Source organism: Oncorhynchus gorbuscha, linkage group LG05 (assembly GCF_021184085.1).
Source record: "Oncorhynchus gorbuscha isolate QuinsamMale2020 ecotype Even-year linkage group LG05, OgorEven_v1.0, whole genome shotgun sequence".
In the NCBI taxonomy this organism is placed as follows: Eukaryota; Metazoa; Chordata; class Actinopteri; order Salmoniformes; family Salmonidae; genus Oncorhynchus; species Oncorhynchus gorbuscha.
In genome coordinates, this window is record NC_060177.1 from 45,868,117 (window position 1) to 46,156,474 (window position 288,358).

The window sequence follows — 288,358 nt, forward strand, 5'->3', positions numbered from 1 at the left end:
ACATATGAATGCATGTGCATACACATAGAGGTGTAAACCACATCTGGCTAATACAAGTGGGAGAAATGTTGACACCGGAATAGCCCAAAAGATTGAATTAAAACACTACAATAGTACACAAATATTTGATATATATATATATATATTGTGAATCTATTATAAGGGGAGAACCTGTAGGCTATTGGTTACACTTCAAATGTACATTGAAACTGTTTTACGCATGCATTCCTACGACGTTTGGACAATATGTAAATCAAAAGTTTATTCATGAGCAGGTACGATTGTTTTGTAATGTGTTCCATACTTGACCTGGGTATGAACCGGGCATGGTCCCCTAGTCGGGTCTGGAAATCTTCCCAGGCCTGAGAGGAGACTCCCCAGCTCTTGCTCTCCATGTCCCCTCGGTACACTTGCTCAGAGATCCGGTGGAAGCCGCTAATGAACTCCGCTAGATTGATTGTCCCGTCTCTGTCGATGTCCAGTTTAGAGAAAATTTGCTCTCGCTCCGTCGGCGGGACAAGGAGCTCTGAGCAGATTTGGAAAAACTTGTCTTTTTCAATCCGTCCAGAATTATCCACATCACAAGCGTGAAAGAGCGAGCAGAGACTCTGCCGGTTCATACCCATGGCTGGTAAAGACATGGTTTAGTCTGGAGTGGAAAGCCCCACCAAACAACAACCCGGGAACAGACCACTATGACCAATTATAACAGAACGTTTTTGACCAATTCAATTCCTTTCACCACGATCTTCCCGAACTTCCTTCAAGTCTGGCGTTTTAGCCAAGTCTTTCTACATTGTCAAACACCTTATCGAGTTACAAAAAAGGTAAACAAAAAATGAAGTTGTTATTCATTCTCTCCTGGACGACTTCGACCGCCTTGGGCTAACAGTATTAATGTGTCGTCCTAAATGGCATTTTGTCAAGTCTTCTTTCCGGGTCTCTTGCCAGATGGACGGGTGGAGAGGGGCTGGGTACGCGCGGCTGTTGAAGCGGCTCACCTTTACTACTTCAGAACACTCTTGTGTCGGCCTCTCGACTTCCAGAGGAACAGGCACTAAATAAACAAGGGCCGGGCACCCGGCCAACCAGGTACAGAATTACCTGTAATCCGTTGAAATAACTAAACACATCTAAACAGTTAAAAAGCCTGTTTCCATGGAGAGTGTCTTGAAGAACAATACCCCCTTCTGTCTAACTGGCTGCCAGAGAACATGGGAAACGCTCAGTAACAAGCAGCATGTAAAAAAAATGTGTATGATACTTTGAGTAAGTAAATAGTGGACCAATTGGATAAAGCTCAGTGGCGATTTTAACATGTTGGTGGGGCAAACAAACCAAAAATGTGTGATGCGTGCCGGCAAAGCCACTACACAACACAACACTAAACGGTGACATACGGTGCCCACAAACTGTTAGGGCCTACATAAAGCTGTTTCAACAGCAGAGTCCCAACACCTTACCACTGCTAAAACATTCAGCGCAGCCTTGTCTGGCAGCGAAACAGTTCATTCGGCCTCATTTACTGCCTTTAAAAAAAGATAGCTGATATGGTTGACTTGCTTAAACAAATGTGGTTTCAACTGATAATTGAGATGTACACACTAAGGGGACGACAAGCGGATAAGAGGCAATCCGTAATTTCGATTAAGACATTAATGAGCGACGACGGACGTCGTCAATATAACTGTTTGTTCAGCACTTTTGAAATGTACAGCGACTGAATTCAGAACATGGGCCGTTCTTACAGTATTCTCCCTGTACACAAAGTCAGAACCGTAGGATAAATAAAGGGGGAATATAAACAGACAATGAAAGCTCTTACAACATTCAATGATTACATTTCTCTAAAACAGGTTATAGGCTACATGTTCACTACCAAGTTAGAACAGTAGGCGAAATTAAGAGGTGAAAATCGACCAAATTATTAGGGTGAGGCACATTGAACGCAGTTTGGGTCTTTGCGTGTCAAAGAAGATATATGTCATATAACTCTATTTGATGCGTTAAATAAGCTTTTAATTTAACACGTCAAATAACATAATTATATTATAGAATGTTGTGTGTGCTAAATTTGCACATGCAAGCCAAGCACCACCACTACTATCAGTACCACTGTCGTATCAAACAAGCACAAACCGGGCCACGAACAATGTGTTTACAATACCGCTTTGGTGAAAATAGACCAAATTATTACGGTGAGGCACATGGGCTACTAACAGCTTACTACACAACATACACTTAATATTGCTTTCTTAGCTATATACATATCTCCCTTGCATATTAATATTTTATGCAGCAGCCTGAAAAAAAGCCCAGATTACAACCTATGTGTTGTGATAATTGAGTTGTTTGCTCTATAACCTGTTAATTAACATGCCTTTCGACCCTGATATACAGGCCTAAAGCCAGAGACAATAAGAAGACACAGTGGCAGAATAAATTCAACCAGACCTTTGTTTTATCACAAAACCGGATAGCAACCTCTGTCCGGTTTAGTCAACACAGCATATTGGATGTAACAGACAGCATGGTCTGGCAAGTTAATGTTTTGCCGACATTTTCAGACCACTAAACAACTATTGATTTAGAAGCACAGAGTTACTGCAAGTCGCAAAGGATACAAGAGCTATTCCAGCACCATTTCATCTTCAACATTTCAACATCTTCAAATCACCTCTGCTTAGTCCAATACAGTGACAACTAAAAGATACCAAAAACCATTTAGTCCAATCATTGTGAGCTACAGTGCCTTGCGAAAGTATTCGGCCCCTTGAACTTTGCAACCTTTTGCCACATTTCAGGCTTCAAACATAAATATATATGTTTGTTCCTTGTTCTTCATGATGCTCTCTGCGCTTTTAACGGACCTCTGAGACTATCACAGTGCAGGTGCATTTATACGGAGACTTGATTACACACAGGTGGATTGTATTTATCATCATTAGTCATTTAGGTCAGCATTGGACAATTCAGAGATCCTCACTGAACTTCTGGAGAGAGTTTGCTGCACTGAAAGTAAAGGGGCTGAATAATTTTGCACGCCCAATTTTTCAGTTTTTGAAAAAGTTAAAAATATCCAATAAATGTCGTTCCACTTCATGATTGTGTCCCACTTGTTGTTGATTCTTCACAAAAAAATACAGTTTTATATCTTTATGTTTGAAGCCTGAAATGTGGCAAAAGGTCACAAAGTTCAAGGGGGCCGAATACTTTCGCAAGGCACTGTAAATATGATGTGGCTGCGGTTCGGATTTCCGAGTGCGTGTTTGTGTGTGTGTGTGTGAGTTCCTGCATGTAGAAAAATATGTTGACTTACTCTACTTGTAGAGAAACTCGATTGCCATCCTCCTCTCTTTCATGTTGACAAAACGGTCTATTGCTTTTATTTTTTGTTGTCCTAGACTACCTGGCTAAATGCTTGCTCGCTAGCCTAACTTCCATTCATGAGCAATGTTAGCTAGTTAACATTAGCGTTCCACATCTAGCTACATATTGAACTTCTGTCCTCTCAGGCCAGGGGCAGAACAATGTATGATTGCATTTCCCCTAGGAACCCTAGAGAGCCATATGTCCTCCGAAAAACGACCCTGTCATGCCGAACTGCTCGCTTAACCCAGAAGCCAGCCGCACCAATGTGTCAGAGGAAACCCACGAGCCTCCGAAGTCAGCTTGCAGGCGCCGGCCCGACACAAGAGCGCGATAGGATAAGGAAATCCCGGCCGGACAAACTCTCCCCTGACCTAACACAGACAACGCTGGGCCAGACCACCTCATAGGTCTCCCGGTCACGGCTGGCCAGTGACAGAGTCTGGGATTGATCCCGGGTCTGTAGTGACGCCTCAAGCACTGCGATGCAGTGCCTTAGACCACTATGCCAACAATGTATTAATTAATGGTTGGATCAGAATTGCTGTTATAATCAGGTCGGAGAATTAAGTAAAACCAGAAGTCCAAATCCCTATCTCTATCCGTGGCTAATTTAGAAAAGGGACAACTTTAGCTAGCTAGCTAGTCACCGGAGGACAAGAACACAATGAGATACAACAATTCAAGTTGTTTCTATCATTGACGTTTGCTCTCAATGTGATTTGACCCTAAATCCAAGTTGGCTTCCCTTAACACTTTTTTTTGGTGCGCCAGGACCCTTCACAGTTTAGCTCAACACTTGACTCATTGTTTTATACTTTTTTTCCATCAAGGGAAGCCAAATGGCTGGCTGGATTCCCTTGCATTCCATTCAATGCTACGGGCGGCAACAACATCATACTCGTTTAGACCAGACAGCATCAGATAGATGGCCTACACATAGAGAGACAGAGGGGCCCTGTTTCGATCTCTCTGAGGCTTTCTCTGGTGAGATACATTCAGCCTCTTGCTAATTGAAGGAAAATTATAAAGCACAGAGATGAAAGATTAATTGTTTTTGTATTTTTAGCTTGGTAAAATTTTTGGGGAAGTCTGGCTTCCCTTGGCACCCATGAAAACATGCCACTGCTTAACACATTGTTGTGCTGGAGACTCCTCCCACTTATTTACATCACACATATCTACAGATTAAATTAACAGGAATTACATTTCCTCTTATGGGTGGCAAAAAGTAACTATCTGAAAGCCACGCCCCTAATAAACTACACCTCCAGTCTTCTGATCTGGGTCATATCTCAATAAGCACCCAGCACCAATAACCCAGAATCAGCAACCCAACATAGTTATTTTTAAAGAAAACAACCCAACTAAGTGACCCAACGCCTGCAACCCAACAATGCTGGGTTGTCAACCAAACAACCCAGCATTTTTCTATTGCACACATGCATGTACACCCACCCACCCCATATGGGTGTTAAGTCAGTGGGTAGTCTAACAGTGGGGTAGATGTCTCTGATCTCTCTCTATGTAGGCACAGATGTAGAGATGCAACAGCTTCAACCTATAGACAGGGAGAGAAAGAACAGGTGAGAGACCTGCTACAATTCCCTGCTATTTTTCTTCTTCAAATGGTCGTTGATTATTCCTCTCAATCTATCCGGTGATCACTTTGTGTGTTCACATGCCTCTGCCCACTAAGCACGGGCCGACGGACCGGCTGTGTTTTTTTGGTATTTTTTTTGGTGTGGTCCAGACTGGCCTTCATTTCAATGTCCACGGACGTAGATTTTTGGTCCTGTCCAGACCAAATCTGAATCAATCATAGACGTCCGGACCGGCCTTGATTTGGTCCAATTATAGACGTCAGGTTTGGGCTCGACCGGCCTTGATTTCAACATCCACAGATGTCCGGTCCGGACTGACCTATATTTGTCCCAAACATAGACATCTATAATTGGTTCAGATTTCTTCTGGTCCAGGCCAGCCTAGATTTGGCCTAATCATGGACATCTTTTCACAAGTTGGGACAGCACAGTAGAGGACAGCAGCGTACAGTACATTAAAGTACAGTAAAAAAAAAAATAGTACAGTGGAGTAGAGTACAGTACAATACAGTAGAGCACAGTAGTTGTAAAATAATTTATTGTCAACTTATAAGACTATTTATGAGGCATTTGTTAATGGTTGATTAATGCTTTGACTAATTATTTAAATATTTATAAATGTATGTATATAAAGTGCATTCAGAAATTATTCAAACCCCTTCCCCTTTTCCACATTTTGTTATGTTACAGTCTTATTCAAAATTAGATTAAATAAAAAATCCTCATCAATATACACACAATTCCCCATAATGACAAAGCAAAAACAGGTTTTTACAAATGTTAGCATTTTTTTAAATACAAAAAATACCTTATTTACATAGGTATTCAGACCCTTTGCTATGGGGGTCCTCCCCCCTTCTCTATATCGATCCAGATCCACCACCCTTACCCGTCCTGCCCCTGATCCCTCACAGCAGAAAACCAGTCTCAGCCTCAGTCCAGACCCACCCAGACCCTTTAAACCTCTTTCACTCCTCCCAGCATCCCCCATTCCATCACCAAGTCAGTAGGGGGCACCAGGAAGTCAGTGGGGAGGCACAACAAGACCTGTGAACAGCCAAAAACCACCCAACAACACAGATAACCCGCTAGAGGCCCTAATTCAAATCTGCAACGAAATTTCCCTTCAACCAGGATTTTTTGAAATTCTGGATTTTTGGTTAAGTTACCGGAATTTTGCAAGTCTAAAGTGGCCTGTTTCAGAACAATGTATTAGGGGAAAACTACATTTACATTTACATTTAAGTCATTTAGCAGACGCTCTTATCCAGAGCGACTTACAAATTGGTGCATTCACCTTATGACATCCAGTGGAACAGCCACTTTACAATAGTGCATCTAAATCTATTAAGGGGGGTGAGAAGAATTACTTTATCCTATCTTAGGTATTCCTTAAAGAGGTGGGGTTTCAGGTGTCTCCGGAAGGTGGTGATTGACTCCGCTGTCCTGGCGTCGTGAGGGAGATTGTTCCACCATTGGGGGGCCAGAGCAGCGAACAGTTTTGACTGGGCTGAGCGGGAACTGTACTTCCTCAGTGGTAGGGAGGCGAGCAGGCCAGAGGTGAATGAACGCAGTGCCCTTGTTTGGGTGTAGGGCCTGATCAGAGCCTGGAGGTACTGAGGTGCCGTTCCCCTCACAGCTCCGTAGGCAAGCACCATGGTCTTGTAGCGGATGCGAGCTTCAACTGGAAGCCAGTGGAGAGAGCGGAGGAGCGGGGTGACGTGAGAGAACTTGGGAAGGTTGAACACCAGACGGGCTGCGGCGTTCTGGATGAGTTGTAGGGGTTTAACGGCACAGGCAGGGAGCCCAGCCAACAGCGAGTTGCAGTAATCCAGACGGGAGATGACAAGTGCCTGGATTAGGACCTGCGCCGCTTCCTGTGTGAGGCAGGGTCGTACTCTGCAGATGTTGTAGAGCATGAACCTACAGGAACGGGCCACCGCCTTGATGTTAGTTGAGAACGACAGGGTGTTGTCCAGGATCACGCCAAGGTTCTTAGCGCTCTGGGAGGAGGACACAATGGAGTTGTCAACCGTGATGGCGAGATCATGGAACGGGCAGTCCTTCCCCGGGAGGAAGAGCAGCTCCGTCTTGCCGAGGTTCAGCTTGAGGTGGTGATCCGTCATCCACACTGATATGTCTGCCAGACATGCAGAGATGCGATTCGCCACCTGGTCATCAGAAGGGGGAAAGGAGAAGATTAATTGTGTGTCGTCTGCATAGCAATGATAGGAGAGACCATGTGAGGTTATGACAGAGCCAAGTGACTTGGTGTATAGCGAGAATAGGAGAGGGCCTAGAACAGAGCCCTGGGGGACACCAGTGGTGAGAGCGCGTGATAAGGAGACAGATTCTCGCCACGCCACCTGGTAGGAGCGACCTGTCAGGTAGGACGCAATCCAAGCGTGGGCCGCGCCGGAGATGCCCAACTCGGAGAGGGTGGAGAGGAGGATCTGATGGTTCACAGTATCGAAGGCAGCCGATAGGTCTAGAAGGATGAGAGCAGAGGAGAGAGAGTTAGCTTTAGCAGTGCGGAGCGCCTCCGTGATACAGAGAAGAGCAGTCTCAGTTGAATGACTAGTCTTGAAACCTGACTGATTTGGATCAAGAAGGTCATTCTGAGAGAGATAGCGGGAGAGCTGGCCAAGGACGGCACGTTCAAGAGTTTTGGAGAGAAAAGAAAGAAGGGATACTGGTCTGTAGTTGTTGACATCGGAGGGATCGAGTGTAGGTTTTTTCAGAAGGGGTGCAACTCTCGCTCTCTTGAAGACGGAAGGGACGTAGCCAGCGGTCAGGGATGAGTTGATGAGCGAAGTGAGGTAAGGGAGAAGGTCTCCGGAAATGGTCTGGAGAAGAGAGAAGGGGATAGGGTCAAGCGGGCAGGTTGTTGGGCGGCCGGCCGTCACAAGATGCGAGAATTCATCTGGAGAGAGAGGGGAGAAAGAGGTCAGAGCACAGGGTAGGGCAGTGTGAGCAGAACCAGCGGTGTCGTTTGACTTAGCAAACGAGGATCGGATGTCGTCGATCTTCTTTTCAAAATGGTTGACGAAGTCATCTGCAGAGAGGGAGGAGGGGGGGGAGGAGGATTCAGGAGGGAGGAGAAGGTGGCAAAGAGCTTCCTAGGGTTAGAGGCAGATGTTTGGAATTTAGAGTGGTAGAAAGTGGCTTTAGCAGCAGAGACAGAGGAGGAAAATGTAGAGAGGAGGGAGTGAAAGGATGCCAGGTCCGCAGGGAGGCGAGTTTTCCTCCATTTCCGCTAGGCTGCCCGGAGCCCTGTTCTAGGCCACAAAATAAGGCCTTATGAGATACGTAACTTCAGAAAGAGTTTAATTTGAATGATAATGAAATATAAGCCTAGAAACTCACTGAGTGAAGGCCACAAGACTAAAAATGAATTAATTCAACAACCATGTGCAGAATCTTCCACTAATAAACATAGCCATATGTGGTAACTCTACAATTCACTCGATAAGGCAATGTACACTGGGAAATTATTACATTTACATTTAAGTCATTTAGCAGACGCTCTTATCCAGAGCGACTTACAAATTGGTGCATTCACCTTATGACATCCAGTGGAACAGCCACTTTCCAATAGTGCATCTAAATCTTTTAAGAGGGGGGAGGGGGGGGGTGAGAAGGATTACTTTATCCTATCCTAGGTATTCCTTAAAGAGGTGGGGTTTCAGGTGTCTCCGGAAGGTGGTGATTGACTCCGCTGTCCTGGCGTCGTGAGGGAGTTTGTTCCACCATTGGGGAGCCAGAGCAGCGAACAGTTTTGACTGGGCTGAGCGGGAACTGTACTTCCTCAGTGGTAGGGAGGCGAGCAGGCCAGAGGTGGATGAACGCAGTGCCCTTATTTGGGTGTAGGGCCTGATCAGAGCCTGGAGGTACTGAGGTGCCATTCCCCTCACAGCTCCGTAGGCAAGCACCATGGTCTTGTAGCGGATGCGAGCTTCAACTGGAAGCCAGTGGAGAGAGCGGAGGAGCGGGGTGACGTGAGAGAACTTGGGAAGGTTGAACACTAGACGGGCTGCGGCGTTCTGGATGAGTTGTAGGGGTTTAATGGCACAGGCAGGGAGCCCAGCCAACAGCGAGTTGCAGTAATCCAGACGGGAGATGACAAGTGCCTGGATTAGGACCTGCGCCGCTTCCTGTGTGAGGCAGGGTTGTACTCTGCGGATGTTGTAGAGCATGAACCTACAGGAACGGGCCACCGCCTTGATGTTAGTTGAGAACGACAGGGTGTTGTCCAGGATCACGCCAAGGTTCTTAGCGCTCTGGGAGGAGGACACAATGGAGTTGTCAACCGTGATGGCGAGATCATGGAACGGGCAGTCCTTCCCCGGGAGGAAGAGCAGCTCCGTCTTGCCGAAATTCAGCTTGAGGTGGTGATCCGTCATCCACACTGATATGTCTGCCAGACATGCAGAGATGCGATTCGCCACCTGGTCATCAGAAGGGGGAAAGGAGAAGATTAATTGTGTGTCGTCTGCATAGCAATGATAGGAGAGACCATGTGAGGTTATGACAGAGCCAAGTGACTTGGTGTATAGCGAGAATAGGAGAGGGCCTAGAACAGAGCCCTGGGGGACACCAGTGGTGAGAGCGCGTGGTGAGGAGACAGATTCTCGCCACGCCACCTGGTAGGAGCGACCTGTCAGGTAGGACGCAATCCAAGCGTGGGCCGCGCCGGAGATGCCCAACTCGGAGAGGGTGGAGAGGAGGATCTGATGGTTCACAGTATCGAAGGCAGCCGATAGGTCTAGAAGGATGAGAGCAGAGGAGAGAGAGTTAGCTTTAGCGGTGCGGAGCGCCTCCGTGATACAGAGAAGAGCAGTCTCAGTTGAATGACTAGTCTTGAAACCTGACTGATTTGGATCAAGAAGGTCATTCTGAGAGAGATAGCGGGAGAGCTGACCAAGGACGGCACGTTCAAGAGTTTTGGAGAGAAAAGAAAGAAGGGATACTGGTCTGTAGTTGTTGACATCGGAGGGATCGAGTGTAGGTTTTTTCAGAAGGGGTGCAACTCTCGCTCTCTTGAAGACGGAAGGGACGTAGCCAGCGGTCAGGGATAAGTTGATGAGCGAGGTGAGGTAAGGAGAAGGTCTCCGGAAATGGTCTGGAGAAGAGAGGAGGGGATAGGGTCGAGCGGGCAGGTTGTTGGGCGGCCGGCCGTCACAAGACGCGAGATTTCATCTGGAGAGAGAGGGGAGAAAGAGGTCAGAGCACAGGGTAGGGCAGTGTGAGCAGAACCAGCGGTGTCGTTTGACTTAGCAAACGAGGATCGGATGTCGTCGACCTTCTTTTCAAAATGGTTGACGAGGTCATCTGCAGAGAGGGAGGAGGGGGGAGGGGGAGGAGGATTCAGGAGGGAGGAGAAGGTGGCAAAGAGCTTCCTAGGGTTAGAGGCAGATGCTTGGAATTTAGAGTGGTAGAAAGTGGCTTTAGCAGCAGAGACAGAGGAGGAAAATGTAGAGAGGAGGGAGTGAAAGGATGCCAGGTCCACAGGGAGGCGAGTTTTCCTCCATTTCCGCTCGGCTGCCCGGAGCCCTGTTCTGTGAGCTCGCAATGAGTCGTCAAGCCACGGAGCGGGAGGGGAGGACCGAGCCGGCCTGGAAGATAGGGGACATAGAGAGTCAAAGGATGCAGAAAGAGAGGAGAGGAGGGTTGAGGAGGCAGAATCAGGAGATAGGTTGGAGAAGGTTTGAGCAGAGGGAAGAGATGATAGGATGGAAGAGGAGAGAGTAGCGGGGGAGAGAGAGCGAAGGTTGGGACGGCGCGATACCATCCGAGTAGGGGCAGTGTGGGAAGTGTTGGATGAGAGCGAGAGGGAAAATGATACAAGGTAGTGGTCGGAGACTTGGAGGGGAGTTGCAATGAGGTTAGTGGAAGAACAGCATCTAGTAAAGATGAGGTCGAGCGTATTGCCAGCCTTGTGAGTAGGGATTATGTTGGAAACGTTTGTTAATTATGTACCTCTACCATAGACCACTTAAACTGGTACAACACATCCACTCACGAGTGGCCAAAAAATGACGACCTATAGTACTTTTTTGGCCACTCATGAGTGAGGATGTGTTGTACCAGTTTAAGTGGTCTATGGTAGACGTACATTTTTGCCACTTATAATTAACAAACGTCTTTGTCACTGTCATGGTAGTATATAAAGGCAAAAAAGCATGCTTTTGTACCTGTGGAAAAACGTACTATCAGGGGTACAATTATGTACAGTACCTGTAACTAAGTACAAAGGAGGACCTTACAGGGTACCACCCCAGTGACAAGCAGTTGTAGCCCTTTAGGAACAAATCTAAGCCTTTATTTCTGAGAGTGTAGACTCGGCTAGCATTTCTTGAATATGCAAATATATGTACACGGTCAAAAAACCTACTCGCTCAAGGGTTTTCTTTATTTTTACTATTTTCCACATCGTAGAATAATAGTGAAGACATCACAACTATTAAATAACACATATGGAATCATGTAGTAACCAAACAAAAAAGTGGTAAACAAATCTAAATATATTTTATATGAGATTCTTCAAACAGCCACCCTTTACCTTGGGTGGCTGTTTACCCCTTTACCACAAATGCACTTTTAACAAGGCACACCTTTTAATTGAAATGCATTCCAGGCGACTACCTCATGAAGCTGGTTGAGGGAATGCAAAGAATGTGCAAAGCTGTCATCAGGGCAAAGGGGGGCTATTTGAAGAATCTGAAATATAAAATATATTTTGATTTGTTTTAACACTTTTTTTGGTTACTACATGATTCCATGTGTGTTATTTCATAGTTTTGATGTCTTCACTATTATTCCACAATGTAGAAAATAGTAAACATAAAGAAAAAGCCCTTGAACAAGTAGATGTTCTAAAACCTTTGAACGGTGGTGTACATCCATATACGTGTACACAATTCCTTCACATTATTACATTTACATTTCTAGATCTCTTTCTCTAACTGATCTTCTCTAACTGATCTTGAGTGCAATAAGTTGATATAGTGGATGATGGGTTAACTTCACTTCCAGAGAGGCTTGACATTGAAAACCTACTCTAGCACACCTGAGGTGATTGACAGTCCATTTCCGTTCACCGTTTACACCTGTTGTTTTGGGTCATCCCTGGCTAGTATGTCATAATCCTTCTATTAATTGGTCTAGTAATTCTATCCTATCCTGGAACGTTTCTTGTCATGTGAAGTGTTTAATGTCTGCCATCCCTCCCGTTTCTTCTGTCCCTACTTCCCAGGAGGAACCTGGCGATTTGACAGGAGTGCCGGAGGAATATCATGATCTGCGCACGGTCTTCAGTCGGTCCCGAGCCAACTCCCTTCCTCCTCACCGGTCGTATGATTGTAGTATTGATCTCCTTCCGGGGACCACTCCTCCTCGAGGTAGACTATACTCTCTGTCGGCTCCCGAACGTAAGGCTCTCGAGGATTATTTGTCTGTGTCTCTTGACGCCGGTACCATAGTGCCTTCTTCTTCTCCGGCCGGGGCGGGGTTCTTTTTTGTTAAGAAGAAGGACGGTACTCTGCGCCCCTGCGTGGATTATCGAGGGCTGAATGACATAACGGTTAAGATTCGTTATCCGCTTCCCCTTATGTCATCAGCCTTCGAGATTCTGCAGGGAGCCAGGTGCTTTACTAAGTTGGACCTTCGTAACGCTTACCATCTCGTGCGCATCAGAGAGGGGGACGAGTGGAAAACGGCGTTTAACACTCCGTTAGGGCATTTTGAGTACCGGGTTCTGCCGTTCGGTCTCGCCAATGCGCCAGCTGTTTTTCAGGCATTAGTTAATGATGTTCTGAGAGACATGCTGAACATTTTTGTTTTTGTCTATCTTGACGATATCCTGATTTTTTCTCCGTCACTCGAGATTCATGTTCAGCACGTTCGACGTGTTCTACAGCGCCTTTTAGAGAATTGTCTCTACGTAAAGGCTGAGAAGTGCTCTTTTCATGTCTCCTCCGTTACTTTTCTCGGTTCCGTTATTTCCGCTGAAGGCATTCAGATGGATTCCGCTAAGGTCCAAGCTGTCAGTGATTGGCCCGTTCCAAGGTCACGTGTCGAGTTGCAGCGCTTTTTTTAGGTTTCGCTAATTTCTATCGGCGTTTCATTCGTAATTTCGGTCAAGTTGCTGCCCCTCTCACAGCTCTTACTTCTGTCAAGACGTGTTTTAAGTGGTCCGGTTCCGCCCAGGGAGCTTTTGATCTTCTAAAAGAACGTTTTACGTCCGCTCCTATCCTCGTTACTCCTGACGTCACTAGACAATTCATTGTCGAGGTTGACGCTTCAGAGGTAGGCGTGGGAGCCATTCTATCCCAGCGCTTCCAGTCTGACGATAAGGTTCATCCTTGCGCTTATTTTCTCATCGCCTGTCGCCATCTGAGCGCAACTATGATGTGGGTAACCGTGAACTGCTCGCCATCCGCTTAGCCCTAGGCGAATGGCGACAGTGGTTGGAGGGGGCGACCGTTCCTTTTGTCGTTTGGACAGACCATAAGAACCTTGAGTACATCCGTTCTGCCAAACGACTTAATGCCCGTCAAGCTCGTTGGGCGTTGTTTTTCGCTCGTTTCGAGTTTGTGATTTCTTACCGTCCGGGTAGCAAGAACACCAAGCCTGATGCCTTATCCCGTCTGTTTAGTTCTTCTGTGGCTTCTACTGATCCCGAGGGGATTCTTCCTTATGGGCGTGTTGTCGGGTTAACAGTCTGGGGAATTGAAAGACAGGTTAAGCAAGCACTCACGCACACTGCGTCGCCGCGCGCTTGTCCTAGTAACCTCCTTTTCGTTCCTGTTTCCACTCGTCTGGCTGTTCTTCAGTGGGCTCACTCTGCCAAGTTAGCTGGTCATCCCGGTGTTCGAGGCACTCTTGCGTCTATTCGCCAGCGCCTTTGGATGGTCGACTCAGGAGCGTGACACGCGCCGTTTCGTGGCTGCTTGTTCGGACTGCGCGCAGACTAAGTCGGGTAACTCTCCTCCTGCCGGTCGTCTCAGACCGCTCCCCATTCCTTCTCGACCATGGTCTCACATTGCCTTAGACTTCATTACCGGTCTGCCTTTGTCTGCGGGGAAGACTGTGATTCTGACGGTTGTCGATAGGTTCTCTAAGGCGGCACATTTCATTCCCCTCGCTAAACTTCCTTCCGCTAAGGAGACGGCACAAATCATTATTGAGAATGTATTCAGAATTCATGGCCTCCCGTTAGACGCCGTTTCAGACAGAGGCCCGCAATTCACGTCACAGTTTTGGAGGGAGTTCTGTCGTTTGATTGGTGCGTCCGTCAGTCTCTCTTCCGGGTTTCATCCCCAGTCTAACGGTCAAGCAGAGAGGGCCAATCAGACGATTGGTCGCATACTACGCAGCCTTTCTTTCAGAAACCCTGCGTCTTGGGCAGAACAGCTGCCCTGGGCAGAATACGCTCACAATTCGCTTCCTTCGTCTGCTACCGGGTTATCTCCGTTTCAGAGTAGTCTGGGTTACCAGCCTCCTCTGTTCTCATCCCAGCTTGCCGAGTCCAGCGTTCCCTCCGCTCAAGCGTTTGTCCAACGTTGTGAGCGCACCTGGAGGAGGGTGAGGTCTGCACTTTGCCGTTACAGGGCACAGACGGTGAGAGCCGCCAATAAACGCAGGATTAAGAGTCCAAGGTATTGTTGCGGCCAGAGAGTGTGGCTTTCCACTCGCAACCTTCCTCTTACGACAGCTTCTCGTAAGTTGACTCCGCGGTTCATTGGTCCGTTCCGTGTCTCCCAGGTCGTCAATCCTGTCGCTGTGCGACTGCTTCTTCCGCGACATCTTCGTCGCGTCCATCCTGTCTTCCATGTCTCCTGTGTTAAGCCCTTTCTTCGCACCCCGTTCGTCTTCCCTCCTCCCCTCCCGTCCTTGTCGAGAGCGCACCTATTTACAAGGTACATAAGATCATGGACATGCGTTCTCGGGGACGGGGTCACCAATACTTAGTGGATTGGGAGGGTTACGGTCCTGAGGAGAGGAGTTGGGTTCCGTCTCGGGACGTGCTGGACCGTTCACTCATCGATGATTTCCTCCGTTGCCGCCAGGATTCCTCCTCGAGTGCGCCAGGAGGCGCTCGGTGAGTGGGGGGGTACTGTCATGTTTGTCATTTATTATCATGTCTTGTCCCTGTGCTCCCCATTCTGTTCGTTTCCCTCTGCTGGTCTTATTGGGTTCTTTCCCTCTTTCTATCCCTCTCTCTCCCCCTCCCCCTCTCACTCTCTCGCTCTCTCTTCTCTCTATCGTTCCGTTCCTGCTCCCAGCTGTTCCTATTCCCCTAATCATCATTTAGTCTTCCCACACCTGTTCCCGATCCTTTCCCCTGATTAGAGTCCCTATTTATTCCTTTGTGTTCCGTTCCTGTCCCGTCGGTTCCTTGTTTAGTATTCACCATGCTGTGATTGCGTTTCGCCCTGTCCTGTCGTGTTTTTGCTGTGATTGTGTATCGCCCTGTCCTGTCGTGTTTTTTGCCTTCATCAGATGCTGCGTGTGAGCAGGTGTCTCTGTCTACTACGGCCTGCGCCTACCCGAAGCGACCTGCAGTCTGTGGCCGCTTCTCCAGTTATTCCCCTCTACAGACTAGAGGATTTCTGTTATTCCCTGTTTGGACTTAAATAAACTCTGTTTCTGTTAAGTCGCTTTTGGGTCCTCTTTCACCTGCATGACAGTCTCACTGTGGTTACCAGATACTGTGAGAGTTAAAGGTAGTGTCTCAAATTTGATACTGGGAAGATGACTACCATCTAAGGCAAACATGGGCGTAGGCTTGTCTAACTGTCTGAAAGGAATGTTATGTTTCCGAACCCATGCTTCGTCCATGAAACAACCCTCAGCCCCAGAGTCAATCAAGGCACTGCATGTAGCACCCGAACCGGTCCAGCGTAGATGGACCGACATAGTAGTACAAGATCTAGATGAAGAGACCTGAGTAGTAGCGCTCACCAGTAGCCCTCCGCTTACTGATGGGCTCTGGCCTCTTACTGGACATGAATTAACAAAATGTCCATCAAATCCGCAATAGAGGCACAGGCGGTTGGTGATCCTCCGTTCCCTCTCCTTAGTCGAGATGCGAATCCCTCCCAGCTGCATGGGCTCAGTCTCAGAGCCAGAGGAGGGAGATGGTTGCGATGCGGAGCAGGGAAACACCGTTGATGCGAGCTCTCTTCCACGAGCCTGGTGACGAAGATCTACCCGTCGTTCTATGCGGATGGCGAGAGCAATCAAAGAGTCCACACAGGAAGGAACCTCCCGAGAGAGAATCTCATCTTTGACCACTGTGTGGAGTCCCTCCAGAAAACGAGCGAGCAGCGCCGGCTCGTTCCAGTCACTAGAGGCAGCAAGAGTACGAAACTCTATAGAGTAATCCGTTATGGATCGATCACCTTGGCATAGGGAAGCCAGGACCCTAGAAGCCTCCCCACCAAAAACTGAACGGTCAAAAACCCGAATCATCTCCTCTTTAAAGTTCTGGTAATTGTTAGAACAATCAGCCCTTGCCTCCCAGATAGCTGTGCCCCACTCTCGGGCCCGGCCAGTAAGGAGTGAAATGACGTAAGCAACCCGAGCTCTCTCTCTAGAGTATGTGTTGGGTTGGAGAGAGAACACAATCTCACACTGGGTGAGAAAGGAGCGGCACTCAGTGGGCTGCCCGGAGTAGCAAGGTGGGTTATTAACCCTAGGTTCTGGAGGCTCGGCAGGCCAGGAAGTAACAGGTGGCACGAGACGAAGACTCTGGAACTGTCCAGAGAGGTCGGAAACCTGAGCGGCCAGGTTCTCCACGGCATGGCGAGCAGCAGACAATTCCTGCTCGTGTCTGCCGAGCATGGCTCCTTGGATCTCGACGGCAGTGTTACGAGCGTCTGTAGTCGCTGGGTCCATTCCTCGGTCGGATCCTTCTGTCATGCAGGTGAATGAGGACCCAAAAGCGACTTGGCGAAAACAGAGTATTTAATCCAGAATAAACTTTACAAAACAAAAAGCATAATACTACACGTAAAGACAAGAACAGACTGGAGACTTGATCGAGAACTGCAGGTTGCCTCGGGAAGGCACTTGAACCTAGCAGACTCAGACACCTGCTCACCACGCAGCATCTGAGGGAAACACAACACGACAGGGCAAAACATTGACACAGCACGGTGAATATAAATGAGGATCCGACAGGGCAGGTACGGGAAACAAGGAGTGAAATAGGGACTCTAATCAGGGAAAAGGATCGGGAACAGGTGTGGGAAGACTAAATGATGATTAGGGGAATAGGAACAGCTGGGAGCAGGAACGGAACGATAGAGAGAAGAGAGAGCGAGAGAGTGAGAGAGGGAGGGGGAGAGAGAGGGATAGAAAGAGGGAAAGAACCTAATAAGACCAGCAGAGGGAAACGAATAGAATGGGAAGCACAGGGACAAGACAAGATAATAAATGACAAAACATGACAATTTGCACTCACTGTATATAGACTTTTTGTTTTCTTTTGTTCTACTGTATTATTGACTGTATGTTTTGTTTATTCTATGTGTAACTCTGTGTTGTTGTATGTGTCGAATTGCTACGCTTTATCTTGGCCAGGTCGCAGTTGCAAATGAGAACTTGTTCTCAACTAGCCTACTTGGTTAAATAAAGGTGAAATTTAAAAAAATTTAAAAAGGTGTTTATTTGTAAAAGACCACAGGAGGAGGCAGGTAGCTGGGTCCAGGGGCAGGCAGAAGGTCATACACAGGGGGTCCAAAAAGGCAACGGTACAGGCAGGGAAAAGGCTAATAACGTTGTCCGGGAGATCAGGCAATAGGTTGATAACAGGAAACCCGATAGGGTACAGGCAGGGAATAGGCATAAGGAGTCGTTAGTGAGGCAGGCAAAAACTATCATACACAGGAGGATTAAATTACAGGAAAAACAGCATTCCAGATTGAAGTGTGTCACAAAACAAACAATACCTCACATTGATGGGGTGCAAAGAACTGAACTAAATAGTGTGTGATAATGACATACAGGTGTGTGAACAGGTGATCAGAATTTAGGTGATTGGGATCTGGAAGGTGAGCTGCGTTCAGGGGATCTATGTGACTGAGAGTGTTAGCTGGAAAGTGGGCTGGAAAGTGAGCTGCGTTCAGGGGATTTACGTGTTTGAGAGTGTGAGTTGGAAGCAGACGTTACAGTGTGTGAGTGTGTGGGAGGGAGGGCGCAAGTGGGATCTCTTTCTGTCTTAATCCGGGAAGAGTCTTATGACTAGGCTGTGAGGGTCGAAATTAATTTCAAATCAAGATCTTAGGTTTTCCCAAAAACACAACACGTATTATTTGAGTTCTTCAACCTTTTTCGCACTGCATCACATTTTGTGCATGATTCTTGTATGACTTTACAATCTAAGGAACTGGGTTCTGTAATGACTGGTGACTTTCACTTAAAGTTATAACAAGAGTGGTTTATTTAACTTGTTAATGAATTACTGTGCTAGAAACTTTACACTCTATACTTCATAAAGGGTTTTAGAACTAGTTTATTGTTTATGAATCAGTGATTATTTAACTTGTGAGTCATCTATTTACTACTGAATAATAAAGTATCTATACACTAAACTAACTACTATTTATTCTACAAAAATGTCTTATAAACCATTTACAAACTCTTTATAAAATATAACCTAATGTAAAGTATAACCGTTTAGATATATTCTTAAAATCACAAGTAGCCACCAACAAGTCACACCAAGTCACAAATCGTGATAATCCATCTCACAGGTTCCACATACAATTTAATTTGCATCAGTAATCTAGTGTAGGAGTTGTTCTCTGCTCACCCAGAGGGGGATATGGGGGTGGTCTACGTCTACAGCAGGAATGTTCAGGTAGGGACTTCCGTTTAGACACTACACCTGCTGAGTGGGGAGCTGGCAGCCAAAGGAGAAAATATGTCTGTCTACAGTATCTCTAGAGATCAGGCTAGCGGTATATTCACTAGGAACCAAATGGAATGAAATGGGCCAAAACAGGCAGGGACTAACCTGAACTTGTCCAATAAGAAATGGCAGTTTTCACTGGAAAATGTTTTCTGTTGCAAAAATGTTTTGCTATGTGTAGCACAGGAGGACAGGAGGTTGGTGGTACCTTAATTGGGGAGGACGGGCATGTGATAACACCCCCCCCCCCCCCAAAAGGTTGGCTTGGAACAACAAGCACCACCAGCGCTTCTGGCTTATGATCTGTTAGAATCTCGGAGCAGCAGACATGTACATGGAAAATAAAATATGGATGGAATCTTACTTCTCTGAAATTGCCACGAACGTGGTAAGACAAGCTACATTGCTACGTTGTATTGGAGCACCAGTGCAGAGAATATTCGCCAATCTCGGGAGAAAAGGTACATTTGCACAGACTGTAGCTGTGCTTGATGCCTACTTTACACCACAGAGAAATGTGGTGTTGGAAAGGCACAAGTTCAGACAAAGTGTACAGGCTCAAGACAAACTATTGATGCTTATGTGAATGCATTAAGAGAACTGGCTAAATCATGTGAGTTTGATGTACTGGAGTCAGACGTGTAGAGGGATCAGCTAGTGGAAAAATGTGCATACAAAAGACAGAGATAAATTGCTGCAGGAAAAAGAGTTAGCACTACAAATAGCTCTCACCGTTGCTAGAATATTTGAAGCAGCACAGGCAGAATCAAGAGTGCCTTCTAATCATTTTGGCAAGGCTAAAGACAGTCATGTTTATTTTATTGGATGGTGTGCAAATGCTAATAAACAGAGAGGTAGAGCACGAAATGGAAACAAAAGCACTGATACAGGGGAATGCAATAGCGGCACAAAATGTTTCATGATGTGGACTGACAACACACAAAGCAGTTGAATGTGGAGCTAATGCAACTAAATGCTTGTCTGTGAGAAAACAGACAATTTTGCCAGGGTCTGTAGAAAAAAGAAATATAACAAAAGAACAAAAGCAAGGTGACAAACATAAAGACAGAGACAAAGCTAAAACTGACAAACCAGTTAGAGCTGTGAATAAACCTGAATCCGACAAGTTTGTGTATTCAATCGGTCATGAGGGGAAAGAAACAGTGAAAGTCAATGGACAAAGCTGAACATGAGCATTGATACAAGCACTGGAAGGAATTTCATCGGAGAAGCCCTGTTCAAGAGAAACGTTTCCACACAGGAATGGAACTTAAAGAGACTAAGAAAAAGTTATGCTTATGCTCAGACTACGCCACTAGTGTGTAGGTTACTTCGATGCAGAGTTAGTGTGAAATAAAAGAGAAACAAAAGGCCAGAGCTTTGTGATCAGACAAAATGCAGAGGCATTGCTACTGTTGGATTTGAAATTTTGAACATTGAGATATTAAAAACATGATAGATCAGACGCATAGTATATTAAGGAGTGAGATCTGTAGAAAGAAAGAGTGGCTGAGGAATGTGCTGGGTGGACGGGAGGATCCCAAAGGATTGCTATAGGGGAGACAGATGGACATTTGTGGACTAGGTGAAGGAGAGGTTAAGGTCAGGAGGTGAGGTCAGATCCCCTGAAGGGAGTAATAAAGGTGTACTTCTGTGGAACCATAACATGTAAGGATTGGAGAGAAGGAGGAGTGTCTTAAGGGGAATATATATGCCTGTGATGGAAGAAATGTTGGGTTGTCTGAATTACAGCTGTACCGATCCTTTGGGAAGAATTATACTTGGTTAAAGCTTCTCTGTGTCCGTGAGTTATATACTCTGAAAAATAAGAACCTAACACTTGTAAAGGAAAACATGTTTGACTTGAAAATACTGAGCACAAGAGATAATGTTAATTCAGTAGAGCAATCACCAGGCAGATTTCTTCAGCTAGCACAGGAATATGAGTCCTTTTTCCAAGGACTTGGACATATCATTAGAAACAGTCACAAAGTTATGGTGAATAAGCAAATAGCCCTTGTAGCTCAAGGCCTGAGATGCGTTCCTTATCCAATGCTGGAAGCTGTCAATCAAGAACTAGACAAGTTGTTAGATGATGATATCATCGAAGAAGTGAATGAAGCATCAGAATGAATTTCCAATATTCTCCTCATTCCAAAGAAAGACACAAAAGAAGTCAAAGTTTGTGCTGAGAACCGAACAAAGCTGTCATACTAGAACGACACCCAGTTCCCACAGTAGACAGTATACTGCAAGCAATGCAAGGAGCGAAAGTGTTTGCAAAACTTGGCGCGAGAAAAGGATTTTGGCAAGTTGAACGAGAATAAAGAAACCCAACAGCAGAGGATGCTACATATTGAAGAAAGTTCCTTTCAGATTATCAATCGCATCTGAGGTCTACCAGAAAGCCATGGACGTTATGCTATGTGGATTACAAGTTGCAGTTTGCTACATGGACAATGTTGTTGTCTAGTGAACTGGAACAGAGACTGACAAAAGTCTTCCAAGGATTCCAAGAGAGGACTGACACTTGTTGAAGACACTGTGTACATTGCAAGTATGGAGAATGGAAAGTTGGAAGCCAAGTTCAGAGACAAAAGCTATGTATTACTGGGACAAACCTCAGACAACTAATTTGAACTAGTGAGCACAGAATATAGCTCACTATGGCTAGACCCATAAGGAACGTCACCTTCGACACACTCCTTTCCAACTTGAGTTTAGCATTCCAGAACCTGCAAATGACTTACGTGTGAATAATGAATCTTTAGAAGCTGAGACATCTCAGTACAGCCCATCTGTGGAAGTATCTCATGGTTCTTTGGAAAACTTTGAATCACAAGTGACTACCAGAAGTGGTAGAGTTGTGAGACATGGACATTATCAAGGACATGGTAATGTAAAAATGTCTGAAATCAAAGAACTGATATAAAATTAGTATCAAAAGAGTCACAGAAATGTTCAATTTGACTGTTAAATTTTGTTTATATAGAATCACAGAAAAATTGCTGTTGAAACTTTAAAACCTCTTAACTTCTTATGGCTGGGGGGCAGTATTGAGTAGCTTGGATGAATAAATTGCCCAAAGTAAATGGCCTGCTCCTCAGTCTCAGTTGCTAATATATGCATATTATTATTAGTATTGGATAGAAAACACTCTAAAGTTTCTAAAAACTATTTGAATGATGTCTGTGAGTATAACAGAACTCATTTGGTAGGCAAAATCCTGGGGAGAAATCAAAATAGGAAGTGAGAGATCTGAGCATTGTATGTATTCACCACAGTTCCCAATGAAATCCCCTTGATATTAATGATGTTGCACTGCCTAGGGGTTCCACTAGATGTCAACCATCTATAGAAATTTGAATGAGACTTATACTGTGTTGTGGGAGTGAATGAGAGCAGAATCTATCAGGTGTCTGGCAGTCAGCCATTTTCTGATCAAACATTCCTCATGGTATCCACTTGCGTTCCATTGCTCATCAAGACACAAAGGAATACTCGTAATATAACTTTTTGAAGTTTTTGTCTGACCTAACGCTGACCAGAATGAGCGTTTGGATATTTATACCAAACGCGCTAACAAAAGAAGGTATTTAGACATAAATAACGGACATTATCGAACAAAACAAACATTTATTGTGGACCTGGGATTCCTGGAGTGCTTTCTGATGTAGATCATCAAAGGTAAGGGAATATTTATCATGTAATTTCATGTTTATGTTGACACCAACATGGCGGCTATTGTGACTAATTCTTCTGAGCGTCGTCTCAGATTATTGCATGGTTCGCTTATTTCTTAAACTTTTTTTGAAATCAGACACAGCGGTTGCATTAAAGGAGAGGTATATCTATAATTCCATGTGTATAAATTGTATTATCATCTACATTGATGATGAGTATTTCTGTTAAATGATGTGGCTATGCAAAATCACTGGATGTTTTTGGAACTAGTGTATGTAACACGCAAATGTATATTCATATTTTGATAAATATGAACTTTATCAAACAAAACATACATGTATTGTGTAACATGAAGTCCTATGAGTGTCATCTGATGAAGATCATCAGAGGTTATTGATTAATTTTATCTCTATTTGTGGATTTTGTGACTCTGGCTGGAAAATCTTTGGCTGGAAAAATGGCTGTGTTTTTCTGTGGCTATGTGGTGACCTAACATAATCGTTTGTGGTGCTTTTGCTGTAAATCATATTTGAAATCGGACACTATGGTGGGATTAACAACAAGATTAGCTTTAAAATGGTATGAGATACAGTACATGTATGTTTGAGGAATTTTAATTATGAGATTTTCGATGTTTTGAATGTGGCGCCCTGTACTTTCACTGGCTGTTGTCATATCATCCCGTTAACGGGATTGCAGCCCTTTTTTTCAATTTTTGCCTAAATTTATATAAAATATAAGTAGTTATCTTTTGAATGTAAAAGAAAATTGCTGTTGTAACATAAATGTTAGAAACAGGAATATAATTGTATTGTGAAAGTGGATTTTAAATTTAACAAGGTAAGGGATGTAGTATAGTGATTGGACTATTGTGAGATTACCTACCTGTTATAGTGATGAAGATGTGACTTTGAACTGTGAAACCTAGGAAAGTATGAGTTGTTATTAAAGCCAGTTAAACGAGAACCACGACTACTTCTTTAATTCAACAACACAACATTACGGTTTGCTATGTGGTGGTCTAATGGGGTCGCAGGTAGTCTCGTGGTTAGAGTGTTGGGCCAGTGACCTAAAGGTTGCTTGATTGAATCTCCAAGCTGACAAAATAAAAATCTGTCATTATGAACAGCGTTGTTAACCTTGTTAGCCTTGTTAACCCACTGTTCCTAGGCTGTCATTGGAAATAAGAATTTGTTCTTAACTGACCTTCCTAGTTAAATTAAGGTTCAACTAAAAAAATACACCCCTGCTGCTGTCTTTCTGTGTAAAGGTGCTGTCCCGCTGACAGACTACAGAGGGCAGTGTAACTCCATGTGAGTGATACTCACCACATGGCTATCTCTCTTGCTCTTTGTGGAATCAAAAAGGTTCCAATACTCACTTATATTTCACCATACTTCATTTGATGTCATTGATTGCTATTAATACAAATCCATTAACAACCAATAACTTATTCCTCAGTTACACACAAACATATTGGTTGTTTGAGAGGATATTGACGTAAGTATGATAGATGTTACTGTGGTAGCACTTCTCAGTGAAGGATGACCAGGAGAGGCTTGACCTTTCCCAGAACCTCGAGGAACGACTGCAACCTTTGACACGAGCCTTAACCACGGACACCAAATTGACCTACGCTGCTCTTGGCCTGCAACACTGACCGAAGACAAAGAAAGAACAATATTATGTCTCTTTACATTGGAAAGTGTATGCAGGGTAAGTGCTCTATGTGCCGACTGTGTATGTCATCAGTAGGTAAAGTATGTGTTATGTATATAATGCATGTATAGGATGAGGATCCTTTATTAGACCCATACTTCTGCTGTTCTTCACTTCTGAATTCATGAATAACGCACTTCTCCCCTCATTGGGGATGTTCTGGTGGACAGGTTGCTCAGCGACCAGCAGTTCAGCAGGAGCCCTCACAGATCGTTCAGACAGATCAGTCCTTTGGTCTGCAGGCAGGGTCATGATGTCATCAGGTGCTTGGTTCTGCCCCTTTCTGAGGTGGTCCAAACAGGACACACACTGCAGGTACTCCTCATACACACTCATGTCCTCTGATACCTGGCCGCTGGCTCCCGAATCTAGACGTTCCCCCTCTAGCATGACACTAGATGATCCATCAGGTATGATACTTCTAGTTCCCTCAAGGCCTTTTCTAGGGTCCTCATCCCCCACAAAAAAATCTGTCCTCTCTCTCCCCAGGCCCCTTCGCTTGTATCAGGTGAAAATATGAGGTCATGGACTCTGGATAAAGGATCATACCCAGGCAGCCGTAGGATAGTGTCTCCCTCCACTGAGGTGTTTCAGGTTCTGTCACTGCTGTCTGTGTTTCAAACTCTCACTGATGGAAGCACCATCTTTCCCCACAGGACGAGGAGGTATTGGTAGTCTGTGCTGCCTGAAGGTTGTCAAGGCCAAGCAACTGTGTTTGGTCATTGGGATCCTCTTGTGGCTCGGGGGATAGGACCAGCCCCATGTGCTCAGGGCTCTCCCTAAGCTCAGGCCTAGATAAGACAGGGCCATCTGGGGTGTGGGAGAGAAGGCAGGGCAGTGGAGTGATGTATGGAAGCCTGCTCAGAGGCTCTAGACGGGGTTCAGATCCAGAGACGTCCCCCCAATAACACTCCCTGTTAGACCCTGCAGGACCACACACTTCTTTGACCCTCTGGTTACACCATCTGACTCTGTGGCCACACTCTGTGTCCTGTGAACTACAACCTCTAACCCTGTCTCCATTCCCCCTGTCCCGTCCTTACTCTGCTCCTGTTTGGCACTGAAATGACACCCAATGCGGAAATGAAAATGCCAGAAAGTGAGATATGTACTGAAGCTTAAATAGATTATACACATGGGCTATCATCCATGCAAGTCACAATGCACTGGTTTGTGATGCAATTAGTCATTCATATCATAAACTAGCAGGAGGAAGGATATCCAACAATGGGAATATTTTATAAACCACAACCTACACTAAGACTGACTGCTATGTTGACATTACCATCAATCAAGACTACCTAAACCATTTTAACTGGAACAACCATCTCAGTAGCGGGTGCAATAAATCCAACCCCTTACAGATTGGATTAGTTTAAAATGTAAGTTCTTTATCATAGTATAGTATAAGATCAATTAATCAATCAATGTGCATGAGGAAACATAGATATTAAAACAAACTATTCAACACAAATCTACCTACAACAAAGCATGCTGAGAGATATGATAAGCTCCCTAACAAAGCAGGAAACTAGGAAGAAACCCAGAGAGGAACCAGGGTCCTCTTCTGAGGTGGCCAGTCCTCTTCTGGCTGTACCTGGTGGAGATTATAAGAGTACATAGCCATTAAGGCTATATCATAGACAGAACAATCAGCCAGATATTTCCCTGGATATATAAATGTGAAGCATCCGGTTGGCGTTTTCACTCACTACCAAATATGGTGATGAGAGGAAGCCCAGTGGCTGGCAGTGGGAGAAGATGGGGCGAGTGTCACGCCCTGAACATAGAAAGCCTTTTTATTCTCTATTTTGGTTAGGTTGGGGGGGGGGTGTGACTAGGGTGGGTGATCTAGTGCATGTATTTCTATGTTGGCTTGGTATGGTTCCCAATCAGAGGCAGCTGTTTATCGTTGTTTCTGATTGGGGATCATATTTAGGCAGCCATTTCACCACTGTGTTTTGTGGGATCTTGTTTTTGTGTTAGTGCCTGTGAGCACTGCATTTGCGTCACGTTACTCTTTATTGTTTGTGTGTTTCATTTAATAAACATGTGGAACTCTACGCACGCTGCGCCTTGGTCCGACATTCATTATAACGATCGTGAAAGCGAGATGGATTTTGGCTGACATTCTACAATTTTTCTCCCTGATGAAACATTTGATTTCAATAGAGCTTTCTGTTTCCAAAACTAGAATCTGTAACAAACAGAGTAACTACGTTTTGAAGACGTTGCCCTTGTTAAGACCCGGTTACGAACTCGGGTCTCCGGTGTGAGATCCAGTCACTTAGCAAACTGAGGCACTAATAGTCGGCAGAACCCAGAAGATGAAGCAGACAGTGTCGGTGTTTTAATGGGAACAAGGGAAAACAAAAGGGTCAAAAAGCACAATGGTTGCATGTAGTGGCAAAAACCGGAAAAGCCCTGGCCAAATCCTGACAATCCTTTGCCAAAGTTTTTTTTTTAATTTCATTGTTTATAAGAAGTGCAAGGGCAAATTTAGTTATTGGACATGCACACTTCACAGTGTAGACATTTTTGCTAATTTATTAAAAATAAAAACAGAAATACCTTATTTACAGAAGTATTCAACCCTTTGCTATGAGACTCAAAATTGAGTTCAAGTGCATCCTGTTTCCATTGAACATCTTTGAGATGTTTCTACAACTTGATTGGAGTCCATCTGTGGTAAATTCAATTGATTGGACATTATTTGGAATGGCACATACCTGTATAAGGTCCCACAGCTGTATGCCAGAGCAAAAACCAAGCCACGAGGTCGAAAGAATTGTCTGTAGCGCTCCGAAATAGGATTGTGTTGAGGCACAGATCGGGGGAAGGGTCCCAAAACATTTATGCAGCATTGAAGTTCCCCAAGATCACAGGGGCCTCTATCATTCTTAAATGGAAGATGTTTGGAACCACCAAGACTCTTCCTAGAGCTGGTTTCCCGGGATGAGATGACCCAATGGTCACTCTGACAGAGCTCCAGAGTTCCTCTGTGGAGATGGGAGAACCTTCCAGAAGGACAACCATCTCTGCAGCACCCCACCAATCAGGCCTTTATGGTAGAGTGGCCAGACGGAAGCCACTCCTCAGTAAAAGGCACATGACAGCCCACTTGGAGTTTGCCAAAAGTCAGCTAAAGACTCAGACCATGAGAAACACGATTCTCTGGTCTGATGAAACCAAGATTGAACTCTTTGGCCTGAATGCCAAGTGTCACGTTTGGAGGAAACCTGACACCATCCGTATGGTGAAGCATGGTGGTGGCGGCCACATCATGCTGTGGGGATGTTTTTCAGAGGCAGGGACTGGAAGAATAGTCAGGACAGAGGCAAAGATGAAAGGAGCTAAGTACAGAGAGATCCTTTATGAAAACCTTCTCCAGAGCGACCAGGAACTCAAACTAGGGTGAAGGTTCACCTTCCAACAGGACAACGACCCTAAGCCCACAGCCAATACAATACAGGAGCCTCTGAATGTCCTTGAGTGGCCCAGCCAGAGCCTGGACTTGAACCCGATTGAATATCTCTGGAGAGACCTGAAAATAGCTGTGCAGCAACACTCCCAAACCAACCTGACAGAGTTTGAGAGGATCTGCAGAGAAGAATGTGAGAAACTCCCCAAATACAGGTGTTCCAAGCTTGTAGCGTCATACCCAAGAAGAACTGATGCTGTAATCACTGCAAAAGTTGCTTCAACAAAGTACTGAATAAAGGGTCTGAATACTTATGTAAATGTGATATTTCTGGTTTTTATTTGTAATAAATTAGCAAAAGTGTATTAAAAAGTTTTTGCTTCATCAGTATGGGATATTGTGTGTAGATTCAATCAATTTTAGAATAAGGCTGTAACGTAGCAAAATGTGGAAAAAGTCAAGGGGTCTGAATACTTTCCGAAGGCGCGTAGAATTGTGTTGGTAGCAAGAATTTTGTATAATAATTTCAATAGAAAAGTGATTTGTTGAATCAATCAATGTTTGTTTATCAGTTCATAAACTAAGTGACATGGCATCAGAACATCAAAGATGTTTTCCCTGCTTTTTTGTAACCTGTATGGCGCAGCGGCAAGCATTTTTGTCCTTAAGTGTAACTGGTACACTTTTTTTTATGCCAATTTTTTGCCAAAACTAACGTAAGTAATTTTGAGCCTACCCAAAAAAAAGGGTGAGATATGTACAGTTGAAGTCAGAAGTTTACATACACTTAGGTTGTAGTCATTAAAACTTGTTTTTCAACCACTCAACATATTTCTTGTTAACATTTACATTTAAGTCATTTAGCAGACGCTCTTATCCAGAGCGACTTACAAATTGGTGCATTCACCTTATGACATCCAGTGGAACAGTCACTTTACAATAGTGCATCTAAATCTTAAAGGGGGGGGGGGGGGATACTTATCCTATCCTAGGTATTCCTTAAAGAGGTGGGGTTTCAGGTGTCTCCGGAAGGTGGTGATTGACTCCGCTGTCCTGGCGTCGTGAGGGAGTTTGTTCCACCATTGGGGGGGCCAGAGCAGCGAACAGTTTTGACTGGGCTGAGCGGGAGCTGTACTTCCTCAGTGGTAGGGAGGCGAGCAGGCCAGAGGTGGATGAACGCAGTGCCCTTGTTTGGGTGTAGGGCCTGATCAGAGCCTGGAGGTACTGAGGTGCCGTTCCCCTCACAGCTCCGTAGGCAAGCACCATGGTCTTGTAGCGGACGCGAGCTTCAACTGGAAGCCAGTGGAGAGAACGGAGGAGCGGGGTGACGTGAGAGAACTTGGGAAGGTTGAACACCAGACGGGCTGCGGCGTTCTGGATGAGTTGAAGGGGTTTAATGGCACAGGCAGGGAGCCCAGCCAACAGCGAGTTGCAGTAATCCAGACGGGAGATGACAAGTGCCTGGATTAGGACCTGCGCCGCTTCCTGTGTGAGGCAGGGTCGTACTCTGCGGATGTTGTAGAGCATGAACCTACAGGAACGGGCCACCGCCTTGATGTTGGTTGAGAACGACAGGGTGTTGTCCAGGATCACACCAAGGTTCTTAGCGCTCTGGGAGGAGGACACAATGGAGTTGTCAACCGTGATGGCGAGATCATGGAACGGGCAGTCCTTCCCCGGGAGGAAGAGCAGCTCCGTCTTGCCGAGGTTCAGCTTGAGGTGGTGATCCGTCATCCACACTGATATGTCTGCCAGACATGCAGAGATGCGATTCGCCACCTGGTCATCAGAAGGGGGAAAGGAGAAGATTAATTGTGTGTCGTCTGCATAGCAATGATAGGAGAGACCATGTGAGGTTATGACAGAGCCAAGTGACTTGGTGTATAGCGAGAATAGGAGAGGGCCTAGAACAGAGCCCTGGGGGACACCAGTGGTGAGAGCGCGTGGGCGAGGAGACAGATTCTCGCCACGCCACCTGGTAGGAGCGACCTGTCAGGTAGGACGCAATCCAAGCGTGGGCCGCGCCGGAGATTCCCAACTCGGAGAGGGTGGAGAGGAGGATCTGATGGTTCACAGTATCGAAGGCAGCCGATAGATCTAGAAGGATGAGAGCAGAGGAGAGAGAGTTAGCTTTAGCAGTGCGGAGCGCCTCCGTGATACAGAGGAGAGCAGTCTCAGTTGAATGACTAGTCTTGAAACCTGACTGATTTGGATCAAGAAGGTCATTCAAGAGTTCAAGAGTTCAAGGTCATTCAAGAGTTTTGGAGAGAAAAGAAAGAAGGGATACTGGTCTGTAATTGTTGACATCGGAGGGATCGAGTGTAGGTTTTTTCAGAAGGGGTGCAACTCTCGCTCTCTTGAAGACGGAAGGGACGTAGCCAGCGGTCAGGGATGAGTTGATGAGCGAGGTGAGGTAAGGGAGAAGGTCTCCGGAAATGGTCTGGAGAAGAGGGGAGGGGATAGGGTCAAGCGGGCAGGTTGTTGGGCGGCCGGCCGTCACAAGACGCGAGATTTCATCTGGAGAGAGAGGGGAGAAAGAGGTCAGAGCACAGGGTAGGGCAGTGTGAGTAGAACCAGCGGTGTCGTTTGACTTAGCAAACGAGGATCGGATGTCGTCGACCTTCTTTTCAAAATGGTTGACGAAGTTTAACAAACTACAGTTTTGGCAAGTCGGTTAGGATATCTACTTTGTGCATGACACAAGTCATTTTTCCAACAATTGTTTACAGACGGATTACTTCACTTATAATTCACTGTATCACAATTCCAGTGGGTCAGAAGTTTAAACAGCTTGGAAAATTCCAGAAAATTATGTCATGGCTTTAGAAGCTTCTGATAGGCTAATTGACATACTTTGAGTCAATAGGAGGTGTACCTGTGGACGTATTTCAAGGCCTACCTTCAAACTCAGTGCCTCTTTACTCGACTTCATGGGAAAATCGAAAGAAATCAGCCAAGACCTCAGAAAAAAGAAAAAAATTGCAGACCGCCACAAATCGTATACCCTGTATATACCATACCATGTACTATACCTTGTACAAAACACTGTATATACTATATATGTATACTGTATATACTCATCCTTGGGAGAAACACCTGAAGGTACCACGTTCATCTGTACAAACAATAGTAGGCAAGTATAAACACCATGGGACCACGCAGCCATCATACCGCTCAGGAAGGAGACGCTTTCTGTCTCCTAGAGATTAACTTACTTTGGTGTGAAAAGTGCAAATCAATCCCAGAACAACAGCAAAGAACCTTGTGAAGATGCTGGAGGAACCAGGTACAACAGTATCTATATCCACAGTAAAATGAGTCCTATATCTACATAACCTAAAAGGCTCCTCAGCAAGGAAGAAGCCACTGCTCCAAAACCGCCATAAAAAAGCCAGACTACGGTTTGCAACTTCACATGGGGACAAAGATCGTACTTTTTTGAGAAATGTCCTCTGGTCTGATGAAACAAAACTAAAACTGTTTGGCCATAATGACCATCGTTATGTTTGGAGGACAAGGGGGGAGGCTTGCAAGCCGAATAACACCATCCCAACCGTGAAGCATAGGGGTGGAAGCATCATGTTGTGGGGGTGCTTTGCTGCAGGAGGGACTAGTGCATTTCACAAAATAGATGGCGTCATGAGGAAGGAAAATGATGTGAATATATTGAAGCATCATCTCAAGACATCAGTCAGGAAGTTACAGCTTGCTCGCAAATGGGTCTTCCAAATGGACAATGACGCCAAGCATACTTCCAAAGTTGTGGCATAATGGCTTAAGGACAACAAAGTCAAGTTATTGGAGTGGCCATCACAAAACCCCTAACCTCAATCAATCAATTGTGTGAGCAAGGAGGCCTACAAACCTGACTCAGTTACACTCAGCTCTGTCAGGAGGAATGGGGCAAAATTCACCCAACTTATTGTGGGAAGCTTGTGGAAGGCTACCCAAAACGTTTGACCCTAGTTAAACAATTTAAAGTCAATGCTACTGTTGGGGTTAGTTTCCTTGTTCCTTGTCAATATCTTTAATTAAATAATTTAAAAAACCTTTTAATGCAATTGCAGACAGAAGTTGGCACCAGGAACATGGCAGACATGTTTCCGAGTAAGTTCTGCAAAATATAAAAGGTCCCAAGTTATTTTATTAAACCCGATATCCAACCCTTGTGATGTCACTGCATACGTCATTACCTTCTACTCTCCAGACCATGCATACACAGCTATATAAACTTGCTAGAAAAATACAATAGCTCCAGTGTTTTCTAAGAACTAGGCAATAAATGTCCACTCCCAAAAGTTGATTTATTGTGGAATGTCTGACTCGTCTCTTATCCCCTACACTCCCCTGCAGAGTTCTGTCTCAGTCACACATTTCTCCGAGGGGTCCATATATAAGAGGCAGAGAGACCAGAAAACAACTGTGGAACAATACAAAACCTCTATAAATGGAAACATATATTGTTAATCTGTAGTCTAGAAGCCTATAAATGTAAGGAGGGCAGGGTCTTATAATCCCTCCCCTTCAATTAATACAACATAAGCATAATCAATTATTATAATACATCAAACATTTTGTACAGCCCCTATCATCACCCCTAGGTGAACTCCTGACACTACCAAATACTAATTGCGTTTATGTAAACTTCTGACCCACTGGGAATGTGACGAAAGAAATAAAAGATTAAATAAATCATTCACTCAAAAATTATTCTTACATTTCACATTCTTAAAATAAAGTAGTGATCCTAACTGACCTAATACAGGGAATGTTTACTAAGATTAAATGTCAGGAATTGTGAAAAACTGAGTTTAAATATATTTGGCTAAGGTGTATGTAAACTTCCAACTTCAACTGGACGTCACTCACCGTAGAAGTAGAAGAAAGCGTCCTCTGGTAACGGGGGTCTCCATGGAGATGTTGAGCCCTGATCTGACACAGACCAGAAACAGCTTTGGATCCAGAGGTTCCAGCGCCATCTTCCTTGGGGGCTTCCAATTCAAGATGGGATCCGGAGGTACCTGCATCTTCGTCCTTGGTTCCGTCTCCCTCTCCGGTGGTTTCTACCTCGGGTTCAGATCCTCGGAGCTCCCACCCTCATCAGACCATAAGGCTGCCTGAGAGACCGGCCCATTCAATATCACCAGCTGTCATCATAGGCAGCTCTATGGTGAGAAACATCTCAGTTCCCAAGGCAAAAACCCTGTGCTTACGCAGGAGCACGCGTACAGGACATCACAAGGCTGCTTCCGACTGTTCTATGACAGATGCCAGGAGCTGACACTGTCGTAATACATGGGGGGGGGGGACTGCTGGCATTATACATCTGGCTAAAGGACTACTGTAGCTCAACTAGAGTCACTTTTGTAGATAATTTTGACACCTTCTGGAAACAGAAGATAGTCTACAGGAATGACGGAGTCCATCCAAATCATCTTGGCTCCTGGACTCTGTCCACGCATTTCAAGGCTGCGTTGAAACAATGACTGTTCAAGGATCTAAGACCAGCTCAGTTAATCCCTACAATTGTGACAACGAGTCATCATAATGTTGCATCAAATGTACATGATCCTAGGGGCATTGGCAAACACAATGTAAATAACTAAATTTATGTACCCCTAATTGCACCAAATACTTCTGTTTATCCTACAGCTATTGTATGCAGTAATCATGCCTATGATCCAGAGTTACACTGTTACCACTGAGGCAGTGTGCCCTAGTAGGAAGACCACTTTGTGCAGCTCACCCTGCACTATCAGCTCCAATATAAATAACATGAGTAAGTCTACTTCTGATAGTCTCCCCAGCAAAGCATTAAAAACAATCAAGCATCCCATAAAAGTGTTAAAATAGCACATATGCAGCCTGCGAAACAAGGTCCATGAAGTCAATAACTTGCTTGTGTCACGAAGAGGGAGCCTCTTCGGCCTCTAGGTCACCAGGCTGCTCATTATGGCACACACCTGTCACCATCGTTATGCCCACCTGCGCATCTTCTGACTCACCTGGACTTCATCACTTCCTTAATTACCTGCCCTATATATCTCACTCCTTTTGGTTACTTCCCCTTCCTCATTGTTTCTGCTCCAGTGTCATGTCTGTGCGTTGTTTGTGTTTCTTGTTTTGTATTTAGTTGAGTTTATTAATAAAACACACACTCCCTGAACTTGCTTCCAGACTCTCAACGCACTAGTTACAGCTTGTAACAAGATGACATTCATATTCTGATTCTCTGAAACTCAATTAGATAATACCTTTGATGATACAGTGGTAGCACTACATGGTTATAACATCTACCGAAAAGACAGAAATGCCAACAGGGGCGTTGTTGCGGTCTATATCCAGAACCACATTCCTGTAAAGCTTAGAGATTATCTAATGGTAAATACTGTTGAAGTAATATGGCTACAGGTTCATCTGCCTCACATAAAGCCCATTCTTGTGGGAAGCTGCTATAGACCACCAAGTGCTAACAGTCCGTATCTGGATAATATGTGTGAAATGCTTGATCATGTATGTGATATTAACAGAGAATTATATTTTCTGTGTGATTTAAATATTGACTGTCTATCATCAAGCCGCCCACTCAAGAAAAAAACAATGCCTGCAACCTGGTTCAGGTTGTCAGTCAACCTACCAGGGTAGTTACAAAAAGCACAGGAATTAAATCATCAACATGTATTGATCACATCTTTACTAATACTGCAGAATTTAGCTTTAAAGCAGGATCCACATCCACAGGATGTAGTGATCACAATATAATAGCCATATCTAGGAAAACCAAAGTTCCAAAGACTGGGCCTAATATAGTGTATAAGAGGTCATACAAAAATAGGTTTTGTAGTGATTCATATGTTGATGCTGTGAAGAATATTTGCTGGTCTATGGTGTGTAATGAGGAGCAACCAGACGCTGCACTTGACACCTTTATGAAATTGCTTTTTCCAGTTACTAATAAGCACACAACAATGAAGAAAATGACTGTAGAAACTGTTAAATCCCCTTGGATTGATGAGGAATTTAAACATTTTATGGTTGAGAGGGATGAGGCAAAAGGTATGGCAATTCAGTTTGGCAGCCCAACTGATTGGCAAACGTACTGCAAATTAATAAATCATGTGACTAAATTAAATAAAAATAAACTATTCTATGAAACAAAGATAAATTCTATAAAGAATTCTATAAAGAAATGTTGGGGGAAAAAGCCATCATTCATTGAATCAGATGGATCATTCTTCACAAAGCCCACTGATATTGCCAAGTACTTTAATGACTTTTTCATTGGCAAGATAAGTTAACTTAGGGATGACATGCCAGCAACACACTTTGACACTACACATCCAAGTATATCGGACCAAATTATGAAAGACAAGAATTGTACTTTTGAATTCCGTAAAATCAGTGTGGAAGAGGTGAAAAAATGATTGTCTATCAACAATGACAAGCCACCAGGGTCTGACAATCTGGATGGAAAATTTGAGGATAATAGCAGATGATGTTGCCACTCCTATTTGCCATATCTTCAATTTAAGTCTACTAGAAAGTGTGTTATCTCAGGCCTGGAGGGAAGCTAAAGTCATTCCGCTACCCAAGATTAGTAAAGCCACCTTTACTGGCTCAAATAGCCGACCAACCAGCCTGTTACCAACCCTTAGTAAACTTCTGGAAAAAATTGTGTTTGACCAGATGCAATGCTATTTCACAGTAAACAAATTGACAACAGAATTTCAGTAAGCTTATAGGGAAGGACACTTAACAAGCACATCACTTACACAAATGACTGATGATTGGCTGAGAGAAATTGATGATAAAATTATTGTGGGTGCTGTCTTGTTAGACTTCAGTGCAGCTTTGACATTGTCGATCATAGTCTGCTGCTGGAAAAACATCTGTTTTATGGCTTTACACCCCTTACTATAATGTGGATAAAGAGTTACTTGTCTAACAGAACACAGATGGTGTTCTTTAATGGAAGCCTCTCAAACATAATCCAGGTAGAATCAGGAATTCCCAAAGATAGCTGTTTCGGCCCCTTGTTTTTTTCCATTTGTTTTACTAACGATATGCCAATAACTTTGAGTAAAGCTAGAGTGTCTATGTATGCGGATGACTCAACACTATACATGTTAGCTACTAAAGTGACTGAAATGACTGCAACACTTAATTGAAATTAGTTTCAGAGTGGGTGGCAAGGAATAAGTTAGCCCTAAGTATTTCTAAAACTAAAAGCAGTGTATTTGGAACAAAACATTTACTAAACCCTAGACCTCAACTAAATCTTGTAATAAATAATATGGAAATTAGGCAAGTTGAGATGGCTAAACTGCTTGGAGTATCCCTGGATTGTAAATAGTCCTGTCATGCAGGTGAAAGAGGACCCAAACGCGACTTAACAGAAACAGAGTTTATTAATGTTCAAAACGGAATAACTGAAATCCTCTAGATTTGTAGAGGGGAAAACAACTGGAGAAGCGGCCACAGACTGCAGGTCGCCTCGGGTAGGCGCAGGCCGTAGTCGACTGAGACACCTGCTCACACGCAGCGTCTGAAGAAGGCACAAAACACGACAGGACAGGGTGATACACAATCACGGCAAAAAACACGACAGGACAGGGCGAAACGCAACCACAGCATGGAATACAAAACAAGGAACCGACGGAACAGGAACGGATCACAAAGGAATAAATAGGGAGTCTAATCAGGGGAAAGGATCGGGAACAGGTGTGGGAAGACTAAATGATGATTAGGGGAATAGGAACAGCTGGGAGCAGGAACGGAACGACAGAGAGAAGAGAGAGCGAGAGAGTGAGAGAGGGAGGGGAGAGAGAAGGATAGAACCAAACAAGACCAGCAGAGGGAAACGAATAGCATGGGGAGCACAGGGACAAGACATGACAATAAATGACAAACATGACAGTACCCCCACTCACCGAGCGCCTCCTGGCGCTCTCGAGGAGGAACACTGGCGGCAACGGAGGAAATCATAGATCAAACGGTCCAGCACGTCCCGAAAAGAACCCAACTCCTCTCCTCAGGACCGTAACGTAAAAAGGGAAACTAGGGTACTACTCTAAAAAAAAAATGAGAACTAGGGACAGACTGAGACACAGCAAGGGCAGGGACAAGAACAGGAGAGATGCGATGGCAGGGAACAGACTGAGACCCAGCAAGACCAGGAGCAGAAGCAGAAAAAAATTACCAGACTTCTTCTGCGCGCAGTCTGAACACGCAGCCACGAAACGGCGCGTGTCACGCTCCTGAGTCGGCCACCAAAAGCGCTGGCGAATAGACGCAAGAGTGCCTCGAACACCGGGATGACCAGCTAACTTGGCAGAGTGAGCCCACTGAAGAACAGCCAGACGAGTGGAAACAGGAACGAAAAGGAGGTTACTAGGACAAGCGCGCGGCGACGCAGTGTGCGTGAGTGCTTGCTTAACCTGTCTTTCAATTCCCCAGACTGTCAACCCGACAACACGCCCATAAGGAAGAATCCCCTCGGGATCAGTAGAAGCCACAGAAGAACTAAACAGACGGGATAAGGCATCAGGCTTGGTGTTCTTGCTACCCGGACGGTAAGAAATCACAAACTCAAACGAGCGAAAAACAACGCCCAACGAGCTTGACGGGCATTAAGTCGTTTGGCAGAACGGATGTACTCAAGGTTCTTATGGTCTGTCCAAACGACAAAAGGAACGGTCGCCCCTCCAACCACTGTCGCCATTCGCCTAGGGCTAAGCGGATGGCGAGCAGTTCACGGTTACCCACATCATAGTTGCGCTCAGATGGCGACAGGCGATGAGAAAAATAAGCGCACGGATGAACCTTATCGTCAGACTGGAAGCGCTGGGATAGAATGGCTCCCACGCCTACCTCTGAAGCGTCAACCTCGACAATGAATTGTCTAGTGACGTCAGGAGTAACGAGGATAGGAGCGGACGTAAAACGTTCTTTTAGAAGATCAAAAGCTCCTGGGCGGAACCGGACCACTTAAAACACGTCTTGACAGAAGTAAGAGCTGTGAGAGGGGCAGCAACTTGACCGAAATTACGAATGAAACGCCGATAGAAATTAGCGAAACCTAAAAAGCGCTGCAACTCGACACGTGACCTTGGAACGGGCCAATCACTGACAGCTTGGACCTTATCCATCTGAATGCCTTCAGCGGAAATAACGGAACCGAGAAAAGTAACGGAGGAGACATGAAAAGAGCACTTCTCAGCCTTTACGTAGAGACAATTCTCTAAAAGGCGCTGTAGAACACGTCGAACGTGCTGAACATGAATCTCGAGTGACGGAGAAAAAATCAGGATATCGTCAAGATAGACAAAAACAAAAATGTTCAGCATGTCTCTCAGAACATCATTAACTAATGCCTGAAAAACAGCTGGCGCCTTGGCGACCGAACGGCAGAACCCGGTACTCAAAATGCCCTAACGGAGTGTTAAACGCCGTTTTCCACTCGTCCCCCTCTCTGATGCGCACGAGATGGTAAGCGTTACGAAGGTCCAACTTAGTAAAGCACCTGGCTCCCTGCAGAATCTCGAAGGCTGATGACATAAGGGGAAGCGGATAACGATTCTTAACCGTTATGTCATTCAGCCCTCGATAATCCACGCAGGGCGCAGAGTATCCTTCTTCTTAACAAAAAGAACCCCGCCCCGGCCGGAGAAGAAGAAGGCACTATGGTACCGGCGTCAAGAGACACAGACAAATAATCCTCGAGAGCCTTACGTTCGGGAGCCGACAGAGAGTATAGTCTACCTCGAGGAGGCGTGGTCCCTGGAAGAAGATCAATACTACAATCATACGACCGGTGAGGAGGAAGGGAGTTGGCTCGGGACCGACTGAAGACCGTGCGCAGATCATGATATTCCTCCGGCACTCCTGTCAAATCGCCAGGTTCCTCCTGAGAAGTAGGGAGAGAAGAAACGGGAGGGATGGCAGACATTAAACACTTCACATGACAAGAAACGTTCCAGGATAGGATAGAATTACTAGACCAATTAATAGAAGGATTATGACATACTAGCCAGGGATGACCCAAAACAACAGGTGTAAACGGTGAACGGAAAATCAAAAAGAAATAGTCTCACTGTGGTTACCAGATACTGTGAGAGTTAAAGGTAGTGTCTCAAATTTGATACTGGGAAGATGACTACCATCTAAGGCAAACATGGGCGTAGGCTTGTCTAACGGTCTGAAAGGAATGTTATGTTTCCGAACCCATGCTTCGTCCATGAAACAACCCTCAGCCCCAGAGTCAATCAAGGCACTGCATGTAGCACCCGAACCGGTCCAGCGTAGATGGACCGACATAGTAGTACAAGATCTAGATGAAGGGACCTGAGTAGTAGCGCTCACCAGTAGCCCTCCGCTTACTGATGGGCTCTGGCCTCTTACTGGACATGAATTAACAAAATGTCCAGCAACTCCGCAATAGAGGCACAGGCGGTTGGTGATCCTCCGTTCCCTCTCCTTAGTCGAGATGCGAATCCCTCCCAGCTGCATGGGCTCAGTCTCAAAGCCAGCGGAGGGAGATGGTTGCGATGCGGAGCAGGGAAACACCGTTGATGCGAGCTCTCTTCCACGAGCCCGGTGACGAAGATCTACCCGTCGTTCTATGCGGATGGCGAGAGCAATCAAAGAGTCCACATCTGAAGGAACCTCCCGGGAGAGAATCTCATCCTTAACCACTGCGTGGAGTCCCTCCAGAAAACGAGCGAGCAGCGCCGGCTCGTTCCACTCACTAGAGGCAGCAAGAGTGCGAAACTCAATGGAATAATCCGTTATGGACCGTTCACCTTGGCATAAGGAAGCCAGGGCCCTAGAAGCCTCCCCACCAAAAACTGAACGGTCAAAAACCCGAATCATCTCCTCTTTAAAGTTCTGGAAATCGTTAGAGCAAACAGCCCTTGCCTCCCAGATAGCTGTGCCCCATTCTCGAGCCCGGCCAGTGAGGAGTGAAATGACGTAAGCAACCCGAGCTCTCTCTCTAGAGTATGTGTTGGGTTGGAGAGAGAACACAATCTCACACTGCGTGAGAAAGGAGCGGCACTCAGTGGGCTGCCCGGAGTAGCAAGGTGGGTTATTAACCCTAGGTTCTGGAGGCTCGGCAGGCCAGGAAGTAACAGGTGGCACGAGACGTAGACTCTGGAACTGTCCAGAGAGGTCGGAAACCTGAGCAGCCAGGTTTTCCACGGCCTGGCGAGCAGCGGACAATTCCTGCTCGTGTCTGCCGAGCATGGCTCCTTGGATCTCGACGGCAGTGTAACGAGCGTCTGAAGTCGCTGGGTCCATTCTTTGATCGGTTCCTTCTGTCATGCAGGTGAAAGAGGACCCAAACGCGACTTAACAGAAACAGAGTTTATTAATGTTCAAAACGGAATAACTGAAATCCTCTAGATTTGTAGAGGGGAAAACAACTGGAGAAGCGGCCACAGACTGCAGGTCGCCTCGGGTAGGCGCAGGCCGTAGTCGACTGAGACACCTGCTCACACGCAGCGTCTGAAGAAGGCACAAAACACGACAGGACAGGGTGATACACAATCACGGCAAAAAACACGACAGGACAGGGCGAAACGCAACCACAGCATGGAATACAAAACAAGGAACCGACGGAACAGGAACGGATCACAAAGGAATAAATAGGGAGTCTAATCAGGGGAAAGGATCGGGAACAGGTGTGGGAAGACTAAATGATGATTAGGGGAATAGGAACAGCTGGGAGCAGGAACGGAACGACAGAGAGAAGAGAGAGCGAGAGAGTGAGAGAGGGAGGGGGAGAGAGAAGGATAGAACCAAACAAGACCAGCAGAGGGAAACGAATAGCATGGGGAGCACAGGGACAAGACATGACAATAAATGACAAACATGACAAGTCCAGGCATTGTAAACTGTCATTGTCAAAACATGCTGACACAATAGTAGCTAAGATGGGGAGAAGTATGTCCATAACAAAGTGCTGTTCTGCCTTCCTAAAAACACTATCAACAAGGCAGGTCCTAGTTTTGTCGCTATATTACATAAGGGTTGCGATACATAACTTTAACCCGTTATACAAGAAATTCCCCAAAATGTAAATAGTCCAGACATGTATATATATCTCCAATGTATCATCCATGTAAAAAAGGATGGTGCCTCATTCATTTTTTAAGCAGACTGTCATTAGTCTAAAAACAAGATGCTAAGCAACACCTCCGGCAATCTGGGGACGGGCTTACATTGGGCCAACGAAAACAAGAGAAATGTAAAGCTAACATTAGAAAATATTTCAACGGTATTGTTATATTACTCTGACATTAAGTAATGATAGAGATGATTTGTGTTTATGTAGCACTCACCTCAAACACAAAGCACGTGTGTTGGAGTAATAACTGCCCGCCCCCATTGTGTAGTACCCACCTGCAGTGTTGCTGCTAACTGGCCTTCTATTCCACAGGAGGCAGTGTTCTGCTCTGGCAGAGCTTCGTCTTCTCCAGAGAGCACAAACTCTAAAGACGTACGGAGTGGACCCTCACCCCTGCAAGGTAACTCCCACCACCTTTCCCCCAAACGCTCACCTTTATTTTCAATGAGTCCCACCATAACGCTGGTATGTTTGAGCTACAGACTTCTGGGCTGTACCATTGGCTTTGTCTATGTCTTCTGCATCCGTAGATACCAATCAGTAGTCTGTTTGATTAATGGGAGCTGAGCTAGAGCTGCGTTTATGAGACAAGGGTGGATGGATCCTGAAAGGGCCCGGGGCTTAAAAAAACAAACATCTGTAGTCCGAATGGTTTGAGCTAAAACTATTAAAAGCTATCTATGAAAAGCTGGACATGCACATGTAACATGTTTTGATCTATGACGCCCAGAAACTACACAAGAGTAGTTCGAAGGCAAGGGGTTCTTCTACATAGATAATAGGAATTCCCAGGACGTAAATGAAAAGCCCATTTTTGCTTGGGTCTCGGGACTGATAGGTTTAATGAGTAGAACGTGACAGTTGTGATGGAGACGGTGTTCCTCTGCTTCCCTCTCATCCTCTCTGTGACTCACTGTTTGAACGGGTGACAGCCAGGGTATCAAATCGACCTAAGCTGATTAAAGGAGATATTTAATTTATTATGTTTGAGCATTCACTTATTTGTTCCGCTTGTGTCATAAAGACCTTTTAATTCGGGAATGAACTGCAGCTGTTGCTTAAGCCTGAGTCAGTGTGTCACCATGCATTTACAGTACACTGTACAGTACTGCAGAGTGAGATTGGATGTAATACAGTAGAGTCTTGGCAGGAGTCTACTGGATGAGCTGGTATGGACTTCATGAATATTGGCATTGGTTCATTATGTTGTCAAGAGGATTATCATACAGTCTGTCATCATGGTTTTGGATTAGCTGTATGTGTTACACAAATATGAATTTTGTTCCAGCAATTTGAATTTTGAAGGGAAAACGTTCTATGCCATTGGAATTCAGAAAGAGGTAAATCACAAACTCACTTTGTCTTTGCAAACACAAAAATACATTTTCAAGATACATTTTCAACAGGAGATTTTCTCAAACATAATTCCCAGCTCTCTGTTGAGACTGTGTTGTCCTATCTGTAGAAACCCTGTTGTTGGGTTTCTGTAAGTATAGTTCATGCTTCATTACCGGTCGTGTTCTGTGTTAATCAAATTGTTCCTCTGACTCACCTCAGGGTCGTTCCATAGGACTTGTGTTGTGGCAGTGTTGTGCCTCAACCGATGGCACAAACCACTTTCTGACCACTTCCACCATGGGCAAACATGCATTTAAGGTTTTGTTTAAATCAAAAGGGTTGCAGTTAGAAAGTGATTGAAATCATATGGAACAAACGCTCAAGCTAATTTTCTATAACACTGTCAGTCTTTCCTTTGACTAGTATAATATTAGTCACTTCCTGTGTCTCAATGTTCTACTCTGTGTGTATGTGTATGTATGTTTGGGTCCGTGCGTGCATTCGTCTGTTTCTGTATCAATGCTATGGGAGACATGAGTATGAGAGTAATTGTGCTGCACTGTTTGGGATTTCTCTCACGGGTAGGATGCACTGTAACACTATAGTGGATGTTTAACATCTAAGCCCGCACACCTGACATCTCTTATCCAGGTAGCCTAGTGGTTAGAGCGTTGGGCCAGTAACCAAAAGGTTGCTAGATCAAATCCCTGAACTGACAAAATAAGTTTTATGCCCTGAAAAATCTATTCAGTTCCTCCACATTGAAATGGATGGGGGCCAACTTGAAAATAAGCTGTTGTGACAGATTTTACATTAAATCTATAATGACTCTATGAAACTTTTCCAATGGGTCTCTGTGTTCTGTGGGAAGTTTGGTGTAGATATCATCTATGGTACGACGTGATAATAAAGCACATCCCAATGCTGCCCATTCTGTCTCATCAATATACCCAAAAATGCACACAGGTATGACCTTTGATCCCCCAAGATGGACCCATGGAGATGTCATTAACATTCCAATTATGTTATACATTATTTCATACCTCAAGTTCATACATATCAATTGCCTTATTTTGCTATGATTGTTCCCTGATAATACAACATTACATTGCATATCCTCAGTTGTGTTGGTCCAGATAACCAATGCCAGTGATAAAACACTTTAGGTAGCTAAATGTGGTTATCAGACCAAAACATAAACCACAGACATGGGCCTTAATGAAAATTATCATTAGATTTTGCCACGCCAAAATGGAAAATGTGTGAAATTTGGCCCTCTGGGCCATGGACTCATTTGGGATGCATACTGTCTCTTTAATCATTGTGTAATCCCTATTTGGCTCTTTTTGTGTTTCTTTTCATGCTATTTTTATTATGTTAATTCAGAATGTATTATCAATATTTTTTATTGTGAGTAATAAAACCAAATTCTGTTGTCATTGACATCAGAAATGGGTCCAACTGACAAACTGCGCTGCAGGCTCCCTTTGATGACAAGTAAATGCCATTCTAGAGTTCAACGCCACGAATACAGTTGATCTTTTTTAATTTCTATACTTCAACCATTTTGCCTCTGAAGTTACAAGCTATAAGGCCATGTGAAAACAAATCCCTTCCATCGTTTATTCATTATTTTATAGAAACAATATGTTCCTCCAGCTTGAATAGTGATTTCCTACTCATTCTTATGACACTATACATCCACTAGATGGGGTTGTTTTGACTAAAGTACCTACTTTTAAAAACCACATCTGTTTCATTATATTCATGTTTTAATAGTCACTACCCTTTCCAAGACCCAAAGCCTGGATGAAAATATTGTTTTTACAAAGGAATTAATAAACTGTTGAGGAAGCTGCAGTGGAGGAAGAACCTGAACCAAAGCCCATTTATTCTGGAACAAAGTAATAAATCAAATCAGGCTTTATTTACAGAGCACATTTCAGACATGAATGCAACACAATGCACTTACTTCACAGGAAAGAAATATGAAACTAAAAACAGAATTATTTACTACACAAGAAACATAATAGGATAAAAACAACAAAAGAATAACAATTTCAAACTAAAAGACTAAAAAAACAACATAAGGTAAATGCACACCTGTTCAGTGTGCATTTACATGTGATTAGAGCGCTTGTTATGGGCATTTTTACACACGTTCATTAGACCTGTTCAGTGTTCATTTACAAGTGATTAGAACGTGTGTTATGGGCACATTTTTACATGCATTCATTACACCTGTTCAGCTTATTGGGTAAGGAATGGTGTTTTAGGAGTTGTTTTTGGATAATTGCCGAGAACAACTTATTTGGTCGCTAACGTCACATTTTATGATAAAAAAATAATAATTATGTATTGAAAAAAGGCATATAAAGGCTTCATAATTCATAAAGGTATTTTCTTATTTTAATTAGCTATCCATAATTTTTCCTTGTCTGAAGTATCAAGCTCTAAATCCACGTGTGGAAAAAAATACACTTTACATCCACCAGATAGGATTGTTTTGAGAAAAGTACATACTTTTCCAAAACCCCGTTTGTTTGATAAATAAATCAAAGCAATAATAGTCGCTACACTTTCCAAACCACAAAGGCTGGATTAAAAGGTTTTATAAAAATGTATAAACTGTTGAGGCAGCAGAGGAAGGATGCAACAACTTGAGATAAAAACATTTTTTGGTGGATATGGAAATGTCTGGCATCTTTTACTTTGTTTAACAAGGCAAGTCAGTTATGAACAAATTCTTATTTTCAACGACAGTTTAGGAACAGTGGGTTGACTGTCTTGTTCAGGAATAGAACAACAGATTTTTACCTTGTCAACTCAGGGATTTGATATTCCAATCTTTCAGTTACTAGTCCAACAGTCTAACCACTAGGCTACTTGCCTCAGATAAAGAAACCAATACTTTACGTAATGCATTTATATTTTTGTTCAGTCTATATACATCCATGTGAAAATGTGCTGCAAACTGAGACTTCACCGCTCAAATTGGTAATCCAATATTTTGAGAATAGCTGGCTAGCCGTCTGTCCGGTACGTAACATGCATATATCTTATGTTATTTTAAGGATACCTCTGCACCGTTTCTTTTGTCATTGATAGGCTGTGAACAATTACATATACAAATCATAGCTATGTGTGTGGCAACATCCAAACTTTTTTCCAACAGATATTATCAATAAATCCATTCCAATAAGGCATGACATAAGGTATATGTTGGCTACGTCCCTTCCGTCTTCAAGAGAGCGAGAGTTGCACCCCTTCTGAAAAAACCTACACTCGATCCCTCCGATGTTAACAACTACAGACCAGTATCCCTTCTTTCTTTTCTCTCCAAAACTCTTGAACGTGCCGTGCCGTCCTTGGTCAGCTCTCCCGCTATCTCTCTCAGAATGACCTTCTTGATCCAAATCAGTCAGGTTTCAAGACTAGTCATTCAACTGAGACTGCTCTTCTCTGTATCACGGAGGCGCTCCGCACCGCTAAAGCTAACTCTCTCTCCTCTGCTCTCATCCTTCTAGACCTATCGGCTGCCTTCGATACTGTGAACCATCAGATCCTCCTCTCCACCCTCTCCGAGTTGGGCATCTCCGGCGCGGCCCACGCTTGGATTGCGTCCTACCTGACAGGTCGCTCCTACCAGGTGGCGTGGCGAGAATCTGTCTCCTCACCACGCGCTCTCACCACTGGTGTCCCCCAGGGCTCTGTTCTAGGCCCTCTCCTATTCTCGCTATACACCAAGTCACTTGGCTCTGTCATAACCTCACATGGTCTCTCCTATCATTGCTATGCAGACGACACACAATTAATCTTCTCCTTTCCCCCTTCTGATGACCAGGTGGCGAATCGCATCTCTGCATGTCTGGCAGACATATCAGTGTGGATGACGGATCACCACCTCAAGCTGAACTTCGGCAAGACGGAGCTGCTCTTCCTCCCGGGGAAGGACTGCCCGTTCCATGATCTCGCCATCACGGTTGACAACTCCATTGTGTCCTCCTCCCAGAGCGCTAAGAACCTTGGCGTGATCCTGGACAGCACCCTGTCGTTCTCAACTAACATCAAGGCGGTGGCCCGTTCCTGTAGGTTCATGCTCTACAACATCCGCAGAGTACGACCCTGCCTCACACAGGAAGCGGCGCAGGTCCTAATCCAGGCACTTGTCATCTCCCGTCTGGATTACTGCAACTCGCTGTTGGCTGGGCTCCCTGCCTGTGAAATTAAACCCCTACAACTCATCCAGAACGCCGCAGCCCATCTAGTGTTCAACCTTCCCAAGTTCTCTCACGTCACCCCGCTCTTCCGCTCTCTCCACTGGCTTCCAGTTGAAGCTCGCATCCGCTACAAGACCATGGTGCTTGCCTACGGAGCTGTGAGGGGAACGGCACCTCAGTACCGCCAGGCTCTGATCAGGCCCTACACCCAAATAAGGGCACTGCGTTCATCCACCTCTGGCCTGCTCGCCTCCCTACCACTGAGGAAGTACAGTTCCCGCTCAGCCCAGTCAAAACTGTTCGCTGCTCTGGCTCCCCAATGGTGGAACAATCTCCCTCACGACGCCAGGACAGCGGAGTCAATCACCACCTTCCGGAGACACCTGAAACCCCACCTCTTTAAGGAATACTTAGGAATACCCCCCCCCCTTAAAATATTTAGATGCACTATTGTAAAGTGGCTGTTCCACTGGATGTCATAAGGTGAATGCACCAATTTGTAAGTCGCTCTGGATAAGAGCGTCTGCTAAATGACTTAAATGTAATGTAAATGTATAGATACAGCATCCTGCTGAAACAAGGATCGTATCGCTCTGTTGTTGAATGGACCAAAAGAGAAACAAATCTTTCCTACTGATGAGTCAACAGGGTCAATAGAAGGTAGGCTCTGAGGGTCAGGTCTTGACATGTTCCTGAATAATAAAGCAACACCTGAGGGAATGGCATCTAAAGCAATTGTATAATCTTTAGGTGTTACAGGGACCTTGTAAAGTGATAAGAATTCTTTATAACTGAGTAAAAGACCCTCTGCATTTACCAGTTGGCTCACCAATAGGATATTATCTCTGAACCAATATTCTAAAAACAGAGAGGTATTTTTATACAATATATCACGATTATTCCATATATAATATCTGTGTGGAGAAAAATTGTGTTTATAAATTAAGGACCATGACAAGAAAACCTGCCGATGAAAAGCAGAAAGTTTCACTGGAACTTCAAGTTTCACTGGAACAAAAGTAGAGAAGACATGATGAGGAATAAAATTCCAGATAGAAGTGGGTCTTCTTAGGAATTGTTTTATCCAATTGATCTTGAAAGTATTATATAAAGTAGTAAAATCCAGAAAATTCAGTCCACCATTCTCGTAAGTGTTCATTACAACAGTTTTCCTAATGTAATGGGTACGGTTTCTCCACAGAAAGTTGAAAAGGATCTGGTCTATCTCTTTGCTTATTTTACGGTCAAGATGTCATGTTTTGTCATATATTGTCTTGTCCTTGTGCTTTCCCTTCTGTTCGTTTCCCCCTGCTGGTCTTATTAGGTTCGTTCCCTTTTTCTATCCCTCTCTCTCCCCCTCCCTCTCTCTCTTCTCTCTATCGTTCCGTTCCTGCTCCCAGCTGTTCCTCATTCTCCTAACTCACTCATTTACTCTTTTCACACCTGTCCCCTATTTTGCCCTCTGATTGAGCCCCTATTTCTCCCCTTGTTTTCCGCTTCTGTCCTTGTCGGATCCTTGTATGATGTTCGCTGTTCTGTGTCCTTGTCTCGCCCTGTCGTGTTTTGTCTCCTTCAGATGCTGCGTGTGAGCAGGTGTCTTAGTCTGCTACGGTCGGTGCCTTCCCGAAGCAACCTGCAGTCAATGGTCGAGTCTCCAGTCCTCGTTACTACGAGTGGATTTAATTTTTTTCCTGTTTTGTTTTCTTCTTGATTTTTCCAGGTTTATTACTGAACGTAAGGCTCTCGAGGATTATTTGTCTGTTTCTCTTGACGCTGGCACCGTAGTGCCTTCTTCCTCTCCTGCCGGAGCAGGGTTTTTTTTGTTAAGAAGAAGGACGGTACTCTGCGCCCCTGCGTGGATTATCGAGGGCTGAATGACATAACGGTTAGGAATCGTTATCCGCTTCCCCTTATGTCGTCAGCCTTCGAGATTCTGCAGGGAGCCAGGTTCTTTACTAAGTTGGACCTTCATAATGCTTACCATCTCGTGCGCATCAGAGAGGGGGACGAGTGGAAAACGGCGTTTAACACTCCGTTAGGGCATTTTGAGTACCGGGTTCTGCCGTTTGGTCTCGCTAATGCTCCAGCTGTTTTTCAGGCATTAGTTAATGATGTACTGAGAGACATGCTGAACATCTTTGTTTTTGTCTACCTTGACGATATCCTGATTTTTTCACCGTCACTCGAGATTCATGTTCAGCACGTTCGACGTGTACTCCAACGCCTTTTAGAGAATTGTCTCTACGTGAAGGCTGAGAAGTGCGCCTTTCATGTCTCCTCTGTCACATTTCTCGGTTCTGTTATTTCCGCTGAAGGCATTCAGATGGATCCCGCTAAGGTCCAGGCTGTCAGTGATTGGCCCGTTCCAAGGTCACGTGTCGAGTTGCAGCGCTTTCTAGGTTTCGCTAATTTCTATCGGCGTTTCATTCGTAATTTCGGTCAAGTTGCTGCCCCTCTCACAGCTCTTACTTCTGTCAAGACGTGCTTTAAGTGGTCCGGTTCCGCCCAGGGAGCTTTTGATCTCCTCAAGAAGCGTTTTACGTCCGCTCCTATCCTCGTTACTCCTGACGTCACTAAACAATTCATTGTCGAGGTTGACGCTTCAGAGGTGGGCGTGGGAGCCATTCTATCCCAGCGCTTCCAGTCTGACGATAAGGTCCATCCTTGCGCTTATTTTTCTCATCGCCTGTCGCCATCGGAACGCAACTATGATGTGGGTAACCGCGAACTGCTCGCCATCCGCTTAGCCCTAGGCGAATGGCGACAGTGGTTGGAGGGGGCGACCGTTCCTTTGTCGTTTGGACTGACCATAAGAACCTTGAGTACATCCGTTCTGCCAAACGACTTAATGCACGTCAAGCTCGTTGGGCGTTGTTTTTCGCTCGTTTCGAGTTTGTGATTTCTTATCGCCCGGGTAATAAGAACACCAAGCCTGATGCCTTATCCCGTCTCTTTAGTTCTTCTGTGGCTTCTACCGATCCCGAGGGGATTCTTCCTTATGGGCGTGTTGTCGGGTTGACTGTCTGGGGAATTGAGAGACAGGTTAAGCAAGCACTCACTCACACTGCGTCGCCGCGCGCTTGTCCTAGTAACCTTCTTTTCGTTCCTGTTTCTACTCATCTGGCTGTTCTTCAGTGGGCTCACTCTGCCAAGTTAGCTGGCCATCCCGGCGTTCGAGGTACACTTGCTTCTATTCGCCAGGGGTTTTGGTGGCCTACTCAGGAGCGTGACACGCGCCGTTTCGTGGCTGCTTGTTCGGACTGCGCGCAGACTAAGTCAGGTAACTCTCCTCCTGCCGGTCGTCTCAGACCGCTTCCCATTCCTTCTCGACTATGGTCTCACATCGCCTTAGACTTCATTACCGGTCTGCCTTCGTCTGCGGGGAAGACTGTGATTCTTACAGTTGTCGATAGGTTCTCTAAGGCGGCACATTTCATTCCCCTCGCTAAGCTTCCTTCCGCTAAGGAGACGGCACAAATCATCATTGAGAATGTGTTCAGAATTCATGGACTCCCGTTAGACGCCGTTTCAGACAGAGGTCCGCAATTCACGTCACAGTTTTGGAGGGAGTTCTGTCGTTTGATTGGTGCTTCCGTCAGTCTCTCTTCCGGTTTTCATCCCCAGTCTAACGGTCAAGCAGAAAGGGCCAATCAGACGATTGGTCGCATATTACGCAGCCTTTCTTTTAGAAACCCTGCGTCTTGGGCAGAACAGCTCCCCTGGGCAGAATACGCTCACAACTCGCTTCCTTCGTCTGCTACCGGGCTATCTCTGTTTCAGAGTAGTCTGGGTTACCAGCCTCCTCTGTTCTCGTCCCAGCTCGCCGAGTCCAGCGTTCCCTCCGCTCAGGCGTTTGTCCAACGTTGTGAGCGCACCTGGAGGAGGGTGAGGTCGGCACTTTGCCGTTACAAGGCGCAGACTGTGAGAGCCGCCAATAAACGTAGGATTAAGAGTCCTAGGTATTGTCGCGGCCAGAGAGTGTGGCTTTCCACTCGTAACCTTCCCCTTACGACAGCTTCTCGTAAGTTGACTCCGCGGTTCATTGGTCCGTTCCGTGTCTCCCAGGTCGTCAATCCTGTCGCTGTGCGACTGCTTCTTCCGCGACATCTTCGTCGCGTCCATCCTGTCTTCCATGTCTCCTGTGTCAAGCCCTTTCTTCGCGCCCCGTTCGTCTTCCCCCCGTCCTTGTCGAGGGCGCACCTATTTACAAGGTACGTAGGATCATGGACATGCGTTCTCGGGACGTGGTCACCAGTACTTAGTGGATTGGGAGGGTTACGGTCCTGAGGAGAGGAGTTGGGTTCCATCTCGGGACGTGCTGGACCATTCGCTGATTGATGATTTCCTCCGTTGCCGCCAGGATTCCTCCTCGAGTGCGCCAGGAGGCGCTCGGTGAGTGGGGGGGTACTGTCATGTTTTGTCATATATTGTCTTGTCCTTGTGCTTTCCCTTCTGTTCGTTTCCCCCTGCTGGTCTTATTAGGTTCGTTCCCTTTTTCTATCCCTCTCTCTCCCCCTCCCTCTCTCTCTTCTCTCTATCATTCCGTTCCTGCTCCCAGCTGTTCCTCATTCTCCTAACTCACTCATTTACTCTTTTCACACCTGTCCCCTATTTTGCCCTCTGATTGAGCCCCTATTTCTCCCCTTGTTTTCCGCTTCTGTCCTTGTCGGATCCTTGTATGATGTTCGCTGTTCTGTGTCCTTGTCTCGCCCTGTCGTGTTTTGTCTCCTTCAGATGCTGCGTGTGAGCAGGTGTCTTAGTCTGCTACGGTCGGTGCCTTCCCGAAGCAACCTGCAGTCAATGGTCGAGTCTCCAGTCTGTCCTCGTTACTACGAGTGGATTTAATTTTTTTCCTGTTTTGTTTTCTTCTTGATTTTTCCAGGTTTATTACCTTTGTCATATACTGGAATAAAGACTCTGTTTTCGTTAAGTCGCTTTTGGGTCCTCATTCACCAGCATAACACAAGATATAAAGATAGAGCACCATATGTTAGTCTAGAGATACCTTCAGCCTTGGTTATTAGGACTCTACCTTTTAAAGATAAGTCCCTCTGTAGCCATTGATTTAGTTTCTTCTGGGTTTTTTTAATAAGAGGGTTAAAATTGAGTAAGCCTCTAGACTTCTGATCCTTTGTAATGGTTATGCCTAAATATGTAAGTTCTTATTTTACTGGAATACCATAATATGAAGGTGTCACACAATCTTTGACAGCCATGAATTCACATTTCTTAATGTTAAGATATAGACCAGACGCTTTGGAAAAGGATTGTATCACATTGATCGATATGGGAATTTGGTTAGCGTCTGTCAGAAAAAGTGTGGTATCGTCAGCCAGCTGGCTTATAATAATTTCTTTACCAGCTATGGAAATACCTTGTACAGGACTATTATTTAAAGAATTTGCAAGAAGTTGGGTGATTAATAAAAACAGGAACGGAGAGATAGGACAACCTTGACTAATTCCTCTCTTTAACTCAAATCTAGGTGAGGTGCCATATTTCAATTTGATAGAGCTGTTACCATTTGCATAGAGTCTTAATAGCCTTACAGAAAAAATTACCAAAACCAAGTCTAAGTTTGGATGTTGCCACATACATACCTACTTGTTAACAAAGTTAAGGAAGTTTCCTTTAAAATGATTCATAAATATTATCCTGCCAACCACTATATAAAGAAGTTTAAGGACAACATCAACTCAAATTGCTCCTTTTGTAATGACCACCCAGAAACAGTTGTGCATTTTTTTTGGCATTGTATACATGTAAGAAAACTGTGGCAAGACATCAGTAGGTTTATAATTGAACACATTTATGAATATTTTACACTATTGTGGAGAGATGTACTGTTTAGATTCTTTACATACAATAGAAATAAGCAGAATCATTTTTATGTAATTAATTTCATTATTTTTTGGGCCAAATTTCATATACACAAATGTAAATTTCCAACAGAAAACCACATTTTCGTACCCTACAAAAATAAATTGAACTGTATTTTAAGCAGGTTAAATGCTCTACTAACAAAAAAGCTGTTAGAATTGTAAGTATATGCATGTCCCTTAAGATCCCTGTGTAATTGTAATGTGATATTATACCCCCTCGCTCGATTGTCTATTGTTTGTAAACTATGTATGCTTGTGTTCCCTCATGTGCTTTATGTATTGATTTGATATAAAAAAAAATATATATATATATACAAATCATAGCATCGGGACTACACAGTCCAGAAACTACACAGACAGAAAACGCTGAAGCAACATCCTGGCCGAAAACAGAGAACACCGCAGCACCATCTCAAAGAATCCCCCCGTTCTTCATTGCTGCGACTTGCTTGCTAGTTGAGATTTCTGCTCTTCACTCCGTTGTCAGATTAGCCTACATTTCACTGATTTTAGTAGCAGAAAGCATTTTTGTCGGCAGTTTTCGATGTGGCTGTTTGTTTCAAGTGTATGTGGCGGTTCTAGCTTGTCTGGCGCCCTGGGCGAACCCCACCTCTTCAGCGCTCTCCAGTACCCGGGGTCACCCGGTGCCCTCCCTGGCAAAGTTCCGCCCTACTCCCTCCTCTATGTTTAATATAACACACATACATTTATAAAGTATTTGACTCTGATGTGTGCCACACAAAGTATTTGAATAGCCACAAAATTAAGGAAATTAGAAGGGGGGTTCTGTCAAGGGGAGATTTTCGGCACAACACCCAAAAGGCTGAAGCAAGGCAGCCGAAGTAGTAGCAAGATATTTCAACCAATGCATAATCCAGGGGAATGTACAGATACATGTGACACAATAAGTAGCTATAACTACGTCAGCTGTTGGTGGATCACAACGCGAATGTATGGTTTAATTTATTAATATCAGCTCAAATGAACGCCATGGATTGTCTTTCTTTTGTCTGAACTGTGTCCTGACAAGAGAGCACATTTTTTTTTCTGCCAGGCAAAGTCGCACATCATAAACTCATTGTTATGGATGTTTCCAAATAAATCTCAACTCGAAAACAGCTTAAACAAATGCAAATGCGCCTACTTTGCTGTTATTCTGGCTGCAATTTTTGACATGATTGTAAATTAGCCATAGTTGGCTAGTTAGCAAGCAAGGGATAGGAACGTTGCCAGTCAGTATGGCAACGGAACAGTTAGAACGAAGGACTGGGTCGCGACTACAGATACAGAACAAAAATAACGAACGACTGCGTCGCTTCTCTTTTTATTTATCAAACCTTTATTTGTTTTAACTAGGCAAGCCAGTTAAGAACAAATTCTTATTTACAATGACGACCTACGTCCCTAGATTTGTGTCGGGACTATATATTGTGGAAAGATGAACTAGTGCGAATAAATTGAGAAAAATAACGTTTAATGAAAATATGTCGATCATCATTTGAATATGTTGGTAACCCGTTGTATAAAAGTGATAATGCCCTTGAAGCCAATGTTAGTTGGATATATTGTCACGGTTTGCCCCGTAACAATATATCCAACAAACACCTGCTTCGAGGGCATGATCAGTTAATCATGACATGCGCAAGCAGATTGCGTACGTTGTGTTTGATTTAACAGGTTGTGCCTGGAAAGTAGGTGTATGACATCTTTTGTTTTTGGGGATATTTTACAACCCCGTACAGTAGGTGGCGACAATACACTGAGCGGAGTCTGCCAACAAACCTCAAAGAAGAAGAAGCCGGCTCCTTTCGCTGTTAGCAACGAAGAGAGAATCGGAGATAGCTGAAAATCCCGTTGGAGCATATCGAAAAATAAATTGACCGGAGGTTCAAGTCATTCATTTTTAAAGAGGATAGCTAACTGTTCTATTTTAATAGGCATTACACATACGTTAGCTAGCCTGCTATTTGCTAAATAAGCTAATAGCTAGCAAGGTTCTTTAAGGTTTTGAATCACATTGCGCGAGCAGCTGAACTAGCAAGTTGACGTTAGCGGTCATTAAAAAAAGCTATCTAGCTCGCTAACTCAGCCTAACATTATCTTTTCATCATTAGGTTACAGTGTATAGTGTTTTTGAGATATTAGGAACACACCGCAAACGTTGTCGTTTATGGGATAATGTCAATGAAGCAGGCCGGTGGTAATCGCAAACCCGGCGGTGGTGCTGCCGCTGGGGCCGGACGACAGAATTTGGGCAGGTCGGTGATTTATTCAGTCGACATTTTAGTTAGCAAATATAATGCCAACGTTTGAAAATGAACATAAGCTAATTTTGCTATTAGTTACAGGATCTGACATTTCCGCGATAAACGTCAAAACGTGTGTTATGTGAATGCACATTTCAGTGGGGCCTGACTGCTTACTACGTCGTTGGTGGTGGTCAAGTTTTTAGCCAGCCAGCTAGCTTTTAGGCCTACGAATCATGCTGACACACAATCCAGCAGTATTGCGGTACTTAGTTATTTTGGTAGCTCCATCTGTTTAGTAGCTAACGAGTATTGATAACATTTAGTAAAACTAGCAGTGGTTGCTGGTTTGTGTCCTGTGACAAGAGGTTGTGTATATACAGCAACTAATCAAACGTATGTACTACATAACTAACTTCTTCACTAGATTTAGGCTACGTTAGCAGACTACCATTAATTCATGCCATTGTATCAGCATCAAATGGTATTATTGAATAAGTCGGCTATTTCAAGCTACCAATTTGTAAGCCAGGGGTAATTCATTACGGAAACCGTTTACCATTTCAGAGCCATAAATAAAAGGAGCAATCGAAACTGGGAGGGACCTACCTGATTTTGTCCAATAGAAACTCTTTGAGTTTCCGTTTTGAGTAAATGGTTTGTTGCAAAACGTTTTGCAACAATCAGCAATGTGATAATTATACAGAACAAAAATATAAAATCCACATGTAGTGTTGGTCCCATGTGTCATGAGCTGAAATAAAGGGTCCTACATCCTTATTAGTGACATATCACCTTTGCCAAGATAATCCATCCACCTGGCATTATACGCAATAAAAGGCCACTAAAATGTACAGTTTTGTCACAGCTCAATGCCACAGATGTCTCAAGTTTGTCCACCAGAGCTGTTGGTGGATTGAATGTTCATTTCTCTACCATAAGCTGCCTCCAACATTGTTTTAGAGAATTTGGCAGTACGTCCAACCTGCCTCACAACTAAAGACCATGTGTAACTACGCCAGCCCAGGACCTCCACGTCTGGCTTCTTCACTTGTGGGATCGTTTGAGACCAGCCACCTGGTCAGCTGATGGAACAGGACTATTTCTGTCTGTAATAAAGCCCTTTTTTGGGGGAAAAACTCATTCCGATTGACCATGCCTGGCACCCAAGTGGTTGGGCCCTTGCCCAATCATGTGAAATCCATAGATTAGGGCATACTTTTTCAAATTTAAATTGACTGATTACCTTATTTTAACTAACTCAGTAAAATTGTTGCATATAGGGTTTATATTTTTGTTCAGTATATGTTTTCATACTGGGTGTTACAAGAAAGCCCTATACATACGCTGCCATAGATTTTAAAACTAACGTGTTCTTGGTGATGCCGCCTTTGTTCTCGATTTGGCCCAAAAATTATCTTCGAACTGTCCTTGGTTCAACAAAAACACAAAGATATGAAATCTGTTTTGTACAGAGTGAGATATGCTTCTTGCATGTGAGTAGATATGTTTTGTTTGCACTGTGTAAAGTGCTGTCATCTACAGTGCCTTTGTAAAGTATTCAGACCCCTTGACTTTTTCAACATGTTGTTAGGTTACAGCCTTATTCTAAAATAAATAAAAATCCTCAGCAATCTATACACAATACCCCATAATGACAAAGTGAAAACAGGTTTTTAGAAATGTTGGCAAATTTATAAAAACATTTAAACATATACTTAAATAAGGTTCAGACCCTTTGCTATGAGAATTGAAATTCAGGAGGCCAAATAATTGTCCGTAGAGCTCTGAGACAGGATTGTGTCAAGGCACAGTTCTGGGGAAGGGTACCAAACAATTTCTGCAGCATTGAAGGTCCACAAGAACACAGTGGCCTCCATCATTCTTAAATGGAAGAAGTTGGAACCACCAAGACTCTTTCTAGAGCTGGCCAAACTGAGCAGTCGGGGGAGAAGGGCCTTGGTCAGATGACCAAGAACCCTATGGTCACTGACAAAGTTCCTCAGTGGAGATGGGAGAACCTTCCAGAAAGATAACCATCTCTGCAGCACCACCAAATCAGGCCTTTATGGTGGAGTGGCCAGACAGAAGCCACTCCTCAGTAAAAGGCACATGACAACCTGCTTGGAGTTTGCCAAAAGTCACTTAAAGACTCAGACCATGAGAAACAAGATTCTCCGGTCTGATGAAACCAAGCGTCACGTCTGGAGGAAACCTGGCACCATTCCTACGGTGAACCATGGTGGTGGCAACATGCTGGGGGATGTTTTTCAGAGGCAGGGACGGGGTGACTAGTCAGAATCAAGGGAAAGATTAATGGATTAAAGTACAGAGAGATCCTTGATGAAAACCTGCTCCAGAGCGCTCAGAACTTCAGACTTGGGCGAAGGTTCACCTTCCAACAGGACAACAAGCAGGAGTGGCTTCAGGATAAGTCTCTGAATGCCCTTGATAAGCCCAGCCAGAGCCTGGACTTAAACCTGATCGAACATCGCTGGAGAGACCTGAAAATAGCTGTGCAGCAACACTCCCCATCCAACCTGATAGAGCTTGAGAGGGTCTGCAGAGAGGAATAGGAGAAACTCCCCAAATACAGGTGTACCATGCATGTAGCGTCATACCTAAGAAGACTCAAGGTTGCAACTGCTGCCAAAGGTGCTTCAACAAAGTACTAAGTGTCTAAATACTTATATAAATGTGTTTCAGTTTATAAGTAGGCCAGATCTAGCTGCTATCACAGACTGGGCTGGCTTAGATGGTTGCCAACATGTAAACTATATTTCTCCAATGTTTATTGAAAACATAAATACATTTTCACAATGAGAACGTCTCTCATACATTGTTAACTTGCGATTTTAGCCATATTAGCATTGACATGAAATCAGTCAAAAACAAGATTAATCTAGCTGAAATTAGTCACTTACAATTTTCCACGTGGCAGTTTGTCAATGTTGGTAGTTATCTGGCCATCCAGAATAACATCAACTCATGGACTAATGCCCCATTGAAGCTTGCGCACAATTTATGACGTCACCTAACCCATCTATGGAATAGCCAACGTTAAGCAGACAGTAACTGACCATTTATTTTTCAATGGTTATTGGCCTGAGTGAACTGTCAGGGACAATACTTTCAGGGACATGTCACGAGAAGCGCAATCAACAGACCAAACGGGTTTGGAAAGTAAAATGGGAGAAGTAAAAATTAGTCTCTAGTTCATATTTTCTCGAATTCAATAGGCAAAACCTAGATTCGAGTAAATGTCTTAAGTAACTGAACCTGTCAGTACAACAACCTTGTGAAAGTGACAAACGCATGTTTTCATTTTTTGTCAAACTAATTTATATTGAAAGAGTGCCTTTCATTTGATGGCCTGCACATGCGCAGCTCAGCACGAAATGACCGCAAGACCGGTTGATGTGTTTTTGCCTATGCGCTATGCTTGCTAACGTTGCCATGACATCGCTTCTATTGAAGAAGCAGTTTCGTGATGTCTTCATACTGTACTGCAGGAATCATCAACTAGATTCAGCTGCTGGCCGATAAAAAAAATCGTATTTTTCCTGGAGAGGATAATCAGGGGGTCCGGAACATGATTACAAATCATATGTAGACTGCAAATTGAACCCAAAAATTCCCAAACAAAAAACAATAATTTCAAACCTTGCTTACATTTGTATACGAGCACATATGTCTCTATTATGCATGGGAATACGTTGGAACAGATTTCCAAAATTCTTATCACTTCGAGTTGATTTGCTGGTGTTTTTACACACTTATGTCCAATAGAAAACTTGAGGGGCCTAATAAAATGTGGCCCGCCAGTTGGGGAACCCTGCTGTATCGTCTTTGATGTGGCCACATTATCTGGAAATGACTAGTTCCTGCAAATATGTTGGGAAATGCAAGTTGTCTGGCAGCTAAAATGGTGAGGGAACTTCACTCTGTGCAAAATGTGGATTTAATATCTTGCTGAGTTTTCACTGGATTTTGTCAAACCAACTGCAACTGGTCACTGAATCGGGAACGAAGAAAGTATCGCCAATAACAGTTGGAAAACAGTTGCGAGGCTTTTCATTAGCGAACCTCTAACACGGGTGTCAATCTTGTCCCACGGAGGGCTTACTGTCTGTGGGTTTTTGTTTTTAGGACCTTGACAACCAGGTGAGGGGAGTTCCTTTACGAATTAGTGACCTTAATTCATCAAGTACAAGGTTGGAGCAAAAAGCAGTGGACACTCGGCTTCTGTGAAATGAGTTTGACACGTGCTCTAACGGGTATGGAGAATCACAAGTCCCGTTACTAATTATGAGACCGACGACGGGCTTTCAACCTTGGCGTTGTCGCTGCTGCTTATGTAGTAAAATTGTGCCCTTGAAAGATGACATTTGTAAGAACTACCGTTAACCCGATGGGCGTGATTTCAGCAGCATTTCAGTCTATTTTGACAGTGAACTATTGGCAGGACTACAGTACGTCCCAGCAATGCTTGTGTTTTTGGTCATGTTTCACTTTGGAGTCCAGACCCATGCATATAATATACAATGGAGCTCTCATCATATGCGGGGGTCTAGTATGAATGTAATTCAAGTCACATATTTCCTAATCCAAAAGGAAATGATTGTGTGTTTGTTGTAAAGTGAAGTAACCACTGCACACCTAGTGAGCAGGCCATATTTCTAGTAAAACTTGCCCTAATGACAAATGATATTGACCATTATTTTTGTCTTTTTTCAGGGGACGGCATAGTACCAAAGGTACTTCGGCAGCAGTAAGTTAAGTTTAATAATTTATTACATTTTTCAATCCCATTTATTTGTAATGGGCAGGTGAAGTTGGGAGATACCTTTCAATTTCACAATCTAGGCTATCTTATTTACTATTGGTACGTACTCAGTTGCTTGGTTTGTCACAGGCTTTGTCCACAATGAGTGCAGATGTTTTCTTTGGAGTTATTTTGTTTTGGGCTCTCAGGTTTGAATTCTATGATACATGTTTTTTTTGTCTTTCAGGTTGTCTTCAACGGTGTGTATGCAAACATGAGGATGGTCCATGTCTTGACATCAGTAGTGGTATGTAACCTCCTGTTCTTATTATTCTTTGCTACCCCCCATCACTTTATACATGATCAAGGCTGGCAAAACCAAACTGAGGACATATTGCCATAGACAGAGGTAGCAGAGCAAGCTATATATGGAAGTTGTCCCCACTCCTCAGCGCAGGGGAAATAGTGGACATAGTTTTAGTTAATGGTCGCTGGAATCCTGATGACAGCACGCTACAAGAGCTGTCGAGTCACTGAAGAGGGGTCACATGGAGTCAAAAATGCATTGTATTGCATATCAAGCAAGCAATAGTCACATGTTTGTCCACCAAATCTGCACTTGCAATAATTACGCCATGTGTGATTACTCATTGTTTTAAAATGATTCTCTGGTACTTTTGTATACTTTTTAGTCAGTAATTCTGAAAGTGACGCTCATGAAACAAAAGGGTCCCCGAAAATTGTGTACTACATCACATACAGTTGAAGTCGGAAGTTTACATACACCTTTGCCAAATACATTAACTAATTTTCACAATTCCTGACAATTAATCATAGTAAAACCCCCTGTCTTAGGTCAGTTAGGATCACCACTTTATTTTCAGAATATACTATTATTCTGACATTTCAGTGATTTCAGCTTTTTTATCTTTCATCACATTCTCAGTGGGTCAGAAGTTTACATGAACTCAATTAGTATTTGGTAGCATTGCCTTTATATTGTTCAACTTGGGTCACACGTTTTGGATAGACTTCCACAAGCTTCCCACAATGAGTTTGGTGAATTTTGGCCCATTCCTCCTTAAAGAGCTGGTGTAACTGAGTCAGGTTTTGTATGCCTCCTTGTTTGCACACACCTTTAGTTCTTCCCACAAATGTTCTATAGGATTGAGGTTAAGGCTTTGTGATGGCCACTCTAGTACCTTGACTTTGTTGTCCTTAAGCCATTTTGCCACAACTTTGGAAGTATGCTTGGGGTCATTGTCCATTTGGAAGACCCATTGAGATGCTTGAGATGTCTTGAGATGCTGCTTCAATATATCCACATTTTTCCTATATCATGATGCCATCTATTTTGTGAAATGCACCAGTCCCTCCTGCAGCAAAGCACCCACACAACATGATGCTGCCACCCCGTGCTTCACTGTTGGGATGGTGTCCTTCGGCTTGCATGCCTCCCCCTTTTCGCTCCAAACATAACGATGGTCAATATGGCCAAACAGTTCTAGTTTTGTTTCATCAGACCAGAGGACATTTCTACAAAAAGTACAATCTTTGTCCCCATGTGCAGTTGCAAACTGTAGTCTGGCTTTTTTTATGGCGGTTTTGGAGCAGTGGCTTCTTCCTTGCTGAGCGGCCTTTCAGGTTATGTCGACATAGGACTTGTTTTACTGTGGCTATAGATACTTTAGTACCCGTTTCTTCCAGCATCTTCACAAGGTCCTTTGCTGCTGTTCTGGGATTGATTTGTACTTTTCGCACCAAAGTACGTTCATCTCTAGGAGACAGAACGCGTCTCCTTTCTGAGCGGTATGACAGCTGTGTGGTCCATGGTGTTTATACTTGCGTACTAATGTTTGTACAGATGAACGTGGTACCTTCAGGCGTTTGGAAATTTCTTTCTAGGATGCCCCTCCCCGAGGTCCTGGCTGATTTTCTTTGATTTTCCCATGATGTCAAGCAAAGAGGCACTGAGTTTGAAGGTAGGCCTTGAAATACATCCACAGGTCCAATGATTTCAATTAGCCTATCAGGGGCTTCTAAAGCCTTGACAAGTTTCTGGAATTTCCAAGCTGGTTAAAGGCAAAGTCAAATTAGTGTATGTAAACTTCTGACCCACAGGAATTGTGATAGTGAAATAATATCAAACAATTGCTGGAAACACTGCTTGTGTCATGCAAAGTAGATGTCCTAACCGACTTGCCAAAACTATAGTTTGTTAACAAGACACTTGTGGAGTGGTTGAAAAACCAGTTTTAATGACTCCAACGTAAGTATATTTAAACTTCCGACTTCAACTGTATGTGCACCACGTCATTGCTCTCGTTCTCACTCTGCTGTGTGTGTTCATCTTGCTAGCTTTCACTCAAATTGTTTGGGCTAAAGCTTATTGGCTGGAATTCAAATTGCTAGGGGGGTGGCCCAGGTGGGGGACAATATAGAGAAAAGAATGCTACACAGCTTCAAGTAAACAGCTTTCAAACTATTGATTTGTAGCTTATCAAGCTAAGACTGTAATTCTGCGTGTATGAACTAGGGCTGGGAGACATGGCCAAATATCATATCGTTCCCATTTAACGTATTTAAATAAAAATATATATTATAAAAGTTCTGGATATGTTTTGCATGACCCAAGGATGGCAACCAATGATACAGTGGGGCAAAAAAAGTATTTAGTCAGCCACCAATTGTGCAAGTTCTCCCACTTAAAAAGATGAGAGGCCTGCAATTTCCGTCATAGGTCCACTTCAACTATGACAGACAAAATAAGGGAAAAAAATCCAGAAAATCACATTGTAGGATTTTTAATTAATTGATTTGCAAATTATGGTGGAAAATAAGAATTTGGTCTATAACAAAAGTTTCTCAATACTTTGTTATATACCCTTTGTTGGCAATGACAGAGGTCAAACGTTTTCTTTAACTCTTCACAAGGTTTTCACACACTGTTGCTGGTATTTTGGCCCATTCCTCCATGCAGATCTCCTCTAGAGCAGTGATGGGCTGTTTTTGGGCAACACAGACTTTCAACTCCCTCCAAAGATTTTCAATGGGTTTGAGATCTGGAGGACCTTGAAATGCTTCTTACGAAGCCACTCCTTCGTTGCCCGGGCGGTGTGTTTGGGATCATTGTCATGCTGAAAGACCCAGCCACGTTTGATCTTTAATGCCCTTGCTGATGGTAGGCTTTGTTACTTTGGTCCCAGCTCTCTGCAGATCATTCACTAGGTCCCCCTGTGTGGTTCTGGGATTTCTGCTCACCGTTCTTGTGATCATTTTGACCCCATGGGGTGAGATCTTGCGTGGAGCCCGCGATCGATCAGTGATCTTGTATGTCTTCCATTTCCTAATAATTGCTCCCACAGTTGATTTCTTCAAACCAAGCTGCTTACCTATTGCAGATTCAGTCATCCCAGCCTGGGTGCAGGTCTACAATTTAGTTTCTGGTGTCCTTTGACAGCTCTTTGGTCTTGGCCATAGTGGAGTTTGGAGTGTGACTATTTGAGGTTGTGGACAGGTGTCTTTTATACTGATAACAAGTTCAAACAGGTGCCATTAATACAGGTAACGAGTGGAGGACAGAGGAGCCTCTTAAAGAAGATGTTTTAGGTCTGTGAGATCCAGAAATCCTGCTTGTTTGTAGGTGACCAAATACTTATTTTCTACCATAATTTTCAAATAAATTCATAAAAAATCCTACATTGTGATTTTCTGGATTATTTTTCTCATTTTGTCTGTCATAGTTGAAGTGTACCTATGATGAAAATAACAGGCCTCATCTTTTTAAGTGGGAGAACTTGTACAATTGGTGGCTGTCTAAAAACCTTTTTTGCCCCACTGTATATATAAACCCAGGATTGTTGATGCTATGTTTTGGCCAATGAGCCTTTGAAGCCACCGGTTGGCCATATTGGCTGTCCTCAGAAAAACAATGTGGAATTCTACAGTATTTCAAAGACAAATTTTAATGTTTCCCTAAGCATTTCTTTGTGACAGTAACTTCTAAAAAAATATATACTTTAAAGGAAATGTGTTTGTTGCTCACATAATGTAATTTAAAAGTATGCTTTAATGTGTCTAATGTAATAGACATGGGAAAATTACATTAAATGTCTCATATTGTTGCTAAAATATTAATGCTTTGCCTAATTCTTCTTCGATTTAGAATGTACCGTTTCACAAACTGATCTAGGCATACACCAGTACTGGTATCGGGATGTATTAGCTTGCTAGCTACCTTTGCTCTGACTAAGTACATTTAGCTAGCTAGCCAGCTAACTAGCGATTACCATAAGTGGCTAACAATATTTATTTGAGACAATTCGCTAAGAAAAGACAAACTAGCTGTTCACAGACAGTAACAAACAAATATTGTGCTTACAGAACGCTTGTGGATTTATATTAAGACGCAAAGTGGAAAGCAGCATTGTCACCATCTGCAGCATTGCATCTTCACTGCATTCATTGACCATGCAAGACTCACTGTGTGTGGTTGTTGTGACTCGGTGTGGTAGCAAAGATGGTGGACAAATGAAGATAATCACCCAGGTTGTTTACCATTTGAGAGCAAAAGGTCAGTTCCGGTCTACTTAACGGGGTGGGTCTCCCATAGACGCCAATGCAATAGCAGCTGGTCTACGTACTTCATTTACTTTCATTGAACCAGAAAAAAACAGCGAGTGGGATGTCTTGCTTTCTCTTCCATCTCTGGTGGTAGCGCAATAAACAGCTCTCCTTGAGTGACATGCGGCGGGGCTTGGTGTTTGGAAGGAGAGAGGGAAACGGACATTATTGCACAGGACGGAGTGGCATAAGACATTTAACAAACCAAACATTGAAATACCGTTATACAAGGTCAAGTAAAAACCCAATCCAGCCCGTGCATCAATACCGGAAGTCGCTCTGGATAAGAGCGTCTGCTAAATGACTTAAATGTAAATGTAAATATGGTATACTGACCAGCCCTAGTATGAACTACACATTGGCACATCCAGCCCAAAGCGGGAAGTTGAAAAACATACTTACTAGTCAAAGTTATGGAGCATGTCTTTAAAATGTGTTGTTCAGACTGCCAATGGAGTTATTCATAATATCATGGCAAAGGTCATAGTTGAGTTAAACAAAACAGTATAACTCATGTGTATGAAAATAAAATGTTTTTCTAATTTTCAGGGATCCAAATGCGAACTGAAGGTTAAAAATGGATTGGTTTATGACGGAGTGTTCAAAACATATGGCCCAGAGGTAAGGAGGAGGATCACATAAAACAATGGCAACTCTTCAACATTCACCACAGTGGAATACATACTGCTCCGTCCTTTTCCCTTATTAGGTGTCAATTCATTGTTGTGGCTGCAGCAGTGTTCTATAACCTGAGGTCCAGCATATTCAATCTTTCTTGGTAATAAAAAAGGAGGCTTACACACAAAAAAACTGGACCTTAAGCCCTATACGGATGGGATAAGTTTTACTGGGGGAGCTCAGGTAATGTAATTATGTGCACTAGCACAAATCACCACAACTGTCATTTTTGTCCTGTTCGAATCTGCCATGTCGGTAATTTTTACTTGGCAGGAAGGTTATCACAGCCCTAAACCTAGTGTTTTTCAGCAACCTCCAGAGTTCTCTGATAACACGTACAGTATCCTATGCGAATTGTCATACCTGTGTTTTGAGGGATATTTAGAGTTTAACAAGTGCAGTTTGGGTAAGAACATGGGAACAAATTGATGCTTAAAACAAATTGCTATGCACATAGCCTACAGATAAATTATCTGTTTTGTCATTAACATTCCTAGTGCTCTTTTATTCCTAGTGCTCTTTTATTCCTAGTGCTCTTTTATTCCTAGTTCTCTTTTAAAAGATGATGGGTACGATATTGTGCCAATTAATTAATAAATTGCCAAATACATCAGGTAATATCTGCATAGGTTACAGTTCATGGTTCTTATTGATATACATTATTATTTAGACTTTCTGAAGGTCATTAGGCCTATATTTGAAATATCTTCACGCCTAGAAGAGCCTCCAGGCTTCTGTCAAAATGGTCAATTGTGAATGGAGGGGGGGATTACAAGGGTAGTTTGGTTAAAACAAATCCTGTCTGAATCATCCACGGGAGAAACTGATATGCTGGGGTAATTATTACATAACCAACGTTCTATAGTAATTAGTCCCGTGCGAATAGGGCTTTAGCCTACATTAGGTTCAAGTTTAACAGCATTGTCGTTAATTAATTCAGGGTAAATGCATTGCATGGCTCAGTTACGGACAGTGGTCATAATCTCACGCCAAGCACACAAAACCAAAATAAAATGTAAGACATAACCATGCATTTGCTCCAGGAAGTAGGCCAACGCAAGCGTTTACAACCGTAAGTGATTTAGCTCTCACCACTCTTTGTCCACCCAGTGTGACCTGGTCCTAGATGCAGCCCACAGGAAGATCCCTAAACCCAGCGAGGGCCCGCGACAGGAAGACATTGTGGAAAGCATCATCTTCAAGGCTTCTGACGTGGTGGTGGTGCATTTCAGAGACGTGGACCTCAATTTTGCCAGTAAAAGTAAGGCCTACTGTCAAGACCTATACACTCCAGGTTGTCACTGTCCCCTAAAGTTGACTGGATGCACAAATAGATGTTTATTTGTTGGCCAATACAAAGATTGTGCTTAGGGTTGTTGTCCTGTTGGAAGGTGAACCTTCGCCCCAGTCTGAGGTCCTGAGCTCTCTGGAGTAGGTTTTCAACAAGGATCATCTCGCTTTACTTTGCTCCGGTCATCTTTCCCTTGATCCTGACTAGTCTCCCAGTCCCTGCCTCTGAAAAACATTCCCACAGCATGATGTTGCTTCGACACAATACTGTCTCTGAGCTCTACGGACAATTCCTTCAATCTCATGCCTTGTTTGTTGTTGTTTTTTTTGCTCTGTGTGGGACCTTAAATAGTCAGGTGTGTCCCTTTACAAATCATGTCCAATCAATTGAATTTACCAAAGGTGGACTCCAATCAAGTTGTAGAAACATCTCAAGGATGATCAATGGAAAAAGCATGCGCCTAAGCTCAATTTTGAGTCTCATAGCAAAGGGCCTGAATATTTCAGTTTTATTTTTAATAAATTAACCAACATTTCTAAAATCCTGTTTTCACTTTGTCATAATGGGGCTATTGTGTGTAGATTGATGAGGAAGAAAATAATTGTACCTTTTTATACTTTTTCTAAAATGGATTGTCTGAATACTTTCTGACTACACCATAAATCACCTCTAAACCTGTCAGGGCCCATACACTTCACAGTGAACTATGATACTCTTTCTGGGAGTTAGCATTGTAATCAAATCAACTAGTGACGTGGCACTGTGTGAAGGAGAGATGGGTTAGATCAGGGCTTCCCCACTTCCAATTCTGAAGCATTCCTGAGTGTCTAGGGATCTGATCTTGAATCAGTGTTCTTGTTCTAGCCGACCCAGTTTCCAGCTGACAAACGGCAAATGCCACATGTTAAGGCTTGCGCACGTCTGCCAATCATTGTAGATGCATACAATATGCATACAATATCTCCGAAACGTGATGGCCATGTGCCATATTGAACAGCTAACCCGTAACCTTATCAGTAACCCATTTGGTTTGAAAAGGAAAGAAACATAACTAAGTGGTTGGAATGGAAACCTCAACATACGGTGGTGCTTTAGGAAAAAGGTTGGGAACCCTAGGGGTAGGCTAGGTTTAGGCTACCTGTCTTCTCTCCACTGACTTTCTCTTTCATGTCTCTCTCTTCAAATGGGTATAGTCTCTACCGACACAGGTAATATGTCTGTTTTCTGCTCTTGCACTTTTGTTTGTTGACACATTATCATTTTGAAAGGGACTAAACTGTCATATCTCTAAAGCGTTGTGGAAATGCAAACTCTGCTAATGGACAATCCTCATATTGAACTTGTTTCAGTCAGACTGTATTTCAATGGAGGACCCACCAGTACCCCACCCGAGTCTCGTTATTCTCTAAAGAGCTTTATTCTTCGAAGTAAAGCCAGAGGGGTGATTTTAGAAAAACAAAGCGTGATTTGGACGAATCTAATGAATAAATGCAACTGAAACATCACAAAGTATTTACACCGGTGTACAACGCAAAGATTTGTGCTGAAATATGGCACTTTTCTCTTCTGATCTCAATTATAAGAGTCTGGCTTGTGCATTCTAACATTCATTTTGCTTAGTCATTCAATTCTGCCTCATCCCATTTCCAGGCAGGCCATAAGCCAAATATTTAATCCTACATGACTGCAATCTAAGTGCATGATTTTTGTTGTTGCTTACCCTCATTGATTTCTGTACTCATTCTCCCTAATGTCAACCCTTTGATTTTGCTACCTCTGGGTTGTGACTGGCTAGCCTGACATGGTCACTGCCAAAGCAGAGAGTGCACTTGCGCTGTGCGTGTATGTGGTTCCCCTCCGCTGTTTGGCCCCTCTGTTTGCATGCGTGTCTGTCTACTGCGTATAAATGTGAATGTGTGATGTAACATGTAGACAACTTCACGGATACGGCGGTGAGTGGCAGAATCAACGGGGAGCACAAGGAGAAGGACCTGGAGCCGTGGGATGGAGGGGAGCAGCAGCAGCACGTTGTCTCAGGCAGCCTGGAGTCCCTGGACACAGACGTGGTATTGCTTTCCATTTAGTGCTCTGCATGTACCGGTGTGTGTTCATTTGTGCACACCGTAGCAAAACGCTGTTACTCCCTACTCACCATCAGTTTACGCCATCTGACCAAAAACCTCTGCTCTCTTTTTCTTCTCTCTCCAGTCTAATGGTTGGGACCCGAATGACATGTTCAAGTACAACGAAGAGCAGTATGGCATCATGTCGACCTACGACAGCAGCCTGTCTAGCTACACGTAAGCAGCACTTGCTTCTCTCATTCCACTCACGCCTCATACAGGCACAGTCAAGTGTATCAAGGAGGAACTTGCCTCATCCACTACCAGTGTGTAGCACCCACCTAGCTTTGTTTGTGTGTTTGTGGACGGGTGTGTGTCTATGGTTTGCCCTGTGCTGTGTTGCCCCATGCAGTGTTGCCCTGGAGCGGGATAACTCAGAGGAGTTCCTGAAGCGGGAGGCACGGGCAGCCCAGCTGGCGCAGGAGATTGAGGCCAGCGCCACCTACAAGGCCCGCGTGGCCCTGGAGAACGACGAGCGCACCGAGGAGGATAAGTACTCAGCCGTGGTGCGCGGAGAGAAGGGAGAGCGTGGAGAGCGGGAGCCACACACACTCAACAGGTGGGTCTCTCTGAGGGGGGGAGTTCAACATAATTATACTGAACAAAAATATAAACGCAACAATTTTACTGAGTTACAGTTCATATTTTTTATTTTATTTTATTTCACCTTTATTTAACCAGGTAGGCTAGTTGAGAACAAGTTCTCATTTACAACTGCGACCTGGCCAATTTAAAGCAAAGCAGTGTGACACAGACAACACAGAGTTACACATGGAATAAACAATAAACAAGCCAATAACACAATAAACAAGTCAATGACCCAGTAGAAAAAAAAGAAAGTCCATATACAGTGTTTGCAAAAGGCATGAGGAGGTAGGCAATAAATAGGCCATAGAAGTGAAGAATTACAATTTAGCAGATTAACACTGGAGTGATAAATGAGCAGATGATGATGTGCAAGTAGGATATAAGGAAATAAATAAATTAAGCCCTAATCTATGGATTTCACATGAGTGGGAATACATGTTGGTCACAGATACCTTAAAAAAAGGTACGTGTATGGATCAGAAACCAGTCCGTGCAGCGCAACACATCTCCTTTGCATAATTGATCAGGCTGATTGTGGAATGTTGTCCCACTCCTCTTCAATGGCTGTGTGAAGTTGCTAGATATTGGCGGGAACTGGAACACACTGTCGTACATGTCGATCCAGAGCATCCAAAACATGCTCAATCGGTGACATGTAAGTATGCAAGCCAGAGAACCTGGACATTTTCAGCTTCCAGGAATTGTGTACAGATCTTTGCGATGGGCCATGCATTGTCATGCTCAAACATGAGGTAATGGCGGCGGATGAATGGCAAGGCAATGGGCCTCAGAGTCTCGTCACTCTATCTCTGTGCATTCAAATTGCCATCTATAAAATGCAATTGTGTTATCCGTAGTTTATGCCTGCCAATACCATAATCCCAAGGACACTTTATTCACAACGTTGACATCAGTAAACCGCTCGCCCACACAACGCCATACACGTCTACGGTTGTGATGCCGGTTGGACGTACTGCCAAATCCTCCCAACAACGTTGTAGGCGGCTTATGGTAGAGAAAGGAACATTAAATTCTCTGCATTGTATACACATTTGTGAACCAAATTTGAGAGAAATAGCTTTTTGTGCATATGGAACATTTCTGGGACATTTTATTACAGCTCACGAAATATGAAACCAACACTTAAGGGAAAGGGGGAAACCTAGTTAATTGTACAACTGAATGCATTCAACTGAAATGTGTCTTCCGCATTTAACCCAACCCCTCTGAATCAGAGAGGTGCGGGGGGCTGCCATAATTGACATCCACGTCGCCCCGGGAACAGTGGGTTAAATACCTTGCTCCGGCAGAACAACAGATTTTTACCTTGTCAGCTCGATGATTCAATCCAGCAACATTTCAGTTACTTGCCCAACACTCTAACCACTAGGATAAATGCTGGTTGTAAGGGTTTCTACAGCCATGTTCAGACAGTCACTCGTAACTCGTCCCTTTAGTCATGAAGGGTTAGCATACTTGCATACTGCAGTGTCTTCAAGCTCTTGTTCCATTGTGGACTTTTCAGAAGAGAGCTTGTAGGTTTATTGCAGGATTCCACCAATTCACAACTATGGTTTGACATTGTGGCAGTTGCATTAGTTTGTAACTTGTCCACCTGGGTCTCTGATCTCTCCATAGAGAAAACAAGTACATTCCCCCAGGCCAGAGGAACAGAGAGGGGATGTCATGGGGAGTGGGTCGTCAGAACTCCCCCAAGTTGGTCCAGAGCAGCAGCGGACCTCCGCGGCCAGGTCCCCATGACTACAGCCCCAGTTCTGGAGCCGACCAGCGGGTTGTCAACGGAGGTAAGGACCCCCTGTACCCTAGAGCACAGAACAATAATGATACCACAATGACTGAGAATGAGATGGCACTATTGTCAAAGCTAGAGGAAGTAGGCGTGTCGGGTCAACCTGGGAGAACCACAATTTTAACCAGGGCAAGGTGACCGGAAACATGACCGAATACAAACAGTGTAGCTATTCCCTCCGCAAGGCAATCAAACAAGCTAAGCGTCAGTATAGAGACAAAGTAGAGTCACAAGTCAACGGCTCAGACACAAGAGGTATGTGGCAGGGTCTACAGTTAATCACGGATTACAAGAAGGAACCCAGCCCAGTCACGGACCAGGATGTCTTGCTCCCAGGCAGACTAAATAACTTTTTTGCCCGCTTTGAGGACAATACAGTGCCCCTGACACGGCCTGCAACGGAAACATGCGGTCTCTCCTTCACTGCAGCCGAGGTGAGTAAGACATTTAAACGTGTTAACCCTCGCAAGGCTGCAGGCCCAGACGGCATCCCCAGCCGCATCCTCAGAGCATGCGCAGACCTGCTGGCTGGTGTGTTTACAGACATATTCAACCAATCCTTATCCCAGTCTGCTTTACCGCCCAAATAGGTCCACAGACGACGCAACCACACTGTACACTGCCCTAACCCATCTGGACAAGAGGAATACCTATGTGAGAATGCTGTTCATCGACTACAGCTCAGCATTTAACACCACAGTACCCCCCAAACTCGTCATCAAGCTTGAGACCCTGGGTCTCGACCCTGCCCTGTGCAACTGGGTACTGGACTTCCTGACGGGCCGCCCCCAGGTGGTGAGGGTAGGTAACAACATCTCCACCCCGCTGATCCTCAACACTGGGGCCCCATAAGGGTGCGTTCTGAGCCCTCTCCTGTACTCCCTGTTCACCCACGACTGCGGGGCCATGCACGCCTCCAACTAAATCATCAAGTTTGCGGACGACACTACAGTGGTAGGCTTGATTACCAACAATGACGAGACGGCCTACAAGGAGGAGGTGAGGGCCCTCGGAGTGTGGTGTCAGGAAAATAACCTCACACTCTGATTGTGGACTTCAGAAAACAGCAGAGGGAGCACCCCCCCTATCCACATCGACAGGACAGTAATGGAGAGGGTAGTAAGTTTTAAGTTCCTCGGCTTACACATCACGGACGAACTGAATTGGTCCACCCACACAGACAGCTTTGTGAAGAAGGCAGTGCCTCTTCAACCTCAGGAGGCTGAACAAATTTGGCTTGTCACCAAAAGCACTCCCAAACTTCTACAGATGCACACCGCCTGGTACGGCAACTGCTCCGCCCACAACTGTAAGACTCTCCAGAGGGTAGTGAGGTCTGCACAACGCATCACCGGGGGCAAACTACACCACCCGATGTCACAAAGGCCATAAAGATCATTAAGGACAACAATCACCCGAGCCACTGCCTGTTCACCCCGCTATCATCCAGAAGGTGAGGTCAGTACAGGTGCATCAAAGCTGGGACCGAGAGACTGAAAAACAGCTTCTATCTCAAGGCCATCAGACTGATAAACAGCCACCACTAACATTGAGTGGCTGCTGCCAACACACTGATTCAACTCCAGCCACTTTAATAATGGAAATTGATGTAAAAATATATCACTAGCTACTTTAAACAATGCTACTTAATATAATGTTTACATACCATACATTACTCATCTCACATGTATATACTGTACTCTATAGCATCTACTGCATCTTTATGTAATACATGTATCACTAGCCACTTTAAACAATGCTACTTAATATAATGTTTACATACCCTACATTACTCATCTCATATGTATATACTGTAGTCGTTACCATCTACTGCATCTTGCCTATGCCGTTCTGTACATATTCTTTATCCCTTTACACTTGTGTGTATAAGGTAGTAGTTTTGGAATTGTTAGGTTAGATTACTTGTTGGTTATTACTGCATTGTCGGAACTAGAAGCACAAGCATTTCGCTACACTCGCAATAACGTCTGCATTAATGTGTATGTGACCAATAAAATTTGATTTGATTTGAGAAGGAGATGAGGAGAGAGAACATGAAGAATCAAGGAAATGCAATTGAGATTCTCACACTGAGTGGGTTGTTATAGGCATCCTATAGTTAGAGGACAGTTGTGTGGACATCACTTTGGCTGTCCCTGCATGGGTCCATCTCAGACTCTTGAATTTACCCAATCGCTAGTTTTCAGCTTTCCTTGTTTTCAGTTCACCGGTATGCTTACCAGTCTTCAGAACAGTTTTTCTTGAATATAAATTCTTTCCTTTTCCCGAAATGCAACATTTTAGTTAAGACTTTCACCTGTAGGATTCAGGTTATGCTGACACAGAATAAGCACTGTGCAAAGCGCAAAAAAACACTGTAATCCTCATTTAATCCTGCAGTCTGATTTGTTTCAAAATGTGAAACCTTTCTTTGACGATGAATATCTCCATTGAACGTGCTTGTTAGTCCAGGCCTATGTTTAATCTGTGTCTGCGAAACTGGCCCATATGGGTTTGGCCTCGCGTTTCAGGGACAAGGGTCATCCTCTTGTCAAAAAAAACCTTCATTACATGCATCTCGTCCCACATGAACAATTTGAATGTCAATTGAGTTTCGCTTCCTGAACCTTCTTTTTCTGCACCTGCTTAAGTTTCTTTGACCATTTAAGTTTATACCGTTTTCATCAGAAAATCAGGAGTTCTTTCTTCTTTGCTATGCTGTTTCTATCTCTACCTAAACCATTCTCCGCCTTTCCTTGAATCACCCTCCTTTTCCTCATAGACCTCATCCCTCCTATTTACCACTTCTCCCTATTATTTGTCATTATTTAATATTTTGTCTTCTTTCTTTGCTTTCTCAATTGTCCCTATTAGGTATCACCTCGTGGCTATCTCCCTGCCCATCTCCCTCCTTGCGTCCTCCTTTTTGCTACCAGTCAGGGCCCTCCTCTCTCCCAACCAGGGTGGCCACACCCACCCGGCCTCCCTCCAGACCTCCCTCGCGGGCACATTTCATGCAATTCTACACATTAGGTCTGGGGCTGAGAGAATAAATTGTAGTTTAAAAGCAATTTTCCTGGAATTCTACACATTTTGAAATGGCTTATGCCTTGCTATCTGAGTGACTCAAATATTATAACAAAATCAATGGGGACCTGATTCCACAACATTTTGGGAATTTTAGATTCTCTTTGACTGTCTAGTTTTTATACTGGTGGTTGTTTGTTCTCAAAGATGATTTTATAGAAAAATAAATAGGTGTACACTAAAGTTTACACTGGAAACGTTTTACCATCATGAAAATGTTAGAAAATACATTTAATACTGTGCATTCGGAAAGTATTCAGACCCCTTCCCTTCTGCCCTTTTTAAATTTTACGTTACAGCCTTATTCTAAAAATAATTTTAAAAAATTCCTCATCAATCTACACACATTACCCCATAATGACAGAGTAAAAATAGGTTTTTATACAATTTTGCAAATGTGTAAAAAGAAAGAAAAAAACATATTTACATAAGTATTCAGACCCTTTGCTATGAGATTACTACAGCGCGATGGGAAAAGGACATCCTAGCCGGCCAAACCCTCCCCTAACCCGGATGAAGCTAGACCAATTGTGCACCGCCTCATGGTTCTCCCGGTCACGGCCGGCTGCAACACAGCCCGGGATCGAATCTGGGTCAGTAGTGACGTCTTCAGCACTGCAAAGCAGTGCCTTAGACTGCTGCGCCACTTGGGAGGCCCACAGCTAATTTAATTTAACCTTTTCCTTTGGCAGGGGCGTCCCTGCTATCCCTGGTCCAACAGACGGAGCACTACTGGTACTAATGGATGATTGCAGTCCCTACCTCCGCTTCTATCAAAATGATGTGATGTCTCACGACAATCTCTCTCCCTCCAGGCCCTCCCAGGATGTCACCGAAGACACAGCGCACCCCACGCACCCACAGAGTTCCCCCTGGGGGTAGAGTCCCTCCGGGAGTAGACTTCATGCCCTACAATGCTCCAGGAGAGGTGCCTGTGCCCCCTCCAACCCGCACCTCTTCCGGTGGCACCTGGTCTTCCGTGGTCAGCGGAGGTAAGAGACCACTCTGACTCTCAGGATTGGGATGGGAATGGTACCCCCTGACAAAATAGCTTGGATTGTACAGAAATGTTACTCAAATAGCCACTGCATGGTCATAGTAGGTGCGTGTGTATTGTAGCTGTGAAGGCTATGTAGTGCAAGGAATGTAGTTCTGTGTGACTTTCAGTTAACAGCGTTCGTTACTCTCTCCTAAAGCGCACAGGCCTCGCTCCCCTCGGCAGAACAGCATGGGCGGGGCCTCCCCCGGCCCTTCCTCCCTCCCCTTGGCCCAGACTGGGACCACCCCCGTAGAACCTGCTACCACGCAGTCAGCCCCATCACCCACTGCTGCTAGCCCTGCCCGGGATATGGCCGCCACTCCCTCAGAGGGTAAGTCTGTTTTCCACATCCATGCAGACTGTTCTTAAACATTTTTATACGTAGAACATTTTGGGAAGAGTTGATACATAATGGTGAAATTGTGACTCCCCTTTGCTGTGATTAAGTAACTCAGGCTAAACCGTCCGAAACAAAGCAGCTTGCTAGGCCGCACTCGACGATAGAACTGAGGATTACTTTTTTCCTCTTTCTTCCCTCGATTTTAGCAAAAGAGTCTCGGGTCCAGGAGACGAGACAGAACTCCCCTACGGCCAACAAGGAGAACATGAAGCCCCTGGAGAGCCCCCCTAGTATCAGCAGACCCCTCTCTAAAGGTCTGCAGCGTGGACACAGCTCACTTTTTAGGAAGATTATATTTCAAAGTCTCAAATGAAACTGTAGCGGTGAAATGATCGAGGTCTCCTCTCTCTCTCTTTATTTCTCTCTTTCGCTGCAGGACCCCCCTCCATGGCACCAGACCACAGAAAACAAATAGACAACTTAAAGAAATTTAGTGTTGATTTTAGGGTAAGTTAAGTGTCCTCACTATCAGGCATTTATTGTAGTGTAACTTTCCTTCATTAAGAAGTATTGACAGTAAAATACAGAAGTTGTCACAAAGAATCTTACGGTGTTTCTCAATATACATACTACTGTCTCCCCTCATGTTCTGAGTGCATTCTCAGCAGACGTTCTCTTGAGAATGTTCTCATGTGGAGAATGCATCAAATATTACATTTAGGATAGGGTGTCCAATCAAAAGCGTCTATTGTTTTACAATTGGGTAAAATAATGTTAATTGTGTAGTTCATCCTCTAAGAAAACAAATGGTCCAAACCTCATGTCTCTTTCATAATCTGTTCAACATTTTTTACCCTTGTAGGATGGCAAGAGTTTGGGTGACTAAATCAATGGAGGCCTGAGAAAAAGTGGTTAAAAATATCAGCTAGGCTGGATTCTGTGCAAGAATTAATGCTACTGACTACCTGACAGGCTCACTTTCCTGTTGAACTCGTCATCTTCTCCGCAGGGCATAAAACGATATAGCGAGCGGTAAGATGGATATCAATTTTGAGACGATGTAGTATTTTAGTATATGCTTTTCATATTTTAAAATTCCATTTAAAAAAATATACATTTCTCAGAAAAACAAGCGGATCTCTGTGAGATGTCAACGGAATGCTGATTATACAACAAGCTTTTTATTTTCAAAGCCTTTTCTATTGAATTCAGCTCGTGTCATGCTAATTTTTATTTTTGTAACCTGTTGAAACAACTTTTTAAAGACGACAACCACAACAACATGTAAAATTCTCAAGTTGTTCGCCGGAAACCTGCACAGCTATGGCAACAGAGCTCGGTGCTTATTATCGGATATATTAGGTTACGAAATAAGTTTTTTCTGATATACAAAAGTTTGGGGTCACTTAGAAATGTCCTTGTTTTTGAAAGAAAAGCATATGTTTTGTTCATTAAAATAACATCAAATTGATCAGAAATACAGTGTAGACATTGTTAATGTTGCAAATTTTACATTTACATTTAAGTCATTTAGCAGACGCTCTTAACCAGAGCGACTTACAAATTGGTGCGTTCACCTTATGACATCCAGTGGAGCAGCCACTTTACAATAGTGCATCTAAATCTTTTAAGGGGGGGGGGTGAGAAGGATTACTTTATCCTATCCTAGGTATTCCTTAAAGAGGTGGGGTTTCAGGTGTCTCCGGAAGGTGGTGATTGACTCCGCTGTCCTGGCGTCGTGAGGGAGTTTGTTCCACCATTGGGGGGGCCAGAGCAGCGAACAGTTTTGACTGGGCTGAGCGGGAACTGTACTTCCTCAGTGGTAGGGAGGCGAGCAGGCCAGAGGTGGATGAACGCAGTGCCCTTGTTTGGGTGTAGGGCCTGATCAGAGCCTGGAGGTACTGAGGTGCCGTTCCCCTCACAGCTCCGTAGGCAAGCACCATGGTCTTGTAGCGGATGCGAGCTTCAACTGGAAGCCAGTGGAGAGAGCGGAGGAGCGGGGTGACGTGAGAGAACTTGGGAAGGTTGAACACCAGACGGGCTGCGGCGTTCTGGGTGAGTTGTAGGGGTTTAACGGCACAGGCAGGGAGCCCAGCCAACAGCGAGTTGCAGTAATCCAGACGGGAGATGACAAGTGCCTGGATTAGGACCTGCGCCGCTTCCTGTGTGAGGCAGGGTCATACTCTGCGGATGTTGTAGAGCATGAACCTACAGGAACGGGCCACCGCCTTGATGTTAGTTGAGAACGACAGGGTGTTGTCCAGGATCACGCCAAGGTTCTTAGCGCTCTGGGAGGAGGACACAATGGAGTTGTCAACCGTGATGGCGAGATCATGGAACGGGCAGTCCTTCCCCGGGAGGAAGAGCAGCTCCGTCTTGCCGAGGTTCAGCTTGAGGTGGTGATCCGTCATCCACACTGATATGTCTGCCAGACATGCAGAGATGCGATTCGCCACCTGGTCATCAGAAGGGGGAAAGGAGAAGATTAATTGTGTGTCGACTGCATAGCAATGATAGGAGAGACCATGTGAGGTTATGACAGAGCCAAGTGACTTGGTGTATAGCGAGAATAGGAGAGGGCCTAGAACAGAGCCCTGGGGGACACCAGTGGTGAGAGCGTGTGGTGAGGAGACAGATTCTCGCCACGCCACCTGGTAGGAGCGACCTGTCAGGTAGGACGCAATCCAAGCGTGGGCCGCGCCGGAGATGCCCAACTCGGAAAGGGTGGAGAGGAGGATCTGATGGTTCACAGTATCGAAGGCAGCCGATAGGTCTAGAAGGATGAGAGCAGAGGAGAGAGAGTTAGCTTTAGCAGTGCGGAGCGCCTCCGTGATACAGAGAAGAGCAGTCTCAGTTGAATGACTAGTCTTGAAACCTGACTGATTTGGATCAAGAAGGTCATTCTGAGAGAGATAGCGGGAGAGCTGGCCAAGGACGGCACGTTCAAGAGTTTTGGAGAGAAAAGAAAGAAGGGATACTGGTCTGTAGTTGTTGACATCGGAGGGATCGAGTGTAGGTTTTTTCAGAAGGGGTGCAACTCTCGCTCTCTTGAAGACGGAAGGGACGTAGCCAGCGGTCAGGGATGAGTTGATGAGCGAGGTGAGGTAAGGGAGAAGGTCTCCGGAAATGGTCTGGAGAAGAGAGGAGGGGATAGGGTCAAGCGGGCAGGTTGTTGGGCGGCCGGCCGTCACAAGACGCGAGATTTCATCTGGAGAGAGAGGGGAGAAAGAGGTCAGAGCACAGGGTAGGGCAGTGTGAGCAGAACCAGCGGTGTCGTTTGACTTAGCAAACGAGGATCGGATGTCGTCGACCTTCTTTTCAAAATGGTTGATGAAGTCATCTGCAGAGCGGGAGGAGGGGGGGGGGGAGTTAGGATTCAGGAGGGAGGAGAAGGTGGCAAAGAGCTTCCTAGGGTTAGAGGCAGATGCTTGGAATTTAGAGTGGTAGAAAGTGGCTTTAGCAGCAGAGACAGAGGAGGAAAATGTAGAGAGGAGGGAGTGAAAGGATGCCAGGTCCGCAGGGAGGCGAGTTTTCCTCCATTTCCGGAGCTGCCCGGAGCCCTGTTCTGTGAGCTCGCAATGAGTCGTCGAGCCACGGAGCGGGAGGGGAGGACCGAGCCGGTCTGGAGGATAGGGGACATAGAGAGTCAAAGGATGCAGAAAGGGAGGAGAGGAGGGTTGAGGAGGCAGAATCAGGAGATAGGTTGGAGAAGGTTTGAGCAGAGGGAAGAGATGATAGGATGGAATAGGAGAGAGTAGCGGGGGAGAGGGAGCGAAGGTTGGGACGGCGCGATACCATCCGAGTAGGGGCAGTGTGGGAAGTGTTGGATGAGAGCGAGAGGGAAAAGGATACAAGGTGGTGGTCGGAGACTTGGAGGGGAGTTGCAATGAGGTTAGTGGAAGAACAGCATCTAGTAAAGATGAGGTCAAGCGTATTGCCTGCCTTGTGAGTAGGGGGAGAAGGTGAGAGGGTGAGGTCAAAAGAGGAGAGGAGTGGAAAGAAGGAGGCAGAGAGGAATGAGTCAAAGGTAGACGTGGGGAGGTTAAAGTCGCCCAGAACTGTGAGAGGTGAGCCGTCCTCAGGAAAGGAGCTTATCAAGGCATCAAGCTCATTGATGAACTCTCCGAGGGAACCTGGAGGGCGATAAATGATAAGGATGTTAAGCTTGAAGGGCTGGTAACTGTGACAGCATGGAATTCAAAGGAGGCGATAGACGGATGGGTAAGGGGAGAAAGAGAGAATGACCACTTGGGAGAGATGAGGATCCCAGTGCCACCACCCCGCTGACCAGAAGCTCTCGGGGTGTGCGAGAACACGTGGGCGGACGAAGAGAGAGCAGTGGGAGTAGCAGTGTTATCTGTGGTGATCCATGTTTCCGTCAGTGCCAAGAAGTCGAGGGACTGGAGGGAGGCATAGGCTGAGATGAACTCTGCCTTGTTGGCCGCAGATCGGCAGTTCCAGAGGCTACCGGAGACCTGGAACTCCACGTGGGTCGTGCGCGCTGGGACCACCAGATTAGGGTGGCCGCGGCCACGCGGTGTGGAGCGTTTGTACGGTCTGTGCAGAGAGGAGAGAACAGGGATAGACAGACACATAGTTGACAGGCTACAGAAGAGGTTACGCTAATGCAAAGGAGATTGGAATGACAAGTGGACTACACGTCTCGAATGTTCAGAAAGTTAAGCTTACGTAGCAAGAATCTTATTGACTAAAATGATTAAAATGATACAGTACTGCTGAAGTAGGCTAGCTGGCAGTGGCTGCGTTGTTGACTTTGTAGGCTAGCTGGCAGTGGCTGCGTTGTTGACACTACACTAATCAAGTCGTTCCGTTGAGTGTAATAGTTTCTACAGTGCTGCTATTCGGGGGCTAGCTGGCTAACTAGCAGTGTTGATTACGTTACGTTGCGTTAAAAGAACGACAATAGCTGGATAGCTAACCTAGAAAATCGCTCTAGACTACACAATTATCTTTGATACAAAGACGGCTATGTAGCTAGCTATGTAGCTAGCTACGATCAAACAAATCAAACCGTTGTACTGTAATGAGATTAAATGAAAAATGTGATACTACTTGTGGAGCGAAGCGGAATGCGACCGGGTTGTTGAGTTCTATTCGGAAGACATTGGCTAGCTGTTGGCTAGCTAGCAGTGTCTCCTACGTTAAGGACGACAAATAGCTGGCTAGCTAACCTCGGTAAATTAAGATAATCACTCTAAGACTACACACTCTAAACTACACAATTATCTTGGATACGAAGACAGCAAAATCAGCAGAAACAGAACTTTCTTCTGAAACTCTGTCAGTCTATTCTTGTTCTGAGAAATGAAGGCTATCCCATGCGAGAAATTGCCAAGAAACTGAAAATCTCGTACAACGCTGTGTACTACTCCCTTCACAGAACAGCGCAAACTGGCTCTTAATCTAAGACCCCACTGAACGATTCAGAACATGGTTAATCATATTTGTCTTGGTAAAATGTATTTTAGAACATAAGGATGTGAAATTTAATCACCATAGCGCATTTTCAGAGTGGGCAGAGTGGGTGGACAACCTACATTTGAGAGGCACTCGCACTCCTCCCTGCTGTATTTACCTCTCGCTGGCTGCACCTCACCATTTACTGAACCTTTTTCCTGCCAGGACAATGGCAATAGAAACTTTACAAGATACAGTGGGGCAAAAAACTATTGTCAGCCACCAATTGTGCAAGTTCTCCCACTTAAAAAGATGAGGCCTGTAATTTTCACCATAGGTACACTTCAATTATGACAGACAAAATGAGAAAAATAATCCAGAAAATCACATTGTAGGATTTTTAATGAATTTATTTGCAAATTATGGTGGAAAATAAGTATTTGGTCACCTACAAACAAGCAAGATTTCTGGCTCTCACAGACCTGTAACTTCTTCTTTAAGAGGCTCCTCTGTCCTCCACTCGTTACCTGTATTAATGGCACCTGTTTGAACTTGCTATCAGTATAAAAGACACCTGTCCACAACCTCAAATAGTCACACTCCAAACTCCACTATGGCCAAGACCAAAGAGCTGTCAAAGGACACCAGAAACTAAATTGTAGACCTGCACCCAGGCTGGGATGACTGAATCTGCAATAGGTAAGCAGCTTGGTTTGAAGAAATCAACTGTGGGAGCAATTATTAGGAAATGGAAGACATACAAGATCACTGATCGATCGCGGGCTCCACGCAAGATCTCACCCCATGGGGTCAAAATGATCACAAGAACGGTGAGCAAAAATCCCAGAACCACACGGGGGGACCTAGTGAATGACCTGCAAAGACCTGGGACTAAAGTAACAAAGCCTACCATCAGTAACACACTACACCGCCAGGGACTCAAATCCTGCAGTGCCAGACGTGTCCCCCTGCTTAAGCCAGTATATGTCCAGGCCCGTCTGAAGTTTGCTAGAGTGCATTTGGATGATCCAGAAGAAGATTGGGAGAATGTCATATGGTCAGATGAAACCAAAATATAACTTTTTGGTAAAAACTCAACTCGTCGTGTTTGGAGGACAAAGAATGCTGAGTTGCATCCAAAGAACACCATACCTACTGTGAAGCATGGGGGTGGAAACATCATGCTTTGGGGCTGTTTTTCTGCAAAGGGACCAGGACGACTGATCCGTGTAAAGGAAAGAATGAATGGGGCCATGTATCGTGAGATTTTGAGTGAAAACCTCCTTCCATCAGCAAGGGCATTGAAGATGAAACGTGGCTGGGTCTTTCAGCATGACAATGATCCCAAACACACCGCCCGGGCAACAAAGGAGTGGCTTCGTAAGAAGCATTTCAAGGTCCTGGAGTGGCCTAGCCAGTCTCCAGATCGCAACCCCGTAGAAAATCTTTGGAGGGAGTTGAAAGTCTGTGTTGCCCAGCAACAGCCCCAAAACATCACTGCTCTAGAGGAGATCTGCATGGAGGAATGGGCCAAAATACCAGAAACAGTGTGTTAAAACCTTGTGAAGACTTACAGAAAACATTTGACCTCTGTCATTACCAACAAAGGGTAAATAACAAAGTATTGAGAAACTTTTGTTATTGACCAAATACTTATTTTCCACCATAAATTGCAAATATATTCATTAAAAATCCTACAATGTGATTTTCTGGATTTTGTTTCTCATTTTGTCTGTCATAGTTGAAGTGTACCTATGATGAAAATTACAGGCCTCTCTCAAAATTTTAAGTCTGAGAACTTGCACAATTGGTGGCTGACTAAATACTTTTTTGCCCCACTGTATATACACAAAAAAAAATGTTTTACTTCATAATTATCTGCAAGCTGTTTGTGAATCGTAATAATATATCTAGCCAGCTAGTTGGGGGGGGAAAACCCAACCTAAAACTAATGCTGTCAATTCGTATTGACTTACTATCGGCTTGCGATCAAAACGCTCTTTCTCTTTCTTTCTCTCGCTCAGTTGCAGTCCAGCTCGAACCCAGATCCACAGTTTGAGCAGATGACCAAGCCTCCACCAGATGCCGCGGGAGAGAAGCCCAAGGAGCTTCCTCTGGACAAGGGATTGGAGGGGTCTGAGGAGGGCAACGTGGCGTCCACCGGGAGCAGCAAGGCAGGCAGCCCTGGAGCACCATCCTCCTCTCCCCTCTGTCCTGCCCCGGAGCAGAAGAGGGGGCCTGACGTGACCTCGCAGGGTGTACAGACGTCTGCACCCACCTTCAGCGGAGGGGCCAAGCCTGAGGACAAAGAAGAAAAGGAGCCAATCAAAGAGTGAGTGTCATGGCCACGTATTTGCTCCCATTATTTCTATTTGAGTTGGTGTTTTAGAATGGGCCTCTTTGAGGGTAAGCACAAATAACGGAACGTGGCTCAAAAAGACAACTGACCAGCAAATGTATCATCCTGCAACTCAAGGGATTGCTAAAGTTGAGGGAAAAAATGATTTTCTCTTATCTGTTCTTTTTTTCCCGGTCCGCAGTCAAATCATAAAGTCGACTCTCAATCCTAATGCCCATGAGTTTAAACCCAGGGTGTTCAATACTCAGGTTAGTTGTCTGACTGCCCGAGTAACTATTCTCATCCTGCTTTTTGACTTTGCCACTTGACAGACATTCCTTTTTAAGCTGTAGTGACTTTTAGAGTTTCCCTGTCGTGTGTGTGTGTGTGTGTGTGTGTGCGTGCGTGTGGCCTGCAGCACAAACCGGCCACCACTCCAACCCCCCCGCGGCCACAGGGCCAGCCCAGCCCCTCCATCGTGGTGCAGCAGCCCCAACAAGTCTACAGCCAGACGGTCTGCTTCCCCCAGATGTACCCTCTGACCCCAGTCAGCCCTGGAGTTCAGGTGAGACACATGCACACACTCTCCATCCCACCTGCATGCCTCTGCAGCTCAGAAGAGTACTTGTGGAAGCTCAGACATACCCTTGAATGATAATTGGTTCATGATTGGCATGCAGAGTTCCGAAGCAGCAAGGAAGATGTATGAGTGTTCTAAAATATTCAGTTGGCACCCTTTCCCGTCATATTTCTCACGGTTGTCCTCTCCTCTCTGTTGCATCTCTCTCCTTGCAAGGAATGTATCATGCAACAGGAATAATGAGGGGGGGGGGTGTATTTGTGTGGTCCAGCTGAATTTGGATATGCAGTTGTGGCATGCACTTGTTAGAGGCCCTCTCCTCTCACTTTGGCCTGTCTGGTCACCGTTTCACCATTCCCCACTTTGACCGGTCTTCACCATTCCACAGCCATAAACTCATCGTGTGTGAAGTCATGTACAGTAGCCTATTGCTTGTTTATATTGGTTTGTGACATTTCCAGAGTCTTTAGGTTGGTTCAAGTCATTTTTAAACTTTTGTGTAGCCTTGAAGATAAGTGTTTTGTTATAGGGTAGTTGGAAGTAATGTAGAGCTCTGAGTGAATGCAGTTTGTGAGACAAGTTGTGAAATATATAATGGTGTGATTGTGATTTCTCTGGAGTCGCTGTCGCTAAGTGATTTATTGTTCTAAAATATATTTTGGTTTTGAATTTGCTGTAAGAAATTGTTGGTAATCCAACATCGGTCATTTGAGTTAAGAGAATCATTTCTGGTTAAAGAAAAAAAAAACGAGCAACTAAAGAATGGTTCTTTTTTTTCTTTTCTCTCTTTCCTCTCTCTCCATTAGAAAAGCATTATCTGGAAGGTTCGTGCATTTCTTAAGCTATCTACTTGTTTCTTACCTTTTTTGCCAAAATCCGTATGAGATGTTTTGCTTACTTGAAAATGTCTCATCAGATGTTGGTTTGCCAATTTGTTATTGCAATTGGCTACAGTTGTTATCAAGAACTTAACCTCATTCTTGTTTTAACAGCTTTCTTAAGTGACATTCTTACTTTTTCTCCCAGGCCTAGAATAATATGACTAGGATTATGCCATTCTTGCTCAGAGTTTACAAACACTGACGCAATGCAGAGCAATTCTCACGTCTTTATTTGATAAGCCTGCATTAATGTTTGCAGATAGATATAGAATAAGAAGTGCATGGTCATCCAGGTTAGTAAATGGGCTATGTTGGAACACATTGGTGGACAGCTGCACTGTATCCATGTGGCCTAAGGTAATTGCCCAGCCAACCTTTCTTCTCACTTCAAGTCCACACGGCATGCTGTGAACAAGGATTGAGGGTGGATGAGAAGGGAGTCAAAAGTTGAAAGGGTGGGGGGCGGAGAATCAATGGAAGGTTTCAGTTGGCTAAACGTATGCTTCTGATCTCATCTCTCAGTCTCCAGCCATGTACCATGTCCAGATGCCTCATATGACGGTGAGCCAGTCCAAGCCCTACAGACCAGGTAAAGGTGAGAATGCTCACTGCCAATGCTGTCTGTCCCTGTCTTCAATAATTGCACAGTTCAGCATCTGGGTATGTCCGACACACAAATACGTATGGAGTCGAATGGATGGAGTCAAAAGAGAATAAGATCACGTGTGCAGGTACATTTTTAGTTTAACACCTGGCCTGCATAGGGTCGTAGCGGTGTTAGATATTGCTGTCTAGTCTGCTGGGGAGCAAACTGCTGGGGAGCTGCTCTGATTAACAGTGCTTTTGGAGACCATGTCATAGGGTAAATTCAGTACAGTAGACTAATATTGAATTTAAGAAGGCTGTGCCGCCCCCCCGTGCACATACAGTTGAAGTCGGAAGTTTACATACACCTTAGCCAAATGCATTTAAACTAAGTTTTTCACAATTCCTGACATTTAATCCTCGTAAAAATTCCCTGACTTAGGTCAGTTAGGTCACTGGATAAGAGCGTCTGCTAAATGACTTAAATGTAAATTTTAAGAATATGAAATATCAGAATAATAGTAGAGTGATTTATTTCAGCTTTTATTTCTTTCATCACATTCCCAGTGGGTCAGAAGTTTACTTGCACTCAATTAGTATTTGGTAGCATTGCCTTCTAAATTGTTTAACTTGGGTCAAATGTTTCGGGTAGCCTTCCACAAGCTTCCCACAGTGCGTTTGGCCCATTCCTCCTGACAGAGCTGGTGTAACTGAGTCAGGTTTGTAGGCCTCCTTGCTCATACATGCTTTTTCAGATCTGCCCACAAATTCTCTATGGGATTGAGGTTAGGGCTTTGTGATGGCCACTCCAATACCTTGACTTTGTTGTCCTTAAGCCATTTTGCCACAACTTTGGAAGTATGCTTGGGGTCATTGTCCATTTGGAAGAGGCATTTGCGAGCAAGCTGTAACTTCCTAACTGATGTCTTGAGCTGTTCCTTCAATATATCCACATAATCTTCCCTCCTCATGAAGCCATCTTTTTCGTGAAGTGCACCAGTCCCTCCTGCAGCAAAGCGCCCCCACAACATGATGCTTCCACCCCTGTGCTTCACGGTTGGGATGGTATTCTTCGGCTTGCAAGCATCCCCCTTTTTCCTCCAAACATAACGATGGTCATTATGGCCAAACAGTTCTATTTCTGTTTCATCAGACCAGAGGACATTTCTCCAAAAAGTACAATCCTTGTCCCCATGTGCAGTTGTAAACCACAGTCTGGATATTTTTTATGGCGGTTTTGAAGCAGGGGCTTCTTCCTTGCTGAGCGTCCTTTCAGGTTATGTGGATATAGGTCTAGTTTTACTGTGGCTATAGATAGTTTTGTACCTGTTTCCTCCAGCATCTTCACATGGTCCTTTGCTGTTCTTCTGGGATTGATTTGAACTTTTTGCACCAAAGTACGTTAATCTCTAGTAGACAGAACATGTCTCCTTCCTAAGCAGTATGACGGCTGCGTGGTTCCATGGTGTTTATACTTGCGTACTATTGTTTGTACAGATGAACGTGGTACCTTCAGGCGTTTGGAAGGATGCTCCCAAGGATGAACCAGACTTGTGGAGGTCTATAAATGTTTTTTTCTGAGGTCTTGGCTGATTTCTTTTGATTTTCCCATGATGTCGAGCAAAGAGGCACTGAGTTTGAAGGTAGGCCTTGAAATACATCCACAGGTACACCTCCAATTGACTCAAATAATGTGAATTAGCCTATCAGAAGCTTCTAAAGCCATGCCATCCTGTTCTGGAATTTTCCAAGCTGTTTCAAGGCACAGTCAACTTCGTGTATGTAAACCCCTGACTCACTGGAATTGTGATACAATGAAATAATCTGTCTGTAAACAATTTTTGGAAAAATTACTTGTGTCATGCACAAAGTAGATGTCCTAACCGACTTGCCAATACTATAGTTATAGTTTCTTAACAAGACATTTGTGAAATGGTTGAAACATGAGTGTTAATGACTCCAACCTAAGTGTATGTAAACTTCCAACTTCAACTTTCCTGTAATCCTGGATGTTGTGTTCCACTGGCTGCTGCAGTAGCCAACATGCCCCAGCAGAGGTCAGACCAGCACCACCCCCAGGGCACACCCACAATGATGCACCCAGCCCAAGCCGCGGGGCCGCCCATTGTGGCCCAAAGCCCCACCTATTCAGCCCAGTACTTCACCTGCAGCCCACAGCAGTTTACCAGCCAGCAACTGATGCAGCAGATGCCCCACTACCAGTCACAGGTAACAATCTGCCAAAATTACAACTCGACTCACAGCTTTCCACCGTCCATAAAGGTATCACAAAAGATTGGCATGTATGTCTTTAAGTCGATAGCAGTGTATTGTGAATAGGACACAAGCAATGTGTGCCCCCCCCCCAGGCCCAGCATGTGTTCAGCCCGGTGATGCAGAGTCAGGCCAGGATGATGGCCCCTCCCAACCACGGCCAGCCCGGCCAGCTGGTCTCCTCCACCACCCAGTATGGCGAGCAGACTCACACCATGTATGGTAAGCAACGCCCCCTCCCCCCCTCTGTGTGTCACTCTATTGTCACTTTGTTTAGTCTTCTGTCTTTGTGTACTTTATCTTGGCACCCAGAACAAAATTAGGTACATAATTTATGTTCTGGAACCGGAAGTTGAGATATTTGTAATAGCGTTGCATACTCACCCCAGTTTTTAAAAAATGTACATTTAGACTTTCTTGTGGTAAAGCAAACACTACATTCAATCTGGTCCATGCCAATAAACCAGTCTTTGTTTTGTGCTTCCAGTGTCACAAGGCCCCATGCCGCAGCAGTACCAGCACCCCCAACCCTCGGCCACGCCCACAGGTCAGGCCCAGCAGGGCGGGCAGCATGGGGGAAACCACCCGGCTCCCAGCCCCGTCCAACAGCACCAGGCTGCAGCCGCCCAGGCCCTGCACATGGGCAACCAGCCCCAGCAGCAGATGTACCAGGCCCTGGCCCCCACCCCGCCCTCCATGACCCCGGGGACCAACCCCCAGTCCCCCCAGGGCAGCTTCCCCTCGGCCCAGCAGGCCGTCTACCTCCACCCCCAGCAGATGCAGCACAGCTACAACCCCTCCCACATGGCCCACATGCAGCAGGTGAGCTCCACCTTCAGAAGCCCTTCACTTCACTCTGAGTACATACTATATGAACAGGTTAGTGGTCCCAGGAACAAAAACACAAAACCTTTTTATGGAGTCAGTAACAGTTGTATGTATCTCTTTCTACTAATGTTCTCTCTCTTTCTCTTCCTCCTAGGCCCATATGCAGTCTGGGATGGTTCCCTCCCACCCTGGCCACCCTCAGATGATGCTGATGGCCACCCAGCAGCCAGGCGGCCCCCAACTCCCCCAGAATGCCCTCAACCCCATCCCAGTGTCCTCCACTACACACTTCTCTTACTTGGCACACCCCCAAGGTACATCACCCCATCCCTATATGCCTCAGGGGCGGGACTCTTCTAATCACCTGACAGATGTCTCTGTACTGCTTGTTCAACTAAACTCACTTCCAAGTATTAAATTGGGGCAAATATGTTTGTTCATCACGTCAATGTTTGATCTAATTTTCCCCAGCCTTATCGTTAATGATACATTTAGCTGAAATTCTTGTAATAAGTGCTATGGACCAAGAGGCTCCTTAACAGCTTCTACCCCCCAAGCCATAAGACTGCTGAACAACTGATGAAATGGCCATCCGGACTATTTGCATTGATCCACCCCCCCCCTTGTTTTTACACTGCTGCTACTCGCTGTTTATTATCTGCATAGTCACTTTAAAAATTACCTTGACTAAACTATACCCCCGCACATTGACTCAGTACCGGTATATTGTCTCGTTATTGTTATGTACATTGTGTTACTTTTTGATTGATTAGAATTTTTTACTTTACTTTATTTAGTAAATATTTTAACGCTCTTTCTTGAACTGCATTGTTGGTTAAGGGCTTGTAAGTAAGCATTTCACGGTGAGGTCTACACCTGTTGTATTCGGTGCATGTGACAAATCAAATTTGATTTGATGATAAATATTCTAACCACAACTGGCCAATTTCACTGATTTCCTCTGTTTTGTGTCCCTCCAGTGCAACAGCACCATCAGTAGCAGCTGTGGAGGGTGCTGTTGAGAACATGGACCCCTTATCCAGCCCTCGCTCTCGTGAAGGGTCTTGCACAGATCTCTCGTCATGCTACTACACATATGCTTTCCTCTCCCAGTCATAAAGAATGTTCCACAGGTTGTTGCATTGGAGAGGTTTTATTGATTAAGAGTTTGATTAATAACAAAGGATCCCCTCTCTCTTCCCAACACACACCTTTTAAGAAACCTGCAGAGGGTCCATTAATGAACCTTGATTCAGCTTGCCAATTGAAAGATAAAATGATCTGCACCTTGATATGGAAATTCTTCCTACTTAAACAGTGTTACTCTTTAACAGCTGCTGCATTCAAGACTTCAGAACAGGTTTTAACCAAACTAAAACTAATTAAAATCTTCCTGTAATTAATAACAAGTTTGGCCAAAAGGACAAACATTATTAATTATGATGACTAAAGTGATCCCACTTCTCACCTGACCATTATGTAACTTTTACTTTGTAGATAATATAAATAATTTAAAACATTTGGGGGAAAAATAAACTTTAAAAAAAAAACAGCTGTATTGGCAGTCTTGTTTTTTTGCGTTCTATGTATAATCAAGTGTTAATTTTGTAATGCCATTCATTGATGTCTAAAAAAATATAGGGATAGGTTTGTCAGTGGCCTTGACAGATACGAATGAAAATTTAATTTCCAGTAAATATGCATTGTAGTTAAATTGGTCCAAAGTCAGTTGCAAATGGCCAAGCAAGGTTCACACGTAAGAACGGGCATCGGCAAGAATTTGACTTTCTGGTCCCTATCCTGTTGATTAGAGGGTGGTATAATGATTTGACCATCCTTAAAAAAAATATAGATCATCTGCGAGATTAGAACCTGTGACCTAGCCTAGTACACTGCACCAGCATAGATAAGGCTGCTCAGTAAGTCATTTAGAATAATTATCGCTCTCCAACCTACCATCCTTAAAGGCCTTTATTTGACGCTCACCTGTAATCTCCACCCCCTGACCTGTCACTAAGCTCTGCCCACTGCTTTCATTCAACAAATCAATGTATCCCTGACTACTTCTGGAGGTGAGTCTATACTGGTCTTAATGTCAGCAGAATGTGAATGAGATCAGGATGCAGGTTGCCACCAGGTATAAACAACTCGTTTCACACGTCTCTTGGTTCACTCACTTTCACATCCCAGTTCTATTTGAACCCCAACCCCCTCTGTTCACAGATCTGAAAGGACTAGACCGGTGAAAGCCCTATAATGCTATGTGCAGGAGCCATACAATGCTGTTTTATACCTATGTCTAATAATGTCAGAGACTTGTCAAAGTAATATTTGCAGAAAAACAAGATTTTTTCATAGTCACAAAAATGCTGTTGTATGTACATTTTTGGGGGTTAGCTTTATATTACAAAAGTCAAATATACAGTTGATAATTTAGAATGCTTATAACTTAGGGAAATGTAACAATTGATCAAAGATTGACAGATAGAAATGGAATGTTTAGTGCTAATACAGAACAGTATTGAGAAGACACATTAAATCAGTTGAACTTGAACAATGTCAGATGGCTTGACTGACCGGGCAAAATAAATGGATGTCAGCAAATGTTCTAATACATGGGACTGAGGTACGTTGGGGCCATTTTGGAGTATAAAACTAACCTGATATGTGCAGAAAGACTGGTGTTGCTCACTCTTCACCTGTCTACAGTAGTGGAATGCACTAAGCTTGTCAACTCTTGGTGTGATTTGTTTTCCCAATATGATTGAGTGCAAAGACAATGTACAGGCTAAGCTATAATATAAAGCGTTCAATGTGCAATAGGCTAAGTTATTGGAAATACCTCATTTATTGCACTAAGTTCAAACATCATGCCCTGAGGTTCAAAGCAACAGCAGTTTTCAGGCAAGGCACAGTCTTTCTGGCTACAGGTCAAAGAGACTGATAAGTCAATGATACCGTTGCTTTCCTTACGCATTTGCAGAACAGATTGGGGTTTGGGATTAGTTTCAATTTAAGCACAGGAAACAAACCATACTTGTCTGCAATTGTCTAACCTTTGACAAAGTCAGTTTCAATATCGGAAGGTAACTGATTAAAAACTATTGTAAAATTCCTTGATAGATTTTTAGCTGGGTCATGCAATGAAAAATACATCTCCTTTCAGGGCAAGTCGATGTCCTGGTCATTTAAAAAGGAAATCAACATGCCTTTGTGCATTTCTTAAAAACAGAAAGCCCTTCTATGATAAGAAATAAACATGACCATAAACACTGTAGGACTTCTAGGGGGTAAGCTGTACAACTCAATGATTAAGGTTTCACTGCTAAGTTAGTGTTAGGCAAGGGAAAGAAGATGTTCATAGAGGAAAAGTGATGGGTACTGGTATGTTAAAGAAAGTTTAATTAACAAAAATGTACACCAGAACGGTTGCTTACATAAAATGTGTTAAGGGGCCATGCACACGAGGGTTCTTAGTAAAAGCAAGGGAGTGCAGTCTTTTCCTCACATTTTCTTTGGTGACATGTCTCTTTCAAGAGCTCGCTGATTAAGAAGCCATAGAAGGGAAACATGTAACTAGCAGAAAACAAATGCCTTCAGAAAGGTCCAGCTTTGTCCTTGAGTCGTAGAGCTGGAGAGAACAATGTTAAGATGAAAGAAGTTAATGCTATGAAGGTAAGGACTTTAATGCTAACAGGAAATTAACATGCTAATATTTTGCCCCATACACATTCAAGTTGTACAATACAGGTACAATGCTTGTGATACTACAACAGTTTTGCACAATGGTTGTGTAAACATTTTTGGGCAGACAAACTGTTGTATCACAAACAATTGTGTGAAATGTGTTATATAAGCCCTGTGCACAACTCTTGAGAGTCGAGGCTGTGGAGGGGAACAGGGACTCTAGAATAGGGTGTGTCCCCTCCCGACCTCTTTCTTTATGGGGTTTCAATCCCGTCTCGGGAGGTTTAACGTCAATACATACCCCAACAGTGAGACTGAACCAAACCTACGTGGAAGGCTCCACACAGTTTGTTAGGTTCCTTTTTCAACACCTTTGGTTTTCCAGCTAATTAAAATACAGAATGTGTGCATTTCAAATACACAGGGTATCATTAGAATACACTATAAAATGGAGTGTGTGTGGAGGGGAAGGAGTGTTGCCCAACGCTTCAGGGCCCTTAAACAGACCCCTATTAAAAGGGGAGGGAGAGGCAGTGATGGTGCCCCGCTCCCCTGCCCGAGGGAAGACCTTCCACATCAGCACCACTCACTCCCATGTAGCAACATCCCTTAAAACAACGACATCCGCTTTATAAAATGAGAATAATCATATAACAATATAAAAATACATTCATAATGAACTCTGTCACCCCACCATGAAACAGATCTCAACTTGGGCATACACGTTCACTCATGAGTCCATCTGGCACTTGCTTGGAGTTTTGCGGTGACCTCTGGGCCGGCTGTGACAGGTAGAAAGGGGTCAGAGGAACATGTACTGGTTGTCGATGGCCCGCTTGCGGCCCCTGTCTGGCTCCAGTTCGTAGTCGGAGTCTCGCTGAGTAAAGGGTGGGTGGGGGTTGGGGTGACGCAGTAGGGGTCTGCGGCCCACCGACTCGCTCCGACGCAGGGGACCCGAGGTGGGAAGGTCTGGGAGGGGAGCGGTGTATAGATGAGGGTGTCCGGGCTGGGGCAGGGGGCCTGGAGAGGGGAGCAGGCTGGGGCAGGTGGCTGGGCTGCAGTGGGCCAGGCTGGGCTCAGAGCTCCAGCAGTTCAGGGAGAAGGGAACCAGAACAGCCGCTGAAATCTGACCTGAGAGAGGACACAATGACATAACATTATTTATGCTGACAAAGGATTTCACTTGTAACATCCTGTGCGGATTCCCATATACTTTATATCCAAGTAGTTGTTTATGACACATTTATAATAAAATTGTATTTTCTTTGTGTGCATTTAAAAATATATATATTTATGTAAAGTTAAGTGTTAGCAGTAGCCCTAAGTCCAAAAGTATTGGTGGGGGCGGGTGTTTGTGTCCAGTATAGGTCAGGGGTCAGTGACGAGGGCTCACCTTGGGAGTTAGCCACCACAAAGCTTGAGAGGGTGACGTCACAGGCAGTGCCACACTCCAGGGGTATGGGGTAGAGGCGAAAGTGACTGAGCATGTCCATGACGGATGGGAAGCGCAGGTGCTGCACCCTACACTGACCCCACTCTGTTAGAGACAGACGCAGGTGCTGCAGAAAGAGAGAGGCGGAGGGAGATACATCGACATGAACAACAATGTCAATGATGCTTTTATTCAGACATGTTCCTGATATCAAAAACTAAGAAGGTATTCTTCTGGAACCTATGGTAGATGTGCACCCCACCTTGGCCTTGCTCTGGTAGTTGAAGGTGAGGACGTAGTCTCCGCGGCGAGTCTCACTCTGCCTCACTAGGAACACTCCATGGCCCTCCAGGCCCAAGTTCTGGACCAGGTGGGCCGCCTTGACCCGCGAGATGGGCCCGTGGAACCAGGGATATGAACACAGGAAGTGGTCAGTCTTATGGAACACCTGCTCCGAGAGGGCAAAGGTCGCAGTTCCTAGTAGGGGGACAACAAGGGAAGTGTAAGAATAGAATGTAACATGGTCATTTAGCAGACCCTTTGATCCACAAATAGCTCATCTTTTGGGGGGTACACCTACGGGATAGTTGCAGTGAAATTTGTTTTTTAACAGGGTCAGCCATAGTAGTATGGTGTAGTATAGTTATATAGAGCAAATTTGGGTTAATTGCTTTGCTCAAGGGAAAAATCGACAAAATACTGATGACCTTGTTGACTCGGGTATTCAAACCACCAACCTTTCTGTTACTGGTCCAACACTAACCCCTAGGCTACCTGTCGCCCTGCCGGAATGTTCATAAGATATACATGCAGCCCATGCAGGAATCATACCCACAACTCCTCAAATTGTTACAAGTGACTGGGCCAACCACTACAGCATCATTTCAAACATAAAGATACAACATAATCCTGAGATATTAATTGTTACACACTTCCAGGTTGGGGTCCGACCCTTCCTGTCCCTGACACCCACCCTGACTCCCTGACTCGGAGTTCCCTCTCCGTTTGGCCATCGCAGCATTGTCCACAGGGTAGGTTAGGAGCTCCAAATCCACGCTGCCAGACCTGTGTGATAAACAATGACTTCAGTTAGCAGCAGCCAATGTTAGCCCATCCTTCTTGACATGATGCTGCCATCAACTGCACAAGGCTGAAATGTACTATGTAAATAAATAATTAGATTTTTCCATTGCGTTAATGATGGCGGACTGATTGATACATCTTTTCAAGATGAGTGACGAGAAGAGAATCGTCTAGCCCAGGGGTGGGCAATTCCAGTCCCCGAGTGCCTGATTGGTGTCACAGTTTGCCCTCAGCCCCAGCTAACACACCTGACTCCAATAATCACCTAATCATGATATTCAGTATAGAATGCAATTTGATTAATCACCTGTGTTTGCTAGGGATTTAGCCAATTGGGTATCTCACGACAACCCCATATGCCATGTCTTGAAATATGCAGACAGATGGATTAAATGTAAGTGTACATTGTATACTGAACAAAAATATAAATGCAATATGTAAAGTGTTGGTCACATGTTTCATGAGCTGAAATAAAAGATCCCAGACATTTCTCATACTCACATAAAAAGCTTATTTCTCTCAAATGTTGTGCACAATTGTGGTTACATCTGTGTTAGTGTGCGATTCTCATTTGCCAAGATAATCCATCCACCTGAAAGGTGTGGCATATCAAGAAGTTGATTAACCTGCATGATCATTACACAGGTGCATCTTGTACTGGGCACAGTAAAAGGCCACTAAAATGTGCAATTTTGTCACACAACACAATGCGACAGATGTCTCAAGTTTTGACGGAGTGTGCAATTGGCATGCTGACTGCAGGAATGTCCACCAGAGCAGTTGCCAGAGAATGTTAATTTCTCTATCATAAGCCACCGCCAACATTCTCTAAAACATTTTGGCAGTATGTCCAACCGGCCTCAAAACCACAGACCAAGTGTATGGCATCGTGGGGGTAAGCGGTTTGCTGATGTCAACATTGTGAACAGAGTGACACATGGTGGCGGTGGGGTTATGGTATGGGCAGTTATAAGATACAGACAATGAACACAACTGCATTTTATCGATGGCAGTTTGAATGCACAAAAATACTGTGATGAGAACCTGAGGCCCATTGTGAGGCCCCCCCTTTTTTTTAAAGGTATCCGTTTTCCCAGTCATGTGAAATCCATAGATTAGGGTCTAATTTATTTGTTTCAAATTACTGATTTCCTCATATGAACTGCAACTCTGTAAAATTAAATTGTTGAATGTTGCTTTTACATTTTTGTTCAGCTAACTTTCTAGGTCCGACCATAACTTTTGGACTTCATACCATTCCCATGTATTCTCATTTATCGGGATGCGTACACCTCTACTGTTACTACAGTAGGTGGTAGCATGGGCCTCTCCAATCCAGCTCTTTAAATAATACATTTCTCTCTCTTTTTTAAAAATGTAACTCTTGCAAGAAAAAGAGATTGTCAGCAGATGTGGCTAAGTGTTCGACAACCATATGCTTTCCCCCCCATCATGGAGCCCATGCATACAGAAGATAGCCCTATTTGATAAAAGACCAAAGTCCATATTATGGTAAGAACAGCTCAAATAAGCAAAAAGAAACGACAGTCCATCATTACTTTAAGACATGAAGAGTTACCTCTGCTGCAGAGGATACGTTCATTAGAGTTACCAGCCTCAGAAATTGCAGACCAAATAAATGCTTCAGAGTTCAAGTAACAGACACATCTCAACATCAACTGTTTAGAAGAATGTGTGAATCAGGCCTTCATGGTCAAATTGCTGCAAAGAAAGGACACCAATAATAAGAAGAGACTTGTTTGGGCCAAGAAACACAAGCAATGGACATTAGACCAGTGGAAATTTGTCCTTTGGTCTGGAGTTCAAACCGGAGATTTTTGGTTCTAACTGCAGTGTCTTTGTGAGATGCATGTAGGTGAACGGATGATCTCCGCGTGTGTATTTCCCACCGTAAAGCATGGAGGAGGTGTTATGGTGTGGGGGTGCTTTGCTGGTGTCACTGTCTGTGATTTATTTAGAATTCAAGGCACACTTAACCAGCATGGCTACCACAGCATTCTGCAGCGATACACCATCCCATCTGGTTAGTTTTTCAACAGGACAATGACACAACATTTACATCATTTACATTTAAGTTATTTAGCAGACGCTCTTATCCAGAGCGACTTACAAATTGGTGCATTCACCTTATGACATCCAGTGGGACAGTCACTTAACAATAGTGCATCTAAAACTTAGGGGGGGGGGGTGAGAGGGATTACTTATCCTATCCTAGGTATTCCTTAAAGAGGTGGGGTTTCAGGTGTCTCCGGAAGGTGGTGATTGACTCCGCTGTCCTGGCGCCACCTCCAGACTGTATAAGGGGTATTTGACCAAGGAGAGTGATGGAGTGTTTCAGATGTTTCATCAGATGACCTGGCCTCCATAATCACCAGACCGCAACCCAATTGAGATGGTTAAGGATCAGTTGGACCGCAGAGTGAAGGAAAAGCATCCAACAGTTGCTCAGCATATGTGGGAACTGGTTGGGAGAAAGCCAAGAGTGTGCAAAGCTGTCATCAAGGCAAAGGGTGGCTACTTTGAAGAATCTCAAATATAAAATATATTTTGATTTGTTTAACACCTTTTTAGTGACTACGTGATTCCATATGTCTTATTTCATAGTTTTGACGTCTTCACTATTATTCTACAATGTAGAAAATAGTAAAAAATAAAGAAAAACCCTGGAATGAGTAGGTGTGCAGACTTTTGACTGGTACTGTACATGCTATATTTAAGCAATGAGGCCCGATGAGGTGTGGTATTTGGGTTGTTCTTATGCCCGGCGTAACGCGGAGTGCCTGGGTACATCCCTTAGCCATGGTATATTGGCCATATACCACAAACACCAGAGGTGCCTTATTGCCATTATAAACTGGTTACTAGCGTAATTAGACCAGTAACACGATTTGCTTTGTCATACCCATAGTATACGGTCTGATGTACCATGTCTTTCAGCCAATCCAGATTCAGGGCTCGAAGCACCCGGTTTACAATTCCTTTTTTATATTGTCTTTTCATGTCTTTTCAATGACCATGTATCTCATTGGCACTGACTAATTATATTATTACTTCCTAGATAAGAACAGTTACTTGGAGACAATGGAGTCTAGATTGTATGGGGGGGGGGGAGGGGAGGGAAATAATATTTTCTCAACTTACGATAAGATGGTCGTGGGCATCGTTTGTAGCCTAGTGTGCTTATCACTTTTTTTCTGCTTCTTCCTCCTCAGGGCATTGGGCTCTCTTTCAACTGGAAAGGCTTACTGCAGCATGTTCAGGGCTTCATCAGCACATGTGAACGCCATCCTCTGTGTTCCCATACCATGTGAAGATATTTAGAGTTCTTCTGTTTCCAGAAGGCCATTTTTGTTGTCCTATTTGTCCACACTCCTCCTGCATATGCATATCTGACGATAGACTCTACTTTCCTTTTGAGTAAATCTACTTCTTTAACAACAGATTGTAAGAGTTTGCTTGTTTTGGGGAGCGTTGAGAGCATTTTAGCTATGTTTTCCTGGATATCCTTTAGCCGTTCGTTGCTCTCATTTGCATCTCCAAGTTGTTCTTTGTCTTTTCCTCTAACGGAAGCCATGGCTTGTTGGCGTCGCTTAACACAGACTGGTTCGTGGCTGTATATAACTGACCGCTCACTCTCCTCCAGTTGCTTGGGCATATATTGATCTTTTGACTTTAGAGGCTTAATTTAAACGATATTGTTTAACTTCTACATAGAATCACAGTTTTGAGGGTACAAAAAGGAGCTACTCACTCCCCATGCATCCTATCAGTATGTGCATTGGCCTCTCCTAAAGATACTGCATTACTCACATCTGCATTTATATCACACTGGGTCAATATTAATCCAACAATCTGCTTATTCAATCATATAAACCACAAACGGGAGCTTTGGAGTTGTGGTTACACTAGGGGAGAAGTGAAAGAACGAAAGACAGAAAGAAAGGGGAAGCGGGAGAGAGGGATGGGGGCCATCAAGTCTACAGGAAGCAGCAGGACGGAGCCACACAAAAGCGTCGGGGCTCGGTCAGGAAGGATGTCTTGTTACAGTAAATCTTGAAAATGCTAGTGTTATTGTACGTGATACCTCCACTCCACCCCCAATATCACACACACTGTGACACACACTGTCTGTCTGTGAAAGAGAGTAAGAGTGAGAGAGATGGAGTTTTTCCTCCTCATTCATATTCACAGGTCCTCCACCCAGAAGGAGAAAGACGAAGCCTCTATATATTTCTAAGACACACAAACATACACACACACACACACTAAAAATAGATGCACACATGAGCAAACTCATGAATGTGCACACATAAAATCTTGAGTACAATCTTGTGTACTGTGACTAACTGCCTGATTTGGAACAGCATGATAACATACATGTTGAAAGCGCAGCTATGCCATGGATAGAGAGCACGATCCTATCATCCGAAATAGGAAATGACAGCACTATCAGGGTCAATAGCTCACCATTCACTGCACACTTCAACCATTTTACAGGGTGTCCATTTTGATGACAAAAGTGTTACCATACTGTGTCAGTAGTGCATAAGAGAAATGCATGAGACTAACATAAGTATTGTAGCTCTAACGCATTCATTAGCCTTTGTCAGCAATTTTGACAGCTACAGTAGCTAGCTTGTGATAGTCTAGCAAATACAGCACTGCCTTCTGAGATAGAAGTTTAATGTTTGGCGCCCCAACAAAAGGGGGTCCAACCGTTAGCAAGAAGATTATCATTTGAAATCTGTGTGTGTGTGTGTGTGTGTGTGTGTGTGTGTGTGTGTGTGTGTGTGTGTGTGTGTGTGTGTGTGTGTGTGTGTGTGTGTGTGTGTGTGTGTGTGTGTAGGCCTTGGGGCATGGGGACTGCAGAGCTGAAGCCGTGCTGGACTGAAAACCAGAGTCTGGGGAGGGGAAGCGAGATGGAGAATTCCAGACATCTGCAGAAATGAGAAAGGTCCTGAGATTCCCCCACTGAGACTCAGACCTCCCCCACACTTCCTCTTTCACACGGCTGCGCCTGACACATAGCTCCCCACACACACAGAGAAACACGCTCACACACACGGAATAAAGCAAGATGAAGAAAATACAAAATAGATGGGGAGGGAGAGTAGCATGTTAAATAACTAGTGTACTGATAACATTACAGTGTGTCGTGTCCCTCACCTGTTGATACATTCTTTAATTTCTGTTGTCCAGGAGCTGACTTGCTGGTTATTTTCCGTCTCAATTATGAGACTACCTGGATAGTGATTTACCTGGAGAGGAGACAAAACTAGTGGTAAAGGAGATTGTATGCACACACACACACAGAAATATGAACACACCCTCAAGAACAGGAATGGAAAGAAACAGACAAGTTTGGCAGAGGGTGTGTGTGTGTGCTTGCGTGTATACACTTTTCTTGTGGCGAGGTACACAACACAAGGCAGGAAGATGGATCAGCATCACTAGCAGGGGAGAGTCTCCTCCTCACCTTTAAAACAAATGTGTTCATGTTGTCGGGCATCTCCAGGCGGTTGCAGCGGCGGATCTCCAGGATGTCTGCACAATGAACTGTCAGTTTGGGACTAGAGCCCTGGAAGATGGACACACCCAGACAGACAGACAGAGAGAGACAGACAGAGAGAGACAGAGAGACAGAGAGACAGAGAGAGAGAAGACATTGAAACAGCATGTCATGTTCTAGACCCCTCAAACAACACTCTGTTCCAGTAACACACCACATTGACAGAACTCCCTTTAAAACACCACATAAGTCATACCGGTGTGTTTGTGCCACATTAAGAGGAGTTTCAAGCTAGAGTTTGCCTCTGCTTTACGTACATCTTCGTTCGTCAGGACCATTTTAGTCAGTGTTTGTGGTGAGGTTAAGTTTGTGTTGGTTTGGAGAGTAGAAATATTAGGTTGCATGAATTGTATCTATCGCTGTTTTGATGTTTTCCTTTTGCTCTACAGATCTCTCTGACAAGAGCTCCAGAACTGGATGGAGAGGGGTACCAGATGGTGGAGGAACTAGTGGGAAACGCACATTCACTGGGACATGCAGGTTGTGTGTGCGTGCCTCTCCTTCTCAGTTTCAGTGTGTCTAAAGTATGTGTGCCTGTGGGTGAGTCTTTGCTCTTGAAAATCCAGCTCTTACCCTGGAGCGTCCCTCAGTGGAGCTCTCTGGACTGAGCACCAGGCCCTGTTCAGACTGGAGAGACCCAGAGAGTAGGCTGGAGGAAGGCTACTGCTCACGAAACACACACTCTCTAGCCCAGCTCAGAAGGAAGAAAGGAGACGAGAGGAGGAGAGTTCACCATTTTCCAAATTGAATCTCGTCGCTTTCTTTCCAGCACAAATGGGTGGAGGGAAAGAAAGCAGAAGGTGCTCATTGTGTGCTGATGATAGCTAGGCTTTTGTGTGTGTCATGTGGGAGCTGTTCCATGTGCTGGCTGCCGGGATGGATGAAGTCCATGTGATATCAACCCCAGTCACCTCGTTATGGGGAATCCCTATGCTATGTGAAGGCAGGTGTACCTTGGAGAGACTGGGTGGGTGGAAACAATATGTATATATGTATTTGCATATGGTGTAGTCAGAACGGCATAACCCAAAATGTACATCTCCTCACTCTACAGCCAATTACTAAGCCTAGATCTCCATTATTTTGTGTAGATAATCCCTAAAAATCCCTCCTTTACAATAAATCCTAGAAATGGGGATCAAACAGCAGAGCATAACAAAGCACAGTTGGCGCAACACTCAGGTCCTAAGAGGTGTATTCCAGAAGGCTGAGTCAGATGAGTGTGACCCTATGCAAATGTGACAGTGTGTGAGCGGGAGGAATGTCTATGGATGCATCCCAATTGGCACCCTATCCACTATATAGTGAATTAATTTTGGGATGTGGCCTATGGGCCCTGGTCAAAAGTAGTGCACTACATATGGAATAGTGTGCTATTTGGAATAATCACAGACAGGTTGGGCACATCAAAAGGAGATTCCTTTCCCCCTCATTTCCTTTCCTCATGAGTCTTAGTATAAATTAATAACACAAAGCCATTGTTCATCCAAACAGCTTTAGGGAGAAATTAAAAGTATTTGACTCATTGAAGGAATCTGAGAAGAAATGATTAACTGACTAACTAGTGTGTACAAAAAAAGCAGACAAATGAGTGCGTGCCCACACAAACACAGCTTTTCTTTCTGCCACCTCCATCAACCTACCTTCCACACACACTCCAAAAAGTCCAAAATATTTTGTCTAATTATTTTTAAAAACAGTCCGGTGGGCATGTAACTTGTCCCATCCACCATGCTGAGTCTGAGGGAGGATGGAGGTAATATATACCAAATGCTGAACACACACACACACACACACACACACACACACAAGCCATGATAAATTGGCCTACACAAATATCCACGATACAGCACAACGCCAAGCCTTTGTACTGTCAAACTAATGCACCCGAGGTTCAGTGCGCACTCCACAGCTTTGTCAAGTATCAACAATCCAAGTAACGGGGCGGCAGCGTAGCCTAGTGGTTAGAGCGTTGGACTAGTAACCGGAAGGTTGCGAGTTCAAACACCCGAGCTGACCAGGTACAAATCTGTCGTTCTGCCCCTGAACAGGCAGTTAACCCACTGTTCCCAGGCCATCATTGAAAATAAGAATATGTTCTTAACTGACTTGCCTGGTTAAATAAAGGTAAAAAAAATAAAAATTAAATAAAAAAACCATTAACCCCGAACTGTCAGTTCACACCACATGAACAAAAGTATGTGGACATCTGCTTGTCAAACATTTCATTCCAAAATCACGGGCATCACTTTGCTGCTATAACAGCCTCCATTCTTCTGGGAAGGCTTTCCACTAGATGTTGGAACATTGCTGTTGGGACTCCTCCATTCAGCCACAAGAGCATTAGTGAGGTCGGGCACTGATGTTGGGCGATTAGACCAAGTCAGCGTTCCAATTCATCCCAAAGCGGTTGAGGTCAGGGCTCTGTGCAGGTCAGTAAGATTCTTCAACACCAACCGACAAACGATTTCTGTATGGACCTAACTGTGCATGAGGGCATTGTCATGCTGAAACAGGACCTTCCCCAAACTATTGCCACAAAGTCGGAAGCATAGAATCGTCTAGAATGCTGTAGCGTTAAGATTTCCCTTCACTGGAACAAAGGGGCCTAGCGCGAACCATGAATAACAGCTCGAGACCATTATTCCTCCTCCCATTAAACTTTACATTTGGCACTGGATTGGGACAGGTAGCGTTTTCCTGGCATCCGCCAAACCCAGGTTTGTCCGTTGGACTGCCAGATGGTGAAGCATAATTTATCACTCCAGAGAAAACGTTTCCACTGCACCAGAGTCTAATGGTGGCGAGCTTCACACCACTCCAGCTGACACTTTGCATTGCGCCTGATGATCTTAGGCTTGTGTACGGTTGCTCGGTCATGGAAACTCATTTCATGAAGCTCCTGACAAACAGTTATTGTGATGACGTTGCTTCCAGAGGCAGTTTGGAACTCGGTAGTGAGTGCTGCAACCGAGGACAGGCGATTTTGTACCCGCTACACACGTTTAGCACTCGGCGGTCCCATTCTCTGAGCTTGTGTGCTTCGTGGCTGAGCCGTTGTTGCTCCTAGACGTTTCCACTTTACAATAACAGCACTTACAGCTGTGTACTCGATTTTATACACCAGTCAGCAACGGGTGTGGCTGAAATAGCCGGATGCACTCATTTGAAGGGGTGTCCAAATACTTGTATACATAGTGTTTGTTGATTGATAAGAGCAAGAAAGATCAATAGCTATTGACACTGTCAAACAAGTGGAACAGAATGGCAAAAAAAAGGTAGGAATATCCAACCCTCACCATCTCAGATTGCGCCGAAATCTTTTATGTAGTTAGAAATATAAGATAAATTAAGATAATTGATTCAACAGGATTCAAAACATAATTCTTCCTAACAATGAGTAAGACCTCAGGAATCCAATAAAATTAATCAAAAGCCATCCACCCACGGTTGCCCCACACCCCATGCCAATCCCACCCCGAAAACCAGTGTACTGTATGTCCACTATCAGTTCAGTATACTTTATGTCTGACAAGAAGTACAGGGCTGCAGCTTCTTCATACTTTGCAATGTATTCCCTGTAAATCTGGTTAGGGCTGTTGCTGTGATCATATTATCACCACACCAGCAGTCATGAGTCATGAATGCAGTAAAATTCCACGTGACTTTTGAGTTACATAATCTCCTTTTGTGCACTCTGGACATGCTTTGGTAGTACTCAACTTGCTAACTATCATCATGCCCTGGTACTCAGGGCTCAACTGTCCCTCTAACTACTCTGACATCAAATTATATCGAAAATCACATCAAACACGTATCAAAACAGTAGGTCTATCATACTTGTAAAACTCACCTCACTGTGATCATCAATTTGAAGAAATAAGTTCAACAGCAGGTTGAAACAATGTAAAATGGTTGTTGTGGATGTTGTTTCAAAGCCTAACACAACTAAATGGACAGTGCTTTCTAAGGTGATGATCAATTAAAAACACATAAGCATATGCATTAAACCTAAAATAAAAAAACAACCCGAATAAAAATGATGATTGTGCAGTTACACAATACATAGCCTACCGCATATTATGCATGGCCAGTGGCGACCCGTCATTCAGGGCACACCTGTTTTGAGCTCCACATTTTTTGCCTGTTTTGCATATTATGTTGGCATTAGTATGTGTCACATTTCAGTTTGCAAACAATGTATAAAAAAATATAATTTGGTTAATAAAGCCGCATACAAACATGGTCTCTTTTTTGTTTCTTGAGTAAGGAAGCTCCAAAATGAAGGTGTTTCAGCCTATTTCAGTGCTTTCTGTGGTGGTGGGGCAAGCCAGCAGAAAATACGGTGCGGCGTGATTGGCTCAGTGTTCTGTAACTCATGGGGACACTACATCCCTGCCAAGTCTAAGGATAGACCTCAAATTCTAGCCCCTTGAGTGCTGCCATAGAGTTACATTAGAAGTGCCCATCCAAGAAGGCTCAAAGTCATTGGCCACTGAAAAATGACATCACATTACGTTATATGTACAGTAGCTTTGATTGGACTGATCATGTCAGCATCATACTTTCAAAATCTTAGCTAGCAGTCATCGTCATGAATCAAGTTGACAATCTACTGGTAAATCCTTTTTAAATTGCAGATAAAACGTATTGGTGCTCATCGGCCATTGGGCATCAACATTACACAGTAAGTTGGAAATTGCAAATTCAACAATAATTAGCTTGGAAGGAATCAGTGAAAGTGGTTGTGTGGTCCCAAATCTGGGATTAGGGTGCTCTTTTCCAAGTTTTTAAAATGGTAAACATTCAACATTGGCCATGCTGTCAATGAAGCATGATTTGTGCTGCGCTCAAAACAACTGTTAACTTGGAACTGCGAAAACTTGACTTCAGTGAGTTCAAGAAAACTGGAAAGTAAGGAATAAACGAGCTCTGACTGGGAAAATACATTTTGAACGGTCATCCAACTCGGAATTGTAAATCTGGCCTCTTTCTGGAGCTACAACCTGAAGATCAATGACATCATCATGACTCAAACTTGTTTTTCCCCCCCCCAGAGTTCCCAGTTGATTTGAAAGCGGCATAAATCCAGAGAATGCCAGACTGTTCCACCACGTAGCCCATATAGTTTGTTGATTTCTACGACATTCCAAGGTTGAAATCATTAACAACTAAAATTGCCAAATAACTAAATCTAGCATATAGGACCGGTTTCAAATGATCAATTTTACGTTCAATATGCGCACTTGCTACATAACGGGAAACATCATTTATATTTTATTCAGTTAAATTAAATTATATTATATTCCTCTTTAAAATCATTCAAATAAAACAATTGCACAGGAACGTAAACACTACTAGCTAGCCAGCTAGCCCACGAATAGCAGCACTGCAGAAACTATTACACTCAACGGAACGACTTGATTAGTGTAGTGTCAACAACGCACCCACTGCCAGCTAGCCTACTTCAGCAGTACTGTATCATTTTAATCATTTTAGTCAATAAGATTCTTGCTACGTAGCTTAACTTTCTGAACATTCGAGACGTGTAGTCCACTTGTCATTCCAATCTCCTTTGCATTAGCGTAGCCTCTTCTGTAGCCTGTCAACTATGTGTCTGTTTATCCCTGTTCTCTCCTCTCTGCACAGACCATACAAACGCTCCACACCGCGTGGCCTAATCTGGTGGTCCCAGCGCGCACGACCCACGTGGAGTTCCAGGTCTCCGGTAGCCTCTGGAACTGCCAATCTGCGGTCAACAAGGCAGAGTTCATCTCAGCCTATGCCTCCCTCCAGTCCCTCGACTTCTTGGCACTGACGGAAACATGGATCACCACAGACAACACTGCTACTCCTACTGCTCTCTCTTCGTCCGCCCACGTGTTCTCGCACACCCCGAGAGCTTCTGGTCAGCGGGGTGGTGGCACCGGGATCCTCATCTCTCCCAAGTGGTCATTCTCTCTTTCTCCCCTTACCCATCGGTCTATCGCCTCCTTTGAATTCCATGCTGTCACAGCCCTTTCAAGCTTAACATCCTTATCATTTATCGCCCTCCAGGTTCCCTCTGAGAGTTCATCAATGAGCTTGATGCCTTGATAAGCTCCTTTCCTGAGGACGGCTCACCTCTCACAGTTCTGGGCGACTTTAACCTCCCCACGTCTACCTTTGACTCATTCCTCTCTGCCTCCTTTCCACTCCTCTCCTCTTTTGACCTCACCCTCTCACCTTCCCCCCTACTCACAAGGCAGGCAATACGCTCGACCTCATCTTTACTAGATGCTGTTCTTCCACTAACCTCATTGCAACTCCCCTCCAAGTCTCCGACCACTACCTTGTATCCTTTTCCCTCTCGCTCTCATCCAACACCTCCCACACTGCCCCTACTCGGATGGTATCGCGCCGTCCCAACCTTCGCTCTCTCTCCCCCGCTACTCTCTCCTCTTCCATCCTATCATCTCTTCCCTCCGCTCAAACCTTCTCCAACCTATCTCCTGATTCTGCCTCCTCAATCCTCCTCTCCTCCCTCTCTGCATCCTTTGACTCTCTATGTCCCCTATCCTCCAGGCCGGCTCGGTCCTCCCCTCCCGCTCCGTGGCTCGATGACTCATTGCGAGCTCACAGAACAGGGCTCCGGGCAGCCGAGCGGAAATGGAGGAAAACTCGCCTCCCTGCGGACCTGGCATCCTTTCACTCCCTCCTCTCTACATTTTCCTCCTCTGTCTCTGCTGCTAAAGCCACTTTCTACCACGCTAAATTCCAAGCATCTGCCTCTAACCCTAGGAAGCTCTTTGCCACCTTCTCCTCCCTCCTGAATCCCCCCCCCTCCTCCCTCTCTGCAGATGACTTCGTCAACCATTTTGAAAAGAAGGTTGACGACATCCGATCCTCGTTTGCTAAGTCAAACGACACCGCTGGTTCTGCTCACACTGCCCTACCCTGTGCTCTGACCTCTTTCTCCCCTCTCTCTGCAGATGAAATCTCGAGGTTGTTGGCCGGCCGCCCAACAACCTGCCCGCTTGACCCTATCCCCTCCTCTCTTCTCCAGACCATTTCCGGAGACCTTCTCCCTTACCTCACCTCGCTCATCAACTCATCCCTGACCGCTGGCTACGTCCCTTCCGTCTTCAAGAGAGCGAGAGTTGCACCCCTGAAAAAACCTACACTCGATCCCTCCGATGTCAACAATTACAGACCAGTATCCCTTCTTTCTTTTCTCTCCAAAACTCTTGAACGTGCCGTCCTTGGCCAGCTCTCCCGCTATCTCTCTCTGAATGACCTTCTTGATCCAAATCAGTCAGGTTTCAAGACTAGTCATTCAACTGAGACTGCTCTCCTCTGTATCACGGAGGCGCTCCGCACTGCTAAAGCTAACTCTCTCTCCTCTGCTCTCATCCTTCTAGATCTATCGGCTGCCTTCGATACTGTGAACCATCAGATCCTCCTCTCCACCCTCTCCGAGTTGGGCATCTCCGGCGCGGCCCACGCTTGGATTGCGTCCTACCTGACAGGTCGCTCCTACCAGGTGGCGTGGCGAGAATCTGTCTCCTCACCACGCGCTCTCACCACTGGTGTCCCCCAGGGCTCTGTTCTAGGCCCTCTCCTATTCTCGCTATACACCAAGTCACTTGGCTCTGTCATAACCTCACATGGTCTCTCCTATCATTGCTATGCAGACGACACACAATTAATCTTCTCCTTTCCCCCTTCTGATGACCAGGTGGCGAATCGCATCTCTGCATGTCTGGCAGACATATCAGTGTGGATGACGGATCACCACCTCAAGCTGAACCTCGGCAAGACGGAGCTGCTCTTCCTCCCGGGGAAGGACTGCCCGTTCCATGATCTCGCCATCACGGTTGACAACTCCATTGTGTCCTCCTCCCAGAGCGCTAAGAACCTTGGCGTGATCCTGGACAACACCCTGTCGTTCTCAACCAACATCAAGGCGGTGGCCCGTTCCTGTAGGTTCATGCTCTACAACATCCGCAGAGTACGACCCTGCCTCACACAGGAAGCGGCGCAGGTCCTAATCCAGGCACTTGTCATCTCCCGTCTGGATTACTGCAACTCGCTGTTGGCTGGGCTCCCTGCCTGTGCCATTAAACCCCTTCAACTCATCCAGAACGCCGCAGCCCGTCTGGTGTTCAACCTTCCCAAGTTCTCTCACGTCACCCCGCTCCTCCGTTCTCTCCACTGGCTTCCAGTTGAAGCTCGCATCCGCTACAAGACCATGGTGCTTGCCTACGGAGCTGTGAGGGGAACGGCACCTCAGTACCTCCAGGCTCTGATCAGGCCCTACACCCAAACAAGGGCACTGCGTTCATCCACCTCTGGCCTGCTCGCCTCCCTACCACTGAGGAAGTACAGCTCCCGCTCAGCCCAGTCAAAACTGTTCGCTGCTCTGGCCCCCCAATGGTGGAACAAACTCCCTCACGACGCCAGGACAGCGGAGTCAATCACCACCTTCCGGAGACACCTGAAACCCCACCTCTTTAAGGAATACCTAGGATAGGATAAGTAATCCCTCTCACCCCCCCTTTAAGATTTAGATGCACTATTGTAAAGTGACTGTTCCACTGGATGTCATAAGGTGAATGCACCAATTTGTAAGTCGCTCTGGATAAGAGCGTCTGCTAAATGACTTAAATGTAAAATGTAATGTAAATGATTTATAAGTATACAGCCTATGGCATGGTGCATAGCCAGATTCCATAAGCCTACAGTCGGCCAACTCGTATTTTATTCACCTGAAATACAATTTCTTCGCATCATGTACCTTACTTTAGACCCGACTAAAATAAAGGATTTATGGTGATGGTGTACATTAAATTGGTTGTAGATGTTAAAAAAAGCTATATCAGCAGCTTGTGTGTGGAGGCCTAGTTATGCTAAAGGTGTTTGTTAATTAACGGTCAATTACCACGAGACCAGTGAACTTTTGCATGACAATAACCTGCTGGGGGGAGAAAAAAAATCATGACAGCCCTAAATCTGGTGATGTTTTGTTTGTTTTGACCACTAGAGAGTGAATTGCTTTCATGGAGGACTGGCTTGACTTGTGAAGATCACCACACAATTGCTTTTCATCATGAGCAAAAGCTATTGGTTTTCCATCCAAAATTGCAAAGAAAATATTGCGATCCATGATTTAATAAACACAAGAGACCAGCAAAATGTATAAAAGGATGTGGCGGTAGCAGGAACAGCGGCATCTAGTGTGAAAGTTTACAGTAATTCATGGTAAATAAAGCAAGCAAACTTCAACAGCTCATTTCTCTCAACAGGGGGAAAAAAGCATCACCAGATTCACAGGGAATACATTACAAAGGATGAAGAAGCAATACTTCAATCCGCAGATCCATAACAAGGCCTTGTCAGACATACTGAACTGAATACTGTGTAGTGGTTGATGGGGTAGGATGTGTGGGTGGCTTTTTACTATTTCATTGGATTCCTCATGTCTTATGCAAATCAGATGTTTGGTACTATATTTCTTGAATATTATGTTAATCCTATAAATTAAAAGGGCTAATTTGGGTGCAATCATGAAGCTTAATTTATCAGATATCTAAATTAATGTTCAATAAAACAATTTAGCAGGAATGCTAATATTATCAGTTTCTAAATACAGAAACGATTTCAGAACAATCAGAGATGGTGGGGGTCATGGCATGCTAGCGTAAAGAAAAACTCCAGAACTCTTCAACCTTTAATATAAACAGGAAAGAACACCAGAGAGGCTACATGTGACTGATGTATTAAGAGTATGTGACAGGAAGGCTTTGTGAGGGTGATGACATTAGAAGCCTGTGAGCACTTGAAAACTAATGTCTATGCACAAGGACAACTCTCAACAATTTCCACTGAACAGCATCACTCTGTTACCGTGGAATTGCCCTTACTGTAGCTGTCTACTTTGAAATGCCAGACACCCTCGATTGTATACACGACGCATCGAAACTGTTTGTCCGTTTCCAAGCTTGTTTAGTACATTTTTGTGTACTTCATAAGGTATGCTCTGAGCCTGTGAAGCCACAAGTGATGAGGAAATAGAACATGGTGTAGGCAGTAAGAGATGTGACACAAATCAAGAGTTTGATGCGAAGCAGAAATTACTGGGTGACAACAGCGCACATGCAGAACGGGGTTCTCATGCTACTCAGTCAGCGCCCATCCCAACCACATTGCACATCAGAGATCAGCTGCGAACCAAAACAGTGGTGGGGTGCCTTTTATTGTTGTTTGAACTGCAGAAAGCCACTCAATATGACGCTGAGAGACAAGTGAGTGCACGTCGGCCTTTCACATCTGTCTTTCAGCTTCACTCACACACAAACATAACATTTGATATTGTGGTTTGAGGAAATTGCCAATTTAACCCAGACACGTGGCAAAGCAAATACTCACACGATCACATTCACAAACCCAAACATACGTGAGTTAGACTACATAATAAGCCTATGCCCATATAGGCCTACTTCATCTACACATTCACAAACAAACTTAGGCTACACATACTGTATGTACAGGCTTCAACTTACAAGACACCACAAAAAAAGTGTTTGTGTCAGCTGTAGACCTTAACATTGTGCACTTAAAGGGATAGTTCACCCAAATTACAAACTGACAGAAACTGCTTACGGGGTAAGGAAACCGACGTACAAGGTACGACAGTAATCCATGCTTTGGTTTAGTTTCCCTGGCGGTGGCTGGCACTGTTTCCAAACATTTTAGCACAAATCCCATTCAAGTCATGGGACCAATACTTGAAATCTAAAAAATAAAACAATATTCAAATCATCTATAAGTGACTTTGGTGAGCTGCACAATAAATTTGAGATAATTTCTGATGATGCTTATATTGGTCCCATGACTCGTATGGGATTTGTGTTACAAATGCTAAAACGTTAGCATTTAGAAATAGTGGCAGCAGGGAAACTAAACTAAAGCACATATTGCTGTCATCACACCTTGTCCATAGACTAAGATTCTTGTATGTAATGAAAATCACTATATCAAATAAATGCAAAGTAATAGACTAGGAAACCAAAATGTAATTTTGTAATTTGGGTGAACTATCACTTTAAACAAAGACATATTGGTTGTTCAGACCCACCCCCACAGTCATACTGAACCAGAGAGGAGACACAGGAAGTTTGGGGTCCCCTAGCGCCTCCCAGGGTCCCATTCTCAGGCCGTCTCCATGACAACACCCCCCTCACCCAGAATTCCGCTATCCCCTAAGAGGGTCAAGACCGCTGTCACCATCCACCCAGGGCAGGACTCCAAGCCTGCTTTGCTCTAACATTCCGCTGACTCTGGGGTTGTCGTCATCATCAGAACTGTCTCTAAAGACTTTCCAAATGTTCCCCTCTGCTATTAGTACACACACAATGCAAGGGGATTTGATGTTCATATGCCACATTTGATTTAGATTTAATTTGGTTGACAAACTCATTAGGTTAGGTTATTGAGAATTTGGTAGTTCATGTTTAGAATAGGTCCTTTACCACATCCACCCATGGCCTCCGGTACACTAGGCTATGTGCTTGCTAATCAGCTTCAGCATGGATGCTTTGCATTCTTCATGATGAAGCAGGTTTTCAAACCCTACATCCTCAGAAGTGTCACAGAAAAGAGTGCTGTTCTCTGAAGTCTCTAAAGGGACCAGCAGCGAATAGAATGGTGATAAAGCTCTCAATCAGATCTAGCGAGATATGACATCAGCAAGGATGTGGGGACAGCGGGGCCGAGGTAAAACTGAGAAATGACAGGTTTCTAGGAAACATTTCAGAGACACAGACTTTCAATGTGTGCCAGGGAAACAAAGTGACAGAGGTCAACAGAAATGAATAGACCCTATTTGTCTATTAGAATTTGTGTCAAGTATCTTCGAATTAAATGGTAATAATAGATATTACAGCGCATAGGATTTTCTAGAATTTTTGCATTGTAATTTCAGAAAATGTCCAGAATATATCTGCCGCTAATAGTGGAATGATAGTGTATCACTGTACTACTTACCCACCAGTGTTGTGATTGGCTATGATATTCGCCTATTGATTTCTCATGCAGGACCGGCATCTGTTGTCTAACTGGGAAACCTGTTGTAACTTTGTGGCTACGTATCTAGTGGAAAACGCTCTGTCATTTCCTGGTTGCTAAAATTCTACACTGCTCACTCAATTACAGTTTATGTGTGAAAACAAACTCTTTATTATGTAGGAAATCATTGTGCCATCTAAATTGCTGTGAAATATTTTTTAATAAGATGAAATACAATTTCTACACCAGTTTCAAACAGCGGTTTTGGTCCACCAGCTTCAAACAGTTGTAAAAACTATATTTTTTGTTGTGTTACTGTGTAGAAAGAAGAACATTTATGAATTCAGTGTATTGCTAGTAGTTTTGAATATTGTCCAGGTCTAGGTTTATATGATCAGGACTATTTTCTAAGTAAGAGAACATTAAAAATGGAACCTGTCTTCTCTTGAGATTAAAGCCTTATTTATATTTATACTGCAAGATATGAAGTGCCACAATGATGTTTGTTTTTCAAATTATGTATTTTATTGAAACAGAAGTATGAAGTAAATAGCCCACATTATTATGAAAAATAAGTACCTTTTTTGTGATTTTATAACAGAACATTGCATTTGGTTGTTTTTTAAAGTCCACAACAATGCTTAAAACCCATCAGGAGAACACTGGGAAAAATCTGAGAAATTTTGATTTTTGGGTGTAGTTACCCTTTAATTTAAGTGCACACCTAGCCAGAGGTTGTTTTTTAGCAGTGTTTTTGTAGCACCCTTGATCGTAGAGTTTGCAAAACAAGTACCCACTGGATTGCTGAAAATAATCATAATATTCTGCCAGGTTACTTTGTAGTTAACATTTCATTGAGAAGGTTTTGTGAAAGCCTTTCCATCTACCAGAAGACTGTTTGACTTAGCATCATCGCTACACAAAGTGATAGACGCTCGCACCGCACACAGACGGGCATTCTCGTTGTCTCTTCAGAAAGTTGCAGGAAATATCTTGGGCAAATTAAATAATTTTCAATACATTTAGTTGTTCCTAGTGATTATTCACCATCTTCATTAGGTGTTTTCATAATTTATCTACAGATAATCACCAAAAAGTTGAGGCCTAACAGTAGCCTATACAATTTAAGGAGACAAATGAACAGCTTTCTCACCGATGCGATAGTCTACGATGACTGACGAGAAGTGTCATTCACTTTAGCGTCACGGTCTGGCAAGCTCCAACATCCTAGGAAAGGAAACCTGGGAAATCCTTTGTGGATTTCGACTCATCGTTACCACTTACATTACTTACATGGGGCAAGCAAATTCACGAGGATCATGCTCTCTCCATCAGTGTAAAGAAATTTGACTGCACAGTATAGCTACACAGTATAATGACGAGATACTCATGTCGCCGCTCTAACAATAGGAGTTGTTGTCCCAAAGGCGGAAAGGCAGGTGAGAAATTTAGGTCCAAAATAAGCCCATAGAAAAGCTTGGGCTTATTTTGGACAGATTTTGGCGAGAGTGAAACCTTCCTCTCTGCAGTGTTTCCCTGTCATTGCTCGCTTTAATAGATCACCAGAAGATGCATTTCGTTCATTCTAGCGGGAGAGGACTCGACGTACTAGTGAATTTAAACTATTAAATGAAAAGTAGCCTGAAGTGGTAAATGAAGCCGGCTGAAAATGAGTCTGTAACCGATGGATTTGAAAAACAGTGTGTGTGTGTGTATATATCAAGGTTATTATTAGTAAAAAAAACTTAAAATAAAATCTAAGATTGGAAAAATGATTTAGTAAATCGAAATAAAAACTATAGGCTACTGAAACTGACTGCAAAACTAATTTTAGTTTTTTGATTTTCTATGTGGCAAAAATCAAATGGGTTTAATCAAGCTTTTTTTCAAATGGGCTTTTCTAGCTTCTGAATCTGGCATGTAAAATGCTGCCAGTAGACGGCAATGTTTCAAATAGGCCCATCTTGTGCAATATTATCATTAGCTATCAGAAGCTAACAGGGAATAATCCTTATATGGGATTATTTTGAGTGATACAGCTATAATTTTATTTTTACAATTCGGTCAGGATTCGCCTCCTGGTATCATATGAACACACATAAGACTTGGAACATTTTTAGAATTACAGGAAATGTGCTTTGAAAATACACATTTTTCTCTCTGCCAACAAGAAGGGTGTTTGGTGTCTCATGGGTTGCGAGGTGGGCGTTTGTTACTATGCCGATACACAACAATGCATCCGGACTTTTGTCACACAGGAAATTTGTATTACAGGACCATCTGAAATTGTATATGAGTACCCCTGCTATAGGCCTAGAACACATAAATAGCTCCTAGCCTCCCATGCATAAGGCTACTTTCTGCTGTCAAACTCTGCATGCTCATGGGGCTGACATCGCTGGTCCAAATGGAAGCTAATAGCAGTAGCTCATGGATGTGCATTTCAACAATACTGTGTATCTCCGGTAATGGATTTCGCCTTTGAGTTGTCTCGCTGAAATTGTCTTACTCTTTCAAATGACTGCTTGACTTGTTGTCTTGTTGCTCGGTCCACACAGCAGACATTGTGGGCTAGGTTAGGAATGCTGTGTTGCACGTGTAGAGCTATATTTTTTTTTGTGGCGACATTACTACATCTACCTATGCTATGTAGGTATGCACGTCAGCTTTGACATCGGTTTTGCACGTCGGCTTTAAACTAGACAGACATCGGGCCAATGCTAATGTTGGCATTTTTAGCTAATCTCGTCCGATTCCGATATGCTTACTGATATATTGTGCATCCCTAATTACCATGGGCTGCTCATTTCTATTTCTCAATGGTACCCGTATCCAGGGTAGATAAAGCAACGTTCTATTAGGCCTCCGGAATGGCGCAGCGGTCTAAGGCATTACTACAGACCCGGGTTCATTCTCGGGCTGTGCCACAACCGGTCGTGGCCAGGAAGTCCAACAGGACGGAGCACAATTGGCCCAGCGTCGGCCAGGTTAGGGGAGTGTTTAAAATACAATTTTAAAAAGCACTAAGTATTTCTTTAAAGACGTTGCTGCTAGTGATGCGATTTATAAAACGTTTTATACTTGCTTTTAAAACAGCCTAGTTTGGGTTGTAAATAACTCTTGTTTATTATGCGCAACTTGTTTAAAATCCTTCACTATATCAGCAGGGTTCTCTACTCGTTAGGTTTAGTGTTCTCCACTACAAGCACGTCATGTGTGGATATATTTGCGTGGGGATTAGCAGTTTCCTTGTTTTATAAGGAGACCAGGGTGAGTTTCTTTTTCATACCAGGCTTCAGAGTATTGTTTTGTTTTTGTTTTAATTCTTCAACTTTTTTTTGTTGCTATTTTTGGAAACATTTTTATTGGATCAGTTATTCTTGTAATATGGCATCTATCCTTTCCCCACCTGACTCTACATGACCAGGCCTAACCTCATGAGGGACAACTGGAGGGACACTTTTGCTAGCTGGAATGTTAAATCATTAAAATCACATAGTGAAACGTAAAAGGGTTCTTTCTCAATCACATCACTTTAAAGTAGATATCATCTTTCTTCAGGAGACATCTCTGCACTTTCGACCACTCTCTTTTAAAAGGGGGGTGGATCGGTCAATCATATCATTCCAATTTTCATTCTAAAACTAGAGGAGTCACCATTTTAATTAGTAAAAACATACCATTCGTAATGTCAAGTGTAGAGGCAGACTCAGCAGGCCGTCTCATTATTGTAGTAGGAAGACTGTATAATACACCTGTTATCTTAGCTAAAATTGATGCACCAAATTAGGATAACAGTTCATTTGGCACAAATTCATTTTCTTGATTACCAAATTTGGACACACACTTATACTAGGTGGTGATATGAATTGTCGCCCAATCTGGATCATAGCTCTCCTAAGGTATCATCTTTATCAAACACAGTATCCAAAAATGAGCCATTTCTTAAGACACGGCATATCTGATGCTTAGCGTTTCCACAATCCCATAGCAAGGGAGTATTATTTTTTTCTCACCAGTTCATAAAGACCTTTCATGTATAGACTACTTTTTCCTAGACAATAGATTTCTGCCACTTATCACTGAGTGTGATTACCAAGCTATAGTCATTTCGGATCATTCTCCCCTTACTATGAAACTACTTCTACTTAACTCACTCCTGCAATCAGAAGAAACCTTGGTTGCTTTTATTTAATCTTAAATCGAGCTATTTCTCAAGCTTAATCAAACCCATGGAATGTCTCCTACAACCGTATGGGAAGCAATGAAGGCTTATCTAAGGGGCCAAATTATTTCGTACAGTGCGATTAAGGAAGTGCAATATTCAACGCCTAGGAGAATTTACAAAAAAATCTTGGATTTGGATATGGCATATTCCCACTCTCCATCTGCAGATTTACTAAAATAATGTTTGACAGAGTTGGATCTTCTTTCAACTCGACAAGCTGAAAATCAAATTAGTAAATCTCAATACAAAACTTATGAACATGGAGAGAAATCAGGGAAAATGCTCGCACACCAGCTGCAAATCAAACCATACCTGAGACAACTGACAAGCTGGGTAACAAATGTATTGATCATTTAGAGGTCAATTCATGCTTTCATAAATTTTACTCACAATTATACACTTCGGAATCAGCTGGTAATGCCACCTTACTCGACACCTTTGAGAACTTAGATATTCCTACAGTTGAACCTAAGATAGCTGCTGAATTAGAAGAACAGTTATCTGTAGAAGATATTGTGTTGGTAATTAAATCTATGCAGTGTGGTAAATCCCCTGGATCCGACAGATTTCCGAGTGAATTATGTTTTTTTATTTATTCTCAGATCAACTCTCCTCTTGCTTTCCGTACTTGAGGAATCGTTCCCCTCAAACTCTTTACCCTCAACAATGAGAAGCATGTATTTCACTTATTCTGAAAAAGGGAAAAAACTATTGAGTGTGGTTCATTTAGGTCAACTTCTTTACTGCATTGTGATGTAAAGATACTTTCTAAGATGAGTCAGTACTTACCTCCATTATAGATTTCATTTTTTTAAATCATCATTATTTTTTCAACATCAGACATCTTTACAATATACTTCATAATCCCTCTTCATCTGACACTCCAGAGATGTTATCACTTTATGCCTTCAAATACCTTTGATAAAGTGGAGTGGGATTATCGATTATATACTCTCAAACAATTTGGATTCGGTCCCAATTTTATGTCCTGGATCAAAATTCTTTACCCCCCCCATGGCTGCAGTGCGCACAAATAACAATAATAATATTTCAAACTTCAACGTGGAACAAGACAGGGTTGTCCTCTATCCCCAAACCTTTAGCCATAGCAATACATAATAACACCACTATCAAAAGTATTTGAAGAGGGGGCTTAGAGCATAAAGTCTCACTCTATGCAGATAACATGTTATTATATATGTCTGACCCTTTAACTGGTCTTCCAGACATCCAGATTATACTAAAGACATTTGATAAAATATCTGGGTATAAGGTAAAAAAAGTGAATTGATGCCTATTAATACTTATGCCATGAAAACTTATTTTAGTCATGTGCCCTTCAGAGTCACTACACAGAAATTTCAATAATTAGGAATTGAGTCACACACAATCTCAAAGATCTCTATAAAGCCAATTTCCCTTGATACCAGGCTGTATCACATCCGGCCATGATTGAGAGTCCCATAGGGCGACGCACAATTGGCCCACCATCGTTCAGGTTTGGCCGTCATTGTAAATAAAAAATTTAACTTGCTTAGTTAAAATGAAAAATACATTTAATAAACACTCAGCCTGAAACAGAAACTTGAACACTTCTTTGGGCGGAAGAATTAACAATTAAAATGAATGCATTACCTACATTTTTATACTTATTTCAATGTATTCCCATCTTTCTGACAATTTTTTTTTATCTCCATAGATAAACTGATATCTGCTTTTATCTGGAAAAAGAAAAACCCTTGGATACGTAAGAGCGTATTGCATCTTTTGATAAATTACTACAAAAGTTTCATATTCCTAGATCCCATTTCTTTAGATACAAAACTACGCAATTGTAGGCCTCTTCATACTCTAGTCACTTCCCTTCACGCCCACCTATCTCACTTCTAGATTCTATTTTTAAAGTGAATCCATTATATCTACACATGATTAAAGTCGCACAATCTGGATTCCCTTAACTCTCCCGAGCCCTCTTTCGGCTAGGGAGCAGTATTTTCACATTCAGATGAAAAGCATGCCCAGAGTAAACTGCTACTCAGGCCCAGGAGCTAAGACATGCATAGTATTAGTAGATTTGGATAGAAAACCCTATGAAGTTTCTAAAACTGTTTGAATGATGTCTATGAGTATAACAGAACTCATATGGCAGGGGAAAACATGAGAAAAATCCAACCAGGAAGTGGGAAATCTGAGGATTGTAGTTTTTCAAATGATTGCCTATCCAATATACAGTGTAAATTGTCAGATTGCACTTCATAAGGCTTCCACTAGATGTCAGTCTTTAGAACGCTGTTTCAGGCTTCTACTGTGAAAGGGGAGAGAATAGGACCACTCACAGTAGGTGCCTCAGCTGAAAGCCTTTAGTTGTTGATCGCGCACGGCCGTGAGTGAGAGCTCCGTTCCCTTTCCTTTCTAATGAAAAGGGAATTGTCCGGTTGAAACATTATTGAAGATTTATGATAAAAGCATCCAAAAGATTGATTATATACATCGTTTGACATGTTTCTACGAAATGTAATGGAACTTTTTTTACTTTGTCTGGACTTTGTTCTCGCGCCTTGTGCATTTGGATTAGTGAACTAAACGCGCAAACAAAAAGGAGGTATTTGGACATAAATATGAACTGTATCGAACAAAACAAACATTTATTGTGGAACTGGGATTCCTGGGAGTGCATTCCGATCAATATCAAAGGTAAGTGAATATTTATAACGCTATTTCTGACTTTTGATGACTCAGATTATTGCAGGGATTATCGCAGGGTAGGACCGGTTATTAGTAAACCAGCAACATCAAATGCCTCCCCCCTAGCCGCAGGACGATGCTGACCAGAGGGATGGCCCCGGGGACGAGGAGCGGGCTGGGTGGCAAAGATGTAAATCACTGATGATGTTGGGATCCAGAATGTCCTCCACCGGAACCCAACAACATTCCTTTGGTCCGTACCCCTCCCATTCCACCAGGTACTGGAGCCAACCCCCACAACGTCAGGAGTCCAGTTGGGATCTGACGACATAGGAGGGACCTCCCTCGACGTCCAGAGGTGTCGGAGGGGTGTCGTGGGGGACAGCATCAGCCAAGGGACCAGGAACCAACGGCCTGAGAAGGGAGACATGAAAAGAAGGCGAAATAGAAATACCTGGATGTCCAGCTACGACAGCTGTGTGCACCCAGGTCAGCAGCCGATCCCTTATCCCCGTAGGAACGTAGATGCGCTCACGAGGACAGGTAGTGGGTGCGTGCTCTCTCTCCAGAGCCTGGCAAATGTGCACATCTACATTCCAGACCACAGGGGCTACGACTCGAGAGGAAGGGATTATGGGTTAATTCAGGACAGGACCCTCTCCCGAGTCGTAGAGACAGGACAAGGCATCGGTTTTGGTGTTCTTTGAACCTGGGGGATAGGTCAGCGTGAAGTCAAATCTCGTAACGAAAAGGGACCACCTTGTTTGGCGAGGACTCAGCCTCCTCGTTGTCCGTATGTACTCCAGGTTCTGATGGTCAGTGAGGATGACGTCCTCAAGCCAGTGTCTCCACTTCTCTAATGTCAACTTCACCACCAAGAGCACTCGATCACCAACGTCGTAATTCCTCTCGGCAGGGGACAGATTCTTAGAGTAATCCGCACACGGATACAATTTTTGTGATAACCTTGTCATTCAAACAAAACTGACCCCACTCCCACCATAGAAGCATCCACCTCCACCACAAAGGGTATCGTGGGATCTGTACGTTTCAGCAACGGGGCAGAGGTGAAATGTCCCTTCAGTAGGCGGAAGGCCTCGTCAGCTGATGGACTCCACACCAACCTACCGGGACCACTCAAGGAGAGAGGTGAGAGGAGCGGCGATGGAGATAAAGTTCCTGATGAAACGACAGTAGAAGTTGGCAAACCCCAAAATCCGTTGTAACCCATTTATGGTGGTTGGGACTGGTCATGACCTGACTGCATCTACCTTCTTGAAATCCATCTTCACCCCCTGCGGGCTGATTTGGTAGCCTAGGAAGGAGACAGCCTCCAGATGAAACTGGCACTTCTCCGTCTTGACAAACGGTAGTTAGCCAGGAGGCGTCCCAGGACTATTCGGACGTGAGCGATGTGATCCTCCAAGGTAGCCAAGTAGACCAGGATGTCGTCAATATGCACAACCACCTGGAGTCCAAGAATGTACCGGGAACACCTTGTTGACGAATACCTGGAACACTGACGGAGCATTGGCTAAGTCAAATGGCATCACCAAGTACTGATAGTGACCAGACATCATGCTAAAAGCTTTCTTCCATTCATCCCCCTCCCAGATGCGGATAACAGGCCCCGATGAGCTGTTCGATGGCTGCCATCACCAACGGGAGAGGGTAACGGTACTTGGTGGTGATATCATTGAGTCGTCTGTAGTCAATACATTAGGTGTAACACTCCATCCTTCTCAGTCACGAAGAAGAAGCCTGCAGACGCAGTGGACGTGCAGATGAATCATTGTTGGAGTGCATCATGGATGTCACCGACAGAGGGTAGATGCATCTGCGCAGAGCCTGCAAGCAGGCAGATGGCACAGTCCCACGGGCGATGAGGAAGGAGATAGGTGGCGCGGGTTTTGGAAAATACCTCCCACAGGTCCTGGTATACCTCTGGGATGTTGGACTGAAGGGCAACCACAGGACTCAATCTGACATAGAACCACAGGGGATGAGCAAGCAGGTCCTCCGGCATTCTGGTGCCCAGTCTGATTTTCATCCTCGACCATGAGATGTTGGGGTTATGGCGTTATGGCGTTGAAGCCAAGGGAGGCAGAGGATGATCTTGTGAGCTAGTGCACTGGTGATGAAGGGAATGTTCTCCTGATGGATGGACTCCATGGTGAGGGCGAGTGGTTTGGTGATGTGGGTGATGGTCCCGGAACCTAGTGGCCAATTATCAAGGGCTTGAAGGAGATGAGAGCGGGTATGAGGTGATGGGTTTGGTCAAAAAAGGTCCAAGCGGCACTGGAACCCACTAACGCTGTAGAAACATGAGGGACAGTCGACTAGTGTTATCGACACCACAAAGGGTTTAACAGAAAGTGATGAAGAGGGGATACTCACACCTGCCCAAGGAGGTGGAAGATGACATGACCGTCCCTTTGCTCTCGTGGATCCCGAGTTGGGACGTACCGGACACTGCTGGAGCCCTCCTTGACCACAATATAGACAGACCCCCAGCTGTACCCATCTGTGTTGTGCCACCGCGGGGAAGCGTGTGACCCCTACCTCTATGGGTTTAGGCCCTGATCCAAAGTGTTCACCGAGGGAGGGAGAGAAGCGATTTGAGTACCGACGCTCGCAAAATAGGTTATCCAGAAGGATGGCCATTGCGATGAGTGTGTCAAAGGAGAGGTTGTCGTTTCGACAGGCCAGTTCTGTCTGGACCTCCTCGCGCAGTCCTCTGAATAGCGTACGAAGTGCCGGCTCGTTCAATCCCTGTATCCTGCACTGTCCGGAAGGTGAGCGCATACTCTGCAGCAGTAGTAGACGCTCACCCCCCTCTCTGCCCTCTGGTTGATGATCAAAGCTAGCCATGAACACCTCATATGAATCCAGCTCCTCCCTCTCGTGTCTCCCAGACGGCCACGGTCCATTCCAACGCCCGCCAAATCAGCAGAGAAACAACCATGGCAACCTTGGACCTCTCGGCGGTTGGGGCTTCCATCTGGTGTGAGGCAGCACTGTAGTAGGAAGCCACGGCATTTAGATGGGATGCTGTCATATTCATCTGGAAGGGACATATGGGTGTCGCTGACCTGAGCGGGTTGTTGAATGGGCTGGTTTGCTGGATTGACTGGTGGTGGAGTATCCTCTGCTAGTTGAAGTCAAAGCCTTTCGTGGATGTTTGAGACACTGCTAAGAACCTCTTCCATAGCCTTCCCCAGTTGCGCCAGCTGGTCGTGACATTGACGAAGTAAGTATCCCTGTTCGTCAACCATCTGGGAGATGTTCGGATTTCCTGCTGCTTCCATTTGTAGACGCAGCATTCTGTAACAGACGCTGGGAGTCGAGAAGCAGGTGCAGGTGGTAAGTTTAATAAAACAACGAATATGGAACGATACAACATTAGAGTAGCATCTTGACATGAAACACAGAAGCAATACTGCCTGGGGAATGAACCTAATGGCATTCTATATAAAGGAGAGGTAATGAGTGAGGTAATGTCCAGGTGTGCCTCATGATGAACCACAGGTGCGTGTAATGTTTGATGCCATGTACGCGTGATTATGGTTGTTAGGACCGGTGGTTAGTAAACCAGCTACGTCGAATGCCGGAGGGGTGGAGCGGGAGTACATGACAGCAGGCTCCTCCTACTTTATTGCATGTTTTGAACCCAAAATGGACAGATTTCTGGATATCGATTTGAGACCTTTTCTAAGATACTGGAGAGACCTATAGAACGTTCTGCCTTTATTGTATTATTCAGTGTGGCACCACAGGAGGCCCCTTTAACTTATTATGGGCAGGTGGGATAGCGTCCCACCATCCGGTGAAATTGCTTCAAAATGAATCCCAAACGTTACCAATAAACTTAGCCAAACAACGTTTATAAAATCAAAACTCAGGTACCCTAACACATAAATAAACAATACAATTTAAGACTGAGAATATTATGTTCATTACCGGAGATAAATCACAAAGAATGCGCTTTCACTCACGCGCATGGAAACACTACAGCCAAAATGGGAGCCACTTAGAAAAACTACAAATCTCTCATTTTTTCCAAAAACCAGCCTGAAACTGTTGACATCTAGTGGAAGCCCTAGGAACTGCAATCTGGGAGGAGTTTGCCTCATAATAAAAATGAAAGCCATTGGAAACAGTGGAAGGCTGATTTTCTTTTTGTGGGATGGTTTGTCCTCAGGGTTTCACCTGCCATATCAGTTCTGTTATATTCACAGACATAATTTTAACAGTTTTAGAAACGTTAGAGTGGTTTCTACCATACATGCATATCCTAGCTTCTGGGCCTGAGTAACAGGCAGTTTACTTTGTGCACGCTTTTCATCCGGCATCCGGACGTGAAAATACTGACCCCTACCCAAGAGAGGTTAAACAGTTCTATGGGCAACATGCTGCCATTTTACTACTCTTCTAGCTAGACATCGTATACTATTTAAGTGGAAGGATGGTTTCTTCCTACTTTTAACCATTGGAAAAGTAAGCTATGCAACATCTCAAGCTAGAGAAAATACACTACTCCATCCTATCCTTTGTAGAAGACATGGACCCAGCAAATTTCACAACTCCATAAACCAACCCAAATTAGAATGTATAATTTTTAAACTTTTTGAATAATATTATTTTTACTATTTGATAATATTGCTCATTGTATACAATGCCTCATTTAAGTCTGATTTTGGGTTGGTGCTCTGTTAGAGCATGGGAGGGGTTGGGGTGGGTTTGATTTGGTAGAAGATCAGTGTGTTTTGATTTAATATGCACTCAAATATCGAATGGAGACCACTTTAGCGCATGTTAATTTTTCACTCATGTTGGGTAGGCTACTCCGGTTATTTCGCTACGTGACATTCTTCCCAACCTCTCCCGACCAGCTGGCGCAACTGGGGAAGGCTATGGGGAAGGCTATGGAAGAGGTTCTTAACAACCCGCTCAGGGCTTTCCAACCCTGTTCCTGCAGCCACAAGTGTTTGGGCAAGTGAAATCTGTTCGGGAACATCAAAAGTAACATGTTTTCACAACTAAACATATTTCAACTGTTGAAAGCCCCTCTCTCTGCGCACTGGAAAAAGGAAAGGAGAGAGGGGAGAAGATGGAAATGCATGGTGGTAAGATTCTGGAGCTAAAGCTAATATGTCAGCCTATTAACTATGTTACTATTCTATTCAAAAAGCAAATACAAATTCACTATAATTATAGGCTAACTGTACCAAAAAAATATTAATTAAAAAAAAATGTTTCTGCCATGTGTAATATGCCGTAGGCTGTGCTTTGTATAACGGGACAATCATTTTAATTACGTTTTTTGGGGCTTATATAGGCCTATGCATACATTGCATTCAAACAAAGTACTGAGTAAAGAGTCTGAATACATATGTACATTTCAGTTTTTTACTTTTAATACATTTGCTAAAATAAAAACTGTTTTTGCTTTGTTATTATGGGAGAGATTAGATTGATGTGGGGAAAAAAAACATTTAATCAATCAAATTAAAATAAAATTAGGCTGTAACGTAACAAAATCTGGAAAAAGGGGTCTGAATACTTTCCGAATGCACTTTAGCATATGCATAAGTTCTAATATGCATATGTGTTAGGTTTTGAAACAACATCCAAAATGACCATGTTGAACATCTTTCTTCAAATTGAGCAATCACAGTGATGTGAGTTAACCGTTTTGATGTGATTTTCAACTGCATTTGGATTTATGACAGAGTGGTTAATAATAAAGCTCTGAGTACCAGGCCATTAGAGAACTGATGATCGTTAGAGGTGGGTACTACTAACATGTTCAGAGTGCACAATAGTAGATTATCGTGACTCAACACGTAGAACATGGGAGCTAACATGATGCAGCCCGACTCCCAGTGCAGGCTAGCTTGCTTCACGAGCCATTGTTTACAGATGGCTCGTTGCGGAAGCTTCTATAGCCTGGCGTCCTTGATCAATGAAATCTAAACGATTCGGTTTCACCAAAATAAAGTTTCCAGTACTACGGAGGCATAATCAGTATCTTTTAGGAAAAATACTTACGATTCTACGTGTTGAATGTGTCCTTCACTGTTAAATAAGCATTTAAAACCCATTTTCTGTCTGTAGAAGTGGGAGATTACCTTGTACCTTACTCTCGTATGACTGGGTGGTCTAGAATGGACTACAAAGGCAACCCACAGGCATAAAATGGGAGACCCTGGATAAAAACATGTTTTAAAATGCTCGTTTGATAGTGAAGGACACATTCAACATGTCAAATCGTTCCTAGAGCTATGGGATATGCCTCTGTTGACTGGAAACTATATTTTGGTGAAAGCGAAAAGTTTTGATTTTGTTGCTCAAGGACACCATCCTACGGAAGCTTCTGCAACGAGCCGTCTAAACAATGGCGCAACAGGCTAGCATGTGTAAGTGGAGCAGGCACAGTGCGCGTTATAACAAGGAACAAGGGTTCAGCTGCAGACTGTCTGGATCCGTGAGATACATTTGACAGATGTAAAGAAATTAACACAAATTCTAGTACCAGACCATTTATGTTCTAGTATCGAAAAAATACAGACGTTTTGGTATACCGTGCAACACTAGTTCGCTGATGTGTGTGTGTGTTGTGGGCAACAATGCTCATCGCTCTGTGATGGACCTGTAACCACAGTGCTAGTGCACGTGATCTTGCAGAGTTGCCTGTGGAAAGCCCCTAAGTGGAGCTTTGTCTCTCATCTAGCCTACCTCTGTCTCTGCAACCCCTTTCCTCTGCACCCTCAGTCTCTGGTCATTTTCTCTCTTTTAAATCACATTTCCCCTTTCCCCTATCACTCGGTCTATGCCTCCCCTCTCTTTGGCTGTGTGCCCCTACCCCCCTGTGTGTGTGAGACATGGTACTGTGTGTGGTTTACAGTCTTTAGCCTGTACACAAGATGAGAGGACCCGTGTGATTGACTGATCTGCCTGAATATCTTTTTACAGAGCCAGGGCCAGTGTACACAGACCAACTGACAGACAGAGCCAGACACACCACCACTAAGCCCCTGAGCCACGAAGGCAGCTTTATCGGTGCTGCACCTCTGGGCCTGTTTTCCCAGGGCCAATCCCTGTTATTTTAGGAGCCCCGGTCAGAGGCCAAAACTGCAGAGCTGTACATGTTTCATTCTGTGCCCAGCAGTGGACAAAGACAAGGGAGAGCAAATGTCTGGAGTGTACACTCACAGTCTCCCACTTTTACCAGTCCTCCTTATCTCTGATTGTTTGCTTCTGTGCTCACATGTGCACGCACACATGCACAAACTTAAACGTATGCACGTGCATACGCAAAATGTTGAAAAAGTCAAGGGATCTGAATACTTTCCGAATGTACTGTATAAACCTATAGTAAGATTATTGGTAAGAGAGTAGCGTTTTGGTCCTGAGGACAGCGCATGGATAATGGACTGATTTGACCATTTTGGGAAACGGTTTAGCCCGAAAGTGAGACTAACTAAACAAAACGAAAACCTCCACTCACAGTAAGTGTTAAAATGTCATGTATTTTTTAAAGGAGCAGAGGTCAATCAAATACACATTGTTTTGACATCCAGCATCAGCATTGCCCGTTTACTTGACCGCTGCTGCTTAAAGACATTTAAATATTTAAATTTCAGTGACAGCAGGTTTTCCTAGTTTAAAATCACAAAACATACATTATCAAAATGGCAGCTTGGGTGTTATGTGCAAAATTATCAGGATCATTTTACTGCGCTACAATTCTGATAGAAACATGGCACGTTACATTCAGATCTATTTCCACCGGAGGACACTTGCCAGTCTACACTTAAGGAGGCCACTGACACATTTTGGCGGAAAGCCATACATCTCAATAAGCATATTTAAAAGCAACATTGATTAACCACACATTGGCCTTTGCACACAGTCACTGTCGGTGTGTGAACTGTTTCTCACGTGGACGTACACAATAATATGCGTAGTGTCAACTCCCATAATGGCTAGCCTATGATTCCTTACTAAGCTTGAACAAAAAATATGTAATTATAGCACATACAATGAAAATGGTGGCATTTTAATTAATTCAGGTCTAGTAGGCATATTACTTAGCAGATAATACACTGGCAATGCCTTTATGCCTGCCTGGAACAAGCAAACTAAATGCATAGATTATTTTTGCCTACATAATTCTACCATTTCAAGATTGCCAAATTGCTTAGGGTTTTCGAGAAACAGCACCCTGGTAAGAGAAAGACAGTTGGTTTGATATTGAGACCCGAGTGATGAAAACTGAAACTGCAGTGTCTAGTCACCTCTTTGGATGATTATGAACTCTGTACTAGAGCCAGTTTAGTTGGTTTTCATTTGTCTGTGTGCGGTAGGCTAGTAGCAGGTGTTCTGATTTATACATTCCAGAAAATATGGTGTTTGGTTTAGGGATGTTAATGGTTAACAATTAATCAGTTAGCCGATGAAAATACATTGGACCGGTCATGCTTATCGGTCTATAGGTTAATTTGCATAATTTAGTGGAATTAAATTGCCGCATGTGTATGTTCGTTCGTCGCCGTATCTTAATCACATGGTGCACAGCACAGAGTCTAGTTTGAGGAGCGGAATGGCCTATCACCTATCAGACAGCGCAAGAGCTGCTCCTCAAAAAGCTGGTACTGGAGTGAAACCTGCTTTTATAAACCCAGTCATTGCGCAACAAATAACAATTCTAAACGCAATTGCGTGTTCAAACTGTTTTGATGGATACGATTAAAAATACATTATTTTTTTTCGCCATCTCAACACGTAAATAAAAGTGCGCCTCCCATTCGAGTGCATAGGCTATAGTCAACAGTAAACAGGCAATCAGCGTGTCACCCACCAATCCAATGTGAGCTTGAGGCAGTATACTTGTTTGAAACCTGAACGTTTTACTTTACCTCAAATAACGAGGAATGTCTTACCTTGCTTGAAATTAGCCGTGCCAAAATCCAACCGTAGAAATGTTGCTGCAATTATTTTATAGACTTCCTCCTGCCGTTAACCTCTCTAGGGTACGTGAAACGCTCGTCAACAGCCAGTGAATCCGCAGGGTGCCAAATTCAAAACAACAGATATCCCATAATTAAAATTCCTCAAACATAAAAGTATTTTACACCATTTTAAAGATACACTTCTTGTGAATCCAGCCACAGAGTCCGATTTCAAAAAGGCTTTACGATGAAAGCACATCAAACGATTGTTAGGTCAGAGCCAAGTCACAGAAAAACACAGCCATTTTTCCAGCCAAAGAGAAGTCACAAAAAGCAGAAATAGAGATAAAAATGAATCACTAACCTTTGATGATCTTCATCAGATGACACTCATAGGACTTTTTGTTACACAATACATGTATGTTTTGTTCCGTAAAGTTCATATTTATATCCAAAAATCTGAGTTTACATTGGCGCGTTACGTTCAGTAGTTCCAAAACATCCAGTGATTTTGCAGAGAGCCACATCAAATTACAGAAATAATCATAATAAACATTGCTAAAAGATACAACTGTTATGCATGGAATTTTAGATCCACTTCTCCTTAATGCAACCACTGTGTCAGATTTCAAAAAAGCTTTATGGAAAAAGCACATCATACAATAATCTGAGTACAGCGCTCAGAGACCAAAACAACCCAAACAGACATCCGCCATGTTGTGGAGTCAACATTAGTCAGAAATAGCAAATAAATATTCACTTTTATGATCTTCATCAGAATGCACTCCCAGGAATCCCAGTTCCACAATAAATGTTTGTTTTGTTCGATAATCTCCATCATTTATGTCCAAATACCTCCTTTTAGTTTGCACGTTTAGCCCAGTAATCCAAATTCATGACGCGCGATCACTAGGTGCAGACAAAAAGTCAAAAAGTTATGTTACAGTTCGTAGAAACATGTCAAACGATGTATAGAATCAATCTTTAGGATGTTTTTAACATAGATCTTCAATAATGTTCCAACCGCAGAATTCCTGTCTTCAGAAATGCAATGGAACTCAAGCTAACTATCATGTGAACGCGCATGGCTCTCTGGCAGACCTCTGACTCATTCCCTTCTCATTCGCCCCCACTTCACAGTAGAAGCATCAAAAAAGGTTCTAAAGACTGTTGACATCTAGTGGAAGCCTTGGGAAGTGCAATATGACCCCATAGACTGTGTATCCGATAGGTGAAGAGTTGAAAAACTACAAACCTTAGATTTCCCACTTCCTGGTTGGATTTCTTCTCAGGTTTTTGCCTGCCATATGAGTTCTGGTATACACAAACATCATTCAAACATTTTTAGAAACTTCAGAGTGCTTTCTATCCAAATCTACTAATTATATGCATATTCTAGCTTTTATGGCTGAGTAGTAGGCAGTTTAATTTGGGCATGCTTTTCATCCAAAATTCCCAATGCTACCCCCTACCCTAGAGAAGTTAACTAGCATTTCTCCCCTGTCCTATTGGTTTTCATATAAACTTTCTTTCGTTGTCCAAAAGCCAAAAGGCACAATCCTAAGCATATTAGAAACTCATCCTGGTTGTTGCAATTAGATTCCCCCTCTAAGTTTCTAACTGAAATTTTTGCCATTTCTCTGTCACGGTTTGGAGCGAGTGGTCGCATCGGCGCTTCGCTCCCGCAGGTAGTATAACTTTTTACATTTCATTATAGCACAACGTTTTGATTTGTCTAATCTTAGCAATTTCTTCTCAGCTAGCTACATAGCCGTCTTTGTATCAAAGATAATTGCGTAATTATCGTATTTCGCCGTCCTAACGTAGTCTTCACTAGCCAGCTAGCTAACGTCCACTGATTAGCTGCACTGGAGAAACTATTACACTCAACCGAACGACTTGATCAGTGTAGTGTTAGCTAGCTACATAGCTGTCTTTGCTGTCTTCGTATCTTCGTTCCAAGATAATTGTGTTGTTTAGGTTTAGAGTGTGTAGTCTTAGAGTGATTATCTTAATTTACCGAGGTTAGCTAGCCAGCTATTTGTCGTCCTTAACGTAGGAGACTCTGATAGCTAGCCAACAGCTAGCCAACGCTAGCCAACGTCTTCTGAATAGAACTCAACAACCCGGTCGCATTCACAGGTAGTATCACATTTTCATTTCATTTCATTACAGTACAACGGTTTGATTTGTTTGATCGTAGCTAGCTACATAGCTAGCTACATAGCCGTCTTTGTATCAAAGATAATTGTGTAGTCTAGAGCGATTTTCTAGGTTAGCTAGCCAGCTATTGTCGTTCTTTTAACGCAACGTAACGTAAACAACACTGCTAGCTAGCCAGCTAGCCCCCGAATAGCGGCACTGTAGAAACTATTACACTCAACGGAACGACTTGATTAGTGTAGTGTCAACAACGCACCCACTGCCAGCTAGCCTACTTCAGCAGTACTGTATCATTTTAATCATTTTAGTCAATAAGATTCTTGCTACGTAGCTAGCATATAGGACCGGTTTCAAATGATCAATTTTACGTTCAATATGCGCACTTGCTACATAACGGGAAACACATCATTTATATTTTATTCAGTTAAATTAAATTATATTATATTCCTCTTTAAAATCATTCAAATAAAACAATTGCACAGGAACGTAAACACTACTAGCTAGCCCCCGAATAGCAGCACTGCAGAAACTATTACACTCAACGGAACGACTTGATTAGTGTAGTGTCAACAACGCACCCACTGCCAGCTAGCCTACTTCAGCAGTACTGTATCATTTTAATCATTTTAGTCAATAAGATTCTTGCTACGTAGCTTAACTTTCTGAACATTCGAGACGTGTAGTCCACTTGTCAGTTCAATCTCCTTTGCATTAGCGTAGTCTCTTCTGTAGCCTGTTAACTATGTGTCTGTTTATCCCTGTTCTCTCCTCTCTGCACAGACCATACAAACGCTCCACACCGCGTGGCCGCGGCCACCCTAATCTGGTGGTCCCAGCGCGCACGACCCACGTGGAGTTCCAGGTCTCCGGTAGCCTCTGGAATTGCTGATCTGCGGTCAACAAGGCAGAGTTCATCTCAGCCTATGCCTCCCTCCAGTCCCTCGACTTCTTGGCACTAACGGAAACATGGATCACCACAGACAACACTGCTACTCCTACTGCTCGCTCTTCGTCCGCCCACGTGTTCTCGCACACCCCGAGAGCTTCTGGTCAGCGGGGTGGTGGCACCGGGATCCTCATCTCTCCCAAGTGGTCATTCTCTCTTTCTCCCCTTACCCATCTGTCTATCGCCTCCTTTGAATTCCATGCTGTCACAGTTACCAGCCCTTTCAAGCTTAACATCCTTATCATTTATCGCCCTCCAGGTTCCTTCGGAGAGTTCATCAATGAGCTTGATGCCTTGATAAGCTCCTTTCCTGAGGACGGCTCACCTCTCACAGTTCTGGGCGACTTTAACCTCCCCACGTCTACCTTTGACTCATTCCTCTCTGCCTCCTTCTTTCCACTCCTCTCCTCTTTTGACCTCACCCTCTCACCTTCCCCCCTACTCACAAGGCAGGCAATACGCTCGACCTCATCTTTACTAGATGCTGTTCTTCCACTAACCTCATTGCAACTCCCCTCCAAGTCTCCGACCACTACCTTGTATCCTTTTCCCTCTCGCTCTCATCCAACACCTCCCACACTGCCCCTACTCGGATGGTATCGCGCCGTCCCAACCTTCGCTCTCTCTCCCCCGCTACTCTCTCCTCTTCCATCCTATCATCTCTTCCCTCCGCTCAAACCTTCTCCAACCTATCTCCTGATTCTGCCTCCTCAACCCTCCTCTCCTCCCTCTCTGCATCCTTTGACTCTCTATGTCCCCTATCCTCCAGGCCGGCTCGGTCCTCCCCTCCCGCTCCGTGGCTCGATGACTCATTGCGAGCTCACAGAACAGGGCTCCGGGCAGCCGAGCGGAAATGGAGGAAAACTCTCCTCCCTGCGGACCTGGCATCCTTTCACTCCCTCCTCTCTACATTTTCCTCCTCTGTCTCTGCTGCTAAAGCCACTTTCTACCACGCTAAATTCCAAGCATCTGCCTCTAACCCTAGGAAGCTCTTTGCCACCTTCTCCTCCCTCCTGAATCCTCCTCCCCCCCTCCTCCCTCTCTGCAGACGACTTCGTCAACCATTTTGAAAAGAAGGTCGACGACATCCGATCCTCGTTTGCTAAGTCAAACGACACCGCTGGTTCTGCTCACACTGCCCTACCCTGTGCTCTGACCTCTTTCTCCCCTCTCTCTCCAGATGAAATCTCGCGTCTTGTGATGGCCGGCCGCCCAACAACCTGCCCGCTTGACCCTCTCCCCTCCCCTCTTCTCCAGACCATTTCCGGAGACCTTCTCCCTTACCTCACCTCACTCATCAACTCATCCCTGACCGCTGGCTACGTCCCTTCCGTCTTCAAGAGAGCGAGAGTTGCACCCCTTCTGAAAAAACCTACACTCGATCCCTCCGATGTCAACAATTACAGACCAGTATCCCTTCTTTCTTTTCTCTCCAAAACTCTTGAACGTGCCGTCCTTGGCCAGCTCTCCCGCTATCTCTCTCTGAATGACCTTCTTGATCCCAATCAGTCAGGTTTCAAGACTAGTCCTTCAACTGAGACTGCTCTCTCTGTATCACGGAGGCGCTCCGCACTGCTAAAGCTAACTCTCTCTCCTCTGCGTCCTACCTGACAGGTCGCTCCTACCAGGTGGCGTGGCGAGAATCTGTCTCCTCACCACGCGCTCTCACCACTGGTGTCCCCCAGGGCTCTGTTCTAGGCCCTCTCCTATTCTCGCTATACACCAAGTCACTTGGCTCTGTCATAACCTCACATGGTCTCTCCTATTATTGCTATGCAGACGACACACAACTAATCTTCTCCTTTCCCCCTTCTGATGACCAGGTGGCGAATCGCATCTCTGCATGTCTGGCAGACATATCAGTGTGGATGACGGATCACCACCTCAAGCTGAACCTCGGCAAGACGGAGCTGCTCTTCCTCCCGGGGAAGGACTGCCCGTTCCATGATCTCGCCATCACGGTTGACAACTCCATTGTGTCCTCCTGCCAGAGCGCCAAGAACCTTGGTGTGATCCTGGACAACACCCTGTCGTTCTCAACCAACATCAAGGCGGTGGCCCGTTCCTGTAGGTTCATGCTCTACAACATCCGCAGAGTACGACCCTGCCTCACACAGGAAGCGGCGCAGGTCCTAATCCAGGCACTTGTCATCTCCCGTCTGGATTACTGCAACTCGCTGTTGGCTGGGCTCCCTGCCTGTGCCATTAAACCCCTTCAACTCATCCAGAATGCCGCAGCCCGTCTGGTGTTCAACCTTCCCAAGTTCTCTCACGTCACCCCGCTCCTCCGTTCTATCCACTGGCTTCCAGTTGAAGCTCGCATCCGCTACAAGACCATGGTGCTTGCCTACGGAGCTGTGAGGGGAACGGCACCTCAGTACCTCCAGGCTCTGATCAGGCCCTACACCCAAACAAGGGCACTGCGTTCATCCACCTCTGGCCTGCTCGCCTCCCTACCACTAAGGAAGTACAGCTCCCGCTCAGCCCAGTCAAAACTGTTCGCTGCTCTGGCCCCCCAATGGTGGAACAAACTCCCTCACGACGCCAGGACAGCGGAGTCAATCACCACCTTCCGGAGACACCTGAAACCCCACCTCTTTAAGGAATACCTAGGATAGGATAAGTATTCCCTCCCCCCCCTTTAAGATTTAGATGCACTATTGTAAAGTGACTGTTCCACTTGATGTCATAAGGTGAATGCACCAATTTGTAAGTCGCTCTGGATAAGAGCGTCTGCTAAATGACTTAAATGTAATGTAATGTAATGCTCGCATGAGGGGTGCTGTTTAGAACGGTGTTTTCCCACGAATTGCATTTTGGCAAGTGCTTGAAAATGACATTTTATTAGCTACTTCATTAAATCAAATCTGATTTGGCACATGCGCCAAATACAACAGCTGTATGTATACCTTACTTAACACCCCTTAACCAACAATGCAGTTAAGAAAAATACCACCCCCCCAAAAAACGTAATAATAAAGTCAGTGTGCGGGGCACCAGTTATAGTCGAGGTAATTGAGGTAATATGTACACTACCGTTCAAAAGCTTGGGGTCACTTAGAAATGTCCTTGTTTTTGAAAGAAAAAGACAATTTGAATGGGGAAAAAAAGCTCAACTAGGCAGAACAAATTGTTATTCACAATGACGGCCTAGGAACCGTGGGTTAATGGCCTTGTTCAGGGGCAGAACGACAGATTTTTACCTTGTCAGCTCAGAGATTCCATCCACCAACCTTTCGGTTACTGACACAACGCTTTAACTACTAGGCTACCCGCCGCCCCAAAATAACATCAAATTGATCAAAAATACAGTGTAGACATTGTTAATGTTGTATTCTATTGTAGCTGGAAACGGCTGATATTTAATGGAATATCTACATAGGCGTATGGAGGCCCATTATCAGAAACCATCACTCCTGTGTTCCAATGGCACGTTGTGTTAGCTAATTAAGTTTATAATTTTAAAAAGGCCAATTGTTCATTAGAACACCCTTTTGCAATTATATTACAGCTGAAAACTGTTGTACTGATTAAAGAAGCAATAAAACTGGCCTTCTTTAGACTCGTTGAGTATCTGGAGCATCAGCATTTGTGGGTTCGATTACAGGCTCAAAATGGCCAGAAACAAAGTACTTTCTTCTGAAACTCGTCAGTCTATTTTTGTTCTGAGAAATGAAGGCTATTCCATGTGAGAAACTGCCAAGAAACTGAAGATCTTTTACAATACTGTGTACTACTCCCTTCACATAACAGCAAAAGCTGGCTCTAATTAGAATAGAAAGAGGAGTTGGAGGCCCCGGTGCACAACTAAGCAAGATGACAAGTACATTGGAATGTCTGGTTTGAGAAACAGATGCCTCACAAGTCCTCAACTGGCAGCTTCATTAAATAGTACCAGCAAAACATCCGTCTAAATGTCAAAAGTGAAGAGGTGACTCCGGGATGCTGGCCTTCTAGGCAGAGTTGCAAAGAAAAAGCCATATCTCCGACTGGCCAATAAAAAGAAAAGATTAAGATGGGCAAAAGAACACTGACACTGGACAGGGGAAGAGTGGAAAGAAGTGTTATGGACAGACAAAGCTAAGTTTGAGGTGTTCGTGGAAAAAATGAAGATGCCGGAGGAGTGCTTGACGCCATCTGTCAAGCATGGTCAAGGCAATGGGGTGCTTTGGTGGTGATAAAGTGGAAGATTTGTACAGGGTAAAAGGGATCTTGAAAAAGGAAGGCCATCACTCACAGGCATACCCTGTGGACAGCGCTTAATTGGAGCCAATTTCCTCCTACAACAGGACCCAAACACAGCTCCAAACTATGCAATAACTATTTAGGGAAGAAGGAGTCAACTGGTATTCTGTCTAAAATGGAGTGGCCATCGCAGTCACTGGATCTCAAACCTATTGAGTTGTTGTGGGAGCAGCTAGAAAGTATGGTACGTAAGAAGTGCTCATCAAGCCAATCCAACAAGCATGGGGTGAAATCTTCAGATTACCTCAACAAATTGACAACTAGAATGCCAAAGGTCTGCAAGGCTGTAATTGCTGCAATTGGAGGATACTTTAACAAAAGCAAAGTTTGAAGGACACAATTATCATTTCAATAAAAAATATTTCCTATTCATTTTGCAACTCGTTTTATGTATGTTTTCATGGAAATGTAAGTAGAGTTATTAAAGTGACTATGCATAGATAATAACAGAGTAGCAGCAGCAGCTTAAAGGGTGGGGGGGGGCAATACAAATAGTCTGGGTAGCCATTTGATTAGATGTTCAGGAGTCATGGCTTGGGGGTAGAATCTGTTTGGAAGCCTCTTGGACCTAGACTTAGTGCTCCGGGAACCGCAAGCCTTGCGGTAGCAGAGAGAACAGTCTATGACTAGGGTGGCTGGAGTCTGACAATTTGTAGGGCCTTCCTCTGACAACGCCTGGTATAGAGGTCCTGGGTGGCAGGAAGTTTGGCACCAGTGATGTACTGGAGCCGTACGCACTACCCTCTGTAGTGTCTTGAGATCGGAGGCAGAATAGTTACCATACCAGGCAGTGATGCAACCCGTCAGGATGCTCTCGATGGTGCAGCTGTAGAACCTTTTGAGGATCTGAGGACCCATGCCAAGTCTCCTGAGGGGGAATAGGTTTTGCTGTGCCCTCTTCACGACTGTGTTGGTGTGCTTGGACCATGTTAGTTTGTTGGTGATGTGGACACCAAGGAACTTTAAGCTTTCAACCTGCTCCACTACAGCCCCATCGATGAGATTTCATTAAAGCATTTGCATGTTCAATAATAGGCTATAGCCTTTAAGACAATAGGTTTGCCATTATTCCATGTTTTCATTAAGCTCTTAATGAAAAATGTCAGTTCCTTGTATGTATGCATAACATGTTTTTTTATTTTACTGTTTGAGGGGGGGAAAAATACAGTTTATTGATCAGTTAATGAGGGTTGGTTCGTCGGAACCAACATTGACAGAAATTTGCATCCCTAGTTTGGTTATCTATTCTCTTCAAATTGATATTGTTTTTTTACCAAATAGTCTAGGCCTAGATTGCAATATCACTTCATATAATATCATAAGGACATAAGCATATGGAAATAGGCCTATATTACCTTACATCCCAATAATGGATCATTGTAACATTATATAAATACTATATTAAAAAGCAGAAAAACATTTCCCCAATAGCAAATTGTGGAACAATTCCCACAATTTCATGCATAGTTTGAGTCACTTCACATTCCTAGTTCCATAACGATGTAGTGACTAGGCCTAAACAAGAAACTCACTGGTGTGCATACTGATAGCCTAAGAGAAGACAGTACAAATTTGCGTAGCTTTAACTTTGATTAAAAAGAACAAGGCAGAGGGTTATTCTGAGTACTAAAGCATGTCTTTTTCATCACTCATTACGTTTCCTGTAACTCTTGAGGGCGTCTAATTGAGTAACTGTTTTCACTGGCTTAGGCTACATTTTCAGATGCTTAGTTGTGGTATGCAGTGTGACTGAAATTAACGCTGCATGTTGCTTTGTGAGTTTGAAGTATAGGCCCTAACAAAAAAACAGATGGCCGATGAGGTTTGGTAGTATAAAAAGTATTTTCCATTTCCAAACCATGGTCAAATGCATCTTTTTTAAAAAAAAAGGTATTTTTGTTAGAGTTCAGACTTTATTTGAAATGGGAAATTGTATGAATTTATACCATTACAGAGTAGGATGTCAAGTCTCAAAAAAGTATTTTCAGTCAATCACATTTCATGGCTTTTAGAAAGTGCTCACAGAACTTGTTTTTCCACACTGGAAGCACAATGTATATATTTATGCAGGTTTTTTAAAAGTCTACAGTGTTAGTTATGAAGATGAGATGTTATTGAAACAACTGGGACAAGCAATGTAACATTCATAAAGTATTTTTAGGAAAAGGTTTTGTCAAAAATGCACCTTACATCAGATCATCATTGAAACTTTCTCTGTAAAGCTAAATTTCTATCAAGGTTTTATATGGTCTATAATTGGTTTCTCTTTTCATTATCAGTATCCTTTTTTGGCGTATTGATATCCGTAAGATCCATAAAATCTGGGTGTGATGGTTATAGATGCACCGTATATTCACTTCAGAAGATAGTGAATTCACCACATTGTGTAATTGTTCTGAGATGTATTCTTCAGACTTTCACTGAAGCAATTGTTGACATCTTGAAAATGATGTGTTGTAGCGAAGATTCTCTTGGAAACTATATACTGAAATGCGTTTCTCATACATGGCAGTAATATTTCTTTTGATTTTCCCATGATGTCAATTGAAGAGGCGCCGAGTTTGAAGGTAGGCCTTGAAATACATCTGCAGGTATACCTCCAATTGACTCAAATGATGTCAATTAGCATATCAGAAGCTTCTAAGGCCATGACATCATGTTCTGGAATTTTCCGAGCTGTTTAAAGGCAAAGTCAACTTAGTGTATGTAAACTTCTGACCCAATGGAATAGTGACACAGTGAATTAAAAGTGAAATAATCTGTCCGTAAACAATTGTTGGAAAAATTACTTGTGTCATGCACAAAGTAGATGTCCTAACTTGCCAAAACAATAGTTTATTAACAAGAAATTTGTGGAGTGGTTGAAAAACGACTTTTAATGAGTTCAACCTAAGTGTATGTAAACTTCCAACTTCAACTGTATATAGACAGGTGTGTGCCTTTCCAAATCATGTCCAATCAATTGAATTTACCACAGGTGGACTACAAACATTTCAAGGATGATCAATGGAAACAGCATGCACCGGAGCTCAATTTCGAGTCTCATAGCAAAGGGTCTAAATTCTTATGTAAAAAAGGTATCTGTTTATTTTTTTTAATAAATTATCAAAAATGTATAAAACCTGTTTTTGCTTCATAATTCTGGGGTAATTGTGTAGATTGATGAGGAAAAACATTTAAATCAATTTAAGAATAAGGCTGTAACATAAAATGTGGAAAAAGTCCAGAGATCTGAATACTTTCGAAGCACTGTATGTCAATCTACTATCCCCCATAGTACAAAAAGGTAAACCTATTCTATTCTAAATATTCCAAACATAGTCTGGGACAGTTGTGGGATGCGATCGATCCATAGATCCCAAATTAATTCAACCACTAGCATCAAAAAATGTTTTAAGCAATGTGGCTGACGCAACAGATCAGAACGTTTAGCTTAAAATGTTTATAAACTATTAGGCTATTTATTCATATTATAATCGCAGCAATGCACACATGGTAGTAGGCTATAAGCACAAAAGTTCCATTAGCACAAAACACCATTGTCAAAAGTGACCGTAAATGCAATTATGCATGTAATGCTTTTAATTTAAAGATGCATTTATATGGTGAAAATTATCTTCCACAAACTTGAAACTCACGCACCGAGTATGTATGCCACTTAGGCTCTACACTCCTTGTAAACTCATTAATCCGCTTTACATTTCAAATCAGTTATTTGGACCCCTTTTGTTTAAATAATATTTGTTTCAAAAGCTACATAGGGTGTGCGACTATGATTAGAAAAAGGTCGCAGAAAAAGGCTTTGTTTCTTATGCTGGGCATCATTCACAAGTGATAATATGTATTTCACAACTGATAGGCTAATATTGTCACCCATTAGACTATTCGTGATTTCATCTTGTCTTTACATATACTAAATAATATAAACTCAGCAAAAAAAAAGAAACGTCCCTCTCAAAGATAATTCATAAATATCCAAATAACTTCTCAGATCTTCATTGTATTAATGAACATGCACCTGTGGAACGGTCGTTAAGACACTAAGGTCACAGTTATGAAAACTTAGGACACTACCGAGGCCTTTCTACTGACTCTGACAAACACCAAAAGAAAGATGCCCAGGGTCCCTGCTCATCTGCGTGAACATGCTTTAGGCATGCTGCAAGGAAGCATGAGGACTGCAGACATGGCCAGGGCAATAAATTGCAATGTCCGTACTGTGAGACACCTAAGACAGCGCTACAGGGAGACAGGACGGACAGCTGATCGTCCTTGCAGTGGCAGACCACATGTAACAACACCTGCACAGGATCAGTACATCCGAACATCACACTTGCGGGACAGGATGGCAACAACAACTGCCCGAGTTACACCAGGAACGCACACTCTCTCCATCAGTGTTCAGCCTGTCCACAATAGGCTGAGAGAGGCTGGACTGAGGGCTTGTAGGCCTGTTGTAAGGCAGGTCCTCACCAGACATCACCGGCAACAACGTCGCCTACGAGCGCAAATCCACCGTCGCTGGACCAGACAGGATTGGCAAAAAGTGTTCATCACTGACGAGTCACGGTTTTGTCTCACCAGGGGTGATGGTTGGATTTCCGTTTATTGTCGAAGGAATGAGCGTTACACAGAGGTCTGTACTCTGAAGCAGGATCGATTTGGAGGTGGAGGGTCCGTCATGGTCTGGGGCGGTGTGTCACAGCATCATCGGACTGAGCTTGCTGTCATTGCAGGCAATCTCAACGCTGTGCGTTACAGGGAAGACATCCTCCTCCCACATATGGTACCCTTCCTGCAGGCTCACCCTGACATGACCCTCCATCATGACAATGCCACCAGCCATACTACTCATTCTGTGTGTAAATGTCAGTGCTCTACCACGGCCAGCGAAGAGCCCAGATCTCAATCCCATTGAGCACGTCTGGGACCTGTTGGATCAGAGGGTGAGGGCCAGAGCCATTACCCCCAGACAATTCCGGGAACTTGCAGGTGCCTTGGTGGAAGAGTGGGGTAACATCTCACAGCAAGAACTGGCAAATCTGGTACAGTCCATGAGGAGGAGATGCACTGCAGTACTTAATGCAGCTGGTGGCCATACCAGATACTGACTGTTACTTTTGATTTTGACCCTTTGTTCAGGGACACATCATTCAATTTCAGTTAGTCACGTGTCTGTGGAACTTGTTCAGTTTATGCATCTTGTTATGTTCATACAAATATTTACACATGTTAATTAAGTTTGCTGAAAATAAACGCAGTTGACAGTGAGGGCGCTTCTTTTTTTTGCTGAGTTTGTGTGAAAGTTGTTTTGATTTAGAATGAACCATTATCATGCACCTGTATCGAAACCGGGTCAGCGGGATGTCATCTATGCACTTGAATAGAGAATGGAGGACACTTTTCCCCACGGTTTATTTTCATGCCAGCTAGGTAGGCTATACTGCTGTTGTAAATATAAGCAATGTGCTTAATGTGTGTGTCTATAGTACCCCTTAGGGTACTACATCTATTGTAGTTACAAAGTTAACACTCGATGAGAGCCCAATATGGTTACTGCTCAGAGAAGGACCATGCCAGCTGAACTTAAATGTTTATATCAAGCTTTAGATCACCTGTATTTGACAGCCAGTTTAGGTAGAGCAACCTAAACATCACTTCCAAATTATCAGTGCTCTTGCAGCAGCAATTGCCAATAATAGGTGAAGCCCAGTTTAATGAAATAAAATCCCATCAGAAAGAGCCAGATTAATGTGATAGTAGAAGGGGAGAGCCCAGTTCAGCAGCTGGGACCAGGGGGTCTTTTACCTTGGGGGGGTCATAGAGCTCCAGCTGGAACCTCTCTCCTGCTAGGCCGTCTCTGATCTTCCTCACCAGTAGGCGGCAGCGCTCCCAGCGATGCTGCATGTCCGAGATAGTGTCGTCAACCACCAGGTACCTCAGCTGCCCCTCTTTGCAGCTGCCCGCAGCCTGCGGCCCACGCTTCACACTCCTACTGCCAAACCTGCTGGCCAGACGGTCTAGGAAGTGGACCGCCATGGACGAGGCAGAGGCAGTGGTCTCGGGGGAGGGGTTCACAGTCAACGCTGACAACGATAAGGCCGCCACTTCGTCCAGAGTCCCTCCTATTCCCCTGTCACCCGGCCCTCTCGACAACAGGTCTTGAGGTGGGGGCAGGGGCTCCTTAAGAAGACAGCGCACGCTCTGCCTGATCTGGCTGACAGAGAAGTGTGTGACATCAGCAGCAGCGGAGGAGAGTGAGGTGGGGATGTACCATTCAGACACAGGCCGCCGCTCCGACACAGACAGCTCCTCCTGGCTGTGGCTCCGGACAGGAGCTCGAGCTTGCACCCCTGGGTTGGCTGATGAGCACTGAAGGGGCTGCTCCACCACCCCGTGCTTCGGCTTTGAGTCCAGCACGGTGAACAGGGCCGGGGCGCCAGGCTGACCCGCCTCCCGGTAGTTTTGCACCCCGGAGGAGGTGTTGCGGAGCCGGCCCATCATTGATGAAGGGGCCAATGTAGGGATCTTTTCGGCCACCTCGCTGTGGAAGTGCTGCTGGAACAGCTCGCTGAACTGCTTGGAGAAGCGGTCCGGTGGGATGACATCATGCTCTGGCCGATCCCTGGCAAAGTTACGGTAGTGGTTGGCTAGTTCCCGGGCCGTGGCTATGGCATGCAACTCGCAGAATTCTCTCCAGCCACACGGTGCTGCAATGGAAGCTGTGGTTGTCGCCTGATGGATAGTGTCACCATTCATTGCAGTAACCAGCACAGCTGAGAATCACTACAAATTAAAAAGGTGTTGGGGGACAGGGGAGGGAAGAGATGTATTATTAATAGGGGCCATTTTAATACATTCACTTACATTTGAAAAAAATCTATTGATATAGATCCAAGGCCTATTCAAATCAAACTTAAAACCTTCAACTATCATTAAGGACCTCTGTGAACCCAAAATCCAAGACCTTTGGAAGTCTAAGGGAAGAGTATGATACACAACACGTAGTCAGACATTTGGAAAAGGAGAGCAGATTTCTGATTTTATATACCATAAAACTAATTCCATTTATTTACAGATTAAGTATCTGCTGCACCCAAAAATGTCATTGATTCATTGGGAAAACACACCGACACAGACACACACACACACACTTTCATAAAGAAGATTCTGATAAATCTGAAGAGCAACCAGAGGAAAAAGTTACTGGATGATTATAGTAGCCTCAGTCAAACTATTAAAGCATATATCCTTAAAAAAATAAAAAGTGTGTGCTTGCTAGTCTTGAAGTAATTGTTGTAGCAAAGTAAGTCTATTTACTTCTATGACCATTGAAACGCAAATAATAAATAGGATGAGATGTCTAGTGTTCTTGCTTTCAGCAAGCATAATAAGGAAAAAGTATCCTGCTAGCCTACCTTGAGAACAACTTCATTACACCTCAACTCCCGAGTGGCGCAGCGGTCTAAGGCACTGCATCTCAGTGTTAGAGGGGTCACTAGACACCCTGGTTCGATTCCAGGCTGTATCATAACCAGCTGTGATTGGGAGTCCCATAGGGCGGTGCACAATTGGCCCAGCGTTGGCCGGTGTAGGCCGTCATTTTAAATAAGAATTTGTTCTTATAACTGGCTTGCCTAGTTAAATAAAAGGTTCAATAAAAAAAAGAAACCTGAGTTACTAAAAAGGCGGGACAATAAAACCTGATTAGATTAAGTCCAAATCAGTTTCATATGCTTTACAGAGGAAGAAGGCCACAAGAATGGAGCCAATACAGTAATGTGACAGTGAATGAAGTGCAGATAGAGGAAGTTGGCTTTAGCATTTCTCAATGGATGCTGCAAACAGCTGAGGCTTCTCCTTTTTCAAGACGAGAGCCCATGTTGTGGACTACTGTTGCCAATACACACACACTAGGCAGTCATCTGTGGCCTCTCCCTCCCTCGAGACAGAAGACCAAGGCCTATGAAACGTCAACATTCTGAGCTTAATTGTGATATTGTATAAACCTTACGGTTTTAGCCAGAATTCATTGCTTTTGTGGAAAAAAGTCTAACGTCCAAGTCTCCAACTGCCTTCAATAACCGAAAGGTCACATTCTGTGGCATTTTTCAATCAAATGAGATAACTTACCAGTTGCCTTACCAATGGGTGCAGTGATCAAACCTCAGCTTTCTACTCTCATACACATTTTAACCGGAATAAGGAAATTAAACAAATCATTGGACGCTTCCTTTAAGTAATGGGTCAATGGACTGATGCATCCATCTCACCAAAATAGAGACATTCAATGACCCTTCTGAGAAAGGATTTTTTTTTCTAAATACAATCTCTGACTAGGGTTTGTTTTTCCAACATGGCTCCCAACATCAAAAAGCAACACAACCCAATGCTGGACTTACGCACTTTCATGGTGTATTAAACAATAATTTCCTCGTTACATACCTTCGCAGCAGAGTAAGGTCTACTAGAGGAAGTGGGGGCAAACCTTTCTCAACAGATCACAGAAACCACAGAATCAGGGGAGTGGCCCAGCCATACATGGAGGGGGGGGGGACAAATTGCTCTCTAACCTAAATTTGACTGAGTGCCCCACTTTTTTCTGTTTTGGCTTACTATATATAATGTATAAGAGTCTGAGGCGTCACTTCAATGTGTGTCAGAGGCATAGGTAGCATCCAGATATATTGCGTCACCAACCATCAATGCCCCACTACCCTTCCTCCCCACCCAAAACCCCTGTACGCATGCTCCCGCTGGGACTCCCACCCCTGTCGCTGGCCCCTAGATCACTGTTTCTATCAGCGTAGCCAGCTCAGTCATGACTCAGCAGCCTCCAGCACTGCAACAAACACTTCCTCTCCTCCAATGTGCCTGCCTTGCCCTGGTCTAGGCGGTCTCAGTCCCCCACATTCTCTTTGGGCTCAGCCGTGTGCCCAGTGACACTACCCAAACCCTCCTGCCTGGGTCACCAACAGTCCATACCCACTGTGCCATCATGTTTTACTAGAGGCAGAGCAGAGACTACCCTACACATACACAGCAGTGTCATCATGTGATATTATCAGCCCTAGTGGATGCCCTCTTGCAGCGTGGACCTATTTAGATATCTGAGGTCATATCTGTGCTCACACACACACACACTACACAGTGTTTCTTGTTAACCCCGGTGGGAATGGCGGTTACTTTAGGGCATGGAGAAGACAAAGGAGCCCTCACTGACTTGTTTACATCCTCAAGCCTGCTGCAGTGGGCCCAGTAAAGAGTTTATCCCGGGCAGATGACAAACACTCACCTTGAACCATACCATGACACAGAGATAAAGTTGACTGTTTTACTAAGGCTGTTTTTAGCAAGAGAAACCCCCCTCTATTCTTTGGCTACATAACTTAAAGTAGTCAATCCCCCATTATCACACGAGAACTTGAATCCAATCCAACATTCTGTTGTTGATTCTCCATATTGCGCTAGTTTGGTGTTTGAATACAAGGAGTTTTCAGGGAAGAAGAAAACACTGACAAACTGGGCACACAGAGAAGTATGTAAAAGCCACAAAATGGCCTGGGTCTCTGAGGGAGGGAGGGAACGAACCCAGGTGGCAGACTCACTGAGACAAAAGATAACTCTAGCGGCCAGTTCTGCTTGGGCAGCAATCTCAGGAACAGGAAACCCTGCCCTGCCCAGGCCTGGCAACCAGCTCCAACAGAAACCCTACCCCTAGACTAGCCTGGAAACTGTGGGAGCCAGCTCCCATACAGTTCAATACCCTGAGCCAGAGAGGAAGCTGAAGTGCACACCAGCCAGCTTGAATTCCACATACAGCAACGACATCATATTGGTGTAGGCTATGTGGGAAAGCGATGGGATACGTAGGCTGTGTTCAGTTCTCTGTGTCAACTCTTTGTCCATACAAAGCAATAATCTAAAGTGGTCGTAAACTATAGTATAGGCTACTCGTGGAGTATATTGTATTGGCAACTGGAGCATTTCTTTACCTCTCTAGTAGCTTCTGGGTACGTTACCAGTATAGTTGATTCCTCTTTGGCAGAGGAGCCATAAAGTCTACTCTTTGTTTTAATCCCCAGTCCTTCACCATGCTTTACACACAACAATGCAAGCTCAGCCCAACACAATGTAGCTATACTTTAGACGCACAGAAGGAACTCAAACAATTTCCTGTATTTACACTGAAATATAAACGCAAACAAAATAAAAACGCAACATGGAACAATTTCAAAGATTTTACTGAGTTACAGTTCATAAGGAAATCAGTCAATTGAAATAAATAAATAAAGCCCTAATCTAAGGATTTCACATTACAAGGAATACAGATATGCACCTGTTGGTCACAGATAGCTTTTAAAAAAGTAGGGGCGTGGATAAGAAAACCAGTCAGTATCTGGTGTGACCACCATTTGTCTCATGCAGCGTGACCCATCTCCTTCGCATATAGTTGATCTGGCTGTTGATTGTGGCCTTTGGAATGTTATCCCACTCCTCTTCAATCGATGTGCAAAGTTGCTGAATATTGTCAGGAACTGGAACACGCTGTAGAGCTTCTAAAACATGCTTAAATGGGTGACATGTCTGGTGAGTATGCAGACCATGGAAGAACTGGGACATTTTCAGCTTCCAGGAATTGTGTACAGATTCATGCGAAAGGGGCCGTGCATTATCTTTGTGAAACATGAGGTGATGGTGGCGGATTAATGGCACAACAATGGGCCTCATGATCTCATCACAGTATCTCTCTGCATTCAAATTGCCATCGATAAAATGAAATTTGTTCGTTGCTTATAGCTTATGCCTGCCCATAACCACAGCGCAACTATGGGGCACTCTGTTCACAACATTGACATCAGCAAATCGCTGGCCCACACGACAGCATACAAGCTGTCTGCCATCTGCCCAGTACATATGAAACCGGGATTAATCCCTGAAGAGCACATTTCTCCAGCGTGCCAGTGGCCATCAAAGGTGAGCAATTGCCCACTGAAATCGGATACGACGCCAAATTATTTGGTTGTGCAAACCCAGTTTCATTAGCTGTCGGGGTGGCTGGTCTCAGATGATCCTGAAGGTGAAGAAGCCGGATGTAGAGGTCCTGGGCTGGCGTGGTAACACTTGGTCTGCAGTTGTGAGACGTACTGACAAATTCTCCAAAATTAGGAATAAACATTCAATTATCTGACAACAGCTCTGGTGGACATTCCAACAGTCAACAACCAACTGCACACTCACTTAAAATTTGACATCTGTGGCATTGTGTTTCAGGACAAAACTGCACATTATAGAGTGGTCTTTTATTGTCCCCAGCACAAGGTTTACCTGTGTAATGATCCTGCTGTTTAATCAGCTTCTTGATATGCCACACCTGTCAGGTGGATGGATTATCTTGATATAACCATTGATATTTAAATGTACATTTTTACTTCTAATTACTACCACAAAGATGACTGCCAGTCCACCTACCATTGAATGTCAAGTTAAATTGTCATGTATATTCTATTATCTATATTTCCATAGGTTTCCTTATGGAGGATTGACAGTATAATTTAAAAACAGATATTCCATTCAATAAAACATTATCCGAAGTGTGGCCCTCCAACCATCTTGAATGTTGACATTTTTTACATTTATTAAACATGAGCATGTTGTCTCAGCTGATGGCGGGTACAACACAAAAACCTTAGATGATGTAAAATAGGCACTAATTGCATACATACTTTTATTAAAAACATTTTTATGTGGAAAACTATACAATAGTTTGACAAGCCCGTTTATAAGCTTTTAAATGATATCAACTCTCAACCGTTTATCTTTTCCATTGATGAATATATGGATGTCACATAGTACAGTGGGATATGTAAAATGGGTCAACATTGAGGACCGCGAATGTTCTGGCATTCAGGTCCAAAAAGTCACTTTCTGAGCACTTCTACAACGGGCAAATAGGTACGGATGGTTTTGTTCAAATCAAAAAAGTGATAGAACTAAAATGGATTTACCCATAGCAGCATGAAGTACGGGTGCTGAGGCCAATGATAAATTAAAATAATTTGGGCAAAATTAGACCAAAAAACTATTTGCCACAAAATGATATTACACATGTCTAAACAGAAATAAATAACATAATTCAAATTACTACACCAGAGAGCATAATTTAGCAACAAAGGATCAATAGCTTCTCAAAAACTGGCTGTGGATTAAGTTTTATAACAAGCACTTAAAGTCGGGAAGGCCGCAATTTGGGAAGCACTCGCACCTAATATAGAACAGCTTGATGCATTGTGGCCATAGATACAGTTGAAGTCGGAACATACACATAGGTTGGAGTCATTAAAACTTGTTTTTCAACCACTCCACAAATTTCTTGTTAACAAACTAGTTTTGGCAAGTTGGTTAGGACATTACTTTGTGCATGACACAAGTAATTTTTCCACATGACATCATAGGAAAATCAAAAGAAATCAGCCAAGACCTCAGAAAGAAAATCTGGTTCATCCTTGGGAGCAATTTCCAAACGCCTGAAGGTACCACGTTATTCTGTAGAAACAATAGTACGCAAGTATAAATACCATGGGACCACGCAGCCGTCATACCACTCAGGAAGGAGACGCATTCTGTCTCCTAGAGATGAACGTACTTTGGTGGGAAAAGTGCAAATCAATCCCAGAACAACAGCAAAGGACCTTTGTGAAGATGCTGGAGGAAACAGGTACAAAAGTATCTGTATCCACAGTAAAAACAAGTCCTATATCAACATAACCTGAAAGGCCGCTCAGCAAGGAAGAAGCCACTGCTCCAAAACCGACATAAAAAAAGCCAGACTACGGTCTGGCTGCACATGGGGACAAAGATCGTACTTTTTGGAGAAATGTCCTCTGGTCTGATGAAACAAAACTTGAACTGTTTGGCCATCAGGACAACAAAGTCAAGGTATTGGACTGGCCATCACAAAGCCCTGACCTCAATCCCATAGAAAATGTGTGGGCAGAACTGAAAAAGCATGTGCTAGCAAGGAGGCCTACAAACCTGACTCAGTTACACCAGCTCTGTCAGGAGGAATGGGCCAAAATTCACACAACCTATTGTGGGAAGCTTGTGGAAGGCTACCCGAAACGTTTGACCCAAGTTAAACAATTTGATGGCAATGCTACCAAATACTAATTGAGTGTATGTAAACTTCTAACCCACTGGGAATGTGATGAAAGAAATAAAAGCTGAAATAAATCATGCCCTCTACTATTATTCTGACATTTCACATTCTTAAATTAAAGTGGTGACCCTAACTGACCTAAGACAAGGAATTTTTATTAGGATTAAAATGTCAGGAATTGTGAAAAACTGAGTTTAAATATATTTGGCTAAGGTGTATGTAAACTTCCAACTTCAACTGTATAATCCATAGAAGGATTTTGGAACCTCTAACCCTGACATGGACTGTTAAACTCATGGGTACACTAGCAATGGCTGCCAGGCCTGAATTGAATGGGAACTGCCATCTAGGAATTATATTTTTATGGTTGATTGCAGCTGTCAGTTTGCCTTTCACAAATTTCTAAATACAATCGCAAGAAAAACATAGGCTACCATTTGGAAAGCAAATGCCTACTGCTGAAAAGAGAAGATTAATCAAAAACAAACATTTTAAGCACTGTTTCTCAAAGTAACTTATCTTGAGATATTGGCACAAGCACATCGGCCATCACTGGTGAGTAGCCTATGCTTCATCTTCATGATTGGGCGAGTCCCACGGAAACCAAACCGGCAGAGCGCATGCACCATTGTGCACCATCGTGAATACATTTATTTTGTCCCCCTACGCCAAATGCGATCACGACATGCAGGTTAAAATATCAAAACAAACTCTGAACCAATGTCATTAATTTGGGGACAGGTCCAAAAGCATTAAACATTTATGGCAATTTAGCTAGTTATATATATATATAAACATTCAGTTGTTATCTTACCTGAAATGCACAAGGTCCTCTACTCCGACAATTAATCCACACATAAAACGGTCAACCAAATAATTTCTAGTAATCTCTCCTCCAAGGATTTTTCATCTTTGAACTTATATGGTAATTGGCATCTAAACTTTCATAGTATTAATACACCGACCGGCAACACAGTTCATCTTTCAATCATCCACGTGGGTATAACCAATGAGGAGATAGCACGTGGGTACCTGCTTCTATAAAAACCAATGAGGAGATGGGAGAGGCAGGACTTGCAGCGCGATCTGCGTCAGAAATAGGAATAACTTCTATTTTAGCCCTTTTAGCCCTTGGCAACGCAGACGCGCGCGAGCAGTGTGGGTGCAATAATTGAATAACATAGATTCCTAAATGTATTTTGCAACGCGGGCGGTGTGGTCAGCCTGTTTGCTGGAATGTTTATTTTGTAGCCTATACTATATCTTCAGTGCCTTCAGAAAGTATTCATACCCCTTAACATTTTCCACATTTTGCTGTGTTACAGACAGAATTCATAGTGGATTAAATGTATGGTTTTGTCACTGGCCTACACACAATACCCCATAATGTCAAAGAGGAACGTTTTTTAAATTTTGTACAAATTAAAAATTAAACGCTGAAATGTCCTGAGTCAATAAGTATTCAACCCCTTTGTTATGGCAAGTCTAAATAAATTCAGGAGTAAAAATGTGCATATGTCACATGTTGCAATATTCTTAATGACTACCTCATCTCTGCACCCCACACACACAATTATCTAGAAGATCCCTCAGTCGAGCAGTGAATTTCAAACACAGGTTCAACAGCAAAGACCAGGGAGGTTTTCCAATACCTCGCAAAGGACACCCATTGGTAGATGGGTAAAAATAGAAAAAGCAGACTTTTAATCTCCCTTTGAGCATGTTGAAGTTATTAATTACACTTTAGATGGTGTATCAATACACCCAGTCATTACAAAGGGTACAGATGTCCTTCCTAAAATCAGTTGTCGGAGAGGAAGGAAACCATTCAGGGATTTCACGATACAGATACAGAGTTTAATGGCTGTGATTGGAGAAAACTGAGGATGGATTAACAACATTGTAGTTTCTCAACAATACTAACCTAATTGACAGAGTGAAAAGAATGAAGCGTACAGAAAACAAATATTCCAAAACATGCATCCTGTTTGCAACAAGGCACTAAAGTAATGAAGAAAAAAAAATGTAGTAAAGCAATTAACTTTTTGTCCTGATACAAAATGCTATTTTGGGGCATATTCAATACAACACATTACGGAGTACCACTCCTCATATTTTCAAGCATAGTGGTTGCTGCATCATGTTATAGGTATGCTTGTTATTGTTTTGGACAGGAGAGTTTTCCCAGGATAAAAAAGAAACGGAATGGCGCTAAGCACAGGCAAAATCCTAGAGGGAAAATTTGCTTCACTAGACACTGAAGATTAGTTTACCTTTCAACAGGACAATAACCCAAAAACACTATTTTATTTTATTTTTACCTTTATTTTACTAGGCAAGTCAGTTAAGAACAAATTCTTATTTTCAATGACAGCCTAGGAACAGTGGGTTAACTGCCTGTTCAAGGGCAGAACGACAGATTTTGTACCTTGTCAGCTCGGGACTTGAACTTGCAACCTTTCGGTTACTAGTCCAATGCTCTAACTACTATGCTACCCTGCCGGCTACCCTGCCAAATCTGTACTGGAGTTGCTTGGAGTTGACTTAAAGTCTGCTTGAAATCTATGGCAATACTTGAAAAGGGTTGTCTAGTAATGATCAACATCCAATTTGACAAGGCTAGTACACAATCCAGGTGTGCAATCTTAGACTTACGCAAAAAGGAACATACACTACATGAACAAAAGTATGTGGACACCTGCTTGTCGAACATCAATTCCAAAATCATGAGAAATTCATATGGAATTGGTTCCCCCTTTGCTGCTATAACAACCTCCACTCTGCTGGGAAGGCTTTTCACTAGATTTTGAAACATTGCTGTAGGGGCTTCCATTCAGCCACAAGAGCATTATTGAGGTTGGGCACTGTTGTTGGGCGATTAGGCCTGGCTCACAGTCGTCAGTCCAATTTATCCCAAAGGTGTTTGTTGGGGTTGGGGTCAGTGCTCAGTCAAGTTCTTCCATACAGATCTCAACAAACCATTTCTATTTGTGCACATGGGCATTGTCATGAGGAAACAGGAAAGGACCTTCCCAGCACAGAATTGTCTAGAATGTCTTTGTTTGCTGTAGCATTAAGATTTCCCCTCTCTGAAACTAAGGGTCCAAGCCCAAACCATGAAAAACAGCTCCAGGCCATTATTCCTCCTCCACCAAACTTTAAAGTTGGCACTATGCATTCAGGCAGGTAGCGTTCCCCTGCTATCCGCCAAACCCAAATGAGCCCATTGGACTGCCAATTGGTGTAGGGCGCTTCATCACTCCAGAGAACACATTTCCACTGCTCCAGAGTCCAATGGCAGCAAGCTTTACATCACTCCAGCTGATGCTTGGAATTGCGCATGGTGATATAAGGCTATTTCATGAAGCAAACAGTTGTTGTGATTACATTGCTTCCAGAGGCAGTTTGTAACTCGGTATTGAGTGTTGCAACCAAGGACAGATGATTTTTACACTCTACACGCTTTACAGAACAGGACCACCGAGTGCTGAGCTTGTGTGGCCTACCACTTTGCGGCTGAGCCGTTGTTGCACTTAGTCGTTTCCACTTCACAATAACAGCACTTACAGTTGACCGGGGAAGCTCTCAAAGGGAAGAAATTTGACTGACTTGATGGAACTGACTTGTTGGAAAGGTGGTATCCTATGGCGGTGCCACGTTTAAAGTCACAGCTCTTCAGTAAGAAGAGCTGTGACTTCCATTCTACTGCCAATATTTGTCTATGGAGATTGCATGGTTGTGTGCTCAAATGTATACACCTGCCAGCAACAGGTGTGCCTGAAATAGCCAAATCCACAAATTTGAAGGGGGGTCCGCCTACTTTTGTATATATAGTGTAGCTGTGATTGCTGCCAAAAGGTTATTCGAACATGTATTGACTCGGGTGTGAATACTTATGTATACTTAACGAAAATATAAAACGCAACATGTAAAGTGTTGGTCCCATGTTTCATGAGCTATAATAAAATGATCCCAGAAATAAGCACAAAAAAGCTTATTTTTCAGATTTTCCTTTCTAAGTGACGCCAAACTTTTGACTGTTAGTGTATGTAAATAAAGTATTTTAGTTTTTTTATTTGTAATAAATTGGCAAAGATGTGTTTGCTTTGTCATTATGGGGTATTGTGTAAATTGAGGAATAAAATAATGTATTACATTTTAGAACAAGGCTGTAACGTAACAAAATGTGGAAAAATGAGAATACTTTCCGAATCCACTGTACCTCAAAGGAAGTTTAACAGTGTACACCTGCCAGGTGGCGCAGTGGTCTAAGGCACTGCTTCGCAGTGCTAGCTGTGCCACTACAGTCTGGGTTCGAGTCCAGGCTCTGTTGTACCTGGGAGACCCATGGGGCGGTGCACAATTGGCCCAGTGTCATCCGGGTTAGGCGAGGGTTTGGCCGGCAGGTATGTCCTAGTCCAATCGCGCACTAGCGACTCCTGTGGCAGGCCGGTTGCCAGGTGTAATTAAAATATAGACAACAAAAAAATGCACAAACAAAAAATATATATATCAATAACGGTGTGCACAGTTTTAAGAGACATGACACTAATACCTTCACATTTGTTTAACGCAACTGTTTTCTTTTAGTTGTAATTCCATGACAGACTCCAAACAAAATCCATCAAAATCCCTGATCAGAAATTCATATTTATGAATGTCATTCTCTTCATGGTTACATGTCCTGAATAGATACAATATCCTCCTTTGCATGTTTGGGTGTTATTCTACACATTATTTTTTATTTTTTCTACCCCCTTTTCTCCCCAATTTCGTGGTATCCAATTGTTAGTAGTCTACGATCTTGTCTCATCGCCCGTATGGGCCTGGGGGGGACGAAGGCCGAAAGCCATGCGTCCTCCGAAACACAACCCAACCAAACCGCACTGCTTCTTTAACACACCGCGCATCCAACCCGGAAGCCAGCTGCACGCACCAATGTGTCGGAGGAAACACCGTGCCCCTGGCGACCTGGTTAGCGTGCACTGCGCCAGGCCCGACACAGGAGTTGCTGGTGCGCGATGAGACAATGATATCCCTACCGGCCAAACCCTCCCTAACCCGGACAACGTTAATTGTGCGTCGCCCCACGGACCTCCCAGTCGCGGCCGGCTGCGACAGAGCCTGGGTCTCTGGTGGCACAGCTAGCACTGCAATGCAGTGCCACTGCACCACCCGGAAGGCCCCTAGACCACTGCGCCACCCGGGAGGCCCTTACACATTATTTTTACGATGCATCGTTAATAGTCAATGTCTGACGATGTCACACCCATTTCCCAAAACACCACACAGTGTACTTGTTACAAAGTGGAACTTAACTGTCGTTACAGGAGCTGTCCCGTGCTGAAAATTATGACAGAAAATAAGCTAAAAATAGTTCACTGTAGCTCAAATATATTTTAATCTCTTTTTTTTAAATACAGATTTCCCATCAAGAGAAGAAATGCTCTGTAGCCTATTATATATTTAAGTGTTTGTATTATTATGTTTGCCATGTGTTAATTGTTTTCTTGTTATTGTGTGTGAAATGTTTGTCAGTTCTGCATTTCTTCAGTTTGCGTAAACTGTGAGCAAGAATGAATAAAGCTATTATAGAAAATATCAACTTGACCTAAAAATAGGATATGATGATATTGCTTTTTGTAATTGCTCAACAAGCCTAAAAGGTAGGCAGAAATTGTGCTTCAAAGTAGGCCTACAGATATGCTATAATTAAACATGAAGCAGCCCGGCCTAGGCTACAAGTTAAGCAACATTGCCATATAAGAAATATGTTGACCTTTAGGTTATTGGTTAGGCTACAGTGAAATGTGTGAGCTTTCAGATGAGTAGCCTATAGGCCTAATAGATACAAATACTTCTCTGCTTGGAGAAGAGGGGGAGGGGAGGAGCAGACACGGAAGAAAAAAACACAAGGAAATCAAGATAGCAGTGGCAGCTGAACAGACCTCATCCAAAGGACATTGACTTCTCAAACACTGCAGAAAGCTAACCCAATACGATTCCCTGTCCACCATATTAATATGATGCCCTGTCCAACTTATTAATACAGCCACTTACTTAGATAACTAGCAAGATCAAATTAGGAGTCGCGCTAACATAGATTTCAGAAAGAAAATTGTCACTTAGCCTAATGCAGCATTTACGTCATGTCAGTTCACCTTCAACCAATCAGATGACCAAATGTAATCCAAAGGGTAGCATTTGACACCTTGAGTTTTCTAGCTAAGATTGGGGTTCCTATGCTTAAATGTTGCTGATGCCAGAGATCTTACAACACCTAAATAGGTATTTTAAAGTATCAGCTAACTGCATAATACAGTGCCTTGCGAAAGTATTCGGCCCCCTTGAACTTTGAGACCTTTTGCCACATTTCAGGCTTCAAACATAAAGATATAAAACTGTATTTTTTTGTGAAGAATCAACAAGTGGGACACAATCATTAAGTGGAACGACATTTATTGGATATTTCAAAACATTTTAACAAATCAAAAACTGAAAAATTGGGCATGCAAATTTATTCAGCCACTTTACTTTCAGTGCAGCAAACTCTTTCCAGAAGTTCAGTGAGGATCTCTGAATGATCCAATGTTGACCTAAATGACTAATGATGATAAATACAATCCACCTGTGTATAATCAAGTCTCCGTATAAATGCACCTGCACTGTGATAGTCTCAGAGGTCCGTTAAAAGCGCAGAGCATCATGAAGAACAAGGAACACACCAGTCAGGTCCGAGATACTGTTGTGAAGAAGTTTAAAGCCGGATTTGGATACAAAAAGATTTTCCAAGCTTTAAACATCCTAAGGAGCACTGTGCAAGTGATAATATTGAAATGGAATGAGTATCAGACCACTGCAAATCTACCAAGACCTGGCCGTCCCTCTAAACATTCAGCTCATACAAGGAGAAGACTGATCAGAGATGCAGCCAAGAGGCCCATGATCACTCTGGATGAACTGCAGAGATCTACAGCTGAGGTGGGAGACTCTGTCCATAGGACAACAATCAGTAGTATATTGCACAAATCTGGCCTTTATGGAAGAGTGGCAAGAAGAAAGCCATTTCTTAAAGATATCCATAAAAAAGTGTTGTTTAAAGTTTGCCACAAGCCACCTGGGAGACACACCAAACATGTGGAAGGTGCTCTGGTCAGATGAAACAAAATGGAACTTTTTGGCAAAAATGCAAAACGTTATGTTTGGCGTAAAAGCAACACCGCTCATCACCCTGAACACACGATCCCCACTGTCAAACATGGTGGTGGCAGCATCATGGTTTGGGCCTGCTTTTCTTCAGCAGGGACAGGGAAGATGGTTAAAATTGATGGGAAGATGGAGCCAAATACAGGACCATTATGGAAGAACCTGATGGAGTCTGCAAAAGACCTGAGACTGGGACGGAGATTTGTCTTCCAACAAGACAATGATCCACAACATAAAGCAAAATCTACAATGGAATGGTTCAAAAATAAAAATATCCAGGTGTTAGAATGGCCAAGTCAAAGTCCAGACCTGAATCAAATCGAGAATCTGTGGAAAGAACTGAAAACTGCTGTTCACAAATGCTCTCCATCCAACCTCACTGAGCTCGAGCTGTTTTGCAAGGAGGAATGGGAAAAAAATTTAAGTCTCTCGATGTGCAAAACTGATAGAGACATACCCCAAGCGACTTACAGCTGTAATCGCAGCAAAAAGGTGGCGCTACAAAGTATTAACTTAAGGGGGCTGAATAATTTAGCACGCCCAATTTTTCAGTTTTTGATTTGTTAAAAAAATTAATAAATGTCGTTCCACTTCATGATTGTGTCCCACTTGTTGTTGATTCTTCACAAAAAAATACAGTTTTATATCTTTATGTTTGAAGCCTGAAATGTGGCAAAAGGTCGCAAAGTTCAAGGGGGCCGAATACTTTCGCAAGGCACTGTATGTTATAGAAATGTGGCATGCAACCATTGGTAGCCTAGTAGTGTTGGGCCAGTAACCCGAAAGTTACCCGTTTCGAATTCCTGAGCCGACAAAGGTGAAAAACCTGTCGATGAGCAAGGCATTTAACCCCCATTTGCTCAAGGGGAACCGTACTTTATGGCTGACCCTGTAAAACAACACTTTCCACTTTTCTTTGAGGTGAAGCATCCACTAAGAGTTCTCCTTAGTGAAACATCACTGTTGCTTGCATAATTAGGCCTACAAATTCTGCCATGCATTGAAATCTCCATGTGGAGCCCTCTGTGCAGTGTGTGGTGAATTGACAAAGAGGTTGTGGAGCCTATACAGAGTAGTCTACTTTTAGTGGAGTGCAAATCCAGCCTTAGCCCATCCATAGTTTGAGAGAACACTGATTAGCCAGTCCAAGCCAACCCAAGGGATATTCAGATTAGATACCAAGTGTGGAGGGGTGTGACCACTGATCATTCATTTTAGAGGCCCACCTCTTCAAATCAAATCACATTTTTTTATTTGTCACATGAGCCAAATGTTATGTTATTTAACTAGGCATGTCAGAAGGCCTTCTGCAGGGATTGGGACAATTTATATTAGGACAAAACACACATCACGACAAGAGAGACAACACTACATAAAGAGAGACCTAAGACAAGACAGAATGTCAGCAACACATGAAAGCACAGCATGGTTGCAACAACATGACAACATGGTAGAAACGCAACATGGTAGCACCATAAAACATGGTACAAACATTACTGGGCACAGACAACAGCACAACGGGCAACAAGGTAGAGACAACAATACATCACGCAACGCAGCCACAACTGTCAGTAAGAGAGAGTCCGTGATTGAGTCTTTGAATAAAGAGATTGAGATAAAACTGTCCAGTTTGTTGCAGCTCCATCCAGCCGCTAGCTGCAGCGAACTGAAAAGAGGAGCGACCCAGGGATGCGTGTGCTTTGGGAACCTTTAACAGAGTGTGACTAGCAGAACAGTGTTGTATGTGGAGGATGAGGGCTGCAGTAGATATCTCAGATAGGGGGAGTGAGACTAAGAGAGTTTTATAAATAAGCATCAACCAGTGGGTCTTGCGACAGGTATACAGAGATTACCAGTTTACAACAGGTCATCATCAATAGACCTTATAGTGAAATGCTTACTTACACGCCCTTAATTAACCAACAATGCAGTTAAGAAAAATAAGTGTGAAGTAAAAAATTGTAAGTAATAAATAAAAAAACAAAAGGAACAAAAAATGTCAAAGTAGCAGTAAAAGAACAATAGCAAGGTTATATACAGAGGGTACCGATACAGAGTCAATGTGCAGGGACACCGATCAGTAATATGTACATAAAGGTAGAGTTAAAGTGACTATACATAGATAATAAACAGAGTAGCAGCAGCTTAAAAGGTGCTTCAACAAAGTATTGAGTAGTGTCTGAATATTTATGTAAATGTTATCTTTTTTTGTTTCAAAAATTTCAACAAAAAAAACTGTTTTTGCTTTGTTGTTAATGGGGTATTGTGGGTAGATGGAGGAGGTAAAAAAATATTTAATGCATTTTAGAATAAGGCTGTAACGTAACAAAATGTGGAAAAAGTCAAGGGGTCTAAATACTTTCCAAATGCACTGCATATTTGCTCATGTTTGGTGGGTCTGGCATAGCCTGGTATCCAAACTGATTATCGCTCAGATTTTTTAACAAAAATAGTCAGTTAGTTTAATGTCGCGTTCACGTCATGTCAGTTCACCTTCAACCAATCAGAAGACCAAATGTAATCCAAAGTGTAGCATTTGCCAACTTGAGTTTTCTAGCTAAGACTGGGGTTCCTATGCTTAAACGTTGCTGACGCCAGACAAGATCTTACAACACCTAAATAGGTATTTTAAGTACCAACTAACTGCATAATGTTATAGAAATGTGTCAGTCGATGATGTGGCATGCAACCATTGATAGCCTAGTGGTGTTGGTCTAGTATCCCGAAACGTCGCGGTTTCGAATTCCCAGCCGACAAAGGTGAAAAACCTGTCGATGAGCAAGCATTTAACCCCCATTTGCTCAAGGGGCATCGTACTTCTATGGGGGGGGGGTTGTACTCCACCAAGCGTTCTCCTTAGTGAAATATCACTGTTGCTTGCATAATTAGGCCTAGAAATTCTGCATTTCATCAAAATCTCCATGTGAAGCCCTCTGCGCAGTGTGTGATAAATTCACAGAGGCTGTGGAGCATCTACGGAGTAGTCTACTTCTAGTGGAGAGAAAATCCAGCCTTAGCCCACCCAGTTTTTGGGAGGACGCTGATTATCCAGTCCAAGCCAACCCAAGGGATATTGAGTTTGGTTCAGATACCAAGTGTGATCTTTGTGTGTCACTGATCTTTGTATGTGACCCCAAGCAGCAAGTGACCTATTTTAAGAAATTGACAAGCTTGTGCAGTAGCACAGTATTACAACCACCCTCTGAGCAACCGGAGGATGGGTGTAGGCTATTTTGTGCTGCTTGGTTATCTTCAGTAGGTTTCACCGTTGCAAATTTTTGTTCAACAGGGCATCATTTTGTAGAGCGTTCAGATAAACAATGTAGAAGAAAATGCATGTCTAGCAAGCAAATGTATGCCTGACAAGTAAGAATTGTGCCAGCTGAGTTTTTTTTAAATGCCATGTCTATCTGCATAGTTCACTACATTGTACCCTTCTGAATGCAACCCTGGAGTTCAGACAGCACCATTTCCATTCACCCAAACAACATGTTCATTAGGCAAATGTTACAAATAGACATGATTGCTTATTCAACATCTCAGAAGGATGTGAGTTCTACATAACTAGAACGTTACAGAACTGCACTGAACGTGCCCTGGTGTAATGTTTCTGGTATTGTGTTTCAGTAAAAACAGTATTACATCACCATTCAGCAAGGTTGGCTGTTTTACTAACTAAATAAATCCAGTTCGTGGTCTAACGTGGTAGTCTTTCTGAGAACAAGTATGCTAGTTAGCTATCAAAATGCTTTGCAAGAAACTACCCAAAGTAGTGGCAACCAGTCCTCGCCTCAGTGATGGAGAGGACAGCTCTTTAAATTTCATCCAGAAAAGTACACTAGATAGCTATCAACAGCAAAACACATTTGGAGTTCGTCATCAACCTTTCCCGAAATTACTTTCTGAACAACTAACTACAAGCAAGCAACCATATTCTTTATGACACTTATTCCAACGACTGATGTTTTGAGCACTACAGAAACAAGACCAAATTTGACACGGCTCTTGACAACATACTTACGTTCTGTTATTTTGTTGGATGAGCACACGTAGCACGACGACGTACCAAAAATGTGACGTAGCATAACCCATATGCGTTGAGAAACATTTATAATAGCTAAAACCAACCTCGGTAAATAATAATAAATATGTATTTAAAATGTACCTGCATGCCCAAAAGCCCGTTGCTTTCTCTCTCATTTTGAATGCGTGCAACAGGCTACAAACTTTCAGGAAGGAAATTGACTGATGTGACACCAGCAACATTAGCAATATCGTGGTGATCAGTTCCGGGTGACGTTCCGGCAACACCTTCAAAATAAAAGTACGGACCTAAATCAAATCAAAGTCAAATCAAATGTATTTATATAGCCCTTCGTACATCAGCTGATATCAGACAGAAAAAAAGAAAAAAAGAAAAAGTACAAATGGCAGTGAAATTAATTGTGAATTCTTAACGATTCATTAATGACATTTCAGCCATTATTATAAATTGTTGGTGAAATAATTGCTGGTGAAATAGTTATTTTATTTACTATTGCATAATCAGTATCTAACTCAGAGGAGGCTGGTGGCTGAAATGGAATAAATGGAAAGGATTCAAAAATATTGTCAAACAAATCCATATGTTTGATGTGATTGATAACGTTCAATTTATTCCATTCCAGCCAATACAATGATCCTGCCTTCCTATAGCTGCTACCACCAGCCTCCACTGAAATCTCAATAGAGAACGAAAATGATATCTGTGTCAAACCCATGGAAAAATCCAGGGCCGGATAATCTGGGGCCATTTCAGAGCCCCCCCCCCCCCCCTCTTAAAAAAAAAAAAACATGTATTGTCACATGGGTCAAATTATATTTTATTTAACTGTTATTTGACTAGGCAAGTCAGTTAAGAACAAATTCTTATTTACAATGACGGCCTACCAAAAGGCAAAAGGCCTCCTGCGGGGACGGGGGGCTGAGATTAAAAATATACTTTTTAATAAAATATAGGACAAAACACACATCACGACAAGAAAGACAACACTACATAACGAGAGACCTAAGACAAGAACATAGCATGGCAGCAACACATGAAAACGCAGCATGGTAGCATCACAACATGACAACAACATGGTAGAAACACAACATGGTAGCAGCACAAAACATGGTACAAACATTGTTGGGCAGAGACAACAGCACAAAGGGCATGAAGGTAGAAACAACAATACATCACGCAAAGCAGCCACAACTGTCAGCATTTTGACATGTCCCTCCAGTTTTTCCGACATCTAGGTAGATTTTAAACCACTTAACCAAAAAATAACTAGGGCTTTACAAAAATGTGTAAAGCCCTAGTTAGTTACTTTGTTGCTTTGACATTACTGAAGATTATTTGTTTCACATGATTAGTGATTAATTTAGGTTTGTCGCTCATTTTAAAGTCAACCCACATTTTAATATGGTGGGGAAAAAAATCATAATTCGTTTTTTTCAAAAGAAATATTGAACATTAATTAATAAGTAGTCAAATCATTGTGTGAAAGAAGGTGAGCTTGTTCTACTCCTTTTGGCCATTTTCGTGTGTTTTGTGGTGGAAAACTGAGCAGGTCGGGCATAAACATGTCAAACCTGATACCCATAGATAGATAGGCTAGACATGTTTTATCAATTCCACATTTGTTTTGTGAAGCTTGCATTCAAATAGCCCATTATGTTGAAGAAGCGTGCGTCCATTCCACCTGTCAGAAGGGGAGTTATGGCTGATTTAAGATGAAAACTTCAACCCTGTTACTTTAATTGACACTTACTATAGTAATTGTTCTTAATGTGAAACCTCTTGAGATGGGAAGAAATGTTTTTTTATGAATTTGAACATGTGCTCTTTATGACAATGCTGTGACGTCGGCTGATGTAAAAAGGGCTAAATAAATACATTTGATTGATTGACAATATTAAAATTAGGTCAAATAAAATATTTTGACCAAATTACACTACCCAAAATGCATCTTGTTGGTGAAATGACCCGTATAGCCTATATATAATCATGTTTAATGAGGATGTAACATAAAATACTCCAATACTATGACTTTCGTATGCCGTTTATTCACAGGACTTTTATTTTGCATATCACAGAAATAAGGGCATGTTTGTAGGCAGCTGTTGGTTGGCTTTTCTGGCTTCACATAGATAAAACTCTACATGGAAAAAAGTTGGCCTCATTTCCGCTGTCAAAATTGCTGTGGTCGAGTGCATGTTTTCAGGTTTCACCAGTGCTTGACTTGGGCAGGAGGACACTGGAGCTGAGTACCGGCACCTAAAATGTTCTACTGCTTGAGCTTCTGTCCCACTTACAGAATATTAGCTCAAAAGTATTGTGGCTCTCCTGCACCTTAGTATAACCAGTGCTGGCACCCAAAATTAGTACCAGCACCCAGGGGCACAACTTTCACTGGGGACGTGGGGATCCCCTCTCACTTCTAAAACCAAAGTTGTGCCCCTGCCAGAACTTATTTCAGACCAAGTCAAGCACTGGGTTTCACCCCCAGTAGAAGATTAGGCTAGCTTATGCATTTAATATAAATGTAATTATTTAAAGTAGCTCATAAAACAAGTTCATTTCGGTATTGATATGTTGGGGAAACAGAACAAGTGAAATGTACAAGAACAAAGTTAAATAAATTATTCAATGCTGTATGTTAAATTATTTGAATTATTATTTAGATTATCATGTTAGACTTAAAGTCTAAGTCTTAAAAAATCCAGAAAATCACATTGTAGGATTTTACATTTATTTATTTGCAAATTATGGTGGAAAATAAGTTTTTGGTCACCTACAAACAAGCAAGATTTCTGGCTCTCACAGACCTGTAACTTCTTCTTTAAGAGGCTCCTCTGTCCTCCACTCGTTACCTGTATTAATGGCACATGTTTGAACTTGTTATCAGTATAAAAGACACCTGTCAACAACCTCAAACAGTCACACTCCAAACTCCACTATGGCCAAGACCAAAGAGCTGTCAAAGGACACCAGAAACAAAATTGTAGACCTGCACCAGGCTGGGAAGACTGAATCTGCAATAGGTAAGCAGCTTGGTTTGAAGACTTCAACTGTGGGAGCAATTATTAGGAAATGGAAGACATAGAAGACCACTGATAATCTCCCTCGATCTGGGGCTCCACGCAAGATCTCACCCCGTGGGGTCAAAATGATCACAAGAAGGGTGAGCAAAAATCCAAGAACCACATGGGGGGAGCTAGTGAATGACCTGCAGAGAGTTGTGACCAAAGTAACAAAGTCTACCATCAGTAACACACTACGCCGCCAGGGACTCAAATCCTGCAGTGTCAGATGTGTCCCCCTGCTTAAGCCAGTACATGTCCAGGCCCGTCTGAAGTTTGCTAGTGTGGAAGGACCACTAGAGGGCAGGCTGGGCTCATGGATATCAGCCCAACAAAGCATGGGAGACAAGGTAACCAAAGTCAATTAAGCACAGCTGACGGTACTAATGAGATACTCTCCTTCCCCTATAAAAGAGAGAATGGAACCAGCAGAGAGGAGGAAAAACTCTGGAAGATGGCCACCGAGAGAGAGAAGCTGTGCTGAAAGAACCACGAAGACGGTGACAAACCCGTGATTTATGTTTGTTGTAGTTTAAAGATTATCCTATTGTGTTCTTGTTTCATCTGGAGAAGAAGATGTGTGTTTTTTTCCTTGGAAGATTTTTTTTCATTGATTATGTTAGAATGTTTTTGTTGACAAAATACCCTCAATAGAGAACCGTGTTCAATCAGAAAAACCTACTCCTGACTCGTTTATTCCACCTTCCCGCTTTAGAGTGACGCCTAATTACTTGGTACGCTCACATTGGTGGAGGATGCGGGCATTAGGTGGACGAGTGACACAAGGATAAGTGAGTAAATTAATATTCTTCCAGAAGACCCGGAGGAACCATTCAAGAACGATGGATAACGCCCTACTACAACAATTGATCACGGCACAGCAGACAACCATAGAACTCCTGCAACAGCAGCTGAGTCGACGAGAAGAACCTAGAGTTCGGCCAAGTGCGGCTGCTCACGCCATGTTACCTCGTCTCTCCAAGGAGGATGATATTGAGGCCTTCCTCATGACCTTCGAAAGGACGGCCACCTTGGAAGAGTGGCCGCCCACAGAATGGGCTAGTGCATTAGCTCCTCTTTTGACCGGGGTGGCTCAGGAAGCCTATTTTGACCTGGATTCCCGCGAAGTTGCGGACTATGGGTGACTAAAAACCGAGATCCTGTCCCGGTACCAGCTGACTGCCAGAGATAGGGCTGTAAAGTTCCATCAATGGACCTATACAGCTGATCAACCCGTGCCCAGATCTTCGCCTTAATACGACTGACGAAACAGTGGCTAGAACCTGGAAAGGGAGTAGGACATGTGATAGAGACTCTCCTAGTGGACAAGATATTGAGAGAATTACCCAGTGACTTAAAAAGGGTTGTGGGGCAAGCCAACCCGTTGTCAGCCGACGACATAGCCCAGGCGGTGGAAACATATCGGTCTACAGGGGAGCTGTTAAAAAGTGACAAGGAGGAACGGAAGGAGTCTTCCAATCCCGTACCACGACTCACCCCGGCGTGCCCGCCACCGAAACGTCCAAGCCCCCCCCGGAGGTGGGAGAAGTCAGCCACAACATAGCCGGGTCGGTGTTATAAGTGTCAGTCTCCCAACCATTATGCCCCACAATGTCCTAGCAAGGATGAGCCCATGGTCACGGAGTCGTCACTGCCTACCCCCACACATCCCATTTTGAGGGGGCAGGATCAACACTGTTGGTTAGCAGAGATAGCCCCAGCCTCAGAGATTCCGGTGTGAGTTGAAGGACAAGATGTGGTAGCTATTCTCGACTCGGGAAGTATGGTTACGTTAGTAGAGGAGCGGATGGTTACCTCCGCAACACTGCTACCAGACAAAGTAGCCGTATCCTGTATCCATGGAGACACCCACTATTACCCCACTGTGAATCTGCCTATTCTCACTCCAAAAGGAAGGTGTACAGTCAGGGCAGGGAAAGTGCCCCAGCTGAAGGTGCCATTATTGATCGGGAGAGACTGTCCCCTATATAAGGAGCTTCGGCAGATGACGTTATGCACGGGAAGAAGGGGGACAGGAAAGAAGAGAATCTCCAAGCCCGAGGTAGTAGTACTACAAGGAGACGTAGCCAGGAAGAAATAGCGACCCAACGTTTACGACAGATATTCCAGGAAACCACCGATGAAGACACCTGTGAAGGGTTATACACAACGCAGGAAGGAAGGAGCAACCAGGCACTAAGGGATATATTTGAAGCTCCATCCGAGGAGGGAACCTGGAAGGGATTCTCCTCGGTCTCCCCTGATGGGGATGTGGAACAACCTCCACATCCCTCTACTGAGGTTGACCTGCCCCAGGAATTAAAGGGACAGTTCGGCACCTCGCAGCATAGAGACCCAGACCTAAGAGAGGCCATGAGGAAGGTGAAGGTGATCGACGGGAGGAACGTCGACGGATCAGGTGAGCCCCCTCTTCCTTACTATGCAATCAGGCGGGGTCTCTTATACTGGGTCGTATGACGAAGGGGGGAAAACCAGGAATTACTAATGGTGCCTAGACCATACAGGGATACAGTTCTACAGTTAGCCCATTCCCACGTCCTAGGAGGACACCTGGCACGAGACAAGACTATTGACAGAATCATGCAGAGATTCTATTGGCCCCGTGTCACCCGAGATGTGGCCAGGTATTGTAAGACGTGTGATCAATGTCAACGTACAGCCCCACGGCCACACCTACGTAACCCTTTGATTCCTCTCCCCATCATAGAGACTCCCTTTGAACGCATAGCTATGGACCTCGTAGGACCCCTCCCAAAATCCGCCAGAGGACACGAGTACATCCTAGTGGTTATAGATTATGCTACCAAGTTCCCGGAGGCCATACCCCTGCGTAACATGTCGTCAAAGGGAATTGCCAAGGAGTTATTCCTGATGTTCTCTCGTGTGGGCCATCCCAAGACGATCTTAACCGATCAAGGAACCCCGTTCATGTCCCGGTTGATGAAGGACTTGTGTCGGTTATATCAGGTTCAACAGATACGTACAAGCATATTCCACCCTCAAACAGATGGGTTGTGTGAACGCTTGAACAAAACAATTAAAAGCATGTTGAGAAGAGTGGTGTCCCGAGACGGGAAAAACTGGGACATGCTTCTCCCACACTTAATGTTTGCCCTGCGAGAAATACCCCAGGCATCCACTGGATTCTCTCCATTTGAATTGCTCTATGGCAGACCCTGTCGAGGAATCCTCGACTTAGCCAAGGAGACCTGGGAGACCCAACCATGCCCCTTTCGATCCACAATAGAACACGTTACCCTGATGAGAGACCGCCTGTCATCAGTGTGGCCCATAGTCAAGGAGCATATGGAGAAGGCCCAAAGGAACCAAGGCCGGGCCTATGATAAATCTGCGACCCCACGTGAGTTCACCGTGGGAGAGAAAGTGATGGTGCTTGTGCCCACGGCCGAACATCGCTTGCAGGCGCAGTGGAGGGGGCCCTACGAGGTAATGAAAAGGGTCTCACCGGTCAATTACCTCATCAAGCAACCTGACAGGAGGAAGAAGGTCCAACTCTATCACATAAACCTGCTGAAGACGTACCATGGACGAGAGGAGGAGGTGGCTTTGATGGCCCTGGAAGGCAAAGAAAAAAAAGAGGCTCTACCACAGGTGCGCCGTGGCCAAACTCTCCTACCGGAGCAGTCAAGACAGCTAGACAAGCTGATTATGAACTTTGGTCGAATATTCTCTCCATTCCCAGGACAAACAGATGTCCTGTTCCACCATATCCACACTGAACCCGGCAAGAAAGTGCATATCCGCCCTTACAGGATTCCTGAGGCTCGCCGAGTCATCGCTAAGAAAGAGGTGAGGGAGATGTTGAGGATGGGCGTGATCGAGCCCTCGACGAGTGAGTGGTCCAGTCCCATAGTCCTGGTCCCCAAAGCCGATGGTAGTATGAGACTCTGCAACGACTTTAGGGGTGTGAATGCCATCTCTACATTCGATGCGTAGCCCATGCCCCGCGTGGATGAACTCTTGGAGCGCTTAGGAAAGGCCAAGTTCATCACTACCCTGGATTTGACGAAGGGATATTGGCAAGTGCCGGTGGCTCCGGAGGATCGCCCAAAGACTGCCTTCGCCACCCCAGAGGGGCTTTTCCAGTATGTGAGGATGCCCTTCGGACTGCACTGGCGTACATAGACGATGTGGTCATCCACAGCGAGGACTGGGATAGTCACCTCCAGCGATTACGGGCGGTGCTCGTGAGTTTGGAAGCCACATGGTTGACAGCCAATCCAAATAAATGCTGCCTGGGCCTGTCCGAAGCGGAATACCTGGGGTATACCGTGGGGAATGGGAAAATACGCCCGCAGGCAGAGAAGACCAGGGCAATTCGTGACTGGCCTCGACCCCGGACCAAGCGAGACGTTTGGGCCTTCTTAGGGATAACAGGATGTTATCGCCGTTTTATCCCGGGATATGCAACCATTGCCAACCCCCTCACAAACCTCATCAGGAAAAACCTGTCAAACCAGGTTGAGTGGAAAGACGAGATGGAAGAGGCCTTTCAATTGTTAAAAGATGGCCTGTGTTCTGATCCCGTTCTACAGGCTCCGGACTTCTCACAAGAGTTCATTGTGCAGGTCGACGCCTCGGATACAGGGCTCGGGGCCGTACTAGCTCAGGGTGAAGGTGAAGCAGAGAAGCCGATTCTCTTCATTAGTAGGAAACTCAGCGATCGGGAACAGAGGTATGCGACCATAGAGAAAGAGGCCTTAGCCATCAAGTGGGCCCTCGATTATCTCCGGTACTACCTACTGGGTCGGAGGTTTGCATTAGTTACTGACCATGCGCCCCTCACGTGGATGGCTGGTAAGAGAAACCATAACAACAGAATAGCCAGATGGTTTTTGTCTTTACAACCGTTCTCTTTCCATGTCATCCACAGGGCCGGATCGAGGAACGGGAATGTAGACGCGCTGTCCCGACGCGACCAAGACGGTGCATCTGGGGTCCGACCCTCCGGTTCGGTCCTGGGTGGGAAGGTATGTGGAAGGACCACTAGAGGGCAGGCTGGGCTCATGGATAGCAGCCCAACAAAGCATGGGAGACAAGGTAACCAGAGTCAATTAAGCACAGCTGACGGTACTAATGAGATACTCTCCTTCCCCTATAAAAGAGAGAATGGAACCAGCAGAGAGGAGGAAAATCTCTGGAAGATGGCCACCGAGAGAGAGAAGCTGTGCTGAAAGAACCACGAAGACGGTGACAAACCCGTGATTTATGTTTGTTGTAGTTTAAAGATTATCCTATTGTGTTCTTGTTTCATCTGGAGAAGAAGATGTGTGTTTTTTTCCTTGGAAGATTTTTTTCATTGATTATGTTAGAATGTTTTTGTTGACAAAATACCCTCAATAGAGAACCGTGTTCAATCAGAAAAACCTACTCCTGACTCGTTTATTCCACCTTCCCGCTTTAGAGTGACGCCTAATTACTTGGTATGCTCACACTAGAGAGCATTTGGATGATCCAGAAGAAGATTGGGAGAAAGTCTTATGGTCAGATGAAACCAAAATATAACTTTTTGGTCAAAACTAAACTCGTCGTGTTTGGAGGACAAAGAATGCTGAGTTGTATCCAAAGAACACCATACCTACTGTGAAGCATGGGTGTGGAAACATCATGCTTTGGGGCTGTTTTTCTGCAAAGGGACCAGGATGACTGATCCATGTAAAGGAACGAATGAATGGGGCCATGTATCGTGAGATTTTGAGTGAAAACCTCCTTCCATCAGCAAGGGCATTGAAGATGAAACGTGGCTGGGTCTTTCAGCATGACAATGATCCCAAACACACCGCCCGGCCAAACAAGGAGTGGCTTCGTAAGAAGCATTTCAAGGTACTGGAGTGGCCTAGCCAGTCTCCAGATCTCAACCCCATAGAAAATCTTTGGAGGGAGTTGAAAGTCCGTGTTGCCCACCAACAGCCTCAAAACATCACTGCTCCAGAGGTCTGCATGGAGGAATGGGCCAAAATACCAGCAACAGTGTGTGAAAACCTTGTGAAGACTAACAGAAACGTCATTGCTCTGTACTTGCCAACAAAGGGTATATAAAAAAGAATTTGTTTGTTATTGACCAAATACTTATTTTCCACCATAATTTGCAAATAAATTCATTAAAAATACTACAAATTTGAAGTGTACCTATGATGAAAATTACAGGCCTCTCTCAACTTTTGAAGTGGGAAAACTTGCACAATTGGTGGCTTACTAAATACTTTTTGCCCCACTGTATATATATTTTTTAAAGGTACTAATGATAATACTTTGCGTGAAATCTGTCACAAATTAATAAAATTGCACTGGGATGTGGTACTCTGTCATTATTAGACAGACTAATATTGTGTGTCGACTCGTCAATGTTTGGGAGGAAAATCATAAGGCACAGATTAAAGAGAAAGAACAATTTCCAAAATATATAATCCATAGCATGAGCATAATCATTGTGGTTTAAATAATTCATGAAACCGTATTCATTCTTCAATGGTCGTCGTTTCAAGACCTCTGGTAAAACATTATAAAATGCATATTTTCAACATAGTACAGTACCAATCAAAAGTTTGGACACACCTACTAAATCCAGGGTTTTTCTTAATTTTTTAAAACTATTTTGTACATTGTAGAATAATAGTGAAGACATCAAAATGATGAAAACTACACGGTAACCATAAAAATGTGAAGCAAATCCTCTGAACTGTTGATGTTGAGATGTGTCTGTTACTTGAACTCTGTGAAGCATTTATTTGGGCTTCAATCTGAGGTGCAGTTAACTCTAATGCATTTATCCTTTGCAGCAGAGGTAACTCTGGGTCTTCCTTTCCTGTTGCGGTCCTCAGAAGATTCAGTTTCATCCTACTTGATAGTTTTTGCGACTGCACATGAAGAAACTTTCAAAGTGCTTGAAATTTTCTGGATTGACTGACCTTCATGTCTTCAAGTAATGATGGACTGTTGTTTCTCTTTGCTTATTTGAGTTGTTCTTGCCATAATACGGACTTGGTCTTTTACCAAATTGGGCTATCTTCTCAATACCACCCCTACCATGTCACAACACAACTGATTGGCTCAAACGCAATAAGGAAAGAAATTCCACAAATTAACTTTTAACAAGGCACAGCTGTTCATTGACATGCATTCCAGGTGACTACCTCATGAATGCCAACAGTGTGCAAAGATGTCATCAAGGCAAAGGGTGAATCTCAAATATAAATTATATTTTGTAGAAAATAGTGAAATAAAGAAAAACCCTTGATGTGGGTGTGTCCAAACTTTTGACTGGTACTGTACATACCGATATACTAATTTCTATCATCTGCCAGATATACTCAATTCAGGAACATTCAGGAGTCATCCTTTGTGTATAAAAAAATGGTAGAAAACAACAATGATATAAAACGTGATAAAATAGTTGATTCTATTGTAGTTTAAGATTAAAAAAATACAAAATAACTAGAAATGTGTAAATACAAAGCTTTTCTTTGAAATACCATACTCTCATATAAAATGAAGTGACAGTAAATTCCTATGACAACACATCATATTACCGATGGCCCATGACAGCTAAAACTACCAGGAAAGTGCTGCTTTTAGCAAGCCAGCCAGCTTCCCAGACTGCCCCAAGACAGTGTTTGGAATTACAAGGACACACTCTCTGACATTAAAATCAAGGTATTTTGGGGTGAAACAATTTGTGCGAGGTGACAAGTACCCTTTCTAATGTTGGGCTGTGAGGTGGGAGAGAGGGGTGCCTAACTAGCTCTGAAGCCACTCCACCCTTAGTTCAGCAACCTATTTTCTGTACCAGTCGTGAAATGTGGAGAAGCAAAACTCAGGAGAGAGATGCACCCACACTGCGCGGAGGCACAGGCGGGGGCCTGACCACATCGCCCCACATCGTTCCCATTTCTGTTCCCCTCCCACGGCACACCAGAGGGGGGGCCCATTGCGCACCCATTGACCTGAGCAGAGGGCTTACTCTCTTTAGAGGTTCCTGAAAGGAGTTGTACCTCCTCCTGAAGGCTGTGGGTATGAGTCTCCCCCTGTGCGACAGCTGAACCTGTAACCTGGGAAGAGGGCACCAGAGGAGCACTAGATGATGTTCCTGATTTGGAGTGTGCATGCCCTGAAGCCCTCCAGGTCCATCCTGGATCTCCTTGCCGAAGCTGGCTCGTGACACAGCCTTCATCCAAGATTCCATGGCTGCCTGGTTTGCTGCCGCCAACTTGTAGACACACACCTTGGCGCAGTCAAACTTGATGGTGAAGGCGAGTTCTTCAGCTGACTTGCAGAGCATCACGGTGCAGCACTCCAATGCGATGACACCGATGGGTTCCTGGCTCTCACACTCCTCAAGGTAGAACAGCATGTTGCCCTTCCGGATGAACCAGCGCCTGTGGTAGGCTGTGTTCCACTCCCCCTTCTTGAACAGAAAGCCCATCATGTCTGGCGGCGACGCAGGTGGCATAGTGAGCCACGCTACATTCGTTCAGCTTCATTACTCTCCCTCCACAGGCGTCTAGGATTAGACTACTGTAAACAAACGCCCTATCTACCCATTTGTAGGTTACAAGTAGTGTAGTGCAACGTCTTGAATTATTTGGATTTGTTTACGAGATGCCTGGGGTCATGCAAGAGGTGACTGTAACGGGCTCTTCTAGCTAGAGCCACTTAGACTAATGACATTGACATAATATGATTGGGCAGGTGAAGGCAAGTGCTCTGCCACATACATTAACTTTCACATGTTCAGACAAGTCTTTTCAGTGATGCATTTTTTAAGTATTAGGCTACTACAGGGTTAAGGTGCAAAAATGTGCTTTTAAATTTAACAGCATTTCCAGTCAATTGGTGCGTCAAAGACTGGATGTAGACGAGGGGTATCCTCATAGGTCTATCTCATATCCAGTAAGTGAATCCTTTACAGTCCAGTTTAACCTCACAACAACAGCCTTGGAGCTCAGAATTCAACATCCCTCTTCTAGCCTTCTGCTGGAGTTGAAACAGAAAATAGTATACTGCAAAATGTTACTGTCATTTCAGAAACAAATTATAATTTCACACCACAGCTTTTTTGTTGTTGCCTAGAACACCCAATACACAGTGGAGGTATACTGTAGCTACACTCTCTACTCACATATGAATGTTTCAGGTATAATGTTATCTTAACCTTTCCTGGTTTAGCTGGCTTCGTTTAGATTAGACTAGCGTTTCCAAACTCAGTCCTGGGGACCCCAAAGGGTGCACGTTTTGGTTTTTGCCCTAGCACTACACAGCTGATTCAAATAATCACCAAGCTTTGATTATTTGAATCAGCTGTGTAGTGCTACGGCAAAAAACAAAACATGCACACCTTGGGGTCCCCAGGACCGCATTTGGGATTATGCTGAATTAGAATAAAGGTTAGGGTAAGGGACAAGGCTAGGGCAATGGTTACGTTTAGGTTTAGAGTAAGGGTTATGGTTATAGTTAGAGCTACTGTTAGTAGTAGATAGTTAAGGGAGTATGCTAGGCACATAATCAGCGTAATGAATACACCCCAGTGTTAGCTAGTCAATCCAATCAGGGAAAGTAGAAAAAAGACAAAGGTCACAACAACTTTAATTTGCTGCCCATACTATCTGCATAGCTAAATGTTTTTGGTCCAGACAGTAAAAATTATCCAACTTCAGAAAGTGCAGTTTGCTCACTGTATAACAGGGTAGCCTACTTTATGCTACGTTGGTAATTAAAAATCGTATTTATTTTAAATTTGGTATGACAGTTGTCCCATGTCCATCAGGGTTTTTTATCATACCTTGCAGTGTTGTTGAAGCCAGAGACGGAAGAGGAAACGAGACATCGGACCTCTGGGGGTCAACATCCCACACCCAATTTTTTTTTCTGTTTCAATGGAAGTCAATGGACTCTCCTCTCCTTCCTTAATCCGAAGACCAATAACTGGATAGGTGCTCGAGGAGTGTGTCAATTGGAAAAGGCTATAAGGACAGAATTTATTTTTAAAAATGTGGTAAGGGTCAGAGTTAAGGGTTTGGTTAAGGTTAGGTTTAAGGTAAGGGTCCGTTTCAGGTTTATGCAAGTTGGTTTGAAATAAGACTAAAGTCGATGTCCACACCCGCGGAATTCTAATTAGCATAATAAAATAAAATAAAAACATAAAATCTGTCAGTTAATAATTAATGCCTTAACTTTGAAGATCTTCTTCTGTTGGTACTCTAATATCTCAAATAAACATCACAAATGGTCCTTTTGTTCGATTAATTCCGTCGTTATATCCCCAAAATGTCAATTTATTTGGCGCGTTTGATTCAGAAAAACACTGGTTCCAACTCGCCCAACCTGACTACACATTATCTAATAAATTACCTGTAATCTTGGTCCAAACATTTCAAACAACTTTAGGTATTTTAAAACATAAATAATCGATCAAATTTAAGAAGGAATAAACCGTGTTCAATAGCGGATAAAATGAAAGTGAGTACAAACACGAGTACACTAGACTCGACACTCATTCTGAACAGCCATACTTCTTCATTACTCAAAAGAAAAACATCAACCACTTTCTAAAGACTGTTGACATCTAGTGGAAGCCCCTAGGAACTGCAACCAGATGCCTCAGAAATCTAGATTCCCATAGAAATGCAATTGAAAACAGTCACCTCAACAAACAAAAAAATCCTGGATGTTTTGTCCTCGGGGTTTCGCCTGCCAAATAAGTTCTGTTTATACACAGACATAATTTTAACAGTTTTAGAAACTTTAGTGTTTCTATCCAAATCTACCAATTATATGCATATCCTAGCTTCTGGGCCTGAGTAGCAGGCAGTTTGCTTTGGGCACAATTTCATCTGGACATGAAAATACCGCCCCCTATCCCAAACAGGTTTTAAATCACATCACAAGACCACTTTTGAGGTCTGCAAAAAAAATATATATATTTTTTAGTAGTTACCATTTAATTCAAGTGTTGCACGTTGCACTGTTGCACTGTTCGGTTAGCGGTGTTTCTGTAGCGCACATGAGATGGAGTTTGCAAAACAAATGGCCACTGGATTGATGCAAAGAATCATGATATTCAGCCAGGTAAGCATAGGCTACTTAGCAAGAATTGGTCCTGCCGTCCATACCTACACGTAAGCTACGGTCACAAGACGCAGGCCTCCTTATTGTCCCTAGACTTTCTAAGCAAACAGCTCTATGGGCATTCTCCTATAGAGCTCCATTTTTATGGAATGATCTGCCTATCCATTTGAGAGACGCAGACTCGGTCTCGACCTTTAAGTCCTTACTGAAGACTCGTCTCTTCAGTAGGTCCTATGATTGAGTGTAGTCTGGCCCAGGGGTGCGAAGGTGAACGGCAGGGCACTGCAGCGACGAACTGCCCTTGCTGTCTCTGCCTGGAAGGCTCCCACTGGGACTCTGCCTCTGACCCTATTACAGAGTCTGAGTCACTGGCTTACTAGTGCTCTCCCATGCCGTCCCTAGGAGGGGTGCGTCACTTGAGTGGGTTGAGTCACAGACGTAATCTTCTGTTTGGTTTTGTGCCCCCTCGGGCTCATGAGGTGAGGTGGAGGGGGTAGGAGGGGGCTATACTCAGTCTGGTCTCAGAGTTGTAAGTTGGTTGTCTGTTAATATCCCTCGGGTGGTGTGGAGTCTGTGCTTTGGCAAAGTGGGTGGGGTTATATTCTGCCTGGTTGGCCCTGTCTGGGGTACCTTCTAAAGGGTTTCATTCCTGTGTTGTGAGCTCTGAGCTACAGAGCTGTCTGTCCTCAGAAGACCCCTTCCAGAGAAAAGGGTGAGGGAACAGACTCCTAAGCCAAAAAGGACACTGACATCAGGAGGAGGGAGGTACGCAGGAGAAGTGCGTCATCGAACAGCGGAACGGTCCACTCAGAGAATCCTCGGAGATCATTCCCACGTAATTACATCATTATATTCTGACCCATAAGAGCGGCAGTTTGAGGCAAGGCTAGGGTTAGAATAGCATAGCTGAGAAATTCACCCAAATGTATATTTCTCTTGTGTACTTTTTTTTTTCTCTCTCTTTTGAAATTCCCATTGTGGGTAACACGCGCCACAGTGTGTTGGCCTGTTCTAATCAATAGCCTATAATGTGTTTTGTCTATCTTTCATCATCATTTTAGCTTTTTAGTAAATAAATACTAAAAAATAGTATTCAACTAAGATTGGTGTGGTATGAATTCATTAGTGAGACCCGGGTCCGTGCAGATTCACGGGCTATACATTGAAAGTTACATTGAAGGTCTACTTGGGACAGTGGATGGATCACACAAGCTCATGGTTCATGCAATACTATTATTAAAATATCTATTCTGTTTTTCTTCCTTTTGCCTCTTATGTTTGTTCACTTGGAATTGGGTTTCCCAGAGCATCTCTCCTGTTACACTTCTAGAAAGTGAACACTGACCGTGAGATAATGACATTGTAGTAGCTTGCAGTAATAGTTCCTTTTTCATTTGACCTCTAGAGGGTGATATACTGTAGGTCATTGCCTTTCAAAAAGCTTTAAAAGCAGGCATTGAAATGTCAAATCAACACAATAAACACACATACTTGAAATTATTCTGTAATTCACGTGTTAAAGTCCACAAAGTATAAAGACTAACATAAGTGCAAAGTGCAAATTATTCATAAAGATGTGGACATATACATTGTTTTCCCGACACGTCATTGACAAAGTTTGTTTTGTTACGTTCCGTCCTCTTCAAAGCAAAGTCATTAGTGGTCCAGAGAGACAAGGACACACAGTCACAAAGTCCACATCAGCTAAGGGTGGGCAAAGGTGAGGTGCACTCCAGTTTGTGGAAGGGGCAGCATGTCTCAACAGCCTCTCCAGTAAATGCATAGGAGACCACAGTGATGACAGGATGAGGTGGAAGAAGAATCAGCCGTGCATTCATTCAGCATCATGCTTCCTCTGAGCACAACAATGTACTGTATTTGGTTTAATCTAGTTTGCTTTCATGTGCTACACATTTTTTTTACACCCCTGTAAACATAACGATAACATGTTTTTTAAAATCTATACAAATACTCTCTCACTATAGAAATAGAATATCCAGATATGCCCTGCAGAGATAAATGTATTTCAAAAGTATGACAGTCTTCTTCAAAATACTACTCTCATCCCATGGAATATCAAAAATATTAGAGTTTATGTTAAAATCTCTGTAGAAAATTACTCTAAATATATACAAATACAATTTGATGCAAATGATTCTGTCTTTGAGAGTTGTTTAAAGCTGTATGCCATATCTTTGCAAGTAACTTGCATGACATTGAACATAGATTTCAATATGCACAACATATTCTGATCACAAATGAGTGACCAGCCTCCATTACAATTTCTGAGCCATTCAACTTGCCTCATATTGTATGTTGGATTTGCAAAAGGACACATTTACTGTATGTTTTTCACACCCTACCACAGTATAGACATTAGAGGACCATGTTGCGGCTTCTATCTTCAGAGCAGTCACTGCAGATTACCAGATTTCACTGGATGTTTATTTCAAATAGGTTATCTTCAAGGCAAATATAGCACAATTCACAGAGCAAAAAACTGTAACTGAGTGGGTCTTTTCTTGTTCAAATTATGGCTTTAAAATATTGACCATGTTTTTTTTTTCCTCGCTCGCGCTCTCTCTCTCTTGCCCTCTCAACAGGACTTGAGACTGAGTAGACTTCCACCTGGAAGAGTTCTCCAAATGCTGGGGACATCAGTTTAACCTATGACTAAACAGAAAATCTTAATTTCAGTTGTAAATGAACGAGTCCCACTTGGACACAATGTTTTCATCTTATTTTTCCATTACATTTGAACTTCTGCCATATTTATCCATGGATAAGAATATGCCTTGAGGACTTACAATGTTCTCTCTCTGTGAGGATGAATTATTTGGCCATGGCTCGGGGGTTCTGGGGGATGTTCTGTCAAAGGTAGGGAGCATCGTTCTCAGTGACTGTATGCTGAACTGAAGTTGATCAGCTTAATGTCAGTGAAGGTTTTTTCCACTCTTACCCAGAAGGACCTGCAGGGGAAAACAAAGAAAACATGCATATGAGCATTCTGACAATAAGAGGGAAATGCAATTGAACTTGCATAAACAGCCGCAGCTATGGGAATGAACAGATTAAAAAGAACATAACCACAATTCAAAAAAATGATTTTGTTAGAAATTGTTGCACAATTCCTTTCCGAGCATTCAAGGCTGCATTGTATACCTTTTTTTTCATCTAATCGCAAAAGAGGGAACAAAATAGAACATTCTCTTATAAAACATGCGCATGCAGCAACAGAATAATAGCAAACATCAATAATCCTGTATGTTGTTGGAACCTAACAGTTTGTAACTCACAGATGTTGGTCAACTTGAATGCTTTGTTCTTGGATTGAAGATTGGGCTGTCTTTACCTAATGTCAAAGTCAAATGGCTTACATCAAGGGTGATTACACATAACAGTATAATGTTGATACTGTCCCTTTTTTTACAGTTTCTGTAAAGTTTTGGGGTGACATAAAAGGCCTAACTGTATTTCCTAAATGTGTGTGGTTTCATACATTCCTCATAGCCTCTTGGTCAATTCTTACACTTGACAAATTTGTGAGTGTATATCTGGACAGCTGTGTCACCATAGCTGTGATAAACAAGTCCAAATTGTAATATTGTTTTCCCTTAAAAAAGGAGATGCATCTGATGCCTCTGCTTTTAATAGTCTCCAAAGGGGCATAATAATCTCTGATTAAGTTTGCTTCACAAAAACATTTCTCAAACTCATGCTCTCGCTCTCAAACACACAAACGACTGCAAGAGGACATTCCCTTTCCACCATTTCTATGTGCAATATGGTAGTAGGGGGACTAATCTAACAGAGCATCCATACCTAACGTGCAAGATGTATTGTTAGCATTGATGTTCGATAATGTAGTTCAGCACTCTTTTGTATCGTAATGCCCTTTTGAGATCTCCATTATAGATGGAAAGCCTCTGGCACAAAACTGTATTATTTGTCTTGCCATATTTCACTTTTCATTTTGTTTAATGTCTTTTCATCTTATTTTGATTGAGGAAGCAAAGAAAGACATAACCCATTGATACATGATGAGTATATTAACAATTTTGTCTAGCACTGTAGTAGCAGCCTACATATGGCAGAATATGATAGGTAATTGTGGATTGGCACTACAGTACTGTAATTGTGTTACATGTATCTTTGTAATTGTGTTACATGTATACAAGACTTGTAGTTGGGTGGGTGGGAGTCATCATTGCGATAGATATCTCTTTATATGGCTCGTGTGGGCACATTCTGCTGGAAGCCCTTTTAAGGTTCTCACAACACTGATCACTCAGCATTTCCTTTCAGTAGGCTATATTATGTATTTATGTATTTCCTGGAAATGGTTCTTAATCTGTTAGTTTTCAATAGCACTGTACTTCTTGATGAAGGTAAATACATTGATTTCTCTAGAATAAAATGTTTCTACTAATCTCATCAATGTGACCAGGCGCACAAGTCTGCGGGGCTGACATTGCTATGTCCTTCATGGCATTCCTAATTTTTTAAATGCTTGAATAAGCACAAATCCTTATCTAAATGGTGAACGCAGTTAGTAAGCTTGTCCATTAGAGCAAAGAGATCATGCATTGAGTCACATCAACATAAAATTTCACGCCCCGCTTTTTGTCTTTGTTCACACTCACACACATTTCAAACACACGCCGCTTGTCCATGTCGGTTTTAGAGCATTGTCAACATTTGTGGTGGTACAAAGGCAGTACGAAAGATTGCTATCAGCACAGTAATAGCCTAGTCCTGCTCATTAGAAGCCTTGCTAGTAGGAGGTGCCCCTATTTCCATCCACCTCCAGGGTATGCCTAATTTCATTCATTCCAAAAGGGTTCTTTGGCTCTCCCCATAGGAGAACCATTTTTTGTTTCAGGTAGAACCCTTTCGGGTTCCCTATAGAACCCTCTGTGGAAAGGGTAATTCATGAACCCAAAAGGGTTCTACCTGGAACCAAAAAGGGTTCTTCAAAGGGTTCTCCTATGGGGACAGCAAAATAACGATTTTAGGTTCTAAATGTCTTTGAATGCATACCCTTTCATACGTTTTTGAATGGCATAATAACATAGTAAAGCCCTACCACATACACACATGGGTATGACTGTTTGACTACAGTTCTATTCAATTAAGACCAAAATACCAACATGTGATGAATGGTTATATACAGTCAGGTCCCTAATTATTGGCAGCCTTGATAAAGATGAGCAAAAAAGACTATAAAATAAATAATACAAAAACTGAACTACAGTGCCTTCAGAAAGTATTCACACCCCTTGACTTTTTACATTTTTTTTGTGTTGAATTTGAAATATATTTAATTTAGATTTTTGTCTCTGGCCTACAATACCCCATAATGTCAAAGTAAAAGTACATTTTTTACAAATTAATAAAAAATTAAAAAATGTAATGTCTTGAGTAGAGTATTCAACACCTATACAGATTCAACCACAAAGACCAAGTAGGTTATCCAATGCCTCGCAAAGAAGGGCATCTATTGGTAGATGGGTAAAAAAATACATTGAATATCCCTTTGAGCACGGTGAAGTTATTCATTACACTTTGGAGAGTGTATCAATATACCCAGTCACTACAAATATACAGACGTCCTTCCTAACTCAGTTGCAAACCACTTATGTATTTCACAATGAGGCCAATGGTGACTTTAAAACAGTTACAGAGTTTAATGGTGATAGGAGAAAACTGAGGATAGATCGACAACATTGTAGTTACTCCACAATGCTCACCTAATTGACAGAGTGAAAAGAAGGAAGCCTGTATAGAATAAAAATATTCCAAAACATGCAACATGTTTGCAACAAGGCACTAAAATAGTACTGCAAAAAATGTGGCAAATCAAACTTTTTGTTCTGAATACAAAGCGTTATGTTTGGGGCAAATCCAATACAACACATTACTGAGTACCACTCTCCATATTGTCAAGCATAGTGGTGGCTGTGTCATGCTTGTCACTGTTAAGGACTGGGGAGTTTTTCACAATAAACAAAACTTAATGGAATGGAGCTAAGCACTGGCAAAATCCCAGAGGAAAACCTGGTTCCGTCTGCTTTCCACCAGACACTGGGAGGTGAATTCACCTTTCAGCAGGATAATTATCTAAAACATAAGGCCAAATCTACATTGGAGTTGCTTACCAAGGAGACAGTGGTCGAGTTACAGTTTTGACTTAAATCTGCTAGAAAATCTATGGCAAGACTTGAAAATGATTGTCTAGCAATGATCAACAACCAACTTGACAGAGCTTGAACAATTTTGAAAAGAACAAATGGGCAAATATTGTACAATCCAGGTGTGCAAAGCCCGTAGAGACTAACCCAGAAAGAATCACAGCTGTAATCGCTGCCAAAGGGGATTCTAACATGTATTGACTCAGGGGTGTGAATATTTATTATGTAAGTGAGATTTCTGTATTTTATTTTCTATACATGTCCAAAGATTTCTAAGAACATGTTTTCACTTTGTCAGTATGGGGGTATTGTGTGTAGCTGGGTGGACATGTGTTTGTTTCGTTGAACCATTTTCAATTCAGGCTGTAACACAATAAAATGTGGAATAAGTTGAGGGGTGTGAATACTTTCTGAAGGCATTGTATGTATTTATATAGGAATACAATTGCTCAGAAAGACATTTTGTTGAACAAGAAATAAAAACAAATCTCAAAAAGATAGGGGTCATAATGTATTGGCACTCCTGTTTATAATTCTCTAGTCACCCTCCCCTTACAAGGATAACGACACAGCCTTTTTCTAAAATGTTTTATGAGATTGGAGAAAGCTTCCTAGACCATTCCTCCATAGAGAATCTTTCCAGATCCTTGATATCCTTCATCTGCTCATATGGATGGCCCTATTCAATTCATACCATAGGTTTTCAATGGGGTTTAAATGTATTTATTTTTATTTCACCTTTATTTAACCAGGTAGGCAAGTTGAGAACAAGTTCTCATTTACAATTGCGACCTGGCAAATCCAGAGACGACTATTGCAAAATGTTGATTTTGTGGCCAATTACCAAAAAAAAAATTGTGCATACAATATAGCTCAGTATTTGTATCCTTCAAGTGAAGTGTGAGAGTGGAGCGATATTGAGTGAGAAAAGGTATGACCTCATTGCCATACTGTCAGACAGTGTGTTGGGCAGCGGACGGATTTGAGGAAAGCTAGGTTTCTTGTTTAACCTAAAGCATAAATTAATAACATGTTCTAACACAGCTTCCTGTTTCTTGAATAGCTTCAAAAATATGAGTCAATTTAACTTCACTTCTCTCAACCCAACCCTGCTAAACTCCCTTACACTACAAGGACAGTTGTCGGTTGCCACTCACTCACCATTCATTCTCTCCTTGTGCATAGTCTCTTTTTTTCTCATTGTTTAGATTAATCCACGTTTGACTGGAGTAGAAAGCTCGTAAAAAAGAACTAGAACACTATCATTTTTAAATGTTTAATTAAGGGCGATTAACATCAAACCGTTGTGGTGGTTGATTTTCAAACCGTTGTGGTGGTTGATTTTCGGAGGATGGTTTTCTGTGGTTTCAAGGAAGGGTTAGGATGAGGCACACAAGGCGAGTTTGCAGGAGGGAAACTATGGCTGACGCTGAGGCCGCCATTTTCCAACAGGAGCTGGGGTGGTGGTGAGGAGGAGGAACACTGATGGACAGGGCTAATTTCTTCAGTCAATTCTGTCTGTAAGTGTATATCTGTGTTATTGACGTCATATTGCATGTCACAGTCAGGGCAGTACCCGTGATACTGGACCTTTTCACTAAATCGGACCCGCTCCCTGGTGGCCTGGTGGCATTTGCTCTCTTCATGCCGTAGCAAAGACATGGGTGTACGTCCTTTCTCTGGAATACTATTTGAGATGCAGTACAATAAGTCTCTGTTTGGCTTCCCTGTGAAAACTTCATTGCGCATAAGAGTCCCGTTAGCCTTGGCTAGTAGGTTCCCTGATGGAGGATTCTTGTTGTTCTCCTCCGCTTTGATAGATGTCAGCCTGGGAGGCGGCAGAGGAGGGTGGGGCTTCTTCAGCACAGTCAGGACAGCAGGGATGACAGACGGGGGCCTAAAGATAGCGTCGTCAGGGTAGATCTTGATCTTGTCAATGCTGGAGGCTGTGGTGGTGCTGCTGCTACAGCTGCTGTTCAGGGTGTCTGTCTTGGAAATGTCCGTCATCGCCTCCTCCAGCTGTAGGTCACACGTGAGGGAGTCGATCTCATGCACAACCTGAACCAGTAGAAAGGAAAAAGAGCTATCATGGACAGTACTTATATTTAGCTTGACAGACATCAAAGTAACAGACTATTAGAGTACAAAATACAGCAGCAGACAAAATGTTACTGTATGAAGCACTTGTTGACGTGCAACCTGGCTATTAAAATAATGCAATATTATAATAACTTTTAACATTTGGTAATCTCAAGCCAGATTCACTTGCAACACAACAATATTATCTGATTCATTATGTATTTGTAAGGTAAGGGGAAACTACCCACACAACCCACCAAATTGTATTCAGACTCAGAAGTGGAACCCTCTGGCTATGAATTAGCAGTACTAACTTGTTTAGATAAGAATTCATTCTGTGTGTATGCACTTACACATAGTGGACATATTCAATTGAAATTGTTGAAAGCACATACTCTGCCTCCCATACATTCATGGTTGAGGTGATGATAATAATATACATAGTCAGTAAAAATGGCAGACATCTCTTCGTAGTGAATGACATCTTCCCTTAGGTATCTTTACTAATTCTGACTAGAAATCAACCCTTATTACTGATATGCATGCATCAAAAGACACAATGTTAAAAACTATTAGGGATAGTCTGAAATTACTTTGTAATCCATAACTGACATAATACCTATTAAGACCTATGGAGATGATTTACATATCATTAAATCATTTTACTACTCACATTACAGTGGCAGCCAATACTTTGCCAAACCATGTCTGTGAACAATATCCATACAGTATACCTTTTTAAAAAACATTACATTTTGAAGTAATTAAAGACATTGAAGTAATATTGAAGTAATATCCGCATATCTCAATTTCATGGTGCGAAAAGCTCATTTAGAGTGAAATCTCCATGCACAGTCATAAATTGATCATTTAGTGGGCCACAAAAAAAAAAAGAGTTGCAGTATCCAGTGCCACATGCTGTAGGGCATGTTGATTCTCTCTCCGTGCCAAGCATCTGGGTTCAGCTCCCCTTAAACATAGGCTTGAATCCAGCCAGTATAGTGTGTGAGTTGCAGTAGACAACTGCATTTGAATGGGATTCACTGAAATATTGGCTTTGATATTGACAACCCTCTAGGTTGGTTGTTTTAGCAGTGTTGTTAGACTGACAGATTGTGTATGCTTCCCTGAATAGAACACACTGACCCTGCTACTATTCCATTCAAATACTTGTTGAAACGGTTGAAAGAGGACTATTATTTCATAGGACACGTGTACCGTATATCCATTTTAATACAGGATGTAAGAAAAATCTTGTAAGTAGGTCTTATCCAAGTGACAACCTGTCAGATAGGGACGAGTATTTCAGGCTCAGCAGGCTGGACAGCTCTGTTCTTACAAAAGCATATAGGTTGACAACATCCACATGTCAAAGCACGTTAGACTGCGGGTTATGGACGATGGTAGACAACAAGGATTATTATGATCAATGTGTGGAATTGAAAAGAAAACAAAGAAAGCATGAGATGAATGAATGAATGCAGTAAAATTGCAATTGTGATTCAGCTTCAATAACTTGGACCCAATGACAGCACTGACAAAACCCGGATATTGTAAAAAGGTGCTGATGAGCTGCTGTATAATTTGTCAGGAGACAAATCTCATGGAAACAGTAGGCCTAGGCTAGACTGTGTTAAGATGATGACATGAAATGCAACACCATTCCGGGGAACTTCAAGATGAACAATGATTAATTTGTGCGCTTATATCAAAGCATGCGCAACAAGGCGCAGCTCCGTTGTCATCCTCCGTAGAGACAACCTGTCCTAAATATATTTCATGTTCACTGATAAGATATATTGTCACATATGATAGGCCAATGCAATGTTTGTAGGCCCTGGACTTAATTATTTATATATGAGCCTTCAGATGTTATTATAGAACAAGCTTGTTTTGCTCCCCATCAACAGAAAAACTATAGCCTAACCATACCAGCATGAAATAAAGAAACAATGTATGTTCATCTCAAACAGCCTAAAAGCCACTTAAGCCAGACATAAGGAACCTATTCCACTAACCTCTTTGAGCTCTTTGGCCACATCTCTCAAGTCTCCCAGGATGGTCTCCAAATCCTTCATGATTGTCTTGATCTGCTTTTTTACTTTCACTTTGGAGACTACTCCTTCAGAAGATTCTGCATTTGATGTCCCTGACATTCTTCGTTGGCACAATGTATTTTAAGGATCACTAATAAATCCTTTCGGCGAAGCAAGACCATTTTGTCGATGCATTTTATTGCTCCGTTTTCTTCACATTCCTATAGGCTACATCACGCAAGAATGTTAGCGTCCCGGCGAGCACGCCTGCGCAACAGAGCATAGCGAAAATAATATTATCTTAAGAAACATATGTGTTTGTCGACAGTCGCTCATGATCATTCCACTGTTACCTTTCACATTTTCTCAAAAACAAAATGCTGATAGTCACATTTCCTTGTGGCAAGCACTGCAAATTCACAATTTTGAACATGCCTAGTCAGGTCCAGCATGATAGAATGATAAGGAACAAGGTAAATGGGATAGAACACAGCAATCCAACCCATGCCCAATATTCTAATCATAACGGTCCGTTGGCTGCGCCAGGCATACCCGTGATCAGATTCTCTCTCAAAAATATATTTATATTCTATACGACAGTCCGATATAGTATAGGTTAAATTCATAAACTGCAGTTACATTACTGAATAAATGACAAGTGAAAATCATTCCATTTTCGCATTGCATCTTCATCGAAGCCTCCATGGTGTTTGGGGGAGAGAACGGTCTCTATACGGCTGCGCTTAGAGCTGTAGTCGCATGACACACGCGCATGCGCCGCAGAAGCAGATCACCTGGGGCGTCATTTATAAACCATGTGTACAGTATGTACAAAATATACAATATATATGTGCGTGCGACAGTTTTCACGCAAAGTTGGCATTTATAAAAAATGTACTTGACATGAGAATGTGCTCACCTCCCAGCAAACTTTAGACCATGCGTACACACATCTACTCGTGGCAAAAAATGATGGAATATGATGGAAAGCTTATTCATAAACAACTGGGAAAAAATATGAACAAGAATGCAGCCCTTTGCCATTAATAAGGAGTGAATACCATTTAATATAATAACGGTTACATGCAGTGGCGACCCGTCATTCAGGGCAGGTGGAGCAGAGCCACACCTGTTTTGAGCTCTACCTTTCCTTTCTAGCAAAAATATATATAATAATAATAAAATAAAAAATTAAATATAAAATATATATATATATATATATATATATATATATATATATATATATATATATATATATATATATATATATACCGATCAAAGGTTTGGACACACCTACTCATTGAAGGGTTTATCTTTAATTATACTATTTTCAACTTTGTTGAATAATAGTGAAGACATCAAAACTATGAAATAATACATATGGAATCATGTAGTAACCCAAAAAATTGTTTAACAAATAAAAATATATTCTTCAAAGTAGCCACCCTTTGGCTTGATGACCTTTGCACACTCCTGGTATTCTCTCAACCAGCTTCATGACGTAGTCACCTGAAATGCATTTCAACATTTTTTCAATATTTTTTTTCTATCTAACCTTTATTGAACAAGGCAAGTCAGTTAAGAACATTCTTATTTACAATGAAGGCCTACTGTCATTGTATTAGCAGGTGTACCTTGTTAAAAGTTCCTTGCAAGTTTGCATTAAACCGTTTGCAATATGTAACGGCGTACGTCTGTTGAAAGAGAGTCGGACCAAAATGCAGCGTGGTGGTTACTCATGTTCTTTAATAAAATAGAACGATACATGAAATAACTAATTAACAAAACAACAAACGGAACGCGAAAACCTATACAGCCTATCTAGTGAAAACAAATACAGAGATAGGAACAATCACCCACAAAACACACAGTGAAACCTAGGCTACCTAAATATGGTTCCCAATCAGAGACAACGACAATCACCTGACTCTGATTGAGAACCGCCCCAGGCAGCCAAGCCTATGCTAGACATCCCTACTCAGCCACAATCCCAATGCCTACAAAACCCCAATACGAAACACAACAAAATAAACCCATGTCACACCCTGGCCTGACCAAATATATAACGAAAACACAAAATACTAAGACCAAGGCGTGACACAATACAGGAAAATAGCCTTAAGCTTGAGTAAATTACGAATACCCCTGACATTAATTGAACAAAGAGATAAAGACAAACTTCAACCGACAACCTTGTTATGCTAATATAAGCTTTTCCTAAGGAAATGTAACTCAAAATGATTTCCATCCCATTATTAACCTCTCCAACAAAAAAAACAAAAAATATTGGTCATAAAGTTACAAAAGTATTCTTACTCCCACAAGGGGGAGACATTGTGTAGACTTACAATAAGTAGTTATTCACCTGTAGTTACACGGAACCCAAACCTGTACCGTCGTTCGTCTGTTGAATGAAGAGAGTTAGACCGAAATGCAGCGTGTAGGTTACTCATGACTTTACTGAAATATATCGCGGTACATGAAATAACTGATAAGAAAACAACAAACGAAACGAAAACCTATTACAGCCTATCTGGTGACTACAACACTAAGACAGGAACAATCACCCACAAAATACAACGCGCACTCAGGCTACCTAAATACGGTTCCCAATCCGAGACAACGAGAATCACCTGACTCCAATTGGGAATCGCCTCAGGCAGCCAAGCCTAACTATGTCATGTTTTGTCATATATTATCATGTCTTGTCCTTGTGCTTCCCCTTCTGTTCGTTTCCCCCTGCTGGTCTTGTTAGGTTCTTTCCCTCTTTCTTTCCCTCTCTCTCCCCCTCCCTCTCTCCCTCTCTCGCTCTCTCTCTCTATCATTCCGTTCCTGCTCCCAGCTGTTCCTCGTTCTCCTAACTACCTCGTTTGCTCTTTCACACCTGTCCCCTATTTTGCCCTCTGATTGGAGTCCCTATTTCTCCCTCTGTTTTCCGCTTCTATCCTTGTCGGATCATTGTTTGATGTTAGCTGTTCTGTGTCCTTGTTCCGCCCTGTCGTGTTTCTGCCTTCTTCAGATGCTGCGTGTGAGCAGGTGTCTATGTCAGCTACGGCCTGTGCCTTCCCGAAGCGACCTACAGTCTGTGGTCGCGTCTCCAGTCGTTCCTCTCTACTGACGAGAGGATTTCAGTTTTCCTGTTTTGGATTTACCGGAGATAATATCCAGGATTATCGTTTTTTGTTAACAACTGGAATAAAGACTCTGTTTCTGTTAAGTCGCTTTTGGGTCCTCATTCATCAGCATAACAAACTAGACACACCCCTAATCATACACAATCCCAATTAATACAAACCCCAATACGAAATACAACATATAAACCCATATCACACCCTGGCCTACCCAAACATATAACAAAAACACAAGATACAATGACCAAGGCGTGACAAAACCGGCTGCATGCGTGCGCCATCGTGCATAATTAAACATTTTCCCCGCACACTAAATGCCATCACGTCACGCAGGTTAAAATATCAAAACAAACTCTGAACCAATTACATTAATTTGGGGACAGGTCGAAAAGCATTAAACATCTATGGCAATTTAGCTAGCTAGCTTGCACATGCTAGCTAATTTGTCCTATTTAGCTAGCTTGCTGTTGCTAGCAAATTTGTCCTGGGATATAAACATTGTTGTTATTTTACCTGAAATGCACAAGGTCCTATACTCCGACAATTAATCCACACATAAATGGTCAACTGAATAGTTTCTAGTCATCTCTCCTCCTTCCAGGCTTTTTCCATCTTTGAACTTATATGGTGATTGGCATCTAAACCTTCATAGTATACCACGACGACCGGCAACAGTTTGTCTTTCAATCACCCACATGGGTATAACCAGTGAGGAGATGGCATGTGGGTACCTGCTTCTATAAACCAATGAGAAATGGGAGAGGCAGGACTTGCAGCGCGATCTGCATCAGAAATAGAAAGAAGTTCTATTTTAGCCCTTGGCAACGCAGACTCTCGTTGACTCGCGCGAGCAGTGTGGGTGCAATAATTGAATAACATGGATTTCTAAATTTATTTTGCAACGCTCGCGCACGCAATGTGTCCAGTCTGGTCAGCATGTTAGTGTTAAGTTGATCAATTCTCAGGCCAGCCTTTTCTCATTCAAGTGCTTGTGTACATTTTTTATAATAAAAGACTGCTTTTCACCTGGCAATCAGTTCTTTGGACTGACATTTCTGTCCGAGTTAGACTCTGGCGCTCTTTCAAATGTTCTGATTTGGCCGCATTTCTTTCCCATCAATGATCACTCTTGCACCGATAAAAAAAATGCAGTTTTCCCTGCCTTTCGAGCTGCAGCCACCATCGGCCACAGTTTTTCCCTTGTTACTTTGTCTGATGAGGTCAGAACCTCGGTGACCCTCAATTTTTGCTTGATGAGGAATTCACAATTCTTCGCCCGCCTCCAAAAAAGATCCAGTGTAGATCTATTGGTGAACCGGATGATGTTTGTCCTCGGTCTCTTGTCTTGATCCTTGAGTCTTCCCAAATGATGGACGAGGTCTACATGTTCCTGAAGTTTGGCTTTTGATTTGGGAATGACAGCTCCACAGATGTCAACAACTCTGCATTTGATGTCCTCACCCGCCTACTCTGGAATTCCATGGAACCTCAGGTTCCACCTGCGCTGGTATGTCTCCGCCTCATTCACCTTTTGCTCGAGTTCAGCAACCTTCTTTTCATTTTCCTGGCAGATAACTTCAACTTTTTTTTCATGTCACTTTTGGAGGGTTTTCATTTCTCCAAAGATAAAGTTAACTTATTTTTTTTAATGGCCTCAATTTTCATTGTATTCTCCCTAACCATGACCTCCAAGCCATTTGCCCTTTCATCAATCTTTGCTGTCAAAAGCATTACAATATTGTTTTGCATCTCAAAGAAGTGAAATACCCTCTTGTCCTCATCTTTTTTTCCCTGGGGCTTGACTGGAGTGCTGGGGTCGTAAGGTAACGGTCTGAGCTGGGGACTGGAGGGGATGCTCACCACATTTTCATCACTCATTGCAGTCTTACCCCTCACAGTTACATTCTGAAGAGGAGTATCCAAAATCATACTATCTTTTGTGGTTAATTGTCCATCTGACCATCTCTCCATTTCTTTCCTTTTGGTTCTGGTCGTGGCAGTTCCCATGTACGTTCGACGAGCTAGTTTTTGAGCTAGATAGCTTAACTGGCTATCTAGTGTTGTAGCAAACTTAGTTTCAGAGGTGAATAACTTGCAGAAAGTAATCAATTACTTTGGTAAATAATCTAAACCATATTCATACGGGGTTTTATGACCGTAGAAATGATCCAATGGTCATAATTGGGTAAGGAAATCCAATAATTCCTTCAGTTACCAAAACAAATATTCTGCACTGACCGCCATCTTGCTCACACCCATTGAGCCTTGTTCACACACCCTCTGAAGCCTTAGCCACACCCATCTCCTTAAGGGTTGATCCAACCGTTCTGTGCTAACCTGCCAGCTACTTCCAGACATCTAAGAGAGAGAGAGAGAGAACAGCTCACTGAACATTATTTGCCCTATTGCTCTGTGGTTTTGCGTTCAGAGTGCACACTGGATGCTCTGGCAAATAAGTAGGGTTGTTCCGAAAGCTCTGACCTCATAACTACAGTCAAGCACCCAAGCTAACTGTCTAACATTGGCTAGCTACTTCCAGACACATAATGAGAGAACACCCCACTCTGACCAGCAGAGCTGTTTAGGCAGTTGTCATGTTATCCAGAGCGTTGGTGACTGTAACTATGCTCATGGCAACAATTTAATTATGCTTTCTTTCAGACAATTACTGTTATGCAGGTGAGTGAGGACCCAAAAGCGACTTAACAGAAACTGAGTTTATTTAAGTCCAAACAGAGAATAACATAATCCTCAATCCTTTACAGGAAATGTCCAAACAGGGAAAACAGAAATCCTCTAGTTGTTGAGGGGAATCGCAGGATAAGCGGCAACAGACTGCAGGTCCCTTCGGGTAGGCGCGGGCCGTAGCGGACAGAGACACCTGCTCACACGCAGCATCTGATGATAAGGCAAAACACGACAGGACAAGAACACAGCAAACAGCAAACAAGAATCCGACAAGGACAGAAGCAGAAACAGAGAGAGAAATAGAGACTTAATCAGAGGGCAAAATAGGGGACAGGTGTGAAAGAGTAAACGAGGTCGTTAGGAGAATGAGGAACAGCTGGGAGCAGGAACGGAACGATAGAGAGAGAGAGGGATAGATAGAGGGAAAGAAACCTAATAAGACCAGCAGGGGGAAACGAATAGAAGAGAAAGCACAGGGACAAGACATGACAATATATGACAATAAATGACAGTACCCCCCCCACTCACCGAGCGCCTCCTGGCGCACTCGAGGAGGAAACCTGGCGGCAACGGAGGAAATCATCGATCAGCGAACGGCCCAGCACGTCCCGAGATGGAACCCAACTCCTCTCCTCAGGACCGTACCCCTCCCAATCCACTAAGTACTGGTGACCACGTCCCCGAGAACGCATGTCCATAATCTTCCGGACCCTGTAGATAGGTGCGCCCTCGACAAGGACGGGGGGGGGGAGACGAACGGGGGCGCGAAGAAAAGGCTTGACACAGGAGACATGGAAGACTGGGTGGACGCGACGAAGATGTCGCGGAAGAAGAAGTCGCACTGCGACAGGAGTAACGACCTGAGAAATACGGAACGGACCAATGAACCGCAGGGTCAATTTGCGAGAAGCTGTCGTAAGGGGAAGGTTACGAGTGGAGAGCCATACTCTCTGACCGCGACAATACCTAGGACTCTTAATCCTACGCTTATTAGCGGCTCTCACAGTCTGCGCCCTATAACGGCAAAGTGCAGACCTGACCCTCTTCCAGGTGCGCTCACAACGTTGGACAAAAGCCTGAGCGGAGGGAACGCTGGACTCGGCGAGCTGGGACGAGAACAGAGGGGGCTGGTACCCAAGGCTACTCTGAAAAGGAGATAGCCCGGTCGCAGACGAAGGAAGCAAGTTGTGAGTGTATTCTGCCCAGGGGAGCTGTTCTGCCCAAGACGCAGGGTTTCGAAAGGAAAGACTGCGTAAGATGCGACCAATAGTCTGATTGGCCCGTTCTGCTTGACCGTTAGACTGGGGATGAAAACCGGAAGAGAGACTGACGGAAGCCCCAATCAAACGACAAAACTCCCTCCAAAACTGAGACGTGAATTGCGGACCTCTGTCCGAAACGGCGTCTGACGGAAGGCCATGAATTCTGAACACATTCTCAATGATGATTTGTGCCGTCTCTTTAGCGGAAGGAAGCTTAGCGAGGGGAATAAAATGAGTCGCCTTAGAGAACCTATCGACAACCGTTAGAATAACAGTCTTCCCTGCTGACGAAGGCAGACCGGTAATAAAGTCTAAGGCGATGTGAGACCATGGTCGAGAGGGAATGGAAAGCGGTCTGAGACGACCGGCAGGAGGAGAGTTACCTGACTTAGTCTGCGAGCAGTCCGAACAAGCAGCCACGAAACGGCGCGTGTCACGCTCCTGAGTAGGCCACCAAAACCGCTGGCGAATAGAAGCAAGCGTACCCCGAACGCCGGGGTGGCCAGCTAACTTGGCAGAGTGAGCCCACTGAAGAACGGCCAAACGAGTAGAAACGGGAACGAAAAGAAGGTTACTAGGACAAGCGCGCGGCGACGGAGTGTGAGTGAGTGCTTGCTTTACCTGTCTCTCAATTCCCCAGACAGTCAACCCGACAACACGCCCCTCAGGGAGAATCCCCTCGGGGTCGGTAGAGGCTACAGAAGAACTGAAGAGACGGGATAAAGCATCAGGCTTGGTGTTCTTAGTGCCCGGACGATAAGAAATCACGAACTCGAAACGAGCGAAAAACAACGCCCAACGAGCCTGACGCGCATTGAGTCGTTTTTAGCAGAACGGATGTACTCAAGGTTCTTATGGTCAGTCCAAACGACAAAAGGAACGGTCGCCCCCTCCAACCACTGTCGCCATTCGCCTAGGGCTAAGCGGATGGCGAGCAGTTCGCGGTTTCCCACATCATAGTTACGTTCCGACGGCGACAGGCGATGAGAAAAATACGCGCAAGGGTGGACCTTATCGTCAGAATGGGAGCGCTGGGACAGAATGGCTCCCACGCCCACCTCTGACGCGTCAACCTCGACAATGAATTGTTTAGTGACGTCAGAAGTAACAAGGATAGGAGCGGATGTAAAACGCTTCTTGAGGAGATCAAAAGCTCCCTGGGCGGAAACGGACCACTTAAAGCACGTCTTGACAGAAATAAGGGCTGTGAGAGGGGCTGCCACTTGACCGAAATTACGAATGAAACGCCGATAGAAATTCGCGAAACCGAGAAAGCGCTGCAACTCGACACGTGACTTAGGGACGGGCCAATCGCTGACAGCATGGACCTTAGCGGGATCCATCTGAATGCCTTCAGCGGAAATAACAGAACCGAGAAATGTGACGGAGGGGACATGAAAAGCGCACTTCTCAGCCTTCACATAAAGACAATTCTCTAAAAGGCGCTGGAGAAGACGTCGAACGTGCTGAACATGAATCTGGAGTGACGGTGAAAAAATCAGGATATCGTCAAGGTAAACGAAAACAAAGATGTTCAGCAAGTCTCTTAGTACATCATTCACTAATGCCTGAAAGACAGCTGGAGCATTAGCGAGACCGAACGGCAGAACCCGGTATTCAAAATGCCCTAACGGAGTGTTAAAAGCCATTTTCCACTCGTCCCCCTCCCTGATGCGCACGAGATGGTAAGCGTTACGAAGGTCCAACTTAGTAAAGAACCTGGCTCACTGCAGAATCTCGAAGGCTGACGACATAAGGGGAAGCGGATAACGATTCTTAACCGTTATGTCATTCAGCCTTCGATAATCCACGCAGGGGCGCAGGGTACCGTCCTTTTTCTTAACAAAAAAACCCCCGCTCCGGCGGGAGAGGAGGAAGGCACTACGGTACCGGCGTTGAGAGCAACAGACAGATAATCTTCGAGAGCCTTACGTTCGGGAGCCGACAGAGAGTATAGTCTACCCGGGGGGGAGTGGTCCCCGGAAGGAGATCAATACTACAATCATACGACCGGTGAGGAGGAAGGGAGGTGGCCCTGGACCGACTGAAGACCGTGCGCAGATCATGATATTCCTCCGGCACCCCTGTCAATCACCAGGCTCCTCCTGTGAAGAGGGGGCAGAAGAAACAGGAGGGATAGCAGACATTAAACATTTCACATGACAAGAAACGTTCCAGGATAGGATAGAATTACTAGACCAATTAATATAAGGATTATGACACACTAGCCAGGGATGACCCAAAACAACAGGTGTAAAAGGTGAACGAAAAATCAAAAAAGAAATGGTCTCACTATGGTTACCAGAAACTGTGAGGGTTAAAGGTAGTGTTTCACATAATATACTGGGGAGAGGACTACCATCCAAGGCGAACATGGCCGTGGGCTCCCCTAACTGTCTGAGAGGAATGTCATGTTCCCGAGCCCAGGCTTCGTCCATAAAACAGCCCTCAGCCCCAGAGTCTATCAAGGCACTGCAGGAAGCTGCCGAACCGGTCCTGCGTAGATGGACCGACAAGGTAGTACAGGATCTTGATGGAGAGACCTGAGTAGTAGCGCTCACCAGTAGCCCTCCGCTTACTGATGAGCTCTGGCTTTTACTGGACATGAAATGACAAAATGTCCAGCGGAACCGCAATAGAGACAGAGGCGGTTGGTGATTCTCCGTTCCCTCTCCTTAGTCGAGATGCGAATACCCCCCAGCTGCATGGGCTCAACACCTGAGCCAGTGGGGGGAGAAGGTAGTGATGCGGAGAGGGGGGACACTGTTAACGCGAGCTCTCTTCCACGAGCTCGGTGACGAAGATCTACCCGTCGTTCTATGCGGATGGCGAGTTCAATCAAAGAATCCACGCTGGAAGGAACCTCCCGGGAGAGAATCTCATCCTTAACCTCAGCGTGGAGTCCCTCCAGAAAACGAGCGAGCAACGCCGGCTCGTTCCAGTCACTGGAAGCAGCAAGAGTGCGAAACTCTATAGAGTAATCCGTTATGGATCGATCACCTTGACATAGGGAAGCCAGGGCCCTGGAAGCCTCTTTCCCAAAAACTGAACGATCAAAAACCCGTATCATCTCCTCTTTAAAGTTCTGATACTCGTTAGTACACTCAGCCCTTGCCTCCCAGATTGCCGTGCCCCACTCACGAGCCCGTCCAGTAAGGAGAGATATGACGTAGGCGATACGAGCTCTACCCCTTGAGTATGTGTTGGGCTGGAGAGAGAACACAATATCACACTGGGTGAGAAACGAGCGGCATTCAGTGGGCTGCCCAGAGTAACACGGTGGGTTATTAATTCTGGGTTCCGGAGACTCGGAAGCCCAGGAAGTAGCTGGTGGATCGAGACGGAGATTGTGAAACTGTCTTGAGAGGTCGGAGACCTGAGCGGCATGCCGAGCAGCAGACAATTCCTGCTCGTGTCTGCCGAGCATCGCTCCCTGGATCTCGACGGCTGAGTTGCGAGGATCCGTAGTCGCTGGGTCCATTCTTGGTCGGATTCTTCTGTTATGCAGGTGAGTGAGGACCCAAAAGCGACTTAACAGAAACTGAGTTTATTTAAGTCCAAACAGAGAATAACATAATCCTCAATCCTTTACAGGAAATGTCCAAACGGGGAAAACAGAAATCCTCTGGTTGTTGAGGGGAATCGCAGGATAAGCGGCAACAGACTGCAGGTCCCTTCGGGTAGGCGCGGGCCGTAGCGGACAGAGACACCTGCTCACACGCAGCATCTGATGATAAGGCAAAACACGACAGGACGGAACAAGAACACAGCAAACAGCAAACAAGAATCCGACAAGGACAGAAGCAGAAACAGAGAGAGAAATAGAGACTTAATCAGAGGGCAAAATAGGGGACAGGTGTGAAAGAGTAAATGAGGTCGTTAGGAGAATGAGGAACAGCTGGGAGCAGGAACGGAACGATAGAGAGAGAGAGGGATAGAGAGAGGGAAAGAAACCTAATAAGACCAGCAGGGGGAAACGAATAGAAGAGAAAGCACAGGGACAAGACATGACAATATATGACAATACATGACAATTACTGACACCTGACATATTAAACGGGTGTTGAGCTTTCAAAATTGCATCAGTTATTCTGCGCTCTGGCACACTAAAATGAGAGTCTTTTGTTAAGACATTGTTGGGAAAATTATGATTAACTGACTGAACAAATCATTTAAAATGGAACTGTAACTAAGTAAAACTTATACTCTGGTTTAAGTATAAGTTTTATCTGATTAAATATATATCTGATTAAATATCTGGGTTCGTAAAATGGGATTGTGTGACACAGACAAGGAGTAATTAAAGTTGATGAACACCATTCCAACTAGGAAGAAAGAAGTGGACTGTGTAAACAGATAAAGTCTTTAACCTATGGTTGAACCGACGAAACTGAGCTCTGGGGTTTTTAGATAAGCCATTCCTAGGTTTTTTGTTAATTAGAACTGTCAGCTAAGTGGTGATCGATAATGTTGAGGGGTCAAAAGTTACCTGGGAGTGTGTTAGTAAGTTATAATGAACTTTTCACCTCACTTTGTCCCGGTCGAGAGGAGGGGATTATGTTAAGCAATGAAATGACGTCATGTTATTTGTATATAAACTGTTGCTCGTGGGAACGTGGCAGCGCGCTCCGTGAATAAATTCTGTTGCTTCCTTTTTCTGAGGCTAAACCAACTAGGCTTGCCAATTAATAGCTTTTTTCGTATTTACAGATGGCATACAAGTTTGATATTAAGGCACATGAAAGTTTGTATGTTCGAGAAGGCATTTCTGCCAAAAAAAAGCATTTTGATCAAAAAATATTTACATCTTCTCCTGTGAAGTCATGACTTGCAACATACGCCTAGTTTCCTGAACCGGGTCACAAATATTAAGTCCATGTTATGGCAAGAACAGCTCAAATAAGCGAAGAGAAATGACAGTCCATCATTACTTTAATAAATGAAGGTCAGTCAATCCAGAAAATGTCAAGACATTTTCTTCAAGTGCAGTCGCAAAAACCATCAAGCACTATGATTAAACTGTCTCTAATGAGGACCACAAGAAAGGAAGACCCCGAGTTATCTCTGCTGCAGACTTTGAATAATCTAAAATATATTTATTTCTTCAACACTTTTTTGGTTACTACTGGATTCCATATGTGTTATTTCATAGTTTTGATGTCTTCACTTTTATTCTACAATGTATAAAATAGTAAAAAAAGAAAACCCCTTGAATGAGTAGTTGTGTTACGTTACAGCATTATTCTAAAATTGAATTAAAAATACGTTTTTAGAAAGTTTTGCATATTTATAAAAAAAACAACAACTGAAATGTCAAATTAACATAAGTATTCAGACACTTTATCCAGTACTTTTTTGAAGCACCTTTGACAGTGATTACAGCCTCAAGTGTTCTTGGGTATGATGCTACAAGCTTGGCACACCTGTATTTGGGGAGTTTCTCCCATTCTTCTCTGTAGATCCTCTCGAGCTCTGTCAGGTTGGATGAGGAGTTGGGTCACTACACAGCTATTTTCAGGTCTCTCCAGAGATGTTCGATATGGTTATGTCGGGGATCTGGCTGGGCAACTCAAGGACATTCAGAGACCTGTCCTGAAGCCACTCATGCATTCTCTTGGCTGTGTGCTTAGGGTGGTTGTCCTGTTGGAAGGTGAACCTTCGCTCCAGTCTGAGGTCCTGAGCGCGTTGGAGAAGGTTTTAATCAAAGGTCTCTCTGTACTTTGCTCCGTTCAGCTTTCCCTCGATCCTGACTAGTCTCTCAGTCCCTGCCATTGAAAAAAAGTCCCTAGGACATGATGCTGATGGTCACCACCATGTTTCACCGTAGGGATGGTGCCAGGTTTCCTCCAGACTTGACGCTTGGCATTCAGGCCAAAGAGTCTTTTTTCTCAAGTTCCGAGAGTCTTCCAGAAGGACAATCATCTCCACAGAGGAACTCTGGAGCTCTGACATAGTGGCCATTGGGTTCTTGGTCAACTCCCTGATCAAGGCCCTTCTCCCTCGATTGCTTAGTTTGGCCGGGCGACTAGCTCTAGGAAGAGTCTTGGTGGTTCCAAACTTCTTCCGTTTAAGAATGATGGAGGCCACTGTGTTCTTGGGAACCTTCAATGCTACAGACATTGTTTGATACCCTTCCCCAGATCTGTGCCTCGACACAATCCTCTCTCAGAACACTACGGACAATTCCTTCGACCTCATGGCTTGGTTTTTGCTCTGTCATTCACTGTCAACAGTGCGATCTCATATAGACAGGTGTGTCCCTTTCCAAATCATGTCCAACCAATTGAATTTACCCCAGGCCGACTGCAATCAAGTTGAAGAAACATCTCAAGGATAATCAATATAAACAGGATGCACCTGAGTTCAATTTTGAGTCTCATAGCAAATTGTCTGAATACCTATGTAACTAAGGTATTTCTGATTTGTATTTTTAATAAATATGCAAACAATTTTAAAACTTTTTTTCGCTTTGTTATTATGGGGTATTGTGTGTAGATTTATAAGGAAAAAAAGTAATTTAATCAATTTTAGAATAAGGCTTTAACGTAACAAAATGTTGAAAAGGTGAAGGGGTCTGAATACTTTCCAATTGCACTATATATTTTTTGGGGATGCTTGTTTTGCATGTTATTTTGGCAGAAATACGTGTCACATATCAGTTTTGTCTTCCTTTTTTTGGTCCTCTTTTTTTGTTTGTTAATAAAGCTGCATACAAAATTTGTCTCTTTTTTGCTTTCTTGAGTAAGTCAGCTCCAAAATGCAGGTGTTTCAGCCTAGCTCAGTGTTTTCTGTGGTGGTGGGGCAGGCAGTAGAAAATTAGAAGCGTAGGAGTTGACAATGTTCTGTAGTTGCTCTGTGATTGGCTCAGTGTTGTCACTCATGGGGACACTACGTGTCATGTTTGTCATTTATTATCATGTCTTGTCCCTGTGCTCCCCATTCTATTCGTTTCCCTCTGCTGGTCTTATTTGGTTCGTTCCCTCTTTCTATCCCTCTCTCTCCCCCCTCCCTCTCTCACTCTCTCGCTCTCTCTTCTCTCTATCGTTCCGTTCCTGCTCCCAGCTGTTCCTATTCCCCTAATCATCATTTAGTCTTCCCACACCTGTTCCCGATCCTTTCCCCTGATTGGAGTCCCTATTTATTCCTTTGTGTTCCGTTCCTGTCCCGTCGGTTCCTTGTTTAGTATTCACCGTGCTGTGATTGTGTTTCGCCCTGTCCTGTCGTGTTTTTTTGCCTTCATCAGATGCTGCGTGTGAGCAGGTGTCTCTGTCAACTACGGCCTGCGCCTACCCGAAGCGACCTGCAGTCTGTGGCCGCTTCTCTTGTTATTCCCCTCTACAGACTAGAGGATTTCTGTTATTCCCTGTTTGGACTTGAATAAACTCTGTTTCTGTTAAGTCGCTTTTGGGTCCTCTATCACCTGCATGACAGAAGGAACCGACCAAGGAATGGACCCAGCGACTTCAGACGCTCGTTACACTGCCGTCAAGATCCAAGGAGCCATGCTCGGCAGACACGAGCAGGAATTGTCTGCTGCTCGCCATGCCGTGGAGAACCTGGCCGCTCAGGTTTCCGACCTCTCTGGACAGTTCCAGAGTCTACGTCTCGTGCCACCTGTTACTTCCTGGCCTGCCGAGCCTCCAGAACCTAGGGTTAATAACCCACCTTGCTACTCCGGGCAGCCCACTGAGTGCCGCTCCTTTCTCACGCAGTGTGAGATTGTGTTCTCTCTCCAACCCAACACATACTCTAGAGAGAGAGCTCGGGTTGCTTACGTCATTTCACTCCTTACTGGCCGGGCTCGAGAATGGGGCACAGCTATCTGGGAGGCAAGGGCTGATTGCTCTAACAAGTTCCAGAACTTTAAAGAGGAGATGATTCGGGTTTTTGACCGTTCAGTTTTTGGTAGGGAGGCTTCTAGGGCCCTGGCTTCCTTATGCCAAGGTGAACGGTCCATAACGGATTATTCTATTGAGTTTCGCACTCTTGCTGCCTCTAGTGAGTGGAACGAGCCGGCGCTGCTCGCTCGTTTTCTGGAGGGACTCCACGCAGTGGTTAAGGATGAGATTCTCTCCCGGAGGTTCCTTCAGATGTGGACTCTTTGATTGCTCTCGCCATCCGCATAGAACGACGGGTAGATCTTCGTCACCGGGCTCGTGGAAGAGAGCTCGCATCAACGGTGTTTCCCTGCTCCGCATCGCAACCATCTCCCTCCTCTGGCTTTGAGACTGAGCCCATGCAGCTGGGAGGGATTCGCATCTCGACTAAGGAGAGGGAACGGAGGATCACCAACCGCCTGTGCCTCTATTGCGGAGTTGCTGGACATTTTGTTAATTCATGTCCAGTAAGAGGCCAGAGCCCATCAGTAAGCGGAGGGCTACTGGTGAGCGCTACTACTCAGGTCTCTTCATCTAGATCTTGTACTACTATGTCGGTCCATCTACGCTGGACCGGTTCGGGTGCTACATGCAGTGCCTTGATTGACTCTGGGGCTGAGGGTTGTTTCATGGACGAAGCATGGGTTCGGAAACATAACATTCCTTTCAGACCGTTAGACAAGCCTACGCCCATGTTTGCCTTAGATGGTAGTCATCTTCCCAGTATCAAATTTGAGACACTACCTTTAACTCTCACAGTATCTGGTAACCACAGTGAGACTATTTCTTTTTTGATTTTCCGTTCACCGTTTACACCTGTTGTTGTTTGGGTCATCCCTGGCTAGTATGTCATAATCCTTCTATTAATTGGTCTAGTAATTCTATCCTATCCTGGAACGTTTCTTGTCATGTGAAGTGTTTAATGTCTGCCATCCCTCCCGTTTCTTCTGTTCCGACTTCTCAGGAGGAACCTGGCGATTTGACAGGAGTGCCGGAGGAATATCATGATCTGCGCACGGTCTTCAGTCGGTCCCGAGCCAACTCCCTTCCTCCTCACCGGTCGTATGATTGTAGTATTGATCTCCTTCCGGGGACCACTCCTCCTCGAGGTAGACTATACTCTCTGTCGGCTCCCGAACGTAAGGCTCTCGAGGATTATTTGTCTGTGTCTCTTGACGCCGGTACCATAGTGCCTTCTTCTTCTCCGGCCGGGGCGGGGTTCTTTTTGTTAAGAAGAAGGACGGTACTCTGCGCCCTGCGTGGATTATCGAGGGCTGAATGACATAACGGTTAAGAATCGTTATCCGCTTCCCCTTATGTCATCAGCCTTCGAGATTCTGCAGGGAGCCAGGTGCTTTACTAAGTTGGACCTTCGTAACGCTTACCATCTCGTGCGCATCAGAGAGGGGGACGAGTGGAAAACGGCGTTTAACACTCCGTTAGGGCATTTTGAGTACCGGGTTCTGCCGTTCGGTCTCGCCAATGCGCCAGCTGTTTTTCAGGCATTAGTTAATGATGTTCTGAGAGACATGCTGAACATCTTTGTTTTTGTCTATCTTGACGATATCCTGATTTTTTCTCCGTCACTCGAGATTCATGTTCAGCACGTTCGACGTGTTCTACAGCGCCTTTTAGAGAATTGTCTCTACGTTAAGGCTGAGAAGTGCTCTTTTCATGTCTCCTCCGTTACTTTTCTCGGTTCCGTTATTTCCGCTGAAGGCATTCAGATGGATTCCGCTAAGGTCCAAGCTGTCAGTGATTGGCCCGTTCCAAGGTCACGTGTCGAGTTGCAGCGCTTTTTAGGTTTCGCTAATTTCTATCGGCGTTTCATTCGTAATTTCGGTCAAGTTGCTGCCCCTCTCACAGCTCTTACTTCTGTCAAGACGTGTTTTAAGTGGTCCGGTTCCGCCCAGGGAGCTTTTGATCTTCTAAAAGAACGTTTTACGTCCGCTCCTATCCTCGTTACTCCTGACGTCACTAGACAATTCATTGTCGAGGTTGACGCTTCAGAGGTAGGCGTGGGAGCCATTCTATCCCAGCGCTTCCAGTCTGACGATAAGGTTCATCCTTGCGCTTATTTTTCTCATCGCCTGTCGCCATCTGAGCGCAACTATGATGTGGGTAACCGTGAACTGCTCGCCATCCGCTTAGCCCTAGGCGAATGGCGACAGTGGTTGGAGGGGGCGACCGTTCCTTTTGTCGTTTGGACAGACCATAAGAACCTTGAGTACATCCGTTCTGCCAAACGACTTAATGCCCGTCAAGCTCGTTGGGCGTTGTTTTTCGCTCGTTTCGAGTTTGTGATTTCTTACCGTCCGGGTAGCAAGAACACCAAGCCTGATGCCTTATCCCGTCTGTTTAGTTCTTCTGTGGCTTCTACTGATCCCGAGGGGATTCTTCCTTATGGGCGTGTTGTCGGGTTAACAGTCTGGGGAATTGAAAGACAGGTTAAGCAAGCACTCACGCACACTGCGTCGCCGCGCTTGTCCTAGTAACCTCCTTTTCGTTCCTGTTTCCACTCGTCTGGCTGTTCTTCAGTGGGCTCACTCTGCCAAGTTAGCTGGTCATCCCGGTGTTCGAGGCACTCTTGCGTCTATTCGCCAGCGCTTTTGGTGGCCGACTCAGGAGCGTGACACGCGCCGTTTCGTGGCTGCTTGTTCGGACTGCGCGCAGACTAAGTCGGGTAACTCTCCTCCTGCCGGTCGTCTCAGACCGCTCCCCATTCCTTCTCGACCATGGTCTCACATCGCCTTAGACTTCATTACCGGTCTGCCTTTGTCTGCGGGGAAGACTGTGATTCTTACGGTTGTCGATAGGTTCTCTAAGGCGGCACATTTCATTCCCTCGCTAAACTTCCTTCCGCTAAGGAGACGGCACAAATCATTATTGAGAATGTATTCAGAATTCATGGCCTCCCGTTAGACGCCGTTTCAGACAGAGGCCCGCAATTCACGTCACAGTTTTGGAGGGAGTTCTGTCGTTTGATTGGTGCGTCCGTCAGTCTCTCTTCCGGGTTTCATCCCCAGTCTAACGGTCAAGCAGAGAGGGCCAATCAGACGATTGGTCGCATACTACGCAGTCTTTCTTTCAGAAACCCTGCGTCTTGGGCAGAACAGCTCCCTGGGCAGAATACGCTCACAATTCGCTTCCTTCGTCTGCTACCGGGTTATCTCCGTTTCAGAGTAGTCTGGGTTACCAGCCTCCTCTGTTCTCATCCCAGCTTGCCGAGTCCAGCGTTCCCTCCGCTCAAGCGTTTGTCCAACGTTGTGAGCGCACCTGGAGGAGGGTGAGGTCTGCACTTTGCCGTTACAGGGCACAGACGGTGAGAGCCGCCAATAAACGCAGGATTAAGAGTCCAAGGTATTGTTGCGGCCAGAGAGTGTGGCTTTCCACTCGCAACCTTCCTCTTACGACAGCTTCTCGTAAGTTGACTCCGCGGTTCATTGGTCCGTTCCGTGTCTCCCAGGTCGTCAATCCTGTCGCTGTGCGACTGCTTCTTCCGCGACATCTTCGTCGCGTCCATCCTGTCTTCCATGTCTCCTGTGTTAAGCCCTTTCTTCGCACCCCCGTTCGTCTTCCCTCCCCCCTCCCGTCCTTGTCGAGAGCGCACCTATTTACAAGGTACATAAGATCATGGACATGCGTTCTCGGGGACGGGGTCACCAATACTTAGTGGATTGGGAGGGTTACGGTCCTGAGGAGAGGAGTTGGGTTCCGTCTCGGGACGTGCTGGACCGTTCACTCATCGATGATTTCCTCCGTTGCCGCCAGGATTCCTCCTCGAGTGCGCCAGGAGGCGCTCGGTGAGTGGGGGGGTACTGTCATGTTTGTCATTTATTATCATGTCTTGTCCCTGTGCTCCCCATTCTATTCGTTTCCCTCTGCTGGTCTTATTTGGTTCGTTCCCTCTTTCTATCCCTCTCTCTCCCCCTCCCTCTCTCACTCTCTCGCTCTCTCTTCTCTCTATCGTTCCGTTCCTGCTCCCAGCTGTTCCTATTCCCCTAATCATCATTTAGTCTTCCCACACCTGTTCCCGATCCTTTCCCCTGATTGGAGTCCCTATTTATTCCTTTGTGTTCCGTTCCTGTCCCGTCGGTTCCTTGTTTAGTATTCACCGTGCTGTGATTGTGTTTCGCCCTGTCCTGTCGTGTTTTTTGCCTTCATCAGATGCTGCGTGTGAGCAGGTGTCTCTGTCAACTACGGCCTGCGCCTACCCGAAGCGACCTGCAGTCTGTGGCCGCTTCTCTTGTTATTCCCCTCTACAGACTAGAGGATTTCTGTTATTCCCTGTTTGGACTTGAATAAACTCTGTTTCTGTTAAGTCGCTTTTGGGTCCTCTATCACCTGCATGACACTACGTCACTGCCAAATCTAAGGGTAGAGCTTGAAATTTCAAGCCCCTTCGGTACTGCCATAGAGTTACATTAGAAGTTCCCATCCAAGAATGCTCAAGGTCATTGGCCACAGATAAAATTATGTCAAATCACTTTTTTATATCTACAGCAGCTTTGATTGGACTGATACTTTCAAAATCTTAGCTAGCAAGCTAGCAGTCATCATCATGAATCACGTCGACAATCTACTGGCAAATCCTTTTTAATCCTTGTCATATGAAGAGAAATTATAGATAAACATATCGGTGCTCATTGGCCATTGGGCATAAACATTACACAACAAGTTGGAATTCGCAAATTAAACAAGGAATGGTTTGGAAGGAATCAGTGGCTAACTGCAACATTGCAAAGCAATCACTAGCCTGGTATTCAGTGGAGTGGGTGTGTGGTCACAAGTCTGGGTTTAAGGGTCTCTTTTCCAAGCTTAAAAGGATAAACATTCAACATTGGCCTTGGTGTCAATCCAGCATGTCTTCTGCTACACTCAAAACAGAACTGGGAAATTTGATTTCACTGGGTTCAAGACATCTGGGAACTCCGGAAGCTCCGACTGAAAAAATACATTTTTGAACGGTCATCCAACATCAGAATTGTAAGTTAGGAACTCTGGCCTCTTTCTAACATCATCATGATTTAACGTTATATTTTAAGAGTTCCCAGTTCTCTTGAAAGCACCATAAATGCAGAGAATGCCAGACTTTGATGACAAAGTTTGATGACAAAATTTGCCAACGAAAGACTGCTGCGCCTCCTTCTTGTTCAAGTGAGCACAGCACAACAAGGAGTCCATAAATGTTTGGTATGCTGCTGCAAAAATGATGAAATATGCCAGGGAGATATTTATACTGTTGCTAAGGAAGTCATACTAAGTGCATGTTGTGTAGTAAGCTGTTAGTAGCCCATGTGCCTCATCCCAATAATTTGGTATCTTTTCCCCTCCCAATTTCACCTATATTCTGAATTGGTGGTGCACATGTAGCCTATAGCCTGTTTTAGAGAAATATAAACACTGAATATTGAAAGAGCTTTCATTCTCTGCTTATATTCCCCCTTTATTTATCCAACGGTTCTGACTTAGTGTACAGGGAGAATACTGTAAGAACGGCTCATGTTCTGAATTCTGTCGCTGTACATTTCAAAGTGCTGAGCAAATAGTTATATTGACTACGTCCGTGCTAGCTCGCTCATTAATGTATTAATCGAAATTACGGATTGCCTCTTATCCACTCATCGTGCCCATCGTCCCCATATGCCATAGTTTGTACATCTCAATTGTCAGTGGAAACCACATCTGTTTACCCAAGTCAGCCATATCAGCTATGTTTTTTAAAAGCCAGTAAATGAGGCTGGATTAGCTGTTTTGCTGCCAGACAAGGCTCAGCTGAAAAGCAGGTGTAGCAGTGGTAAGGTGTTGGGTCTGCTTTTCAGACTCTGCTGTTGAGACAACTTCATGTAGGCCCTAATAGTGTGTGGGTACCGTTTGTTACCATTATAGGGTAAATAATGTATTATTTAGTGTTTTGCTGTGTATGGGGTTTGCTGGTATGCACCCCCCCTCCCCCAGAAGGTTGTGGGTTCACAGACCACCATGGACAAGAGTAGAGGTGGAAATATCTCCTTTATAGTAAAAGCATTGCATGAATATATCATCATATTTGCAGGTCTGAGAAAAATGAGTCTTTTATAAAAATGTATAACATTTTTTTTTCACATGTCATTTTGCATATTAGCAGAATATTTGTTTATACCACACAAATTAAACAAAATTACAGGCTAAGAATGGACAGAGAGAGAACCTTATGTATTCATCTTATCATATTTCTCCAATGCCAAATCAGTGTGTCTTGTTTGCAAAAGAACTGTCCCTAAGACGTTATCTGAGCATGGTACTTTCAAAACGAAGGCCTAGCTTTCAACAATAGACAGAGCTGGCCTACTGACACTGACATTATTTTTGGGAGGTCACTGTCCATTTCAATGCTGGTCTATGGGATATATAAGTAAATAGCTCCCAGATTGCAGTTCCTATGGCTTCCACTAGCTGTCAACAGTCTTTAGAAAGGGTTTCAGGCTTGTTTTTTGAAAAATGAATTAGTAGTTGTAGTTTTTCAAGGTGTCTCTCATTTTGACTGTAGTCTTGTGGCACGTGTGGATGAGGGCACGCACCTAGTTATTTATCTCCGTTATTGAACATACTACATTCTGTCTTAAATGCTGTTGTTTATTTACATATTAGGGTACCGGAGGATTGATTAGAAATGTTGTTTGAATTGTTTGGACGAAGTTTATTGGTAACTTTTTGGATTCCTTTGTATGCATGTTGATCTAGTGGAACGAGTGGATTACTGAATCAAACGCGTCAACTAAACTGACTTTTTGGGGATATAAAGGACTTTTGTTGCGTAGCTGGGACCCTTGGGATTTCAAACTGAGGAAGATCTTCAAAGGTAAGTGATTTATTTTATTGCTATTTTTGACTTTTGTGAAGCCTCTGCTGGTTTAGAAAATGTTTTTAATGCTTTTGTATGCGGGGCACTGTCCTCAGATATTCACATGGTATGCTTTCGCCTTAAAGCCTTTTTGAAATCTGACAACGCTGTTCGATTAACAAGAAGTTAAGCTTTTAAATGATGTAGGACACTTGTATGTTCATGTTTAATATTACAATTTTGTCACTTGAATTTGGCTTGCTCCAGCTTCACCGGATGTTGTCGATTTTGATCCCGTTAACAGCATCTGTGCGCTAAGAGTTAACTGCTGGCTACTCTTCTTCCATGGCTTAACCCAACCAGAAAAGGTCACAAGTGTTTCCCTAAAAGCTGTCTGGGATTAAACATATTCTACTGCACAGAAAGTTAATATCTTAATCAATTGATAGTGACAGAATTAAATTACTTCACAATTAAAGTCAATTTTTGGTTGCCTCGGCTATAGAAGGTTGTAGCTCAGCCTCGGTGTCAAATAAATGAAACAATGATATCCCCATTTGAATCGTTGTCATGTCTTCCCTGGGTATTTTACAGCTTGTTTCTAGCATAAAGCATCATGGACCAAAGCGCTGTAAATAATCGGATCTGTTTTGCCATTTTCTTTAATAAAAGGTGGCATACTCTCTCAAACTTCCTCAATTCGAGTCCTGATTTTAACTTCACAGCCCTTTACTGACACAGAGGCAGGCTCTTTTAAAGAGTGCATGGTGGGTGGAGGAATTGGCCGGAAAATCTATGGATCTAGCAGCCTATATCCTAATTCCGTCTGTCAAACAGGTAGGCCTATCTCTTATTTCTTAGGAATGAATACGCCTCAACACAAAGCCCTCTTGTTCGTTGTTAGTAAAGTCTCATTTAAATGAAGGTTGAAATGAATTATGCCTAGGCTACTCCAATTTGCCTACTTTCAGCACCATGAGCTTTCCATTTCTGATTGATTGTTCCACGGCTGATGCTTCAAATTTCAGCATCACAAAATAAGTTACTCAAATCTGGCTTATTGTGAAGTCAATAACTCTCTGAATATATAATGGCAAGAAACATATAGTTTTTATTCAAATATACTATAGTAGTAGCAAGCTATCAAAGTTGACTCGTTTTCGTCTTTGCGCTCTCCTTCTCAAATGGAATAAAACATAGGATATAGGCTAGTCCAAGGCAAGAAGGCAATATATATATTTTTTTGGAATAGGCATAATCCCCCAAAATGTGTGGAATAATTATTTGACTCCTCCTACTCAGCACAACATTGGGTATGCGGCACATAAACACGTTTTGATCAGTAGGCCAGGGCTCAGGGTTGCAATATCCACTGCAGTGTATAATGCAGCCTAGTTTAATTTACACCATTCCAGCAGCTATCTTAGAAATATAACTTTGCTCCGTGCTTCTCCGAGCATGCACTTCATAGCCTATAGGCTATGGATCATTTGATTGAGACCACACTAAATAGCCCAAAGCCACACTTGATATCAAAATTGTATCAATTACAGATTACATGATCCTCCTCTGGTCTAGATAATATATATATATATATATATATATATATATATATATATATATATATATATTAAACCCTACCCTTGACTGAAATTTAAAAAGTATGACCCTTCCCCATTTTCCTCCAAGTAAACATTCTGTAAATTTTGATCCATCGCTGAACATATAATTATGTATTTTACAGTTATAACGAAGGTGAAATCTTATAGTTAGTTGTTTTATAATTGTACCATAGTATATTTAGAAAGCATATAAGTTATTTCAAGCCATTTTCATAGGATGTATTTCCTATTAAAGAACTATTTACCATACAGTATTTGTACTGTGCCCTTGAGCCTTTTTTGAAGCATAAAGCATTAGGGTTTAGTATTTTTATTTTTATTTTGGAGGGAGTTGAAAGTCTGTGTTGCCCAGCAACAGCCCCAAAACATCACTGCTCTAGTGGAGATCTGCATGGGAGGAATGGGCCAAAATACCAGCAACAGTGTGTGAAAACCTCGTGAAGACTTACAGAAAACATTTGACCTCTGTTATTGCCAACAAAGGGTATATAACAAAGTATTGATATAAACTTTGGTATTGATCAAATACTTATTCTCCACCATAATTTGCAAATAAATTCATTAAAAATCATACAATGTGATTTTCTGGATTCTTTTTCTCTCATTTTGTCTGTCAATAGTTGAAGTGTACCTATGATGAAAATTACAGGCCTCTCTCATCTTTTTAAGTGGAACAACTTGCATAATTAGTGGCTGACTAAATACTTTTTTGCTACACTGTGTATATATATATATATATATATATATATATATATATATATATATATATATATATATATATATATATATATATATATATATATATATATATATATATATATATATATACACAATAACCAGGTGTCCATCCAACCTTTTTACGCAAGTAAAGTACATGTTGGGAATTTTTTTTTATGACAGGCATGATGGAAACAAACATTTTCGGTAAACTTTCCAAATGTGAACAAAACTTAGTACTCTAGACAATGTGGCATCTTTTTGAATGGGTAAAATGAATTTTATGAGAAATCTCAATGGAAACGCTTTTATGCGCAAATATTAATACAAAAAAATAATTTAAAAAAATAAAATTGCCATCATCAAATAGCCATCATATCGAAGTAAACGTGTCATCCTGAGATGATATGTTGTGTGGTCCTACCACTATGACTCGGGAAAGCATTAAGTTTACCTGGCTACATATTATGGACGTTACATGATTGTGAATGTTCAAGATGATGAGCTTGATGGCCCTTTCTAATAAATATCGAGGGTCTTATTCATCATCATCGATGCTTGTCTGTTGTTTGACAATACAAATAATCTCGCTGTAGGCTGGGCCGTCCTAAGAGTGATGGTAGGCATGTCCTCTGCTATCCACTTGATGTAAAAATATATATATTTGGGGTATAGGGGAGGGTCACCTTTTTTTTTGCAAGCGTTCACGGAGGGTAAAAATATTGTTGGAGGAAAAATGTATTGTCTGGAGACCCCCTTGAATTGTACATATTGTTTCATACAACAATTTGTTCCTGTAGGTGCTGGGAAGCGATATGAGGGGGAGACGGTCATGACTCCCTCCTCAGACCCTTTGGCAGAACGCCCAGAATATGTTGTATAAATTAAGACAGGAGACGTGCTAGAGACATGCTGGAACCAACCCTAGGAACCATTCCTATGTAGGGACTGCCTCGGGAGACCTCACTTTAGACTGGTATTTTATGCATTTAAGTTCTCCTACGACCTCTCCAGCTTGCTGATATTAAAGAATGATTCATTTAATATTGACCTGTGTTGAATTTCCATGACAATATTGTGATGGAACATTTTATGTTTGTGCTTTTCTATTTTCCAATTTCTGTGTTCTATGTTTGTGCTTTTCTAATAACCGTTTTCTGTGTTCATGCAAGTGACTGACTGAATCCTCACTATCAGTATCTGCAATTTGGCAGTACGCTCAGACCCTTTTTTTGAGAATGAAAGATATCTCAAGTTTCAAGTTCTCAGCTTAGAGAGAAGAAGCCTCATGAAGTATTGGTCTGTCACATGCATGAACAAAACGTTACTGATAAATTATAATGAATATTGAATAAGCTAAATCATGCAAATATCACTTTCTGTGTAAGTATATAAGATAACTAATAGGACTGCCCCATTAGAGCTCCTGACAGACATTCACTATGGTGCATCAAGTTTGTTGGAATGTTTCTTGCATGCTAACAATAAACAATGATTGATTGAAGATTGACGTCGAGTGTCCCTGTGTAAGAAAATCCACATCAATATATTTCACTGAAGGGAGGGCCATACATTTTCATTTCAGAGAGGTCAGATTTTCTCCAGGTATCCCTTATTATAAACAGTGGTGTAAAGTTCTTACACAAAATACTTCAAAGTAATACTTAAGTAGTTTTTTAGGGTATCTGTACTTTACTATTTATATTTTTGACAACTTTTACTTCACTGCATTCCTAAAGAAAATAATTTAATTTTTACTTCATACATTTTCCTTGACACCCAAAAGTACTTGTTACATTTTGACAGGAAAATGGTACAATTCACACACTTATCAAGAGAACATCTCTTGGTCATTCCTACTGCCTCTGATCTGGCGGACTCACTAAACAAATGCTTTGTTTGTAAATTAATGTTGTAGAGTACCCCTGGCTATCCGTAAATACATTTAAAAAACAATATAATTGTTCTGTCTGGTTTGCATAATATACGGAATTTGAAATTATTAGTACTTTTACTTTTACTTTTGATACTTAAATATATTTTAGAAATTCCATTTACTTCTGATACTTGAGTATATTTAACATTTAACATTTACATTTAAGTCATTTAGCAGACGCTCTTATCCAGAGCGACTTACAAATTGGTGCATTCACCTTATGACATCCAGTGGAACAATAAGGCATCTTTACTTCCTTTTGCCACTTTACAATAGTGCATCTACATATTTTAAGGGGGGGGTGAGAAGGATTACTTTATCCTATCCTAGGTATTCCTTAAAGAGGTGGGGTTTCAGGTGTCTCCGGAAGGTGGTGATTGACTCCGCTGTCCTGGCGTCGTGAGGGAGTTTGTTCCACCATTGGGGAGCCAGAGCAGCGAACAGTTTTGACTGGGCTGAGCGGAACTGTACTTCCTCAGTGGTAGGGAGGCGAGCAGGCCAGAGGTGGATGAACGCAGTGCCCTTATTTGGGTGTAGGGCCTGATCAGAGCCTGGAGGTACTGAGGTGCCGTTCCCCTCACAGCTCCGTAGGCAAGCACCATGGTCTTGTAGCGGATGCGAGCTTCAACTGGAAGCCAGTGGAGAGAGCGGAGGAGCGGGGTGACGTGAGAGAACTTGGGAAGGTTGAACACTAGACGGGCTGCGGCGTTCTGGATGAGTTGAAGGGGTTTAATGGCACAGGCAGGGAGCCCAGCCAACAGCGAGTTGCAGTAATCCAGACGGGAGATGACAAGTGCCTGGATTAGGACCTGCGCCGCTTCCTGTGTGAGGCAGGGTCGTACTCTGCGGATGTTGTAGAGCATGAACCTACAGGAACGGGCCACCGCCTTGATGTTAGTTGAGAACGACAGGGTGTTGTCCAGGATCACGCCAAGGTTCTTAGCGCTCTGGGAGGAGGACACAATGGAGTTGTCAACCGTGATGGCGAGATCATGGAACGGGCAGTCCTTCCCCGGGAGGAAGAGCAGCTCCGTCTTGCCGAAAAGTTCAGCTTGAGATGGTGATCCGTCATCCACACTGATATGTCTGCCAGACATGCAGAGATGCGATTCGCCACCTGGTCATCAGAAGGGGAAAGGAGAAGATTAATTGTGTGTCGTCTGCATAGCAATGATAGGAGAGACCATGTGAGGTTATGACAGAGCCAAGTGACTTGGTGTATAGCGAGAATAGGAGAGGGCCTAGAACAGAGCCCTGGGGGACACCAGTGGTGAGAGCGCATGGTGAGGAGACAGATTCTCGCCACGCCACCTGGTAGGAGCGACCTGTCAGGTAGGACGCAATCCAAGCGTGGGCCACGCCGGAGATGCCCAACTCGGAGAGGGTGGAGAGGAGGATCTGATGGTTCACAGTATCGAAGGCAGCCGATAGGTCTAGAAGGATGAGAGCAGAGGAGAGAGAGTTAGCTTTAGCGGTGCGGAGCGCCTCCGTGATACAGAGAAGAGCAGTCTCAGTTGAATGACTAGTCTTGAAACCTGACTGATTTGGATCAAGAAGGTCATTCTGAGAGAGATAGCGGGAGAGCTGACCAAGGACGGCACGTTCAAGAGTTTTGGAGAGAAAAGAAAGAAGGGATACTGGTCTGAAGTTGTTGACATCGGAGGGATCGAGTGTAGGTTTTTTCAGAAGGGGTGCAACTCTCGCTCTCTTGAAGACGGAAGGGACGTAGCCAGCGGTCAGGGATAAGTTGATGAGCGAGGTGAGGTAAGGGAGAAGGTCTCCGGAAATGGTCTGGAGAAGAGAGGAGGGGATAGGGTCAAGCGGGCAGGTTGTTGGGCGGCCGGCCGTCACAAGACGCGAGATTTCATCTGGAGAGAGAGGGGAGAAAGAGGTCAGAGCACAGGGTAGGGCACTGTGAGCAGAACCAGCGGTGTCGTTTGACTTAGCAAACGAGGATCGGATGTCGTCGACCTTCTTTTCAAAATGGTTGACGAAGTCATCTGCAGAGAGGGAGGAGGGGGGGGGGGGGAGGAGGATTCAGGAGGGAGGAGAAGGTGGCAAAGAGCTTCCTAGGGTTAGAGGCAGATGCTTGGAATTTAGAGTGGTAGAAAGTGGCTTTAGCAGCAGAGACAGAGGAGGAAAATGTAGAGAGGAGGGAGTGAAAGGATGCCAGGTCCGCAGGGAGGCGAGTTTTCCTCCATTTCCGCTCGGCTGCCCGGAGCCCTGTTCTGTGAGCTCGCAATGAGTCGTCAAGCCACGGAGCGGGAGGGGAGGACCGAGCCGGCCTGGAAGATAGGGGACATAGAGAGTCAAAGGATGCAGAAAGGGAGGAGAGGAGGGTTGAGGAGGCAGAATCAGGAGATAGGTTGGAGAAGGTTTGAGCAGAGGGAAGAGATGATAGGATGGAAGAGGAGAGAGTAGCGGGGGAGAGAGAGCGAAGGTTGGGACGGCGCGATACCATCCGAGTAGGGGCAGTGTGGGAAGTGTTGGATGAGAGCGAGAGGGAAAAGGATACAAGGTAGTGGTCGGAGACTTGGAGGGGAGTTGCAATGAGGTTAGTGGAAAAACAGCATCTAGTAAAGATGAGGTCGAGCGTATTGCCTGCCTTGTGAGTAGGGGGAAGGTGAGAGGGTGAGGTCAAAAGAGGAGAGGAGTGGAAAGAAGGAGGCAGAGAGGAATGAGTCAAAGGTAGACGTGGGGAGGTTAAAGTCGCCCAGAACTGTGAGAGGTGAGCCGTCCTCAGGAAAGGAGCTTATCAAGGCATCAAGCTCATTGATGAACTCTCCGAGGGGACCTGGAGGGCGATAAATGATAAGGATGTTAAGCTTGAAAGGGCTGGTAACTGTGACAGCATGAAATTCAAAGGAGGCGATAGACAGATGGGTAAGGGGAGAAAGAGAGAATGACCACTTGGGAGAGATAAGGATCCCGATGCCACCACCCCGCTGACCAGAAGCTCTCGGGGTGTGCGAGAACACGTGGGCGGACGAAGAGAGAGCAGTAGGAGTAGCAGTGTTATCTGTATTTAAAACGAAATACTTTTAGACTTTTACTCAAGTAGTATTTTATTGGGTGACTTTCACTTTTACTTGAGTCCTTTTCTAATAAGGCATCTTTACTTTTGCTCAAGTATGACTTTTGGGTACCACTGATTATAAAAAATGTACAGTCCAAACTCAGGGCAGCTAAGACAACCCAAGCCAAGGACAAATTGCCTTAAATCTACAGTTTTATATAAACCATAGCTGAATGGATCTCTATACCAATCCATATTTCCCAGGGAAAAAGTAAATCCACCTTCAAGAAAAAAACAAAAGAACATCTAATGCGATAGACCATATGACTGGACAGGAAATAGAAAGCATCAACTGAATGTTAAATGTGTTTCCTGTCAGGTATTTTAATTGTCTGTATTGTCTACTTGCTGAATGTTTGAAGTCTTGATTTATGGTTGTTTGTAATGTCTTGTTAATTGGTGCTTTAAACCCTGGAAGAATAGCTAGCGTTAAGTCACTAGCTAATTGGGATCCTAATAAAAATAAAAAAAATAAAAAAAATGTTCTTTTCAGAATGCAAATAGGCAATGACAGGTGCAGGGTATAGAGCAGGGCTAGGCAATCCTGGCCCTGGAGTGCTGCAGACACGTTATGTTTTTGATTTAACCGACCTGGAAGACCAGGTGTGTTGAATTTAGGCAATCACTGAAGTGATCAATTAGCTCAGTTGGTGAGGGCTGTGTTCAGTACATAAAAACCTAATAGAATGTTCAATTGATCGGAAACGGTGCTGTACTGAAGGACTAGTTGAATAACGGGGTTGGGTTGTGGGTTCAAAATGCACTGCTGCACTTTAAATACATCACTCATTGCTTCAAGCCACAACTCGGCACACCCAGCGAACGGCGTAAACGTATCGCCGTTTTCTTTCAAAAATGTACAAGAACGTTTTGGGAAAAAGTGTCATTCAGTACAAACCGTACCGTAGAGTAGCAATTGTTAAAGCAAACTGAATGCACCCCTGATGTGGTGCTTAGTTGGAACAAAATCCTGTAGTACTTGCGGCACTCCAGGAATAAGGTTGCCTATAGAGCATAGCTTTGAACATCTGTTGCAGGTTTTAGCACAGGTGGGCCCTTCCTTTACGTATTCATATAGCAAATGTCATGTTTTGTCTTATTGTCTTGTCATTTTGCTTTTCCCTCTGTTCGTTTTCCCCCTGCTGGTCTTTTTAGGTTCGTTCCCCTTTTTCTCTCTCCCTTCCTCTCTCTCTTCTCTCTATCGTTCCGTTCCTGCTCCCAGCTGTTCCTATTCCCCTAATCAATCATTTAGTCTTCCCACACCTGTTCCCTATCTTTTTCCCTGATTAGAGTCCCTATTTCTCCCCTTGTTTTCCGTTTCTGCCCTGTCGGATCCTTGTCTATTGTTCACCGTGCTGTGTCTGTGTATCGCCCTGTCGTGTCGTGTTTCCCTCAGATGCTGCGTGGTGAGCAGGTGTCTGAGTCTGCTACGTTCAAGTGCCTTCCCGAGGCAACCTGCAGTTCATGATCGAGTCTCCAGTCTGTTCTCGTCATTACGAGTGGAATTATGCTTTATGATTGTAGATTTACTTTACTGGATTAAAGACTCTGTTTTCGCCAAGTCGCTTTTGGGTCCTCATTCACCTGCATAACAGAAGGATCCGACCAAAGAATGGACCCAGCGACTACAGACGCTCGTAACACTGCCGTCGAGATCCAAGGAGCCATGCTCGGCAGACACGAGCACTTCTTGTCTGCTGCTCGCCATGCCGTGGAGAACCTGGCCGCTCAGGTTTCCGACCTCTCTGGACAGTTCCAGAGTCTTCGTCTCGTGCCACCTGTTACTTCCTGGCCTGCCGAGCCTCCGGAACCTAGGGTTAATAACCCACCTTGCTACTCCGGGCAGCCCAAGGAGTGCCGCTCCTTTCTCACCCAGTGTGATATTGTGTTCTCTCTCCAACCCAACACATACTCTAGAGAGAGAGCTCGGGTTGCTTACGTCATTTCACTCCTTACTGGCCGGGCTCGAGAGTGGGGCACAGCTATCTGGGAGGCAAGGGCTGATTGTTCAAACAATTACCAGAACTTTAAAGAGGAGATGATTCGGGTTTTTGACCGTTCAGTTTTTGGTAGGGAGGCTTCTAGGGCCCTGGCTTCCCTATGCCAAGGTGATCGATCCATAACGGATTACTCTATAGAGTTTCGCACTCTTGCTGCCTCTAGTGACTGGAACGAGCCGGCGCTGCTCGCTCGTTTTCTGGAGGGACTCCACGCAGTGGTCAAAGATGAGATTCTCTCTCGGGAGGTTCCTTCCAGTGTGGACTCTTTGATTGCTCTCGCCATCCGCATAGAACGACGGGTAGATCTTCGTCACCAAGCTCGTGGAAGAGAGCTCGCGTCAACGGTGTTTCCCTGCTCCGCATCGCAACCATCTCCCTCCTCTGGCTCAGAGACTGAGCCCATGCAGCTGGGAGGTATTCGCATCTCGACTAAGGAGAGGGAACGGAGGATCACCAACCGCCTGTGCCTCTATTGCGGATTTGATGGACATTTTGTCAATTCATGTCCAGTAAAGGCCAGAGCTCATCAGTAAGCGGAGGGCTACTGGTGAGCGCTACTACTCAGGTCTCTTCATCTAGATCCTGTACTACTATGTCGGTCCATCTACGCTGGACCGGTTCGGGTGCTACATGCAGTGCCTTGATTGACTCTGGGGCTGAGGGTTGTTTCATGGACGAAGCATGGGCTCGGAAACATGACATTCCTTTCAGACAGTTAGACAAGCCTACGCCCATGTTCGCCTTAGATGGTAGTCATCTTCCCAGTATCAGATTTGAGACACTACCTTTAACCCTCACAGTATCTGGTAACCACAGTGAGACTATTTCTTTTTGATTTTTCGTTCACCTTTTACACCTGTTGTTTTGGGTCATCCCTGGCTAGTATGTCATAATCCTTCTATTAATTGGTCTAGTAATTCTATCCTATCCTGGAACGTTTCTTGTCATGTGAAGTGTTTAATGTCTGCCATCCCTCCCATTTCTTCTGTCCCCACTTCTCAGGAGGAACCTGGCGATTTGACAGGAGTGCCGGAGGAATATCATGATCTGCGCACGGTCTTCAGTCGGTCCCGAGCCAACTCCCTTCCTCCTCACCGGTCGTATGATTGTAGTATTGATCTCCTTCCGGGGACCACTCTTCCTCGGGGTAGACTATACTCTCTGTCGGCTCCCGAACGTAAGGCTCTCGAGGATTATTTATCTGTGTCTCTTGACGCCGGTACCATAGTGCCTTCTTCCTCTCCGGCCGGGGCGGGGTTCTTTTTGTTAAGAAAAAGGACGGTACTCTGCGCCCCTGCGTGGATTATCGAGGGCTGAATGACATAACGGTTAAGAATCGTTATCCGCTTCCCCTTATGTCATCAGCCTTCGAGATTCTGCAGGGAGCCAGGTGCTTTACTAAGTTGGACCTTCGTAACGCTTACCATCTCGTGCGCATCAGAGAGGGGGACGAGTGGAAAACGGCGTTTAACACTCCGTTAGGGCATTTTGAGTACCGGGTTCTGCCATTTGGTCTCGCCAATGCGCCAGCTGTTTTTCAGGCATTAGTTAATGATGTTCTGAGAGACATGCTGAACATCTTTGTTTTTGTCTATCTTGACGATATCCTGATTTTTTCACCGTCACTCGAGATTCATGTTCAGCACGTTCGACGTGTTCTACAGCGCCTTTTAGAGAATTGTCTCTACGGCAATTTGCTACGTGAAGGCTGAGAAGTGCTCTTTTCATGTCTCCTCCGTTACTTTTCTCGGTTCCGTTATTTCCGCTGAAGGCATTCAGATGGATTCCGCTAAGGTCCAAGCTGTCAGTGATTGGCCCGTTCAAGGTCACGTGTCGAGTTGCAGCGCTTTCTAGGTTTCGCTAATTTCTATCGGCGTTTCATTCGTAATTTCGGTCAAGTTGCTGCCCCTCTCACAGCTCTTACTTCTGTCAAGACGTGTTTTAAGTGGTCCGGTTCCGCCCAGGGAGCTTTTGATCTTCTAAAAGAACGTTTTACGTCCGCTCCTATCCTCGTTACTCCTGACGTCACTAGACAATTCATTGTCGAGGTTGACGCTTCAGAGGTAGGCGTGGGAGCCATTCTATCCCAGCGCTTCCAGTCTGACGATAAGGTTCATCCTTGCGCTTATTTTTCTCATCGCCTGTCGCCATCTGAACGCAACTATGATGTGGGTAACCGCGAACTGCTCGCCATCCGCTTAGCCCTAGGCGAATGGCGACAGTGGTTGGAGGGGGCGACCGTTCCTTTGTCGTTTGGACAGACCATAAGAACCTTGAGTACATCCGTTCTGCCAAACGACTTAATGCCCGTCAAGCTCGTTGGGCGTTGTTTTTCGCTCGTTTCGAGTTTGTGATTTCTTACCGTCCGGGTAGCAAAAACACCAAGCCTGATGCCTTATCCCGTCTGTTTAGTTCTTCTGTGGCTTCTACTGATCCCGAGGGGATTCTTCCTTATGGGCGTGTTGTCGGGTTGACAGTCTGGGGAATTGAAAGACAGGTTAAGCAAGCACTCACGCACACTGCGTCGCCGCGCGCTTGTCCTAGTAACCTCCTTTTCGTTCCTGTTTCCACTCGTCTGGCTGTTCTTCAGTGGGCTCACTCTGCCAAGTTAGCTGGTCATCCCGGTGTTCGAGGCACTCTTGCGTCTATTCGCCAGCGCTTTTGGTGGCCGACTCAGGAGCGTGACACGCGCCGTTTCGTGGCTGCTTGTTCGGACTGCGCGCAGACTAAGTCAGGTAACTCTCCTCCTGCCGGTCGTCTCAGACCGCTCCCATTCCTTCTCGACCATGGTCTCACATCGCCCTAGACTTCATTACCGGTCTGCCTTTGTCTGCGGGGAAGACTGTGATTCTTACGGTTGTCGATAGGTTCTCTAAGGCGGCACATTTCATTCCCCTCGCTAAACTTCCTTCCGCTAAGGAGACGGCACAAATCATCATCGAGAATGTGTTCAGAATTCATGGCCTCCCGTTAGACGCCGTTTCAGACAGAGGCCCGCAATTCACGTCACAGTTTTGGAGGGAGTTCTGTCGTTTGATTGGTGCGTCCGTCAGTCTCTCTTCCGGGTTTCATCCCCAGTCTAACGGTCAAGCAGAGAGGGCCAATCAGACGATTGGTCGCATACTACGCAGCCTTTCTTTCAGAAACCCTGCGTCTTGGGCAGAACAGCTCCCCTGGGCAGAATACGCTCACAACTCGCTTCCTTCGTCTGCTACCGGGTTATCTCCGTTTCAGAGTAGTCTGGGTTACCAGCCTCCTCTGTTCTCATCCCAGCTTGCCGAGTCCAGCGTTCCCTCCGCTCATGCGTTTGTCCAACGTTGTGAGCGCACCTGGAGGAGGGTGAGGTCTGCACTTTGCCGTTACAGGGCACAGACTGTGAGAGCCGCCAATAAACGTAGGATTAAGAGTCCAAGGTATTGTTGCGGCCAGAGAGTGTGGCTTTCCACTCGCAACCTTCCTCTTACGACAGCTTCTCGTAAGTTGACTCCGCGGTTCATTGGTCCGTTCCGTGTCTCACAGGTCGTCAATCCTGTCGCTGTGCGACTAAACTTCTTCCGCGACATCTTCGTCGCGTCCATCCTGTCTTCCATGTCTCCTGTGTCAAGCCCTTTCTTCGCACCCCCGTTCGTCTTCCCTCCCCCTCCCGTCCTTGTCGAGAGCGCACCTATTTACAAGGTACGTAGGATCATGGACATGCGTTCTCGGGGACGGGGTCACCAATACTTAGTGGATTGGGAGGGTTACGGTCCTGAGGAGAGGAGTTGGGTTCCGTCTCGGGACGTGCTGGACCGTTCACTTATTGATGATTTCCTCCGTTGCCGCCAGGATTCCTCCTCGAGTGCGCCAGGAGGCGCTCGGTGAGTGGGGGGGTACTGTCATGTTTTGTCTTATTGTCTTGTCATTTTGCTTTTCCCTCTGTTCGTTTTCCCCCTGCTGGTCTTTTTAGGTTCGTTCCCCTTTTTCTCTCTCCCTTCCTCTCTCTCTTCTCTCTATCGTTCCGTTCCTGCTCCCAGCTGTTCCTATTCCCCTAATCAATCATTTAGTCTTCCCACACCTGTTCCCTATCTTTTTCCCTGATTAGAGTCCCTATTTCTCCCCTTGTTTTCCGTTTCTGCCCTGTCGGATCCTTGTCTATTGTTCACCGTGCTGTGTCTGTGTATCGCCCTGTCGTGTCGTGTTTCCCTCAGATGCTGCGTGGTGAGCAGGTGTCTGAGTCTGCTACGTTCAAGTGCCTTCCCGAGGCAACCTGCAGTTCATGATCGAGTCTCCAGTCTGTTCTCGTCATTACGAGTGGAATTATGCTTTATGATTGTAGATTTACTTTACTGGATTAAAGACTCTGTTTTCGCCAAGTCGCTTTTGGGTCCTCATTCACCTGCATAACAGCAAAATCCATCCTTATGATCCCCTTTGATTTGCAGCGATGGCACCAAGAATGAGTGACAAAACGGCCCTAAAAATGTTTTGTTTGTGATCGTTGTTGACTTTTGGCAGGCAGTGAAGCGGTCTGATTTCTTTGCAGTTGCTGTGTCATATTGTGTTTTCTTGTTATTGCTGCATGACTGCACCAGCCGTGGCACATTGTTTCAACACTGTCGCACTGAATTAAACTGACATTTCATGGTGCCCTGTCTGTGCCCAGGATCGTTATGACATCATTGGCTGCTGGCATCTATGGCAATTTGGGGCAGGCGAACTACAGCACGGCGAAGCTAGGACTGGCCAACACCCTGGCCATCTAGGGTCAAAAGCACAATATCCACTACAACACCATCTTGGAGTCCGTGAAAGCCAAATAAATTTCCCCTGACAGTGCCTCAATGGTTACAACATCAAAAGAGTTCAATTTCCACAAATGTGTGTGTGTGTAGTGCGATGGTAGCGTTCCCAGGGCCACATCGTGAGGCACAAGAACCAGGGCATGTCTCCTGAGGCAGTGCGACACCAGTGGGACAACATCTGTGACTTCACCAATGCCACCAAACCTGCCAACATCAGTGGTAACAAACTCACACAGCCCATAACACCTACGCCATATTTTTCCTCTGCCAGATATGTTACTGATAATTGCCATTGAATTCAAACCAACATAAGTTTTTTCAAACACTAGTGCAAAATGTAGAAAATTAATAGGTAGATTTAAATCAAACATCAGAATAATATTCCGCCTGCAGTGAATGCCAGAACTCTTTTGATGTTGTAACCGTTGAGGCACTGTACTGAAACTGATTTCATGGGAGAAGGTTCAAGTTCTAAACAGTATGCTGCAGTGTAAACAAAGATAGAGGAGCATCAGGGCACAAACCAATGAGAGAAAAGAGACAACAAGCTAGCTTTCCAGTGAACAAACACATTGGCTTGTGCTGCTATGACACGGAATGTAAATTACACCACCACCAGTCCCCCCCATCTTTGAACAAAGGGCTAAGTACAGTATAGTATCTAGCGGTGCAATGCGCCTTGGGGGTCAGGCAGAGACGAGAACATGGCAAGTGTTCATCATTATTCCCTCTTCGCTCTCCCTCGGCTTGCCCTTGGATGTGCAGCAGCAGCATGGGGGTGGAAGTCTCCCAAAGAGTGCCTCATTACCATGACTTTGTAGTGCTCTTTATTTGTACCTTTTATAAGAGTACTTTGTTCTATAACAGCTTTATTGAGTGCTTGTAATTAGTCTCCTCTCTTCCCTGTTGCCGGTTAAGAGTCACTGGCCACGTTGGTGGAGGTGCTGTCAGGAACCGTCCACAACCCCATCAGCTCTATTATCGCTACTGCTGCATCCGGGATCAGTCCTGTGAGTGCAGAGGTCAACCGTACTGGGCTGGAATGAAGTGACATTGTGCCTGTTGGTGAAAGATGGCCCCATAATGATGCTCTGTGGTCTCCTACTGTGGACCAATGTCTTCAAAGACACATGTTTGTCTGTTTGGAGTGTCTTTCTGAAGCCAAGTGGCCAAGTCAAACTCTCTCTGGCAGATGTCAGTCAGTGTGTCCCCAGCTGGCCTACAGGGTCTGGTTCTGTCGAAAGGCAATCATGAGTAACATCACGACTCATGTCACTTCATACTGTGCTTCCCCTTCAGATGGAGGCGGTGGGACAGAAGCTTCCAGAGTCATCCTTTAGCTACTCCTAAGCTCAGTGCATCCTGTACGACCTGGGAGTGGGCCTGTCCACCAAGGACGATGAACACCTCAAGTTTCCCCCTTCTGATGACCAGGTGGCGAAACTTAAAAAAGTTTGAAATATACAATAAATGTCGTTCCACTTCATGATTGTGTCCCACTTGTTGTTGATTCTTCACAAAAAAATAATTTTATATCTTTATGTTTGAAGCGTGAAATGTGGCAAAAGGTCGCAAAGTTCAAGGGGGCCGAATACTTTCGCAAGGCACTGTAGGTTCTCATCTCTTCCATAGACTTACACAGTAATTATGACAACTTCCAGTGGATGTCCTCCAACTTATCAGAGCTCTTGCAGCATGAACTGACATGTTGTCCACCCAATCAAAGGATCAGAGAATTAAATTAGTACTGAAAGCATAAGCTACATCTAGCTAGCACTGGAGTGCATAAAATATGGTGAGTAGTTGACTCAAGAGAGAAAGTTTTGAACAAATACATTTATTAATAAAAATGGAGAAGCAAGAGAGCTAGAATCTTTTAAAACGTTCACATACTTAGCTAGCAAAAGCAGCTAGCTAGTTTAGCCTACTCAATCAACCAGCTCAAACAGACAGGGATGCTATGTTAGCTTGCTGGCTATACAACACTGGAACTCTTCCAGGTCAAGGTAAGCTTTTGGTTTTATTAATTAATTTCCACCGGGGCACCCCGTTGTAACTCCTAGACTGCTTGCTTCTGACTTTACATAAGAAGGATTATAGGGGGTTTACTAACACGTTAGTCAACATAGCTACTAGAACTATGACAGTAAAGTGGTGACAAAGATGTAGGTTGTGTGTAGCGGTTAGCGGTTATGATATGGTTTGGCTTGCAAGGTTTTTTCGCCTGGTCACAGGAAGCTGATATGTTGTGCACTGAAGTCCACAAGCGGAGGGAAAAAGTGAGAGGAAATTGTATATGCGAGAAAGAATACAACGATCCAAGGTAACAGGTATCATGAGGCTGCTATTAAAGTGACCTGTGTTTGCGTATGATCAAGGGTGCATTCATTCCACCGATTCTGATGAAAAACGTTCTTAAACGGAAGCAAACTGAACGAAGATAAACATACCAGAATCTGTTCAATAGAAACTCTCGTTTGCAACTGTTGGACTAATGATTACACCCTAGATCAGCTAGATGCAGCTAAGGATGTTCAAGGCATTATTGAACGTGTCAATGTCTGTCACCTTGATTACTAAAATTTCTATCGATCTGTACACCTATGTTATAAACGTTCATTCATAGGCTAGGTTGTAGCAACCTCATGATGGGTACAGGGAAAATTTGAATATCATTGTAGTAGCCTAAACCTATCAATGTAACATTGAGCCGGGTGAATGGAATATGAATGACAGTCATCCAATATGCTGTAATAGAAACAAGGCCATGCAAATGTATGGCTCAGTTGACAGATCTATTTCAGTAGTAGGCTACTCTTATTAGCCTTTTAAACCTAGGTCCTAAAGTAGACCCATGTTGGCATATCAAATCATTTAAAAAAGTAAGTATTTTAATTTGGGGTGTTTAAAATCCCACTTCAGGACGGTGAGGAAAAAAGGTATATTTTTTTATGATAATTATTACATACACTGACAGGTCGATTCTCAAGATCAGATGCAAATCAAATCAAAGCAAATGTATTTATATAGCCCTTCGTACACCCTTCGTACATCAGCAAAGTGCTGTTCAGAAACCCAGCCTAAAATCCCAAACAGCAAGCAATGCAGGTGTAGAAGCACGGTGGCTAGGAAAAACTCCCTAGAAAGGCCAAAACCTAGGAAGAAACCTAGAGAGGAACCAGGCTATGTGGTGTGGCCAGTCCTCTTCTGGATGTGCCGTGTGGAGATTATAACAGAACATGGCCAAGATGTTCAAATGTTCATAAATGACCAGCATGGTGCACTGTGTAGCTCAAATGTCTGAAATGTTGCCTAATGTGCATTTCCCAGCATTCTCATGGTTATGTGCCGTTCTAGTACAGACATCAAGTGCACAGAGCAAAGAGGTGGGTGTTAGAATCTAGACTCACCTGTAGTTGTGGCCATCACAGAGACACTGGTATATGCAGGTAGACAGTGAGGCTGCAAGTGTGTGCATCACATAGATCTGTAAGAGCAGGAGGAATTCATACATATACATTCATACAGATACATTAAGATCAGTGGAACACTCCCTCCAATCAGCCAACTCACCCAATCACTGATCTTTACATCACAAAATCTAAACTCAAACGCTCAGACAATTTTTCCCCCCTGTTTTCATATTTAAAGCACGTTACTACCAAAAGGGACAAGACACAATTACTACTCCAATTTATTAACATGATCTTTGTGTGTAGTTCAATAAAGTGCATGATAGCCTTGGCATGTGTCTGACCTCGTTGTTGATGACATCTGGGTGTGGTGGGGAGTCCAGTGCATTGATGGTGTGCAGGATATCGTGGGTGAGGTTGGTCAGATGGACGATGGGGTTGGTCACCACCGTTTTAGCGCTGGCAGTGCACGCCAGCAGGAGTGGGATGGAGCTGTGTTGGAGGTAGGAGGCTATGGCTTCTGGACATGGTCATCCTGTGGACATAGAGTAGCGTGGCGTGAATGAATGAAGACCATCATGCCACGTCCTGACCATGGATCCTTTTTTATGTCTCTATTTTAGTTTGGTCAGGGCGTGAGTTGGGGTGGGCATTCTTATGTTTTGGTTCTGTGTGTTATATTTCTAGGTGTTTGGCCTGGTATGGTTCCCAATCAGAGGCAGCTGTCAATCGTTGTATCTGAGAACCATACTTAGGCAGCCTGTTTTCCCACTATGGGTTGTGGGTAGTTGTTTTCTGTTTTGTGTGTCTTCACCTTACAGAACTGTTTCGTTTTGCTCTCTCTTTGTTTTTTTTTGTTATTGCAGTGTTCAGTTTATTAAAATTAACATTGACACTTACCACGCTGCGTTTTGGTCTGATCCTTCCTGTTCCTAACGATCATTACACATCAGCACACACACACACATCAGCACACACACACACATCAGCACACACACACACACACACACACACACACACACACACACACACACACACACACACACACACACACACACACACACACACACACACACACACACACACACACACACACACACACACACACACACACACACACACACACACACACACACACACACACACACACACACACACACACACACACACACACAAACTGAATGAACATCATAAACAACTCTCAAGCTTGGAAATAAAAATTGCTAATAAATTCCATGCTGGCTACCACACTGCGGTTCACGCATCAGATCAGAGACTTGCTGCTTTGATGTCAAAGAAAAAAGTAAGTTCTCTCAAACAGTCGAGTCAGAGGAGTTCCTGTCATGGTATGATGTTACGAAAGCTTCCGAGGAGAGCAGTGTGTGTGTTCCTGGTGTCTGTGACACAAATCATATTTTTCCAAATCTCCCTAAAAGTAGGACGAGGCCTCTCAGAAGAGAAGAGAGCTGAGAATCAGAATCAGCACCGCCTGTCACACAGCCACACACTGGAGATGTCATTGATGGCACCGATCAGCTACATGAAACCACAGCCACTCTGGAAACCACGGTTTGCTGCTTTAAGGCAAACACCAACCTCAGACTAAACAACACACTTTAGTTTTGTTATGGTTCTTTGCTTTAGTGTTTGTGTAGTTACTCTTCCTCCCTATCCCTCCTCTGACACTTGCTGTCAAGTACTGAGATGCAAGAGCCTCTTTCTTAGTTGTGTTCATAGTTTTTTGTTTGAAGGGTTTGCAGATATGCAGATACTAGTATGCAGATATGGCATCAATTTGTTCCTATTTATGATACGATTGACAACATGTAGCCTATGTGTAAGAATTCCAACATACATTGTGTGTACCTGTTGGGACTCCTGCAGTAGCAGGATGAGCTCCATGTGCGCAGAGGCCAAGCCTCCCCGTGGGAGCCATGCAGGCTGCAGTAGCTGAGGAACATGGGCAGGAGAGGCTGGTTGCTCTGGAGCCAGTATCTGCGAGTGTGTTGGACCTCTCCAGGCTGGGCCTGGGGCTCCTCTCTCCCTGGTCCTGCCATGCCCTGGGCCAGCTCCAGCAGGCAGGGCTTGTAGCTGCAACACCTCTGCAGGGCAACCACCTCCCTCTTCAGCCACTGGCACAGCTGGTAGCGCAGCTTCCCACTGTCCAGGTCGTACCCCGTGGACCGCGTCCGTTGGTCTGTGGTCAGGATCGTCAGATGGGCGCCGAACTTGGCCAGGATGTCCCCTGAGGGCATGAGTATGTCGTCCTCTTCTAGTGGTGTCTCCGTCAATGGAGAGACTGCGTCCTGGAAGACGCTGCAGTTGTTATTAGTGCTGGTGTTTTTCATGGCCAAACCCTTTGGTTCATAATCATTGTCCTTCTCCTCCTTGTCGCTGTCCCATGGATCCTTTGAGGACTTTGGGCATTTTGGAGAAGACCTCCAGAGCCAGCATAGGGCAGCTGGCCTGCATGTGTGTGTAGGCTGCCGTAAAGAACAGCCTCCTCTCCAACAGGCTGATGGAGTGGGCAATGCGGCCCACCGCCATCAGACCAACCTTGGTGAGCAGAGTGAGAAGTGGCCGGCTGTAGTTCTCCGCCATGCTGCGCATGACAGGAAAGTGTCCTGGTGGGCAGGCAGCTGGCGGGCTTGGCCTAGCATGTGCTTCTGCAGGATGTGCTTGTAGGTGGAGGACATCTCAAACTCAGACTCGTATAGCCGGGAGATCACCTTGGCCAGATGCAGTTCCTGCATCTTTTCCAGGCCAACCTGAACAAGGCAAGCCAACCCCCACCCAGCATTTGTGTTGAAAGTAATTGCAGTAACAGAACAGAAAAATACCTCCAGGAATATCAGGAATATCTAACAAGGTCAGCTCTACCCTTGGCCTGGCCAGACATAATTTGCATAAAATGCTCAAAAACACATTTTTTTAATGACTATTTAAGAAAAAAAAGAGAAAATTATGAAAAAGCACACTACAGATATATCTATCTGCTTACAGCGATATGAGTACATTATTACCTCCACAGCATCCTCGAGGGAGCCTGCCAGTAGAAGGAAGGATGCAGAGTGCTGGAAGCGTTGCTTCCCCAGCAGAGCGAAGGCATTCTTTAAAGCAGAGAGTAGGCGTTCTTTAAAGCAGCCTTCCTCCACCGATCCTCACTGAAGTTGTTGCTGAAGAAAGCTGTCATTTTGACATTCTTCTTAGACCTTGATGGAACAACACAAGTTGTCAATAGACTGACTTTCTATAATGTGAAAGAATTGTTCCAATCTTGTCAGGAGTTTTGGGGAATGATATTCAAGAACTTCTCAAAGACATTACCTGAACAGTCCCCAGACCACCGCTTTCTTTTACATAGCGAGATAGAATATTGCGGCGTCCAGAGGATCGCTCTGCCTTTGAAAATATGCTTTTGCTACCTGATGAATAACAGAGGTATAAAAACAAGTATATAGGTCATTCCACACACACGCTTATTTACAATATTGAATTCAGTAGTGCAGCAAAACCGGACTTTGCCTTATTCTTTGAGATATAAAAGTAGGACAATCAATCAATAATGACATATATAAAGATCTACAATGCCTTCAGAAAGTATTCAAATCCCTTGACTTATTCCACATTTTGTTGTGTTACAGCCTGAATTGAAAATGGATTACATTTTTACACACACACACACACACACACACACACACACACACACACACACACACACACACACACACACACACACACACACACACACACACACACACACACACACACACACACACACACACACACACACACACACACACACTAGCATGGAATCAAAAGCTTAGAATTAAGATTTTGATTAAACTCCATAATGACTAATTGAAAACATTCTGCAAATGTATTGAAAATTAAGTATATAAATCTCTCATTTACATAAGTATTCACACCCCTGAGTCAATACATGTTAGAATCACCCTTGGCAGCGATTACAGCGGTGAGTCTTTCTGGGTAAGTCAGAGGTTTGTACACCTGGATTGTACAATATTTGCACATTATTGTTTTCAAAATTCCTCAAGCTCTGTCACGTTGGTTGTTGATCATTGCAAGACAGCCATTTAAGTCTTGCCATAGATATTCAAACCAATTTAATTCAAATGCAGTCTTAGTAAACAACTCCAGTTTATATATTTGGTCTTGTGTTTTAGGTTATTTACCTGCTGAAAAGTGAATACCTCCCAGGGTTTGTTGGAAAGCAGACTGAACCAGGTTTTCCTCCAGGATTTTTCCTGCGCTTAGCTCTATTACATTTATTTTTATCCTAAAAAACTCCATAGTCATTGCCGCTGACAAGCATACCCATAACATGATGCAGCCACCACCAAGCTTGAAAATACCAAAAGTGGCCCCAAACATAATGCTTTTTATTCAGGACATAAAGTGAATTTCTTTGCAGTTTTACTTTAGTGCCTTATTGCAAACAGGATGGATGTTTTTGGAATATTTTTATTTCTTTAAAGGCTTCCTTCTTTCCACTCTCATTTACGTTAGTATTGTGGAGTAACTACAATGTTGTTGATCAATCCTCAGTTCTCTCCAATCACATCCATTAAACGCTAACTGTTTTAAGTTGAGTCACCATTGGCCTCATGGTGAAATCCCTGAACGGTTTCATTCCTCTCCGGCAGCTGATTTAGGAAGAACACATGTATCTTTGTCATGACTGGGTGTTTTGATACACCATCCAACGAGGAATTACTAACTTCACCATGCTCAAAGGGATATTCAATGTCTGCTTTTTTATTTTTTTACCCATCTACCAATAGGTTCCCTTCATTTCGAGGCATTGGAAAAGCTCCCTGGTCTTTGTGGTTGGAAAAGCTCCCTGGTCTTTGTGGGTGCTCGACTGAGGGATCTTACAGATAATTGTATGTGTGGGGTACAGAGATGAGGTAGTCATTCAAAAATCACGTTAAACACTATTGCACACAGAGTGAGTGCATGCAACTTATTTGACTTAAGCAAATTCTAACTTCAACTTATTTAGGCTTGTCATAACAAAGGGTTGAATACTTACTTTGACATTATGGGGTATTATGTGTAGGCCAGTGACACATACATTCAATTTAATCCATTTAAATTCAGACCGGAACAAAATGTGGAAATTGTCAAGGGGTGTGAATACTTTCTGAAAGCACTTTTTCAATATACCGCCAAAGTTTATTGGTGCTCCTGAGCCACCAGCCCATGGCGTGTAGTTCAGGCCTCCTCAGCCTCCTCGGCCTCCTCAGCTTCAGAGTTGAAAGCCCAGGCGTATTGACAGGTGGACAAGCCTGAAGAACCAAATACAGGTTATCAGACAATCCATCATCACACAAGTCTACACAGCACCAGGCCTCAGGAGTTTGATTTATCCTGCTACTGGGCACTATTACTCCTGTTACTTGCTTACTTACTTACTTACTTACAACAACAAAAAAGGCACAGCACACCAACATCAAAACCTCATCCCAACCTTAAAGTATGGTGGATGGAGCATCATGGTTTGGGGCTGTTTTGCTGTCTCAGGGCCTGGACAGCTTGCTATCATCAACGGAATAATGAATTCCCAAGTTTACCAAGACATTTTGCAGGATAATGTTAGGCCATCTGTCTGCCAATTGAAGCTCAACAGAAGTTGATGTGATGCAACAGGACAACGACCCAAAACACAGAAGTAAATCAACAACAGAATGACTTCAACAGAAGAAAATAGGCCTTCTGGAGTGGCCCAGTCAGAGTCATGACCTCAACCCAATTGTGATGCTGTGGCATGTCCTCAAGAGAGCAGTTCACACCAGACATCCCAAGAATGTTGCTGAACTGAAACAGTTTTGTTAAGAGGAATGGTCCAAAATTCCTCCTGACCATTGTGCAGGTCTGATCCGCAACTACAGAAAACATTTGGTTGAGATTATTGCTGCCAAAAGAGGGTCAACTAGTTATTAAATCCAAAGGTTCACATACTTTTCCCACCCTGTACTGTCAATGTTTACACTGTTTGTTAAATAACGACATCAAAACGTATAATTGTGTGTCATTAGTTTTAGCAGACTGTGTTTGTCTGTTGTTGTGACCTGGATGAAGATCAGATCAAATTATGACCAATTTATGCAGAAATCCAGGTATTTCCAAAGGCACTGACCTGTACATACAGTACTTGCATTCTCATGTTTCTTTACCTCTCATTGTTGTTCTTTTGTGGTTTTTATTCTTACTTTATTTTTTTTGTATTCAATTTTTTATTATTATAATTATTATCACTGTATTGTTGGAAAGAGCTCTCAAGGTAAGAATTTCACTGTACTGTTGTACACCCGTCGTATCCTGTGCACGTGACGAATACACTTTCAAACTTGATCATAAAATACTAATATTATGGTCATTCATCCAAAGTGATTTCAGCTAATACAAATAAATAAAAATAAGCATCCCTATACAGATCCCATTATGGCATCTGTGCACATGGGCCGTACCTTTGAAGCAATCTCCATTTTGAAGTAGACAATTTTCTTCCTCACGACTGGCTGATTCCTCCTGATGACCCCGTTGGACATGTCTCCAATGAAGTTGGAAGTCCCACCCAGTTGACTACATTAAAATGGTTGAAGCCCTCAATGGCACTGCCCATGCCAGAGGCTCTATAATTCTCTATGGGTTGCAGTAGCTTTATATTCACACAGCCTCTAAGGCAGCATTTCCCAAACTCGGTCCTGGGGACCTCAAGGGGTGCATATTAAGGTTATTACCCTAGCACTACACAGAGGATTCAGATAATCAAAGTGTGATGTTTTTATTATTTGAATCAGCTGTGTAGTGCTAGGCAATGTTGTAAAGTACTTCAGTAGTTTTTTTGGAGTATCTATATTTTTGACAATTGGATACTTTTTCCACCACTGGCGCAAGGGCAAAAAACAAAACGTGCACCCCTTGGATTCCCCAGGGAAGAGTTTGGGAAACGATGTTCTAAGGAGCTTTACATAAGGTTTACATACCAAACTTCACGGCCCCATGTCCATCGGGTCAGTTCTCAAAAGCCCTTGTGTGATATGGTGCCATCTAGTGGTGTAGCGTGGCAGACTTTGAATGCCGCATCTAACCATTCTCAAATCAATTAGAGTTCAAATCATTGAGTCTATATACCAAATCTGGAGTCATGGTCTTGACCAAATCTGGAGTCCCCACAATAAATTGGCTAAATCAGCATAGGTGGCCCATGAAGGAATCAAACCCACTGTGCTGTATGCTATACTGTTGAGTTCAGCCTTGCCTACCTTGTCGGAGCAGCTGGGCGCAATGGGCAGGGTGGTCAGCAGGAACTTCAGACCGCACTCATCCAAAGTTTCTCCACCTAGTCAATGATACACCCTTTTGAGATATGGTTTATATTAGTCCATAAAACAACATTTATTTGGAGAAGGACTGGGGAGGGCAGTTTGTGCACTCGCCCTGATGCTGGTGATGGTGTTGGCAAGGCCTTTGATGGACATCTGCTCCATGAGGGTCATACCCGGCAGGCTGGAGTGGAGCAGGTGGCTGGATAGGACCTGGGCATGCTCGGGCACAAAGAAGGTGGGACTGTACTGGGACTGGTCTATGACCTTAGCACCGCCATCCTACTGGTCACTGTCCATGGGCTCCAGGTCCTCCACACACACCCCACTGCTCTGGAAAAGTTCATTGTAGGCGTACGTCTGACTGGACCCGTGGCCACTCAAGCTGGCCACCTTGTCTTTAGGCTTGGGAGAGCAGTCCTCATCAGCCACCAGCAGCGTGTACAAGGGCAGTGGAGTGATGAACTCAATCTCTGAGTAACTCTCACCCTTGCTGAAGGGCTTGGGGTCCCTGGTGGTGCTGCCGCTGGTGCTGACATGCGGCGGCTACCCTGCCACCCCCATTTGGGGTATATTTTGTAATTATGCATGGTTTATAAACGAGGCACCTGGGGCCTTGTTCAAAATCATTGTGTAAATGGAACACTAAATATCTGCGTGTGCCATTCTGAAAATACTACACACACACAAACCTATTGAGATTTTTAAAACCTGGCGCACGCCATACACATAGGCATGTTTCCCATTATAAATCAGACCTGTCGTGAAACTCTACGCGCGTGAACAAGCGTCATAACTTCGCCTGAAACAGGCCCATTGTTAATCTTTTATGGTGACAACAACGCCTTTATTTGCTGTATATTTTGGAAGTATTGGAATTATGACAAAACAGTATCTAAGGAATTTACAAATAATGACAAACTTGATTAAAATGACTATGGAGGGGTTGGCAAAATGTTTTATTTTGCAGTGACATTTGTCCTATTTAAACATCAGACAGACACAAACAATTGCACATTATTGTGAACCTGTAAACAGATCGTTTGAATTCAATAATGTTTTGCATTTACTTTTTCTCGAGTCTAGAGTATATAGGCTATGTTGCACTGCCCGCTAATTCTCGTTAAAAAAAAGTCCATCTACAGTAGGCCTAATTAAAGTGGTAGTCTACACACTTCAATGCAAAATATCAACTGTCTGTTCACCTGTTAAATTCTACTGAATGTTATAAACCGCGCTCTCTGTCAGATGCAATGCAAAAAAATCTAATAGGCACATGCGCATGGTAATTTGGCCAGAAAAGGCGAGTAATTTATTCTGCAGTGATCATTCAAATTAAATCAATAATAGGAAATATATGCCTATTTGTTTCAGAATGCAAACATACAATTAATTGTTTTTCGCTCTTCTCATTAACAGCAAATGATTGCTCTTGTTACTATATTTAGTTACCAGATTTTTTGTTACTAATATGAGCATCATCATATATTCCTGCACAAGGCTACTACAGTGAATAACAATATGAACTCAACATGCAAGGTCAAAGATTTTAAAGTTACGGGTCATATAAGGAAATCAGTCAATATAAGGAAAGCAGTCATACTCATTAGGCCCTAATTTCACATGACTAGGAATACAGATATGCAACTGTTGGAAACAGATAGCTTTAAAAATTGTAGAGATGTGGATCATAAAACCAGTCAGTATCTGGTGTGACCACCATTTGCCTCATGCAGTATGACACATCTCCTTCGCATTGAGTTGATCAAGCTGTTGATTGTGAATGTTGTCCCACTCCTCTTTAATGGCTGTGAGAAGTTGCTGGATATTGGCCGGAACTGGAACACACTGTCGTACACATCCCATCCAGAGCATTCTAAACATGCTCAATGTGTGACATGTCTGGTGAGTATGCAGACTATGAATGAAATGGGACATTTTCAGCTTCCAGGAATTGTGTACAGATCCTTGCTACATGAAGCCGTGCATTATCATGCTGAAACATGAGGTGTTGGCAGCGGATGAATGGCACAACAATGGGCCTCAGCATCTCGTCACGGGTATCTCTGTGCATTCAAATTGCCAACGATAAAATGCAATTGTGTTTATTGTCTGTAGTTTATGCCTGCCCATACCATAACCCCACTGCCACCATGGGGCACTCTGTTCACAACATTGACATCAGCAAACCCACACGATGCCACATACGTCTGCCATCTGGCGAGTACAGTTGACACCGGGATTCTTCCGTGAAGAGCACACTTCTCCAGCGTGCCAGTGGCCATTGAAGGTGAGCATTTGCCCACTGAAGTTGGTTAGGACACCGAACTGCAGTCACGTCAAGACCCTGGTGAGGACAACGAGCACGCAGATGAGCTTCCCTGAGACTGTTTCTGACAGTTTGTGCAGAAATTCTTTGGTTGTGCAAACCCACAGGTGTCCGGTTGGCTGGTCTGCGGTTGTGAGGCTGGTTGGACATACTGACAAATTCTCTAAAACGACATTGAAGCGGTTTATGGTAGAGAAATTAACAGATCTGGTGGACATTCCTGCAGTCAGAAATCTCGTATTTCTGTTTTGAGCCCTTTCCAATGAGCTAGTTTATGCTAGTGGCTAGAAACTTCAGTGGAAATTGAAACTTGCCTGCTGAAGTTGGGACTTGGGAGTGTTCAGAATCAATACAGTTTTTTATCTGAGTAATTATTTGTTCTTTTTTTAACAAACATATGGTTGTACATTTTCTGTGAAAATAACATTAAAATGTGCTTTTGCTGCCAACCTGGCTTGATATTGGATAGACTCATAACCGCGGGAAGTAGGGGTTGAGGGGGCTGCAGCACCCCCTGAAAAATCTGAATATAAAAAAAAATCACAAAAGTAGTTCACTTGGCCTTTACTAGTCCTGTATTAGCAGACCAATATAATGTAGCGCATGCCCCAAAAATGTAGAGCATGCCCCAAAAAATCTTATTTTACCATTCAGACACACATCGCATGTCTAGGAATCAGATTTGGATCTAACTTCAAACCACCTACGAAGGTGGGGTGAAATGTGGCTTGAAATATCAAATTCCATGTGCTTTTTGGCTGTTCTCACTGCAGGAAAGATTCGATTCGGATATGCAAACAAATTGCATTTGAGTCACTTTAAATGGGCCAATGTGAACAAGGCTTTATAGACCCTAGCTTATCTACACTCTGAGAGAAAAAGTGCTATCTAAAACCAAAAAGGGTTCTTTGGCCATCCCCATAAGAAATCCTTTGAAGAACCCCTTTTGGTTCCATGTAGAATCCTTTCCACAGAGGGTTCTACCTGAAACGAGAAAGGGATCTCCTATGGGGACAGACACATAACACTTTTGGAATGATTTTTATTCTAAGAGTGTAGCTATCTTAGCTGGCATGCCTGTGTGACAAAGTGAAAATGTAGAGTTTCCATCAACCTGTAGATATCAAAGAACACACCAGTTCGCGGGTAGGGTAGTGGGTGAAACCATTCACTTCAGGAAAAGGTGTGATATAAATAAAGATTATTTTCATTGTGTTGTCGAATTCATAAAAATATTTGCTGCCGTTGTAGGAAGGTTGGCAATACGAGAGGTCCATCGGACTTTTTTTGTATTATTTTCCTTGAAAGAACAACTAGCGGGTTTCAAGTTTGTCTGCCTGCTCTTCAGTCTGAGAGAGATATTCTGAGAGCAGGTTCGTGTCTCCTTCCTCTGTACATTAAAAACGGTAAAAAATGTATAAGGGTTCATATTCAATAGTGAATGTGACTATGTGTATATTTATCTTACCGTTAATGTATTTAAGGCCTATTTCGAAAAGTTAACCAAATTTTTACTGGCTTTGCTAGCCATGTTAATGACGAGCTGAGCTCACTGTCAATCAGTGCACTGTAATGTCACGCTAGCTATTGCTAGCAGGTGATTGATCAAAATATTAAGTGAATGTTTATTTTCTTACTACCTTAATTGCATTGCAGTGCTAGCTGTGCCACCAGAGATTCTGGTTTTGAGCCGAGGCTCTGTCGCAGCCAGCCGCGACCGGGAGGCCCATGGGGTAGCGCACAATTTGCCTAGCGTCGTCCGGGTTAGGGAGGGTTTGACCGGCAGGAATATCCTTGTCTCATCGCGCACTAGCGACTCCTGTGTAGGGCCAGGTGCAGTGCACGCTGACCAGGTCGCCAGGTGTACAGTGTTTCCCCCGACACATTGGTGCGGCTGGCTTCCAGGTTGGATGTGCATTGTGTCAAGAAGCAGTGCGGCTTGGTTGGGTTGTGTTTCGGAGGACGCATGGCTCTCGACCTTCGCGTCTCCCGAGTCCGTATGGGATTTGCAGCGATGAGACAAGACTGTAACTACTATCGATTGGGGAGAAAAAAGGGGTAAAAAAAACAAAAAGGGTTGTACTTGTGCTCTGTATTTATGGATTATAATATCACTTCACATTGAGGGCATGTATCATTACTGTTGCTCCTATCTAAAATATATCTTGTGTACTACCAAGTCTGTCAGTAATATCACTCCATCCAAGGTCGCCACCGACACCGTCCCAGTGTGCATGCCAGACTGGTCCAAGGTAAACTTTGTCATGAAATCTGACATGTGTGAGCCACCCACTTTCAGATGTGATGGAACAGAAATATGTACTGTGTATGAGTGGCAGGAAATGATGAAGACTTACTTGGTAAAGAAAGGTTACAAAACGCCAGAGCAAGGTCATGAAATCATGGAACGGTTAATGGGGAGGGCCAAGAATTTAGTCAAGATAGGAATCCGCAGTAACCCCCTTGTAAACATCAGCAGAGACCCTGAGGTTATTTTCAGTATTTTGAAACAGCATTTTGGTGAGGCCATCTCCTCTAATACGCTGCTTCGAGATTTTTATGAAACGAAACCTTATCACAGGGAGAGTAGCTTAGACTACTGGGTGCGCCTTAACCGAGTAGCAGATCTAGCTAATGAATGTCTACAAAAACAGGGCAGACAGATGGATGACGTGGGTCATGCGGTAGCCATGATTTTTGTGAAGCACTGCCCCAATTATGAACTGTACACAGAATTTGGATGCAAGCCTAGGGAGAAATGGACAGTGGGTGAAGTTCAGGAATTGATAGACAGCCACCAAAATGACAGATGTGCTACAAGGAGGAAACAAAACATATTGACACTACAGGAAGACATCCAAAAAACAGAGGAGAGCTCAGAGCGCCCCATCCTTACCTCAGCGGTTCAGGGAGTTGAGTAGCAATGATCAGGTGACAATGACAAAACTTGTAACACTGCTAGAACAGTTTATTATTAACCAAAACTCTGCTCACCCCACCACAATAATATATAATATAATAATATATGCCATTTAGCAGACGCTTTTATCCAAAGCGACTTACAGTCATGTGTGCATACATTCTACGTATGGGTGGTCCCGGGGATCGAACCCACTACCCTGGTGTTACAAGCGCCATGCTCTACCAACTGAGCTACAGAAGGACCACAAGAGGGCCCCGCAGAACTGCACAGCTGTCTCCCTCCTTCCCATGTGCTATATGTAAAGATGTGGCTCACTCCACTCGGTCTCACTGTCTTAATGACAACATGTGCTTCAAATGTCACAATCCTGGCCATCAAACCATAGACTTCCCACAAAGCAGTAGGTTAGAAGAGAGGCACCAGTCGGGCAACGGCCATAAAATCAAGTTCCAGCTTTAAACTAATAGGTCTGCACCTTGAGGGGAAAGGTGCATCTAAAAACTCAGCCCCTATAAATGAATGATCCTGAAATAGAACTGTCTTCATAATCTCAGCAAAAAAAGAAATGTCCCTTTTTCAGGACCCTGTCTTTCAAAGATAATTCGTAAAAATCCAAATAACTTCACAGATCTTCATTTTAAAGGGTTTAAAAACTGTTTCCCATGCTTGTTAAATGAACCATAAACAATTAATGAACATGCACCTTACAGACGGTAGACAAGTAAGGTCATAGTAATGAAAACTTAGGACACCAATGAGGCCTTTCTACTGACTCTGACAAACACCAAAAGATAGATGCCCAGGTTCCCTGCTCATCTGCGTGAACATGCCTTAGGCATGCTGCAAGGAGGCATGAGGAATGCAGATGTGGCCAGGACAATAAATTGCAATTTCCGTACTGTGAGACACCTAAGACAGTGCTACAGGGAGACAGGATGGACAGCTGATCGTCCTCGCAGTGGCAGACCACGTGTAACAACACCTGCACAGGATCAGTACATCCGAACGGATCAGTACACCTGCGGCACAGGTACAGTCTTGCAACATCTGCCCGAGTTACACCAGGAATGCGCAATCCCTCCATCAGTGCTCAGATTGTCCGCAATAGGCTGAGAGAGGCTGGACTGAGGGCTTGTAGGCCTGTTGTAAGGGATGTCCTCACCAGACATCACCGAAAACAACGTCACCTATGGGCACAAACCCACCGTCGCTGGACGAGATAGGACTGGCAAAAAGTGCTCTCCACTGACAATTCGCGGTTTTGTTTCACCAGGGGTCAACGTCGGATTTACGTTCATCATCGAAGGATGGGGCATTAGTCAGTCAGTATTTTGGATCCCCCCTCCATTTGTTCAGGGACATATATGTCTGTGGAACTTGTTCAGTTCATTTCATTTCTTCAGTCTCAGTTGTTGAATCTTGTTATGTTCATACAAATATTTACAAATGTTAAGTTTGCTGAAAATAAATGCAGTTGACAGTGAGAGGTCGTTTATTTTTTCGCTGAGTTTGCAAAGAGAAAAATCAAGGCTACACAAATATGATATATCAACGAACTCAGAGAATAACAGGCAATGAAAGTCTGTTCTATGCACCAGTGACTGTGCAATGATCAGTAGAACTAAGAGGACTCTTTGATAGTGGTTCAATGGCCTGTATGTTAAGTTAATTGCTTCGAAAACATGTCTTAACTGAAAGCTCGAAAATGTCCTGTCCTGTAGGACTCGTTGGATGCGGAGGTCAACATTGGGTGGAAACTGCCTATTCAGCACAATGGATCTGACATCGGGATTTGACAATATTCCCATATACGATGAAGATCGTAAATTCACAGCCATTTCCACACCAGTTGGCCTTTCATTAAAAAAGAATGGCTCAGGGCCTCTGCAACAGCCCAGCTATGTTTGCCAGGATGATGATGTTAATCTTTGGGGTTCAGAACTATCTAGATGACTTACTAGTCTTTGGTAAAAGTGAACATGAAGCACTTGAACGGTTGGAGTTGGTTTTCAGTAGACTCTCAAACAACAACTTGAAGCTTGCCCAAAAGAAGTGCCACTTCCTTAGGTGTTCTGTGAAATTCTTAGGCCATGTGATATCTCAAAAGGGGATCCAGACTGACGAGGGAAAAGTGACGGCCATCAGTGAAATTACATCCACTGATCTCATGGAGATGGATGGGAAAAATCCTGGACTGAAGAGGGTCCAGTCATTTCTTGGAATGATGAACTATTACTCCTATTTTATCAACAGGTTTTCAAAAATTGTCAAGCCACTGTGCTGTTTAACAGCGGGACATAAAACCAAACGAAAAGATAAAAATGGCAAGACTGAGTAGGCCGTCCGGTAGGCTGACAACCGAAGACTGGACGAGTGAGTGTCAACTTGTATTTGATGAGTTAAAAGCAGCTGTGATAAATGCTGTAGTTTTAGGTCACCCAGACTTTAGTAAACCCTTTATACTTTCGACTGATGCTTCAATTGATGGCCTAGGCGCTGTTCTGAGCCAGATCCCAGAGGGCAAGAGTAAAAGTAGACCCATTGCGTTTGCTAGTAAATACCTCAAGCAAGATATCCAGCCCGTTGTCTATAGTTTCTTACATTGAAATGGGCTGTGCGTTTAAAATGTAGTCACTGGCTAAAAGGTGCCCAGTTTACTGTCCTGACAGATAATAACCCACTCACTCACATACTGACAAAGCCTAAACTTGATGCCTGTGAGCAGAGGTGGGTGGTGAAGCTTGCCCCGTATGACTTTGATCTGAAATATATACAGTGGGGCAAAAAAGTATTTAGTCAGCCACCAATTGTGCAAGTTCTCCCACTTAAAAATATGAGAGAGGCCTGTCATTTTCATCATAGGTACACTTCAACTATGACAGACAAAATGAGGGAAAAAATTCCAGAAAATCTCATTGTAGGATTTTTTATGAATTTATTTGCAAATTATGGTGGAAAATAAGTATTTGGTCATTTGGTAAGATTTCTGGCTCTCACAGACCTATAACTTCTTCTTTAAGAGGCTCCCTCTGTCCTCCATTCGTTACCTGTATTAATGGCACCTGTTTGAACTTGTTATCTGTATAAAAGTCACCTGTCCACAACCTCAAACAGTCACATGCCAAACTCCACTATGGCCAAGACCAAAGAGCTGTCAAAGGACACCAGAAACAAAATTGTAGACCTGCACCAGGCTGGGAAGACTGAATCTGCAATAGGTAAACAGCTTGGTTTGAAGAAATCAACTGTGGGAGCATTTATTAGGAAATGGAACACATACAAGACCACTGACAATCTCCCTCGATCTGGGGCTCCACACAAGATCTCACCCCGTGGGGTCAAAATGATCACAAGAACGGTGAGCAAAAATCCAAGAACCACACGGGGGGACCTAGTGAATGACCTGCAGAGAGCTGGGACTAAAGTAACAAAGCCTACCATCTGTTACACACTACGCCGCCAGGGACTCAAATCCTGCAGCGCCAGACGTGTCCCCCTGCTTAAGCCAGTACATGTCCAGGCCCGTCTGAAGTTTGCTAGAGAGCATTTGGATGATCCAGAAGAAGATTGGGAGAATGTCATATGGTCATATGAAACCAAAATATAACCTTTTGGTAAAAACTCAACTCGTCGTGTTTGGAGGACAAAGAATGCTGAGTTGCATCCAAAGAACACCATACCTACTGTGAAGCATGGGGGTGGAAACATCATGCTTTGGGGCTGTTTTTCTGCAAAGGGACCAGGACGACTGATCCGTGTAAAGGAAAGAATGAATGGTGCCATGTATCGTGAGATTTTGAGTGAAAACCTCCTTCCATCAGCAAGGTCATTGAAGATGAAACGTGGCTGAGTCTTTTAGCATGACAATGATCCCAAACACACCGCCCGGGCAATGAAGGAGTGGCTTCGTAAGAAGCATTTCAAGGTCCTGGAGTGGCCTAGCCAGTCTCCAGACCTGAACCCAATAGAAAATCTTTGGAGGGAGATGAAAGTCCGTATTGCCCAGCGACAGCCCCGAAACCTGAAGGATCTGGAGGTGGTCTGCATGGAGGAGTGGGCCAAAATCCCTGCTGCAGCGTGTGCAAACCTGGTCAAGAACTACAGGAAACGTATGATGTCTGTAATTGCAAACAAAGGTTTCTGTACCAAATATTTAGTTATGCTTTTCTGATGTATCAAATACTTATGTCATGCAATAAAATGCTAATTAATTACTTAAAAATCATACAATGCGATTTTCTGGATTTTTGTTTTAGATTCCGTCTCTCACAGTTAAAGTGTACCTATGATAAAAATGACAGACCTCTACATGCTTTGTAAGTAGAAAAACCTGGAAAATCAGCAGTGTATCAAATACTTGTTCTCCCCACTGTACACATTACCTCAACCCCACACATTGACCCTGTACCGGTATCCCCCTGTATACAGTCTTGCTATTGTTATTTTACTGCTGCTGTTTAATTACATTTAATTCTTATTCTTATCCACATTTTTTTTTAACGGCACTGTTGGTTAGGGGCTCGTATGTAAGCATTTCACTGTTGTATTCGGCGCATGTGACTAATACAATTTGATTTGATTTGAGATCCTTGATGAACCTACTCTAGAGCGCTCAGGATCTCAGACTGGGGTGAAGGTTCACTTTCCAACAGGACAACGACCCTAAGCACACAGCCAACACAACGCAGGAGTGGCTTCTGGACAAGTCTCTGAATGTTCTTGACTGGGGATTTGTTTATTACGTTACTTTAGATTGACGCATGGGTGCATCAATAGACTTAATTCTCAGATTGAGTCCCATCCAGATAGCGTAATACTGTACACTACATTTCATAATGGGATAACCAATATTATGGTCAATACCATTTAACATAAAGCAAAGGTATTTAGAGTAGTGTCAATATGGTCTATATTTGCATGATCTATAAAAAATATTGATCTGTATGCACAGTGGTTACTGCAATCTAGCCAGCGGTATCAGCAGGGAGTCTGGTCTTATTGCAGTTTGTATCCTGGCAGGGATCTTTGGTCAACTACCTCTTGTCTGACAGTGTGTCTGCCTCCATTGTCAAGGCTGTCACAGTGAAAGTGCAGAGAGGGTATTTCAAGCTCAATTAAGTGGTGCAGAGATAAGTGAGACAGACAATCTCCTCATGAATAATTAAAAGGCTGACATGTCATTGACATTAAGATGGTTTATTAAACAAAAGTATATGACAGTTGGTGAAACTATTGACTGTGCTGAAGTAGGTCACAACGTTATTAAAGATGCAGTTCAAGCCTCCTACTAAATATTACACACACATACACTCACACACACACGTACGCACGGACACACAAATGAGTATGCACACACGGACACACATACACACAAACGTTGGTTTTACTATTCAAGTCGGGACCAATTTTCCTTAAAACTAACCCTTAACCCTAAACCCTAACCAAAATACTAAATTTAACCATAATTCCTAACCCTAACTGTAACCTTAACACTACACCTAAACCCCTAAGCCTAAAGTATCACATTTCCTTTTCGGGGGCCAGCGAAATGTCCCCACTTGTCAGAATTGTCATTTTTACTATCTTTGTGAGGACTTTTGGAACCAAAAAGGATAGTAAAAGTTAGATCACACACGTAGGTTTCATCTCCCTCAGAATAAACATGTCACACCATCTGATAATACCTGCTTGTTTTTTTACACTTTGAATTAGACTTGAAATAGAAACGCACTGACTGAGAAATGCGAGAGAACATTTAAAAAGCTTTGCCCCAGGTGTGATATGTTAGATAATCGGAACTTGTTTTTCAGGATAATATTTAGTTCTCAGAGGCCTCGATGGTGGCTGACTTTGTTAGTGAGTGCACTGATCAAACTTCTGTTTAAATAGATATTCTACACTGTCAAGGCAATTAATTATATGCATTGGCAATAATTAAAGGAAACTAAGAAAAGATAGCATTTTAAAATACATATTTCTATATTTCATTCTATATTTTTATTTCCCCATCCCTAATAATCAATGGTCCAAGGTGCCCCAGTACTGATGAAAACAGAGATGTGTAATTCAATCACTTACCACAGTGGACATGAAACTGGACCCATACTAATTTGCTTAGAGAAATAGCTGCAGCATCTGATCCTCAAACACATAGCCACAGACCTATGCCAAACTAGATTTCTCTTTCGCTTTCAACACCTTCCAATCCTTCATCCTTCTAGCCAAAATGCAACAGCTGGACAGTGGACATTTAATCCATACCCTATTTACTGGTATCACTCCTTACGTACTTAGAGCTTCCAACAGTTATTCGCTAGTAAAAGCGAACAACAATTACAAATCCCTCCTGGTCTGTATCCATCAACTCTGTAGCAAAGCAGGGCTGATTGAGCTCTGTTGTCCTTTTCATTTTACACACCAATAACTAAATGGGTTTGACCACCAATCATGATATCATGCATGTGGCTCTCAGACGACACCTAAAGGGTGCTTCAGGTTCCTCAGGGCCAACCAGTTTTAAAACCTTGTGCTCAATTATCCAACTTAACAGGCATTAAGGACAACAGTGGGGGTCTATAGGGATGTACGCCTATATGAAGTGTTGAGGAATCATTCTGTATCATGACACAAGCCGAAACCCAGATGCAGACACAGGAGGCAGATGGTTGGTTGGAGTCTCACAATATTTATTAATCCAGTAGGGGAAGGCAAGAGAATGGTCATGGACAGGCAAAGGGGTCAAAACAAGTTCAGAGTTCAAAAGGTACCAAAGGCCAGGCAGGATGATCTGTCATGTTTGTCATTTATTATCATGTCTTGTCCCTGTGCTCCCCATGCTATTCGTTTCCCTCTGCTGGTCTTATTTGGTTCTTTCCCTCCTATCCCTCTCTCTCCCCCTCCCTCTCTCACTCTCTCGCTCTCTCTTCTCTCTATCGTTCCGTTCCTGCTCCCAGCTGTTCCTATTCCCCTAATCATCATTTAGTCTTCCCACACCTGTTCCCGATCCTTTCCCCTGATTAGAGTCCCTATTTATTCCTTTGTGTTCCGTTCCTGTGCCGTCGGTTCCTTGTATTGTATTCACCATGCTGTGATTGCGTTTCGCCCTGTCCTGTCGTGTTTTTGCCGTGATTGTGTATCACCCTGTCCTGTCGTGTTTTGTGCCTTCATCAGACGCTGCGTGTGAGCAGGTGTCTCAGTCGACTACGGCCTGCGCCTACCCGAAGCGACCTGCAGTCTGTGGCCGCTTCTCCAGTTGTTTTTCCCCTCTACAATCTAGAGGATTTCTGTTATTCCGTTTTGAACATTAATAAACTCTGTTTCTGTTAAGTCGCGTTTGGGTCCTCTTTCACCTGCATGACAGAAGGAACCGACCAAGGAATGGACCCAGCGACTTCAGACGCTCGTTACACTGCCGTCGAGATCCAAGGAGCCATGCTCGGCAGACACGAGCAGGAATTGTCTGCTGCTCGCCAGGCCGTGGAAAACCTGGCTGCTCAGGTTTCCGACCTCTCTGGACAGTTCCAGAGTCTACGTCTCGTGCCACCTGTTACTTCCTGGCCTGCCGAGCCTCCAGAACCTAGGGTTAATAACCCACCTTGCTACTCCGGGCAGCCCACTGAGTGCCGCTCCTTTCTCACGCAGTGTGAGATTGTGTTCTCTCTCCAACCCAACACATACTCTAGAGAGAGCTCGGGTTGCTTACGTCATTTCACTCCTTACTGGCCGGGCTCGAGAATGGGGCACAGCTATCTGGGAGGCAAGGGCTGATTGCTCTATCAAATTCCAGAACTTTAAAGAGGAGATGATTCGGGTTTTTGACCGTTCAGTTTTTGGTGGGGAGGCTTCTAGGGCCCTGGCTTCCTTATGCCAAGGTGAACGGTCCATAACGGATTATTCCATTGAGTTTCGCACTCTTGCTGCCTCTAGTGAGTGGAACGAGCCGGCGCTGCTCGCTCGTTTTCTGGAGGGACTCCACGCAGTGGTTAAGGATGAGATTCTCTCCCGGGAGGTTCCTTCAGATGTGGACTCTTTGATTGCTCTCGCCATCCGCATAGAACGACGGGTAGATCTTCGTCACCGGGCTCGTGGAAGAGAGCTCGCATCAACGGTGTTTCCCTGCTCCGCATCGCAACCATCTCCCTCCTCTGGCTTTGAGACTGAGCCCATGCAGCTGGGAGGGATTCGCATCTCGAATAAGGAGAGGGAACGGAGGATCACCAACCGCCTGTGCCTCTATTGCGGAGTTGCTGGACATTTTGTTAATTCATGTCCAGTAAGAGGCCAGAGCCCATCAGTAAGCGGAGGGCTACTGGTGAGCGCTACTACTCAGTCCTCTTCATCTAGATCTTGTACTACTATGTCGGTCCATCTACGCTGGACCGGTTCGGGTGCTACATGCAGTGCCTTGATTGACTCTGGGGCTGAGGGTTGTTTCATGGACGAAGCATGGGTTCGGAAACATAACATTCCTTTCAGACCGTTAGACAAGCCTACGCCCATGTTTGCCTTAGATGGTAGTCATCTTCCCAGTATCAAATTTGAGACACTACCTTTAACTCTCACAGTATCTGGTAACCACAGTGAGACTATTTCTTTTTTGATTTTCCGTTCACCGTTTACACCTGTTGTTTTGGGTCATCCCTGGCTAGTATGTCATAATCCTTCTATTAATTGGTCTAGTAATTCTATCCTATCCTGGAACGTTTCTTGTCATGTGAAGTGTTTAATGTCTGCCATCCCTCCCGTTTCTTCTCTCCCTACTTCTCAGGAGGAACCTGGCGATTTGACAGGAGTGCCGGAGGAATATCATGATCTGCGCACGGTCTTCAGTCGGTCCCGAGCCAACTCCCTTCCTCCTCACCGGTCGTATGATTGTAGTATTGATCTCCTTCCAGGGACCACGCCTCCTCGAGGTAGACTATACTCTCTGTCGGCTCCCGAACGTAAGGCTCTCGAGGATTATTTGTCTGTGTCTCTTGACGCCGGTACCATAGTGCCTTCTTCTTCTCCGGCCGGGGCGGGGTTCTTTTTGTTAAGAAGAAGGACGGTACTCTGCGCCCCTGCGTGGATTATCGAGGGCTGAATGACATAACGGTTAAGAATCGTTATCCGCTTCCCCTTATGTCATCAGCCTTCGAGATTCTGCAGGGAGCCAGGTGCTTTACTAAGTTGGACCTTCGTAACGCTTACCATCTCGTGCGCATCAGAGAGGGGGACGAGTGGAAAACGGCGTTTAACACTCCGTTAGGGCATTTTGAGTACCGGGTTCTGCCGTTCGGTCTCGCCAATGCGCCAGCTGTTTTTCAGGCATTAGTTAATGATGTTCTGAGAGACATGCTGAACATTTTTGTTTTTGTCTATCTTGACGATATCCTGATTTTTTCTCCGTCACTCGAGATTCATGTTCAGCACGTTCGACGTGTTCTACAGCGCCTTTTAGAGAATTGTCTCTACGTAAAGGCTGAGAAGTGCTCTTTTCATGTCTCCTCCGTTACCTTTCTCGGTTCCGTTATTTCCGCTGAAGGCATTCAGATGGATTCCGCTAAGGTCCAAGCTGTCAGTGATTGGCCCGTTCCAAGGTCACGTGTCGAGTTGCAGCGCTTTTTAGGTTTCGCTAATTTCTATCGGCGTTTCATTCGTAATTTCGGTCAAGTTGCTGCCCCTCTCACAGCTCTTACTTCTGTCAAGACGTGTTTTAAGTGGTCCGGTTCCGCCCAGGGAGCTTTTGATCTTCTAAAAGAACGTTTTACGTCCGCTCCTATCCTCGTTACTCCTGACGTCACTAGACAATTTATTGTCGAGGTTGACGCTTCAGAGGTAGGCGTGGGAGCCATTCTATCCCAGCGCTTCCAGTCTGACGATAAGGTTCATCCTTGCGCTTATTTTTCTCATCGCCTGTCGCCATCTGAGCGCAACTATGATGTGGGTAACCGTGAACTGCTCGCCATCCGCTTAGCCCTAGGCGAATGGCGACAGTGGTTGGAGGGGGCGACCGTTCCTTTTGTCGTTTGGACAGACCATAAGAACCTTGAGTACATCCGTTCTGCCAAACGACTTAATGCCCGTCAAGCTCGTTGGGCGTTGTTTTTCGCTCGTTTCGAGTTTGTGATTTCTTACCGTCCGGGTAGCAAGAACACCAAGCCTGATGCCTTATCCCGTCTGTTTAGTTCTTCTGTGGCTTCTACTGATCTCGAGGGGATTCTTCCTTATGGGCGTGTTGTCGGGTTGACAGTCTGGGGAATTGAAAGACAGGTTAAGCAAGCACTCACGCACACTGCGTCGCCGCGCGCTTGTCCTAGTAACCTCCTTTTCGTTCCTGTTTCCACTCGTCTGGCTGTTCTTCAGTGGGCTCACTCTGCCAAGTTAGCTGGTCATCCCGGTGTTCGAGGCACTCTTGCGTCTATTCGCCAGCGCTTTTGGTGGCCGACTCAGGAGCGTGACACGCGCCGTTTCGTGGCTGCGTGTTCAGACTGCGCGCAGAAGAAGTCTGGTAATTTTTTTCTGCTTCTGCTCCTGGTCTTGCTGGGTCTCAGTCTGTTCCCTGCCATCGCATCTCTCCTGTTCTTGTCCCTGCCCTTGCTGTGTCTCAGTCTGTCCCTAGTTCTCATTTTTTTTTTAGAGTAGTACCCTAGTTTCCCTTTTTATCGTTTTTCGTTACGGTCCTGAGGAGAGGAGTTGGGTTCTTTCTCGGGACGTGCTGGACCGTTTGATCTATGATTTCCTCCGTTGCTGCCAGTGTTCCTCCTCGAGAGCGCCAGGAGGCGCTCGGTGAGTGGGGGGTACTGTCATGTTTGTCATTTATTATCATGTCTTGTCCCTGTGCTCCCCATGCTATTCGTTTCCCTCTGCTGGTCTTATTTGGTTCTTTCCCTCCTATCCCTCTCTCTCCCCCTCCCTCTCTCACTCTCTCGCTCTCTCTTCTCTCTATCGTTCCGTTCCTGCTCCCAGCTGTTCCTATTCCCCTAATCATCATTTAGTCTTCCCACACCTGTTCCCGATCCTTTCCCCTGATTAGAGTCCCTATTTATTCCTTTGTGTTCCGTTCCTGTGCCGTCGGTTCCTTGTATTGTATTCACCATGCTGTGATTGCGTTTCGCCCTGTCCTGTCGTGTTTTTGCCGTGATTGTGTATCACCCTGTCCTGTCGTGTTTTGTGCCTTCATCAGACGCTGCGTGTGAGCAGGTGTCTCAGTCGACTACGGCCTGGCGCCTACCCGAAGCGACCTGCAGTCTGTGGCCGCTTCTCCAGTTGTTTTTCCCCCTCTACAATCTAGAGGATTTCTGTTATTCCGTTTTGAACATTAATAAACTCTGTTTCTGTTAAGTCGCGTTTGGGTCCTCTTTCACCTGCATGACATGATCATGCAGACCGGAAAGAAGTCTGTCTCCTCACCACGCGCTCTAACCACTGGTGTCCCCCAGGGCTCTGTTCTAGGCCCTCTCCTATTCTCGCTATACACCAAGTCACTTGGCTCTGTCATAACCTCACATGGTCTCTCCTATCATTGCTATGCAGACGACACACAATTAATCTTCTCCTTTCCCCCTTCTGATGACCAGGTGGCGAATCGCATCTCTGCATGTCTGGCAGACATATCAGTGTGGATGACGGATCACCACCTCAAGCTGAACCTCGGCAAGACGGAGCTGCTCTTCCTCCCGGGGAAGGACTGCCCGTTCCATGATCTCGCCATCACGGTTGACAACTCCATTGTGTCCTCCTCCCAGAGCGCTAAGAACCTTGGCGTGATCCTGGACAACACCCTGTCGTTCTCAACTAACATCAAGGCGGTGGCCCGTTTCTGTAGGTTCATGCTCTACAACATCCGCAGAGTACGACCCTGCCTCACACAGGAAGCGGCGCAGGTCCTAATCCAGGCACTTGTCATCTCCCGTCTGGATTACTGCAACTCGCTGTTGGCTGGGCTCCCTGCCTGTGCCATTAAACCCCTACAACTCATCCAGAACGCCGCAGCCCGTCTAGTGTTCAACCTTCCCAAGTTCTCTCACGTCACCCCGCTCCTCCGCTCTCTCCACTGGCTTCCAGTTGAAGCTCGCATCCGCTACAAGACCATGGTGCTTGCCTACGGAGCTGTGAGGGGAACGGCACCTCAGTACCTCCAGGCTCTGATCAGGCCCTACACCCAAACAAGGGCACTGCGTTCATCCACCTCTGGCCTGCTCGCCTCCCTACCACTGAGGAAGTACAGTTCCCGCTCAGCCCAGTCAAAACTGTTCGCTGCTCTGGCCCCCCAATAGTGGAACAAACTCCCTCACGACGCCAGGACAGCGGAGTCAATCACCACCTTCCGGAGACACCTGAAACCCCACCTCTTTAAGGAATACCTAGGATAGGATAAGTAATCCTTCTCACCCCCCCCCTTTAAGATTTAGATGCACTATTGTAAAGTGACTGTTCTACTGGATGTCATAAGGTGAATGCACCAATTTGTAAGTCGCTCTGGATAAGAGCGTCTGCTAAATGACTTAAATGTAAATGTAAATGTAAGTCCAGAGTCAGGCAGGGGTCAAAACCAGGAGGATTATCAAAAAGCGAATCGCAAAAGGAGTACATGGGGAAAACACACTGGTTCACTTGACTAACATACAAGACAAACTGGCACAGAGAGACAGGAAGCACAGGGATAAATACACAGGGGAAAACAAGAAACACCTGGAGGGGGTGGAGACAATAACGAGGACAGGTGAAACTGATCAGGGTGTGACATTATGGCGTGTGCAATGTACAGAGAATTGCAATTACTGAACACTGACTATAAGGTGTGTGTAATATACAGAGATCACGTATGGTTAATGTGTTAATTAAGAACATACATACAAAAATAACTTAAAGTTATAAGTTAAAGTTATTAGTGCTATAACTGAAAGTGATGGACTGTATTTGTAGGGGAGGAGCAATAATGAGCAAGATGTGTTTCTTGTTGTTCTGGCTCTGTTCAGTTTGTCACAATGCACTTTTGTACGCAAAGCAAATTTAAATCACTATAAATATCTAATCTAATGTTATGTAAATTAAGGTTCCAACAGTATAAACATCATGTCTGATAAAAGTGTTAAATCAAGAGCATGTTGAACCCATTTTTATTGTGTACATTTGTATGTTGAATATCATACACAAGAGGGCAGTGTTGAAACATTAAAGTACTTCAGTGTCAAGAACTTCCTGGCTTTCCAAAACAGTTGAGCCTCAGCCTCTAAACAAATGTTACGCGTAGTGGAATATTCCCTTTGAAACAGGACAATTCTCTCATGGAAAAAGTTTGTTTATGGAAGTTGTTCAAAGGCGATTGGCCTAAATGTCTGTCGTATCATTGTTTGAGAACTCATTGTATTAGAAGTAAAGCCAATTACAATATAAAGTGTTGTTAATCAATGCGGTTCTCTTTCAGGTTTCCATACACGGTTCCCGTTAGCATTAGGAGGTTGAACCATTCATAATGCATAATCCAAGGCTTTTATTTCCTCTCCTCTTTGAAGTGTTTGTGGCGTTATTATATCCAGGCTTGACTAGTAACAACGTTGATGTCTTTTGCGAGCTATAATTACTGGATCAGAGGTAGGAGGGCAAAGCCAAAATGTGCTTGAAGTACCAGTGTGGCCATCCTTTGATGTTTGAGGAACAGAAATGCAGCCCTTCCACAAGAGAATTTCCACAGAAATATCTGAGAAGGCCATATGCATCAAACCTTAATGACACATAATGGCAAATAAAACAGTCATTCTTTATAGAGTGAACCATTAGGCTCCAGTAATTGTAAAATGGTCAATTATATCATTTTGGTGAATTAGCGTACTTTAAACACCCCTTTAATGGTGAGCTTTGTTCTTGGCATGCATGTGTGAAACTGTCCTCACTCAGCAACTACGCCACGTTCAGAGGACTAGGCCATCCGTACCATGATGATGACATTACTTTTGTTATCGCCATTTTTGTTAGATTGTGTGAGATCTTCTCTGTGTTATGGTTACAGCAGTGTTTGCCGCATGTGTTAATGTCCTAAGTGAAAGCGTCCTTGGCTGCTTTTGTTGTTGAGTCACCTGTAGGTGTCTATGTGCACTTCAAGTGCAGCATCCTGAAAAGGTGATTGGGGCTGTGGGAACAGTTACTGTATGAGGAAGAAGGGCTGGCAGCAGCAGGATATCCCATCACATTGACTGCACCCAGTTCCTGAAACGCTTCCCAGCAGCAGCGTCCAGGAAGAGGTCGCCAGGGGTCAAGCAGCCTCCTCCCACTGTCATTATCCTTCCATCACCTGCCTGACATCCTTGTGCTGACAACAACAGAACACTAGGTGAAGGATCTTTATTTGATCACCCTGTTGTTGCAGGAAATGCAAACATGTAGTGTATTAAAGGTTTAAAAGGCTTCTAAAGTTTTGATTTGCCCTAACAAAAAAATGTATCAACCCCTACAAAAATGGTAAAATTAAGATCCTACACCTGTACTCTTTCACAGAGGATAGCTTAGGTACCGTCTGCTGCTTACTCTTTTTGTTATTCTGGGTAGTTACTTTGTGGCTGTCTATATCTGAGACTTAAATAAATAACACATCAGATGATTTCATTAATGAATTTTGACACTGAAAAGTTACATTTACATTTTAATTCAAATGAATGTTGGTAATTAACAACAATATGGAGTGTAATTAAGTACTATAGCATATGCATGTTGTATAAGGTTAGCCATCAAGGTGAAATGTTGTTAAATGATCATTTTCAATTATGCAAATGTATGTACAAATTAATTATTTCAGTCTGCACAGCACTAACATACAGTAGGAGCTGTTACTCCAGGGGAAGATGTCATTCTTTATCTCTAAACCACATTGGATTTTGTTTTGGCACCAACTTCGGTTTCTAACATGTTAAAATATTTTTGAAATTCAAATGTTTTATGGCTAAATTTCACAGCACTCTTCGCCTATGGTTATACAGTCTGTATACCTTTTGAGTGGAGCTATGACTTTGTTGATTTTCCAGTTCTTCAAATGCCTTTGTGTCATTCGTTGTCTGGCAGCCTCCCTCTTGTCTCTGAAAATGCAAAGTGAACAAGGCTTAATGAGAAGAGGAGAATATTTTTACATGATTTAAAAATAGGAGATAAGCAGATGCTCTGAGCAATTCTTACTCAGATACTGCACTCTCACCAACGTATCTGAAATCTAGTCGAGAATGAAAGACAGATGTGCAGAGAGTATTTCATTCGTGCCCCTTCTCTAGATACTGTAGATATTATTTGATTCATACATTTATTCATAAATGTGTTGCCTCAGCGATAATATGAGGGAGAGAAAATGTGATTTTGTAAATTAATTTATTCTGATGAAAAGCAGTAATAGGAACATTAACTGAAACGACTTTCTGATATATCAAACCATTGCCAGGGAATATAAATATCTCAAATATAGTGAAGATGAATTGATTTCCTTTGGCACCAAGCTGTTTGTTGTCTGTTTACTGAATATGGAGCCATCACAGTAAATCATTTGATATCAATAGCCCACTACAGCACAAAACGGTGTATACCATAACAGTAGATGTATCCTTTACATCTTAAAATGATCACAAATGTTTCTGTCCTAATGGTAAGTGACTATATAAAGACTGTTTTGTTTTGCATTATGGACCTTGAATGCACCTCAAAAGGGTCTCGTGGTCCATTATCTTTAAGGTTAGTTGGTTATTATCCTTGGTGATTTATGCTGTCCATGTAGACCCTCACCCGATGACCTACCTTGCTGTCATCTGACACATCAATCATTAATCAGTTCAAAGTCAGGTCTGTGAAAAGCCTAATCGTGATGTTTAATCATGGGTAGATATCAGTTTCTGCAGACCTCTACTCTTGATTCCTTTAGTTAATTTAAAACATTGTTGCAGTTAATATACAGTAGAGGTCTGCAGATACAACATGGTGAATGTGCACTGATTTCAGAGCAGAAACCCATGCTTTCCACATGTAGCACCTTCACCTTAGTTTCAACCATGGGCAAAAAGCACAAAGCTGCAGATCATGGAACAAAAACAACAAGCTCCCTAGACCAATGAGAAAGAATAAATTACTCCATAGACAGTTCCTATGATGATAAAATATGCAGTGGCTCTGTTGAATGGGTGGAACACACTAGCCTTACATGCACATTCACATCCACGCTGAGAGAGTGACTGAAATGAATTGACTGAAAAATGTATGAGCACAATTGTGTGTTTGCACTTGCAGGATTATTTATTCAGCAAGGACTGAGCACTGTTGTCATTTAATCAGCTGGTTTACCCACAGCTAGCCTCCCATGTGGGGCTGAGACTGGAGATGAGGCGACTGGAGACTCCCTAACCCAGGTAGTCAAAGATGCACGTGACACACAGAACCAAGGAAGGGCGGGTCCTGGTCCAGTTACCCAGTAACCTGAAGCATATGCTTCTTTTCTGCACAAGGTCCATTTTGAGAGTCATGATGGCAGGCAGGTGCCACTGTAGTCCAAAACACTGGCCTCTTTAACTGTCACATCTCATTATAGGGACTCAGAGCAGAAACACTGACTTATTCATGCTTCTGCCAGCCTTGGTGCATGCTCTAGCTCAGGCTCAAGGTGCAAGTTTCTGAGTGAATGTCTAACTCAGCTTTAAATCGTTTCACCATTATAGTTCACCAGCATTTAATTAATTTAATATGCTGAGGTAGATGTCTGCAGCTTTGAGTCAGAACTCAGAGATTATCTCCGAAAGGGCTGTTTTGCAAACTGCAACATTCGTCTAAAATGATGATAGGACAAAATATAGTGACCGGAATAGCTGTACATACAGTAAAACCATCGACAGTAGGCATAATTGGAAAAACTAATCCTGGATCATCATCGGCAAGATCCATATTGGCAGATGTGTAAAGTACTTAAGTAAAAATACTTTCAAATACTATTTAAGTCATTTTTGGGGGGTATCTGTACTTTACTTCACTATTTCTATTTTTTACCACTTTTACTATACTCTGCTACATTCCCTATGAACATAATGCACTTTTTACTCCCCACACATCTCTGACACCCAGAGGTACTCGTTACATTTGGACTGCTTAGCAGGACAGGAAAATGGTCCAATACACATACTTATCAAGAGAACATCCCTGGTCATCCCTACTGCCTCTGATCTGTTGGACTCACTAAACGCAAATACTTAATTTGTAAAATATGTCTGAATGTTGGAGTGTGCCCATGGCTATCAGTTAATTACAAAAACAAGACAATTGTTCTGCCTGGTTTGCTTAAGATAAGGAATTTGAAATGATCTATACTTTTACTTTTGATACTTAGGTATATTTTAGCAAATACATTTACTGTTGATACTTAAGTATATTTAAAACAAAATACTTTTAGACTTCTACTCAAGTAGTATTTTACTGGCTTTTACTTTTACTTGAGTCATTTTAACTATTACTCAAGTATGACAATTGGGTACTTTTTCCCCACTGCATATTGGTAACATACTATTTATCACTTTCAACACATCAATTGCACACACAGCGGGTAGATGTTATGGCTTAGAGGAGAAATTATCCTATTGGGATTTAGTAGAATATATAAAGATGGTAAGTTCTTATTACCTGTGCAGAATATAAATTGATTGATATCTTGATATCCTGTTACTGAGAGTATGGTGGCCTATGTGTTGATGAGAAAACGTTTTCACTGCAATTTTCTCTGAGACCAATTAAATGTTGTGAAGCTGAGAGGGTGTTAAATAATGCCATCGAATGAATATTTTTCCTGTCACAATGAGATGACTGCTCTGATCATCGTCAAGTGCCATTTATACGTGTCTGTCTGTCTGTCTGTCTGTCTGTCTGTCTGTCTGTCTGTCTGTCTGTCTGTCTGTCTGTCTGTCTGTCTGTCTGTCTGTCTGTCTGTCTGTCTGTCTGTCTGTCTGTCTGTCTGTCTGTCTGTCTGTCTGTCTGTCTGTCTGTCTGTCTGTCTGTCTGTCTGTCTGTCTGTCTGTCTGTCTGTCTGTCTGTCTGTCTGTCTGTCTGTCTTTTCAGAACTCCATTTCAACTTGTCATGCATGCTGTGCTCCAATGTTTGTTATACACGTAAACTGGAAGCTGACACATCCCCTTGTGAAGTAACACAAGACTATTATTCTAACTATTCCACAGTAGGCAAAAATAAAATATCTAAAAGTCGTAATTGATGATCACACATCATTGTCTAGTTTGTTGAACCAATATGTGCTTACTCAGACAACAGTAAGATAATAATAACTGGCTCTTGGAGCATGGGTGAATGTTTTTCTTTTGTCTCTAATATTGCATCTGACAGGGCCCCATACAGTTCCTACATAAACTCAGCAAAAAAAGAAACGTCCCTGTCTTTCAAACATTATTCGTAAAAATCCAAATACTTCACAGATCTTCATTGTGAAGGGTATAAACACTGTTTCCCATGCTTGTTCAATGAACCATAAACAATGAATGAACATGCACCTGTGAAACGGTCGTTAAGACACTAACAGCTTACAGACGGTATGCAATTAAGGTCACAGTTATGAAAACTTAGGACACCAAAGAGGCCTTTCTACTGACTCTGAAAAACACCAAAATAAAGATACCCAGGATCCCTGCTCATCTGCGTTAATGTGCCTTAGGCATGCTGCAAGGAGGCATGAAGACTGCAGATGAAGCCAGGGCAATAAATTGCAATGTCCGTACTGTGAGATGCCTAAGACAGTGGTACAGGGAGACAGAATGGACTGCTGAACGTCCTCGCAGTGGCAGACCACGTGTAACAACACCTGCACAGGATCAGTACATACGAACATCACACCTGCGGGATAGGTATAGGATGGCAACAACATCTACCCGAGTTACACCAGGAAAGCACAATCACTCCATCAGTGTTCAGACTGTCCGCAATAGGCTGAGAGAGGCTGGACTGAGGGCTTGTAGACCTGTTGTAGACCTGTTGTAAGGCAGGTCCTCACCAAACATCACCAGCAACAACGTCACCTATGGGCACAAATCCATCCAATTACGACTACAAAAAGAAAACCAGCCCTGTCACAGACACTGACGTCTTGCTTCGAGACAAACTAAACACCTTCTTTGCCTGCTTTCAGGATAATACAGTGCCACCGACATGGCCCGCTACCAAGGACTGCGGGCCCCCCCTCTTCTTCTCCGGGGCCAACATAAGTAAGATATTTAAACGCGTTTACCCTCGCAAGTCTGCTGCCCCAGACGGCATCCTTAGCCGCATCCTCAGAGCATGCGCAGACCAGCTGGCTGGTGTGTTTATGGACATATTCAATCGCTCCCTAGCTTCAAAATGACCACCATTGTTCCTGTACCCAAGATTATAACTGAACAAAATTACTATCGCCAGGTAGCACTCAGTTCTGTCATCATGAAGTGCTTTGAGAGACTAGTCAAGGATCATATCACCTCAACCTTACCTGCCACCCTAGACCCACTTCAGTTTGCATACCGCCCCAATATGTCAGGATTTGGCCAGGGTTGTTCCGGTTTTTGGTCACTAGATGCCCCCATTGTGCTTTTAGACCTTTTGTTTTCCCTTGATCCCCATTATTATTTGCACCTGTGCCTCGTTTCCCCTGATTGTATTTAAACCCTTAGTTTTCCTCAGTTCTTTGCTCTGTGTTTGTATGTTAGCACCCAGCCCTAGTATTCTGTGAACTCTTGTTGATCCCGGTGGACTCTGTTGTGGAATTCTGTTTTTTTGTTCTTGTTTATTTCTTTTTGAGTATCTTTTGAGGCTTTTTATGCTATACCTACCACCTTGTGGATTTACCTTTTTGTCTTGGAGGATTACCTTTGTTCTTGTGGAATTCCTTTTGAGGTTGTGGAGTTACATGTTTTCCTGAAGGACTTCACTTTTTACTTCATTAAATACACCGTCTCAAGTACTGCTGTGTCTGCCTCGTCTTCTGGGTTTTGCCGACTATTCGTGGCTCAGTTGGTTAAGTGACTGTTTCTCACTCCGGAGACCCGGGTTTGTAACCGGGTCTTGACACAATAGGTCCACAGACGATGCAATTGCCACCCCACTGCACACCGGTGCCCTATCCCATGTGGACAAGAAGAATACCTATGTAAGAATGCTGTTCATTGACTTAATTAAAACAGCTGCACCAACGTATAGGTACTCACACGACCAACGGACATGGGAACAATAACTGACAAAGACAGAGGGAACAGAGGGCACATATGTAACATACTAATTAGGGGAAATGGGAACCAGGTGTGTGTAATCAGACAAGACAGTCCAGGGTTGGTAATACTGAATCCCGTTCAGTGAAGCCTAGAAAGCCAGTGACGTAGATCTCCGGATCTGGTGAACAGAATGAGCAGCAGTACTGGGGGGTTCCGTGACAGGTAGTTGTTGGAGAATTGTTTGATTACTTGTTAGATATTACTGCACTGTCGGAACTAGAGACACAAGCATTTCACTACACTCACATTAACATATGCTAACCATGTGTATGTGACGAATACAATTTAATTTGATTTGATTTAGATTTGATTGGATATCTAAGGGTTTCAAGCTAGTATAAGCATATGTTTTGTTTTGTTTTATTTGTCCTGTTATTTCCATTTAGTGATGTCATCCGTATGGTTATGTCATGTTTGTACCCCGCTCCTCCGTTCTCTACACTGGCTTCCAGTTGAAGCTCGCATCCGCTACAAGACCATGGTGCTTGCCTACGGAGCTGTGAGGGGAACGGCACCTCAGTACCTCCAGGCTCTGATCAGGCCCTACACCCAAACAAGGGCACTGCGTTCATCCACCTCTGGCCTGCTCGCCTCCCTACCACTGAGGAAGTACAGCTCCCGCTCAGCCCAGTCAAAACTGTTCGCTGCTCTGGCCCCCCAATGGTGGAACAAACTCCCTCACGACGCCAGGACAGCGGAGTCAATCACCACCTTCCGGAGACACCTGAAACCCCACCTCTTTAAGGAATACCTAGGATAGGATAAGTATCCCCCCCCTTTAAGATTTAGATGCACTATTGTAAAGTGACTGTTCCACTGGATGTCATAAGGTGAATGCACCAATTTGTAAGTCGCTCTGGATAAGAGCATCTGCTAAATGACTTAAATGTAATGTAAATGTAATGTAAATGTATACATTGATTCTGTAATGGTGGCAGCCATGGTATAAATAATATTACCACACATAATTACAGGTGTAAAATCATTCAGAATCTCGTTAATTTATGTAAAATGCACTTGACCTTTGCAGCATTATACCATTTCATCATTAAAATCTTTTTTTATGTTGTCCACACTATCAAATAAATGTAGGCAGGGAACATATGGCACAACAACTTGAAAGAGACAACTGTATAGGCCTACTCATTTATCTGGGATAATAGTTTATCATCTTTTGGCCATTGACTCACACACAAGGATCCACCTGCACTGTAATTATGTAATAGTGAGTTACTCAAATTGCAGACTTGAATTTGCCATAATTCAAGAAGATAAAGGCGAAATGCTGTAATAAATCAGTTTACATTACTGGACTGGAACCATGAAGAAGGGTACATTGTAAATTATATCAGCATGTCTAAATACAATTTGTTGCAGCAAGCATCTGGGCCAAGTGGCTATAGTTTAAGGGACATAACTAATGCAGCCAACCCCATTGGGCTGTTATTTCATAAAACAAACACTCCCGATCTGAGCATGAGCCATTATGAATCCTTGGCCTTCTGGCGTGTAAGCACCTTGTAACAGATGATAAGCCTGCTTTCAGTGTGTCTTGCCTCAATCTAGAGTATGACATGTTTTTGTTTTTCGTGTAGTAGACATAAAAACAAAAGTAGCTGCAACTTCAGAGGGATTTTCTGTTATTCTGATAATTGTTTTTAGGTATTTGTATTCTACCTTTATTACGGGACTCTCAAAGAAATGGGGGTACAATGCGTAACTGTGGGCATCATCATTGTCACAACAATATTGTTTCTGACAGTTTCCGTGCAAGCCAGATATGCTTGTGCTTCAGGTTTCCATTGCCTATATAAATGTAATAGATCGTTTGTTGTTATTTCTCTTAAACGAACATCATTCTCTGTACATAATTATTCTATTTGGTCATTTAGGCTATAATGATTCGATTTTTGCATTTATGTCAATGTATTTTCATGGAATACAGTCGTCATAAGAGGCACCCATGAAACAAAAGATCCTATTCCACCAGCACGCTCTAGTCTAGGGTTTATAGCTCCTCCCTGTGTGTAGCGGGTGACAGCTGGGATCGCTGTGCACTAGTAAGAAGGCTTCATCTCCAAATAGGATGACCAGCAGCTTTTGTTAGGGGACTGAGTTCGGTTGCCACGAATGGTTCGGGAACGCTCCATTGTTAATTCTTGAACGCCAGGTTGCTCTTGCTCAGCTTTCTCAAATGAGTTTTTAAAACCGCTGGGTTTCAAGTGAATTTCCGATGGATATTCCGATTTGAAGAGGCGCGTAAGCCTTCAAGAGCGGCATGTAACAATAAAGCCCAAGAGGTTTAGAAAAGTAGCGTTCGCATAGTTTTTTTTATCTCTCGAAATGAGCACTGTCTGAACTGCTTTTTGAGCATTCGTTTTAATGGATTAAAGGACGAGCAATACATTTACCCCAAGGCATATCCATTCATGAGCTGAAGGTAATTGTATTATGATTTTTAACCTTGGATGTGCATAATAGTAGCCTATTTCCATAGAGCCTATAAACTATAGCCTGTTTTCCAAATCACTGTAGGCTATTACAAGTGCACAACGCGTGTATAACAAGGTAGTCTAGGTCACTTCAGTAACTTTATGAAATATCTGTCTGTTGCAGTTAATCAATAACCATTCATTGGGAAAGTGTAGGATTATCTAGTAAAGATAATAGGTATTTTGGCAATTTAAATATAGAATGTTTGTGCGTAAATAAGCATTTACACGTAGCCTATTATCCAAGCTGTCACGGGTCCATTCAATATCATTTGGAAGAATTTCGACGTGCCTGTAAAGCTTCAGAAATTATAGATTATTATTGACAACTCTCCGACAATTTTCCCCAGGTGGTAAAATCGTCTATAATTACAACGCCTGTCAATTATGGAGACAAACTCTCCCTTGCTTTTACTGTGCTGTGAACTTAGGCTAGCAGGACTCAACATTATAGTCTACTTAAATCATCTGAGCTCTCCTTCGTTGTTGGGCTCTCCATGGCTGCGCAATGATATACAATTGTCATGTGTGAGAAGACAGACGGGCATTTAGATTGTCAGTGTTGGCTAAACGAATATCACCTGTGTCTTTTCAAGTGGAAAATAAGGTATTTTATCGCAGCAGGTTATTTCAATGTATTGGCCTTCATCATTCTGCAACACATCATACATTATTTATTGATGTGGATTTAAATATACAGTAGCTATTTCATAAATGTATTTTCACTTTAATTTTACCAATTGATTTCTGACTGACATTTCTTTAACTGATGTACTGTAGATGGTTGTAGTTACACCACTTGTCTCTCTGTCTCTCTCTGTCTCTCTTTGCCTTTCTCTGCCTTTCTCCTCTCTCTCTCTCTCTCTCTCTCTCTCTCTCTCTCTCTCTCTCTCTCTCTCTCTCTCTCTCTCTCTCTCTCTCTCTCTCTAACACACACACACACACGCACGCACGCACGCACGCACGCACGCACGCACGCACGCACGCACGCACACACACACACACACACACACACACACACACACACACACACACACACACACACACACACACACACACACACACACACACACACAGATAGAGATTAGGAGTGAAGCGTTGTCCACACAGGGTGTGTTTAGTGACTACAGGATTTAAGGGCCATTTCAGGGATGGTCATTGTTGTAATTCCTCCATTCGGCATCAAATATGTGTTACATGTATGTAATGTATTTCCTTTAGAAAGAGATAAAACTGGTGTGAGCAGCCATATATACTGGATGCTGAGTTTACCCATTATTTTTTACGAGGTGGGCAGGGAGGCCCCATGCAACATGCTAACACCTCAGCTCTCTCAGCCAAGCCAGTGTTAATATGTCTGGGGTTGCTGTATTTACAATTGGAATCTAATCAAGGATAAGGGATGTTTCTCAATATGTTGAAACCTCCCATTTCCTGTGTGTTTATAACAACACAATTAGGAATAGTGCTAAATCGCTGTGATATTTTGGGGGAATTATTTGTAAGATGGGATGGTCTTGTAAAAACATTGATAGGAAAAAGAATAGTCTATGATCCATTATTTCATGACATCAATGGAAAGAATAATTAATGCGTTCCCATTCTCGGCACTACAGCATGGATATATGGTTACTCTAGAGGATATGTACCATGGGTATCTCTGTGAGATATACACTACAGCATGGATATATGGTTACTCTTGAGGATATGTACCATGGGTATCTCTGTGAGATATACACTACAGCATGGATATATGGTTACTCTAGAGGATATGTACCATGGGTATCTCTGTGAGATATACACTACAGCATGGATATATGGTTACTCTAAAGGATATGTACCATGGGTATCTCTGTGAGATATACACTACAGCATGGATATATGGTTACTCTAGAGGATATGTACCATGGGTATCTCTGTGAGATATACACTACAGCATGGATATTATGGTGTAACAGTAAAGTTGAGATGAGATACTGTAGATGATATGTACCATGGGTATCTCTGTGAGATATACACTACAGCATGGATATATGGTTACTCTAGAGGATATGTACCATGGGTATCTCTGTGAGATATACACTACAGCATGGATATATGGTTACTCTAGAGGATATGTACCATGGGTATCTCTGTGAGATATACACTACAGCATGGATATATGGTTACTCTAGAGGATATGTACCATGGGTATCTCTGTGAGATATACACTACAGCATGGATATATGGTTACTCTAGAGGATATGCACCATGGGTATCTCTGTGAGATATACACTACAGCATGGATATATGGTTACTCTAGAGGATATGCACCATGGGTATCTCTGTGAGATATACACTACAGCATGGATATATGGTTACTCTAGAGGATATGTACCATGGGTATCTCTGTGAGATATACACTACAGCATGGATATATGGTTACTCTAGAGGATATGTACCATGGGTATCTCTGTGAGATATACACTACAGCATGGATATATGGTTACTCTAGAGGATATGTACCATGGGTATCTCTGTGAGATATACACTACAGCATGGATATATGGTTACTCTAGACGATATGTACCATGGGTATCTCTGTGAGATATACACTACAGCATGGATATATGGTTACTCTAGAGGATATGCACCATGGGTATCTCTGTGAGATATACACTACAGCATGGATGTATGGTTACTCTAGAGGATATGTACCATGGGTATCTCTGTGAGATATACACTACAGCATGGATATATGGTTACTCTAGAGGATATGTACCATGGGTATCTCTGTGAGATATACACTACAGCATGGATATATGGTTACTCTAGAGGATATGTACCATGGGTATCTCTGTGAGATATACACTACAGCATGGATATTATGGTGTAACAGTAAAGTTGACATGAGATACTCTAGAGGATATGTACCATGGGTATCTCTGTGAGATATACACTACCTCATGGATGTATGGTGTAACAGTAAAGTTGAGATGAGATACTCTAGAGGATATGTACCATGGGTATATCTGTGAGATATACACTACAGCATGGATATTATGGTGTAACAGTAAAGTTGAGATGAGATACTGTAGAGGATATGTACCATGGGTATCTCTGTGAGATATACACTACAGCATGGATATTATGGTGTAACAGTAAAGTTGACATGAGATACTCTAGAGGATATGTACCATGGGTATCTCTGTGAGATATACACTACAGCATGGATATATGGTTACTCTAGAGGATATGTACTATGGGCATCTCTGTGAGATATACACTACAGCATGGATATTATGGTGTAACAGTGAAGTTGAGATGAGATACTGTAGAGGATATGTACCATGGGTATCTCTGTGAGATATACACTACCTCGTGGATGTATGGTGTAACAGTAAAGTTGAGATGAGATACTCTAGAGGATATGTACCATGGGTATCTCTGTGAGATATACACTACAGCATGGATATTATGGTGTAACAGTAAAGTTGAGATGAGATACTGTAGAGGATATGTACCATGGGTATCTCTGTGAGATATACACTACAGCATGGATATTATGGTGTAACAGTAAAGTTGAGATGAGATACTGTAGAGGATATGTACTATGGGTATCTCTGTGAGATATATACTACAGCATTCTTACAGTGATGGGCAATAGTCCTGGAGCCATTTTGAAACACCTGCCAGGATACATTATTTACAAGACATACTCTGAAAGCAGATCATCCTGCCATTGATGTATGTGTACATGTGTGTCTGCCACTGTGTGACTGACTACATTTGGAGAAAGCATTGTTTTTTCTTCAAAGCAGACAAGAGGAGAAACCAAAACACCAGCATGCATTGTGGCGCCTATATTTGGAGCAATGCTCTGTGGGACATTTGATCTGCACTTCCCAACAATAGCAATGAGGTTGGCATTGTGTGTGACTGATGTGGATTTGTCACACTTGTGTGCTTGGATCCGCTGTGCAGGAGTGTAGGTTGGTATTTACATTTGTCAAGCAAGGATAGATAGACGTGCTTGGTCTTGAATAATTGATCAATGGCATGCCTATGTGTAATGAATTTAACTCAATTACTCAAAGCGAGGCCTTGTTAATCATTGTGTTCTAATTTAGTGACAATACTATAGGTCCAACAGAGTTGTCTATTTGTGTATCTTTTATGATTGTATGTTTTATTAATGTGCAGCCAGTGTATTTTTTGTTGTTTAAACAATTTGTATATGAGAGCATCATTAAAATCCTCACACTCGTCAACATGTGATTTATTTATGATTAACCCTTTATTTATTTATTATTTTTATTGCAGTTCTCTTTATACTTTAATCATTTTAAATGAGTCTTTAATCGCATTTTAGACGGGCTACCATAGTAAAATAATATACATTTTAATACCATAATCCTTTGGGGAAATTATATCCCATGTAGCCCATATTTAACTAGGCAAGTCAGTTAAGAACAAAATCTTAAGTTTCAATGTGACATGAACTATCTTTCACTGTAGCAACTTTCACCTTCTTGCCAAATGGAAAATTATTATTTTTTGTGTGTCTATTTCCATGAGCAGCTCTTTGTGTGCCTCCTACTGATAGAAAATGTTAAACACCTTTTCATCCTCCATCCACCCCCACAATAGAATGGTGTCAAGCTCAGATGAAATAAATAGCATGCTGGTGTTCAGAAGCTGCATGACATTCAGAGAAAGTTTGTTTTCTCCCACACATTATTCCCCATATTGCAAATAACATTAACATGACATTGGCATCATATTTATCTCAATGCACTATTTATTTTTCTTGAATTAATAGGCCTTGTAAAATTCCCTTCCCGTAGGCTTGTTAAATTAACATAATGGACGTCCTTATTAGTGTCAGAATAGCCAAGGATGTACAGTATGGAGCTGATTTTTGACAGAACCTCTTAAGCCAATGGCTGAATTGGCAGAGTGCCTTTTGACATGCTCACTGTTGCTCTTAAGCTATACTTAGAAATGAACACAATTCAATTGTGATTGGCAATCCTAGGAGGAGAGTTGATGTAGCCGACCTGCCTGTGTTTCATAGAAGTTATCAGAGATGATCCACCTCTCTGGGATATGTGTTTGCAAACACAGTATAAACTGGCTGAGATAGACAAGTGTTGATAAGGCACCTAATCTGATGCCAGACAACACAGTTTATAGTATGTACAGTTGAAGTCGGAAGTTTACATACACCTTAACATTTAAACTCATTTTTTCATAATTCAAAAAAAGTACAATACCTTGACTTCAATATATCCACACATACTTTTCCTATATTTAAACTCAATTTTTCATAATTCCTGACATTTAATCCTTTTAAATATTCCCTGTCTTTGGTCAGTTAGGATCAACACTTTATTTTAGGAATGTGAAATGTCAGAATAATAGTAGAGAGAAAGATTTATTTCAGCTTGTATTTCTTTCATCACATTTCCAGTGGGTCAGAAGTTTACATACACTAAATTAGTATTTGGTAGCATTGCCTTTAAATTGTTTAACTTGGGTCAAACGTTTCGGGTAGCCTTCTACAATCTTCCCACAATAAGTTGGGTGAATTTTGTCCCATTCCTCTTCACAGAGCTGGTGTAACTGAGTAAGGTTTGTAGGCCTCCTTGCTCACACACGCTTTTTCAGTTCTGCCCACAAATGTTCAATGGGATTGAGGTCAGGGCTTTGTGATGGCCTCTCCAATACCTTGACTTTGTTGTTCTTAAGCCATTTTGCCACAACTTTGGAAGTATTCTTGAGGTCATTGTCCATTTGGAAGACCCATTTGTGACCAAGCTTTAACTTCCTGACTGATGTCTTGAGATGTTGCTTCAATATATCCACACATACTTTTCCTATATCATGATGCCATCTATTTTGTGAAATGCACCAGTCCCTCCTGCAGCAAAGCACTCCCACAACATGATGCTACCACCCATGTGCTTAATGGTTGGGATGGTGTTCTTCGGCTTGCAAGCATCCCCCTTCTTCCTCCAAACATAATGATGGTCATTGTGGCCAAACAGTTCTATTTTTGTTTCATCAGACCAGAGGACATTTCTCCAAAAAGTACGATCTTTGTCCCCATGTGCAGTTGCAAACTAGTCTGGCTTTTTTGTGGCGGTTTTGGAGCAGTGGCTTCTTCCTTGCTGAGCAGCCTTCCAGGTTATGTCGATATAGGACTCGTTTTACTGTGGATATAGATACTTTTGTACCTGTTTCCTCCAGCATCTTCATAACGTCCTTTGCTGTTGTTCTGGGATTGATTTGCACTTTTCCCACCAAAGTACGTTCATCTCTAGGAGACAGAAAGCGTCTCCTTCCTGAGCGGTAATGATGGCTGCATGGTCCCATGGTGTTTATACTTGCGTACTATTGTTTGTACAGAATAACGTGGTACCTTCAGACGTTTGGAAACTGCTCCCAAGGATGAACCAGGCTTGTGGCTGTCTACAATTTGTTTTGGCTGAGTTGTTTTGATTTTCCCATGATGTCAAGCAAAGAGGCACTGAGTTTGAAGGTAGGCCTTGAAATACATTCACAGGTACACCTCCAATTGACTCAGATAATGTCAATTAGCCTATCAGAAGCTTCTAAAGCCATTACATAATTTTCTGGAATTTTACAAGCTGTTTAAAGGCATAGAGTGAATTATAAGTGAAATAATAATGACCTAACTGACTTGCCAAAACTATAGATTGTTAACAAGACATTTGTGGAGTGGTTGAAAAACGACTTTTAATGACTCCATGTAAACTTCCGACCTCAACTGTAAATAGTTAAATGTGTACTGTACTTATACAGGTGAGTGACCACGAGTCACAAACGGCACTCGCTCTGAACACTCATTACGAACAACGGTGGCTTCCGGTTGTGTTTAGCTCATTGGGTGCTCATGAGGTGTGCATCGATGCTTGCATAGGACTACATGGATGCTCTACAGCAGCTTGTCCTGGGAGAGTTCCATGACACTGTGTTGACGGGGTGCTTGTTGCGTGCTTTTGCAGGCCCTACTTCCACCTTCTGTGCCTCAGTGTGTGGCAGTGTATCACAGAGAGGAGTGTGCATCTATCCCCCTCCCTAGGCCCATCTCCATTGGCACTGCATTTCTCATCTATTAATCATTGAGGCTGCTCTCTTATTCGGTTGCCATAGTTTCAGTGCCTGATACGGTGTTGGGGTGCCCAGAGAAGGCCAGGAGAGATTGCAGGGCAGCACTCGGATCAGCACTCTCCATGGGTGTCTGCTTGAAAAGGCGAAATGGTTTCCACTTTCATCTCACACCGGTGCGCTCCCTCTATAGAAGGAGGAAGCAAATGTAAGGAGGCTTTCACAGTAGGCCTTATCCCTGGAATCATGTGTCTTTCACTGAAGAGGCTGATGCTACTGTATGTTTACTGGCGACAATATGGGTCTTATTGTCCTCCTGGTTTGCAGTGGGTGATCTCAGAGATAGAATTGGCCTCCATTATTACACAGAATGTGTTTGGAGAGATTCATTTTGTTGTCTAGTGTAAGAAAACAAACCGTAGAGAGTTTGTAGAAGATGGCATCACTCTCCACCAAGAAAGATGTCAGTATGTTGAGGCTACCAGTGTGTTGAGCGTTTGTTTTTCAAAATGGTCTTTCTTGGCCGTGTTGTACCTCCCAAATGAGTTGGTAATCTCTGTTTACTCTTGTAATGGTTTAATGTGGCCATATTTTTGCTGTATCATATTAAACTTTGCCTATGGTATTTTCAGGGGAGCTAGTGGGCAAAGCCCTCTAATCATGGGACTTTCTTCTTGGCCTTTCATGTGGGCCACATTAAGAAGAAAGAACCTTGCCATTGGGATGTAATCCAAGCCTGGGTGATTTAGACACTGCAATTCTCTCATCTGGGTGACCTTTCTGGAGGGAATCCTACCATGGGTTTATAATGGAGAATTGGCCTGTTTGCTCAATTTACCCATGCATACGTTTTATGGCTTTAAAGTGATATGATTTTAGACTCAGTGACATAATTATTTTAGATGCAGGTGACTGGCGAGGGGGCAGGGCTTGTGGACTATTGTCAGTCTGTTATTTATGAAGAGAAATGCACTGTGTAAAGTGCTATGTGAGGGATGCTGCTCTGAGGCAAGGTCTATCTCGAAAGCTTTTATCAAAGTACACCCGTGGTTAGTAAGTGTTATTTAATAGAGAAAATGTCATTTGTAATGCCCTCCCAAGTCATGTAACCTTTCAGACGATGACAGATTATTTGCAATTTATTTGATTATTTGCAATTTCCACATTCCTTATTTTACCTATATGAAAGCAATCTCATCAATTGATGGCTTTTACACGTTAGCTTATTTAAAGATAAATCAAATTGACATATATTTGGGATGTTACTACAGACATACAAGAAAGAAGGATCAGTCACAGTTGCTGGCTACAAATTTAAAAAAGCGAGAGTCTTTTTCCATTTCTGAATCCAATTAGGACAAGAAAGTGAACAATAATACCTCTGTGTGTACATTTATGACATACCTAATGAACAAATTGCAGTCAATGTTGCGTGGTCGTGTGGCTGGTAGACGCACACGACCACAGGGCCCCCAGTGTTTCAGCACTCCTGCCTATCCATCAGCTCAGGTGGACCGGTGGGCTGGGAACACTTATCATCACTCTCATAGAGGCCACACAATGTCCGCCTTGCTCACATTTCCCTCAACCCTGATTAAATATATGGCAGCGGATGCTGCATTGTTCCATGCATAGTGATGTGTTCATTATCTAAATTCTCATCTTATTAGGCAAGCAGCACAAGGTTAGTGTGTGCAGGCGGAGGAATACGCTGTTATTATGAGGCATGTTGCTGTGATTGAGCTGTACATTTTATTGAGAAATGCACAAACAGTATTCACAACACTGTTGACGATTACCATACTTTTACTATGCATTTCAGATGAATGTGAATGCTCTGGCTGCACAAGCCATTTGATGTGTTTAAATGGTAGTATTTCGATCAACGTCACTTGTTTACATCCTGTGTACAACCATCAACTTGGCTCTTTATTGATTATTTAATTGCGTTTGGAGACCGTATTAAGATACATGGCCCTGTTCTCAGGCGCAGCAGTTGTTGAGAATATGGTTTGACTTCGCAAATGCAGGTTTTTCATGAATCTTGTTCTGGAGGCAGCTCTGCAGAACGGTCACTAGCTGGCACAGTCACAAAGTCATAAAATCTGATTTAAACCTAACCTTAACCCTAACCTTAACCGCACCGCTAACCCTGATGCCTAACCCTAACTTTAAATTAAGACCTAAAAGCACATTTTTATTGCCATGAATTTTTACAATTTAGCCAATTTTGACATTGCAGTTGGCCGAAGGATAAATCACTCAGTTCTGCCTCCAGGACAAGACTCGTGACAATAAGCATCAGCACGCTTCACAAACAGTCTGAGAATCTGTTAGAGGATCCTCCCATTTGTTTTCTTCCGCATGCCATTTTTTAAATGAGTTCAAACAGGTTCCTCAACGACTGTCCATTTTAAGTAGGTAGTTAATTATGAAAAATTACCATCAGCAATTCATTAGTCACCCCCTCTTAGGTTTCGGTTGGCTCCCCTGTCAGTCGGTTAGTGCACGTGAGCTAATGCAAGGTAACCAGAGAGGAAGGGAGGAGACAATCTACAGGCAGCGCAGCACAGCTCCTGTTCATCATCTGACCTACATAAGAGAAGGATCCTCTGGTACTGTTGTTTCTGGAACAGTATTTCTTTCTACCTGACTTTGATCTCCACTCCTCTCAGGGTGATGCTGTGTGGATTTATTTCCCTCTGTAGGCCCATTGAGGAGCAGCCTTACTGCCTGCGTCCATACTGGGCCTTATGTCCCAGTGCCAGCTAGCCAGCTAACTAAATTCCCCTGCATGGTGTATGTAGACACTATCTAAAGCAAACACTATTTAATGTGGCCTCGGTAGATAAGATGGGTCATTGCTGTTAAATGGTGGCGCCGTTGTGTAATCACTCAATTCTCACACTAAAAGTTGAATGGCTTAATGTGGCCTTGTGTTATACAGGCTGGCTGCTCCTGACTGTGGTTGAGTCAGGAGCTGTAGAAAAGGTTATGTTGTTGAATCAGGGTTTCAGTTTCAATATATTGTTTGTGCAAGAATGATTATAGAAGTAATTAGCCAATGATTGGTGTAAGAGTCACTTCATGACATTCGATGAAAGCGGAGATCAATTGAGTTAGTGATTTCAACAATTTTTTCAAAAAATCATCTGCTTAACAACTACCTCAAGAACTACCTCAGGAAAATCAGAACTCATGGTAGTGCCAACTACAGTATATCTTAGGGATTGCAGTGATTGTTCCAGAGTAACAGACAACCAGATTAAATACCCAAGGACCCCATATTTCTCAGCTCCACCATGAGTATAGTAATAAGGCGTGATTTTTCTATCCAAAGTGCTCATTGCTTTCCCTTAAGGCAATGTCGACAGATATTACTGCGTCACGGTAATTTCCATGGCTATAATGTTGGACTAATTGATAGAGTAAATACTACAGCTGCATCGCTCTAAAATATTTCCTGAATGGAAGTATGAATGGAGCGTGGCTCTATTCTTTCCCCACTGTACAATGCCCCACACAGTTTTAGTTCCTAATTCTTCACGCCACCATATTGAAATTGAAGAGAGGTTGCGGTTGGAGGAATATTGATTTTAGCCAATCGAATGTTATCAGAATCTTGGGTGCTTTTTATAGCCATTAGTAATGATTATTTATTCACGTGGACGCATTGTATTACATCTTGGAGGTTATTGAGCGGACACAGAGATACTAATCAATGAAAGCATTAATACTCCTGTTTGTCCTGTACTCTCAAACAACTGCCTCCTCCCTCCCCCAGAGTCAAAAGCTTTGACAAAGAACTCATGTTGTTCAAATGGGCCAATGTGTTTTGTCATCGTCATGTGGGTTGGTCATAAGAACGTCCTTGCCCTAGTTGCCAATAAGAATGGCAAGAAGAAATCGGCCCAAGAGGAGGTTATTATTCAGAAGGCATGAGTCAAGAAAAAAGGGCCTAACATAGAATAATTAAGGTGGAGTCACATTTTACTTGAAAATAATCGCAAACTACCCGGGGAATAGATATACTGTACGTGTGTCTTCGTATTGGATAACATGGATATAGAACTGAATCCTCAGTCTCTAGAGTTGGGCCCTGATGTTTGACTAGATACCAGAGAATGCTAGTGATAACATAAGCCTTTTATGGCATTGTGACGGTTGAAACTCAAGATGGCAAACCCAGTTATAAAACAGTTGTTGTTGCTGTTTTGCTTAAGTGCCTTTGGGTGGGTTATGGCATGGTCTGGGTATGTGAGCCACTCTGGTGTCTAATGGGCAGGGCATGGAGTATAAAGTATCTGTTGGACATGTACTGTGGGTCAGATATCCTAGTGGTCAGATGAGTGGCTGATCCTGTGGAAGACAGTGTCATGTTTTGTCATATATTGTCATGTCTTGTCCTTGTGCTTCCTCTTCTATTCGTTTCCCCCTGCTGGTCTTATTAGGTTCTTTCCCTCTTTCTATCCCTCTCGCTCCCCCTCCCTCTCTCCCTCTCTCTCTCTCTCTCTATCGTTCCGTTCCTGCTCCCAGCTGTTCCTCATTCTCCTAACTACCTCATTTACTCTTTCACACCTGTTCCCTATTTTGCCCTCTGATTAGAGTCCCTATTTCTCCCTCTGTTTCTGCGTCTGTCCTTGTCGGATCCTTGTTTGATGTTTGCTGTGCTGTGTTCTTTTTCCGTCGTATTTTTGCCTTCTTCAGATGCTGCGTGTGAGCAGGTGTCTAGTTCAGCTACGGCCTGCGCCTTCCCGAAGCGACCTGCAGTCTGTGGTCGCATCTCCAGTTATTCCCCTCTACTGACTAGAGGATTTCAGTTTTCCTGTTTTGACTTTACCTGAGATATTCCAGGATTATCGTTTTTGTTAAAGACTGGAATAAAGACTCTGTTTCTGTTAAGTCGCTTTTGGGTCCTCATTCACCTGCATAACAGAAGGATCCGACCAAGAATGGACCCAGCGACTACGGATTCTCTCTACTCTGCTGTCGAGTTCCAGGGAGCGATGCTAGGCAGACACGAACAGGAATTGTCTGCTGCTCGACATGCCGTTGAGACCCTGGCCGCCCAAGTCTCCGGCCTCTCGGAGGAGATTCACAATCTCCGCCTCGATCCACCGGTTACCTCCTGGGCTTCCGGGTCTCCGGAGCCTAGAATTAATAACCCACCGTGCTACTCTGGGGAGCCTACTGAATGTCGCTCGTTCCTTACCCAGTGTGATATAGTGTTCTCTCTCCAGCGCCACACGTACTCCAGGGGTATTGCTCGGATCGCCTACGTCATATCACTCCTTACTGGACGGGCTCGGGAGTGGGGCACAGCTATCTGGGAGGCAAGGGCTGAGTGTACTAACGAGTATCAGAACTTTAAAGAGGAGATGATACGGGTTTTTGATCGTTCTGTTTTTGGGAAAGAAGCTTCCTGGTCCCTGTCTTCCCTATGTCAAGGTAATCGATCCATAACGGATTACTCTATAGAGTTTCGCACTCTTGCTGCCTCCAGTAACTGGAACGAGCAGGCGTTGCTCGCTCGTTTTCTGGAGGGACTCCACGCTAAGGTTAAGGATGAGATTCTCTCCCGGGAGGTTCCATCCAGCGTGGATTCTTTGATTGAACTCGCTATTCGCATTGAACGACGGGTAGATCTTCGTCACCGAGCTCATGGAAGAGAGCTCGCGTTAACTGTGTCCCCCCTCTCCCCGACACTACCATCTTTCCCCACTGACTCAGGTGTTGAGCCCATGCAGCTGGGGGGTATTCGCATCTCGACTAAGGAGAGGGAACGGAGAATCACCAACCGCCTCTGTCTCTATTGCGGTTCCGCTGGTCATTTTGTCATTTCATGTCCAGTTAAAGGCCAGAGCTCATCAGTAAGCGGAGGGCGACTGATAAGCGCTACTACTCTGTCCTCTCCGTCAAGTACCTGTACTACCTTGCCGGTCCATCTACGCTGGACCGTATCGGCAGCTTCCTGCAGTGCTTTAATAGACTCTGGGGCGGAGGGCTGTTTTATGGACGAAGCCTGGGCTCGGGAACATGACATTCCTCTCAGACAGTTAGGGGAGCCCACGGTCATGTTCGCCTTGGATGGTAGTCCTCTCCCCAGTATATTATGTGAAACACTACCTTTAACCCTCACAGTATCTGGTAACCATAGTGAGACCATTTCTTTTTTGATTTTTTGTTCACCTTTTACACCTGTTGTTTTGGGTCATCCCTGGCTAGTGTGTCATAATCCTTCTTTTGATTGGTCTAGTAATTCTATCCTTTCCTGGAACGTTTCTTGTCATGTGAAATGTTTAATGTCTGCTATTCCTCCTGTTTCTTCTGCTCCCTCTTCACAAGAGGAACCTGGTGTTTTGACAGGAGGGCCGGAGGAATATCATGATCTGCGCACGGTCTTCAGTCGGTCTAGAGCCACCTCCCTTCCTCTTCACCGGTCGTATGATTGTTGTACTGATCTCCTCAAGAAGCGTTTTGCATCCGCTCCTATCCTTGTTGCACCTGACGTCACTAAACAGTTCATTGTCGAGGTAGACGCGTCGGGGGTGGGCGTGGGAGCCATTCTGTCCCAGCGCTCCCATACTGACGATGGGGTCCACCCTTGCGCGTATTTTTCTCATCGCCTGTCGCCGTCGGAACGTAACTATGATGTGGCTAACCGCGAACTGCTCGCCATCCGTTTAGCCCTAGGCGAATGGCGACAGTGGTTGGAGGGGGCGACCGTTCCTTTTGTCGTTTGGACTGACCAAAAGAACCTTGAGTACATCCGTTCTGCCAAACGACTCAATGCGCGTCAAGCTCGTTGGGCGTTGTTTTTCGCTCGTTTCGAGTTCGTGATTTCTTATCGCCCGGGTACTAAGAACACCAAGTCTGATGCTTTATTCTGTCTCTTCAGTTCTTCTGTAGCGTCTACCGACCCCGAGGGGATTCTCCCTGAGGGGCGTGTTGTCGGGTTGAATGTCTGGGGAATTGAGAGACAGGTCAAGCAAGCACTCACTCACACTCCGTCGCCGCGCGCTTGTCCTAGTAACCTTCTTTTCGTTCCTGTCTCTACTCGTCTGGCTGTTCTTCAGTGGGCTCACTCTGCCAAGTTAGCTGGCCACCCCGGCGTTCGGGGTACGCTTGCTTCTATTCGCCAGCGGTTTTGGTGGCCTACTCAGGAGCGTGACACGCGCCGTTTCGTGGCTGCTTGTTCGGACTGCGCGCAGAATAAGTCCGGTAACTTTTTTCTGCTTCTGCTCCTGCCCTTGCTGTGTCTCAGTCTGTCCCCTGCCACCGCATCTCTCCTGGTCCTGCTCCTGCACTTGCTGTGTCTCAGTCTGTCCACAGCCACCGCCTCTCTCCTGTTCCTGGTCTTAGCCTTGCTGTGTCTCAGTCTGTCCCTAGTTGTTACTCTCCTGGCCTGTTTGGTCCTGATTGCTCTAACGCTTACAGTTCTCTACCCGTGTCTCATTTTTATAAGAGTAATAGCCCTAGATTCCCTCTTCATCGTCTCCCGTTACGGTCCTGAGGAGAGGAGTTGGGTTCTTTCTCGGGACGTGCTGGACCGTTTGTTGATCAATGATTTCCTCCGTTGCCGCCAGGGTTCCTCCTCGAGTGCGCCAGGAGGCGCTCGGTGAGTGGGGAGGTACTGTCATGTTTTGTCATATATTGTCATGTCTTGTCCTTGTGCTTCCTCTTCTATTCGTTTCCCCCTGCTGGTCTTATTAGGTTCTTTCCCTCTTTCTATCCCTCTCGCTCCCCCTCCCTCTCTCCCTCTCTCTCTCTCTCTCTCTCTATCGTTCCGTTCCTGCTCCCAGATGTTCCTCATTCTCCTAACTACCTCATTTACTCTTTCACACCTGTTCCCTATTTTGCCCTCTGATTAGAGTCCCTATTTCTCCCTCTGTTTCTGCGTCTGTCCTTGTTGGATCCTTGTTTGATGTTTGCTGTGCTGTGTTCTTGTTCCGTCGTGTTTTTGCCTTCTTCAGATGCTGCGTGTGAGCAGGTGTCTAGTTCAGCTACGGCCTGCGCCTTCCCGAAGCGACCTGCAGTCTGTGGTCGCATCTCCAGTTATTCCCCTCTACTGACTAGAGGATTTCAGTTTCCCTGTTTTGACTTTACCTGAGATATTCCAGGATTATCGTTTTTGTTAAAGACTGGAATAAAGACTCTGTTTCTGTTAAGTCGCTTTTGGGTCCTCATTCACCTGCATAACAGACAGGGTGATTAGGTTTCCTTCGTGTTGTTGGGGTCCGATGTCTGCTAGAACTCCTCAATCGGTGCCATGTTTGACTATCACATGTATGCAGTATATGAAATGGTGTATCCTACATGTGATATGATGAACAATGGAACTACAACTTGATTAAAGTTCTCCATTTCAGGTTATGTTTCCACCCACCCCATAGGTGAGAATGTAAACTAGAAGTTGATCATAATAACCTATTCACCCCCCAAAACAGATCAAATGAATAGATAAGACAAATAGGCCCATGTTGTGTATAGGGTCAACAACATGATATTTCCTGTGTTCAGGATATGGATGCTGTTGGATGTGGTGGATTATTGTGTCAGAGGATTGATATGATAGAGAATCAGAACAAGGTGGTGGTATTGCATTCACCTTTACATTCTCAAGTGTGGATAAGGGATGGCATCGTTACGTAAAAGAGGTCTCCATGATTATGCCTGGCCTCTCAGTGCACAGTATGGTAGGTAGTTATTTGTGTGTGTGTGTGTGTGTTGTCTGTGTGTGTGTGCGTGTCTGTGTGCCCCCTGTGAACCAACAGTGCTTGCATCCTGTGCATACAGCAGCAGGGCAACACAAGCGCTCATTGTACAAATCAAATAGCAGTGCTTGAGTACAGACAGTTTTGTCCCAGTGGAGATCTGTCAAGGTTATACGTTATTCCACAGTTTTCATATGGTAATCATTTCTGGACTTTTCAAATGGAGTTGTTTTCGTGAAAGTAGTCGTTCATTGTATGCTCCTTAATGGAATGTGACAACCTGTACTGTTTAGGTGGCTTAATTGGCCCTCCATAGAGATTGAAGGGTAGAAAGGTGAAAGGAAGAGGAGCCTTCCTTATAACACAGCCAACACGCTTCACTGGCCTTTCTAGTTAGTATAAAACCTATTGTTTTATTGGCAAACACAGAACAATAGACGGATGCACTGAACTTCCCTCTTTCAATGAGGACATTGTCAAGAACTATCATCATTATAATGACATTTCTGTTGATTCCCTATTTACTGTATACAGTAGCCATTACAGTGACGGGGTTGAGGAATATTTCTGAATTCGTTTTTTTTTTTTTGCCAGTTACAAATGTTTGTCTGTGTGCTTCATCCAGTGAGACGTCAGCTGTTTATGTGAGGTTTTAGAATCATTGTTATTAAGTCCTATTTTCCTGGAACCGAGAACACTGATTGACCCCGGTAGGTTTTTGTTTATGACACCAAGTCCTGGATGTGGATGTGGTTATTGACGTTGCATGTCTATGCCAGATTAAAGCTATCTTGGCTGCAGAGACCAAGTTAAAAGGCGGGGGTGCAAGGCCACAGGAAGTGAGACCTTCCCGGACCTTGCTGAATAGAAAGGTTTTCCTTTATTTGACTTAGTGGCACCAAATCTCTGTAGCTATTTTAAAGTGATGCTCTGGAACTTTTGTTTAATTTCAACCAGTAGTTTCGGAATTGGTCCCCGTTTTTAGTGTACTACATCATTCAATTGTGAACTATGTCATCCATTTCGTATGTTACCTCCTGCAAATGTACATTTTCTGGGCAATTTGATTAATATGTTATGAATCCAATTCGTACAATACTATATGTTACAAATTTGTTGTGCTTAAGATCTCGGACTTCGTTTTTAAGGCACCCTGAACTTCCCATGCTGTGGGAACATTGAGTCATTGATCTATTGCAGCCCGCTCTGACTGTGGCGATCGACAAAGTGGTGGTTTCACCTTCATATTACAGGTCAATATGAAAGTACATCATGGGAAAAACTTTTAAATTACACCCTTAACCAGGAGTGAAAGTAGATTTAATTTCTTACCGGTACGGGATACCCAAGTTTGAGCACACATTTGTTTTTAATACTACATAACGTACACGGTAGCCTACTCTGCTGACACTGACAAACAGATCAATAAAAACGACGTTGTGCATATAATTGGTCTTCGAAAAGGGCACACCAAAAATAAAATACGACGTCTATCTAACCCGGAGGAGGAAATTATTATCCAAAAACAAACAAAAGTGACACTGACCCAATAATAAAGTCTGCATATGCACACTCAATCGGAATATGGCCAATGTTCTCCGCTGGAAATCAAATCATGCTTTCTGATGTAGTGGCCTATTTTGAATAATTGTATTTATTTATGTATATACGGGAGTAAGCTAATTAGGATATCTCATTTTGGCAATTTAGTTCAAATTACTTTTGGGAAAGCTTAGCTTCTCCTAGCCTTATGGACACGCCACCTCCCCCTTTTAATGTGGCATAAACACAACCAGTCATGATGTTTTCATCTGATTGTCAAACAATCACTTAACAAAGGCGCTCCTGTAGGCTACCCGTCCACTCACAAATCATTTCAGCATCCAAACCACAACAGTGCACTGTGCACCCGCATTTTGATTAAAGTAAAGAGACATCTGTTAGCAAACACCAACGTGTATTGTAATTACATTATGTGATTGTCATTAGGCTTAGACTTGTAGCCTGAGTTGCTGCATGCACTGTTGTCCACTCGTCTTGTCATCTCCGCCTTGTTCGTGAGCATCTCGGCCACTCATCTCTGCCTTGACAAAATGTAAGTGTTTTTCTCAAACCACAATGCAATTTTGAGAGTATACCACTCGGTTTCCAGTCAATTCGCAAATGTTTCATATGGCTGACATAGAAAAATATTAAATAATGGTCTAATAGCCTATAGTTTATTGGGCGTGTTGTATTAATTATGATAGGCTCACGTTTACTGGCGTACCCCCACTATTTATTTTGCCGGGACGCCGTACCGGACCGTACCACCTTACTTTCACCCCTGCCCTTAACTTCACACAGCCCTGTCAACTTTTCACTCAAGAACTCGCTAATCTCCACATGAGAAAATCATGTTGAATTAGGCACTCTGAATCTGCATAACTCCTCTGGCTTATATTGTTGCAAAATTCAGGTCGGTAATTTCTCTGGCGTGTTGACTAAAAGAAGGATAAAATTCTCACTGACTGACCAGTGGTGCATTAAATAGCCTGCCTGAGCACGGTTGATTATGAATAACAAAACTGTATGTGTGTCACTCACCATGAAGATAATTATTTTTCACCAAGTGTTTTTGCATCTCTGAGATTTAAAAGGGAGAGGAGAACGTTTTTGTAATGACTTTTGCCGATGTTTATTTTCCTCAGAGTGGTGCACACAGGTCTAGAGTGTGGTATAGTTTGGGATGATGTTACTGGTGTGAGTTAGTACCAGCGACAGTTCCACAGTGGGAAGCTAGCTCTGGTGGGGAGACCTCATGTCCAGATTTGGCCTACATTCCAGACACTCAGTGGTCCGTCTGAATTCTATGGCCTGAGGTGAAAGAACCGGGGGAAGGAATCGAGGTTAGTCCTGGGGTCAGTTTGTATGTGGCTGTGGGTGTGTGTGCATATGCATGTGTAGAAGTAATTTATTCAAGATAGATGTACCAAAAATGAAAGGATAAGCCTGTGGTGCTGTCGGTATTTCTGTAGTGGATATCCAGGTGTATTGAAGCAAATTCTCTGAAGTATGATGGAGAGCAGATTAGCTATTTTGGATGTTGTAGGAGGACTGTTTGGAAAATCTACAAATGAAGTTGCTGGATTGTAATTAAAGGATGTCTAAAATGTACAATACTATTAGGATGGATGTGGCACCACAGCAAATATGGTTGTAGGTTGAATTCAGAGTAATGACTACTAAGACCTTCTCTTTCTCTGAAAAGGTTTGAAGTCAAATGGCCATAAAAGCTGTCAACACATTTGATTCTATGGCTTGTCCATCTTGTCCATCTGCAGGTTACATCACCAGCATGCTGCCTTGTTTATTTAGATAATGGATGTTAAGCACTGTTGTTGTTAGCATCACTTGGTGATTGATGGGGGGAAATCCACCTCAACTGACATGGAAAGCCAGCATGCACTGCTGTTTACCTTGTGAGACATACCGAGACAAACAAGGTATTGAATTTCATAACAACGTGTAACTGTGGTATCCAGACGTACAGTATACTGATTTCAAAAACTAGAAGAATTACACTGCACTGTTAACAGTTAAGGCTTCATAGGCATAACTGAGGTTATATGCATGGACTGTTTGGAGGTCCCTCTATTCATTGGTCATGTCCCCCTCCATAGTGGTTGGCTAATTGGTCGTCCCGGCTAGCTACTTTTTGTCCTGGGCTCTCAAAAAGGTGTGTGGATGGAGTTATAGAAGGCACACATGGGGGAAGAGGGAAGCAGAGTTCCTATACAAAGCTGTGCTGGGAAGAGCTGAGCCGAAGGGGGTCTCACCGGTTTGGGGGAACAGATCCTGCCAGTTGTTGGCCTCCACAAGTTAGCCTTGACCCACATAGCCACCCATGTGTGAGACGTTTCTTTATAGAGCTCCTCTCACTTGAAACATTGAAATATGGGTGTTCCTGAATCTCCCTGCTTGTTTTCTCCACTGGGACCGAGAGGAGGCCCCATGTGGGCTGACATTGTTCCCCCCGACCCAAGGACAATAAGCCAGTTGGCTCTGCCAAGCAGAAGAGTGCTTCATTCTGGGAGAGAGTATTGATTGTTCTATAGGCTGAATGTCTTCAGCTGCTCTAGGATACAGGGAGAGGTCGTTATTGCTCATGAATCATGGAATCATAGACGTTAGTGGGTCTTTAACATACTCCAAGTTGTTTACACTTGTAGAAGAATTATATGTTTTTTGAGGATAATGTATTCTGTGTAATTAGCACCTGGCCTCTAAAAGCACATTCAGAGACATTACACTGGCTGTGTATGGGCTGCAAAGCTATGTGATTCAAGAAGGGATATGCTGAATGAGAAAATGGCTAATTTCTCTACTGTTGTCTCTTCGGCTTTTTACCCATTTAGGAGTCAGTACTTTATTTGTGTGAAGAAGCCAATGACCTAATCTTGATACTTTATCTTAAAGGCATAAAGACCATGAATCAGTGAATTGTGAGCGATGAGTAGCTCATGGATCATTATTACCCCCTTTCCATTTGGCCATGATTATAATTGAAGTAGGTCAAGTGATTGTGATGATAACTTAGGCAACATATAACCCCTCACCCGTTTTACCACCCACAAACCACACACACACACACACACACACACACACACACACACACACACACACACACACACACACACACACACACACACACACACACACACACACACACACACACACACACACACACACACACACACACACACACACACACACACACACACACACACACACACACACACACATACAGAGGGTTGGGTAGGTTACTTTGTAAATGTAATCAGTTACAGTTAGTAGTTATCTTTTTGGATTACTCTGATTACTTTCAGTTACTTTGAAATGACTTTCCCCTTAAGATGCATTAGGAGAAGACAACAAATGTATATTACCAATTGAACAACATCTATTGAAGGATAAATCAATGTTAGAGTTTACATAGCTGGCCATAAATGGATGTTGTATTTGACTTTATGGGTTATGTGGGATTCTTCTGACCCATTGCTTTCTACCTCAATACAGAATATAATAATAATAGTCTATATCTTTACATCAAAAACCAGTCTGTCAGATTTCCAGTGATATGGAAATATAAATTAGCCAACTTGTTTTACCTGAGCATAACCCAAAAACGAAGGATTTATTAGCCTACTCTGTTGTTTATGATTTTGTTTTCATGGAGGACTGATTGCTTCGTGTTGAAAAATAAATTCTGCTCTCATGGAATGGCATACTTTGAGCACTATGGGGAAAGTGCTATTTAGATGTGAAAAATGAATGCCATATGATCCATTTGCTATAGGCCTATTGTTTATGTATTTATTGGTGACACTTTGAAATCTCGACAATTTGCAGCCGTTTAAGTCTATCAAAAGTGTGTGAGTTTGCGCATGTGTCCATTAGACCTATGGATAAAAATAAAATAAAATCATCACAAATTAGAATGAGCAATAAAAGCCCCACTCAGGGGTCTTCTTAAATTAGAGACTTTAGAAGGGAGGAACTGTTGCAAGAGCAAATTTTTCGCTTACTGCCCACCGGTCGCAAAAACAGTGATTGAAAGGCAGCTTTATAACTTCCTCAATTCAACCATTATTGGGTTAAAATACACCTATACATTCATGAACAGCCATCCACAACAACCACAAATAGCTAAATGAGAGATCAGTAGTGTGATTCACATCATTGGGCTCAATAATAAGTGATATCCGTATGGCCAGTAGGCCACACCACTGGTATCATCCTAACCTCCAAGCGTTTATTCAAATTTGTATGTCGACAACAGTCGCACCATTGGAAGACATAGCTTGCTTGGACTGTATCCTACTAAAGCCTATTCTTGCTCTTTTCCCGTGATCCATCAAAACACATTTGGTGTGTCATCATAGTAATCTCTGATTGTGGTCAGACTGCAGATTCTTGTCAGCTGCCATGTTTTTGGGGTGACTGTGAAGATCCAACGATTTTCTACGGAGAGTAAAGACAGTGGTAGGGTACTACTCTTACAGCATAGAAGCTTAGAAGGTCCTTCAAAAGCTTTTTGCTTTGAAGAATATGTTCCTCACATTGGTTTTCAGTTTTTTTTAAATAGGGGGGGTATAAAAACAGGCTTGCAGCTAACAATTTTTTTTTATCTAGGATGATGGGGCTCTAGTTTTCTTTTCCCAAAACACACTCATATATAGCACACATATTCAAACACACGCGAGTTTGTACACACACACACACACACACGCGCACGCACACACACACACACACACACACACACACACACACGCACGCACGCACGCACGCACGCACGCACGCACGCACGCACGCACGCACACACACACACACACACACACACACACACACACACACACACACACACACACACACACACACACACACACACACTAGCATGGAATCAAAAGCTTAGAATTAAGCTGTGTATATGCTGCTTCCCCTTCACTGAAGCCCATTTTGGGGGAGGAAACCACATGAAACAGCCTGAGCCCTCCCACTCCCACTCAGCAGCCATTAAAAGATTAGACAACTTTACTGGATCTTATAATCAGTGATGAAATGCCCAACAAAATGCATTTTGATATCTCAACAAGAAGCCAGTGCCATATGCAGGTCATTACAGACTCTCAAAGCCAGCTGTTGTTTCTAGACCTGACTGAAACTCAAGCATAAATTTAAAGTAATTACCATGTCAGAGATCAAAACTGGTCTGACACCACTTTTTCAATTACTCAGAAAGGTTGTTAAAATGCAAATTCAACTAAATGGCTAAACCCCCTGAGAGGGATATAGTTTCTAACATTTCCTTATCTCGTCTTTAAGGGTGAAGGCTGCAGACTAGAGAAATTGACTGTGCTATTCCTCTTTACCCTGTATGAAAGCTGGCTGAGCTTCAGAATCTTGTAATTACAAGGCTGGTACTGGAAATGTCCTTCCCCAAACAATTTAGTGAAGATTCCGGAGGAGTCATCTGAGATGTATTGTATAACATTATATAATGTTATTCTTAAAGATGAATGCTGTATTCTTATAATTTACCTCTTTATGGATAACCAGCACAGCTCGCTCTGTTTATTTAAAAGTTTGTTTTGAATGTTCTAGTATTTGATTTATATTGATTATGTCTTGTAATGTCTATGAATTATTCACCTTTCTCTATGTCTCTTGGCAAATTGATATTACGTAATGATGTTATTTTGCCTTGAGCACTTACTCAGACATGCTATACAAGTTAGTCAGTGCTATTTCTCCAGCCTTAACACCCAGGTGTTTGACTCCACAACAAGATGCACTCAGATATTGCCACCACAGTGGCACCGCAGTGACAGTGACATCATCACTAGTGGACAGATCCTGGAAAGGTTCACTGGCAGGGCTAATCAGGGCTACTGTATAACCTGGCAGGAGAAAGCCAACTTGGAATCAAGCAGGGAGACGGGGGAGGTGGAAGAGGGAGGAACGCAACGCTGACTGGAGCAGGGAATGCTCTGAGGTCTTGCCATAGGGGCCAATAACCGTGGGGCCCACCCTGAATCCAATGGCAGCTATCCTCACCACTCTGGGGGGAATGCCAGATAGCTGGGTCCTGGAGACTCCACAAGCCTTGCACAATGAATGGCTGTATATTAGCTCTTCCCTCTCTCCCTCTGTCTCACCAGTCACCACAGCCTCGAAGGGCATGACGGGGGTAGTATAACTCTCAGGGAGTTCTTGTGTCGTGTGGAAGAGTGTAGCAGGATGTAAGGAATCTGTCCCCTCAATAGGGAGTTTAGAAGGGTTTTATTTGCAGTTTAGAAAGTAAAGGTTTGGTTAACACTTTCTATGAGCCTCCTGTGTATAATGCATTATGAATACGTGTATATTGTCTTCTATCACAGACACTATCCTCCTTTAATCTAAGTGAATGACAGCATATGCACAACGCTGCATGTCCTTGTGTTAATTGAACTCAGACTTTGCTGGCATTTATTTGCACTTCCAAGCTTCCATGTTTCAGTGTCTCTCCTTTGTGTTACGTTAAGTAAACATGAGTGTATATCCCATGTGTCCTGTCCCCCTTCTTCTCTCGTTCATTCATGCCATTGGAGCAGTATAATGAGTTGTAATCAGCAGCAGCCCTGCTGGCCGTATTTCATTACACTTTTGGCATGGTTGTGCGGACGTTTTTATTGCAGCGCCGAGCTGCTCTCAATGAGCTTATGGCAGACCTTGATTAGATGGAGAGCTTGCCGAGCAGCGATGGACGTCACCTTTTTTTAAATAGTTAATCTGTTCCTAAAAGGACAATGACTCCTTTAACCCCCCTCCTCACCGCCCCCATCTTCCCCTGGCCTGGAGTAGCTCATGGCTGAGGCACGCCGTGGATTAAACTCTGTTATCCACTCCCCTTCTGCCTCATATCACACATAGGGAATACTGTTGCCATTTATTTTGACAGAGCCATCTTATAGGGCCAAAAGCAATAACCATATGTTCCAAAGCAGTCCAAGACAGGAGTACTTCTCCCCCATAGTTACTTTCTCTGAGCCACCACACGATGCAATTAGAATGCACAATGTTCCACGGGACGATTTTACAGCGGCATCATTTCAGAAGCCTGTAGGAATTAAATGTTTAAGATCACTGCCCTGAATGAATTTGTGTATAAAACAGACAAATATCAACTAGAGAGTAGCAGAGTGTTAGTTCTAAATGGAAAATGTTCATTCATTCAGGCATTATGGCGGTGGCTTAATCTTGTACATTTGAATAGAGAGGAGCTACTTTGATTTGTAGTGCTGGGGGAAGGGGGGTCTGTTCCCACCAGATAGAGCCGTATCTTGCAGCCTCTAGAGTAAAGCTTTCACTAATCCCCTCAATGAGCCACTCCAAGGAGGATTCACCTGAAATTCTCGATACTGAAATGTGGCCCTGCATTGTTTAACAATTTCATGCAGTAATATTGATTTTTCCCCCCAATTTCTCAATTTCTCCCTTATTTTTATTTGTCAGGCCCACTTTCTTTCAACAGTACTTTCTTGAATAGGAAAGTAATCCCTAGATTCTTTGTACTTACTCACAGAAAGAGAATGACTTATTGTTGTATACTGTCCTACAGTGAATAAAATGGCCTTAACGCAGTCATAATATTTGCATAGTACAGGAATAATGTGTTTCTAAAACTGACACCTTTTAATAAAATAAGTCATGTTGACGTATGTACCACTATGCAAATACCACACTATTATTGCTGTGTATTCAAAGCCCCAGGAAATACTATGTAGCCTGGTAACTTCAGAAGAGTACTCGAAGCCAGCATGAGTAAAGGACTTGGACAAGGTATTAGGCCTAAGAAATGTCTGGCAGGGTGGCTGCTTGTCCATTGTTTCCCCCCAAATTCGCATGTCTCCAGTATTAAATGCACAAACAGTTAAATGTTTTAAGGCAGAGGATGAACAGGCTTATCTTCTTAAGTCTTAGGGCCTGACACTGCCAGTAAAGCAGACACAGATTTCATTGTTACTGCTAGCAGACAGTAATTGCTATCTGCCCTCCTGGATGCAAGGCTTGTCTTTGGATTAAGCATGTTGGTGGTATGGTGGGGGCGGTTGTTGCATAGGCTGGTTATTACCTCATTGGGGGGGAAGAAAGAATGCCGTCTCTCTAAGGACCGTATGGCAGGAGATAGCAACGGATAGCAGAGGATAGCAGGGTAGAGCAGCAGAGGCATTGTTGCTGTTGCCATTAGTTGAGTGGATATTTTGAAACTAATCTGTCTCAAAGAGATAGTCGCTGTGTGTCTTCAATTCCATTAAGTTGATTTACATTATTTACCTTAGGCTTAGGCGGTACACTCTTGGAAAATTAGGTGATATCTAGAACCTTAAATAGTACTTCGGCTGACACTATAGAGGAACCCGTTGCAGAACCCTTTTTGTTTGCAGGTAGAACTGTTTTAGGGTTCCATGTGGAACCCTTTTCACAGAGGGTTCTACATGGAACTGAAAAGGGTTCTATCTGTAACCAAAAATGGTTCTCCTATGGGGACAGCCAAATAACCATTTTGGAACCCTTTTTTCTAAGAGTTGATATTGTATATTGGGGTATTTTGAAGTACAGATGGTATGATTTCCAATACCGTCCCAACAAATAAAATAAATACATGATACTTTTTTTTATTATAAAAAAATGTATTGAACCAGTCACAGGGCATGTTTGTTTACGAAGAGCAAATGGCGAAATGATGATCCACTGTTGAGAACCACAAGATTGGTGATGAAGTTACACTTCAAATTCACTAATAATGTTTGCCAGCTAAATATTTTATAACTATAAATGAGCTATCTAAGATGTGCCAAATACATTTTCTCCAGCTCAGGGCTCCAGCTACAGTATGCATTTGGTTTGCTAACTTGCTAGCTATAACGTTAGGTGGCTAGTTTGCAATATCAAGCTTCTTGATTACAGCAGAGACAAGTGTGAATAGCCTTTTGAGATATAACTTAATGCGCTGGGTTGTCTGTTCTTGCATTTAGTTTATGTTCACTTGCGCTTGTTAGCATTTAGCTAGCGAGACAGACAGACAGACAGACAGACAGACAGACAGACAGACAGACAGACAGACAGACAGACAGACAGACAGACAGACAGACAGACAGACAGACAGACAGACAGACAGACAGACAGACAGACAGACAGACAGACAGACAGACAGACAGACAGACAGACAGACAGACAGACAGACAGACAGACAGACAGACAGACAGACAGACAGACAGACAGACAGACAGACAGACAGACAGACAGACAGATGGAAACTATTCTGTCAGAGTGCCTTAGACAAAATAGCCTTAGTTGGTGCAATTCACTGAGATTGTGCTCATCCTTGTGGATATTGTGTCTGCATGAACAAACCCAGGCCAGTGTGTTTATCTCAAGGCCCAGACAGGGAAGCCAGCATCCAGCCAGCGATGATGAATCACATTGACAGAGGGAATCAGGATTAAATGTTAATGGAAGTCTACTTGTGAATGTAGCTCCCTATGGAATAAGATGAGGATGTATTCCATGGGGAAAACAATTTATGCAGAAATTGGAATTAATATTGTATTTGTTGGCTGTCAGTTCATGGCAGGGATTTATATTGGTTCATTATATGCAAGCTGTGAAGTTTATTTTGTATATATGTTGTCAAGAAACAGCTATATGTTAACCCTTACACAAAAATATGTGATATTTACAGCATTATTGACATGATACTGTACACAGCATTTCCGCATCTTTCTTACAAATGAGCTGAATGCTGGTGTGATGACCAACACATGCCTCATCTCATTCATGCACCGTTGTGAACTGATACTGTGTTCCTGACATCTATTGAGGTAGTTTAAACCACTGAGCTTTCCCCTATGTAGTGTACCTAAATGATTGATCAAACTCTTGAGAAAAGCACTCGGCCACAGTGTCTATCTTCTAAATAAATACTTTTTACGTATTCGTCTGGTATACATAAGGGGATACTTTTTAAAGTTTCTCTCCCTCTTTTTCTCTCTGTGATATCAAAGTACAGTTTACAGAAGTTGGTTTAAGCTGCTCCTTGCCTGGTGTTTATTTGCTGGCAGGCTGGGTTTCTGGCTGAAAGGAGCGGTAGGTAATCCTGGCATTAGGCAAACATCACAGAGTGAGGCTGACAGGTTCAGTCTCCTCCGCGTCTCCAGACTTAGGGCTGGGAGCTGCAGGTAGAACGCTGACACTGATACTCCCCACATGCAGGAACGGTCTCTTTATCCAAGAAGGATCTCCGTCCTTCATCTTCACTCACTTAGACTGGTGTAAACCCACAGCACAGAACTTATCTCTCTCGCTCTTTCTCTCTCTCTCTCTCGCTTCACTTTTATCTTCCATACAGTCTGGTCAGACAGGAACTCGTAAACGGGATGTCTTTAGATCTAACGCGAGAAGGAGGTAATGGAGAAGGTTAAAAGGTCAATATGAAAGCAACCGGAAGTTGTTGAATTCGGAGGTGGAGCTTGTAGGTTTACAAGGAGGATACCAACAGCTAAAATACGTTTTTTGGGGGGGGAATAATAGTTTTTTTCAATGAAAGTATCTGTGAATAGTGACGTTGTTCCTGTTAAATGATACCACGATCATTTTTGTTATGGTGTCATGAGGATGTCATTGCCAATTATGCATAGTGATTGTAAACTACAATCAATTGTTTTTCTGTCAGTTTACCAATTTTCCCCTGCATATTATTTCTTTACTGTTCCAGTTATGTACATGCTACTGCCTGCCTTGGGTGTTCCTTGAAAGGCTAAGGCAACACACCCTCCTCAGGCCCTCTAGGGAAATGTATGGCCATGATCTATTGCCCCGGTGACTGAATTAATGAAAGATTTCCATTAGAAAAATGTAATGACACAGTAGATATAAGAAGTTATCAATCAAAAATGTCCTGTGACACAGCAAGGAAAATTACTTATTGAAGAACCGTCAATCGTGCTTAGGTAACACCTGTGATGGGAGGGAGATAAAGTGTATCAGTTTATCCCACCGGGCCATCCATGTGATTGAGATGCTGCAAGGGAAGCTTGTATACCCTGCAGTATTCACTGGTTCCAACTAGTAGGGGGCTCTTACTCTGGTGGGTTGGTGCTGTTTATTTTATGTGATAAAACTGTTCACATCACAAAATTCAAATTCTGGCCAGGGTCCATGGTTCCGAGATGGGTTGCTGTAGTGTAACTTCAGTCAACAGCATGCATTATTAGTGTCACACACTGTTACATTTAGAATTAGCTGGTGCCGTTAGTAGTGGGATAAGCAGCCAAGCATGCAATTAGGCCATGTGCCCGTGGACTTGCACTTGCATTACATCAGTTTGTCTACAATCCTGTAGAATATCTGAAGGATGTTCTTGTTTTTGAAAATGTCACTTTATCTGCTTTTCTCCTCTGACTTTTGTAGTGTAACACACAGTATATGTACGTTGGTGAAACTTCACAATCGGTTGCTATTTGTGGACTTTTCACTCACTTAGAGGAAGCATACACCAGCATCAGTAATCTGCTTATTTCCCAAGAAAATACATGCCAAGCTGCTCCCAGTTCCTGTATTTGCCTCAACAACATGATGCAGGGTATATTATCGTATTGGGAATGACTGAAATCATACAGCTTAAACAAGTGTTGACTGTAACAATGAAATGGTCTTAACCAATATGAACCAATAATTTTAGCCCCATATACGTAAGCTTAAATAGTTTCACTGTATTGCTAATGGCTAATGGTACAGTACAATTGCATCTGCAAATGTTGACATTCAGTGAGCTCTGTGCCCTGATTGGCTTGGCTTGGGCCTAATCAGTAAAGGTTTAGTTCAGTAGTAGAGACACTGGTCTCTAAAGCACAATATCCAATTAGGTGGAGCAAGGCTAAGTCACAGAGCAGGTGAGGGGGTTTGTCTCGTCAGTGCTCTCTCCCCTCCCACCTTAGCAGTCTCTTCACGTCCAGACGTACTACTACAATAGGCTAGGCTGCACCATTCCCACGGTACACTCTTAGAAAATAAGGTGCTATGTAGAACCTAAAAAGGTTATTCGGCTGTCCCCATAGGAAAACCCTTTGAAGAATCCTTATTGGTTCCAGGTAGAACCCTTTTGGGTTCCATGTAGAACCCGTTCTACATGGAGCCCAAAAGGGTTCTACCTGAAACAGAAAATAGTTATATCTTGAACCAAAAAGGCTTCTCCTATGGGGACAGCCAAAGAAACCTTTTGTAAACCTTTTTTTTTCTTCTCAAATTCCATTAGGTTCTGTTGTCTTCATTGCAAAGAGTGGATGTCCAGTTGTCCAGAGTGACTTCTAGCTGCCACGCTATCTCATTTCCCCTGGCCTGCCTATTAGCTTGAGGAGATTAGCATCGTACTTGTTCAGATCAGATTGCTCTGCTAGAGCAGCCAGCCATTTGCCAAGTCTGTGGGAGTGCTCATGTAGAAAGGGAATAATCCAGGGTTGAGAATCCTACACAAAAGTCAATATCACACCCATTATAGCCACGAGGGAGTGGGCAAAATTCACACACACAGATGGATGCAACAACTGCTCGTTCTCACATCCCTCTTGAATACTG

General features: G+C 43.7%; 5 protein-coding genes and 1 pseudogene across 16 annotated transcripts in view; 2 read left to right on the forward strand and 4 right to left on the reverse strand.

Annotated features, from left to right (window-relative positions):
* The window catches only part of LOC124035131 (ras and EF-hand domain-containing protein homolog), a 23,978-nt gene extending 22,950 nt beyond the window's left edge, over positions 1–1,028 (reverse strand). Inside the window, exon 1 of the mRNA XM_046348550.1 lies at positions 310–1,028. Coding sequence (XP_046204506.1) covers positions 310–641 — 332 coding nt within the window. The 5' untranslated portion in view covers positions 642–1,028. The remainder of the gene's footprint in view (positions 1–309) is intronic.
* Positions 1,029–54,061: 53,033 nt separating this feature from the next.
* Positions 54,062–89,329, forward strand: LOC124035969 (ataxin-2-like). 6 transcript variants are annotated; one of them, XM_046349967.1, is made up of 24 exons: positions 54,062–54,539; positions 59,265–59,298; positions 59,540–59,599; positions 64,465–64,536; positions 65,704–65,854; positions 67,078–67,092; positions 67,817–67,950; positions 68,093–68,184; positions 68,360–68,566; positions 70,234–70,400; positions 74,308–74,484; positions 74,689–74,862; positions 75,078–75,185; positions 75,308–75,378; positions 82,314–82,621; positions 82,830–82,896; positions 83,046–83,192; positions 84,014–84,031; positions 84,611–84,683; positions 86,709–86,902; positions 87,043–87,169; positions 87,435–87,769; positions 87,930–88,089; positions 88,756–89,329. In XM_046349967.1, the coding sequence occupies exons 1-24, from the start codon at positions 54,460–54,462 to the stop codon at positions 88,773–88,775; spliced, it is 2,991 nt and encodes a 996-aa protein (XP_046205923.1). In that variant the 5' UTR covers positions 54,062–54,459; the 3' UTR covers positions 88,776–89,329. The 6 variants fall into 6 exon arrangements, with proteins under 6 accessions (XP_046205923.1, XP_046205924.1, XP_046205926.1 ...); XM_046349968.1 differs by having other exon boundaries at positions 84,611–84,677; XM_046349970.1 differs by lacking the exon at positions 84,014–84,031.
* LOC124035970 (SH2B adapter protein 3-like) lies at positions 88,913–159,512 on the reverse strand. 2 transcript variants are annotated; one of them, XM_046349975.1, is made up of 8 exons: positions 159,364–159,512; positions 140,642–141,619; positions 99,475–99,576; positions 99,165–99,256; positions 93,868–93,959; positions 93,157–93,371; positions 92,856–93,021; positions 88,913–92,593 (listed from the first exon to the last, which is right to left on the reverse strand). In XM_046349975.1, exons 2-8 carry the CDS (start codon positions 141,590–141,592, stop codon positions 92,265–92,267), a joined length of 1,947 nt encoding a protein of 648 aa, XP_046205931.1. In that variant the 5' UTR covers positions 141,593–141,619; positions 159,364–159,512; the 3' UTR covers positions 88,913–92,264. The 2 variants fall into 2 exon arrangements, with proteins under 2 accessions (XP_046205931.1, XP_046205930.1); XM_046349974.1 differs by having other exon boundaries at positions 159,220–159,484.
* A 10,572-nt stretch (positions 159,513–170,084) lies between these two features.
* Positions 170,085–170,827, reverse strand: LOC124034882 (annotated as a pseudogene).
* A 4,072-nt stretch (positions 170,828–174,899) lies between these two features.
* On the reverse strand, positions 174,900–184,426 carry LOC124035971 (protein Largen-like). Of its 3 annotated transcripts, XR_006838823.1 has the most exons (4): positions 183,700–184,426; positions 180,764–181,660; positions 176,219–176,380; positions 174,900–176,084 (listed from the first exon to the last, which is right to left on the reverse strand). XR_006838823.1 is itself a non-coding variant. In XM_046349976.1 (3 exons), the coding sequence occupies exons 1-2, from the start codon at positions 183,835–183,837 to the stop codon at positions 180,923–180,925; spliced, it is 876 nt and encodes a 291-aa protein (XP_046205932.1). In that variant the 5' UTR covers positions 183,838–184,426; the 3' UTR covers positions 174,900–176,380; positions 180,905–180,922. The 3 variants fall into 3 exon arrangements, 1 of the variants encoding a protein (XP_046205932.1); XR_006838822.1 differs by having other exon boundaries at positions 174,900–176,380; XM_046349976.1 differs by having other exon boundaries at positions 174,900–176,380; positions 180,905–181,660.
* A 73,514-nt stretch (positions 184,427–257,940) lies between these two features.
* Positions 257,941–288,358, forward strand: part of LOC124035972 (semaphorin-6A-like) — a 112,035-nt gene continuing 81,617 nt past the window's right edge. For all 4 annotated transcript variants that reach the window (XM_046349977.1, XM_046349979.1, XM_046349978.1 and 1 more), the window contains exon 1: positions 257,941–258,325. The gene's annotated coding sequence lies outside the window, so the exon portion shown is untranslated. The remainder of the gene's footprint in view (positions 258,326–288,358) is intronic.

Bases quoted from the DNA above. Each gene is read 5' to 3' on its own strand.
- LOC124035970 (XM_046349975.1), bottom strand. From the start codon at position 141,592: ATGAATGGTGACACTATCCATCAGGCGACAACCACAGCTTCCATTGCA. The intron at 99,577-140,641 runs GTAAAAGACCCC...TCCATCTTCCAG, and splicing joins AGCTCTATGACCCCCCCAAG to GGCTCTAGTCCCAAACTGAC. The intron at 92,594-92,855 runs GTGAGCCCTCGT...GTCCTCTCTCAG, and splicing joins TGTGGTGGCTAACTCCCAAG to GTCAGATTTCAGCGGCTGTT.
- LOC124035971 (XM_046349976.1), bottom strand. From the start codon at position 183,837: ATGTCAGGGACATCAAATGCAGAATCTTCTGAAGGAGTAGTCTCCAAA. The intron at 181,661-183,699 runs GTTAGTGGAATA...CTACTGGTTCAG, and splicing joins TGGCCAAAGAGCTCAAAGAG to GTTGTGCATGAGATCGACTC.
- LOC124035969 (XM_046349967.1), top strand. From the start codon at position 54,460: ATGTCAATGAAGCAGGCCGGTGGTAATCGCAAACCCGGCGGTGGTGCT. The intron at 59,299-59,539 runs GTAAGTTAAGTT...TTTGTCTTTCAG, and splicing joins CCAAAGGTACTTCGGCAGCA to GTTGTCTTCAACGGTGTGTA. The intron at 59,600-64,464 runs GTATGTAACCTC...TCTAATTTTCAG, and splicing joins ATGTCTTGACATCAGTAGTG to GGATCCAAATGCGAACTGAA.